General features: G+C 40.9%; 11 protein-coding genes across 22 annotated transcripts in view; 5 read left to right on the forward strand and 6 right to left on the reverse strand.

Moving 5' to 3' along the window:
* Window positions 1-11244, reverse strand: part of brsk2a (BR serine/threonine kinase 2a) — a 173400-nt gene extending 162156 nt beyond the window's left edge. Inside the window, exons 1-2 of one of the 2 annotated variants that reach the window (XM_044357351.1) lie at window positions 11009-11244; window positions 10757-10857 (exon numbers count right to left, since the gene is read on the reverse strand). In XM_044357351.1, coding sequence (XP_044213286.1) covers window positions 10757-10850 — 94 coding nt within the window. In that variant the 5' untranslated portion in view covers window positions 10851-10857; window positions 11009-11244. Of the gene's footprint in view, window positions 1-10756 lie in introns of both variants that reach the window. The other variant, XM_044357352.1, reaches the window with a different exon arrangement.
* An 18370-nt stretch (window positions 11245-29614) lies between these two features.
* ldha (lactate dehydrogenase A4) lies at window positions 29615-36717 on the forward strand. Its single transcript, XM_044355499.1, has 8 exons — window positions 29615-29722; window positions 31966-32091; window positions 32708-32825; window positions 32968-33141; window positions 33317-33490; window positions 33666-33783; window positions 35136-35259; window positions 35416-36717. The coding sequence occupies exons 2-8, from the start codon at window positions 31966-31968 to the stop codon at window positions 35578-35580; spliced, it is 999 nt and encodes a 332-aa protein (XP_044211434.1). The 5' UTR covers window positions 29615-29722; the 3' UTR covers window positions 35581-36717.
* Window positions 36214-47725, reverse strand: tsg101a (tumor susceptibility 101a). The gene is made up of 10 exons (XM_044355498.1): window positions 47312-47725; window positions 46197-46284; window positions 46010-46075; window positions 44945-45108; window positions 42441-42567; window positions 41697-41754; window positions 41341-41435; window positions 39076-39278; window positions 38707-38946; window positions 36214-38597 (listed from the first exon to the last, which is right to left on the reverse strand). Exons 1-10 carry the CDS (start codon window positions 47351-47353, stop codon window positions 38508-38510), a joined length of 1173 nt encoding a protein of 390 aa, XP_044211433.1. The 5' UTR covers window positions 47354-47725; the 3' UTR covers window positions 36214-38507.
* A 3491-nt stretch (window positions 47726-51216) lies between these two features.
* LOC122985631 (E3 ubiquitin/ISG15 ligase TRIM25-like) lies at window positions 51217-57082 on the reverse strand. Its single transcript, XM_044356455.1, has 9 exons — window positions 56197-57082; window positions 55847-55942; window positions 55502-55735; window positions 55263-55419; window positions 55085-55152; window positions 54013-54100; window positions 53829-53894; window positions 53472-53635; window positions 51217-52394 (listed from the first exon to the last, which is right to left on the reverse strand). The coding sequence occupies exons 1-9, from the start codon at window positions 56773-56775 to the stop codon at window positions 52278-52280; spliced, it is 1569 nt and encodes a 522-aa protein (XP_044212390.1). The 5' UTR covers window positions 56776-57082; the 3' UTR covers window positions 51217-52277.
* A 6539-nt stretch (window positions 57083-63621) lies between these two features.
* On the reverse strand, window positions 63622-65688 carry zgc:123278 (uncharacterized protein LOC641569 homolog). The gene is made up of 6 exons (XM_044357146.1): window positions 65561-65688; window positions 65352-65436; window positions 65197-65262; window positions 64892-65055; window positions 64699-64798; window positions 63622-64485 (listed from the first exon to the last, which is right to left on the reverse strand). The coding sequence occupies exons 1-6, from the start codon at window positions 65600-65602 to the stop codon at window positions 64376-64378; spliced, it is 567 nt and encodes a 188-aa protein (XP_044213081.1). The 5' UTR covers window positions 65603-65688; the 3' UTR covers window positions 63622-64375.
* A 1290-nt stretch (window positions 65689-66978) lies between these two features.
* On the reverse strand, window positions 66979-83773 carry hrasb (HRas proto-oncogene, GTPase b). Of its 2 annotated transcripts, none has more exons than XM_044356374.1 (6): window positions 83476-83773; window positions 74150-74293; window positions 72940-73118; window positions 71283-71442; window positions 70097-70221; window positions 66979-69868 (listed from the first exon to the last, which is right to left on the reverse strand). In XM_044356374.1, exons 2-5 carry the CDS (start codon window positions 74258-74260, stop codon window positions 70102-70104), a joined length of 570 nt encoding a protein of 189 aa, XP_044212309.1. In that variant the 5' UTR covers window positions 74261-74293; window positions 83476-83773; the 3' UTR covers window positions 66979-69868; window positions 70097-70101. The 2 variants fall into 2 exon arrangements, with proteins under 2 accessions (XP_044212309.1, XP_044212310.1); XM_044356375.1 differs by lacking the exon at window positions 83476-83773 and adding an exon at window positions 76690-76839.
* Window positions 83774-85602: 1829 nt separating this feature from the next.
* Window positions 85603-95841, forward strand: lrrc56 (leucine rich repeat containing 56). Of its 2 annotated transcripts, XM_044357878.1 has the most exons (13): window positions 85603-85795; window positions 85998-86175; window positions 86938-87025; window positions 87630-87690; window positions 89138-89234; window positions 89772-89969; window positions 91987-92164; window positions 92252-92473; window positions 92769-92836; window positions 93448-93590; window positions 93882-94096; window positions 94304-94652; window positions 95037-95841. In XM_044357878.1, exons 2-13 carry the CDS (start codon window positions 86011-86013, stop codon window positions 95200-95202), a joined length of 1950 nt encoding a protein of 649 aa, XP_044213813.1. In that variant the 5' UTR covers window positions 85603-85795; window positions 85998-86010; the 3' UTR covers window positions 95203-95841. The 2 variants fall into 2 exon arrangements, with proteins under 2 accessions (XP_044213813.1, XP_044213814.1); XM_044357879.1 differs by lacking the exons at window positions 85603-85795; window positions 85998-86175 and adding an exon at window positions 86897-86901.
* Window positions 95842-99591: 3750 nt separating this feature from the next.
* Window positions 99592-135142, forward strand: rassf7a (Ras association domain family member 7a). 3 transcript variants are annotated; one of them, XM_044356798.1, is made up of 7 exons: window positions 99592-99672; window positions 104339-104470; window positions 128717-128916; window positions 129731-130659; window positions 132848-133022; window positions 133134-133241; window positions 134848-135142. In XM_044356798.1, exons 3-7 carry the CDS (start codon window positions 128814-128816, stop codon window positions 134877-134879), a joined length of 1347 nt encoding a protein of 448 aa, XP_044212733.1. In that variant the 5' UTR covers window positions 99592-99672; window positions 104339-104470; window positions 128717-128813; the 3' UTR covers window positions 134880-135142. The 3 variants fall into 3 exon arrangements, with proteins under 3 accessions (XP_044212733.1, XP_044212736.1, XP_044212734.1); XM_044356801.1 differs by lacking the exon at window positions 104339-104470 and having other exon boundaries at window positions 99613-99672; XM_044356799.1 differs by lacking the exons at window positions 99592-99672; window positions 104339-104470 and adding an exon at window positions 112297-112651.
* A 3522-nt stretch (window positions 135143-138664) lies between these two features.
* phrf1 (PHD and ring finger domains 1) lies at window positions 138665-169438 on the forward strand. Of its 6 annotated transcripts, none has more exons than XM_044356118.1 (21): window positions 138665-138756; window positions 140450-140557; window positions 141105-141245; window positions 141394-141531; window positions 141703-141831; window positions 142183-142385; window positions 143600-143683; window positions 143810-143943; window positions 144417-144508; window positions 144835-145013; window positions 145357-145489; window positions 145658-145779; window positions 146013-146206; window positions 146592-146714; window positions 147246-147400; window positions 147947-149894; window positions 149989-151373; window positions 151614-151690; window positions 153171-153326; window positions 153439-153570; window positions 153763-154892. In XM_044356118.1, exons 4-21 carry the CDS (start codon window positions 141444-141446, stop codon window positions 153925-153927), a joined length of 5499 nt encoding a protein of 1832 aa, XP_044212053.1. In that variant the 5' UTR covers window positions 138665-138756; window positions 140450-140557; window positions 141105-141245; window positions 141394-141443; the 3' UTR covers window positions 153928-154892. The 6 variants fall into 6 exon arrangements, 5 of the variants coding, with proteins under 5 accessions (XP_044212053.1, XP_044212058.1, XP_044212055.1 ...); XR_006404120.1 differs by lacking the exon at window positions 138665-138756 and adding an exon at window positions 169427-169438 and having other exon boundaries at window positions 139419-140557; window positions 153763-154044; XM_044356123.1 differs by lacking the exon at window positions 138665-138756 and having other exon boundaries at window positions 139419-140557; window positions 149989-150087; window positions 150142-151373.
* irf7 (interferon regulatory factor 7) lies at window positions 155901-161578 on the reverse strand. Of its 2 annotated transcripts, none has more exons than XM_044356125.1 (10): window positions 161380-161578; window positions 160851-161004; window positions 159960-160131; window positions 159764-159864; window positions 159582-159633; window positions 159350-159466; window positions 158705-158904; window positions 157082-157283; window positions 156844-156959; window positions 155901-156759 (listed from the first exon to the last, which is right to left on the reverse strand). In XM_044356125.1, exons 1-10 carry the CDS (start codon window positions 161385-161387, stop codon window positions 156583-156585), a joined length of 1299 nt encoding a protein of 432 aa, XP_044212060.1. In that variant the 5' UTR covers window positions 161388-161578; the 3' UTR covers window positions 155901-156582. The 2 variants fall into 2 exon arrangements, with proteins under 2 accessions (XP_044212060.1, XP_044212059.1); XM_044356124.1 differs by having other exon boundaries at window positions 158705-158907; window positions 161380-161575.
* Window positions 167126-168744, forward strand: ascl1b (achaete-scute family bHLH transcription factor 1b). Its single transcript, XM_044356126.1, has one exon. It carries the CDS (start codon window positions 167322-167324, stop codon window positions 167931-167933), a length of 612 nt encoding a protein of 203 aa, XP_044212061.1. The 5' UTR covers window positions 167126-167321; the 3' UTR covers window positions 167934-168744.
* Window positions 169439-215485: the final 46047 nt, after the last annotated feature.

Here is a 215485-nt window from a genome sequence, read left to right on the forward strand (position 1 = left end):
GGTGAATGAAACTGAAGGTGTGTGTGTGAAAAGGAGTGTACGTGCATACAGTATGTGTCATGCCCTTGCATGTCCGCAGATTGGCAGGGTACTGCAAGGGAGTAATGTAAAGATTTAATTGAATTTCTTCTGCTATTGTGCAGGCCCACAACACTCTGGCTTATCCAGCCCTGAAATGCTGCCAGTGAGATCTAATCATCCTGCATGAAATGAGCCCTACCTGAGTAGAATAGCAGTGCGAAGTCTGGAGGCTGCAGGGGAATACCTCCATTAGGTATGAAGCGAGGGAAAGAGGGAGCAAGAGGAGGAAGGGTCAAGAAGGTAGGATGGGGGAGGAAAGATATCTAGGAAAAGAGGGTAATGGATACAGAAATAGAAGAGAGGGAGCAGGTTGTGGGGTGTCTATTAAAGTAGCCCTAATAAACTATTTCCGAGATTAGATGCATTGAAAGGAAAGAAGTTTGGCTGCTATATCAAATTATCTTGTTACATAAGGGATGTTAATATAGTATAGGTTCTTCTCGGCCTGTGCACTTTTATATTGAAATGTTAAATAAATTCTTCATTTAAAGGCAGGAAGTCTGTTTCATCAGCTGCTGTAGGAGTCAAGTGGGGTGCCATCCTCCACTCATGCACCTAAAATAATGTCATTACCATTTGCTTGAGCGATATGGTCTAAATGCTGTGATGTAAATGCTTCCATGACATAATTTTCATCATGGAAGAGCTTAGATGAAATAAAGCAAAAAGCAAACAAGATGTAGTGAGCAGATGTAGCTCAAAAATGTTTCACTACAGCCCTAAATGAATTATAAACCCAAAAGAAGCTACTATATCTCCAACAAAGCAGACAGAAAGAAAAAGGTTAACGGTCATAATAATCATAACAACACACTAAAATGAGTCATGCGGTGCAACACGCAGCTCTGCATATGTCGTCAGTTTTTTCTCAAACCCACAGAGGGTGTGTGTATGCAGACACACTGACACAGACAAATAGACATGGACACTGCTGGCTCACATTCACGCTCTCATTATACAAACCATAATACATCAAAACAACGCTGAGGACAGCAAACAAAGCTGACCAACTAAAATGAGGACTTGCTGGAACACACCTACACTCATGCCCTCAGCATGTGAAACAGCACATATAAATGTGTCCTTGTGTTGCTATGGCTACTGACTCTTCACATCAAAGCCCTGAGTCCGCCAGTCTATAAAAACACATACTAGTAGGTTAAAGTCACTCCGTCTACTGAATAAATACAGCGTTCCGCATACATACTGTATGAAACTTTGCAAAGTGCCTGAACTGACAGGTAAACTCTTGTGAGGTGAAACAGAGGACATGACTGAAGAGTAAAGAAATACGCTTCCTAAATGTCCTGAAGGCATGTGTGTTTGCGTGTGTGTTTGTGTGTGTTTGTCCTCAGGCTCCGTATTGAGAGCAGTCCTTCCTGCTGTGGCTGCATTTCCTCCAGTGATGACGTCAGAGCTCTGCTGCAGTCACAGGGAGAGCTGGGATTCCTCTAGAAACTCTTCCACACCACTGCTGCACAGCACATTTCTGTCTGTGTGTATGCGCATGCCTCTGTTTGTGCATGGTGTGTGTGTGTGAATGTGAGCAACTGTGCGTCCGTGTTGTTGTGTGTGCCAGATTTGAATGATAATGGAGGCACTGACCCTGAGAGGTGCTTTACTGCTGTGACTCTTTTTCTCACTCAGAAACTGCCTCCTTTTGTGAGCCTGCTCCTCCCTCCACTCTGTCTCTCTCATGTTCATCCGTGTCCCATGAGTTACAACTCTCAGACGCTGTTATGTATCGGCAGAGAGCCCGTGAAAAAGGAGCATGCAGTGCACACTAAAACACTAGTATACACACACACATATATGCACGCACACACACACTGGAGTGCAAAACACAGCAGCAACATCAGCAGCCACCTCAGAAATAAGCAGCTTTTAGCTATGAATTTTTTTTAAAAAAGCCAACCATCTGGGATAAAGATGAAACCTTCCTCTACTTCACTGCTTTTTTTCCCCTTAATCACTCCATCAACTGTTCCATTAGTCAGGAAAAAAGCTTACAACTTACAAGCAAGTAAGAAAAATGCAACAAGAAAACAAGGAGAGAAAGAGATCGAATATGAAATATATGCAGAAAAAGACATTCTGCGCACTCACTGGGTTGTCAAAAGCCAAAAAGTAATTTAGCTTATGGATCTGTACAAAGGCATTCAATTACAGCTTTTGACCTCATGGCTGTATGGACTTTGGTTTACTGACTCAAATTTTAGCCTATTAAAAGGGAAAAGAAAACTGTTCTTCGTTCATTACAAAATAAATATAAGTTCTGTATTGTAGGGCCTGCTTTTACAAATATTCTAGTAATAGGAAATCTGATTTCAGATGTGTGGTAAGGTCACAAGAGAGCATAGAAAGGAACTTGCAGTAGAGTGGGAATAGTTTGCATGATATATTATGAATAAAGCACCTGATCTTTAGATGTTTATACAATTACTCTGGCTCAGAGTATACTTCTGTTCCCCATTTAAAGAGGTAACATCACAATACAGGGAGATTTAGAGGAAAGTAGCACATGCTGAGCCTACAATTCAGGCCACAGTATGAAAAAAAACACAGACTCATACTGGGATTCACTGCATCAAGTACGACATCTCCCTGTGATCGGATTTCATCCTAATGCATAGTCATGACAGAGGATTTGACCTGGCAGCAGACTCAAAGCACTGACCCGCTCTCTGATGAAGTGGCAATACAGAACACAGGAAAAAAAAAAAAGAAAAAACAGTTTATCTTGGCTGGCCCACTGATGCAGTAACACCTGTGATCCAGGTGGTGTTTCTGTAAACTGGCAACAACACTCCCCAACGATGTCATCCGAATAGCAAACTGAACCTGCCCTCCTTCCTCTCTCTCTCTCTCTCTGAATAACAGGCTTCTTGATGTTCCGAGTTAAGATAAGCTAAGTCAGGCTAGCTAACATAGTGCTAATTCTCTTTACTGTGGCCAAGACAGATGCAAGTGCCACAGAGACAAGCAGCCAGCACAGGTTGTTGCTTTGTGACCAGTCATGCTCATCTAACCTAATCTCATTGAGGCCTGTCTGCTTCACTTCACATGCCAGGCCACATCTCAGGTGTTTCAGGCATGGGCAACATTGTGCTTCATAGCCTAAAGAGCTGACAACAGAGCGAGTGGCAGTGAAAACTATGAATGCATCACAATTACCCTGCTCCTGCCATCTGGGGCGCACTACACACAGTAAATGAGCTCACATTTTCATTCATGTACTTTTTCTTGGAAAACAGTCCAAGGGGAGTTGCCAGCAGGTCTGTTGAAGCAAAGGCACTGTTTCATGTAATATAAAAGTCATTAATTCACAGTATGAACACTGGCAAAGTGATAATACTTCAGTAAATAAACATTTGCAAGCATACAATATTTTCTTTATGGTAAGGCATTCCAGGTGAAAATGCTAACTTTGGCTAAATAGGGATATTAGAGGAGTTAGTTCCTGCAAGTAAGTTCTACAGTTTGATAAAATGTTCCAAACAACCATGAAAAGAAACTACAAAAAGCTTTTTTTTCCTTTTTAATTTTTCTACATAACTTATCTTTATATTATTATTTAACTTGTATTAATCTAGAACAAAAAACAACTTTAGAGGGCATTTTCTCAAAACAGCATCTCTGAATGTAAAAAAAAAACTCTAGAATATTTACGCCTATACTAATTCATTTTTCATAATTCATTCATTCATAATTCAAAACTACACCCATAAAAGATTAAACCAGAAAATCAAAAAGTCATTTTTATACGATACCTTCAGAATGATGTAAAATGTCATTATTACAGAATAAAAAATATATAAATCTCCTATTAATGATATTATAAACTTTATTGTTTACATTTATATCCTGTAAAGCAGGCCTATGAAAAAATTCTGCCGCGCCCGTGTGAATTGTATGAGTGTGTTGCAGCAGTTAGAAAAACTACCAAAGTCAAGGTCACTGGCCCACCCATCTATTTGTTAATGGATAAGGTACAGCAGGACAGACAGCACTGGGGGGATGAGCACAGAGCTCCCCCCTGATCTGAGGACAGCCTGCCAAGGCTAGCTGAGCTGACAGCAACTAAAGCCGAGGCTCCCCACATGTGCTAATCTCCCAGATTTAAATGGGAACACAGCACACAGCGCAGAGCACAGAGCAGGGCAAGCCTGTCTGATCCATGACCGTATGTCTGAGCACACGCACAAGCACATGGGCTGCACAAGCATGCGCACACATACACATGCAGTGTACATGTGAATCACACATACGTCCGGTCATACGTTCATTTACATACTCATTTCCAGGGTCACATCTAGAGACAAGGCAGATTAACAGAAATACACCCAGTCAGATAGAGACAAACTTGCATGCATGGAAAACGACATGAGGATTTCACAGCCTGACTGTTGCGATGCTAACTTCAGATTGCAGCCACTTAAAGGTTTTGAGAGCGAGCGAGGTAGAGAGAGAAGAGAAGAGAGAGAGAGAGAGAGAGAGAGAGAGAGAGAGAGAGAGAGAGAGAGAGAAAGCATTCCCTTTCTTTCTTCATGAGGGCAGACTGGGAACCAGCAAGAAGCAGGGAAACCATGACAACCAGACAACCAACCTTGGCAACCAACCCAGCGTTCTCACAGTCAGAGCCAGACAGGCGGCTCAGCAAGGGTTAATCTGAGCTGAGCGAGAGAGAGAGAGAGAGAGGGAGAGAGAGAGAGAGAGAGAAACAGGCTGATTAAGCCTACTTCTGTGCGCACAAACGTTTGATCTACTGTGTCTTAAATGCCCCATGTTGACAGAGACCAAACGACATGACATCTGACTTAGTGACATCAAAAATGCACAGAGGCTGGAGCTGGGACAAAGATGTCTCGTAGCCAAACACCACGCATATTTTATTAAAGCAACAGTATGAAGTTATATATAAATGTAACAATTTGGAGCACCAGTGAAAAGAGAAATGTGTGTATTCTTCTTGTATTCTCTCTGCTGCACTAGAAAACTAGCACCATGAAATTCTAAATAGCACAAGACAATAACACATAATACGAAAAAACAGCAGCAAAGCAGGGCTGGGCACCTCAGCAATAGAGAGAAAGAGATGGACAGAGTGAGGGAAAGAGATTGTGTATGTATGAGCACGGATGTGCGTGTGCACCATGTCTTGATATAACTGAAGGAAAATGGACCATAGCACCATGTCGCCCTAACCTGATTCTCCACGCTATATAACATGGCAGAGAAACACTAACAGTGGATGCACTGAGTTAGGGGGAGACCCAAATAGGATGCGATAGGGCCTGTCCAAAAAAAAAACAACACACACACACACATAAAATACACACACTCATTCATAATCACCCACAGAGACTACTCCAGCAATCCTTCACTTATCCACTGACCTCCCATATAAAGATTGAGCCCTTTTCTCCTCTGGAGGTCAGCAATAGAGAGATGAAAATCAGGGAGGAGGGGAGAATAATGAAGAGAATGATCAATACTTTGCCTTAATTAATAACCTCCACTGCAGTCAGAACGTTCAAGACCGCTCCATGCTCTTGCATTTCTTTTCTTCTTCTTCTACTCCTCCTCCTTGCCGTCATCCTTCTCTCTCCTCCCCTCCGGTTCTCCACCTCTTTCCTCATCATTAATCTCTGAAAATCGTTGGCTACATACATTCCTTCCAATCGATGCAATTCCACCGAGGTCTTGTCTGATTTACCACATGGCTGAATCCCTGTATGAATCTTGACTGGCCAGGGGAAGAGGGACAGAGAGGGGGAGAGATGGAGCAAGGCAGATGAGAGGAGAGGTGCACTAAATGACAGAGACAATCATCATTATATAACCTCAGCCAAAGTCACAGACAGTGACAAGACTACGGGGTAAGTCCTGGTTCGATTTACTCAAGGAATAGTTCCTGTGTGTGTGCCCTTAGTCCTGCCAAGAAAACACTCTAACACTGATGCCACACACATACATACATACATACAGGAAGGTATATATTCATACAAGCTCACAAATAGGCAACATATGTATCAGCAGAGGCAGACACACACATACATACACCAGCCTCCCACCATTTAGGATACATGTCAGGGCTGAGGGAGCAGGGCTTTGGCTTTAGCCAGACAGTCAAACAGCTGAGACCATGCAGGCTTGGCTTCCTTCTCCACAGCTCTGATCCAGCTTGCTAACACAGGGTGCTACCCAGCTGGGAGCAGCACAGCACAGCTGCTGGGTCAGGGCTTCTCTGACCTGAATCTCTGAAGAAACCCACTGAAACATGGGGTCTATCATCGCAGCTTTTCATTTATTTCCCTCACTCACCAATTTTAGGTCAAAGCCGGCAATTTTTTTCTGGGTAATCATGTGAACACAAGGGGAGATAGACACCTGTGTTTGAGCTCAACATGGGTATCAAGATTATTTTAAGAGCATACAAGCTACAGGTCACTGGGAGTTTGAGCACCTGCACCGTTCACAAGCAACGCACAAATGCACTTAGTTTTTGAAGATTTGCCAAGTGGTTTTTCATTGACAGCATCGACTGAGCATTCCCTCCTCACTTGTCATCATCAGGAATATCATGTGCTGTGAAACAGTATGGATCTCTTCCACCAGACAGGAAATCTTTGGGAGCGCCCATTGATCCGAATCAAGCATCCCCTGCTCACCAGCTATCAATCAACGTCGAATTAACGGTTTTACATTACCATGCAATGGGCCAGATTCCCAAAACAGTCTAGTTAATGTGTCCATATGTTTGCAAGTGTATATAAATAAAAAATGAGAGCTTTTTTCCCCTCGCTCTCATACCAAAAGACAACCACACAGTGCAACAGTGAAACCCACAGTAAGAGCTACAAACTAGCCAGCCTTTTGCTGACATGGAGACAGCAGAAACAGCTGGATATGGCTTAAATGCTTTGTAAGCATGGTGAACCCAGAACAAGAACTCTCTAGTAGATAGACAGAAACAGAGAGAGAAAAACAGAGAAAGAGGGAGCGAGACGCAACATCACAGGCAGCTTTTTGTCAGATGAACAGTCAATAGGAGAGCCCCTGAAGCACAGATGATTTCACTCACTAAACGTCAATCAAAGAATCAAGGAGCCTACACATCAACCTCCAACTCTTAGCCTGTCAATATCCAAGTCTTGCAAAAACAGGGACTTACACTGGATTAACAGGCAGTGTTTTTCAGACAATAGGCCTCTATTCCACTAATCAACAGCCTTCAGGAACAAAGTAAAGGCAAAGCACGACAGTTTTTTCCGACACATTAGGGAACAGAGCAGTGATTCAGCCCGTCTTAAGTCAGTGCACTGGCAAAAACACAAATCCAAAATCTTCAGCTTTGTCAAACAAAGCTTCAAGAATCAGATATAGAAGAAGGCTGTTACTGTACTCCAAAGTCTGCTGTGATGGAGACATTCAAGGGGAGTTCTAAATTTTAATAACCTCAGTATAGCATCGTGACATTGATTAGTGCTCCAACAAAATATAGGACATTATACAACCTAATACAACCCATGCATCTGACAGTGCATGGGGCTGATTCAGTGTTTTTAATAGAAAAGTGGTTGACTGGCTATTTCAAAGCACACCGATGCAAGAGGAACCTGCTAGGAGTCATACACACACAAAGACTCACCTGTTGACACACACATACACACACATATACAGACACCATATACACTATAGGACCATCTCACAGACACAATGCCCTGGCCAGGCTCTGTCACTAAAGCACAATAACTCTGTCGTTGGCTTGAAAATGGCCTCCATGCTTCTGTGGCTTCAGCCCCAATCAGTAACCAGCCATGCAGACACATCATATCTACAGACGCCATCAGGCCCCAATGCACACAAAGTCTGCAGAAACTGGAGAGAAAGCGATAAAACTGAGGGAAAACAAGTGGAGAGAGATATGGGGCATATCAAAGACAGGCAGAAGAGTCTGGTGTACACTGAGCAAATACTTTTTCAATCTGTTCTGACTAGAAAAGACAGTAAAAAGATGCATCCTACTTTATCCTACTAAACAGTGCATGCAGCCTGTGGCATGCATCTGAATTTGCACAGTTACATGGAGGAGCTACATTGCTAAGCTAGAGTGGGCCTGCCCATGCTACCTTTGGGCCACGTGAGTGCGTGAGTGAGAGGCAAGCGGACTTTGGCTGTGTAGGGGATTAGATCAGGAAGCCAAACCAGAACCACTGTGGTGGCCATGTGTGTGTGTCAGGACAGGGCCTAATCGCTTAATGAACAGAACAGCACCGCTCCTCTGAGCAGGACAGCCAGATCAACCAGAGGACTTCCGCTTTCTCCCCGCTAATAATACCAGCCAACCACAGCCTAGGAGAGCTCACTGGGGATTTAGCCCATTGGGCCTTCACAGTTGCCAGGCCAACCCTTTCCGTGGGGCCTGGGAAAGAGATCTGACAGATTAACGAATGGTTAATGGGTGAATGGGATATTATGCGCCATCATTAATCTGAATAGGTTTGGCATGGGCTAGCTACGCAGACGCCAGTAACCAAATGATTTTTCTAACACGGAACACACGCATAATGATGAGTTCTGTTATTTCAGCACATTCGAAACATGAAAATGTAATTGAAATTCCAGGCCAAAAGAATTCAATATGAATATGTGTTATTTAATCAGAACTGTCAACGTGAAACACTTCAAAATCCTCCAAATGAAATACTAAAGCAATCTGACATGTGAGTAAGGGACCAAGAACACTTGACACAAATTATGAATCAAGCTGACCTGTAGCTTATGTATGCTTCCATGCGTATAAGCCTAGCAAGCAAAAATGCATGAAAATGCGCCTCAACACTCACAATAAATACATCATGAGCCATGGATGATCTCAGCGACACCATATCATTAAATGTCTGTACCCAGCAGACCATAGTGCCAGCACTATACCACCATAAACAGCCATTAGACACTCATGAGAGCAAACTGCAAGAAAGCTGAGTCTGTCTGTGAGTGAGAGATCCTCCTATACGCACAAATGATTACATATGAGTAGCAGAAGAGAGGGAGAACAGCCAGTTTTTAATGCTGCATTTGTTATTAATCTGTTATGAAAGAACCAACTGGAACATTCATTTCCATTGTTAGATCCTACTACATTCATCACACTGCAGATATGGCAGATATCTTGCATTACAAGTGGAACTAAACTGCCTCTGGATGCAACATGCTTTGAGAAACATATGTATTTAAAAATGACTTGTACTGCCCTACAGTCAAAGAGGGACATCAGTTATGAAGGCACACATGCACTGACACCACGGGAAGACACAGAGACATGCCCCATTAATGAACGCAGAGGACCGGCCAGGTGAATGAATTGACCAGGAGAATATTTTTGAGAAAGCATACTGTCTGAGAGAACACTCAAAAACATTTACACGCACACACGGCTGCTCAGCATGACCAGCTGGACCGGGTAGGGGAAGTAACGCCTATTGTAGCCGTTTTAGACAACAGATGGGAGGAAAATCTCTCAACAGGAGAGAAGAGAGGAGAGGAAAAGTCTCTTGACTCTCTCTCAATCCCCCTCTCTCTCTCTCTCTCTCTCTCTCTTTAAGGGTGGCGAGCTCACAGTGCATGCTGCATCACTCTTGCCACCTCTGCCTACACAGGGCTGTGCCTGCCTCTCCTTTCACATGGCTCTACTGGCTGCATGTACTTGACCGCAGAAGATTCTCACTGTCCAGTTAGCAATGCTGACAACAGACCTGGAGTACTACACAATATACTCATACACAAACCAACATGCAAGCATCACCTAAAATGGCATCAAATATTATGGAATGAAGACCTGTTTAACCATCAATTGCATATGTGCTATGCAACTTTAACAAACTGCAGTGTCATTGCTGTCTATACTGAGATACAGCATGTGCTCCTGATTCAGGAACCCCAGTTACACCTCCTTGGGGTATATGAATATACAGTAGATCAGTGTAGCTCTTATTTCCCAGCTCTGCTCATGGTATATGCTGTCAAGGTGGGACCTTCTGCTCCATATCGGAGGAAACCCACGTATTGCAGAGCCAACATTCAGAGCCTATAGGAGAAACGCCTGCCTGCTTGCCTGCCTGCCTGCCTGCGGACTAAGAATAGATCAATGTATCAGGCAAATCGGGATTAACGGCGTTGTGCTCCAATCACAGGACACACACACGCACACACACACACACACACACACACACACACACACACATACAAACAGGAGAGCCGGTACACAAAAAGTTCATTTTCATAGCCCATCACATTGTCATCATTTTTGGTGTTGGACGGTTTCCACGCTGCTCTGGTGCTGGAAACACACACACACACACACACACACACCCAGTCCAACGCCAACGCACAGCCAACAAACCAATGTAAAGCAACATCACCTAAAATCCCCTCCTGTCCCATTGCGTGAACAATGATTATGTCAGCTCACCGGCAAAAAAAATAAATAAATAAATAAAAATAACAACCCCCAAAAATTCCCCCACTGGGCTGGGCAGGTGTTTGTAACTAAACGGTTAGTTATTTATCACCTGCAGACACCCAGCCGGCCAAATTTCAACTCGCTGCGGAGCGCTCCGAAAATAAATTGTGCAATTAAAGAGGATGCAGCGAGCAAGCTGTCCCAACTAACCTGTCTGTCCTTTCCCGAGCGTCTTCTCCAAACGGTAAGGTCCCACGTAATTGGCATGTTGGGCACCGCTGTTGTCTTTACCGGACGATGACATGTCGAATCTGTGTGAAAATCAGATACTTTATAATGAAGCGCAGACAATTAAACACTCCTCGCTGGAGGTCCAAGCCGCTGTTGTCTCTCTGTTTACTCCACAGCCTCTTCTCTTCCTCTCACTCTTTCTCTGGAGCTTTTCGGTCTCTTTTTCCCTACCTCACCCGCTGTTTGAGGAGGTGAGGTTCTCTCTTTTCTCTCCTCTTTTCTCCTATCGCTGCAGACGAGCCGCAAGTGCCTTGAATATCATTGTCGGTGGAAGCTGCGCTGCCGCTGTGCGTCTGTGGGAGGTGCTGCGGAGCCGTCACATATGATTGACAGCGAATCAAGCCAACCAGAGAGCCGGACGCCCTCTACGCTGCCGCCCAGTTTCTTGTTGCTGGAGCATCTTTTGCTTTTTCCTCAAGAGTTGTAGGTTGTGATCATGAGTTTAAATCCACATAAACTCAATTTGCTCTTAACAAGGATATTTTATTGCGAAAGTGCACACTTGCTTCATAAATTACATCCACAGCTTAATTTGTATGATTGGCTCACTTTTTTCACCAGTTGAAGTTCAGTCAGTCAGTTTGTTGTATGTTTTGAGACATATTCAAATTCTCTGTTTTGAATAATTATTTGTGTCAGATATGTTTTTTTCCATAAAAAAGGTTTAATGACTTCAATCAAAATTCATAAAATTCTTTAAAAAAAATAACTGCGCTTTGTGAGACTGTCACTGAATGTAACTCCTCCACCACATGTATTGACCCTGTACCTACAGCATTTTTTAAGCAGGTGTTTGACAGTGTCCTGAAGATTATGAATGCATCTTTTCAAACAGGCAAATTCCCAGATGCCTTCAAATGACCTGTTGTAGAACCATTACTGAAGAAACCCAACCTAGATGATAATGCACTGACCAGCTATAGGCCGATATCCAACCTTCCTTTCACTAATAAGATACTTGAAAAGATAGTTGCAGTACAAATAATCTCCTTTCTTAAAGAAAACAATATCCTGGAGGAATTTCAGTTAGGCTGTAGAAGAAACCACATCACTGAAACTGCTCTTAGTAAAATAATCAGTGACCTCAGACTAAACTCTGATGACAATAACGTCTCAATTCTTTTGATATGACGATGACATCCTAATCAATCATCCTGAAAAGTTGTATGGTCTTTCTGACTGTGTGAAACTGGATCAAAACATACGTCAAAGGGGGATGTTTTACATCAGTCTTGGAGATCATGTGTCTGGGGAACACGACAACTGCTGTGGGGCTGCACAAGGGAACTACCTTGGTCTATGATTATTCTCATTGTACATGCTGCCATTTGGTGACATCATCAGATAGCACAATATGTGTTTCCATAGTTACGCAGATGACACACAACTGTACATCTCCACTGAAGCAAATGATTCTGCAGTTATAAACTCCATTACTACCTGTCTTCTGGCAATAAATAAATAATCGGGCAATAATTTATTAAAGTTAAACAAGGATAAAACTGAAATCTTACTAGTTGGTCCTAAAACACAGAGAGAAAAGAAAAACTGATTCATGCCTTCATTTCAAGCCGACTTGATTACTGTATTGCACTTCTTTCTGGCCTCCAGAAAAAAAAAACACTGAGAGACTTTAGCTCATTCAAAACTCTGCAGCTCGGCTATTAACCAGAACCAAGAGGAAGGAACACATTAGTCCAGTTTTAGCTGCTCTGGCTTCCTGTAACATTTAGAATTGACTTTAAGGTCCTCCTCCTTATATACAGAGCCGTTAATGGGCTGGGATCAAGCTACATTGTTAACTCCCCTATTTACCTTCAAGAACACTGTGATCGTCTGCCGCCGGTTTATTGGAGGTTCCCAGCAACAGATGAAAGAAAACTGGGGATGCAGCCTTCGTCAATTACACCCCAAAACTATGGAACACACCACCGATAGATATCAGGGAAGCCAGCTTGCTAAATACTTAAAAAAAGAAGGCTAAAAACTTATCTCTTCACTTAAGCCTTTAACTAGATTCAACTTACTTATGATTATGAAAGGTGCTATACACCTAAAGTTTATTATTAATATTATTATTAAAAATCTCTTTGAAAAAATGAGGATATGAATATGCAAATATTGTTTGTTTCAAAAATTTAACTGCTAGACACAAGATGTCTCCTACTTCACTGAAACATCTATTCTCGTCCATTGTGGTGGTGCAAATTCCCTAACAAATTTGCACTTAATCAAATTCCAAAAACCAATTGACATGCAGTGGATCTGGGGCTTTTGGGGCCCACTTTGCCCAGTTGGTAATCCAGCCTTGGGGACAATAAAAACTAAACTGAACTGAACTGTTGAAGCTAAACCATCAATACTCCAAGTGCCATCTCTCACCAGAAAGTGTTACAGCCTTCATAAATATTTATACTGACTTTATTTACTGAGGTGCTATTATTGCAGCCAAGAAATGTACCACAGTGTGGGAGAGTTTCTAGTCTCAGCCCCCTCTCTTCTTTCTTTTTTCTCCATGTCCTTTACCCCTCTTTCTCAAACACACATACAGTATACACACACACACACAAACACAGCCACACAGTGATTGTGTGTGTGTGCAGCAGGGGGAGAGTGTGTTGGCCCTCTGATTCATTTCACACCCCACTGGTCTGAGACCTGTGACTGTGGCTCTGGCCTCTGTCTGTTCCTCACACCCTGAGAGAGTACAGGTGTCAAGGGACACATGCAGGAGAAACACACACATTCATTCACACACATTGTGACCTCTAAATATTCTTAAACAGCGTGCAAGGTTGAGGGGGCTGCTGAAATATTAAGCAGAAAGAATTGCATCAACACCACAGCATAGGCTACTTCAAAGCTGAAGACATTCCAGGAACATTCCCAAGCTTTTTCCTTTAATATTCCTCAAAATACAGACTCTACTGAATTAACCTCATTGCACATTCAATAATCTATCTGATAAGACATGAAATTGCTGTAGTGCATCATCTAATTTGCATTCATCTTCCTTCTGTAAGTAAGACAAAACACAATATTGCTTAAACATTACACAACTGTGCTGTGTTTTAAATGGGCAGTTACAAGCCAAGTGGGAAAATAAAATTTAATTCAAGTTATATATCATGTAGGTAGGAGATAATATATCAACACAAAGCGAGAGAGGAAATGCTTGACAAGAACATTTCCTGCCTCCTCCTCCACTTTTCATTAAAGTTTGCAAACAGCGCATGGCCCAGTTTAGCGCCTTTGAGGTGTGTTGTTGAGCATGTGTGCTGTTTCCCCTGATGCCCTTCATCACACTGGGAGCCAGGTTGTGTGGGGAGGTGTGACCCATAGTGTCATCCACGTGACTGCGCGGTGCCAGGTGGACCGGGCATGTGATGTCAGCGCCAGGTGCCAGGTGGGCACCATCTCAATAATGCATCATGCCCAGCACTGGCACTGGCAGGCGCACCACTTTGAAGTGTTCCAGAAACATCTGTAGCTTGAGTTTTTAATCACCTTGCCTGTACCTCCCTGCTTCCCATCAATCCTTCTCCACTCCTTCACACCCTACATCCCTCTCTCTCTCACTTCCCTGCAAAGAAATTAATGAGAAGCCGTCTTCGTTTGTGTTTGAGCTTGTGTGTCAGTGTGCGCTTGCGAACATGTGTTTATGTGCATATTTACACACGTTTATCCGCAGAGCCACCAAGCTGCAAAATTCAATCAACAGGATAAACAGAATTCAGAACAGCTCCTTTTTTCTGGATGTTTGTGGAATATTCAGCAAGGCAAGAATTATCAAAGAGTTCTGCTAGATAACACAAATTTACCATCGGCCAAATAGCAATCGGCTGCAACTGCAGGTTCTTACACTCCACAGGATGTGCATACTAATAGTCTCCTCCCAAACAACTGATCAAACTAAACAATGCTGTAAAGAAGAGCTGGACATCAATCAAGACACATTACAAGACCTTTTTTTTTTTTTTTTTTTAGGAATGTTTTTCAAGTTCATTTTTGTTCAATCTGTTTGCTAAAGGTAGAGGGATAATAAAAGATGAGAAAAAACTGGGAGATAGATAAATAGAGGGAAAGGTTTACCAAAAAGTGGAACATATTCAATGTGTGGCAAGAGTCCAATAAACTCCAGACGTGAGAGGGAGCCCACACTGCACAGTATCTCCACCATACTACCATATAATGAATAGCTTCATAACCAATTCAACAGGGGGCTGTAAACACATTACCTCACACTAAATGTGTGCACACACAAATTCACACTCTGCTAGTATTACAATGCTTCCACCCACAAACAAGCGCTCCACACACACAAACACATGCATGTGAACTCTTAGCCCTTCAGGGTTGTACAAACTGCCAATTGCCAACTAGCTGCGTGCTAGAAGCTGTTGGCTGCTACTGGATTGGCCAGCATGGTGCGCTTGATTAATTAGCGTGTCATCCACATACAGAGTAGACTATTAGTGTTCATCTGCAAACATTTAGAAAACTGGAGAGGAGAGGAGTGAATGAAAGGGCAATGAAGGGCAATGACCTCTGGCTGTTAAATATAAGCGTCACATTTCACCTGTTCACCTTCCTGGGCTTGGGAAAAAGAATGAGAGAAGAGGGGCGGTAAATATTGGGAGAGAGGAGAAAGGTATCAGGGACAAAACGTGATAGCAGAAGAAAGAAAGAATCTATTCATATTGTATCTTTGCTCAGGTGACACTGTTCCTCATGACACCCATTGTAGACATAAAGGATTTAGAGTGGGGAGGGGGTCAAGAAGGGTGTGCCTAAAGGAGACAGTAGGACAGGTTACTTTCTTAATAGTCTCTCATAGATCTCTGTCAAAGGCACCTGTTAGACAGCAAGGCGTCTGCTGTCTCTCATTTCCATTTTTCACATGCAGATGTAAGCGTGGCTGAATGCATGTACAGAGCTATTCCTACAAACACAAATGGTGAAACAGAAAAGGTAACCAAATCCATACACTCAACAAAGATGTCGCTTTTGAGGGTAACACAAGAAGGACAGCTACATGTGCAGAGTAGAAATGCGTCTTGTAGTCACGTGCACATGGGGATAAAGTCTCATAATTATCCAGATGCAGGAGGACACTTGTGCACGTCTCCGAGGCTGTGTGAGGACTTTGGAGTGTGGTTCTCTTGAGCCCTTGCCACTCTTGTATGCGAATGGATGGGATCCCACACACACGTACATATGTTCCACCAGCCAACATGTTCATGTACCATGATCAGTGGTCGGCTGGTGTTCATTTCAAATGTCACCACAGTATGCTGGTTGTACACTGACATGCCCATGAGAGAGGCTGTGAAGGGAATACTCACCAGAGGAAACTGGCTTCTCTCTCTCTCTCGCCCCCCCACCTCTCTCTCTCTCTCACACACACACACATACACACACACACACACACTTACACAGATACTTGGGCAGACAGCTGCAACTCCACTGCCCCCTGCTGGTTAGAAAAATGCTTTCACTCCATCCCCACTCCCAAAAACCCCTCAACCTTCTCCACAGGTCTGTAATGGATATGGATATGGAAACACTTTACTATTCCTCTGCAATTACGACAATACGCACTTTCATCCAAATTTTGTCAGACATAATCTCGGCAGAGAAACAGAGACTCTGACATCTCACACTGTCTCCCACATCTCACCTCTCTCTACTGACATAATGAAATCACATCCACAGTCATCTGACCCAGTTTGCTCCCTTTTCTTCTCAGTGGTGCTGCAGCCTTCAAGCCCTGAACAGCACAGTTTCTGTTAACAGTCAAATATGCTGGGGCCTGGAATAAAGATGGATTTCTCTATCCTATTGTGGGTCTAAGGACAGAAAATTGGATCCCTGTACCGCACAGCAAAGAACCACTTCAAAAAAATCCGACTTTTTTTCTTTTTTTACATTAAAGCACTTAACACGGAAAAGAGATGGACGATGCAGCTGCAACTGACATGGTTAGCTTTGGAAGAAAACAGCAAAACCATATTTGTTATTTTTCATCCGCATACACCTGTACACAGACACAAAGACACAAAGCAAGCATTTCCTCTTTAATCATAGCTTTTTGCTATTGCAAAGAACATAATTGCAGTATAAGAAGCAAACTGTTAGTAATCATGTAGAGGGTTTGGCTGTGGCTGTGGATAATTAGGTTGGCTGTGAGCGCCTCACTAATCACAGGGACATTTAATGGCAGCGTGGGGTGAAGGACTAAAACAACTACATTTAGCTGTAATAAATTCACTAATCACTCATTCAGCATGCACAATCCCTGTCTGCCTCATTATCAGCTTGAGCTTAGAGAAACACAACAAATATGGAGTACAAGAATAGAGCAGTATCCTCCTCTGTAATCACTCCACGGCGTAGGCTTCATTAAAATATATCAGCGGCATCTTTTGCTGTTTATATTTGTATTAGCTATATTGAGCACCAGATGAGCATTGTTTACCAGGTGGTCATTGTATTTGTCAAGGTTTGTCCTGCATTTACTGGAGTTGTTGCTGTTGCTATGTACTATAAACTGCAGGCTCTCCTGTTATTTGACTAGGCAGTATTTATTTCTTTAAACTTTTCCAATTTAAGCACCAGTTAATCTCCCAGCTGGCCAGTCATTCCTACTTTCTGTTTTATTCTGTTGATTCCTGATTAAACAAAAAAGAACACCATTATAAAGTCACAACTATTTGCCAAAACCCATTTAGCCGCTATTAAGAGCAGTTGCTTGTGGTTCTGGCTGCATAGGTGACCTTTACCTCATTCTCTGTCATACACCGGCTGAGTACCCTTGAAAATGACTCACACAAAGCAAGCCTTCCTCTCCAGCCAATTGGAAATCTGTTTCTGGCAATGTCATTGACTCTAGCCTCTAGGACCCCGCTATGTGTGCAGACTAAATGATCTACTGGACTTACTTGAAAGAGAAATACAGTATGTGCCGCTTGTGTCATATACGTTATAGTGAATGGAGCCTGCTTTTACCCACGCCACAAGCCAAAACACTAACCTTTTCCCATCTCTCTCATGCATTGAGAGTAAACAAATAGCGTGAGAGAACGAGGGACCAAATCTGATGGGACCCACACTGTTCTTGGAGGAAGCAGACTTTGACTGTAAGGCAACAGGAACTGTAAATGGTTTCAGAGCAATGGCTGACCTCAGCCAAAACTGAACTTTTTTTTTTTTAATCATATTTTGCTTTTGCTGCATCTCCATTCTCTTATTTTTCTCTTCCTTCCTCTTAATCAGTGGTGGGAGATAAGTATATTTTATTCAGGAATGGCAAAATAAATGAATATGTAAATGAAAAGTAAATAAATTAAATCAAATTAAGTCTCTAGTCCTCTACATTTTCATTCTTCAAGTTCAGTTTCAGTTCAGTCAGCAGAGTGCAGACCATATTATGTATGATGGAGAGAAAAGATGACCAACCCTTCCAAAGAAATAATTCCCTTTGAGAACAGTCTGAATTCTCTCATAAGTGGATGTATTAAAGATCTCTCTGTGCCAAAGGGTCATCTTTGAGTATCTTTGATCCAGTTGTACAAAATGCACTTGTGAGCAGTCAGGAGGAGCTTATCAAGAAAGCTCACTAATTTTCACCTTAAATATCCCCCCTGAGCTCTGAATGGCACTTGGAGAGATAGGAGAGATATTAATTTTAAATATACTATATGGTATAATAATATAATGAATATAACTAAATAACAGGATGATATGCAGCGGAGAATCTTATGCTGATTCTCCCTTAATCTGTTGCATTTAAAAGTAGATCTGATCACATCTATGGCCCTCTGACAATAATCTGAGATATATTCTCTGTCCCATTTGCTGGAAATACTTGGCAGCACATACATGTTGAAGGAGCAAAGCAGAGAATGACATGAATATTCTTGATTTTGATGCTGAAAAATGAGTCTCTCCACGTCACATATAGTATTCTAATTGGTAAAGAAGTTACCTGAGAATATAGGAAATACCTCGTTTGCAGATATCCAAAGAAATGTTCCACAGGGACATTAAACCTGTCTTGTAATTGCTGAAAGGAAAATACTGTAAAAGCAAATTATTTTTCTAAAGGTACAAAGGAGATGAAAGATTGTGTGTGATTGTCATTGTGTACCCCTCTGTCTCACAGTGGGAGCTCCCCGTGCTGTTTAGGAGTCATTCATATGAGCTATATGAGCCCTTCAAGGAAATTTGCCTACAGATGCTGTCTGTGAAGGCAGCTGCATTACTGGTGCTTGCTTCAAAACACAAAGCAAAGTCAGTCACTTGAGTGGAGACTGCAATGGTTGCTACAATATGACTCAAGCCATCCTTTTCTTTTAAGTCTAGAATGAATTAGTAGACCTACATGTTAAAATCAGCGTGTTGCTTTGCAGGAGTGAGAGGGCAAGCCTGTAGAATCTGTTTGAGGCTGAAGCACGTGGGAAAAAGAGCTAGAGGGTATAATCCTCACTTCTTTGCCAAGCCTCTAATCTGGTGTCAAAGATGTTTAATCAACATATACCAAAATACCAAGATCTTTACACATATCTAACATAAAATGTTTGTAAAAATAGACTGATGCTGACAGCCAAGGACAGGTTTTACTGTGACTCAGACTGGCATTTCAGCCGCAATCATTGAATCTCAGGTCAAACATTGAGTTCAGAAAAGGAAAAAAGAAAAAAAAATACTCAGGCAATATTTGAACAGCAACATACTGGTTGGTATTTGTGTAGTATTACAAACACTTTTACGCTGTACAAGCTGTGGGACTTAATCCTCATTTAGTCATTTTAGCTCCTTTTATTAATTCGTTTATTCATCATCAGTTAAAGATATAATTTGTCTTGATTTTGCACCCAGTGTAAAGAGTGGATATGTTTGAGAGGATGTCTGCGTCTGTCTTGTTGAAAGCACTCACGTATGATATCAGCGTCCTGTTGAACAACACCGTCATGGCCAAGGTCACATCACCTCTTTGTGGCAGCAGCAGTAAAAAGTGATTAGAAGAGAGAAGATTCACATGCCCCCCATTAATGTTTCTATGGTCTTCTCTGGCTTTAATAGCCTGTAGGTCAGGCTGCAGAGTTCAAGTGGCCTGCAGCACTACAGAGAGCAGTAAAAACCCATTAATCATCAGATAAACAGAGGTACCCTTTTATCAAATGACTGATGGCTTCTGGATGTCTGCAATTGTGCTTTTGAACTGAACAAAACGAGCATTGCTGCGAGGGAACAGAATGATGGTAGAAATCAGGTATTTTTTATTTTGTTTAGTTCTTCACAAACTACGAGGTATCCTGTTTTACAGTCCACAAAGGACTCAGTTAAATCAGCAGAGTATAAATGTGAACACAAATCACAACTAAATTACTTAGCTTAAATTAATTCTCCCTTCACCTTTGGCATTAAACATTAGTTAAAGTAACTGCATTACAGCCGTCACAGAGGCAGTTGTGATAATAGCTTAAATCGCCTGCATAATTCCCTGGAAATTAGGCTACTCTTTCTCTGAAAGATCCTCTAGTGCTTAACAATTCAAGAAACAACATTGCTGCTTCTTCAGGTGATGTGCTGTAAAAGCTACATTTTTGATAATAATCATTTGTACAGTGACATTTAGGGAGACTGGAGGTACAATAGTTCAGACTGGAGACTGTTCAAATGACACAAACAGCAATATAGCATGATCTTGTTTGAACAGCAGCTTCAAAGTCACACTGTAGGAACTTGCAGCGGCTTTTGTCTTTGTCTCAGAGGGAGGGATGGAGAGAGGCTGAGGGGGAGGACGGAGGTGAGGTGCAGAAGAAGAGATGGATGGAGAATAGGAAGGAGGCAACAGACGTGGGCGATGCAGGGGTGGCTCAGGCTGTCGGGAGCGAGCAACAGTGGCAGATGCATTACCAGCGACATCTCCATCCCCACTGACACCGGACTCCCTCTCTGCCACACACAAACACATACACACGCGCACAAACACATGTGTCTAAGTTGATTGAAGCCAGCAGTTTGGCCCCTCACCAGGCACAGGGGGTAGTGACTGTCACCTTCTTTCCCCATCAGCCCCCTGCCACACACACACACACACACACATACACACACGTACAGTCACACATGTACATGCAGATACATATACACACATATATATCTGCTATTCTCTCTCTCCTAGTTTCTCCTGCACTCTCCTGCTCTTTGAAATGTCAGGCTGGCAGGGGGTTGTGTGGGGTTCCTCCGGAGAGCAATAAAAGCTGATTGGAGTTAAAACAGTTGGTCAGGCCTCCCCGCCCCAGCATCTGTTGGATTACAGTCAGCCAACCTGTCATCTGTGAAATGAAGGCTAGTATGGGAGGAGAGGGGAAAGGCCACATGAGGGGACAGACAGACAGAGATGGAGAGATAGAGAGGGATGCGTGAGACAGAGAGAGAGAGGAGAGGATGGGAACAAGGACTGGTTTAGTAAAGGTTATGGTGTAAATTAATAGGACATAATGTGGAAAAAAGTCCACATTTAGCTGAAGAAATACAAGCAAAGAAAGACACAGGGATCAAAGGCAAAAACAACGATGGGTGAGGGGTCGGATGGAGGAAAGGACAGACACATCTGACCTTTAGATGAATCATTTCATCTCTCCATCCTTGTGTATCACTGCCTCTGAGCACTGGGGGTGAGGATCAATCCCTTTGACCCCCTCCGCCCCCACCCTTCTACCCCCACCCCCACCCTTTCCGTCTCATCCCTCTCTCCCAGTCTCTCTCCGTCACCCACTGCTGAACCCACCTACCGCCTCCACCTGCTATGTCCCCCTGAGGGAATCATTTTCACTCTAACAACTTCAATTAACCTTACCACACACGCGTCCATGCGCGTGAGCACACACACACACACACACCCCTGGATAGACCATGCTTGCACATCTCCCCTCCCATATCAATCACAGGTGTTAAGGTCACTGGACTGGGAGACAGAAGCCTCACAGAGCTTCTCCAGGAACATGTAAAAGAATGTGAGGCTACCTGCCAAAGTCTTGGCACGCAGTGTATACACTGTCCTTAAAAAAAATAATAATGACACTGTCATAAATCCTCAGAAATAATTAGAGCTGGGACGACCAAAGGAAATGTATTTCATTTCATGCTTGAAGAAATGGTAAATATCTGTTTCATTTTCTGCACCAGGATTAACTTTTGGAGGTCATGGGCTGAGACACCTCAAGGTTGGAGGAGACATATGCTCAGCGAAACCATGGTGAAAAGAGAATCTTGTACACACACACACACACACACACACACACACACACACACACACACACTGTATAAGTGTTTCTCTGTGCCAATTTCCAGAATTACAACACAGCCTTTTGACACTGAAATTGCAAGAATTAATCAAAATCTGCTGCGCTGTGCTTGACTCTTAAAAGAGACAAATGAAATAAGCATGAATTAGAGGTCCACTTGTATAGGAGACTTGGATCATTGTTTCTGAAGCCAGTTGTGGGGGGGGGGGGGACTAATCTGATGCATCCACACAAACAGTTTGGCAAATTCACCGGCATAAAGCTAATCTGGAATTGAAAGATTGGCTTCTCAGTTGCACGGCAGTAAACAGATTCCAAGGTCTTTGGTCTTCCATTAAAAACTCCTGTTTGTGTTTCTATGCGCATGCAAGCTCATGCACGCATATTCACGTGCAGGGTGTGTACCTGCATGCGTGTGCATGAAATTGTGTTTGTGTCTGTGCAAAAACCGAGAGAGAAGGGGGGAGGTTAAATCCGCACAGCTGTTCTTGAAATCAGACTTGGCTGGTGTGTGAATGCCTGCAGGCAGGAAACTCATATCTACCCTTCCACTCGTTTTCATCATCATTTAGCTGCTCTATAACAATGCCAGGCTGCTGTTTAGGCAATAAAGTCCAAAACTAACAAGTGCCAACACTGTAACTGAAGTGTTTTAATGAGCTGTAATGATGGGAGAAGGGATGTCTTCAATCATAATACACATACACATAATACAGTACACTCACAGAGTAATGATACACCATATTGACTCCAAACCTCTATTTATTCAGCTGGTTAGCTGCACTCGTGCCTATATTTTCAATAATAACTTTGAGACTACACAGATGAGGATGCAACCTGCCCTGATCATGGCTTCAATTAGCACTTGATAAGGACCAGGGGACTAGGACTGATTTTACATCTGATTATAATAATATGCAATATGAAGGGATTAAGACTGCAGGCAAAAACAAAGTGCACTCGATTTAATATGCTTGTATAACACACGTAAATGTATGCACAGACACACAACCTTCAATCCTTCACTAAAATACACCCAATCACTCTACAACCCAGCAGAGCTCTCCCTGGGCTTATCAGTGCATAATTGCTGTTGATTGGTGTATTATTGCTCTGGTTAATCTGCCTGTGGGTGGCTAATAAAGGAGCTCCACCAGGGATGTTATCAATTGTAGGCAGAAGGTGTGCATGGAGCGAGTCTGGAAGCTAAGAAAAGGAGCGAGAGGGAGGGCTGGGAGCAGGGAGAGAAGGGGGAGAGATATGAAGGAAAGTAAAGTGAGAAGGAGAAGTGACTGTGGGATGAAAGAGAAAGAGGAATAAGGATGTTTGATTCATGTTGAAAGACAGGGAAGGACAAATCAGCAAGAAACAACCAGACAGAGAGGATAGTGGGTTTAAATGTTCGTGGTTCAGGATGTGTCCACCTGAGGTAAAGTAAGGTAACATCAGTGGACTGGATGTTGTTCTGACAGAGTTGTGAGAGTGATCTCCGGAGAATCCTTTTATGATTGATGTAGCCTTGTTCCTTGGCCTCCGTTCTATTTCTAAACAGAGGCTGGAGGAAGAAGAGGCTGTGGCGAGGTGATTAGATTCCTCTCCATTAGGCGGCAGGCTGAGACAGGTGGGATATCACCCACAGCAGACACACCTCAGTCCCAATGCTCTGTGCAATAACAGCGTGTTGGCAACTGACCCTGCGGTGTGAGATGGGGAAGCTAACATGACAAACTAGTGTTTCTTTATTCCACTGGGGAGGCTGGCAGTGATTAAATTGGCACATGCTCTAGAGAACGGTGAGAGTGGTGGTAGAAGATGAAGACAAAGACAAGTAATTCAGTAGCAAGGACAAGAACAAGTTGCTTAGAGTCTGGGAAAGTTTGGAGTACATGGCTGCAGGCAAACTGAGGACATTAAACAAAAGGAGATGAAGTATGAGCTCACATACATCTAATGGGACTTCATCTGTCTCTAACAGTCTTTTATACTGTCATAGTCACACATGGAGGCACCTAAACACATTTGAGTGAAGTTTTCATTATTTTTCAAGTCCATGTGATAGATGTTCAAACTGAAGAGCTGGGACAGCCATTTGAGGAGAACTGTCCTATATGGAAATATTTGCTACCTTTGATTCAATACAGTAGGTTTAGCTTTTGCAATACATTGTCTATGACAGTGATGCAAAACTGTTGAACATGTTTTCTTCACCTTTCATCATCTCTAAGATAACCTGAAAAACTGCTTTTATATGTGATTAATATTCTATCACTTAAAAAATCTTCCATTTGAATTGATCATATCATTATAAATACATAAATGGATTTATTTCAATTTATTTCAGGTTTCAGCTGGACAGAAAGATTTGTCAGACAGATTTATAAACAAAGCACAAAAAGTAAGGAAATTTGTGTTTGGTAGATTATTTCTTTGTTGTAACAATGCTTCTTGGCAATAAATCTTATACCACTGGAAAGCCTGTTTATTTCCCTTTTAAATGGTGCCACATTTGTAAGGAACATGCATTTGTGGGATGAGCAGCAGAGCTGAGTATGTGGCTTGTGCCGATGAACAATTTGCCAAATCTTCTCTGCCAATGCCAAACAGCTTATTCTGCCATTGACATTGTTTGGTGTTTGGTGGATTGGATGATTGAAATTTGAAGAAACAAGACATATTGGCAATTTAACAATTTATTCATTTAACAAAGAGGAGCCTCAGTAGCGTGTGGAAGAACCATACACAGCCACAACAGCCTGGCACCTCTTCCTCATGCTGGTCACCAGCCTGGTCACACACTGCTGTGGGATGGCATCCCATTCTTCAACCAGCATTTGTCGCAAGTCAGCCAATGTGGTTGTGTTGGTCACTCTGGCACGAACAGCACACCCAAGCTGATCCCACTAGTGTTCAGTGGGGTTGAGGTCAGGACTGCTGGCAGGCCATTCCATCCTCTCCACTCCCAAAGTCTGGAGGTAGTCTCTGATGAACCCCGCTCTGTGGGGGGGTCATCTTGGAGGATAGAGTTCAGGCCCAGACTGTGGAGATATGGGATTGCCACTGGCCTCCCCACACCATCACACTGCCTCCACCAAAAGATGTTACTCTATCAGTGCGGCAATCAGCATAGCGTTCTCCACGTCTTCTCCACACTTTGACCCTATGATCCAACTGCTGTAGGGAGAATCTGGACTCACTGAACATAACGTTCCTCCACATGTTCAGGTTCCAGTGCATGTGTTGCCGACACCAGTGCAAACGGGCCTGATGGTGAAGGGCAGTCATGGCAGGCCTCCTGGCAGCCCTATGAGGTGCCTGATTGGCAGCACCTGGGGATACCAGAAGCTCAAAACAAGAGTCAATAGCAACAGCAAAATAAGCTGTTTGGCACTGGCAGAGAAGATTTGGCAAATTTTTTATCGGCGCAAGCCACATACTCAGCTCTGCTGCTCATCCCACAAATGCATGTTCCTTACAAATGTGGCACCATTTAAAAGGGAAATAAACAGGCTTTCCAATGGTATAAGATTTATTGCCAAAAAGCATTGTTACAACAAAGAAATAATCTACCAAACACAAATTTCCTTACTTATTGTTTTATGTTTATTTGTGATTTTAGTATGAGCTGTCGAATAAGTGATCCAGTTTACTGAAGGCAGACAACCTTCACTAACTGGTAATGGTTCATGATACTAAAGTAGAAACTGCCTGTGTGTTCAAATTAGAATTCAACTCCAGGCAGCAATATTATCAGTTAAGAAAAAAAGCCTGGAGGTTGTTCTGTTGCCTTTATGATAGCACCTCCTACTGGTGAGCTGCTTGTACTGAGCCAGTGGTTGATAAGGTGGACTGGACATACAGTACATAGTGGAATTCACATGGAATTCATGGAAATTTTCAGCACTGACATTTTAATCTTTTTTCTCACAAGTAGTTTGGCAGAACTGTAGTAAAACTAGTGAGAAAAATATGAAACTTAACTGTAGGAACTTTAATTCTCTTTGCTAGGCAAACTCATACTCTTTTATTTTGATTGTACAGTTCATTTTTCTATTGTCATATCCACTGGGGTGCACTGTATTTCTTCTATTTATTTAGTTTTTATTCTGCAGTACAATGGTAGGAAGGGGAATCAGTTCAGACCACCACCATTCAACCCTGTCATTGTGCTCTGATAGGAGCCCGTATAAAGGGCAAACCTCATCAGACAGGTGGTTGGGTAAACTATTTTAGATTTGCATAATGTACAACCACTGCAGATTGTCAAAACACTACACAGCTTTGTACAAAAGGACACAAAGCACAGGTGGCTAACTCAACAGGATGTGATCATATGATAATATCATTCCTTTTTTTCCCTTCAACACGTAACAGAATGTCATAAACAGACATCTTTGTCATTTTTGGTAATCAGGACGACAGGCAGCACAGTGCTTAGTGTAAGTTGCAAATGGCCAAATATTAGCTTACTTGAATATATAAAGAAAATAAAGCATCATTAAACATATTATTTCTTTTTATTTAAGTGTTTTTATCTTTATAGTAGCAGTGTAGATACAGACAGGAGATGTGGGGAGAAAGAAAAAGACACAACATGCAGCTAAAAAGTTCTTCAGCCAGAATCAAAAAGGGGATTTTGCGACCACACTGCATATGTCTCAACCACCAGGACACCAGGACACCAAGTGATCCCATAATTTACAAACAGCCAGGTATTCCTGCATTTACTTTTCCCTACAATCCCCCAGGATGTTTGCCGTCTGCTTATACATATATTTGAAGTCTTGGTTTTATAAATTTACTCAACACATCTTCCAAGATCCTTGGTGGAAGACAGTTTATTAATCTGAATACATGCTTGGAAAATTCAAGGTTTGGTCAGGTTGACCCTTAACAAGGTGTGTGTAGGTTGAGAAATCTATCAGTCACAGTATCTGGGCTCTATCAAAGGAAATCTATCATTATGTTACCTTTACAGGACATTTAGCCCTATTTTTGAATTGTATGAATCAGTTACAATAAAAATCAGTTAAATTCATCTGATTGACACACTGATAGTAATAATTATGCAGTAGGGTGGCTCACTGACTACAGAAACCATACATCAACCAGAGGACCTGGATTCAAACCTTCAGGTCAATGGCCTGCTGAAATGTCCTTTAGCAAGACACTAAAAACCGAAAAGCAGCTGATGATGTTCTGTGGCTGTAATATGACCTTCCTGTGAATGAGGACAAAACAAAAAAAGAAGAAAAAAAACATATTTATGATATATTCATTTTCAAAAACATATTTATAGGGATTACACCTATCTTAAAGCAATGACTTTAAAGCTGAGAAGAGGGAACAGAGATTTTAGTGGGAGCAAAATTTTATGTATTCATAAAGTACAAAATAAATGATTTTGGAGCAGTTTCAGAACTACATTTGAGACTGAAGGCTGTTTTCCATTCCACACCCGTGGTTCACTCCAAACTGAGCGCAGCTACTTGCATAATGGAAGTGCTAATCTGCTCAGATTTGCTCCTCAAAGGAGTTACAAACAAAACATTATAAACACAAAGCTGTTGCACTTCACCATTTGATTATTCAAGCATAAAGTCCCCTTCCGCTCAAAAATATGTTTTTCTTCTTGTTGCTTCAGTTGGATGTTTGACCTTTAGTGTGCAGAATGATGTATGTGCAGAGTTTAACACTAGAAGCCGGTTTTCACATTCATCTACTGAAAGTGGAAAGTTTCTCTCAGCTCATTGAAAACACAAGTCTGATGTGGAAACTTCAAACCTTCAGTGCACAAACACTGAAAATGGACTTTTCAGTGAAGTATGAAACATCTTGTGTCCAAAGAGTTAAACTTCAGAAATGGAATATATTTGCATATTTATAGATTCTGGGAAATTTATGAGGAAGAAGGAGTAGGTACCTTTTAAAGTATTTTAATGTGGTAATTATACATTTTTTTGTGGAAAAAACATAATTAGACACACATTATCGTTGCAAGCAGAGTATCTTTATATGTTTTTAATACATGTCTGCGGGGGGATCTTTAAATGTTCTTAAATATGAAGCAATGTTATTTTACATTCTCACCTGTTGCAAAACTGGCTTTAAAGTTTAAAATAAACACAAATATTAAACTGACCATGGAGCTGAATTTTGTACTTTTATGGATTTGCTCTGACTTTATTTGTTTATTGTGTCCAGTCTGTAATGGGTGGTCATTTGTCTGACCTAAGATTACAATTATTTGCAAAAATATTCAAAATTCTTTCAATTTTGTGTTTTTAATTATTTTGTTAAAGAAAAGGCAGCTGTTGTTGTGATGGTGGATAACTCAATATAAAATCTTAAATAATCAGATAACTTCACATACATCTGAAAAGAGAATTTTACAGAACATACATATGCTCTGAATGCAGCCTACAGAATATCTGGAACTGGATAGTCTGAGGCACATTCATTTTTGGTCCCTTGTGTAGACTAAATGGTTGACCCAGAACTGTGAAAGAAAAAAATGAAATGCTATGTTGTAACTCCTACGTCAGCTTTATCAGACAAAGGAGATTCTTCAGGTAGGTAACACAAATGCTTTTGTGTTAAGCTTTGAGTAATGGACTTCTGTTGTGATAACTAAAACCAGACAGGGGGGGGCGCCAACAGGCTGGTGAACGATGACATGCTGTAATCAGCCTGGGTCTCGTACACGTTTCATGCTCTGTCAAAGGGAAAATGATTTGAGCTCATGCTGCTTAAAACCAGGAGATGGCGTTTTAGCCAATATACATCAATAGATTGGGCACATGAATACTAAAAAATGTATATTCTTTTGTTACATTACTGCTTTTTTCTCCACTCTTTTCTTATTGTACACTATATATCGGATATTAGGCATTAGGAACATATTTAACACAACTTTGCAGCCGAACTGAGTGATTTAACACTGAAGGCCTATACATTGGGAAATAACCATTAGGCCTACATGAGGATCATTACACTACTAGCCCATATTATGTAGCTAGCTGTAGATCAAATGATAAATTCAAGAAAAAAAGTTTACTGTAAATGAATATGGTAGAATTATTGACATCATTCATCAAGATCTCTGGAACCATCCTGCCCTATAGGCGTGGGCGGTCTGTTATTAAGTTGTGTGTGTATGTGTGTGTGTGTGTGTGTTTTGTTTTTTCACCTTAATTAAGGGGTCACGTGTACATATATGGAGTAGGCTATACAGTTGTTCCGTGACACAGATGGAGATAACAGTATGATTCTAGGATATGGTAGGCTTACCGAAACCAATTTATTATTAATACAAAACTACTTCTATATGAAGAGGGTCCTGTGTAAATACATAGATTGCGCACGGACTCCGCCGCATCGTGCCTCGGACGTGACACCCAACACGCCCAGACCCACCCGATCTCATTAGTATGTGCGCAAGTAACGTCACAGAGGAGGCTGTCTTTAAATACCGGGTTACACCCCCTCCCCAGCACCACTTCTGCGGAAAAGCTGCACACAGGAGGAGCCGCCACATTCCAGCTCGTGTTTCTTGCCTTCTAACTGAAGCCCCAAGGTAAGATAACCCGTCCGGAGAAAACATTAGACATTGTACACTTCGGGCTTCTGCGAAAAATATTTTAAATTCTGAGTAGCTCCCCTGTCTACGTTGATAAACAGAGTTTCAGAGGGGACTCCAACAACCTGATGCGCATTTAAAGAGGACCCAGAGAGGGGCGTGTCGCTATGTAATCAATAGCGTTGATTGGTTGTGTCTGAAGCTGGTTATTCTTTACAAACAGTATGTGCAGCATTTGTGTAATGATGGATTGTTGTTTGTGCAACAGAGAGGCATCAGGATGCAGGCCTGTATAAGTTTCCTACTTGTTGCAACAGCTGTCATCATCATCATCATAAATGACCATCATCAATTTAATTAATGGGTTAAAAGAAAGAATACATTGATATGTTACGGACAGATGGAAATTATATTATCGAAACGTTTTATTTTTAATGGAGTCCACGTGTATAAGATATACGCAGCCTATCCCATTATGATTCTTAAATAAGAAGCCAGAACTGATGGTTTGAATCTAACATTGCATCAGAGGGTTCTAGTTGATGTAATATACGCAGTGTTATACAAGTAGGGTGGATACGCATGTCCTGTGGTGATCCAGGCAGTTGCCACAGGAAATGCAGCACATTCATATGCAGGCCCATGGGAGAGAAGATCTTGATGGAAGTACTGTGGGTGCTGCAGATATGTTGTCACAGGTGTTTCAGTGTTTTGCCAGATGTACATGGATGTCACTTTTAGTGTCATGTCAAAAGGATCTTTGAAATATTGATCTACCATAGCTCTCTTAGTAGCTTACATTTCCTGATTAATCAGACTAATGCTAGTCTTGGCACACCATTGTGGATGAATAACTACCAGTCACAGCCTGTTGGCAGTAATGGTTGATTATCTGATTACATTTATTGAATGCAAAGTGGAAAAAAGGAAGTCTAGTTTCTTGATTAAAATTAATCTAGTATGTGTCTAGTGCTGAAGCAAGATGTGTTCACGGTCACCTTCAAAACTGTAAAATGAAAGATCAGATACTGAACTTCAGCCATGATATTTGACACCTCATCAGACCTCAGTGAGCCTTTGCTGACCTGCTGGTGACATAAAGTAAATGTCATAATGTAGAAGGAAATATGATAATACAAGCATGCACATAAGCAGGTTTAGTTGTCCAGTGGTGTGTGGCAGCTGCCTACTTAAAATCTCAGAGACATCTCCCTGTAACTATATCGTATTAAGTTCTTTCAGCTACTAATAATCCTCATTGTAATCCTCATTCAGTCCTGCTACTAAGGAAGTTATTGTACATCATATTTCAACAATATAGGAGGGACTGTACATATACAATAATCCTTTACTGGTAGCTAACAAATCTCAAGCTCACCTCAGGGGTCAGGTGCTGGTATGTAGTAATCTTTCAGCTGACCTCCGAGTGAGAGATAATTGGATGACAACATATTAGGTATGACTGTCCCACTTACTATATCCTACTATTGTGTGCAAAGTCACCACAGTGCGGTCTTAAACATCCTCTCTAGGCAGGTATTACAGTATATTAATCCTGCCGGGTACACCACTACGTGTTTGTCTGCACCTCACAGTGGAGAACCAGCCTAGTCATGCTGGTAAAAGCCTGCAAGCATGAGTGGTCAGCCGTGGCTGCTCAACCAGGAAACATAAATAGTAGTTTGTGACGTCATCTGGGGACGGTCTGTGTTGCACAGAGACAGGCTGCAGTACCTTCCTAGGAAGTGGTTGCCATGGAGACCCAGAGAGGCGCAGTGAAGCAGTGGGTACTGTCAGTAAACCATTTATGGAAGTAATTATGATAAGTTGTTGGCTTACAAGTGTGAAACAGGAACTTTGTCTAAACCGTTGTAGTTGTTAGAAGTTGTGTTTTGGGGTTATGGAAAAGGCTCACACTCAGTACTGTCATGGGGATGAAGTGAGTCAATTTTCGATTTTCCTTTTATTTGTTCATAGTCAGTGTGGGATGAGACAGCAGTCACGTACACCCTTGTGTGGGCCTGTTAGTAACAACTCATTCAAACTGTCACATACATTATGCAGCACTACTTTACTGCTTCTCTCTTTCCACTCTCACCTTCTCTACTCCCCCTTTTTATATTCTCTGTACCTGCTTACCTACTTTTTCCTATCACCTCTTCATTCTCCCTCTCTCTTTTCTTATTCTTCTCCCATGACTTTCTCTCATTCTCCTCCCATGCATCTTGTTTTTTCGGCAGATGTCCACCAAGGAGAAACTGATCACCCATGTGATGAAGGGTGACCCCATTGGCACCAGGAACAAGGTGACCGTGGTGGGCGTCGGTATGGTGGGCATGGCCTCCGCCATCAGCATCCTGCTCAAGGTGAGACAAAAAAAAGAGAAATGTTGGAAGTGAAGAGAAAGAGGAGTAATATGTGGTTGTTTGTATATCAATGAAGAAGAGATGAAAGGAGCAGAGAAGAACAGAGTAATAGTCATAGTACTTGTTAGTATGTGGATGATACTAAAGAGCATTTCTAGCACCAATTAACAACATATCAAGGTGAAATCAGACATGATTGGGTGCAATTTTGGATAAACCCTTGAAAAGAGCCAAGTTAGATACATGCAGCCATGCAGCATGTAGTTCAAGTGAGAGATGTAAGATGTCTGTAATGTTTGGTAGGAATCAAACATTACTTCTCTTAATGTAGTCCACATTTTACAAGCTGAGTCAAAGCCAGCTGAGTAACAAGAGTGGCACTCTGAAACTAGGTCACAAGTCTTAAAATTAACAATGCTGCTGAATAGTTGAGGCTTGAAATGAATGGTGTCATTTCTGGCCTTTATATCCATGTCATTCACTGGAAGTAACAGAGAGGTTAGTCACTTTCAGCAAGCCTTATATTAACTTAACCTAAGTAAGATACACTGTATAACGTGTATGCAGAGTGATCAGGGGGACGTTAATGTGTGTATTTCCTGTATATGTTAACCAGGACTTGTGTGATGAGCTGGCTCTGGTTGATGTGATGGAGGATAAGTTGAAGGGTGAGGTCATGGATCTGCAGCACGGATCCCTCTTCCTCAAGACACACAAGATTGTGGGCGACAAAGGTGAGGATGTACAAAAGCATAGCACCTCTGAAAAATGTGTTTTCACTCTGGTGTAGTTCTCCAACCCTACTGTTGTAATGAGAATGGTTTAGTCTGTAGTTTAGTGTCAAAGTATCTTTTTTTTTTTTTGTCAATTTGCCAGACTACAGTGCGACAGCCAACTCCAGAGTGGTGGTGGTTACTGCTGGTGCCCGTCAGCAGGAGGGCGAGAGCCGTCTTAACCTGGTGCAGCGCAACGTCAACATCTTCAAGTTTATCATCCCCAACATCGTCAAGTACAGCCCCAACTGCATCATGATGGTGGTCTCCAACCCAGGTTAGACAGACAGGGGTGTAAATGAATGAAGATGGATGAAAATGTGAGAAGAGGAAGTGTGGTGTTGCTTGAAACAGTGTGGATGGATGCTGGAGAAATCTGTGTAATCTATATAATGATACACCTGTAGCTCAGCACAGATCAATGGCTCATTGTCCCCTCTCATTCTCCTCAGTGGACATCCTGACCTATGTGGCCTGGAAGCTGAGCGGCCTGCCCCGTCACCGTGTCATTGGCTCTGGCACCAACCTGGACTCTGCCCGTTTCCGCCACATCATGGGAGAGAAGCTCCACCTCCACCCTTCCAGCTGCCACGGCTGGATCGTCGGAGAGCACGGAGACTCCAGTGGTATGCAACTCTGACTAAAAATCAAGTCTGTGCAAGCCTTTCAGTATACCTGTTTGTCAGTCTGTGGCATATCTTTTAATATAGCTACATCATTTGTCTATCTTATGTTGCCTTTGTGTATACGATTTGTGTACATGATTAACTAATTTATTACTATTCTTTTTATTTCTCTTAGTGCCCGTGTGGAGCGGTGTGAATGTCGCAGGAGTTTCTCTTCAGCACCTGAACCCAAAAATGGGAGGTGAGGGTGACGCTGAGAAGTGGAAGGAGGTTCACAAGATGGTGGTTGATGGGTGAGTACAATTTCTTTTTCAGTAATCCACCAATGAGCTGAAAGTTTTCCCAAACCTTCCAAAAACTACATTTTCACCCTCACCTTCATCAATTTAATCTGCAAAGCAATCAGCAATGTGTGCACAGGCCATCTGTCCAGTACTGAGGTGGGAGCTATAATATGATGGTTTATTTGAACAGATCTTTAGGGTTAAATGACCCACAGTCATGCTTGCCTATTAACATAAAGACTAAAAACAGGTAGAATTGAATCAAATGGAGCTGACTATCCCTGGTGAGGAATTTGACCAGGGTTGTGAGCCAGAGAAAGCAGATGTAGGTACACAGCGCACCACTGTGTACTTCACCACAGCCTGGCAGCCAATGGCTATGCGTAACATTATACTGTATATAGTAGTGCTCATGACCTCACTTACACTCCCGGGTCTGCATTCATGAAATGCCTGACAATATTTAATCCTGGTCAAAGACAGGTTCACCTCTGAAATTAATGACTTTAATATGACTTACCTATGTTACCTAAACAGCAGAGCTAAAGGTCTGTTGTTGGATTTTATATTTGAGTTGTATGAAAGTTAAGTGATGCAACAGGTTTGCCCTTTTGTAAACTTTGATACTGTACCATTATTTCATTGTCAGCCAGTAGACCTGGCTTATCTTGTAAAGAGGTCTTTAGGCAGGTCAGCCATGTACAACACAATACAGTAGGTGCTTTATGGTTTAAGTTTGCAAAGGTTTCAAATATGAAATAAAATATTTGAAAAGAGGGACAAAGACAGTGGATAAACATACACTAGCATTTCTCAACAGTGAAGAAAGCAAAGGTGCACAGTAAGAGATAGGCCTTACTTTAAATAGACATACAGTATATGACTTTTTTTAATGTATGAAGGGGGAGACTTCCTTGGCTGTCCATGTTTCTCTTTAGAGTTAAAGACATTATTATGAAACTATACATCTCCAGTTCAGATTGAGTATCTGATTTTAAGTTTTTACTGCATTAGCTTTTTTAATTTTTATTTCAGCCAATCAACTCACATGGACCAGATTTATTTATGTGTCCATACTTCAACCTCTGCACAGCAGAGATTTTGTAGTGACAATTACAAACTTCCCCCACAAAGCAGCTTTAGATACTGAACTAACATGCTGTCTTCAATCAATTTTATGTTGCTCTCATGGGGATAAACAGCTGAAGTCTCAGCATGAAAACAGAAAAAGAAGTCGGATGAGGGATATTAGTAAAGCGAGAGGGGCAAAGACCAAAGCAGCTTGATTGTCTCTTCAGTCCAAGAGACATGTTCTCATGTTCTTACCCTTAATTTTTTCTCTGACTGTTTGTGCACTGCAGTGCCTATGATGTTATCAAGCTGAAGGGCTACACCTCCTGGGCCATTGGTATGTCTGTGGCTGACCTGGTGGAAAGCATCACGAAGAACCTGCACAAAGTGCACCCTGTGTCCACACTGGTCCAGGTAGGACCCTAGGACATACATTTCACTGTCTGGCAAATCCAGGATGAGTATATTCATCCTATTAATTATCTTACATATACTGTACATTTTGCAGATGTTATGAAATGATCTGCTAATGCTGTTCTTGCTGTCTCCTTCCCTTTTTTCACCTGATAGGGCATGCATGGAGTGAAGGATGAGGTCTTCCTGAGCGTCCCTTGTGTCCTGGGCAATAGCGGCCTGACAGATGTCATTCACATGACACTGAAGCCCGAGGAGGAGAAGCAGCTGCAGAAGAGCGCTGAGACCCTGTGGGGCGTACAGAAGGAGCTCACCCTGTAAAGAGCGCTCCTCTGAATTCCCCAATCCGGTGTGAAACCACACGAAACACTGTGTTGTCAATTCCCTCCTTCTGTATCTTCTGTGTCCCTCGCGGCAACAGGCAAATGAGACCGCTGAATATCTAAAAAGGCCAAGTGTTTGTAGCTAAACCACTGGAAACTAGGCATTACCATCAGATATTCACAAATGGGTGTCATTTTCCTTTGCTGCCTCCCACCCGCCCTCCTCCCTCCATGACAAAATTCTTGGAAACACAAGCCTGTGTTGGAGAGAGGGGATATGTATCTATGGTCCTGTCTTTCCAACAAATGTAAGGCATTTGCATATGGAACGTATATACCATGTACTGTATGTTAATGTCACTATGTACTGTTGCTGCTTCTTCTGTACACTCCCTGTGCATAGTTCGTATTTATCTGTGATTGTTGCCAGTTGGTTTTTTCCACTTGGTAATCTCTGTTTATTTTTTTATTTGGAGTATAATGGAGACATTCCATTCTCTATGAAGAGGGCTTCCTATCAACCTACAGTCGTAACAACACTGCTGTATATCACTGGGCCAAAATCCTGTGATACCAAAGTACCTTATCATTTGAGAAAAGCAATGCTACACCTAGTTTTTTGGCATTGAAGCCTTCGTAAACAAACTAACCGGTAACCACAAGTGCACTGACAGACAAAACTGCTTAAAAGGCAAGGCTTATAGAACTGGCCAGAGACAACAAAGGTTACATCTGAGAGAATTAAAGGGGTTAGTAACGAGGTGATCTGCCACAATTTCACATAGCAAAGAGATAACAGAGAGCCAGTGGAAAGAGTCAGCTTGGATCATGACATACAGTCAGGTTATGAATCATAACAGAAGTTAACAATCCTGGTGTTGTTTGTGCACCCTAAATACCCTCAAAGGGTTTTGTATTTATTTTTCTCCACCTGACTCGTGAAAAAGGACATCAACTTTGAGAAGAAAATATGGTACTATTTAAAGCTGTTAATACTGTTAAGACCTTATGTATCAATGTCACAACATAAGATATGGTCTATCAACAACTGAGGCACTGTACCTGTCATGGCAGGTGGATATTGATTTTTATTTGCTGTAACATCAAATAAACCTGCCAGGATAATGATACAAGACTGTTCTTTGTCCTTTCCTGTTTTTGCCATCCAAACTAGCAAAAGGCAGTTTGTATGTGTGTATAGAGCAGCTGACTCAGCGCATACCTATGCGTCAAAACAAAACAGATAAGAGGTTTTTATGCAGGTGAACATAATGTGGTCACTTGTTTCTATACACATCATGGCGAGGTGAATTTTCTGTTTTGAATCAGTCCTGCGGCTGTGACAGACAAAATGTTGCTCATCTGCCAAGTGTCCTGACTCAGTAAACTGTCCATCCCATTATTATAAAAACAATATGCTGTAATACTTGAACTAGGCCTGTCACTATGACTGACAATTGGCACAGCTACTAATAACAGACTTCTGAATTCATTGAGATAAATGCAAAGAAATGAGCCATTAAATCAGATTTATTTTATTTGAACTGATTTACATAAATCTACAGATAAAAAAGAACTGGTGGTCTATACTTGAAATGGAAACAAGAAAAAAAAACAGTAGATATTCTATCATACAATTCAAAGTGCATTTAGTAAAAGGCTAATTTAAATGAGACCTGTTTGCAAACTTTACATAAGTTAAGTTTTGATTAGTACAATAGTTCTTTATTTTTTGTACCCTCCAACACTCACACTTTATACACAACCTTTTCCTTAATTTTACTGAAAACCTAAACTTCTCATCAGAGCTGAGAACGATTAGACAGCACAAGGAAAACAGAAAGAAAAATACAGAATTTCCTTTGTAACATCTTAGATTTAAGTATGTCAAGACTGTCGTCCACCTTAAACAGAGTAAAACAGCTACTGTACATGATTGACTGGTTAATGCAGCCTAAAAGTCAAAGTAGAGTGTAGACCTGAGCAGCTGACATACAATGAAAGATCCTCACACACACACACACTAGTGTAAAGAGACACATACAGGACAGGGAAAAACATAGTGTTGGCAAGTGCCGTAGGAGCTCAATAACAGACCCAAACAAGACAGTGAAGAAACACAGTTCAGGTTTATCATCACTTCTACTGTATAAAAAGTGACTCGATGGCTACTGAATATGACCCAGACCTCATACAACATTAAATCATGAGGCTGACCCCTGACCTTCCTGAAAGGTTGCCCTGGGTATTTATACCAGAGCCTAACCTTTTCACCAGGAGGGGCGTGGACATATGGGGCTCTCTACAAAGCCCCTGTCTACTGGCCTCTAACAATTTGTGCTTACTAGCCAAAAGACTTTGTCTGGAAAATGGATTGCTAACAGAACCTGTGGGGTACCCTCGAGTGTGGCATATACAGGTTGACACACTGGCTTGCTCTGTACACCAACCCAGTTACACCACAAACACTGTCACACAGAGGTCTCGCACCTCAATTTACCAATCTGGCGTGTGTGTTAAGCATCTTTTTGTGTCAACCACAGTAACTGTTTCACAACATGATGACTTTTTTAATATTATATTGGGGCAAAAAAGAAATGGTATCATGTCTGGGTCATGACTGTAACTGCATAATGATCTCATGTATTTTGTCTGATCAAAATACAAATAATGTCGAACTACAACTGTGACCACACAGGTTGAAATTTCACTGTTAAACAACAGTCCTTCATAAATGTTGTATTTTCGATGATTTGTTGTTGCTATTGAGATTTCTGTCTCACAAGGACAGAGTTTTATAAAGAATTAAAAAGGGGTTGGGTGTTTGAACTACAAGAAGACATTCAAAAGGGAATAAAACAGATAGGAAAGAGAAGAGAGCAAGAAAGCATTGAGATATGAATGTTTCCAGGTAGTCAGTGTGGGTCAGTAGAGGTCACTAAGGCCAGCAGTCTTGCGAGCTTTCTGCATGAGAGCACGGAGCTGGAACTGCTTCCTGGACAGAAGGCGTACGTGCTGTAACAGAAGAGAAAAGGAGTCAACAAGGCTAAAACCACAAAAGACTGAGGTGCGTGTTTGTCTGTGTTGCTTATGCATTAGTTTGTAGTTGTGTTGAAATGGCCACCTTGAGAAAAACCTCCAGGTCTATGACACCCCTGCGGAGGGCTTCTCCCAGGTAGAAGATAGTGTCCTCAATTGCATTTTCCTCAGCATACAGGTTCAGGATCTGTTTGTACAGTGGAGCTGTGGGCACAATGACGTCATCAATGTCATTGTTCTCCGACTGGTTCTCCATCTTCTCCAAGGCATCACTTAGCTCCTCGTCCTTTCTCTTCAGCAACTCAATGTTCCTGTCAACCTCAGTCTAGTGGAAACACAATCACAGCAACACAAAATAAATGTTGTTATTAAAAAGAAATCATGCTAAAAGAGACTTGATAACAGTAGAGGACAGAAAAAAGGAAATACAGATTTAACATTTGAAAATTCTCACCACTTCCTGGTCCAGTCTTGAGACCATGTCCTCGAGTTTCTGATGTCCCTTCTTCAGGTCTTCTTCTGTTCGCTTCAGAGCATCCAGCTCTGCCTGAGCTCTGTCCATTTCCTCCTTCATCCTCCAGCGAAGTTTGTCACTTACAGCTGAAATCAGAGATGCGCGGATGGTGTCCTCACCAATGGTGCCATCTCTGCTTGGGCCTTAAGAAGAATTATGAAGTGATGTGAGACAGTGTGGACAGAGTCAACAAAACCTTAAGATTAAAACAATATCCTGTCCACAACAAGGTACAAGGTCTCTGTGTTCAAAAATAAAATTAGAAAAAATAACAATGAGGCAAGTGACTGAAAAGAACTGGCAATTTAGAGTGAACATACAGTACGTTATTGCAACAGGAAAAAAAGATTACAGTGTTTAAACTCTTAAGCCACTAGAGGTATCGGGCAATATTGAACTGGCAAATGTTAGCTAGTATTACAGATATCTGGTCCCACAGAGACACCAGCTGCATCAAGATCAGATAACTTAAATGTGAACAGAAAAAAAAACATAAGGTCTAAGGATTGGTTAGGTTACCATAAGCCGCAAGAACAGCTTGCTTGATGGGGAATGTTATCTAACTCATTGGTCCAACATCTCCCAAAGGTGTTCAGCTGTGTTAAGATCTGGTGACCAGGGTCCAAAATTAACTTTTTTGTCCACTGGCCAAATTCCTCGTGAATGTTCAAATTTTACCAGCCACTCAATAGATTACCATTGTTTTTTTGGCTGCTGAGTGAAGCAAATCTACCAGCCACTTGCATATTTTACCAGCGTTTGGCTGATGCTAATTTTGTGCCCTGCTGGTGACTGTGGAGGTCATAGCATCTGGGTCAAATCATTTTCACACTTATCAAACTATTCACTGACTCCCCTCATGTCCTGTATGGAAACATGTACATTCATTATATTTTTACACTCATTTTGTTTTGTTTTTCCTTTAATTTGTCACCCGTCTGTAATTACCTACCATTTGATGCAGTGATTATAGCTTGAATGATACACAAGATAACAGGTGTCATTGGATTGCCACTACAGATAGCTGTGAGAATGAAGGGAGGATGCTTATGACACATAGTAAATAGATTCTAGGTAACTAGAAATAAAGCACTGTATAGTAATATAATCCATAGAAAATTCCTGTAATAAACACTGTTTTTGTAAAACTTATGACATTCAATATTTCTTGAGACTGTGTGGTCATTTTAAGGTTGTTATTGGTGGTATTTATTGGAATGCAATAAATTCAAATGTTTTTCTAATACTTTGTTCCCAGTATAAGAACATGGCAATGAAAAAAATATGAAAATATCTGAAATATTAATGACACCCCATCACAGACTACACCCTAAACTGACCCAAAGCTGACAAGTGCCAGGTTATGTAAGAGTACATGTACTGATGAATGTCTTCAGAGGTCAAGACTACCTACAGTACAGTCTGGAGTCAGCACTACAAATGTCAGAGTTGATTCAGCCTTGAGATCTGAGTAGTCTACAAGCAAAGTCATTTCTTTTCCCTTACTAAATATAGCAGGCGGCTAAAGCTCCTCCAGCGAGCCAGTCACTGACCAGCATTTCACTGCTGCTAACTGATTTTGGGACAGCAGATGGATCCCCTGATCATTGGTCTGTCTTTGTGTGGGGTTACTGTTCCCATCCTAAATATAGTGCTGTGTGCTTCGGCGGTATAGGGTGTGCAGGGCTAGAGGGGGGACTGTTCCTTTTCCTTCAGATCTACTCTATCCTTTGGCCTTTAAAGCTCCCAACTCTAGTTACACTACCGACCTTTCACTGGTGGCTCAGCGCGCCACCAAAGTCACACAGCGGGTGAGAGAGTTTGAGTCAGAAGGTCAAGTGTCTTAATACAGGGTTAACTAAAGGCCATGGGACGATGTAGAGGTATTGTTTTGTCTGGGGCTTAATATTTAAACACTGTATTGCAATATCATGATACACTAGAAACTTTTTAGGATTGGATGTCATTTTATAAGTCACATTTAGCAAAATGTACATTGTATTTATTTGCTGGTTTACATGTGGATCTAAAAGAGAAACCTGCATAGAGAAGTGCAGACAGTAACAGCTTGTGAGAGAACAGATTCATCTGTATTTTTCTTTGTTTGTGTTGTTTGTAACGTTTGAAACATACTCATTTTAAACTATCAAAAGCACCTATGAGACAGAGAAATTAAGTACCCTGGATGTTATATGCAATACATACCCACAGTGGAGACTGGAGTCTGGGAGGGGTAGTGTGCAGGGCCAGCAGTGGCTGGGTAAGAGTTGCCGGCAGGGTATTGGTAACCTGGATAGCCTCTGCAAATAGTTACATGATTAACAAATTGCCAATGCTTTATATTTCCCATTCTTACACATTTCAGATATCTATCTTTAACTTTACGCAACAAATGTAACTGAACGTGTTTTACAGCGTTTCAGTTATGAATATATCCCATAAATATGCTGCTGAAGAAACAAGAGTACAAGAGTAAACATGCCAGGACAGGTTTGACAGGAAAAACTGTGCGTGCATAATCTGTGGGAAAAAGTTTATGAACTGCTTGCAAAACATCTTACCCTGGGTTTGGATTTGGACCATAAGGTGAGACCGCAGGCATGCCAGGCATGTAGGAAGCTGAGATAGAGAGACATAGTAAAGAATCAGGTCTGTGGACACACACATCAAAAAATATTTTTCCATGGTGTGCTAGAGTGGTATCTGAGCTCCACCTGGTGCTAAAGGAAATAAATGCATCATTTAAAACATGATGCAACAAAAAAGCAAATGCACCAATACACATCAGCAATAATATGAAATTTCCACTGTGAATATATATTTTTGATGGATCCTGACATTCTAATGTAAAACTAGCTAAAACCACTGTTTTAAAACGCTCTGTTCACCAACATAATAGCAAATCCACACTCAAACTGGATTATTGATTTTACACAGTAACTGGACAACCTACTTGAAACACATTTTCAAATTAAAAAATACTCCTCATCTACAATGAAAAAAAAACACCACTTCTTTTATACGTATATCCTTTTCATAACAAGGTTATAATGTTCACTTTTTTCTTAACTATTTTAGAGAGGTGGTGATTCAACTTTATGGGCATTTTAGAGGCTTCCAGTTTGTCGTCGGTAATTGGATTGTTTTTTACTGAAATGTGTTTCTAATAATTAGCCAACAACCATTGACATAAAGTGGACAAAATATCCTTCAATATACTGAGAGATTTCCAGTATGTAAAAACATCTATTAGCACCATATGGCTTTGTATAAAAAGAGTCTCTGGGTGAATTTATGTAACTCACGGTTAGGGGGTCCAGCAGCTTGGAAGGCTTGGTAAGGGGCTTGTTGGGTAGGGCGAGAAAACACAGGAGGCTCCTCTCCAAATACCACAATCATCACCTGAATTAGACCATACAGGTCTGACTGAGGCTGTAAAAAATACAGAAAAAGACAAGTTTTATGAACCAAGACAGCAAATGCAGGATTCCATTTCAAATGATCAACAGGGTGGACCACAGTTCAAATATTGCCTTATGATTGCCTTATTTTGTACTAAATAGCACTCATATCGAAAATATTCAAGATAGTTATGACTTCCTCAGATACCAGTGTTTCCCCTACCATTGCCTTGGAGGGGCGGTCCGTCCCACCAATGGGACCCCCCGTCCCTCCTGAAAGAAACAATAGGCTATGTTGTTTATGTTATTTACCTAATTTATGTGCAGTCGTTTATTTCAGCTCAGTGTACAGAAATACACTGATAGGAACAACCGCCTTACTGCACACGTCAATGACAACAATGTTTTTTTGGTTTTTTTTACAGTGCCTTAGCTGAATGAACAGAGAAAAATTATGCTGAGAGTCTCTACCGCGTTTTGGTGTAACTTATGGTCACACTAGCTTCTCTGTCTTCTGCTCTCTGTGTTGGTGTTTGACTGAGGGCGGGGCTCAGCTCCTACACACACACACACACACGGAGTGGAGCAGAGGAGAGACAGACAGCGGTGGAAAGAGTGAACCAAGCAATGTCGTTGTTACTCGAGTTGACGACAATGCTCGTTAACGTAGAGACTAAGAGTAAGTAAGAGTAATTTATAAAATCACCTGTTCAACAAGCATAAACATGTGGAAAAGCAATATTTTCATCCGCTTTGTCTGCAGTCTCCCAACCACAGCGTCCTAGTTAAGCTAACAGCTAATTGTAATGAACAAGCTAAAACCAAAGGTGTCTGTATGTAGTCTGTTTATCTTATTTTGTCATGTATATTAAAATTAGTGAAATCCTTGTAAAATTAACTACTGGCTGATATGACAGCCCCCCTGCAAACAGCCACTCCTCCCTCTAACAGCAGTACCTGCAGCAGTGAATCACAGCAGCAGAGGGAGGAAGACAGAGGACAGAGAGAAGGGCTGATACCGACTAATGTCTGTGTTCTTCATTCTTTCTTAACTTCACTCAGTATTTTGAGTCAGGAATATTATTTATTTTATTGACTATTTAAATTTCTTCCCAGTGAGATATTATTGAGTTTATATAGTGACTTTGCTGTTGTAAACATTACTGCTGCTCTAGAAACAATATTTTGTTATATTTAAAATATAAGTCTATTCTAATCCTGTTGTGATTTTTTTTTAATGATTAAAGAAACAACAACAAAACAATTCTTTAGTAAGATAAATATAAAATTCTAACCATACCCATCGCTACAGCTGGCTAGTGGCTACACCCGGACAATGCGAGGATGAGAAAATCGCTGTTCAAATCTCTTCACTATAAACCTTGTTTTACCAACGTTATTTTATTATTATTATTTTTCATGGTGCACAGTGAGATCACTCACAAAAATGTAAAGGATAACTTCAGGTCAGAACATAGCACTTCATCAGTGAGCATATTTGTTTCACTTTTCTTCTTGGTAAAGTCTGAGTGTACAGTGAAAAAGTACAACCTGTGTTGTTTTTCTAATAAATATTGTAATGATAATAGTCCAAAATTATGTGAAAATGCTGCCCCGTGACAAGAGTAGTTTCATGGGGGCCTACCACTCCCCTTAAAAGAATCCTGGGGGGAAACACTGGATACTGCATGGGGTGTGGTACTGCATACCAATCCCGTCTCCTAAAAATTAAATTCATATACAACTAAATTGTTTTCCCAATTAACTACATAATTAATTAGCAAATGTAATTGCTGCAGGGATTATGTTCACAGAAAACATTTTTTTTGGATGAATAAAGTGCTACATTTATATATCTGTAAGAACTGTATTAAACCAAGACCACAATCTTTCCCCAACCCTTAACCAAAACATGATCATGAAAAGGTTCATATTGTTGTAATTTCTACTAGCGGATACAGCACTGCAAGATCAGATAATCCTGTGGAAAATAAACAACTAGGTATGTTGTTTGAACATTTGACTCATATGTTCAGTATCAACGTTCATGCAACTTACCAATAGGTTAATAAACAACATTTTCTCATTATATTGAGAGAAAACGTAATTCAGCAGCATTACATTTGTAGCAAAATGTATTTGCTGCTGCACTTTAGTTGTATATGAAGGTAATTTCTAGGAGACAGGGTGTGGTATATTGTGTGTTACAGCCATCATAGAAAGATTTTAAAATGTCACTGCTAAAGTTAGACTAAAATCTTCTATGAAAAGGGTTTTGCAAAGTTTTTGTATTTTTCTACTTAATCCTGTTCAATCCATATTTTTACATTCCATCCTGTTTTCACACATAAACTGTTAATAATGAATATTAATAGATAATAAATAATATTTGAAGACACCACACTTACGTGCTTCCACTCATGTAGATAAGGCAGGTAGATCTTGCCATTGGCATCAATGTGTTTGCCAGTTTTGATCATCATGGCACTGGTAGGTTTGACAAAACATATGGGAGGGTTGTAGGGGTATGTGTCCAGCAACCACAGACACACTGGGATGTTGTAGACATTGCCTACAGAAAACACGCACTATGTTAAAATATGGCTGTTTTACATCCCAACATTGTCATCACCCCACTATTACACTTGACAAACTGTATGTTATATTGAGGCACTGTCTTGTATTCTGTTTACAAGACAACAGGGGGTCTCTAAATGATGTGAACAGCAATTATGACATACTGTAAATGTATGTCAGTAGTCCCAACTCTAAAGCTGAGACACTCTGACTTGGGTCTGAACTCATTATAAAATATTCTGTTAGAAGACATATTTTAGATGTAATTTACACCTTGATGTCAGAACAGTGGGGAAAGTGGCAGATGAAGGACTTGGTGTAACACGCTTGTTAATGCAAAGATTGCTCTAAAATCATATGTGTTTTAATTCAGGTAGATTCTCTTTCTAACTCCCCAAGTGACACACAAAAAGGCCGGTCAAAGCAAATGGCCACCCACTTAGAGCCGGATTGTGTTTGAGGTTTCTTCCCATTAAAGGGGAGGTTTTCCTTACCACTGTCACCAAGTGTTTGCTCATAGGAAAATTGTTCGGTCTCTGTAAATTAAAAGAGTACGGTCTAGACCTGCCCTATGTGTAAAGTGCCCTGAGGTGACTTCTGTTGTGATTTGGCACTATATAAATAAAACTGAATTGAAATATATTGAATTTACTAACCACAGTAGTTACGCCTACAGACTGGAATTCGTTTAAAAAAGTGCGAGATAAATAGAACAAGAACTAGTGAGAACACACAAGAGTGAAAGAGTAGGTGAGAAAAAAACAGAAGGAAAAAGAAACTGGCACTAAACTCGTTATGCCCAAGCATTTTAAATTCTGTAATGAATCTCTGTAATGTAATACATCATATATTTTCATAGAGAACCTTGTTATTACAAATAAAGAGAAAAATGTTACCTCTGTAGCTCACTGGGACTGTTCCTGTTAAACTCATCAGGTCTCTTGTGGAGCCATCATTGAACACTGAAATACAAGGAGATCTCATGACAACTAGCACAACAAATTGTGTTGGTTTTATATAAGCAAACAATATATAACTGAGACCAGGCAGTCAAAAACAGGAGATTAAAATCATTCTATTTACCATATGCATCCATAACCGGCTTCAAGTCTTTGTACTGGGAGATCACATTGGTTATCTCACGAACAGTCAGGTCTCTGTATTTATATTGCTAGACAATGACAACAAAAGAGAAGAGCAATAACAATGCATGTTAGTATTTTGTAAGATTGAGACACAATTGAGGACACTCATCTGACAAAAAAATAAAGGGTTGACAAATTAACTGGCGTAAGTAAGAAGCCAAATTGCTTGCTTATGAGGTAAATTCAGCATTACTGATAGCTTGCAGCAGCTCACTTGCTGTGTGTATACATTATTGTTTCCTGCCAAGTCCATAAGAGCACAATCTGGGATGCAAATATAAAAAGGGTACATTCATAGCCAAAACTCAGGGCTGGGAACTGCTGTTGGCAGATTACAAGTCTGTTATAACAACTTACACTTGACCACCAATAAACGTTGGTATTTTTGTTCTAATCCTGTACAAAGTTTTATGGTATCAATGATGTTTGTAACACAGATTTGTAAGATTTTTAGTAGTGATTTATCTGTACAACACCTCGCAAAATGCTTATATTATTTAATGAAGCCAAAACTGCAATGATGCATAGGCACACGCCTGTAATAGCGTACGGTCAAAACAGACTGAGGTTACAGAATTCTGGATACAAAAATATTTTTGAGGATGGCAACAGTCAGAAAGTAGCACAGAAGGCTTTACAACAGCTCTCGAACGAGTGGCGTCATTATTGGAAAAACAAAAAAGCTGTATACAAATCGAGAAATGGTGAACTTGTAAACATGTTAACATAACGTTAATAGTTAATTAAGATGTTTTGATGTTAGCTGGGTAAGTTAGGAACACAGTTATGCTAAGCTGTAAAACGTTTAGGACGAAGTAATGTGAACGGTCAAGTTATCTTAGGAAAAAGATATCACATTAGTGAGCCTACATAACGCTGTTGCACTTTTATTACACCAAGATGTTTAAAATAGTCAGCCTGTCAGGAAAAACAACCCATTTACAAATTACAGGAAATGTAAACTTGCTAACGCTAGCTAATAGCGTCATGTTTGGTATCGATGACATTACTGTTAGCTAAATTAGTGTGTTAACGGTTGATTAGCAAGTTTACCTTCAGCATTTTCTTCAGGGCACCTTCGTTGACAACTGCCATGGTTACTGAATGTTTGTTTTATCCGTCCTTATGAAAGGTGAGTAAACAGCTGAGTTTTTAATCCAGTTGGGGGGGCAGCTAACACAAGCTAACGCTAGCTAGCAGGACTTCAGTGAATGCTAGGCTAACGTTAGCCCAGCCTAGGGCCTGGCTACAGTGAAGAAAATGATTCGGTTTCTTTATAAGAAAACCTTCCAGTCAAACAGGATGAATGCCTCTGTGGTTGACGCAACGAGATTCAATGAAGTAATGAATGTCGGAAAATAGAGAAAACGGTAAGTTAACAGTACTTCAAAGAAGCCTAAAAACAAATCTTCGATCGTCAACAAAAGCAATTTCCGGTATTCCACCTGACTGCTTCCGGTCTTCATGTGACGTCAGGTGCTAGACGAATGGTTTCCAAGGTGTGGTCCGGGGTCCCTTAGGGGCCTAAAGTATTCCCAGGGGGTCTACAAAAAAACTAGGAATAAATTGATTTTAATCTGTTCACTTCCTTTACTTTGGCTCAAAGACAACATGTATGAAGACGAGGGATTTAGTTATGTGATTTATTTTGACCACTGTTACAGTAAAACTCTAATAAACATCATGTTAATGATCTCTTACTGATTTCCACTGAGGTACTGCTGAATTTTTTAATGATTCTTCAGATGAACTATGATGGCTTAGTCTCAAAAAACAAAGAATACATCAAAGGTGGCAACCAAGCAAATATTTGGATAAACAGTAAGCTTTTACTTTAGAATGATGTATAAGATGTTGAATGCAATGTTGTTTTTGAAATGATTTCAATGGCAGATCTATTATGTCATTATAATCTGTGTTTAATTAATGTGATGTTTACAACCAAACATTGTCTTAATACCAAGTCGCACACGTCGGTTAGTTTAGCATTTGCATTACCTTTACACACACTTGAAAATTTGTTGTTGTTGCTTTTTTGTTTTTGTTTTGTTTGTTTGATTGTTTTTATAACAAATGCTACTTCTACATTATTCCCTCACTCAAAAGTACCAAATCTGTAATTATAAACTAAAAAGGCTATTTAGGTACAATAATAAAAAATATCACCAGTCACACATTTTAGAGGTCACAACAGCAATGGTGCATGTATAATACACAATCACACTTGAAGATATTCAGTGTCTACATCTGATCTTATAGTCAGTTTTCCTTTTCTCATGCTATAACTAAAGAGCAATATCCAAACCTGGACTACAGGTTTAGGTAGCTGTGAAATAAAATGCTTTTTCTGTTGAAAGCAATTCTATTGAAAGTATTTCCCACAATGATAAACACAAACATGTTTAATTTGGCTTTTTTTTTTTTTTTTACAATACCAGCATTAGGCAAGGCAAGGCAACTTTATTTGTATAGCACATTTCATAAACTGGGGCAATTCAAAGTACTTCACAGAGTAATAAAAATACAGTAAAAAGTTCAAAAGTACAGACAAGAGATACAAAAAGATAAAATACTTAAAAAGTAAACTAGTCCAGTTCAAATCCAGTGAAACAGAAAGATAAAATAACACAACAAAGACTCCCACTTTTAGATGCACATTGTGAGTGAGCCCATATGTTTGTCTTGAATTTCCTTATTGCCTGTCCTTCATGATTCTACTCTTGATCTGACATTTACATCAAATCTCACTGCTTAACGAAGACAAGAGTCATAGATTCTCCTCTTGGTCAAAACCCTCACCATCTACAGATGGATGAAAGTCATACAGGGCAAAGCTCTGCATCCCCCCCCCCCCCCTCCACATACAGTGTTCACTCAAGCGCCAATAAGCATTACCCGGCAAAGACAAATGAAAATTCGTACATGTCTGTGTCAGGGTAGAGAAGCCAGTGTAAAATAGGAATAGAACATTTTTAGCTTGACTTAAAAGAGGTCAGAGTTGGAGCTTGTCTAATATCATCTGAGAGGTCACTCCAGGTCTGTGTTGCATGATAAGAAAATGCTGCTTCATTGTGTTTTGCTCTAACTCTTGGGACAGCCAGTGGGCCAGCCCCAGATGTCCTAAGGGTCCTAGAAGGTTCATATGGTACAAGCATGTCAGAGATGTATTTGGGCCCAGAGCCACAGAGTGATTTATAGACAAGCAGCAAGATTTTTTAAAAATCAATTCTCTAAGTGACTGGTAGCCAGTGTAAGGATTTTAAAACTGGTGTAATGTGGTTGTATTTCCTAGTTTTCATCAAGACCCTGGCAGCGGTGTTCTGAATAAACTGGAGTGGCGGGAGAGCTTTTTTGAAAGCCCTGTGAACAGACCATTGCAGTAATCCAATCTACTGGAAATAAAGGCTTAGTTAAACCTAGGTCTCGCTTAGACATTATTCTTCTGACTCTCTCGTCTGACCCTCCGACTCTTCCTCTGAAATTTAAATCTGAGTCCAGGACAATGCCAAGATTTCTGGCTAGACTCTTAGTTATGAGAGACAGGGAGCCGAGGTGAGAGCCGACATTCTGTCTTTCTTTCTGCGATCCAAAGACGATTATCTCGGTCTTATCATTATTTAATCCCAGCCAGTTTTCTAATCTTTGTAGTAGAATTGTATGGTCCACAGTGTCAAAAGCAGCACTAAGATCCAACAGTACTAAAACAGAGACTTTGCCTGAGTCATTGTTTAGGCAAATGTCATTTGAACCTTCATGAGTGCAGTCTCAGTGCTATGATGAGGCTGAAATCCCAATGGAAAGTTATCAGAGCAATTGTTAAATGTTAAAAAGCTACTAAATTGTTGGCAAACAACGTTTTCTGCATCTGAACTGCATCAGGACTGCTCTTCCTCAGGAGAGGCTTAATGACTGCAGTTTTCAAAGCCTTTGGAAAAATGCCTGATTGGAGAGAATTGTTAACTAAAAATATTAGTTCTTTCACCAGGCTGCTCAGAATTGTTTTAAGGAGGCTAGTGGGTTAAATTAAGGCTAGTGGATTAATTGAAATCGGAGACAATTTCTTCGAGTGTTTTGTCGGCAATGGGATTAAATTGTGTCATACCTACCAAGTTACTTCTGGAAGACTGCGGTGATGATGCTTTTTTGTTTGGCATTGAGGGGTTAATAGCATGTCTGATGCCTTGAATCTTGCCATTAAAAAAGGGTGCAAACTCGTTGCATTAGCTGGTAGAAACTAATTAATTAACCTGTCAACGGTTAATTAACGGCAAATAAGACGAGTTAATTGTTACTGTTCTTGTTGATGATCTCAGAAAAAAATGATTGCCTAGCACTTTTCAAGTTCAGACTGTAAATATGTAATTTTTTCTTTATAGATTTCAAAATGAATCTGGAGGTTTGATTTACGTCATTTTCACTCTGCTGTCCAGCACTCTCTTCTCTGGGCCCTTACAAAATGAGTGTTCCTCCATGTTTTTTTTGCTTACTAGCGATCAATTTAACCCTTTCATGCATAGTGGTCACTACAGTAGACATTTATTCAAAAGCTGTTTTCTTATATATGCATGGGTTTTAATGGTACATCAGCCAACACAGTGGACTCTAGTGTGTCATCCCATACACTGCCATCCATTGGCCAGCCTTTGTAAGTGCAGCACAAATTCCTCAAAACCATAGACTGTAAAAGCTCAAAACCAAGATGGCCGCCTGCTAGCCGGAAATACTCAACAGCTCAGGAATATCTTGCCAATTCTTCTATAGTAATAGACCCTTGCAGGTAACATCATCTCACATCAAGTCACATAATTTTGTAACATCAAGTAACAACTAAGGAGTAATACAATTTTTAAAATTTCCAAGTATTGATTTTATGTTGGGAGAAAATGACAATTAATCATCTTCTCCTTGAAAAATGCATGTTTAAAAAAATGAAGTTCAAATTTTTTTTCATGCCTAAAGAGGAATGAAAACACTTAGGAAAAAAATCCTGACTGAGGTTATCATAATTCATGCATGAAAAGGTTAACCTCAGCAGGAGGAATGGCATTAATTACATGATTTGAAGATGGGGCAGTTTCAGAGTTGATGTCTTCCATAAAAAGTGTTCTGGTATGGATGAACCTTTGCTTTTTTAACAGTTCAGATCTAATGTTGATTTTTAGTGGAATAGACAGATCAAAGAATGCACAATGATCTGAGCAACATCAAGCACAGTAACATTTGAAATGTTAACACCCTTAGTAATAACTAGATCTAGAGTGTGTCTCTATTAAGGGTCAGCTCTTTCAAATGTTGTGACAGATCAAACATGTCAAGTATAACAGGAAGTTCTATGGCATTTTTGTCACTGATATTATCTAGGTTTACATTAAAATTACCCGTAATTACTATACAGTCAAATTCAGTGCAGATAATTGAAAGCATCTCAGTAAAATCATCAAGGAACTGTGGAGAGTATTTTGATGGCCTGTATATAAATATATATACATGGAGAGAATTTAATTTCCATTTTAAACGACACATATTCAAATGATGAGAACTCTCCAAATGATAACTTATTACAAAGGAACCTATCCCTAAAAAGGCACAAACACCCCCTCCTTTTTTGTTCTGTCTTGCTTCTAACTCAAATATGAAATTTGGTGGGGTGTATTCAATAGGGATTTATTTATTTATTTATTTGACAGGGATGATACATGTAGGCATTGTTGCAATTGAAATAAATGCAACCGATGCATTGTGCTGTGTATTGATGGGTTAGTTTGCAACCTAACTGATGCTCACAATTGAGGTAAACAGTAGTATTTAAAATAAAAGTAAAGTAAATTAAACAGATTATTTTCTAATTTACTACACCATTTTTGTCTGCACTATGTGCGTTCTCCAAATTAGAAAATATGCTTGGGTCAAAAGTCCAAAACAATTGTGGATAAGAACACAACAATGTCTGTGGGTGCAGTTAAGATGCTCCTTTATGAGCTGCTGATAAAGTAATTCATGTTTGTTAACACACTGGCATTCAGACACCAAAGTAATTTGTTAAAGGGGCTTGTGAGGTGGGGCGAGAAAACACAGGTGGCTCCTCTCCAAATAACACAATCATCACCTGAATGAGACCATACAGGTCTGATGTAGGCTGTAACAAATATAGAGAGGGACACATTTTATCAACCAAGACAACAAATGCAGAATTTCATTTCAAATAATCAACAGGGTGGACAACAGTTCAAATATTATCAAAAGCAACAGTTATGATTGTCTCATATCAACAATATTCCAGATAGCTGGCTTTCTCAGAGACTGCTATAACATGGTACTGTATACCAATCCTGTCTCCTAGAAAGTACATTAATATACAACTAAATTGTTTTCCCAATTTCAGCAAATGTAATCACTGCCTGGATTGTATTCACAGATGACGTTTTTTCGAATGAATGAAACGCTACATTTATATATCACTCTGAAGTCAGAGAGAGTAGGTTGGGGTGGATGGGAAACAAGATACAGGACTCTGGCAAGAGAGAATCAGGTTTGCATCCCGAGTCCCTCATGTGGTTAGGTTTAGGCAACAAAAACACTTTGGTTAAGGTTAGAAGAGATAAAAAAGATTGTGGTGAGGTTTAAATGTTAATAAACATGTTGTGCTTCAAATCACTGCAGACTTTTCTGTATTAGCTAAACCAAGACCACAATCTTTCCCCAACCCTTAACCAAAACATGATCATGAAAAGGTTCATATTGTTGTAATTTCTACTAGCGGATACAGCACTGCAAGATCAGATAATCCCGTGGAAAATAAACAACTAGGTATGATGTCTGAACATTTGACTCATATGTTCAGTATCAACATTCATGCAACTTACCAATAGGTTAATAAACAACATTTTCTCATTATATTGAGAGAAAACATAATTCAGCAGCATTACATTTGTAGCAAAATGTATTTGCTGCTGCACTTTAGTTGTATATGAAGGTAATTTCTAGGAGACAGGGTGTGGTATATTGTGTGTTACAGCCATCATAGAAAGATTTTAAAATGTCACTGCTAAAGTTAGACTAAAATCTTCTATGAAAAGGGTTTTGCAAAGTTTTTGTATTTTTCTACTTAATCCTGTTCAATCCATATTTTTACATTCCATCCTGTTTTCACACATAAACTGTTAATAATGAATATTAATAGATAATAAATAATATTTGGAGACACCACACTTACGTGCTTCCACTCATGTAGATAAGGCAGGTAGATCTTGCCATCGGCAGCAATGTGTTTGCCAGTTTTGATCATCATGGCACTGGTAGGTTCGACAAAACATATGGGAGGGTTGTAGGGGTATGTGTCCAGCAACCACAGACACACTGGGATGTTGTAGACATTGCCTACAGAAAACACAGACTATGTTAAAATATGGCTGTTTTGAGTCCCATCATTGTCATCACCCCACTATTACACTTGACAAACTGTATGTTATATTGAGGCACTCTCTTGTATTCTGTTTACAAGACAACAGGGGATCTCTAAATGATGTGAACAGCAATTATGACATATTGTAAATGTATGTAAAAATGTTACCTCTGTAGCTCACTGGGACTGTTCCTGCTAAACCCATCAGGTCTCTTGTGGAGCCATCATTGAACACTGAAATACAAGATCTCATGACAACTAGCACAACAAATTGTGTTGGTTTTATATAAGCAAACAATATATAACTGAGACCAGGCAGTCAAAAACAGGAGATCAAAATCATTCTATTTACCATATGCATCCATAACCGGCTTCAAGTCTTTGTACTGGGAGATCACATTGGTTATTTCACGAAGAGTCAGGTCTCTGTATTTATATTGCTAGACAATGACAACAAAAGAGAAGAGCAATAACAATGCATGTTAGTATTTTGAAAGATTGAGACACAATTGAGGACACTCATCTGACAGAAAATAAAGGGTTGACATATTAACTGGTGTAACTAAGAAGCCAAATTGCTTGCTTATGAAGTAAATTCAGCATTACCGATAGCTTGCAGCGGCTCACTTGTTGTGTGTATACATTATTGTTTCCTGTCAAGTCCATAAGAGCACAATCTGGGATCCAAACATAATCGCCAAAACTCAAAACTCAGGGCTGGGAGCTGCTATTGGCAGATTACAAATTTGTCATAACAACTTACATTTGACCACCACTAAACGTTGGCATTTTTGTTCTAATCATGTAAAAGGTTTGATGGTATCAGTGATGTTTGTAACACAGATTTGAAAGATTTTAAGTAGTGATTGATCTGTTCAGAACCAGAATGCTTATATTTCTTCTATAAAGCCAAAATTGCAATGACATATATGAATATGGCTGCAATACTGCACAGTCAAAAAAGACTGAGGTTACAGAATTCTGGATTAAAAACATATTTTTATGATGGCAACAGTCAGAAAGTAGTACAGAAGGCCTTACAACAGCTCTCAAAATTGTGACGTCATTATTAAAAAAAACAAAACCTAGAATACAGCTGTGTACAAATCTAGAAATGGTGAAGATGTTAACATAATGTTAATAGTTAATTAACATGTTATTGATGTTAGCTGGGTAAGTTAGCAACACAGCTATGCTAAATTGCAAACCGCTGAGGGCGAGGTAATGTAAATGTTCAAGTTGTCTTAGGAAAAAGATATCACATTATTGAGTCTACATAACAGTAATGCACTTTTATTAAATCAAAATGATTAAAATACTCAGCTTTTCAAGTGAAAGAGGCCATTTAGTTAATAGTGTTATGTTTAGTATCGACGACATTAGCTAAGCTACATTAGCTAATCTAGGTCAATTAGCAGGTTTACCTTCAGCATTTTCTTCAGGGCACCTTCACGGACAACTGTTCTGGTTTTTGAACCAGGATCAGCTTGAACTGAAAACAGAATATGTGCTTTTTTATTCTGAGAACAGCACAGACATTTTGGAGGATTTGGCTAATTGCACAATCTGAAATTATTCCAGCAAATACACATGAATTATTACTTGTAACAGATATTTCTCCAACAGCCTGCACCATGCTTTCCAGTTTCTCTCTAAAATCAGAGTTGGCCTTTGTCACAAAATCAAAAGATGCGTGTAGCTGGACGTTGACATTGGAGGACATGTCAGGTTCTGGACGGTCACACATAGACTGGTAGCTCTGGAATCATTTAAAAAGAGAAACACATCATAAACTAGAGCCCTACATGCAAAATTGTCTATGTATTTGTCTGCCTGAGCACCTGCAGGAAATGAACGTGATCCTCAGTAAGTGAGAGCTGCATCAGTTCATCCTCTCTCTTCCTCAGCTCAGAGACATCCTTCTCCAGCTGATCCACAAGTGCCTCAGCTTTGCTCATTGCAGCTTTCTCCTGAACTTGAATCTGCTCCTTCACAGCACAACGTCTTTTATCCGCCATCAGGACTATCTCAGCATAGGCTTTCTCGTTTTGATCGACCGCTGCATCTGCAGAGCACTGACAGAAGATTTAGGACTCATATCATTATTTTTTACTTTATTTTAAGGAAAGGGACACTGGACACATTATGTGCATTTACATCAGCTTAAAAAAGCAGAAGACATTTACCGTCAGTGCTTTCATTTTCTGTCTTAGCTGCCGGAGCTGTTTCTCCTTTTCCTGTATTCCCTGCTGGTATCTTTGTGTTTTCTTTCCAAATTGTTTCTGAAAATAAAATCATATTGTTCACTGTTGAATCATGTGGTGCAAAACAATAGTGTTACATTTGACTGACAAGAAATCATAAGTATAAGTATAATGTATGTTCCTGATTCTCCATGTAATTAGAGCACAACACCCTCTAGAACTAGAGCAGGTAGAGATGATTGACAGTTACATTTTAATGGTTATATATGAATATAATAATTGTAACAGCACATTTACAAGATCTAACTGCGGCCCAAAATAAATATTCTTACTTGTTTCCTTTCCCTCTCTGCTGCAGCCAAAACAGTGTCATGACCTTTGTGCTCATCCATCACACAAAGTTGGCAAATGCATTGTTCATCACTTCGACAATAGACTTCCAGCAGCTTGTCATGCTTAGAGCAGATCTTCTCCTGTAGGGAGGCTGAAACTTCCACCAGCTTGTGTCTTTTGAACGCTGCTGACTCATAGTGGGGCTGCAGGTGAGTTGTACAGTAAGACGCCAGACACACCAGGCAAGACTTGACAGCTTTCAGCTTCCTCACAGTGCAGACATCACACTCCACATCCCCTGGACTGACTTCATCCCTCGCAGGACAGGTGGGTTCTGCCCCACCAAGTTTCTCCACCAAATCAGCTAGCACTGTGTTCTTGTTCAGCACAGGTCTGCTGAGGAAAGTGTGTCTACACTGAGGACAGCGGTAAACACTTCCCTGATCCTCCAGATCCCAGCAGCCATTTATACAATCTATACAGTAGCTGTGGCCACAATGAAGAGTCACAGGGTTCTTCAGGACATCCAAACATATCGAGCAGGATAAAGGATCTGGTTCTGTGTAGCTCTCTGCCATCTTGGTGACAGCACTCTCTCTCACTTTCGTTTAGGTTAAAACGGAAACTGTCCGTTAGTTCTGTCCGAGTGATTTAATATCCTGTTGTTGTGCTTTCTCTCCTCTTTAAACTAGAAAAATACCTCTCCCCTTATTAAAAGTTAAGGTTACTCCACAAAGAAATCCAGCAAACAGAACTAGGAGCGGAAATAAGTGATGTTACTCTCGAAGCAGACTACTCGACACTGTATCGTCCTTTTAAAGCAAAAGTATAGCGGCAGGATGTTTCGAAGCCTCCCTTCACCGCACCTAACCCTGGCTCTACGAGAGATGGAGAGAGAGAGAGAGAGAGAGAGTCTGTGCATACATCTTTCCTGGCCTGTGCTTATCCACATAGTAAAGGAGTAAACGCGGCCACAGAGCACATTAACGATATCTTTCATCATGTGGCACAACAATCTAACTAATCCTTCCTAAAACTAAACCCAAAAAAGAGAAAGCAAGAAAAATGGTTTGACTCAGAATGCAAAAACATGAGGAAAAAACTAAGACAATTCAATTATCCAACCAGAAGCACAGAGCTCCAGAAAATTAGGACCTAGCCTATGTATTCACTATGGTGACACTATAAACATAAACAGACACTGAGAACTAAGAGAGAGCAACGGTCAACTTAATAGAGGAATCAATAAACTCAAACAGTTTCTGGGACCACTGGAAGACCTTAGACAAAAATAATAATAATAATAATAATAATAATAATAATAATAATAATAATAATAATAATAATAATAATAATCTAGCCATTCAAGATGGAGACATATAAATAAAGCACTTCAAAGACTTATGGCAAGAAACATGCAACACACCCGAACGAGACCAAATAAAAGGAAAATTTAACCAATTAGAAACAATCATTAAGGACTGCCAAAACCCATTAGATTACCAAATTACCGAAAACGAATTAGACCAAAAACTGAAAACCCTAAAATGTACAAAAGCCTGTGGACCTGACGGCATCCTTGGTGAGATGCTGAAACACACAGACACTAAATTCAGATCAGCCATTCTGAAACTTTTCAAATTAGTACTCAGAGTTGGCTATTTTCCTGAGATATGGAGTGAAGGACTAATAAGCCCCATATTTAAAAGTGGGGACAAGACAGACCCCCAACATTACCGTGGGATCTGCATAAATTCATGTCTGGGAAAAGTTTTATGTAGTATACTAAATTTACGAATCATAGACTTCATTACAGAGCATCATTTATTAAACAAAAGCCAAATTGGATTCCTACCTAAAGTTAGAACCACAGACCATATTTTTAAATTGAACAGTCTAACTGATAATTTTGTGCACAAAAATGATAAAACAATATATGCTTTCTTTGTGGATTTTCAAAAAGCTCTTGATTCAATCTGGTACAATGGCCTTTTCTTTAAATTGATCGAAAGTCGTATCGGAGGAAAAGTATACGATCTGATCAAATCAATGTATACTAACGCAAAATGCTAAATTAACATTGGAACAAAGAAAACAGAATCTTTCTTTCAGAGACGTGGAGTAAGGTAAGGGTGTAACCTCAGCCCCACGCTATTTAATATATATATATATCAATGAACTGGCAAAACAAATAGCATTCCCCTGCACCTGGACTGAAATTACAAGACACAGAATAAAGTGTCTCCTATATGCTGATGACCTGGTCCTGCTGTCCCCCCAAAGAAGGGTTACAGCAACACTTATTAGAACTGGAAAAATACTGCTAAACCTGGGCCCTGACAGTCAACCAGCCCAAAACCAAAGTGCTCATTTTTCAGAAAAGGTCCAGACTACAGAGAAATACTAGCTTCACAATTGGAAACAACCCTGTCGAACAAACAAATCATTGCACATATTTAGGACTAAAAATTTCAAACACTGGAAATTTTTGCTTGGCTGTGAATGACCTAAAAGACAGAGCAAAAATTACTTCCTATGCTATCAAGAGATCAGTAAACACTGAACTACCAATTAGAACTTGGCTCAAAATATTCAAATCAATCATTGAACCCATTGCATTATATGGCAGCGAGATGTGGGGTACACAAATTCAACAAAATGGGACAAACATCCAATTGAAATCCTACATACAGAGTTCTGCAAAAGTATCCTCCAGGTGCAGAGAAAAACTCCCAACTCCAGAATTAGGCCAATATCCTCTACTGTTAAACATTCAAAAACGAGCTCTAAATTTCTGAAATCATATTAAAAGTGACCCACTCTCCTTTTCTTACAAAGCCCTACACTGCCAGGAGTTGTCCCCTCTGCCTACTTTTCCTGAGGCTGAACGAACCATCAACCACTCAGGTCTTTACACCAGGACCACCTCAGCTTCAGGACACATGCACTCAGAAAATTAGACCAAACCAAATTATGATGAAAAAGACAGACAGAGAGTACACTGTGGCAACCTACCTGACCACAGTGTCTGATACAAAACTGAGAAGAACATTGACTAAGTACAGACTGAGTGAAGTGCCATGAGCTCCACAGCTCTGTTAGACCCCTGACCCACATGACTAATAATTTATGTTTATTAATTAATAATTCATTTGTTGTGTTTATATCTTTTGTTACTCTTACCTACCTTCCATAGCCCCTGTTGTTCTCCATGCTTTCTTGTATTGTTATTGTTTATTGTTTTTTTTTTTTAAATTTTATTTATTGTTTATTTATTTGCTATGATTGTATAGTTTGTGTAAATATGCTTTAGCAATGTTATATTGAATGCAGCCATGCCAATAAAGCCAACTGAATTGAATTTAATTGAGAGAGAGCAGCAGTGGTTGAGCGAGCTAAAGAGTGAATGAAGAGAGCGAGCGGCAACTAGTGATCAAAGCCATGAATCGTTAATTTTGGATGTTTCACGGCAGTTACATTCTAAAGCACAAATAAACAGGCCCACATCTCCTCACAACCCTGCAGGAATTTGCCTTATTGTTGTATTTTGTGTGAATGCAGAGCTTTATCCTGTCTACTGTTGCCTCTCTGCTCTACGTGTGTGTAACTCAGCCCCACCCTTGGTCACACAGACACACAGGCCTGCAGCTCTTTACACATCCATGACAGAAACAGAGAGCAGGGTGGAGCAGAGGAGAGAGACAGCGTGGTCGCTATGCTTGTCCCGACCTCATCTGTAAACCTGACACATCTCTAAAACTGTTGACAGGACACGTCCAACTGCAAACGAGTCAATTATGACTCTTTCTATTATGAGTTTTTGATCAGGTTTTATATATGTAAAACTTTCCTCGAGTCGAGAGAAGCGATTTAAAAATCTGTGACATCATCACAATGTATAGTCAATGGGCTGAGCAGGAACTCCATGAAGCCTCAAATTTGGTGATTTGACCATCACCATTTTGGATTTGACCGTCACCATTGTTGATTTTTGGAGCCAGAAGTGACCATATTTGGATGAGAGTGTGGAGCTAACCCTAGTGCTAGCTGATAGCTTGCTCAGCACTGGTTAACACAGTCCATTTACAGTGAAATATAAAGCAAAAAAACAAGCTTAAAACTATTAAAACAAAATGTACTTAGCGGAAAAACTGAATAGCCAACTCCTTAGAGGGTCTTTTAGTACAACTAAACGCTTAACAAACCTTTTTTTAGGCAACCAAAATATTACAATTAACTTTCATGAACTGAAAACACAGTGTGAGATAGTGGCGTCTATGTCTATACTCTGTGAATCTGGGGCTACGTCACGGTTACGTCATGTAATCAACGTTGTCGCTCTGGTAGCGACTTGTCAATCACAAGATAGCCACGCCCTGAAGCATACCCTGTTTTACTGTCTATTTTACTCTAAATGGGACCATCATTTACAAAACGAACACCATTCTAAATTGAAGAACATTTGAAATTCACGATTGAGACCATTAACTCATTAGGAAAATGTTTACTAGGGTAATTGAAGAAGTGGGGTCATTTTCTCATAGACTTCCATACAATTGGACTTCTTTTTGCAATCAATGGAGTAACCCCCTGCTGGCCATTAGAGAGAAGGCAGGCTTAAGGCACTTCCGCATTGACTTCACTTTTCAGACTGGGAGCTACCTGCTTGAAAATAATAAGAAAATCCAGGCAGAGGACAGGGTGTCTGCGAATACACACACCGCCACACACTCTTAGCAGGTAATAAGTGATGATTGAGAGGGGATATTTTTGTATGACTCTATACATTGTCTTTTAGGAAAATTCTGCATAGTATAACTTTAACAGAATAGGCCTATATATTAAAAGTCACAATTGTACTTATAAACATGTAAGACATTATTTCTATAGCAAAAGGAAAATTACTCCATTTGGGAAATTTGTGTAGAACTCCCATTTTTCTAACATTCAATGGGAAACAACATGGCTTCTCCCATACAAATTTGTTATCCCCAACAAATTGAAAGAAATACATTACAAAATTGTGCATAATATATATCCCACCAACAAATTTGTCTCAATATTTGTGGATATAGATAACAAATGGCTTTTGTAAAAATGAAGAAGAAACAACAATTTATTTTATGAATGTCAGTATACATCAGGATTCTAGAAAAAAAAATTGAATATTAATACTATACAAAGAAATAAGACCAGAAAGTTCAATGGAAGGTCAGTTTATTCATTTTATTGGGATAATTTCACATCCATTAATCCAAGTTCTCAAGGTCTCGCCCATCGTTTGAGTTTTTCGAGTCAATCCAACTTAAAAACAATACGAAATGTGCACATACAGTTAATATGCTCCAAGATTATTTCTTTTTTAAAGAAATCTGATTTTATTGCCTACCATTTCTGTTGAGTTGTTTTTATTCATTTATTTATTATTATTACTTTTACCATATGCCCTGTTACCATGTTGAATGTATCGACCAATTGAAAGTGAAGTCGTACCTGTTACCTTTATTTCATTATGATGCCTAAGTGTTTTCTGTTGTTTTAATGTCACACATGTGGTAAATGACGGTTTCTATAAATAAAGAGATGAGGGGAAAAGATGCGGTGTGTTCTCAGTTTGCCACAATATCTAAACAGAGCTGTAGACTCTTTTCAAAAATGATCCGTTTTAATAATAGACTGTACTGAATAAAATAACAATAATAAAAGCTGTAAGACCACTGTTTCATCTCGGTCTCCGATTTAATTCAGCCATAAAAATGTAATACCAATAGTTGCCCAGCAGATGTCGCCATCTTGACTGTATCAAATGCTACAAAACAGTGAACCATTGTTTCCTATTGATTCAGTGCTCAGAAAGCCTCGCTCCGCCCAACACTAGTGGAAATATTTAAATGTTAGTAATAGTTTTCCCGACTGTGAGCGTATTCAAATTTAATCATTTAGCATGGCAGTGTGAGGAAAACATGAAAACAGTTTGTCTGTGTGTCGCTGTGCATCATATTTGAAGATTTTAAAAGACTAAACGGGGAGACGATCTAATGGATCTAATTCGGAGGAAGTAACAGAGAAAACGTGAAGACACGTCCATGCGAGATTTGGACGGAACGCGAGATTTCTTTGGTCGCCAAGGAAACGACGGCAGCGTTCAAAGTCTCTGCAGTGTGTGTTTTTGTTCCTGGTGATGTTTGTGCTAAACAAAGAGGATTTCACACGATGGACTTGCTGGAGCCGATCCTAAAACGTTTAGAGGACTTCTCACGGAATGTTTTATTTGAACAGAGTCGGACTTCGCCTCTCTCAAAAGAGCATGAGACGTTTTTGCCGCACGGTGATCTCAGAATGTAGCCTAATGGCCTAATGGAAGCATTAGCATTAGCATTGTAATAGCTAGCAATAGGGAGGTTCGATTTGGGCCAATATAAATTGTAAACATTACAAAACATCCATAAAAACCTCCACCAGCAGACACAGAACAGCTTCTTTCCAGAAGCTGTTGGTCTACTAAACAGCTGAACTGTTCTATTATCAAACTGTACTTTACATCTCACATCCCTCTTTTAATCCCTGCGCTGGTCACTTTCATATATTTCATCAAACTGGGCTTAACATTATATATTGCATTCAACCCCCACTGTTACTAATGTAATTATTTATTGTACACGTCACATTTAATTTTTGCACCATTTCTTGCTATGTATTTCCTTTGGACAGTCAATATTTCAAGTTTTATATCCCATTTCAAAACTATTATTATTCCATTCAGTAAATAGATTTTAACCAATTTTAGCACTACTTTGTTTATTTTATTATTTCATTATTACTATTATTATTACGCTTGTTATATTTTTATTCTTCTATGTTGCATTTGTGGGAGCAAACACCAGGACAAATTCTTTTTATGTTCGTATACTTGGCTAATAAACAGATTCCAATTCTGATTATCATAATGTGATAATGATTACAAGAAAAGTGTACAGTGACAGTTTTGGCCCCCAACATGACCATGGTGACCATAGTTAATTGTATGTCTAGAATAAATGGAGATGGAATTTTTTTTTTTTTTTTTTTTTTTTTTTTACAAATCCCTCTAGTACATTATTCCCTCACCCAAAAGTACTAAATCTGTCATTCTAAACTAAAAAGGCCATTTAGATATATAATATCATAATAAAAAATCTTACTAGTCATAGATTTTAGAGCAACAGCAATGATGACTGTAAAACAAAAAACAGATGACTAAGATATTCAATGTCAACACCCAATCATATACAGGTCACAACGGTCAGTTTTCCTCATCTCATATTATAACTACAGAGCAATATCCAAACCTAGACTATGTGTTTAGGTAGTAGTGAAATAAAATGCTTTTTCTGTTGAAAGCAATTCTATTGAAAGTGTTTCCCACAATGATGAGCACAAACATGTTAAATGTGGCTCTTTATTTACAATACAAGCATTAATTATTGTCACAGATCCTGTATATTGTCTATGTGAAAAACTGTGTGTAATGTAGGCTTTAGCTTGTGAATCTACTTTGGAAATCTACTTTTTCCAAAAAAGTCACCAACAATTTTCAACAGTAACTTGTGAAATATTACATTAACAAGCAAAGCAAATTGGTGCACACAAATAACCAACATTTAAACCTAACCGATGCTCACAATTGAGGTAAGCAGTAGTATTTAAAAGTCAATTAAATTAAACAGAATTTTCTCCGGTTTACTACACCATTTTGGTCTGCATTGTGTATGTTCTCCAAATCAGAAAATATTCTCTGGTCAAAAGTCCAAAACAATTGTAGATAAGAACACAACAATGTCTGTGGGTGCAAGTAAGATGTCGCTTTATGAGCTGCTTGTAAAGTAATTCATGTCTGTTAACACACTAGCACACTAACACCAGAATAGTTTGTTACATTCAAATGAATAACATTTTTTCACCACGGATACAATACAGTCACATCATAGACAGAAGATTATGTTTTCTTCAGTTGCTGTTTGACATTAACAGTCCAAATTATTTGAAAATAAACATACATCATATGTCTGATGTTATTAATTAATTAACTAAAAAATATTCAATGGATACCATCTGACACTGCACACAGGATAAAACACTTCACAGGCAACACACAAACAAATAGCCTTTGCACAAATTATTGTTGAAATCCACAAAATATTAACAATTGGTTTCATTTCCTTGCCGACCATCCTCTTTGGCTAAAGACAGATAAAAACTTCCATCTGTCTTTGAAAGCACCTCTGCTTCCCTGGAGAACTGAAGCCAACCTAAAAAACAAAAACAATTTAATTTAGATAAGGTAAAGAGTATTTTCAGGGCAAAATCTATGAGTAATAAACCTAGTTTCACACTTGATCACGTGTGGCCTAGATATGAATCTTGAATCTGTCTTATCAACATCAGCTTCTATCTAGGACACAGCTGCCAATGTTGTTGTTTTGGAACCGTGGAGACTTTCTGCCAGCCTGAGTGTTACTTACAAGAGGCTTGTTGATGCTCTGGTTGCTGCATACACATCGGAGGGAATTCTCCAAATGTTGCAGCCATCACCTGCAGTAGGCTCACTAGGTCACACTCACCCTGAGAAAGGAGTGGAAAAGTCACACCACTGTCACATGGTTGTAAAGCAAGAAATGACACTGTGCTGCTGTAATAAAGTTGAGATTCTCTCACATGCTTCCACTCCTGCAGGTATGGCAGCAGGACTTCGCCATCGCTGGAGATATATTTTCCTCTTAGTATCATCATGTCACGTGTGGGTTTGACGTAGCAGATGGGTGCAGTCTGGGGGTAGTTATCCTCAACCCACAGGCATATGGGGATGTTGTAGGTCTTGTCTTGTATAAGAAAAGGGGGAAATATTTAATATGTCTGAGCGATTCTGAGTGTTACTTGTTTTTAATTAGACTTGATCAGAATCTATATCCAAGCAAACTTCCATTGAAAACACACAATATAAAGTGCAAAGTCATTGTTACCTGCATACATGACAGGAATAGTTCCGGTTAGACTCATCAAGACCTTTGTGGTTCCATCATTGTAAACTGTACAGAAAAGCAACAATGACATTTAGAGTATTTGTTGAATTTTTCCGCATGATGAATGAGTGCAGTAATAGGTTTGGAATTCTTACCGTAGGTATCCATCATGGGTTCAAGATATTTGAAGTGAGTCAGTGCCACATATATTTCATGGGCCACATGTTTACGAAGATATGTCTTCATAAAAGATAAGAAACAATACAAAACAGAACAAATGAAAAAATATAACTACCAATGTCTATGTTGAGTGCTGTTTATGTTTAATTCAGAAAGAATATACATTTTTGATGATTATTCTTACCTTAGGGAGCATTCTCTTAATCGTTTCTTCATTGTATGGCATGATTATGGTTAATCTGTAGAACAGTATTGCTATAGCTTTGTATCTTTTCGATCACCAACACACACAAACCTTTGGCTTTCCTGCTGTTCTGGGTTTTATGGATAACCTCCTATCCTTTATGACCCCTGACAGCCAATAACAGAAGAGCCTCACAATTATGCAAATAATGTGTCCCAAAAGCCATAACAAGGTTACAGTTCTTGATTTGAACAAACATGACAGTAGTAAACAGTGACTCAATAACCCAATACACTATGGTTTCTATTAATGATTATTTATGACTGGTAGAGGAGCTGTGCTTTGTTTTTAATTGGAGTCATGTGACTATCTAATCTCTTCAAATATTAAATCTGCTACTATTATATCGGTACGTGTTTTCTTGTCCTACTTCCTGTTACATGTAATCAGCTTTGTATTAATATTCTCAGAGGGCTATCAACAATGATTATTAGTAATTGACTTGTATCCTCTGTCAAAGTAGTAAATCCATTAGTAGTGGGTTACCGCACAATGGTACATTTATTGATACCAGTGCTAATAAAATAAAAATGAAAGACCCTTCTTTCATACGTATCCTTACTGTGCCGCATCATTGTTTTCAATCAGTAGAAAATGGCTGTTCTCTAAGACCTTTCCGTTAAACTGTCTGAGTTTAACAGATTTTATATTGTATTTAACATTTATTAGTGTATCATTTGAGAATATGTAAAATTACAAATGAGTACTATTCGTATGCCATGCCTTTAAGCTGCTTTCTTTCGCTATACTATACAGCATTTCCTGCCTACTTACTTCTTCCTTTACAGTTGAGGTGACAAAAACAAACACACTTGACCTATTTTCTGTTTTTCTTAAAATAATCAAGCATGTACCAAATATCTTACCGGGAAGAGAAAACCATATGAACATTCATATAGAAATCATTATTGTGAATCATTTTAAAAGTTTCTTTGGACAATGAAATGAATGAATGAGGTTTACGAAAACAGGATGGGTTTGCCCCGTTCAGCTGTGTAATCTAAAACGTCCCATAAATGACACTGCTGATGGTAAAACTCTTGTGTAAACATGGGATTTATGACTGTCCTTTGAACCGTCATCACAGATGTAGTCACCCACATCATATAAACCAGGGTTATACCGCCCATAACAGGTAAAACATTTGTCAAGAACATTTCTGTGCTGTTCTAGACTGGTTGATCATTTATTTACAGTTAACCATCTGGTATAATTTTCAATATCTCCATCACCATGTAGTCTTGGTTATTTCCTATCATATGCTCAAACATGGCACACAAAACAGCCTGTAGGTGGCAGCAAATCTCAAATTTGAGAGGAACATGTGAAAGTTTGACAGTAAAGGAACCAAGACACAGTTTCATCTTGACATCTTTATTCCTGTCCTGCAATACATTTGCCTTTTTTTTAAAGAGTAAATACAACTTAAATAGCTAAACAGTTGACATTTTCACAAATTCTTTCCACACCTCCATTCCACAGTTTTCAAGGGAGAAACAAGCCCTTGAGCCCACTGTATCCTTGTGCAAAACTCCCAATGGTCCGTACAGTCTTTGTCATGCTTGCCAGGTTTTCTGACATGTATACTTGTGGTTTTGCTGGCTGAGTATCCTTGCGGCAACATGACACTGATATTCTAATGCAATGGGAATTTAATGCATAGATTTGTGGAATTGTGGTATTATTACGGATGTTCTGTATAAAGATCGACAGGGAGAGGACAAGAATACTATCAGGACTGTACGTACATGTTACAAACTCCACACTTTTTTTTTCCATTAAGTGGTTTGAGTACAATGGGTGAAAAATAAAATGTTAGGAGCAATACAGCCAAAAGTGGGACCGAGGATCAACTCCAAAAGTATGGAAATCCTGCATTATTTCAAGATTGTAAGTTTTAAACACAAGGCTTCTTAAAAACAATATCTAAAGACACATTCACAGTTCGTATCCTTCCTCCGAGCAGAGGAATGAACGGTTAACTGATAAAAACACCTTGACCACTATCATCCACACAGTAACTAGACTGATCGTATTTCTTTAAGCCATGTTATGAGTGAAAAAAAAAGAGTCACTTTAACTGTACAAAATCAACTGGGTCAGAAATAAAAACTTGTTTTTGACATTTTTCACTCAAGAGGTCCGAGATGTCTTTGAGGTTTGCATCTGAAGCATGTAGCCAAAACCTGCCTGTAGTGTCTGGAACATCCATGATCATACATGACAAATTCTGCACAGTATAATCTGGGGGACTAAAAAGATACAAATTCTAGTGATTAACAACACTTGTTCCAATGTAATGTAATTGTTTTTTTTTTAAAGGATATTCACCATCAGACCATCTAAATTGAACATTGAAGTAAGGCAAATTGGCTTACACAGGGCTTTTTCTCACAAACTGTCTTTAACTTTTTTTTGTTTTTCCAGTCGTGTTAAACAGAATCACATTCAGACACACGTCATTATAGATAAACCCTTTTTTTTAAAAATCAAGAGTAGTGTTTTGGGGAGTTTGTCTTGCCTTTCAAATTCTGTACAGCGCATATCTAAACTCAACACGCCTCCGTATTTCTTTAGTTGCACACAAACAAACAAAACAATGCAGCAAACAACAAAAACTGTCAGGTAGAGCTCGCTGCATACATGAGGTACAAACTAGCTAACAGATAAGGCAAAGTAAACACAGAGCAGTCTTTTTCATTTAGGCAGCAAATTAATGCGGTTGTGGAGAGCGCAAGCTATTCAGTATCGAGAAAGAAAGCAATGCACCCCCATAACCCAATATCCATCACCTGTTACACATAATATTCCCACATTTACAGTAAATATGACATGATTAGCACCTGACCTGTTATTGTTCCTTTGAAGAGCAGAAGAGGCAGAGAAAGAGGAGCTGTTTGAGGATAGTATGGTGTGTGGGAAAACTGAAGTTTGACTATTCTGAGGCAGGACTTGTGCGTTACACTCTTACTGGTGACATCCCTAACCTTGGTTTCCAGGACTATTACATGCGAACTTCCTGGATCCTGATTCCTGAGCCTTAGTAACTATGAGGAACGATTCTTGCAACTTAAAAATAGCTGTAATCACCATGTAGTAAATAACAGTTGTACACCATACAGTTGCTGAAATGAAAAATCAACTGGTGTCTAAAACCATGACCTGTCGCTGTGTATCTGTACAAGTATCCTACAGGCAACCACTCCAGCTTTAGCAACTGTGAAGATGACAACAGCTACATTTTCATGCACTGTACCCCTTCTTCCTAAACCAAAGTAAAATAAAGTAGTCATGAGGTGTTTTTTTCCCAATACTTTGTGTAAAGTGGACAGTAAAGAATCCTATTGCACCAGCACCTATGTACACTAGCCATTACTATTATTATTCCACAAAGACAACTCTTAGCAAAGAAACGTCTGCAAGGAGAAAAGGCAGCTGCATTCTGGAAAAAAACAAGTTCATCTATCTTTATATTCTCCTTTCCACATATCAATGGGAATTCCACTACACTACATCAGGCAGGTCGTGAAAAATGTCAAACCAGGTGCCATCTGAAATGAACACCCTTGCTCACATAGTGCTCAGTGACTTTCAGATCCTCCAATCACAAAATATCTTTCATATCAGAAAACAAAATCAAAGAGTTTTTTTTTTTTTTTACGGCTAGGCTAACTGTTAAACAACAACAACAAATTATAGTCATTCCCATGTCAGCCTCCAACCCCAGATGCAGGTAGAGTGGGATGAGGGGGTTATTTATGTGAGAGGTGTTGGGGCAACTAAATCTCCATTCCAGTCCATTCCATTTAAGTCAGTCAGTCCTTCCAGTGGGAAGCCAGGGGAGAGTGGAATTAGGCTTTCAAGGTGGGAGGAGGTCAGAGACGCCCCCTTTAAGACCAGTGTTGAGACTGAAAACAATAAGTTAGCAGGAAACTTGTGGAGCTACCCAGCGAGACCGCACTGGAGTTGACAAGAGTCATTAGTGGTGTTGCTCACAGGTCAACGTGGACCAAAAAAAGGGGCCGGACCAGGCTAGTTCAGCTAGCCACTTAGGCAACAGTCCAAATCCTCTTTTCCATAAAGTCTATGGTTCAGTCAGCTCTGGTGGTTTCCTTGAGAGCTTTTGCTTACATCATCCTCTTTTTGAAAAAAGTTTATATTTCATCATTGAGTTGTTTTATCTTTCTATCTTGAAGTCCATGCTGTCACTACACGCTGTAGCATTTCTCCTCAACGTGCAACGATGAGCTGTGGGGCGAAAAGTCACAAAGGGGGGGGGGGCAGATGTTAGTGCGGGTTTGTTGTATCTTGAAAACTGAAAAATGAGAACTGTGGCAGAGATGGTTTCGCAGTTTTACTTACAATAAGAGTCATGTACTGCCCATAAAAATATGTTCAAGTTTCAGCATTACCGAAAAATTTGCAGACTTTCTTTATTACTGTGCAGCTGGCAAAGAAGAACAAGAAATATCTCACCTGCATCACGATACCACGCAGCGACAGCTCATACAGTCTTGACCACTCTCATCGGGCGGGTTCAGCTTCCTCAGCTTATGCTGTCTGATTTCCCTGACCAGTGTGTAGAAGGCGTCCTCTACTCCCTGTAAACACACACACACAGGAAGGTTAAAGAATAATCTGGGCCTCCACAATGGTTAATTATAAGTGGAGTACACTAGATGCTCATCTTATAACTGGCAGCAAAGCCCACAGGTGTACTCACCACTGAGGCTTGGCAACATTACCATGGCAACCCTGATCATTTCACTGTTAATCACACTGTTAATCAAGAAATCATAATGACTGCAGTGTTTCCTCTATAATTGTACAGGCCTGGTGGGCTGCCAGGCCAACAAGAACCCCCGCCAGGCCAAAAAACCTTTTTTTTTTTAAAATGCCAACCCCCCGCCAAATATCCATTCATTGGGAAATCAATAGAGTTTTGGAGCCTCTATGCAGCACTGTTCCAGAAACGTGAGTCAACCTGTCGATGTCTGGGAAACTCTTCGTAGTGTATTTCCTTTAAGGAATACAGCAGTGCGTAATGTGTGTGCGTAGCGAGTGTGTGGTTAAGTGAGTGAGAGAGAGAGCAGCAAAAAAGTGACGGTGAATGCGAGCGGAGCAGAGGAAAAGGTTAGCAGTAAGTTGTCAGTCTGGCAGTAAATGTACAGTACAGGCTACAGTGTGTCAGTTAATAAATGCTGCAGCTTCTCAAGACAAGAAAAGTCTTGTCTGTTGTTTCGCCAACTGCTGGAGAAGTGGAGGGGGTCGGCCCCGACGATGGTGACAATGGGTTAGCCTAACCTGACCAGGTTCACATAAGGTGGACTGACCTTCTCTCCCGAGTTTTGCTCAGCACCACAACACCGCCCCCCTCACCCTCCCCACCCCCCCACTCCCAGCTATGAGTCATTGCCTGCGGCATAATAAAATGTTCCCAGCAGTACAAATCACATCATACCGCAGACCGTTCACTGTTCCTGATGTGATGTCCATGAATACACGTGCAAAATGTAAAATTACAGAGCTGGTACAGGGGGTTTTGTGGTTTGAGAAATTAGTCAGTCAGGTGATTAAATGTAGTTTAAATTATGACAGAGAGAGGGAAAGAAAGGGCCGTTTCTATTAAAGTGCATGTATAAGCTTCTTGTCCGCTACATACCTGTCGTGTCTTGGCAGAGGTCTCGATGTAAGGGATGCCGTAGGAGCGGGCGAGTTCATGGGCTTGCCTTGTGTCCACCGTGCGTGCCGGCAGGTCACATTTGTTTCCCACAAGCACCATGGGAACGTCATCTGAGTCCTTCACACGTTTAATCTGTTCTCTGTAAGTTGCAAAAAAAAAACCCACAAAAAAGAAAATGGTCAATATTTATTTACTTTGCTAATCTGTTTCCTTAATCCACCCCAACCCTGCATTTATGACGGTGACATATCCCTTGTCTGGGATCTGCTTCATAAACAACAGCAGCTCTGCCACTGGAGAGCCAACCACCCAGGGAGCTCTAGGACCCTGAGGAAGAGCCAGGGCCCGCCGGTGCTGGGCTGTGCTGCACTGCTGAAGGAGGGAGGGGGAGGGATGGACAACAGGCAGGCGGCAAACAGCATTACCTCATCACTACAGCAGCCAGCGCCAAACGCCAGGCAGCCAGGGGGAAACTGAGCGAGACGAGTGGGTCAGATCAATCTATCAGCTCAGCCCTTCTTCTCCCTCAGCCACAGTACAGCAGGATGCATCCACCACAGTGAGCCAAGCCCATCTGCAGTCAACACTGCTAATGGTGTTTGTGCCCACACTTGCTCGACTCTTGATGACGTTACGCGGTTTAGATTATGGACTAGTTATGTGGTGGTGAGGCAGGTATTTCAAGTCTAATAGGCCTATTAAAAGTGCCAATGAACAACAAGTGCAGATATAATCTTATCAGCCTGGTGCAATCTTGTGTATGGTACAGTATAATGATGCTGGCTAGTTCAAATGAAAAATAAAAAAAAAAAAAAAAAAAAATCAAGATGACCTGTAGTTCCAGTAAAAAAAAAAAGCCTCAACAGATCTTTAAATAAATGAACAGCTCTAATCAAGCCACCAGCATCCAGCAGAGGATCATACATGCTTTCCGAAGTAGCATGAGGGTTTTACAGTTATGCTGGCAGTTGTATTAAACAAGCCCCCCCCCAAAAGGCTGGGTTGCAATGGCAACAAGCCAAATAAATGTGAAAGTAATAAACTCAAAAACCCTGTGAAACTGTAGAGGAGGTGGCAAACTTAATATGCAGCCTCTTTTACTTGCCACGTGCAAGACTGGCAAGTGGGTGTCTAATGTGATGAGAAAGACAAAATATGGCAAAGAGTGAGAACACTGTCATCTCCAGCTGAAACTATCCCCCCCCCTCCCGCCCCACTCCCTTTCTCTCTTTCTCCTTCCCTGTCCTTGGGAGTGCTACCTCTCCCCCGCTCCCCTAATTGAGTCAGGATCGATTTCATTGGCATCGTGCTGCAATCCTCCAGTTGGGGGCTAAGCTTTCTTTAGCCGTGTTAAACGCTACAGCATGACATCACCCAACTACTGCAGAGAGCTGGCACACACATATACCCACGCCTCTCCCTCCAGACCCCATGGGAGTCCCTGTAACACACACCGCCGCATATACAAATACGGACACACCTCAGGAGAACATAAATGATTTTGTGTCTGAACTCCACCCTTGACTGGCCATTTGACCTGACCAGAAAATACACATGTACACATCTGCAGCAATAGATCCTAAAATGCTTAATATCATGATGTGTGATGCCCCTGCTCTCTTTATATGTCTCACACCTGTACTGGTGGATGTCCTCAAAGGACTTGGTGTTGTTGATGGCGAAGACACAGAGGAAGCCCTCTCCTGTCCTCATGTACTGATCCCTCATGGCGCTGTACTCCTCCTGACCTGCAGTGTCCAGGATGTCTAGCAGGCAGGTCTCCCCGTCAATCACCACCTGTTTCCTGTAGGAGTCCTGCAGAAAAAGGAGGGGGGGAAAGACACCAGGCAAATATAAGAGAGAGAGAAATCTGTAACAAAAAACAGACGGAAAACTGAATGTTCAGGTGGGATTTGAGCGTCGGCCAGCAGAGGCAACTGTGAGTCCATCACTGGGGATGTCACATCCTTGGCCTCGGTCACTCAATGCGACGCAGCAAGCAAGCTTGCGTGCGCACACACACACACACACACACACACACACACACACACACACACACACACACACACACACACACACACACACACACACACACACACAAAGACACACAGATGTAATATTGATTGATAAGCTGATATCCGTCATTAATTCCCTATCCACTTCCAGGTCAGACTAACACTGGGAGATCAGAGGAGCAGGGTATCGGAGCCAATGTTTAGCCTTCCAACACGCAGCCACAAAAACATGGGAGTGCCTTCCCTTTGTTTGTTAGAGCATAGGGGCCAGGAATGCAAATACACAAAAAGGACATTGTCTGGCCAGAGGCAGGCGTGGTGAGAAAGAGAGAGAGAGTGGAGACAGAGAGGGAGAAAAAGAGAGAAGAGAGGAGAAAACACTCTCACTGGCTTCCTCTCCTCTTTGCAAAGTCTGCAGTGTCTCTCAGTGTCTTGTTTTCATGAAAAAAAAAAAAAAAAAGAATTACAAAGAAGGGCGGAGTGAATATTTCCTTTTAAAACAAAATTAGGAACTTCTTCGAAGCCTGACCATTTGGGATAATTACCACAGCATTTGATTAAACTAAATCAACTTGATTTAGACAGAGCTGTTATAGTAGGGCCCAGACAGTATTTTTCAGCAGTGACTGTGGACATTTGTATTAAACATGTACATCAATGCATGCATGCACTTCTACTGTGTAGGTGTAAAAGCACTGTACCGATTCGAGGGGGGTGCAGCGAAGAACTTATTTTTTAACTGTATGCTTAGTCCTTCTCTACCTTCCTACCCCAACACCCAAGATGCCTCCTTGCAGAATAATCTGTAAAACATGCAGAAGAGAGTCATACCTCTATGGTGGGGTCATATTCATCCACAAAGTGATTCTGGATGAGCTGGATGGTGAGTGCACTTTTGCCCACGCCTCCAGCTCCTACCACCACCAGCTTATATTCCGTCATCTTTGCCGCTGCTGCTCACCACACACACCAATGCTGGAAAGAAGAAATGGCAGAGAGAGAAAAGGTTAGCTCACTGTCCAAACCTGGTAATGTCTGTGCATGTTTTTTGTCAAACATGGGAGCTTTGACAAGCTTCACTCTGCCACTGGACTGCCATAATGCGGTTTATAACCAGTGTTGTACACAAAACATACAGCTGTTACCATTATTGTCCAGTGGTGAGAAACATCAGTGGTTTGTGTGTGTGTGTGTATGTGCAGTGGGTGCTGAGGTTGAGACCCTCAAAGGGGAATGTTAAAAATGTGCTGAAGGTACTCAATGTTCCAATCCTGTCCCGCTCAGTGTGAGCAGCAGAGTGTGTGTGTGTGCGTGTGTATGAGAGGGAGAGTGAGGGAGAAAAAGGAGGGGCATGACACCGGTAGACTGATCCTCATCACTCAGGCTTCACGTTACTGATGGCTACCTTTGAATCCACGGTGGTAGACACCAGAGCAACCAGAGCACATGGCAAAAATCAGAAAATCACCAAACCCACCCCCCCAAAACAGAAGCATAAATAGAGCAATGCCAATAACTGTTTAACAAAAAGATTTTGAGGAGGTCAAAAGTTAAATATCTTTGAAATAAACCTGCATGTGCACATCAGCCTTTTTTTCCTTTTCCACAACGAGCTAGGCTATATCATTTCACTACTGCAACAAAGCTAGGCTATTTCTACGAACTGTTTCTTGATGCTTTGCCACGGTTCTTCCATAGGGATCGATCCATAGCAACAGTACGAGAGGCCTAAAAGAGGATTTTATGACTCCAGGTGTACCTTCAGTTGTCCCCAATGGACCCACTGAACCCACTTAATAGGTCTAGTCGATGCAACAGAGCTACCCTGATCATAAATCAAAGCATGTTATTAAAGAAACATGTTGGTGACAAGAATACCCACTCTGGATCTAGTGGGTATTTAAGAACAGAACATGAAAAGCAAAGTATTTTCTGTACATTTCTGACTTGGAAGGACCTGCACAATTCTGCTATATTATCAAAAATATACTAGGAGATTTGGATACCTTACAAGACAATGTTGCCTGTGGACATGTATTTGAAATTCACAACTAAATGTATGAAAAACAACCTTTCAAATCCCTTTAGCTTTGATGAATATTTTTTCTATAACTCAGGTAGATGGTTAGAAATTTACATCCAAACTAACAAGCAACAGATGGCAGCAGAATGGATGAACAGAGCGTTGAGACACAGAGGTTAGTGGTAAAGGGCAAATGTAGGAGATATGGTGAAAAGCTTGTGTCATTTGTGCCATTACAGAGGTAACCCTTGAGTCAGCTGGAACCACACATGTAGATCCATGCATCGACACAAGCCAATACAAAGGCGCACACACACACACACACACACACACACACACACACACACACACACACACACACACACACAGATCCCCTGACATCACCACCACCACCACAACATTGCTGGCCAGTGAAATTCCAGGCTTGTTGAATCAACGGGTAGAGAAAGCAGTCATATGGGTGTTGCCGCTGCATACAGTGGTAACGTGTGACTCAGCGTTACTGCAAATTTACCACAAAGTTACCAAATCTGTGACCTGAGAATGACCTGATACCAGCCCAGTAGTAGACACAATGGCACACATGAGTCAAGAATTAGAAAGACAAGAAGCTATCAGAGATTTTGCAAGATTAAATAAAAATACAAGCTAGGGCTAGTGTGACCAAACCTATAGGCCGCCCACATGTAAAGACAGCTGGAGGCCCGTGGCAACCTTAGGAACCTCTCGTGGTTACAGCCTCAGTTTGACATCATTTGGACAACAATGAGTGGCAAGGTGATGTCATCACAGCAATGTATTCTCTTTCATCAGAGCTCAGAGGAAAATCACTGGGAATTTCTGTGTCTGTCCAGAACAGAGTGACCAGGGGTGGCACTTTACTTTCACTTTCTGTTTGACAGTAGTGGCAAAAAACACTCAACTCTAGACATTCTTGCGCAATTCACCGTCGACGACGATCAACTTGAAAATAAAACCACTTGGATTTAGCTGCTGGCTCGATATCCAGAATTGACATGAACAGTGTCGTTTCCACTTTCAACACAGACTTATAATAATAATGACATCAGAATTGTATTATGCTCTTTTAGGCACTGTTATCAACTTATGTCCCATTTAGGGCGGCCTCAAATTTCTCTTCCTCAAAACTAGTTTCTCTTAAGTCTTGTACTACGGACCATGCATTTCAGACTGAAACAAGGTCACACAGGGTTAAATATTTCCGCCTGCTCATCGACAGAGTCTCACTTTGCTGAGGAAGAAAATCACTAACTTGCACCACTTGCTACCGTGTGTAATCAATCTGTCAGGATTTCATGAGCACTACGGGTCACATATGCCGTTTTACCTTCTCAGGGGCACCGACTGTCATCCCTTATATAAAAATCCACAACATGTTGCTCTGTTAGTCAAACTCCTCTCGCACGGATCAGCGGTGAACACCAGCGCTTCGGCTGAGCAGAACACATGCACACCCTCTCTCTAGTGTTTTATCTCCCACGGGAGCATGCGCGCACGCACACACGCACGCACATACGCACATACATACACAAACACACACACACACAGCTGGAGTGAATATTCACAGTAACAGGATTTTGCAGAAAGAGAGGAGTAACAGGTGACATGAAAACAGCTTCTGGACAGTTTAATTAAATGACAGCACAGCGTTCAACTAAAAGTACCTTTATAAAGCAAATTCAGTGGGGGAAGGGGAGTCAAAAGTAAGTATGCTCCTATATTTGTCTCTGGGTGTGGTGTTGTATTAATAGAATCTGCATTACCTCTGTGTTATTTGTGTCTGAGTTGTGTGTGACTGTGCTGATGTGGGGCCAGACTAAGATTAGCCAAGAGTGAGACTGGCTCACTGATGTCAATGATTGACAGAAAAGCAGACTTGCTAACTGAGGACACAGTCATTTAGCTGCTCTCATTCAATCACACACACACACACACACACACACACACACACACACACACACACACACACACACACACACACACACACACACACACACACACACACACACACACACACACACGATCCAACCACACATCCATGATCCAATAAGCCATTGCTTGGTCTTAATGGAACAGGTAACTCTGACCGCCATCCCCAATATCAACAATGGCCTCCTTGTAAAAACACCCTTACTGCTATAACTCTCAAGCACAACAGGAAGGGAATTATCCTGACCCCTCAATCTTGTGGCCAAACATTTAGCTTCCTTTTCCCTCACTGTAAATAAATCAACCTGGTACACAGTGCAGCTCACCCTGGCTGGAGTACAGAGAGCGTGGTGGAGCCGCAGAGCAAGCCTTGCTCCTGAGAGCCTCCTCTAACCAAATAAACAGCAGCTGTGAGAAGGAGAGACTTGTGCAGGGCATAGAGACGCTGGAACACCTCTGGTCACTGTAGGCTATGAGCTCAAGACAGGGCAAAGGCTCACCAGGAACTAATCTAGTTAATGTAATGGAACAGTTGGTAGAAAACAGCATGGACACAAAATAAAATGTTAAAAAATATGGACACGTCTTTGACATGAGATAAAGTGCTATAACAGGGAATGACATGTGTGCCATCATGGATTAGGGTTGCAACTAGCCAGTGTCTTAAACAAGATATTACAGGTACTGTGTATTGGTGTATATTGCAGCCGCTAAGTAACAAGAAACCGCATCACAGAAATCTCAAAGATACTGCATGTTTGAGGTCATTTAGCAATGCCACCATTTTGAGAGAGGACATTTTTCAACTGTAAAATTTCTCGCTAACAGACATATTTTGCTAACAAGTTTTACCTTGATTATTTGTAATACTAAAGTGAAAAAACGTATATTTTGTCCACTCAATCATCTTGGTGTTATTCACAGTCCAGGCAGATAGGTAACAGGGACAAGGACATGTGTTGACCAAACGGTCTAAGACTAGTCAGCGATTTTACATGACAGATGTTTGTACTCCTCCTCCCATCTGACATGTCATCTACACTGATTCACTCTACTATATGTCAGACCTACATCACAACCCGGTTCTTAATCTCATCTTTTCTCAGCTACGAGTAACAGATCTGTCATATTATTAGTAATGTTCACTGGTAAATCAGATGTCCCCAGTCTCGCCAGCATACACACATCCAACCCAAACATTACTCATAAATAAGTAGGGGCTGCAACCAACAATTATTTGTCTTATTGATTATGCTGCCAATTTTCTAGATTAATTGTTTGGTCGATAAAACTCTGGAAAACTGTGTATAATGCTCATCACAAGTTTCTAGAGCACAAGCTGCAAAATGACTTGTTTTATCCATTTGCTTGAAAAATGAATCAAACAATTAATCCATTATCAAAAGTAGAGCTGCAATGATTAATCATTTAGTCGATTGATACAAAATTAATCACCAACTATTTTAATATTCAATTTTAATATTCAAATATTCAAAATACTAAATAGGTTTGCAAACTAATGATTATTTTCTTTATCGATTAATCTACTAGTCATTTTGTCTTTAAAATGCCAGAAAATAATAAAATATGCCTGTTATAATTTCAAACAGCCTAAATTGCTCAAATTGCTTTATGTTTTATTCAACCAACAGTCAAAAATAAATAAATAAATATCAATTTTACTGTCATATATGACAAAGAAAAGCATAAAATCCTCACATTTAAGAAGCTGGACACAGTGAATATTTGGTATTTTCTTTGGTAAATAACTACAATGATTAATCAATTAATTAGCAACGATTAATAATTGATTAATCATGGTTTAATACTAAAATTCTCTTGTCCCAGCTTCTTAAATGTGAATATTTTCTGATTTCTTTGGGTTATGGACTGTTGATTGGAAATTTGAGGTTGCATGTTGGGAATTGGGAAACACTGATCAAAATTTCATAGACCCAATGACCAATCAATTAATCAAGAATATAAATCGACAGATTAATCAATAATGAAATAATAATCGTTAGTTGCAGCCCTAATCAAAATAGTTGTACATTGAAGATTAATATTGTTTATGAATTTGCATGCTAATAATGCACACTGAAAGAGACTGATGAGTAGAAAAGATGGGAAATGTAGGACACAAATAAAAATGACAGATGTGCACTCTCACAAACACTCACAGCTCTCTAGATTTTTTTTGACACGGTTGGTTACCACGTTTGTCTACATAACCAGATCTCAAGTGTACACCTGCCAAACCATTGAAATTTACAGCCTAAAATGCAAATTCAGCACACCCGCGCCTGCTACCAGGAGACTGGAGGAAGGAAAACAGACTGCCGTGCCATCTCCTCTCAAACTAGGCCATGTCAGCAGCTGATTAATAATCCACATATACATATGGAGATGAATAGCAAACTTAATCATTGACAGAGATTCTGTCACTTTCTCAGAGCCACTTGTCAGCGCCGGCTTGTACTGAGCTGATCTTTGTGCAGATAGAGAGGTAAGACAAAAACACATCCACTGGAGATGACAATCATTGCTGTTCATCAGTCTTTTTACATATTTCATCCACAGCTACAGACGAGGCATGAGGACTTTATGTCCAAGTTTTTCTGTTCTGTACACACAGATGGTTATCCTGCCCATATAGCAGTGCCACAGCCCCATATCCTCCTCTGCAGTCCTGATTTTCATATTGTACAGTAATTACTCAGTGCATGGTTAACCTGTGCTACAGTCCTTATGTGCCCCAGACATGTGGCCACATTTGCACATGTACACAAACCCACACATGCTCCATTTTTTTCATTTATACATTGCACATATCTGACAAAAGTAATGATCGTGCAGCAAAGTGACTCCAGTGTTTCCCCTCGGTTGACTGCTTTGGTGCTTTGGGGTGGTGAGACGGGCCGCCGGGGGAGATATTATAGAACATTTGGATGTGATCAAACAAACAGTTAAAGGAGTCATATTTTACAAGTCTTCCCATGTTTATTTTATTTCCCAGTGATCCACTCGGAACAATTTTTTTTTTTACAAACAAAGTCATGCTAGCTTCTAGCATCCTCGCCACTCTCTCAGATATTTTGGCCTGAATTTCAGATGTTTGGTGTGTCAAGAGTTTCCCAGGCAATAACACAGCAACACTGAGGTAGACTCACAATTCGGAACAGCACAGAGGCTCCTAAACGCCAATGATTATTGATTTCCGTATGAATGGATATCTGGTGTTATTTTTGGCATTTTAAAAGAAAAAAAAAAGATTTTTTTTGGCTTGGTGGGAGTTCTTGTTGGCTGCCAGGCCTGTACAATTATAGGGGAAACACTGGACTCCTGTACTGGCATAACAAATTAGCTCAAAGAATAGAGTAGGATTTCCTCCACCACTGTTCACATAAATGATGCTGAGCCAGGCTATAGCTGTAGTGCTGCAGCGACCTATTCTAATCCAAAGTGCCCAAATCTTTGCATGGCTGCTGCCTTTTTGATGAAGGAGCACTATACAGCATTTCTGTGTTTAGGGTTATTTATAGCTCGCCACCTCCAGCCTGGGAAATTAACAGTTCGTTTTGAAACTCTAGAGCCCCGCCTGGACCAGGAGGATAATCTTACATGACAGCTTACGGAGGGTGCGAGCACAGAGCACAGAGAGGGGTGATGGGAGGAGAGTGGCTGAGGGAGAGGGAGGGAAAGGGCCACTCTTACTATATGCCAAGGGCATAGCAAACCACAGGAGGGTGGGGTCGACCTGGAAACTGAAAAATAAATAAAGAAATCAATAATAAAAAATGTCAACAACCTCCAAGCCTGGCCTTTTCCCAGCCCATTCAGCTGTATGGCTCTGAACATTACACTCAATAAACATCTCTTTACCTTTTTGGTCCAGACCTGGAAAACTATTTCATGACTTCAACACATGAACACATGAATGGCCATCTTCCTCAACATGCATTCTGTCCTCCATTAAAGTGCTTAATTGGTTAAAGAATCCATACTGGCAGAGCCACAAGCCCACTGCAGAGATAATAGATTTTTAATGGAGCGATGATGGTAAGGAGACCCTCTCTAGGGAGGTATCACGGTCGAATACGGAGACTCCACGACCCATCCCAGAGCCTCGATAGCCCACCGCACCCTCCCACTGTTCTCCAATGACATCATCCTTCTAAACAGCATCCAAACATAAGTGTTGACTGGCAGATGAGGACTCACTATTATGCTCTCTGAGGCCAATGAAACACAAGTAAGTGCAGACTTGAGGCAATTCTTCGATTGAGAGGAAATCTAATTGTCAGACTATACATTTAAAACATGACTATTCATTCAATTGCTATCCAAGGCATTCCTCCTTAAGGGGGTGCAAGCCAGAGAAAATACCAAAACATGAATGAAAACCATAATTTTGCTCCAAGAGAAAATCCTTTAGTAAACAATTCCTCCTCCCAACATTTTCTCCCTCACAAACATTTACGTAGAGAGTTTCTGCATGCATCCGTGTGTTTGTGCGCACACTTAAACAAACTGCTCTTAAAGGCACTGGAGTCCAGGTGACCTTTTCCCTACTGGGTCATCCTTTTAGATTGTGGAGCGGGGTGAAAACTGTGGAGGCAGCAGCAGAGATGAAAAAGGCCAGCTGACCTCCACACAAAGGACCACCAGTTAGAAGAGCCATGAGGCTTACCATCAGACACCAAACACCCCCCAAAACTCATCAGTGGTCTTTCTTGGAATCAGAGGAAACGGGTGAATTGTGTCCAGTCGGTTTTAAGGTGTGCATGTGAATGCAGCACCATCAACCTGCAGAGAATCCCACTGAATGTTCAATCCGTTTTCAGATTTTTTTTTAAAGAATTATTGACTTAAATTAGGAACAAATACAGTAGAGTCAAGAATATGACAACGCTTGATAATATCAGAAAAGCCATGACCTTATCCAGAGACATCTGAAATCCTCACACCTACACATTTAACAAGTTAAATCCCTAAAGATGAACACAGTCTGAAGAGTCACTCTTATATTTGGCATGCTGCTGGGCTACAGCTGTTCACAGAAAGAGACAACACATATACATCGCACCTCTATCACAGGCCGGACTAGCTCCAGCTGTTTTCCAGCTGCCTAAATTCTTGCCTTGACTCTGTCAAATTCACACAACCGAAACTGGACCCCCTTATTGGAATCTAATGTACTCCAGCCCATATAAACATGGAAAAAATTATGAGGTTGTTGCATGTTAATCATAAATAATGCTTTGGTCAGCAGTGACGATGTAAATAGAAAGTTTATGCCAATCATATGCTAAAAAAATACATCAATAGACACAAAAAAGAGCCACTTTCTGTTTAAGTGCAGGAGGCTGTAACTTTGTTTGATGCCACTTTGTAATAATGAATGAATTCTCATGTAGATTTATGTCATCTTGGGATGGGTAAATTGTTTCTCCTCCTGCCTTTCAGCCCCTTTGGCCAGAATTTGAGAGGCATTAGTACTATCTTTGTCATATTTCCCCCCTTTCCAGCTCCTTAAACAGTTTTGACAGCTTCCAGAGCAGAAAATATCCCAAGTCAGATATCTAAAAGCCTTGCAAAGGAATCCAACTTCCGCAGTGACACATTCAGTTTTTACTCAGTGTGACGGGGCGTCACCCTGCTTGTCTGTGTGGCCACTATCGGCAGCAGCAACCTCATACTCTAGATTGTCTTTACAATGGAAAAAAAAAATACAGGCCACAGAAGATCAATTCCTCACGAAAGCGATGTCTATTTAAAAGCCTTCGCTTTCTCTTTCAAGGTGAGATTAGGGGGAAACCCACTATTCTTCCCTTACCAAGTTTTAACACCCAAACTCAAGGGAGACTGTTATTCAAAATAGGTAATTGTTTAGAAAAAAACACTCAACCAATCTCGACACAACCTATATAAACCGTATAACCGTGCAAACACGTAGGAAACAAGTAAAATGCAGTTACTGAGCTCGATAGATAAAAGCTCGCCGGGCGTGAATGAAAATGTAATGATAGCTACAGCTAACGTGTTTTAACTGTGGACCGCAATCTCCAGCGGTGTCCGAAAAGACTGAAAGCATTTTAAAGCGGACCTACCATTAGACAAAAAACCCAAAAAAACAGTCACTGCCGACATATTTCGGACACAGGAATGTGCATTGCATACTTACAACAAGCAGAGCTCTAATTAGCGACAAGAGCGACGTTTCGTCTACCGGAGGAGAAGAAGAAGAAAACCTTTCAACTCTGTTGCCTCTTAATGAGAAGAAAACAAAATGTTCTTGGTCTGCTTCCCGCCGTCTTCGGATATCTGCACCTTATTCTCCCCCAGAAACTGTTGAGCTTTTCAGTGGCTAAAATGCAGCAAGCGGCACCGAGGCGTTCATTGGTTCTGGGTGAAACGAGCCCGCGTTGAACAATGTGCTTCCACAGACAGAAGAGAGGGGATGAGGAGTGTAGAGCCCACGCCCAGCTCTATCAAACATAGATCCGCCCCGGTTACCATCCATGTTACTTATTGCTGCCTTCACGTACTGTCGGAAAACAAATATACAACATCTCACATTTTGTGCATTACGCTTTTATACTCATTGTTCTCTGTATCACAATGTTGGATGGACTTCCTCGCAGACAAGGAGAAATAACCATCTCATGATATTCATCTAAAAAGCTCTTGCTACCTCACATCTCTCCTCTCATTTAAATCTGGTAACTACAGCACACTATCCAGTAACAAGAGTATCAATGGACATGCGCCTGTCCACCTACAGAAACTGATCATACCACACCAACCTCCACCAGCACCCTCAGATCTGCCAGCAGCTTGCTCCTCCGGGCCCTCAGTACTAAGCTCCGCACTATGGGGGATCGAGCCTTCTGTTCTGCTGCACCAATCTTGTGGAACAGCCTTCCTAACCGTCTGAGGGCAGCACAGACCCTGGTCTCTTTTTTTAAAAAAAAAAAAAAAAAGAAAAAAAAAAGACCTAAATACCTTTCTGTTCAGGAAAGCTTTTTCACCTTAACTCTTATCACTGTTTTCTTTACACTGTGTGTTCTATGTTATTAATATTGTAGCACTTTTAGTTTCAATATGAATGAAAAGCGCAGTGCAAATTAAATGTGTTACTATTATTATTATTATTATTATTATTATTATTATTATTATTATTATTACTTAATTTAAGATATCCCTCATGTTTGCACTAATGTTGGTAGAACTGGTTCCAGGTACAATGCACTGTTCAAATGACATGAACTGCAAACTGTCCTCAAATCAGAGTCTTTCAATCCTCTCGGAGATTTTAAAGCTTTATTATCTTATGTGTTTTATGACTCTTGTAATTGTTTTTATTGATTCTTTATTGATTGTGTAGTTGTGTTGTTTCTGTTTGCTGATTGTGTTCTTGTCTTATAAATTTGTTCTTGTTCTCGGGTCTCTCTTGAAAAAGAGATAAATACAGTCAAGTTTCAAGGTATTTAATTGAAAATATATGTATGAATCAACCTTAAAAACCCCAACATGTATAATATTTGTGTAATTGTAGAATTTAAACCCCTCATTACATTAAACCCCCATATTACCAGAAATATTACATAGGATATTGCCTCAGTGTCCTCCAGGCCCTGAGGACCAGATAGCCTACTATTATTATTACTTAGAGTGAGTTGTAGATAATTAACCAACATCTGCAGTATGTTTCCATTTTAAATCTTTATTTGACATAAAGCTGTTTTCTTTTTAGTAGGCTACATTGAAAGAAAACATACATGTCTACATGGCTACTGCTTATTTGCGCTTCTTCATTACACCATTGCATCAAATAACTCTGTGCAACTTGGTGTGTCTTTTAAAAGAAAATCTTTAAAACATATGATATTACAGGACAGTATACAAAGGCTCCAGTTTCTACCACATGGATTTAATAGCTCACATCATTAAGGAACATGGGTAGCAAAGAAGAAGGAACATAGGTTTTAACGAGCATTTGAAGGCAGCACTAGACCACTGTAGGTGGGTGACGGTTTTAGTTGTAGGGACAGACATTTCCAAATTCATCTTTCATAACATTGATGAGATAATTAGAGTGAGTGTTATATAATAATATAATATTAATTATCATATTAGTGTTAACCTCAACTGTGTAGTTCCTGAGTGTGCCGCCGGTCAATCAAACATGCCACGAACACTACAGGGATCTCCATTAAGTTACAAAACATTTTAATTTCAAAATCAAGATACCGTTTTAAAATGTATTTATTACGACGTGTAAGGCGTTAGTCTTTGTGTTGTGTTTATTATAGCCTGAAAGCGTTCCCGTCAGTGCTAACTGCTCTAGTGCAAGAACACTACATATCCCAGGGAGCCACGGGTCTCTGAGTGCCGTATCCAGGAAGTCGCCTGTGGTTGTCAAGCAAACTTTTGCTTGTCAAATTGCTCTCAGTCTGAAAAATGTTTGCACTATCTTTTTAGACTGCAGTTTCCTACAACAGGTAAAATATATTTGAAATAAAACAAGTACTTAATGTTTTGTTTGAGGCACATATCGTTAGAATCAACAATTTGTTTAACATTGCAGTAAACGCTAGTTTGTTACCGTGGTATTTGGTTAGCTAGCGTTAAGTTAAATCTTATCTTCGCTTTTCTAGCAAAAGACTGTCGACCTTGTTAAGATATTTGTATCTTTTATTTCAGGTAGTTGTGAAGGATGAGTTGCTATCATGGGTCTGTGCCCCAGGAGGTCCGACCTGGTACAGCACGAGTCCTGGTGACTGAGCTGAGTGGATCAGGCCACATCAACCCAACTCCTGCCATGAAACCCTGTGAGGACTCTGAAACAGAAGTGGAGCTTCACCTTTCTCCAGAGAAGCTGGTCAGTTTGTAGAAGTGCCTAAGGATAAAGTTAGTTTTCATCCCACTGATACAGCCTGTTCTCCCTTGTCTTTGTATTAATCATGTGGCTAGTCTATATGCATAATTAGCAGGTAATTTAACTATATTATCTGAGATTACTTGTCTTTATTTTGGTATACTTTACAGCACTGGTTGGAGCATTTATGTAGCTTCCTTCCAAGTTATGTGTGAACGGGGGTTGAAGAACAACATTACTCATGTCAACATTATGGCCTGACTGACACTGGATTTGGTTATTTGGGAGTTTAAAAATCAAATCCATTAATGATATATCAGCCAATAGTAATGATTTTAAACATAAGCACCTAACATAAACAACAATCATGATACAAGGTGCATGTGCGCTGCTGTCATTACAGAGAGCCAAAAGGCATGCAGCACAAAATATTTCCCATCCATGGTCATCTGCGGTGTTATTTTTGGCAGGCTGTAGCTTTCATAGACACTAAAGAACTTGTCAGCTGAATTAGCTAGTTGGTGTTGCTTGAACACATGTTTCAAGGTGAGGTAGGCACACAGATTCATTACACACCACAGGTCACACCACAGGCTTCACATAATTTGTTACATGAGATTAACAGTTATATGTTTGTTATAAATATTACTGTAAATGACTTAACTATTTTGTTGGATTTGTTGGATAATTGATGAGATCTTGTTCAGTATTAACAGTACAGATAAGCTGGTGTAATCTACTTTAGTTCATTTCTGTCCCTTACAGAAATCAATGTGTGGAACTCCGGACCTCTCTCAGGTGACCTCACTGGAGGTCTGCGTAGACACACAAGAAATCACACTGGGTAACTTTGGTAAGATAAACAGTACATCAAAGCATCAATTTTTAAATCATGGCTTACTATCTCAAAACATATTGCACAGGTGCAAAGTATATTTTCCTATTTGTATTTTTTATATCTAGTGTTCCTTATATGGACACACACGCAGAAACTCCTATTCCATATAAATTCAGATTTAAAAGCTGAAAGTCTTACATAAAAACTTTTACACTCTGTGTAGTGATGATGTTTAATAAGTAGGTATAATGACAACATAGACAACCATGAACCAGAACAAGATAAGAGCCAAATAAAAACACTTGCTATGACGCACAAAGTGTATCAGAACAAGATTCCCTGTCAGGTGTGCCAACCTCAGTGCAAGATGACTGAGCCGATAATGATAGATGAACATCTTCATTACGCTTACCTTTGTCCTCAGAAAATCCTAGATTTCACAACAAGTGCAGGCATGACAAAGCATTGTCTATACATGAGGAAGTACTCTTCTTTTTGGCCATTTGAAGTGATGAGGTGCATTTGGAATTAAACCAGGTGGCCAGGTTAAAACCCAATAAAGTAACCACCCTACTGTGACATGAAATAGAGAGAAATGGCTTATCTGATCATTTTGTAGGTGCCTACTTGCCCAAGCTGGTGCAGCTCAGAATGAACAACAGCATGATCATGTCAGTAAGGTAAGTGCAAAGTTACATAACATAAATGTCATCTTGTTTTTTTTCTCCCTGGTTTGTCATCTTGAAAAACAACCTGTTCATAGAAGCGCATGTTCGCGTTTGCACACACACACACACACACACACATGTTTACTTGAGTCACTTTTGGGGTATTACCATAGACTTATATTCATTTCCTGGAGACTTACCCTAACCCCAACCATAACCAGTACTTGCCTAACCCTAACCATTACCCTAACCTTAACCTAGCCCCCCAAATAGGGGACGCAGCTTTTGTCCACAATTGCGCAAGCCATCCCCAATCAACTGGTCTTAAGTCTGGTTTGTGTTCCTGAAAGTGACTTAAGTCATACCCATACACACACAAACACACACACCCAAGACACACTCATATTATGTCAATATTACCTCATGAAATATTACAAATCCTGAAACCAAAAGTAATATCCACCCCATTTCATATTTTGTTCATGTTTAGAGACAAAGCTAGTTCAGGTCTTTCCATAAGTAATGGTGGACCCATAGGGATTACACATGCTTTGCACTGGTCACATGTGTGCAAGAAGGCACTCATTAGTTAGAGGCCTTTGAAGCTGTAAAAAGACAGCGTTTAGAAGCAGAATAATGGGTCAGAAGTCACTACAAGAAGTTTACCTGATGCAAAAGTGTGATGTGTTTGCAGTGCAGGTGTTGAGCTCTGCTCTGCCTCTGCCAAGGTTTTCCAACTGGGACTTGTAGTAGAATGTTTCGGTACAGAAGGTGCATGTTGCTGCTTGTAAACCAGACACCAACAGATCTGTGGTTCAGTTCAGTCTTGAGGAAGATACATGTAGAGAACAGGTTCACCCACCTGTGTCACAATAGGACACAGAGGGGTTTATGCCGTCTCAGCTTTCAAATTTGTCCATTTGGATAGTCCCAGAAGAAGACAGGAAATGTGCACAGTCTCTCTTGTCCTTTGATTGCAGCTGTGTCATCAAAATTGGATAGAAGAAAAGCAATAAACCTCCAGGATGGGACACACACACCAAACACACACACATGGTAAATTGTCCTTATACTAGGACAGGTGGAGAATTGTTACCCGAGAGACAGCTGAGGGATAAGAGAGTACAAACAGAATGAACTGTCTGCTCCACCCTGAGAGCAGCAGAGCAGAGTCAGCCGGACGTGCACTGCCTCTGATAGCATTTCCTGCTCTGGGCTGTGGGAGCAGAGGGTGTTACAGGGTTGGAGATACACTCATTGAGACTCTGCTGGTGGGGTCAGTGGAGGGGTGTGCTGTAGAGACAAGTGGGAGGCAGAGGAGAGGCCTGCATATTGAGGAAGAAGAAGGAGAATCTAGCGTCAGTGGCTAAGGGGCTGGATAGCCTTTCCCATGATTCATGGTACTGTGTAAGGCCCTTCCCCACCTCAAAATCAAGTTTGTGCTTTTTTGTCTCCTTAGAGACCTGGGAACCACCCTCTCCCACCTGCAGGTGCTGTGGATGTCTCGGTGCTGCCTACAAGACCTAGATGGGATTTCTACTCTCTCCTCTCTCAAGGTAGAGTTTATAGGTTACAGATGGCTCTGTTTGGGGTTGAAAAAATTAAATTAGAAATATTATATGTATATTGATCAAAAGAAAGAAATTCGAGGTGTTCTCATATATACATTTCTCAAATCAATCCTCAAATGTGTAAATGTGTAATTTTCTGCATGTTCCACTGGAGAAAATGTCTACAAAGGTTTATACAATTCTAACAGTAACCCGAGTTATATCCTCTCATAGCACATGCTTTCCCACATCTGATATATAGCTATATGACAGTAATGACATAATAGATGTTCATTAGAGATCAGAGTTCTTATGAGCTTGTTAAGATCCCAGTTGCTATTAGATGGGAGGATACAATATCTGTCTCTCTGATTCACTTTCAGGTAACTGTGTGTGTCTAACATGTTCCCATTCTGTATCCACAGTATTGGTCTATGTTAGACTACATATCTGTTTGTTTAATGAATTTTCAGTAAACCAGATTTTCTTCTCCTCCATCTCTTCATGTTTGTCTTCCAATCTGTACTACGCTGTATGTTTCAGGAGTTGTACTTGGCCTATAACGGTGTGTCAGACCTGAGCCAGGTTGGCATGCTGGAGAACCTGCAGCTGTTAGATCTGGAGGGAAATGATGTTGACGACCTGGTCCAGGTTCAGTATCTGGGGTTGTGTAACAAACTCCAGACCCTCACCTTGGGTGGAAACCCTGTGTGTATGCGCCCAAACCCCACTGCAACCCAGGTAGGTGAATGTTGTGCTTATGTTATTGTTAGCATAAAACTGAATAAAATACATTTATCACCACCTGCGAAAAGCGATGACGCTTGAATGAGGCATCACAGATCAGGTTTCACTCAAAATTTTTTCAGCAGACCTATCTGTCTGTCCTTGTTTGTCCTCTGTGATTCAGCAGGCACAGATATTTGATAAATAAGCATTGTTCCAAAGAGAGTGTAGAGGAATTGGAGACATCAGGGAGAGCCAGAATTAGCTGCAGAAGTCATGTATCTGCCTGCGCTGTACTCGAGACAAACAATTATCTCAATCAGCAATTGTGTCATCATGCTGGGATGATAATACAAGGTGAACATCTGATGGAGATATGGGTGTGTTTATCTGTTCTCTGTGTGTTCCTTATGCATTTCCCAGATGCTCGTATCCAGATGAACATACTGTGAGCACAACAGCAGAATACACTTCCAATCCTAGATCCACACCACTTAAAGCAACCAATACCAAGTGTTGCAAGAGTCAGAGCCACAGCAACCTGGCAATAGAAATAACAAAACAGAGAACGGTTGGAGCTGAATAAAGCTTGAGCAAGAATCTTGGCAGAGTTGCTGAAAAGGAAGTGTTGTATTCAGTTGATGTTGTAAAAACTAACTTGCAAATGAAACTGGTGGGTCTGATACACGTATCATTTAACAGTGAGTTTTCTGTCCTCTGCTAGCACCCTGTCAGCCCTCATGGCTTTGCCAGATAATGACTAAAATGTAATTAGTGTGTCCTGAGCGTGTCCTGAGTATCTGTGTGATCTCACCGCTCGGTATCTAGCTTCTCAACACATCAGATAGCACAGTGGGAGAACAGGAGACATCAAAATAATCAAACATGCCAGCCAGATAACTGGCACGCTCTTCTGTGGAGACATCATGAGACAGACACAAAGTTTTATTATTACATTAAAGTGCCAATTTTGATTTTAAAACTGGCTAATACATAATTCATTGATTAAATGATGTTAATATCCAGTGCATGCGGCAACTCTTCAATGACTGCATTTACTTGGTAGAAGCTGCATTTCCACCTTCCGCTGATTTGAGACACAGTGTGCTGTGAGTTTTTGGGCCACTGTGAATGTGTTTATTTACACCCACCAGCAGAGCATTAATTAGGAAACTAGGGCAATGAGGGGAGATGCTGAGCTGAATATGCATTAGGCCTGCGCTTTGTAGTGACTGAGGGGTTCTTGGGTTTGCTCTCTTGCCAATTCTCTTGCCAAACTATCACTCCTCTTGCTCTCCCTCCATCACATACACACACACACGAATGCACACATCCGCTCACTTCCTCTCACCCAGCCCTCATTCTCCTCATCTTTTCTCTTTCATTTCCTCTTTGCCAGCTCTTCACTTTCTTTTCTCATTCACTGCATCTGTGTGGTTTGGTGAAGGGCAGGATTGCCCAGCTCTAATTTGATCGCTCAGTAGCTCAGTGATTTGCTGGACTCACTCTGCTCTTCCTCTCTGTGCGTATAAAAGACCAAACCTCAGTGCAAAGTGCCTATTATGGACTTTAGTAGCACTAGTTATTAACCTGCTTAGCTTTATGTCTTCTGCCCGCTTGTTCATATTTTAAGTTTCAAAGATTAAGGTGTCATTAAGGCGTCATCACCGTCAAGACTAAGTGCAAAAGGAGAGCATGAAGGTTAACTAAAATGTATTATCCTAATGTGATGCTGTTGATTGCCTTGCTAATAAGCTCTTTACACATTAAGTAGTGTTCCACCTTTGCATTAATCAGTAAAGCTATAGTACAGTATAGCTATAATGGAATATAATTTAGATTAGAAGTGCATTTATTCCATCTTTTGGAGACAACTGGAGTACCAAGCACATCATTGATTGGATTAGTTGATGTGAAGCGCAGATCTGAGTCTTTTATATCATTATTGTTTGGATATTAACTGATACCACATGTCAAACGTGTCCTCTCCATTTCTCTTTTGCTCTCTCTTTCATTTCCGTCTTCTACCCAGATGACTGACTATAGTTATCGGGCTGCAGTGAGGGAGTTGGTCCCTCAGCTGCGTTACCTAGACGATGTAAGGGTGGAGGATGATGGGCTGGTCTGCAGCACCAACATGGGAGAAGACTGGGCCATTCTGCGAAACTCCATCCGAGACTGCAACTCCTCTCAGGCTGCTACTGAAGAAGGTGTGTGTATGTTGTTTTGAGTGTGTCAATGTGGACCAGTTAATTACAGCTGTGTATTTCATGGGCCACTAATTTTTGTCTTGGTAGGGGAGACAGCAGACAGTGCATGTCCTTATAGCAGACCCAGTTCTGCCAGGCGCCCTGCTTCTAGCATCTGGCCCCTCTCATCATCAGGCTCCAGACCCCTCACTGGATCAAGACCTATGTCAGCGACCAGGCCTGGAGTTCTCTCCCCCTCTGGATCCAGACCTGGCTCTGCAGAGTCAGACTTAGCAGCAGTGGAAGCAGACACCAGCATCCTGACGCATGGTTAGGCACTCCAGTGGCTGTTCTTCACACTGATGTTTCCACAGTGAGATCTTCTACATCCAGCCCCAACGTCTTAGCTTCTTCAGTGTTATGAACTTGTCACTGTTGCTGCTTTCGTTCTTAGTTTCGTAGTTAGTTGTAATGCCAGTTCCTTTTTTTCTGATTAGTGTCACCCTCCTGTGCAGAAAAACATTCTGAACTGCAATATTTACTCAACAGTGCCACCAAGTGGACTTTCATGTGTCATGTAACTTAGACTCACTGAAATCCTTCTCTCTAATGTTGATTTTTGTAGGAGCTGGCAAGATCCTGTTCTGTGGAAATCCTGTCAAGGGTATTCGAGCAAGGCGTGAAAAGTTGAGGGTAGGTGGTGTTTGTTTGAAGAAACAAAATTTCTTCAATTAAGTGAAAGAACATTTTGTTCTAAAACAAAACGGCAAAACAGGTCTCTGCTTATCAGTTATCAAATTAATCCACGTCAATCTATAATTTCTTGCATGCGGTTTCCCTTACAGAACAGCATTTAGTGTCGCCTGAAAGGAACAACAAGCTTTATGGGATTTGACAGGCCATTATGGCTGTCTGGCACTACCAGCTCATCTCTTTAATGCCATGTCAGTATAAACAGAGGGAGCTAATTATTAGCGGGAGGACAGAAACCTGAGAGGACAGGCATGTTGGTGGGAGAACACAGGGGATGGAGATGTGTGAAGGGTGCAGCAGTGTCAGTGGGACTTGACAGATGGGACTCTCACTTCCAATGCCATGTGATCTGTCATACTAGCATATACACGCCTCTGCTGTCTTCCTCTTACCTCTTCTGTACAGTCTGCCCCTCTTGTGTTTGCGCTCCCTCTCTGTCTGACCACTACCCACCTATCCATCCATAATTGATAGGGCTCTATTCTTCCGTTATGTTTCCTAGCTTCCTCTCCTGTGCCTCTTACTCATTCTCCCTCATTTCTGTCTCACAGACGGCACCCACAAGGTCTACTTTCACCCCCTGTGACCTGCCCATCCATGTGCCAGAACACACATATGACCTTGAGGAGCCTAATGTGAAAGAGCGCAGTGATTTGTTTGCTGAGCTTAGAGCTTGGAGGGAGCAGCACAGCAGGTACTAACTATGTACACACCTCTCTCTCCTTTTCTTAAGCTGGATGCTAAATTGGTATTTTAACTTCTGTCTGCGTACAATCTGCTACAAGGATTATAACTGAACTACTATTAACTAGTAATGGGGCTGGGGTAGAAAAGTACTGTATGCCTATCAAGGATTGGACCTTTAAATGTGCGAAACAGCATCTCTTAACAACCAATTATAACTTAGAAGTCTTCTTGTGTGTGTCCGGCTTTAACTGTCAACCTGGCTTCCTCTGCACAAATGTTTACCTACATTGTTTTCCAGGCGCCTCCAGGAAATAAAGAGAGAAAGATTACCACAAGTACTGGCTATTCAGCATAGTGATGAGGAAGAGGAAGAGAATGAGGAAGATGATTATGAAGAGGAAGGTTTTGGTGGTATGAGGAATGACAGTAGTGATGAAGAAAACAGTGAGGAGAAGCACAATGACAAGCTAGATACTGCCTCACCAGATTCATCCTTCCGGTCTTTTTCACCAGGTGAATACTTACTGAATTAACATTTTGCTTATAAAATGAATAAAAAACATTAGCAAATTAATAAATCTAATGATAATGTGTCAATCTAAGTTAAAAATAAAGACATAAAGTGTAATGCCTAATGGGAAATACAGATTTGCTGAAATTAGGAACTTATTTTAAATATAACTAATGTCTTCAGATTGATGATTTTGTTTTTGTTTTCAGACCTGCTTAACAGAGAAGCCTCATCCCCTGATGTGTCTCGACTGTCCCTGTCTCCAGACACCACGCTGTCCCCTTCTCCCCCTCTCAGTGCCACAGCAGCTTCTAGTCATCGGAAGCTACCTGGAATCCGTGCACGTAGACTTCGACTCAGCCAGGCCTGTTCAGAACGCTTGCCTCACTCTAGCAGTGTAGGGCGCCCCCCTGGGACCTATACGAGTACAGCAGACACAGACCTGAACTTCAAGAGCATCCAGCAGGTGACCAGGACCAAAGTGCCTCTGCTACCATCACCTGCACACATACCTCACCCACCTACAACCATGGAGGGTGGAAGGCACATGGATTCATGGTATGGCATTAATAAATGTTACTTTTATATACCATTGTATATGTATTTTTACTGTTAAAACATATTAGATTTAATTCTGTTTTTGCTATTTAAGGCTCCCTTATAACATATGTTGTTAGAATTGAGGATCTTAATTTGAAAATGCAATGCTTTTCAGAACATTACCAAATTATTTGATATGAACTTGGAACTGAACTAGAGAAATCAATACTATTTTATAAAGTCAGTGTTTACAAAATGTGACAAATAGAGGAAATAATCATTTATAATTTAATTTTTCAGTTATTTGTGCCTGAATAGCTGGTAATTAGCCATGTGTAACAGTTTGAGGTGACCTCAATATTTATGCAAAGTCATTCTAAAGAAAGGCTCCCTGTCTTTCAGTGTGGAGATGGACGTACTCAGTGTAAAGAACGGCAACAAGCATCAGATGTCCAAACTCCTGGACAGACCAGTGATTACTCGCCCTCACACGGCCAGGGCAGTTCTACAGAAACATCACCAGCACCCCATATTTCAACCCTGCAGAGAGAGTTCACACCTAGACTGACACCAAAACGGGCTCGTGTTGGGCTGGCTGACCAGTGATCAGTAGTGTGACTATATTATACCCTTAGAAAAAGAGTGGTAGCATGGAAGCCATTGAGGGGATCATTCCCACACCACGCTGAGGTCTGTTGAGATTACTTTTGGTTTACCAAACTGTTCTCTTTCTTAAAAAGAAGATCCAGATGATACTGAAGGCTTTCTCAGTATTGTTGAGGCTTGGATTCATACGCAGAACTGCCAAAACATACTATGACATCCAGTGGACTCATTGTGTCTTAACATGAGTAACAGTGTAACTGATGCAAAATCACTATACTGACATACACCTTTTAATATTAATAAGTTGCTTGTTTTCTGTTGGATGTTTTAGCTGGATGGAAATTAAAGGGAGGTGTAATTAATACCTCATATTTGTATTCCTCAGGTTGAAATATTGAATTATTATAACTCAAATGCTACCTTGTGTTTACACAATTAAAAAAGCAGATTTTTTTATGAAAGCTGGGCTGGATAGTAAATAGTATGAAACAGTAAGGTTTACCCAAGGTTTCCTGCTGGTGACTGTCCTGATATTCATTGTGTAATAATCTGACTTTGCCATTAGAGGGCACTATCTGTAAACATTGACTCAAAAACTGAATCCATCACTTCAAACAATCTTTTAAACCCACCACCTTGAAAGTCAAGACTCATTCCTTTTCTTGCCTGTTTGGACACATCCAAGGCAGCATTTACATCAAAGTGAGTGTGATTTACAATATAAATATATAAAGCATACAAGCTTTGGCCTTGCACACTGCTACAGGAGAAAGAGTTTCATACTGCCACACAGCATGGGTAATGGACTGAAACAAATCAAATCCATCTAGCGTTTATATGTTCTAACTGTGACATATCCTATTGTTTTCTGAGAGCATTGGGGAATTACTCATCCATTGCAGTTTAAAGGACAACATCAGATTGATTTTTCTGTCCTAAGACACTTGCAGTGTCTGGGTGGCTGAGGACCAGAGAGAGCCACATCTAATACCTAAGTACTTCTTAAGGGTATATAGTCTTGAGACTAGTGGTCTGTTTTGAACACTGATTTTAACATGGATTTTAACCTAACATTTCCAAACTTGCCCAGTCTTTTTGCATGAATACCTGAGCACACACGCACAGACACACATGAGAAAGCACTTCCCATTTTCCTGTCATTCATGCTTCAGTTCTGTCAACAGAACCATGATGTAAATAATGGCTGTGATTAAACCTTGAGAGAACTGAATGATACTCTTCACCACAGTTTTGTATTAAGACATGTACACATGGGAGACACAGGAATGTTTGGTGTGCGTGAACATGTGCGTAGCCGCTCAATCATGAGACAGCTCTTATGTAACATGTTAATGCATTTCTTATCTTCAGTTTCCACTGAGTCCTTCCATCATGTAACTGCACCTACTTTGATCATCTTCTCACACAGCTGGTTCATTTGTGGGATTGCTTGACTCTCTCGCTCCCTGTCAGGTGTTTTCAGACACACTCCCATCTCACTGGTACTATTACATCTGAAGACACAGATGGAGGAGAATGGAATGAAAGTAGGGGTCTTTTATGGTGGGAAAATGGGATAGTGTCCACATAGTCTCTCTGAATAGTCTTGTAATTTCTGTGAAAGGGATCATTCTCACAGCTGGTCAGGACTGGGGACCTAATCTGGCCTGTGAGAAGCTTTCCTCCTCTCTCCAGTCATTACCAGATGCCGTGACAAACCAAGAGGGCCTGCTTTCTATCTATGCCTTTCAGACAGTAAATATTGTGAGAACAGCTGAAATTCTAAAAAAAACAAACTCCAATAAGTCTGATATGTAGTGAAACAACATTTTCAGTACAGTAATGATTTTTCAGTAATGATTTTGAGTTAGGAAATACATTATTTTAGGAAGCTTGCCTCTACAGTCTTTCATCCAATAAAACATCGCTGTGGAAAAGCCAGGGCCCGTAGAGATGGTCTTTTTTAAACCAAAAATCAAATTAAAAAGACAATTATAGCCCTGCAGTGCTTCTGCTTCATAAATTTGCTTTGTAAAACCTGTTCCCTAGAGTTGATTATAAAAAAAGATGCTATAAAGGCGAATATAACAGATAACAGAGTATAAAAAAACTACATGAATCCCTTTCACACACATACAAGGGTTAAGAAAATGCATACATCTCTGACTCGCTGAAGTAGAGAAAACTTTGTCAACACATGCTGTAAACCTAAGTAGAAATAGCAGGCGTGCTTGATATGATCAGATATGATCAAAGAATTGTCCAAAAGATTTCATATAATTATCTTCCTGCAGGCAATAGTACTATGCGCTCAGACTGTAGCTGCATCCAACAACATGAATGTAAATAAATTACAGGGAGACACTTAATGACAAGCCACACACCAACATTTTCTGTTATGGAAAGAGAATGCATATTTTTGTTTTATCGCCGTAGGAAACCTCCGTGTTTTGACTTGAGACGGGTCACTTTTCCTATCACGCGGAAGCTGGAAATACCTACAATATGAGTTCAGGCAAGCCCAGGAGGAGCTGTTTGTATAGTACTGTATGCAAGACCACAAGATCCTGCTGGAAGAACATTCCATTCACTGCAAGATATTTAGACTGCATAACTCATTTTCCTTTGACACTTTGACAACCAAATGCAGACATGTTGTCCATAATGGTATACAGAGGGTATAAAATTACTCACAAACAGTCCATTTTTAGACATAGGAGCCAATAGAGTTCTTAACTAAAACCACTATACAACTGAATGAACTTTTGTGTTTTTGTGATTTTTAAAAAATACAAAACAACCACTGCACATTGTATGGAGAGATTATATCAGCAAGATAAATAGTAGGGAGTAATTATATCAGCAATGATATGTTAAGATAGCCCTCTGACTCATAGTTATGCTAAGCTGAATGGATACACCAGAGCTAATACTTCATTTTCCACTCATCCTGTTTCAAGGTCATGTGTTCAGTAACTATGTGAAGCAAGAGGCACTAGGGATTACCTGTTGTCAGAGAGGAAGAGAAGAAATGTTGTGGGACTGGGATAGAAACCTGTTTTCTGGCCTACTAATATTGCATGCATCAATTTTACAGTATCTTGGCAAGCTTATGAGGGCTTAACAGTGTGCTTAATAATCTATTCCAAAAGAACAAAGCAAATAGCAGCTGTTGTAGTTTTCTGCTCAGTGATTCTTTTTCAGATGTGTCTTCTCCAGAATGTCTCATGGTAGAGCAGTAAATGTAATTTATGTGATGAACACAAACTTTAGTTTTTGCACACGTTGGTAAAGCTACGTGCCACTACATAAACATGACTCAATAGTTTAGGGAATGTTTGGCCCAGAAAGATAAAAGTGAAACATTTGAGGCAGTATTAATTAAGAATAATTTACTTAAATGTATCTGGGCAAAGCATCTCAATAGTGCTATAGCGCAATAGGCTACACTTTATTATTGAAATGTTTTGGCCAACAAATCTCATCAGTTAACACATGGATGTTTTCTCTTGCTTTTGAGTAGCCAACAGTTTAAACCTTTATCAAAGACAGTTTCATGTGATGAAAAGATTATTACAGAAACAGAAACAACCTTCCACCTCCAACACTTGAACCTCATCACTGAGCTGAAACACATGCTCTGACATGTTATACATTCTGAAGAGAACATTTCATGCATCAGTGCAACATTTTGCCAGAAATAAATACCTCTGGTATCTGAGAATGATGTCTCAGTGTTAGATAATATCTGTTTAAGTCTGGAGAGTGTAAGAGGGGTACGTTTCAAAGAGGAGTAACCCATTTAAAATTGTGATTTGTTACATGCTCACTAGATAATTCAACAGTGTAGCCAACTGTCTGCTGCACCCGCAGGTTAACTGTAATATGAAAGCTTTACTGCTCTCATAGTTTGGAATCACATTACTGCCTCCAACATGCTGTGTGTGGGGGACTTCCGAAAGGCATGTGTTGACACAGGTTAAAGAGCATTTAATTATTATAGATAAGGACCTAATTCCCAAGTCACCATTCCTCCAAAATGTTAGTGTATGCAGCTGTTGCCATGGAATTAGCTATTATCCCAGCAGTTCCTCAGAACTGGCAGTCAGGAAGATCATATGTAGCTACAGTAGTTCTTTTCTGTGGCATTTTGTATACACACACATATGGGTACATATGAGTTTGACATTCTTATTCAGTATTTATTCAATATTATTTCAGTACTGAACATTTCTCTTTAGGTATACTGTAGGTTTATTGTTCATTTTCCACTTTAAGTCTTTTTAATCTCCAGTAAGTCTTTAATTGGAAACTGTTGACCGGAAGTTTTACTATTTCTACTTCCTGGATGGCTGACATCAGCGGACTCTTGACGACGGGGATCAGAAGCACTTGACTGTCCGTCGTATCAAGCCCGACCACTACACCACTTGTAAGTTGTTTTCACCGTGTGTTTCATTATCTACAAGACTATCGTGAAATTAAAATGTTTTTGAGCATTTGGTGAAGGATGCGACAGCTCGGTGCTGCACCTGCAGGGTGATGCTGACAGGCTGACGATAAACTGCGACACGAAACTTTTTTAATGAGCTTCTTCTGTGTAACTTGAATAATTTATGACTAAGTCAGATAGAGGAACTTGCTGTTAGTAAGTTATATTGTTTTGGGTACATATAACGCTAGTGATAATGCCAATATTGTCAAATAGTAACCGACAATTGACTGAATTAGCTTAGTCACATCAAAGTCTGTTTAAAGTTGAATTAAAGTCGTGCCAGTTTTTAACTGAAACCTCAGTAGGTTGACGGTTAGCTTTTAAAAACACTAATATGAAGCTAAAATTAAGCTAGTTTTAAATGAGAATGGCAATATCGCTTGATCACAATATAATGTCAACAACAACAAACATCGCAAATAATTCTCATTAGCATAATCACGTCAAAGGACAATTAAACGGACACAAATTAGACCCCCATCCGATAAAATTGCTTTTAAATGTTTTATTACAGGAAGTGTATGAAACCCATGACCAAAATAGTCATACATGGAATTATAGGGAAAACAAATTATTCCCGTTTTTGCTGGGGATCCCCTGGAACCCCATCAAGGACCCGTGGGGGTCCACGCACCCCACTTTGAAAACCACTGGTCTAGGCTACTTGTTAAAGTAAGTAATCTTTGCATTTTGCATTGAGTCAGTGCAGAGTTTGGTATTTTTGTACAGCTGAGTATTGTTTCAACAGCATATTCTCTCAGGATTTTATTTTATTTATTTATTAGGATCCCCATTAGCCGCTACCAAGGTAGCAGCTGCTCTTCCTGTAAACATTACATCATAATGCAAAACAATAGCGTAATAAAATCCAAGGCAAAACAAACAAACAAACAAAAAACAAAATAACTAATATTTTTGAGGCTGACCAGTTGAGATATTTAATTTTAGTGATGTTTCAATACATCCACATTGGGTTTTTTTCACGTTACAACTATTGATAAACCATTGACAGTTATTTTCAAGTATGTTTTTTTGTTTGTCCCTGTGGGTCTATTATTTGTCTATTGTTTGTACTTCTCCCACTTCTGTTGTTTTTTGTACCTCTTCACTCTTACTTCCTTGTTTTTTTTATAATGTTTTCTTCCGTTTTCTTTACCTTTCCCGCTTCACTGATTAACCACAAGTGAATAGTTCAGCTATGTAAATGGTTGTTGCGGCCGCCTCATGTCTTAGCAATAAGTATTTCATACATATTTTATTTAGGTTTTGAAAATTGGCAGCCTTAATGTTTTTGCAGTCAGTGCGTGGTCTTCCCTGACAGATGAGCTGGTTGAGTAATCCTTGACGGCTTATATCAGATAATGTTTGTATTAGGAACTGATTGAGATTAAGGCTGAGATAATATGCTATTCTGCAGTATTTTTTGTTATGATCAAACTCACCACCATTTCCCTCAGTCCATTTAAACTCATTATTAATGCAATTTATCTTGATGATAAATTATATTTATATAATCAAATTATTTTTGATTTGTCATGTATATCTGATTCCAATTTAGGCTTAGTGCTACAGTCGAAATGTAAATTTGTATGCTTATTAAGTATTTTCCTAGGATATCATAGTCATAGTGCTGGAAACGAAATGAGAAAGGGGACAAAAAGTTGACAGTAAAGTAAGTTGCTTGACCTTTCTCCCCTCGACACTATGAAATCCCTCCGTGGTGACTCATCTGGCCAGCTGCTCAACACGAGAGAACACAAAGCCTTGTCTACCAGCTGAGAATCACACACACCCACACTCACACACACACACACACACACACACACACACACACAAAAACACACAATCTTCATCTCACAGACACTAAATCATTGCCACACCACCCTCTTCTTACCCCTTATGCTAATATATCGACTCACAGGAACACTGGGGTAGTCTAGATCCACTATAGATCAAGCTGAGAGAGTAGGATACTTAGATTGTGCCTTAATACAGTTGTCAGTTTTGCTCTTTGAATTCATTATGCTCACAATTTATGTCAGCAGTGTTTCATCTTCATCTGATCTAACCAGCAGTAGAGGAACAACACATCTAGTACATTATTGTCTTGTGACACTGTTACCAAGTATTGAATCACATATTTAATTCATATTCATAAATTGTAAATATAACTCCACAGGCTCTGTTTGGATTTTTCATATCAGTTAGATATTAAAGTGAAATGGATAGGCAGGTAAGTGCAGTTTAGTTAATGAAGTGGAACACTTTTGTTTACTGTAAGTCATTGTTCTGGAAAGGAAAAACTTGTAAAGCAGGCTGCTTTTAGTGTCATTTTATGAGTAGGCCCAACCTGCTGGTGGCATGTTCCATCTGCAAGAATATCCAGAGAATCTGCGGCAAGCCCCGGAGCCAGAATGTGACTTTGTCTATTGACAAGCAGATACAGGATTGTTAATCCTCAGGTAGCCCTCTCCATTACCTTTTTTTAAAAAGAAATCAATGACGGAGGCTCAGTCTTGTCATTGCTGTCCATGTGTTGGATACTGCTGGCTTTGTCACCTTCTCTTGCTGTAGCTCATCAGCTATCCTGTCACATTCACACTGTAGAGAGGTAATTGGGCCCTTTTCACTTGGTAAATGCTTTTCTGAGAATGAGACCTGCCTGCCACGGCTGAAGTAGGGTAATTTACTGGCGCTGAGACGATGCATTACAAGGCAGATGATTGTGTTCAAGTGTACAGTATATTGCTGAGAAAGTGATAGATGTTTGATTTCAGTATAATAACCTGCCGCCTAACACTGGTAGACTGTATTGTCTCGCTGTTCTGTTGGGAATTTACGCTGGAAAGCCTTGCTGTAATTTAGTTTACTACCCTGGGTAGATGCCAGAGTGCATAGTGCATAGTGATAACATTATACACTACAGCATTCATAGGGATTTTGATTAGTATAGCACACTAAAGCTAAGACAGAAATAAGTGCTAACATCACTGTTGTAAACTGTAATAAAAGTAACTTTGAGACTTTGATGTAAATAGTTCTCTACTCACAAAAATAGCTAAAATAAATTGTTGAAGGCTTGCTCAGGATGAAGGGTAAAACAGCTGAATGAATTTAGAATACGGAGCTGTTGGCTATTTTTTGCAGATTGTTTTGTGAGATAATACTAACCTGCGGAGTAGTGGATCTCAAACTGAATAGGACCAGCCCGAGGGTCATAGGATGATTTTAGGGGTGGCAAGATTAATATGGGATAGGAGGAAATAACTTCCACTGTGCAAGTATATTGTCAAGTCCCTATTCAGCCCTCTGCTGATATTGAATCAAATGAATCAGCTTGAAAAAGGGACGTCTGCATCGCTGCTTTTTGCAGATGATTAGCTTCAGGCTTCTTGACCTCCAGTGCACAGCAGGGTTTGTGTTTGTAGGCAGGTGTAAAACAGCTGGGATGAAGATCAGCGCCTCTAAATCTAAAGCCACAGTACTCTTGTGTCCCCTGTGGGTTTTCCCAAATGAAGGGAATGTCTGAGTCTTGTCATGAGTCACGGCAAGACGGAGTGTTTAATTGACACTTAATTGTTGTACCATCCATAATCAACAGACACTGAAAATACAGACTCCTTTTATTTCTTTGCCTCGCCCATTTTTACAAACATTTTTTTTCTGATCGTTGAATTTAAAGACTACTCATCAGAGTATTTGTAATGAACACCATCTGCTGATTGGTTGACAATCCACCCACTATAATTACTCACAGGCTGACAACCACCCCTGTAAAATGCGTTAGACCACATGAACCAGCTTTATGAGTGCTAATGTTGCATCAATCATCAGATAATCGTCAAAAAACAAAAGAGCATGGCTAATTCTTAGGATTTTTATATGCAATGAACGTATTTTAGAAAATATAGATTATATCTTTACTGTAGTTGTGTTGTCAGCCTATAACTTTGTCCCCACTATTAAAAAAACATGCATGTGAATAGCCTAATGTGGAAGTTGATAGGTAATTTTGAGTACGCCAGCTGGAGAAAGAGCGGTACCATTAGTGTCACACTGTGCTGCTCAGCATTGTTCCTCTTAGAAAACAGAAATAGGCTGCAGCCAACCTGTTGGTAGAAAGTTGCTATGAAGATGGGACTGTGAGTAAAATAAGGTGGAAACAGTTTGTCCGTGTGTGTGTGTGTGCCCACAGTCACGGGATGGAGTCGGGCCTGTTGACCTGTTCCCTGCCTGTCCCTTCTGATTTCACTTAAATTCCCAACAACTATCTACTTTTTTCTCCTCCTTGTTTTTCTTTTTATTCTTGTCTTTATTTTTCTCCTCTTGATGACCCTCCACCCCCTAAAACCACACTTCTTTTTTTTTTTTCTCTCTCTCTTCCCTTCTCACTGGGTGCATAGGGAGTGGTGTTTGGGCAGTCATGTGACTTTTTGTCTGAACACAATTGCCGGTGTTTGCCATTGGACGATTTCTTTGAAAGAGCGTTGGTTTCCAGGGTGACGGGGAATGGCGGCACCACTTCACTTTTCTCTGCAGCTGCCCCCCTCCCCTCTGCATTGCTCTGAGCCTGTCTTTCTGTGTGTCTCTGTCTCTTCCACAGGCTGTGGTGGATCAGGTAGCTGGTGAGCACGACACACACAGAGACAGTGACAGGGTTGTCTCGCTCTTCCTCTTCTCCCTCTTCTCCTTTTTCATCAAGCAGGCAGTCACAGAGACGATTAGACTGCAGCAGGTGAGTGAAAAAAATGTTTTAGTTGTTTTGTTTTGTTTTTTTGATCACCAAGTTTACACTTTTTTGTTTCTTTTCTAGTTGAACACATGGCTAAACGCGTTTTCAATCGTGCAAAAATTATATAAAGTAAACAGAAAAGCCAAGACAGTTTAGAGTGTTAATTAAACAAAGACAATTTGCATTAAAGTTAAATACAAGTTAGTCTGGGTTTCTTTTTTGACAGATGCTCTTATCAGTTTTATTGGTCACCATGGTAACATCGTTTGTCATGTTTAGAAAAACTCTTGATTACCACTGTGACAATGTGTTATTAGACTAAGTGATATTAAACTGATGATGAATCATTCACTAATTGAATGCAGGTATGATCACATACTATTGTCACTACCTACTTTTTTGTGTGTTTGGGACAAGCACACAAAAATACGTGCCATACCAGACATTTGTTATTGTATGGCAGTGAACTCAAAATAACCATGGTCGGCTTGGCATGACTTTTTAAACGTACAACAGGATAAACTGTATTGAAAACCATGAGGAGATAACAAAGTCAAGTTTCTCTGCTGTAATAAGAGCTGTAGGCCTAGTTCTTTTTTTATGTTCCATGAAAGATTCAACAGCTGCGTGCGCTCTCTGCTCTGCTTGGCTCATGGCAGCACAGACACAGTATGGGTTGTGTGTTGGGAACCGGGCCATTTTGGGTGGATTTTTTGGCATGGTAACCGTCCTGAAGTGGTGCCCTCTCCGCTTCCCTTCTCGGGTTCCTCCAACCAGGTGGTCACTTCTGTGTTTGGTTGCTGTGGCGACACTAAAAACAGGCTCCTCGCCCCTCCCTCAGGTGCACTCTATCTGATGACCTGAAGGATCCTCACTCACTCACACACCCACACACACACACTAGCATCTGTTTGCTGACAGTTGACCTCTCACATAGACGAGGGACACATGAAAGAGGAGTGTGTGAGTGGCAGGAGTGACTGATTTTTAGTGAGAATGGTGTAGTCACACATGTCGGGCTAGTTAAGTTAGCAGATTTTTTTTGCTTATATAACCACTGAATGTAAATAATGAAAAAGCAGAATGCACTAAGTGGTCCCTGTGTATACTTTTCTTCACCAAGTTTGCTTCCCCTCAGGCTATACTCTTGTCTCTTTGTAAACAATCAAGCCATTTATGTCAGGCTGTTGACCTTAGACCACCTTAAGCAGGTGAACAGTCTGGAGTCTCAATGAAGCCCATGTGTTATGTCAGGTCACTCAGCAGGACTTGTTATAACAATAGAGCCAAGTTATATTTGAGGCCGCAAAGTGGGCCATTAAACATTTCAAGTCTACTGCTACCTGCAGGCAAATAGATTAGATACAAGGCTGCACAGTCAGGTGATATGAAAATGATTAAACCTTTGTTATGGATACGGTTGTGAGGCATATCAATTGCTTGTCTGAATTGAGTGTTTGGAGAGTCATAAAGTGAGCAGGAAGCAGGGGTGGAGTGGGTGTCATCGATCCAAAGCCTGTTACCGTGTGGCTGATGCAACCAGGAGGAAACCGGTGCTGAGGCCTCGCTGTTGCTTCCGACGGGCTGCCATGATGTCACCGTTGCTGACCAGACAATCCTAACATTCCTGCTGATACGGTTACGCAGACGTGGAGGGGAATATGTGGGAGATATGTGGGAGAGATGCACAGACTTGCACACATATGGCCTTTGTCTAAGAGCTGATTAGTAATCTGGCACATCCACTGACACACACACACACACGTCATTAATTCAGTCTCACACATATGCCCACTCCAGCACACACTCAAACCCACTACCATCTGATAAAGACGGGGATGGCAGTCTCACTGGCCTCGTTAAAATTCAATAGGTCTTTAAGTGTCTGTGCTTGAAGTTTTGGTGAATCAGTTTTGCATATTTCCTCTGCTTCAAACTAAAATATCTCTTGGTATGATTAGAGAGAGATCCAATTCCATTATGCACTTGTGTCATCATGTCTTTGTGCGTATGCGTATGCGTGCATACATTGTTCTGTTTGTGTGTGGGCTCACTAGGGGTATAACAGTTTGTGTGTTATGTCCCCAACCATTTGGTACAGGATGTTTGGTTCTGTACACCACTTTCCTCGGTTTGGTATGCTCCCTGACCCAAACAATTACAGTAAATTACAGTTTAATAATCCACTTACAATAACAACAATAATCCAGAGCATGAGTTAAACAATATCGCATTGCCTCATCTTCCTTCTCTCTCTGTGACGGTCGCCTTTGAGTGAAGCTGTTTGGAACAACCATAAACATAGTTGTTTTCTGATGTGGATGGAAAGCACATCTTAAGGACCATTTCTGAGTGACCGTAAGTCAGCATAAAACAGCTTTCAGCAGGTGTCGTGACTCTTTGCAAGAAACAGAAGGGTCTGTGTCCTTTTCCACTGCAGCACAACTGCTTCAGTAATAGTTTCAGCCAATGAGCTGTTATTGGATGTTTACATTTTTCCAAAAAAAGGACCAAAATATTATTTTCTACCTTTCTTTGTTTCCCGCTTACCGAAATTGTACTGAACTGTGACCCCAAAACCGAGGCACATATCGAACCCTGAATTTTGTGTACCATTACACCCCTAGTGCTTACAGTGTATGACTCAAGCTACAAAAGACTTTCTAACTATAACACAGCTACAGCTTCGCTTTGATCCTATAAAGCCACAGAAGGAAAGAGATGACAGGCCTGGTGCAGTGAAAGCTTTTAAATGCTGTTGTTCCTGCAGGTGTTTGAATAGCCCTTTCCCTTAGAAACTCAGAGGAATAGACCAGTATTGTAAACAATGTTTGGAATAAATGGACAGAAGAGCGAGTATGACATCTTGGTCTATATGGAAGACGAAAGGAAAAACATTTACTGTAGACTTGACAAGCAGATCTAAGAAAACATTGTTAGACAAACACACTACAGCCTGAGGCGTGTAGAGAAAGGTGCAGACAGACAGACTGGGCGTCAGTGAGTGCGTCCGGGGGCCTCTCCCTCGCTCTGTGTGGGGGCTTACAAAGCTTTTGTTCACCTCCGACCCCTGACCTGCAACCACCTGATAGCACCCCTGTCGCTAACCCACATTTCCTGTCCATCCAGCGCCCCCCTCTACTGGCTTTTGTTATTACTGAGATCATCATCAAATCAGCAGTTCCACCCCCAACGCAGGTTTATATATCTTGTCTTGCCCTGCTCTCTCTCTCTATCTTTGTTTGCTTGTTCTCTCAGCTCACATGGCGGGCTTTGACCAGGGTTGTAGTCTGTGGTTTGGCTCCTTTTCTGTCCCGAGGAATCCTCAGCTCAGCCAGGACCCGAGGCTTGTGCTGAGGGGGTTCACTGACAGACTGACTGACTTTCCTTTGTTCCCTGGCTCAGTGAGAGCCTCTTTGCATGGGAGAGTGACATAGAAATTAAAAAGATAGCGGCTGGGAATGGAGCTGAGTCTGATTTGCAAAAGAGAAGGGCAGTGAACAGACCATTGGGCCCATCATCGTTGTTGCATCCACCTTTGTGCATGAGTGAAAAGTTGAGGGCCTCATAGTCCCACTACAGTCTCATCTTTCCTCCCATACCAATCAGGCTGGCTGTAGCCTATTTCCATTTTCTGATAGGAGCAGCACCGAGCAGCACAGTGTGACGCTAATGGTACAGCTTTATCTCAAGAGACACAGAGAGACTATATATCTAGAAGTAGGATGAAAATGAACTGGCTTAGCTAGAGGGGACGAAGGAAGGAGATGAGCGATTTTAAGGGAACTACTTCTAACAGGACCACTTGAAAGCAGTGAAGGACAATGCTGCAGCTTATGATTCAGGTCCAAATTTATTTCAACTCCAAAAATAGCTTTTCATACAGCACCTGAAAAACGCAACACAAGGCTATGTGAAAGGTAGTACTGTTTTTTGAATGGTGGTAACTTAGTCCTGAGCCAGTCTGGACTGGTTCTGAGTAAAAAGCAAGAAAAAGGGACGATGAAGAAAAGGTGCCGATGTGCGGCCAAAGTCCTGACAACTTGGAAGCTGCTAAAAGCCAACAGAGATTCTCTTATATGCTTCGTTAGTGTGGTCTAATAGGCGTCCAAAGAGGAAAAACAAGGCTATCCTCTTTTCTAGGAATGCAAAGTTTGTTTACCAGTAGCGAACATGTTGATCAAATTGACCCTCTCCTCCTGTCATTTTCATTTTGGACTCCTCTTTCATCTTTTTGTCCTCCGGTTCACCTTGGCCATGTATTTTCGATACAGCTGTGGTTATTTGTAACAAGATATATGGCGACATGCATTTACTTCCAAAACACGAATCATCTTCCGAGCCAGGTTTCTGGGAAGAAAACAAAAGTCTTTGTCTGTTCTCGGTGTGGGATGTTCTATATTTACGTCTCAACAGTGCAATTACCTTCACTGGTGAAAGCCATCTTGCCTGTCATAATGATACACAAGGCATAGCTACAGTAGTGAAGCAATACTGTTGGCCTGACCATAATGAGACAGCAATGCTATACTTAGGCATGTTTGGCACAAACAGAGCATTACTACCTTGCTTTGCTTGCCATGAGTATGGAAACCGATGTCAACAGAAGTTCAGGATTTTGTAAGTTGTTTTGGCCTCTGAAAATAGAGCTATCGTAGTCTGTTCTCATTTACTTCACTGTCCAGGCTTAAGTCTTGACCGACCTGTTGTCCACCTGTTGAGGGCTGCTTTTAGTGAAAGGCTGAATAAATAGAGAGAGGAGAAGGGATGGGGGTCTCAACAGGGAAGATGGGAAGGGGGTGAGCCGTAGCCGCAACTTAATGCTATTCATTCCTTGTGCATAATGGCCAACAAAGACACCATCAGCATGTATTCCCCTTTCTCTGCTACCCTCCACAGAACCTATTGAACTGCTGCCAGGCCCAACCAGTCTATTTCTCAGTCCCAGAGCCATCTTCTTAGTCTCCTCTTAGCTGAGTTATGGCTGGCTCGCCACTCTTTGGACAGATTTATACCTATCACTTGTTGAGGTATTAACGTAGTAGAAGGTTGTGATCGAAAGCAGTCATAGAGCCAGCTATGCAGACTATAGAGTTGAGAGAATTTTCAGCCTTTGTGCATTGGGGATAAATGGTGAAGAAGTACAAAATAGGAAAGGATTTCTTCTGAAAGCGCAGGTTTTAAAGCCTTTTGGGCGTCCTCTTTGTTTTCTTTCGCGTCTTTGCTGAATGCAGAGGGAGGGTTGAAGGAGGAGGACGAAAGGGGGTTGCAAGAATGTTTGAGTCACGCAGAAAAAGAGGGATGATATGTGGGCTTTGACAGGGGAGGGTGGGATGAGGGGAGGCACAGCAGTGGGAAGTGCCCTGAGGAATGCCTGGAAGGTGTCAGCAAAGTCTGGGAGGCTTTGGACTGATAATCCTCCACGTCACATCACAATACCCTCACCCACTGCTCTGATTTCAGCCCCGTTGTGTTTCTGTCTTCAGTCTCACAAACCATTAAACAGGACTCACTGCCTGTTAACCTTTGCTTAGTCATGTCTTACCAAAAAAAAAAAAAAAAAAAAAAAACCCCAAATGAACTTGGTGTGGATCTGAGGATGGACACCCACATGATCCACTGAAGGGTAATAGCCTGTGAGAATCTATAAAGTGTACTTACTTCTCTGCTGCTTTTAAAATGTCACTCCTCCTTGGCACCTCAGCCTTTTCTCACTGCGGCCTTTAGTACCTAAGCAATGCCTCAGGAGGCTCTCCCCCCGCTTTCCCCTTTTATTCTAGAGTGTGGTTTAAGTGATTTGTCAGACAACACAGCTTTTAGATGTGCCAAAAGCTTTGCTTTATAGACAGAACAGCGAAACAGTTCACATAGAAGTGAACTGGCTCTCCACGGGCCTGTGTGACTCAGTCTGGCTAAAAGCTACGGCATTCTTCACTGTGGTCTTTTGTTTGCATGATTTAATTCATCAAATTAATGCAATTAATCCAAGACATCTATTTTTAGAACGTCTGCTTTATACAATGTGCACAGTGGTTATTAGCCGCTGTGACTGCATGTCCTCATTTGTCTGTTCAGAATACAATCCGACGTCAGATAAAGACAAAGTAAAAACAGGGATGAAATAGGTATTTTCGATGGCCTTCTATAGTTACAATGGTTTTATGCTGGTTTTATGACTATTGTCTGGTTAGATTTTAAACTTTTTAAATTCCCTTTCTGGACATTTTTGCCACAGACTTCTAAGACATTTTGTGACCAGGATTTGCTTCAGTATTTATTATTCAATGTCCTTGGTTCACACCAGGAAAATGAGCAAACAAATGAAGGTAACAGGAGATGATCAAAAATTCAGACAAATTAAGTAGCCATGGTTGCAGAATAAATTGACCAGAAAGAGGTTTAAAATGTGAGTTGAAATAAGAACCTGACTAATAATAGTTTATCACAGATATATTGGTGTTGTTTTGTATTTTGGCCGAGGAGTAGAAAGAAATACCAGTACAGGAGTGCTAATATATGCTTAAAGTAGTTTAGAAATAGTGACATCAGAATTTATCCACCAGAGTACACCGACAAGTTTATTTTTTATCTGTAAAATGTCCCACTTAGTACACATCTTGGTCATAACTGTAATTTATAAATTCAAGGCATCATTAAAAATATTTGTCAGTGTTAATGTAAAAAATCTACATTTACATTTTAAAAAAACATCGGTTGATATACCGTTATTAGATTTTAAAGCTCAAACATAGATTTCGGTATTGGCCTTAAAAATCCAGTGTTAGAACTTGGTTGGGCTCTAGTTAAAATGCTATAGGCTATATACAAAAAGGACTGACAAAAGTTAGTAAACCTGATTCCTCTATGTTTAGAACAACAATAAAAGTTCCAGTATCAGTGGTCAGTCTTGAGTTTCAGGTTTGGGGGGATGGGGTTGGTAAAGAAGAAAAGAAAAAGAGGCTAATAATGGTTCAAATTTAAAACTGAGGGAGATGTGTAGCTAGAGAGAGTCAGAGGTGTTAGTAGAAAATAGATTTAGGGACTTGTGCACATTCAGCCTGACATATTTGTCAAGCATGTCCCAGCTCTCTGTTTGTGTGTGTGTGGGATGGGGCTATGGAGATAAGAGTTCAGGGATTGCAGCATTGTTTCATGCATGAATATTGAGTAGTTTGTGTCTTATTTCGGTAATGGTTTAGGCTTTTGTTTTGTACATGTGTTCTCTGGACCGGAGTGGTCAGATTTAGCCTGCTTTGTGCCCTCATTTTCCCACAGGGCGTTGCCCAACTCAAACACAGACACATGCACACAAACTCTGCCATTGCACCTTGTCTGCCGGACTATGACCTCATTCCAGGAAAAGGAAGAGAAAATCACCTGACGGACTCATTTGTGTAATCAGCTGTTCATGTGACCGCAGGCCAGAGGGCGGATGACTACTGCCTCAGGTTATAGATCATACAAACAGTGTGTGACACATGCAGTATGTAAATACACATGCGTGCAAAAAGATCCAGGTTTATTCTGATCCCATCTCTAAGTTTTCTTGACAACAATCCCTTGTGTTATCGGTGGATATAGAATGCAGAGAGAATAACTGAGAAAACTGATACAGAGAGAGAAGGACAAAGCTGAAAACTACCTGAAAAGGGGGAGGTACCTGATCTGTCAGCACAGCAAGAAAGGGTTGGTAGAAAGAGAGAGAGAGAGAGAGAGAGAGAGAGAGAGAGGACTGACTGGGAGGGTGTGTTTCTGTGTGGGTGAGAGACACAGAGAGAAGGAGGAGGGGTGGAGACAGACAGAGAGAAAGAGAGAACTCTTCGCAGTCTCTCAGATCTTAGCTGTGGTGAGGACACCCAGGAGTGAATTCCTGAGGCAGCCAGTGAGAAGAAGGCGGCAAGGCTGAGCGAAAGAGGGAGAAGTCGCAACATCCTTTTAAATTTCCCCGTGACCACGTCAGACTGCCTCTGACCCTCACTGGACTCGCACGCTCCTCTCTCTCTCTCACACACACACACACACACGCGCGCGCTCACCCGCTGCATCGCACACCACCCGCAGAACTGGCTCTGCTGCTCTGTGAGAAGTAAAGGATTTCCCTGAGTGAGGCAGAGAGACGGAGAGAATTTAAGCAGAGAGAGGAAATTAAAGGCAATCTACAGAAGGAAAGGATCCTCTCACTTGGTGAGTGTAAAAGCTTCTTTGAGAGATTGTTTGAATGTGTCCTTGCCTGTTTGAATGTCAGCGTTGGGAAGTTTCTCTGAAGTCAGGCGTTCTGACCGTGGCTCTGCTGTAGCCTGTGTTTCAGCACGCTTGTTTGGGAAGCTATTATTATTAATGTGTGTGTATTTTTTCCTGTATGACAGAGAAACAAAGAGAACCTTGTGTTATGTCTTTGAGGAGCTGAGCTGTGTCTTTACATGTACCTGTTGACACTAGACCCGCCACCCAAGTATTCCTGTATGCAACAAAAGGACTCAAACCTGTTTGGGTGAAACTTCACTCTTTGCGCACTCGTGTTTTTTTTTTTTTGTTTTTTTTTTTTACTTCTTTGTATGTTTTTTTTGTGTTTGGAGTACTCCCCGTGTGAGTCAGAGCCAGCCTCAATGCCCATGTTTTTATGAGCAAACATTTACTGTTAGAACTACGAGACAAGTGCAGGCTACTTCCAACACAGGTCTCCTGTCACACAGGCTGCGCCTTTTACCGCTGTAGAATTAAAGATTAATTTATGGAGGGCACGGGTAGAGTTCAGCTTACTCTCAACTTGTTCCTACCGCGTTTAACTGTTAACGTGCTACACATCTCAAATGCCAAAATCGTGCAACCCTAATGCATCGAACCACTCTAAGCCTATTTAAACATTGACTCATCATTATGCATGGTGAGCATCTCATTTAACATTTCTCAGCATGGTATGTGTCAGATAGAGGAACTCAGAGCTCATTAGCAGGCTGTATTTGTTATCCAATCAGGGCCATCGATTAGAAACCCCCCCCTCCCCCCCACATCACCCCCTCGGGAAGTGATTATTTTTTTTCTGACTGACTGTGGGAGTTACACAGTTATACCTTATGTGTTATCTCTGTTTGAATGTTTCACAGAGTGAACTTGGTTCCAGAGAGATAACGTCAGCATAATAAATGGTTGTGGGGGGAAAGAACCAAGTGGACAACTTTGACTAAAGCCTGTAACTAGGCTTTATTTTACCTCTAGTTATCCAGTTTAATTGTTACCACTTTTTTCTTTATCAATTGTATGTACCTGAACTTAGTAACATGTTCACATGCATTAGTCCTTGTTGACCTTTGCTCATGTAACTGTATCAGGTAATAACACTGACCCTGTATACCACAAGCGCAGTATGTTTCTGGATGTCGACCGTATTTGCTTCAGTTCCTTGACAGACAGAGCACAGAGGTGAATATAATGTGCTGCTAATTGTCCCCTCTCTTTGAAGTGGCATAGATATTATACCTCAAGCGACTATCAGATAGCAGGATAATGATGTGGCTGCCAGCAGTCTGAACTCATTGTGAAACTTTCAACTTTTTTTCCCAGCCATGTTTAGTTGGCACTTCTTTTCTCCCTCCCTCCCTTTGTGTCTCCCTCACTGCTGAAATATTTTTTTATTTTCTATCACATGAATGAGCCTGTTTAGCATGGAGAGAGCCGAGTGTCCTCTGAGAGTCGCCGTGCCTTGTTCTCTGCAATGTTATTTTTACTGCTCTTTCACCGCTCGAATACACAGATGGACTCTCCTCCTCATCTAGAACGGCATAGTCTGTCTGTCTGTCTGTCTGTCTGTGTATGTTTCTGTCAGTGTCTGTCATTCAGCTCGCATAGCAAGGAAAGCAAGTCCGTCCATGCACAGCGAGATATCTCTTGGCATTCCTGATGGGAGTCATTCTTCATGCTGTGAAGTGACTTAATTTCTTGCATCCTTATCAGGAGTGTTTCCCAACTCCCGCAGATGCACTCAGGGCCAGAGGTAATTGGAAACGCTATGACAGCATGTTGGTGAAATAATACGTTTGCATGTTTTTGGGTTGTTATTATTTTGGGGAAGGTGGTTTGAACCACTTTCCCCCTCCACCTCTCTCTCTCTCTCTGTAACTATCTTTCTTTCTTATGTGTTACTCTGTCTACTTCTCTTGCTCCTTCTTCTTCTTCTTTCCGTGCGTCCTTCCCCAGCCTGTGCAATGTGACGGAAGGTAGTGCTGCGCTGTGCTGTGCTGTGCTCATGTCGGATCCATTAGGGATGAAAGCACACTGCAGTGATAAAAGATTGATCCAGTCCTCCTTGCATCACATTCACATCCCTCACACCCTGCTCCCTCATCTTACCTCACACCCTGATTGCCAATCCAAAGTCAACCCAGTTTTCAATTTATCAAATCATCTGTACTCCTCTGAATAAATCATCCTCACTGAGTTTACTATGGCAAACTTTTTCCCGTAGGATTTGATAAAGCGGAACATTCTATTTTTCTTGTACTCAGCGCTGTTGTACAAGGTTGCCAGCTCTCAGTGATGCAAAGAAAAAATCTTCCATTTTATTAATTTTTCTGGGCAGTACATTAGTTTCTCACTCACTTCGCAGGTGTTTTGTGTTGTACCAGGAAAGGGTAATATGTGCTTGGCTAGCAGAGGAGACTGGCATCCAGCCCAGCACACACACACACACACACACACACACACACACAGGCCTCACTTCACCTGTTGTATCCGAGAAGGCAAAGACAAACACAACAGACCTGTAGTTTGTCAGCTGGAAGGCTATAATTACTGAGAGGAAGGAGGGGATTTGGTGAAGGAATTTCACTGCAGTACTGCTTTTAGATCTTGAGACATAAAACTTTTAAGAGCACCTGAAAACACATTTTTGTGTTGTAAAACTTCTGGACCCATCAGAAACAAGTGTATAAGTCTTTTGATCCCAGCTGGCGGTTTGAGAAACATATCCCTTAAGGGAAAGGTTTGTTGCCAACCGCTCAGCATTGTACTTGTTTTGTCCTCAGACAACCTTTTTTGAGGGAACGTCGCGAAAAGGTTTGGGTTTGGTCATCGAGCAGCCCTTAGCCTAAATCCTTCTTCATTCATCCAACATGTGCAGGTCAGAGGTTAGATTAAACTACCTATTTTCACAATGACCTTACAGAGTCCAGCTGACTGTAAAGTTCACCTGAGTGAATGCTGTCATGTCCTGTCAGGTTGAACTTTCCATTGTCTTCATTGGTGTTTGCCATGTCACGTCGCCAAACCCATAGCTTCACATTCCCTGTACTGTTGTAACTGCTCAGAAGAACTGGCAGGTTATAGTTGCCGGGGTTATGGATGTCTGTGTCTGTTTGTCTCTCTGTCCATGGCTCTCAATTCTACCGTGCATAGTGATTGTAGCATGGTAAACATCTCTGCCAACCCCCTGGGATGGTCATGTGACTGTGTGTGTTTGTGCACGACTGTGTAAGCGTTATGTGTGTGTGTGTGTGTGTGTGAGAGAGAGTGAGTAGCAGGTTGCTCCCTTGCTCAACCAGCCATACTGTGTTGACTCGCTGCACACAGAGCTCTTCGGGCAGTAAATAACATGGTGCCTCAGCCTAGGGCCCCGGACAGAGCCAGCAGGGGGGTCAAGACGGCGGCAAGAAAGAGAAAATGTCTGCCTCGGGGCTCGAAGATACTTAGTCAACAAACAGGAGAGAGGCAGGTGGGATTTGACAGACTCGTCCCTCACGCTTAGAGGCTTGATGTTAGACCTGTCATCAAATATAGATGTGTTTAATCGAACGCATTAGAGGCAAAACAATCAAATGTTGTTCATGGGTAGATGGCAGCTGCTGGTTCACAAATGTGCGTTGAAGAGCAGAAGCTTGTGTATGTGCTAGGGTTGAGCAAAAATCCCAATTGCAGTAATGTTACATATTTACATTATTTGACTGGAGTATGAAGTATATTGATGGCATATAACTTTTTATTCCCCACAATTTAGATGCTATCATCGGGTCTGTCTTACAACTACAAGTCTACAGATGGGGGTTGTAGTTATTAGGACAAGTCTCAAAAGCACACAGGAAAAGATCTTTCCAAACAACCGGAGATGAGCAAATCGGGATCAAATACACTCAAAGCAGAATCTCTCACAGTCTTTCACAGTTTCACTGAAAGTACATCTGAGTGTATAGTCTAGACTTTCAAGCTTCCCACAACCCAGTGTCAAAGAGACCAAAGCGGATACATTTTTTCATCCATAGAGATGAACAGATAAGCCATATTCTCAGTTTCATGTTACCCTCTTCTCTACGGTTTAAGGTGCCATGTTTGACTCAGACCTGGGCTCTGTTCCAAGTTTTACTGAGCTGCCTGGATACCTTGGCTGAGTAAAACCTGAAACCCCCTCAAATATGGAACATTGACTGATGTAAAAGACCCGTTCCACATTTTACACAGCTAAAATATTCAGATAAACCTGCTTCATGAAACAGGTCACACTTTCATCATAAACCCAGGTGTATAGAGTGCTAATGCCTGACATCCCGCTCTTATGAGAGCCCTCAGTTACATCCATAGCAATTATGTGGTCAGTTTCCTTACGACATATCTCAGAGTTGGTGTTTGCCTGCTGTTGAATATTTCCCTTTAACCAACACTCGTCTTTGTGCCGCCTTGTCCAGCCTCCTCTTCATCTCCCCTTCCCCCTCCTCCCTCTTTGTCGTTCCCAGGGGGGTAGCCGACTTATCTCTCATATGTAAACTTAACAACAGCAGCCTTGTCAGTATTAAGCTGTTTGTATGCATGTGTACCCATGCTAAATATCACCCTGGTGATCTGAGTCAGAGGCTCCTCAGACAGATATTCATGGCCCCAAAGGTGCTCCTAAGATACTGGGAATAAGCCATAAATCTGCACCCTACCTTTTCCCAGCTCGTCTTGACTGTCCACACATCCTCCCCCCACACTGCATTGACAGGCGTGATCTTTACTCCTCCTCAGAATAATGACAGGGAGAGAGAGTTGTGTGTGACACCTCCCCATCAAACTATAAATCAGGCCTATTGAGAGGCCCACCCTAATCCACATGCAACACAAACAGATTCCGCCCTTTGCGTTCTGCGTAGTTTAAATGAGTAGCAAACCTCAATACCTTTTGGTACTAAATAAGAACTCTGATTCAAAAACCGCCGATTTCCAAAAGCTTTCATTGAATAGTCAGATTCGTTATCTTGTTTATGCACTCTTTATTCAGATACTTTGTGATTTAAAATCAAAGTTTGCCAATGTTTAACATTTAAGAAGTTTGGCTTCTTTTGTCAAATTATTTTTTTTTTGTAGAAGAACATGCTTGTTCTTACTACCATCCTTTACCCGACTTTTCTGACTTCCCAACATTTTAAACTCCCCTCACTCAAACCCCACAATATACCTGCCAACACTCCTGTTTTTCCTGAGTTTCTCACGTATTTTCACCCCCTCTCCCGCTGTGCACCCGTTTTGTCGTTTCTCCTGGGAAACTTCCATAATTTGCATGGCCCTCAACCTTTATTATGACTAATTGTACACACGGATCCATACGTTTTGTATGTTTGTCTGATGTTACCCGAGTTGCCAGATTGTCTATGAAATACAATCAACACACACAATCCACACATGACATAGACTTTCAACTCATCTGTCACCACAACCCGATTCAAGGGGCTTGTGCAAAGCTGCTCTCTGTGCAGGCAGTCTTTTGTCCTGTCCTCTGTCCATTTCCCTCTGCCGCTGATGTGATTCACTACCTGCAGGTACCACTCGTAGAGAGGAGGGGCTGGTTTGTCTCAGCCAGCAGCTAAGTTTACAAGAATTAGCCAAATTTTTAAGTTACATGGCAAACTGAGATTAACAGTTAGGCTACATACAGACAGCTGTCATGTTATCAGCTTAACCAGCAGGCTGTGGTTGTGTAAAACATACCGGTGGTGGATTGGATACTGCAGGCAAAGCAGTTGAAAATATTGCTTTTCTACATGTTTCTGCTTGTTGAAGAGGTGGTTTGATAAAGTACTTACTGGCTTTTAAGTCATGACAGTTTTGTTGCACTTACAAACGTTATCTTTCATTTGATCTACCCCCCCCCGGAAAAAGCCTCCTGTATTTTGAAACCTAAATGTTACCAAGTATGCCACAAGCTTCTTCTCTTGGCTGTGATGTGGTAATTACTCTATGTTCTATATATATATATCTGCCTTGCCAACCTTTTATGAAGTAAAATACTCTAAAATATCTCATTTATTACTGTGGGGAAAAGATGAACTCCTGACCACCTTTGGTACTAGTGTATTGCATTAACCAGTCATGTTAACTCTGCTCCAGTCTCTGTTCTAATTATATGTTTGACGTTTAAGAAGTTGATTATTTAGAGTATGACTATGAGGCCTTACTTATAAGTAAGCAGTGGGATTTGAAATGGTGAAAAATATGTTCACAATACAAAAGCTTTATTGTCACCTTAAATTAAAACATTGTTCATTGTTGTATGACGTATTGTACATTCCACAGTGCTTGTCTGTTTAACACCCCCCCCCCCCCCCCAGTATAGACCTTATCTCAGCACACTCAACAACAATTTTGGAATGAATCTACTTTATGGTAACGAAAAGACAACATCGTATCTGTCTGTAGCAGGAATTCACACTGCCTTGTGATAGGTTACCTGCCTGCGATAGGTCTACACACGCATGCTGACTCTTGGTCTCTCTCACTCCATAGTTGTGTTTACCTGTATCCCTCTCTCCAAGGGCCAGGTATGTTGGAACCCCTTAGGTAAATATTGTGTGGGTGTGAGGGAGGATGTTCTGCATAACAGGTTGACCTTTGCAATGGTGTAACATTTTAATCTTTGCAGCCTGTGGCTTTCTCTCAAACTTCCTGCCAGTTGTTCAAAGAACGTCACAGTCAGGAACTCGGGCTTTCAGTTTCAAAGTTCAACCCAATCAAAACCAGCAGTGAATGGATTGCATTAGTAGTAGTTTCTGAACTGCCCGTGTAATGTTTGTGACCTCAGACTGACGTCTCGGGAGGAAACTGGGTGGAATTCTTTACTTTCATCTGTGAAAACATTCATTCAGCAGACGGATCCATGTTTTCTTTTTGTTGGAGTCATATATTTTTGTTGTAATATTACCATTCCAACCCTGCTAAAGAATGTGCACCTGCTCTGTCTTGGATTGATAACTGCCCTAAGATTGGACTTCAAGTCTCTTGTATATCAGGATGTGATAGACTGATCTGTGTATAGGTGTGAGCCTTAGAGCTCTCTTGTATGCCATTTTCCTTTGCAGCGATGATGTTTTTTTCCTTGAGCATGCTAATGGCAATATTCCCTTCAGCTCAGATAAGGACTGGCAGGTGTAGGTGTATTGCATCATGGATTGCATGGAATTAAAATATGATGAAAGAGCAACACCAGTCAGTCATTAAATAATAGGCTTCCTTCAACACCTCTACTATACAAGAGTTTCAGCTATTTGAATTAAATAAATTAAATTATTGACCACTGTATTTAAAGATTCCCTCCAGTCTTATTTTAAGAAGAAATTCTTCTTTGATTAATAATTATCCTGTTTTTTTTCCACAAAAAAAGTTCAATTACTTTGTTAAACATTCTTATAAAAATTAAATCTTTTCCTGATACTCATCAAAAGTTTAACTGCTAGTCACAAGATTTCTCGTACTTTACTGAAATGTCTACTCTGAGTTTATTTGCACTGGAGGCTTTAAGTTTCCACTTGTTTAGGTTTCATACTGATCCACAACTCGCCTCTAAACTAGTTCTGATGTCACAAAATCATGCTTGTACATACATGTGTTTAAACTCGGATATAATGTGAGCACAGAGAAGGTTTCCTCCTTCAACAGAGGAATTTGAAAACACCCATCAAACTCTGCACACACATCATTCCGCACAGTGAAGGTCAAACATCCAAGAGAAGCAACAAAAACACCTTTTTGAGTGAAACTTATTATGTTTCATGTCTTGTCTTTGCTGTTGACTATGCAGTTTCCAAATCTTGGTAACTGCACAGACAAAAACAACTTGCCTGTGACTTGGATAACATCCAAGCTTATAGAGTCTTTATCTAGTATGGTTTTAGCCCTAATCAAGGTTTTCTTAAGCATGATTTGTGTCCTTATCTTGGATTGTGCTTCAAGAATGTAAGATAGCAAAAAAAAAAGTAAACAAAAAACCCAGGAGTGAATAATTGATATGAGCAGACATGTAAGCGACCTTTAAATTACTAATGAGTTCAGCTTCAGACTTGTGACACTGGAGGCCACGGCATTCCTTACTCTTCAACGACACACGCCTGCACACATACAGGAAGTGAGAGTAAAGCACCCACCCATGCACCTGCAAAAAAACTCAACTATAAATACATTGACTTAGTAAATTTAAAGCTACTAATTTCTACTTGTGCACTATGTAAATTGCATCCTTTAAAGTAGTGGGTTTACTTTTACAGTTGCTTTAGTTCCAAATTAAGCATTAAGCATTTAGTGTGAGCCAGTCTGTCTGCGTCTATGCTTCAGCCATGCAACATATTATTTTGGTTGTGTGATAACTGCATCTGTCTCTATGTCTATGTATGTATGTATGCATGTATGTATGAGTGCGTGTACTCACTGCCCAAATCGTGCAGTATGCATTATCTAGTGTGTATGAGTTTGGCTGGGAACAGAGCAGTGTCCTCCTTCCCTGACAAGCATTGCTGAGTCAGGTCGGGAGTATATAATTACACATGGGTGCCCATCAGCAGTCTGAGAGCCTTCTTCCCTGGCTCACCCAACAATACAAACTCCTGTGCTCGCAGGGCTCAGCCTGCAGGCAGCCAAACCACTCATCCTGAGCCGAGCTCTCTGTGGAGGCCAGCTTTGCCCGGCCTTCCACAGACTATGTGCAATCCTGCATTATCATTCTCACCATTAGCTGCTGGCTCTGTGGGCGGATCCATGAGTCAGCGCAAACAAATTCCTCGTCTCTAATGTACTCGCCTCTGCTCGGTTTCCGGGGGGTTGAAGCGAACAAATGAATGACTACTGCCAAACCAGGTATGAGTAAGTCTTTGTCTCGGTTACATGGATAATGTAGTAGTGTTTGATTGTGGCTAGGGCTGTGTAAACTATCATAGCCACATGCTCTTGGGAGTGCACCTTATTCCAAAAGTGTGTCAGGGTTGCTTTATATTTTCAAGGTAGAGCAATAAAAACAGTACATTCTAAAAGTTTTGGAGAATTAAAATGAAATAAACATCCTCTCTCAAACACCTTCTTCCCTTTTCCTCTCTTGTGGTGCAGGCTAGGTTGTCTGTGAGTGCTGCTGGTGATTCATGATGACTAGGATTTCACACTAAAGTGCTGTTTTACACAGTGTGACTGTAGTGGTACTGACAGCCACAGGTGATGGCCAGACTCTCAACGGCCATGTCGAGGCCTCCTTCAGATCAAACGGAGCAATCGACCCCAACCTTCAAACCCTACTCAATCATCAATTACATGCATTGTGATTACATAGCTTTATTTATTTCTACAGTACCTTTAGTGACTTTACATTCGATCTAGCAGTTAAGAGTTGAATAAGCACCTTTGTCCAGCTGATCTGGGATTTGAGCTTGTTACAAAAACGAGTGTCCTTTTGTAAATACTACATACTGCTCGCAATATTTGCCCTTGATTCGGAGGCAAAGGTGTCCCCTATTTTAATGAACCACTGATCCACTCTCATTGAGATTTCACACTTGGACAAGCCAATCATTATAATGGAGAAGGCTGCAGCGACAGATCGCTATGCGCAAGTATGACGACCAAAGCTTATTAGTGCTGTTTCTGATTCTTTCGCACTGAGTCATTAGCATGTCAATAGAGGAGAGACACAGGCAGACAGGGGACATTTTCAAAGAGTTAGTAGGTCACAAACATTTGGATTTCGTTCTGAGAAATATTTTCCGAATTAATGTGCTGTAAAAAAAAAAAAATGCATTATTCATCAGGTGTGTTGGAGCTTCAGTCAAGCTCCGTTAGCAAGGAACCAGGCAACTGTTCATTCTAATTAATGAGCAGTGTCTGGAGAGCCAGGCCCTCCACTGTGAGGAAGAAGAAACATTGTTCTCATGCAAGCAAACACACAGTCGGTGTCATAATAGAATACACAATTTTACACATGTATACACTAATGCCTGCGTACAAATGAAATGTTATCTTAAGAGGCACAAACAAAAACACATATGACCCAGTTTTCTTTTCAAAAGCACAGCTATAGAAATCGTGCATGTACCACAGTGAACATCCCGCAGTTTGATGTTTTGGTAACACCTCCCAGACACATCAATCCATCCAGCTGCGACTCTATTATTTTTCCACCATTTTACTGCCTTGTCACATACTATAAAAGCAAATTATCTCCTGTGTGAGAGGTGTGTCAGCGTTGGAAAGTTATTAAGCTGTAATATTGGCTCATAGAAGCCCTCAGATGTTGGATCTAGTTTCCTCACGTGCCCAGCGAACCACTCCCTGCTCTCTGACCGCAGGCACTGAAGCCCTGCTGATAATAACTTTGGTGGTTTAAAAAAAGTAAAGTAAAAAAAAAGTGTTGCTCTTTTCATGACGGGTCTGGAACAAGATCTTACTGTCAGAGATACAATAGTTGATACAGTTGAGTTGATTGTGACATAAGGCTAGGCTAAACCTGTCAGTGTTATTATATAAAGCTTCTCCCCAAATATCTTCTGAATGTGCCAGAGGATTAAATTGGTCCTAGCTTGCACAGATGTTTTGTGCAGGGATTACAGTTCAATCCTGGAAGCAACTTTTACTTTTGAAAAGATGCTTTAAAATGAGATGTTAGCAAATCAAGCAGTACTTTGTAAAAATACTAGAGAATTTATTTTAAAAAACACAAGGTAGATAAATACTAAGATACTGGAAAAACAGTACGGATGAAGAAAAAGAGAATGAGAGATATAAAAGTAAAAAAAATGACAATTCTAAAAAGCCATGTTCATTAAAGTGCCGTGTAGGGATGATTTCCAAAGCCCTGGGCTGTGACCAAAAAAAGCTTCCTCATGGTTACTAATAATAATGCTGATGGTTTATTGACCCAGTTGGTTGCTTCCAGCACCACATGGATACTTCTGTCCAAATTTAACATAGGCAAGGCTAGAGCCCAAAACAGATAATGTGTTTGTATGTGCTTTGAAATTATGAAAGCCTGAAACTCCTGCAGATTGTCTTGAAAGAGGTACAGTGTGTTTGCAGTTTGTGTGTGTGTGTGTGTGTGTGTATGTGTGTTATAACCGAAATGTTTCTCGCTGTGTGAAGAAGTGACTGAGAATAACCGTGTGATTCATCTCAACATTTCCACAGAGAACCGGTTCTAATTGCAGAAGCAAAAGGGTCATGTTCTACCATTATGAATAATTATCGTGCCGTTCTCAACTACAGGCGTGTTGTGGACTTTCGCTGTGTGTTTTTGGTCCCATCGGTCTTTGAGCTAATAAATTGTGTTCACTTGGTAGACTGAAACACTGGATGACAAAGAAGCAGTGGGGAGGAATAAAGAATGCAAAACAGTAGATGAGGGGAGGACAAAAGCAAGTATGTGTTTTTCTTTTTATGAGTTTTATCAGTGGTAACATGTGGACACGGCAGAATGGCAGTAAAAGCTGGCGTGGCGCTGCAGACGACCCATCGATGCCAGAGGCCACAAAAGAGGCAACACTGTCTGCTGAGTGTGGAACCATAACAACAATAGTGTCTCTGCAGTACAGATGAGACCAGGCTGCTCGGTGCCAGCGTGTTACTGGCTCTTTGAGTGTATGTCTGTCTCTGCCAACCTGGAGCAGAGTGGCACAGAGGGTAGAGCTTCCCCGGGCACTGTTCATTGTCCTCTAACAGCAATGTCTAACTTATTACGTACACTTTAACCAGCCTGGGCCAGGGTCTTCTTTTCACTACTGATACTGATAGGGATTTTGACAAATAGTCTAATTGTCTACACTTGTTGTATTTGTTGGGTTTTTTTTTTGTGTGTACGTGTATCCATCTGTAGTTCAGATCTTGCGTGTGTGTGTGTGTGTGACATTGTGCCCTTTACTCCTGCCATTGTTTCTTGGGATTCTGTTGCTGCAGAGATAACACAGTAATCACTCTGGAGCTGAAGCAACCTCTTATGAAGATAGGCCTAAATAGCATGTCTGCTGGCAAACACACACACACACACACATGCAAGCTCGTACATGAACACATGCATACCGCACCCTTGACCATTGCACTAGCACAGCACAGTGCTCTGTATGTCTTGCACACACACACACACACACACCCAGTAAGCATACTCTTCATGTAGCCTCAGGGCTCAGGTGTTGGAAAGCTACAGTACATTAATAACCTTGCTTGACATTTTTCTGATGAGCCTTCTTCTTTTCCATGTTTCTCAATACCGCTCATGACTAACAGAAATTTTTCAAACTTTTTCTAAGGAAATTGAGCGTTAAGGGTGTGTCTGTACAGATCGTGTGCATTTGTGTGTGTGTGTGTATGTGTTGTTTTTTTCGTTCATAAGTGTCTGTTCATGTGCTGTGTGCATTTTTTGGATTCTCCTGTAAGAAAAAAACAAAAATGAGTGGAGAGTGGGTGTGTCCCACATCTCACACCAGATTCTTCACCGGGTCAGCCAGATGTAAGGTGTTTATTTTTTTAATTTTAAAGAAATTAAATCATATCACAAAGTAGACACCCAATAAGAAAACCCGGTCCAAACGTTTCATTCTCAATCACCATGTGCTGTCATTTATTTCAAGTTATCAGCCATAGTTTTGGCATATTAGAAGATTCTCTTTGCCCAGCTTGTCTGAAAAGGCTCATCAATTCACAGCCTGACACTGTTGCTCACACAGAGTGGCACACAGACGAGACGAATCATGCCCAGTGTGTCTGCAGGGCTGTGATGCTAACCACTTCTGCCTTGAGTTGAATTCGCAGAGGAGCCAGGAGGCTGTTATTGAAGAGAGACAGACAGAGGCACAGACAGGGTGATGAAAGACGCAAAGCGGGTTAGCTGGATGGGTGAGAGATGATGAGAGAGGAGAGAAGGAACGGCACATGGCTCCAATCACTGCTCTTTTCTCTACCACTCTTTTCTCTCGCTTTATCTGTCTATCTGTCAGCATTTTTTTTTTCATATTTATTCTCCCCCTTTCTTATTTGCTCACAGTATGTCTTCCTCGCTGTCTCTCTTTCTTTCCCTTTCATCATACAGTATGACTAGTCTGTTTTTTTTTTCTTTATTCTATTCAACAGACAAGCTCCTCAAGTAGTTTTTTTCTTTTGTGGATGTGCGGGTGTCTGAGCTCGGAGTGGCAGACGGATTTCGGATTGCTTGATTGATTGTACATTTTCTTGATTTCCTCCTCTGAGAAAACATGTGACAGACCAGAGCTCTGTCAGTTTTAACTCAAACTGTGTCCTGTGTTTGGGTAGGTGGGGCTGGAGTGAAAGTAGAAGTGGGAGTTGGGATGGGGTTTTGTTTTTCCTCTTTTTTGAAGGGGGGGGGGGGGGGGGGGGGGTTGACCTGAGGTTAAGGAGTGGAGTTCAGAAGTGTGAAGTGTTGTCATGGGGATTATGAGTTTTGGTTACTTGGGTTAGAATGTGTGTGAATGTGTGTGTGTGTGTGTAGTGAGGGGCGCTGAATCTGAACATGTGCAAAGCAATCTGCAGCCAGTGTTTGTTCGCAGCATTTGCATGTTGACTCTGAAACCAAACATTCTGCCGTCAGCTTATTGTTCCCTATGTTGTGGACAGTAAACGGGTCAATCGACAAACTGTTGAGCTTCTGCGGTATTTTGAACATTATTTCAGTACCTGTCTGTGTTGTTAATGATTCTGAGACTACATTTCACAAACAGTGTAAACGTGCCTCTCCTCCATCTGTATCTCGGTGAGAACTGACACAGGACTCCAGAGCTGTGCTGTTAAAAGGAGCTGGGTCAGGCGGATGTCTGGTTCTCAGTGCTGTCGTGCCTGTGACAGAGAGAACAGACAGCAACCTGAGACTCACAGGCCTGTTTGTTTCCTGTTAGTGCAGATTATCACATTTCAGCAGCCAGGAGGGACAAAAACTAAGCATCATGGGAGAGTGAGATTCTTAGCTGGGAGATGTGTGTGTGTGTATGTGTGTGTGTGTTTGTGTTCTCATTTAATGTGATTGTTACGGTACATAGAAATCTTGGACGGATATAAAAACCTTTAGGTTAGGTACTCTCTGCAAGACTGTTTGCATTTAAATTGTGGCAAATCCAGTTAGGTAAGACCTAATTTCCCTATACATGCAGGCATTTATTTGACATACATGTCAAAAGTTCAAACTCTTATTTAAGCTTTGTAAACAGTTTTTTTTTTTTTTAAAGCTCATTCCAAGACATGAAGATGCTTTTACATAGAGAAAAGTGTGGCTCAGGCTAGGTGCTTTTCTCTGACATGGCCTGTATGGTAGCATTCCACCGCATAATACTTGGAAGATTTCTTCCTGTTCACCTCTGCATGTTTTAAAAAAAAAAAGCCTCACAGCTAAAGTAAATGATTGTCTACTCGCTCTGTGACTCAACCAGTCAGGCTTAATTATGTATTGCAACACAGCACTCTGTGCCCTCTCAAAGAAAAATATTGACATCTCCACTGTGTTGAAATATCTGGTGTTTGATTATGATAAGCACTCCCTTTTCATATCAAGTTTCTTTCCAGATGAAATCACCTGGCTCGGATCTCTCCAAAGAATTTCTAGCATATGTGGTCATCCATCTCTATCTCCCGCTTGTTTCCTATGATCTCATTCTGTTCAATCATTCAGCTGTGCCGTCATTCCCTCTGTATGTGGTGTCATGTTGTGAGCTGGTCTTGTGTGATGTTGTTGCCACATCAGATAGGCTTTTGCTCCCCAGCAGAGTTTGTGTTTGGCGTCTAAACACCGGAGAAGTAATGGTGGCGCAGGGCAGCTAGGTCAGCAGCAAAGGAGAAGGCGGGTGGGCGGGGTGAGGGCTTTGTTAATAAAGGCAGGAATTCTTCCGGCTGGCAGATGAAGTCAGTGCATTCCTCCAAAGCAGCTCCCTATAGGCAGCCAGTGGAGCACAGCCAGGCACTGAATGAGAGGCAAGATAATGGTGGGGCTCAGTATTAAAACACCTCCCATTGAGAACCAGAGAGACAGACAGAAAGAGAACACCATCTGTCTGACTGTGGGTGAAGAGTTGTCTTTACCCACCTAGGCTACAAAGATTCATTTACTGTGCCAAGTTCTATAGATAATCCCACCGCTGCCTGAGGCGTTTTCACTTTTTATGAGCACTGCAGTATTTTATTACCTTGTTTTGAAGCTTAGCTGTAAAAGTACAGGCACACCGAGGGAGGACTCACTGTAATGATATTCATTTAGGTTAAACCTGCTGCTCAGACGTGTGTTCGGCTACCTGCTGAACTGCTCTCTGAAGTCTGATGAGACCCAGTTCTGGTCCTGCTGAGTGAGATCAAACTGAGGGACACAGCGTACACTTATTCCATCTCCCCTGCCATGTTTCTATGTATTTCTACCTGCACAAACACCCTCTCCCAAACATAGACACACTTGAGTTGCTCCCCTTTCCCTGTCCGTTCCCCTCGGCAGTAAGCTATCATAACGGCTTTGAAGGAGGGCAGCAGAGCGTTTAATTGGGTTACAGATTGGCATTTATGCTCCCAGGTCCACAAGATACTGCCAGAACTCTTAACTAACACTAGGAACTTAACAAAGTGTTACACTGCTCTACTCCTCCACTGCTGGTCTGCTGGAAATTTACAATTCAGTGATGGCAATGATGCTTTCGCTAAGCATAGCACAGTTTTGACGTCAATACTGTTTGGTGTAGAAACTGGTATTTCAACAAAATGACTAACAAGTGAGGGTGCCGTCTATATGACAGCTTTCAGTGTGTTCTGTTTAGGTTAACAACAGCTTGTTGTCATATGTTGGGGTAGGATTACATCATCATCTACTACTCAATGAAGACAGAAAATTTGGCATTGTGTTTTGCATGCTGATTGTTTTCACACTGTATGTTACCCCCTTAGCCTTTATTTCTTTATCAACAAAAGTCTATTCCTATAACTAGGACATTGAATTTGTAGATTTATCATCTATCATGTCAACACACCTCTAACTTGTCTCTGTCTGCTGTTCATCTCTTACAGAGTCAGTGCCATGCAGCGTTGAGCTGAGTAAAGCCAAGCTGAAGTGAATCTGTTTTGAGGACCATCTTACCCTTCACTCTGCCCTGCCTGGTCCCAGATGGAGCTCAAAGTGTGGGTGGACGGAGTGGTGCGGGTGGTATGCGGCTTATCAGAGGAGACATCATGCCAGGATGTTGTCATTGCTCTGGCCCAGGCAATTGGTGAGTACATCAAGCTCTGAAATCATTGTGTCATCATTTTGTGATTCCGGCTTTTCAAGCTGTTATTTTGCACATTGTTTGTCTCAGCTTGATAGTTTATCTTAAGACCTTTAGTGATTAGATAATAGCTCTTCAATTAGAATTTGATGCAGACAAAACAAGAGTGCTTGTTCACACCAGGGTTGCAGCAATCCAGTTCTGCACTCACCTTTCATTCACCAATGACCTAAATGAAGTGCTCTGCCAGATTGTCAGGGGGTCATTTTGGAATTGAGCCGGCTCTCTGTGCCTGTATCCTTCAGCTTTATTCAAGCCATACGCTGCAGCAGCATTGAACAACATAACTCCAGATTTAGCACTCTCCTCCTTCCATGAGTGAGCTGCCTGCCAAGTCATTAGGGAGGGTTTGTCCTAATTTCAAGGTCCTTGTGGAAACTTCATTTTATTTCAACATTTCTTACATGTTGTGTGAGTCTTACACAGCAGACTTTTATTCCTATACTCAGAGGCAGAGATTTAGAGGTATCAGCATCATCATCATGTGTCTGATGTCATTTGTTCACTTAGCATTACTTGCATAGAACCAGTGGGAGGGGTCAAATCCACTGCTTTAATGACACTGAAGGAGAAAAAAGGTCTTTTGCAAGTAACTCAATAATTCTCAACTAATTTATGTAATTCATTTTTTGAGAAAGACCAGTCTAGCACCTTCTTAGTCTTAATATTGTGGTATTTTATTCGAGGTAGTTTGTGGTTTTTTTTGGTGTATAGTTCCATTTCTTTATACTCATTCTGTCTCTCTCTCTGTCTCCAGGTCAGACAGGCCGTTATGTTCTGATCCAGCGTCTTAGGGATACTGAAAGGCAGCTGCTGGCCACAGAGAAGCCTCTGGAGTCTCTGGCTAAGTTAGGCCAACATGGTAGTGAAGTTCAGTTCTTTCTGCGCCGCACTGGCCCTAGTAGCAGTGATGGACCTGGCTCAAAACAAGACAGACCAACCCCTCCCCCACTGCCCAAGCATCCTGAGCCAGAGGCTTCGAAACGCAGCCAACCTAAGAAATCTCTCACCTTTAACCTGGGGCCATCCACCTCTCCCAGAACCAAAGCCAAACAGTTTAAGAGGTCTCCTCGGGACTCCCCAGAGCACAGAGCCTCCCCTTCCCCTTCTCCCAGCCCTGTATCCCCTCATGTGCCATCTCCCTCTCCCTCACCCCCTATAGGCCCATCCAAAGAGGAGGTCTTTAGGAAGGTTCTTCAGCAGCAAGAGAGAATGAGGGCTATTGAGGCCCAGCTAGAAACCCTAGAGAGGGAGTCTCATGCCTGGGATCGTCCCTACCCATCTCCTTGTCCTTCACCAGTCTCTGAAGCTCGCTTGCAAGAGGAGATGGACGCTTTGGAACAAGCAGTGCGGAGGAACCAAGCCGAGCTTGCCCACGAGCAGTACTGGGAGGAGGAGCTTCAAGCAGAGGTGGAGAGGGAGCGAGGAATGAGGAGGAAGCTGGGGGAGCTCCATGCCAAGTTAGACGATTGTGGAAGGCGGCTCCACGAGTTCTCGGTTCGTTCCGCTCAGCTGGAGCAAGAGATCCAGCGGGAGAGCCAGGCGGAAGGGAAAGCTAACGGGCCTGAGGAGTCCCTCGATGCTGTGAAGGCAGAGCTCCAGAGCCAGGAGAGGCACGGGACAGAGACGGAGGAGCAACTGTCTGAGACTGACAAAGCTCTGGGGAAGGCAGAGTCTCTGCTGCAGGTAAGGAGAGAGGTCACAGTTCTGGAGAAAGGGCTGTAAATCCACATCAGCCTATGTGTTGTCATTTGAGGGTGTAGCACAGACCCTCTTCTACCTAAACTGTATACTATATCCCTCTCCTACCTGTGCACTGCAGCAGACACATCAGTGCAGAGACACTTATGAAAAGAAAAGGAGAAAACCAATAAAAAAAACAAAACATGATTTGTTGTGGCATTTTGACATAATTATAATAATTGGCATAATAATTCAAGAAACTATGATGACATTGATACTGTATACTTGGATCCTACCCTCTATGAAAATATATTGTCTGAAGAACTATTCACAGTTTAGCTGAACTGGTTTGGCAGGTGTTATTATGTATGAATGTTCTGAGCACGTGGTTACTAATGGTGTTTATATCACATGACACTATCTACATATTCTTGTACCCTGTGTATGGAAAAAGAGATTAAAGAGGATTGTTTTGTAGCACAAAAGACATTTTTTCTTGGATCATCTCAGCCTCAGCGTATCACGGTTTTTGGTGGCGTTTGTTTACTTTTGGTGGTTGTCATAGATACGGCTGTATCAATAAAAGCCTAACCCAGTTTGAAGTGAAACTCGAGTTTCCTCATTACGCACACGAAACCAGTGACTTTGGTATTTACTTCATGGAGCTGATGCAGACTAGTTACAGAAAATTAAGTTCCTCTCTTAGTAGTAGTATGGTAGATGGTGTTGTTTTGAATGTTTTGTCACAAGTAAATAAGGCACACTGAAATCATTTATAGTCCAGTGTTTTGATGTCTTCATTTGTGAAGGCCATCAGGACTCAAAGACCATTGTATCTCATTACCAAGTAATGGCACACTGGTTGCAAAACCTATTAAAGCATAATGATAAGCTCATTTGCTGTTCAGTCAGTCATACTCATGGGGGACTCTGATGTCTGAATCTGAGGGTGAACTCAGCAGATTTAGTGCCTGGTTGATGGGACAGAGTGACTGTGTGTCATGGACAATCACTGCAATCTGCCAATTATATAGAAAGTACAGAATGGGGGTATTAGTGTTTTGTTTTTTTATACATACCAGTATTATATGTACCACCTTGCCATAACATGTACCCAACAGTATTGTGGGTATTTATAATCCTAAAGTAAGTACAGAGACAGTTTGCCACCCAGGCAGTTATTGCCTGACAGAAACATGATGTTTTATTTCCTTTAAATGGCACGATAATAGTAGCAACATGACACAGCATAATAGAGCTCAATGTTGTACTGGGAAGGGGTGTATGCTTGGCTGTGTCAGTCATCGGTCAGCTGATTGGTTGAGGCTGCCAGTGGAGTAAGTGTTGGTGGTGATGAGAACAGCGTTCCTGTCATTAGGCTAATGGAGGCAGACCTGCAGGTGTGAACTGCCTCAGCAGGCTGCCTCAGTCCAACATCAATTACACACACACACACACACAGACACACAGGCGCTGGGGTTGGGGGCTATATCATAACAGTTGCTACTTCCTGTGTCTGTGTGCAGACACATTGATTAAGCACAAATGGATAGTCGATTAAGACTGATTGACTGGCCTGTTTGTGTGCATCAAAAGTTTAATCAGTGGGCGCAAAGGTGATGCCACTGTCTCGATGGAGGACCTCTAAACTTTACGGTTTCAATAATTGGAGCTGATAAGTATCTATTCCTCTGGCATCTCCTCAATTAAAAAAAATCTTTGAAATGTAGCAAGCAAATGAGTGTAGTTATGTATCCATCTATAAGTATGCCTGCCAGAAACTGATGAAATCAGAAAACTGGAGATGGTAGCTGTGGGACTGCAGTGATGATTCACAGTAGCTGAATAGTCTGAGGATGAATGATGAATGATAGCGTCCACCAGTGCTGTGAGACATGACTTGTAGACTAGACTAGCACTCTGCTGCCCCCTTATGGCGAAAAGATAGTTTTTGGCATTTACATTAGTAATGTGACTACAAGGCAAGATACAGTAGTCATGTCCTATAAAAACATGAAGACATTCTCCTTTTGGTGTCTTAATATGGCAGTTGACATTAAAATCTTGCTGTGCAGAATTATATCTACTGTTTACAGGCAAACAAGGTACTGTTCAGTGAGTGAGCAGTGACTGATGAGAGTTCTCAAACGTCCTTTGTTTTCCTCACTGATCAATGTTCTTTCCGTCTCAGGCCAAACAGGAGGAGCTGGAGGAGTTGAATAAGGAGCTGAGGCAGTGTAACCTGCAGCAGTTTATTCAACAGACAGGTGTCCTGCCAGCACACACTCACTCACGCACAGAGCTTCAGGAGCAACTGGAGCAGTTAGAGCTGGCACATCTTCTGCAGGATGAATACAGGAATGGAAGTAAGGACACGAACAAAAGTAGATATCGAAGCTCATGCTCAACATTGTTTACCAGGCTGTTAATGAGTGATGACTTGCCCTCTAAACATCTTTTTTTCCTCTGCCAATAAGGCCGCAGTGTAACTCCAGTGGAATCACCGCCTCGCCCCACTGCCAAACAGTTCCTGGGACATCCACGCAACCTGCAAAACCCTCTAGTGTCCAGTCTCAACCCTGAGGGTGTGTATGTGTGAGACCCTGCTGCTTCCCAAGTCCATCCTGCTCTGCTCCTCTCCTGCCCTGCCCTGCCCGTCCCCTGGTCCCAGAGCCGCTTGCTCCCATACTTTTTTCTACCCCAGCTTGATCGGGTTTAAGGCTCCAGCTGCTGTTTTTGGTGCTGGGTAGTGGAAGCATCTGTATGGTGGAGGTCCCTGCTACTTCTCAACTGCTTCCCTGAGCTCTACCTCTAACAGCTAGAAAGACTTCTCTCCTGCGCCTAACCCTTGGTCTTTTTCTGATTCCCCGTCCTAACTTGTTTGTTTTTACAGTTGATTAAATCTACTGTTTCATATTCCTTCTTCCGTTTTCTGACATATCCTGTACGCTTTAATTCTCCGGGTCTGTCTATCCTTTCATGTTCTCTCTACTCCCCGCCCTCCTCCTCCCTCACTGTTTGCTTCTGGACTAACAGTAGCTGTGTTGGTTTTACTTTCATGCATCTGGGAACTTGCTCTTAATCCCTTCCTCTGTAATACAGAGGGGCCTTCCCACCCTCAAGTCAACAATCGTCTACCGACAGCTGCTTTTTCACTGTATTACCGTGTAACACATCGATCGCACTGGGAATGACTGTAGCAGACATTCTGATTGTAGTGCTGTTTTTATACTGTGATATGGAACGATATGAGACCAACGTCCTTTCAGTTTGCCTTTTATGTATGGATACTATTCTTATGTAAGCGGGTGTATCTATACAATGCCTTGTACTTTGGTGATGCTTGACTTCCAAAGAGCAAGAGCCTTTCACGGACGGCTCTGCAAAATGTTTTGCACTGTCCCATTCTCTTCTTGTTTAAAGCCCTGGCACTCGTTTGCCTACAGAGAAATGTATCTTTCTGTTGTCTTTTTGCTCTGCTTGAAGTCAGTGCAATTTATTTGAGGAGGTTGTAGCTTTCTCCAGCCTACTTTGTAAAGCTCCATACTAAAAAGAGAAAATACATTTCAAAAGTACTGCCACAGGGCTGTGGTTTATTAAGATATCCTTATTTTTCTTTTCTTCCATTGGGATGGATGCACCTGGTTCTTTCGCTGTCATCACACCTAACATTTGACCTGTCATAACTTGCACTGTACCTCAGTGTACTGTAGATTTAGGATGAATTTACTTAACTAAGACCTAACAACAAACATCAAGTGAACAAGGAAAGCTGTTGTCTTATCCACAATTGACCACCTAAACCACCTAAACCAATATTTACTGTATCATAGCACTTAACATTTCATTATGTGTCTCTATATTATGCTGACAGGTCAAAGTGAAGTGTGTTTGAGTGTGCACTCTCCTTACTGTCTGCAGTGTGGTGTTTTCTTTGTGGGATTACACAACCACTCCTTGCTGTGGAGTGTATAGACATCTCAGTGCTTGTTATAAAAACATGCTTGAATCAAATTCTGTCCCAAAATGCACAACCTCTATGGCTAAAGGAATGAATCTAATAACAGCTAGTGTTTCTTATAGGCATGTGTGTGTGTTGATTGACCCAGGTCTCTCCTGCAGTGTCTTAGCTGAAAAGTGTTTTCCAAACAAAGGGATCATCATCCCCACTTATTTTTGTGTGTCTTGCAGTCCTGACATCCCGAGAGTCGTCATGGAGATAAAACAATGGACCGCAGGGCCACAGGACACTTGTTCACTGTTCTGTCACCGTCACCTCTTATTTAACCCCTTTCTTTGTAACTCTTGTTATTATTACCATGATATACATACTGTATATACATAAGACAAATATATTTACAGTTTTGCTACTGTAAACACTTCAAAGTATCTGTATGAAATGTAAAATAATTTAGGAACCTTTTACCTAGAGCAATTATTACTATGTATTTAAATATAATAAAAATGTGCATTGTGTTTTAGAAAATCTTTTGTGCAGTCATTGTATTTTTAATACATGTGTTATGGAATTGCATTTAACTATAATCCTCCTGTTTTAAATGATACAGTAACTACAAGTGAAGGTGCCCTGCAGTAAATAATTAACATGCCAGTGTACACTTTCTAAAAATTACAGTTCCATGAAGCTCCTATGTGAAATGCATTATGAATATATTATAGGTACTGAAATATGCATGCTCTCCACATTGCTTGTGGTACAATGGGTCCTATGATGCCACACGATCATTTCTCGACATTTTAAAGACGGTATTCACAGGTGGCTGATTGAAAGTTCACAAAGTGCATCTTTGGGTGCACGGGGAAACGTGGCAAACATTCTGGCATCACAGCTGCTGCTGTTATGGATGATGTAACACATTATATCTACAAGACATGTGACCATAAAGGCAAAAGAGCACTGCAGACCTGTATTTGCAGAGGCTGACTAGAAATATGTTTAGTTGTTGAAAGTTCCTTGTATGTTCATTCTATCAGTATAATGAATAACATCCTTTTTATTACCACCACATCTGCATCTGTTTGCAGAAAATCATGGACTACTCTCGGTCAGTGTGTGTTCGTCCTATCAACAAAACAGTTTATATTCTGTCATCTGTGATTAAAAGAACCCCCTCTGGCATGATAGGATAAACACACAATTGCACAACTATGGGCTTCTGCACAACACTTTTGTCCTCCACCCCTTTCCTGTTTGTTTACCCTGGAGAGTAAACATGCTGGCTGTCACACACTGAGTGACGTGAGCTTCCCTAGTGCTCTGGCTAACCCTGGACTGAAACCCTGTGGATTTCTATAAATACTCTCATCTGCTGACACTTGCCAGGTAAAATCCTGAGCGAAGCACATATTTTCTGTCCACTTCCTTATGTGTGTTAATGAACATCAAGAAATGACGCACCCCCTAAAAAGCATGGGATTTTTCAAATCATTTATACTTCATGACAATGTTAACCTCTGACCATGTGTTTAGAATTAAGTGCATGAGACGGACAGTTTAGATATTATAATTACTTATGTAGAATTGGATTATAGTGAGTAGATTTAGAGCTGTCTGTCTTGGCAGAGGTTAGTTAAGCTCCTCGAATCCTTGTGTAGTTTGCACTGTCTGGACAAGCCAACAACCCTGTGCAACAATGACGCCTACCTGCGGACCTGAGAGGTAATACACAAACACTTAAAAGTCAGAACTCAATGTCCCTTTGAAATTCCCACCAGCTGCTACATTCACATTGAACCTCATGGAATATTCAATGCCATGTAATGCCCAGTGATGTGGGGGAAAAAAATGAAGAAAACCCTTCAGATTAGAGGTTTTATTTACAGATTACTAGGTAGTTTTAAACCATGTTTTTTTTAAGATATCCCACATGCATAGTGAAATGTATCTAATCTCACCCACTACATACCTAAACCTAACACTCCAATCTCATAAACAGCACATTAACAGATTATGCTGATGTTCCAGGACACCATGCTGAGGGAATTATTTTTGCTCATACAATGGCACTTCATGAACCCAATCCAAATCTACTTTGGAAAATTCAGATGAATGTAAAATTGCCTGAACACTTTCTGATACTGACATACAACAGCAGGCAGTCGGGTGTCTGGGAACGAACCTCCTTCATGTGGATGAGAGTGAGCATCTGCACGTCCACAATGTGATGATGAATGGGCCACAAGTTAATGAGTCTGACATACTGCACTTATCTATTCCTCTGTGTCACAATGAATCATCATGCACCAAAGGGAATAAAACATCCTCCCAGCGCATTACATGAAACAGAAAGTAAGATACGTGATGCCGCAATTCATTAGAGTAAAAACTTTACTTCTCATTTAAGGGATACTTTTTTTTTACAAACATACATTGTATATACATACTGTATAGAGATACATATTATAACGGACTGATTTGGATTTCGTGTAAAGATTGATTTAGTGTAAAGGGGTGGAAATACAACTATATTATTCTCTACATCCATTTTGTTCTAAAAACCAACTTCAGTGTCATTATAGCAATGCTCATTTTGCAAGAAGGGCCCCCTGGAACCTCTTCAAGAACCCTCGGAGGGCCCCTGACCTCAAATTGGAAACTAGTGTTCATGAGGATGATTATCTTGTCTGAACCACTCAGATGAAACAGAAACTGAAAGAAAACACTCACCAAAAGTCTTGACAGTAGGTGGCATTAGAGAGGTCGGCTCTATAGGAGTCAATGCAAAAAGCTACTGGCCCTAAATAAAGTACAGTATGTGAACATAGGAGGAAGTAGGCTACAGTACACATGGAGACCACTGGGAGGGTAGTCATGTTGAGCAGGCCTGTCCCAGCAATGTGCACAGGATATGTTCTTGTAGATAGGTGTCTGTCTGGTCCGGCTGTGGCTGGTCTTGATTTTTTTTTTTTTTTTTTTTTTTTTTGGACGAGGCAAAAGATGAGAGGTATTCCCAAAACCAGGTTAGCCGCTGTCACACGCACAGTGGAACTGGCAACGGGCACAATGTGCGTTAGTCAGTGGCTTACCTGCTTTTAGATATCAACCCTTCCAACGGCAAAAAAATAAGCATACACAATCTGTGGAGGAACAGGCAAAGGCTGTGTAATGAAACAGTAATAAATCAAGACATAATCAACATAATGGGTGTAGATTATTATTGCTATGTTCTATTCACATCACTTGGGAAATAGCGTCTATACGGCTAAAATTATATAACATAAAATAATTTAATTAAAGTGACTTCTATTGTCCAAACATTGTCACAAACTGTCCTACTGAATTAAAAATTAGGCCTACAGCTGGTTTAGTCCACGATGTATGGATTTGATAACCGAAATATATGAAAACGCTTTAATTGACTTTAATTGACTCCAAATAATTACTAATTACATTTGTAAAACTGTTAAGCATTTTGTAGAGAAATTACATCGGGTGACACAAGGAATGTGGCCTATTGATCAACACCATATAGACAGAGAGAATAAAGAATAGTGGCAGATAAAGGGAGCTACTTACCAGTCCCAAGTTTTCTTTTGGAATCATTTTTAATAAAGAAAAAAACTTTCATTTTCGCGGATGGGAGCCTGTCTATCATCTATCCAAACGCACAAATTCTTTTTTTCCCTCAAAAAACAAATCACAGCGCATGATTCAAGTTAGGTGTATTTTAAGAATATAGTGTTGCCTTACACCGACGCTGAAGTTCAGTTCACTTGCACTATCTCCACCCAGCCCACTCCCCTGCATCTGCAACCCGACCTGGTTATGCAAATGCAAAGAAAACTGGCATCATGCACAGCCAATAGCTTTCCCTGTTCGGGTTCAATGACCCGCCTATCACGGCTTATCATCAAATAAACCCCTCGGGGAGGCGGGCTTTATGCAACCAGCAGTTAGGTTCATTTTTGGAGTTATAGTTGGGGTGCGGCGCGTTCAGTTTTGCACGTCGTACATTAGGAATGAACCATTCTCCTGTTAACAGTTTCCTGTCCTGAGATTATTTATTGCAAACATCAATACGCCGTAGGTGACTTTACCCTTCAAATAGACGCCGCGTGATGCGGCAGCTGCCATTGTAGGTGAGATACGTGCACTTGAACGGTTTAACAAAGGACGACCCTACCCCTACAGTGAGAAGTGGTTGAACTCGGCTTACTTGTGTACAGTGTTGCCATGAGAGGAGTGTGGCTGTGCACGTACCATGGATGCAGCATGACAGTCTGATCTGATGATGACGAGGAGGAGGAAGAGGAGGAGGAGGAGGACGATGATGAATTATTTACGGAATGAGAGTTTAGGATTCCCTGACATCATTAACAAATTGTATAACAGCATATGTGCATATATATATATATATATATATATATATATATATATATATATATATATATATATATATATATATATATATATATATATGCATATATATATATATATATATATATATATACACATTTTTTTAAACATTTTTTTAAAACTCTAAAACCACTTAAATTTCACACCTTTCATAAAAGCTTTGATGAATGGAACTTCAATATCATGAATATGTCCAATACACTCCATTACACATTTACAGCCTAAATAAAGGAACACCATACATATTGCAGATTGTATATCATCATAATAGATTTTATGTATAGCCTACACTAACATCACTACATTTAATTGTGTCAACACCCCCCCCCCCCCCCCCCCCCCCCCCCCCCCCACCACCACCACCACCACCCACACACACACACCATTTCAACTTGCCAACTGGAACATAGTGTTCCCACTTTGTTTCCAGGATGACTAGAAACATTTATTTATTTATTTATTTCCAGGTAAGCCTACACTGCAGCATTCCCTCCTGGACAGTTTCTGACCGTGAAAGCCCCGTAGGATTATTAACAGCTAGGATACACATGACCCCATGACACAAAGTAGCAAATCAGGATTACATTGTATTATGTAATAGTTGATTTTGTATAGTTAATTGCCACCAGGGGGCGACAGCGGCACTTGTTTACTTTACTGACCGTGGCTTAGTCCTGGCACTTCTGGGAACAATAGGTGGAGTTACTGGTAATTGACCTTTATGATAAGATTTATCACACTTTTTAAGAAATATATATTTCAGTCAACACAAAGTACTGAATGTAAAAGGAAACCTAATATGAGGCAAACAAGTCAACACTATAAATATTTAACATTTTCAGGCCTACATGCATTTCAAAAGTTACTTACAGCTTACTTAACCTCATACCTGCACAGTGCACACATGGAAAGTTGCGTGATGTGAACTTTGAACTATACACTAAACTTCAGTGAAATATATGATGCTAAATTTAAGTGATATCTGTGTGACGGTCCACTACATCCCTTCCTTTGGTTATGTGTTTCTATTTTCTCTTTTAATTGATTTCCCCCCACCATATTATCTGTGTTATAACTTTCAGGTGACAGGAATTTTTCTAAATATTTTAGAAAAATAGACCTTTTTGTGTGTGTTTGATAATTGAAAATACAGGCTTATAGCTGTAGAAAAAAATAGCATCACAAACATTACATTCTTCTTTTTTATCTGGTGTTAGTTCGTCAAATTGGGAGTGACAGCAGGTTCTAAACTTGTGTTTTAACTTCCGGTGTTGGGACTTCTTAAGTGTGCATTTAATGTGGGTAGACTGCCACACTGGTGGACACACAGTAGCCTAATCTTTCTATTCACGTTTATAAAGCCTGTGTCTGTCTATACTGTATGACTGATAACAAATGGTGTACTGTCTCTTTAAGAGTCACAGAGTGCACTCGGCCATTTCCGTCTCCAACCAGCCGGTGGTGTCACTCAACAACCGTGGAGACTTCAAACCACTCTAAACACACCTCACACTGCTGAATAGGGTAGGTTTGAAATTACTACTAAATGCTCGACTAGGACATTGTTGTTATATGTGTGTTGAATGGAGAATTTATGCTAATGATCCCAAACACTGAGTGTTTTTTGTACAAAGTCGGAACGTGCTTGTAGTTGACGTTCGCTAAATTTAGCTATTCTGAAGCTAGCTAGCTAACACGCTAATGTCAGTTGTTCAGTAGCGTCATTTGTTGAGTAAGAACAGCGTTACAGGTCAGTGCAATGTTCTTGTAAGTGCATATATATATAGTGCATATGTATATATTCACCCTGCATGCATATTTCGTATGAGCCACAAATGAAGTGTTGTTCAGTGCTGAGTTTTCTTCTTTGTTTACAACTGCAGCGCTCGCTTGGATAGCAAGCGGCTGCTGCCTAGTTAGTTAACCTTTTACTGTTTTTCTGCAAACAAAGTTATAGTTTTCTGTGTTTTTAATTGCTGCTTTTTAGTCTCATAACGTCCCACAAGCCCTCTAATGTCACTTGTGGTTAATGTGAAAATCTTACTTGACTTAATTTGTCTGTTTACTGTAGTTGTAACATCCCACAAACCGAGAATACTCGCCTGGAGATTATTTTCCCTCTCAGTTCAAGGATTCAGGCACAAGAGAACATCATCTTGTCATTTCATAAAGTTGGTTGAAAATCTTCCCATCATCACCTGTCCTTAAAACAGTGAGTAGACGGGCACACATGTCACCAATACACTTAGTTCCTAGTAAGGTTCAGTTAGACCTAATTATGTCATAGTCCTTGCAATTAATGCACAAGAAAAATCTGAGGTTACTGAACACACTTTGCAAATGTCTTCTATCCTATAAAGATTACTTTAGAGAACAGCTGTCAGAGAAATTGCTCTTTTGATGGTCAGCCATGGATGAAGACGACAGCCAAGATGAGCTGATAAATCGCAATGCGTCCCACAGCAAAGGAAAAAGGGCTGCACTGTGGGCCATTTCAGGTAGTTTGTTCAATATGTTTGTCCTGTATAAAGAAACATGTATCACGAATAAGACAAGTTCATGAATGATTAAGTAAATGTTGTCATCAGACATGTTCATTGCCATATGAGTACAGTAAAAGCTCTACAGTCTTATGCATTTTGTCCGAATGTAACATTTTGTCCTCCTAGATGACTCCGACAACGTTGATGAGGAGTCTGAGGAGGGAGAATCCGATAGTGGTGAGGAAGAAGATGAGGATCACTTAGATGGAGAAGATGAGGAGGAGGAGGGAGAAGAAGAGAATGAAGAGGATGATGGTAAGAATATCTGAATATGTTATTTACATTGCTGTGAGTGAAAGTTGTGATTGTATACTTTTTGCTTTTATATTTACGAGATTATCTTTTATTCCTTTGAAAAGGTATATTTAAGTTGATATCACAATGTAGTAATATCTACTTAGTCTTGCTTACTTAAAAATTGGGAGTTTTGTAATCTATCTAACCTTTTCATGAGTTGATTGAGGAAGAATTGTATGATGCAATACCCAATATTCTGTTGGCGTGGCATAACAAAATCATTATTCAAGTGTGTGTTATGCTGCAATATCATCCATCAATCATGTTTGTATAGTACATACAAAACAGATTTCTACCCACTTTTATCAGATGAGGAGGAGGAGGAGGAAGAAGATGCTAAAGCGGAGGAGGCAGCTTTTGGGGGAACCTCTGCTGACCTTGCAGGCATGAGCTCAGATGAGGACTCGGAGAAATGTCCCATCTGCCTTAACTCATTCAACAGCCAGCCTGTGGCAACACCAGAGAGCTGTGAGCATTACTTCTGTCTCGACTGCATCCTTGAATGGGCCAAGGTAGGTGTGACTTTAAGCTGGATTTGTAGTTGACACGAGGGGTTGACGGGAATCAACGGTGTAGGTTTTAATTAATAGTTGAGTCAGGTTTCACCACAGCAATGCCAGACTTGTGTAGTGTGCATGATCAGCCCGTGTCGTGCTTTAATGATATTCACCACAGTAACTGTTTACATTCTTTCATTTACTTTGTGATACAGAGCAATGGTGGGATACACACACACACACACACACACACACACACACACAGGTTTACATAGGTCACTTTTGGGGTATAATTTACATAGACTTAAATTAATTTCCTGGAGACTAGATGGCCATCCACACCAAGAACAATAATTATAACTATAATGATAACGATGTGTGCATCCACACTTATAAACAATACTGTTCTGTAAACAGTGGCGCCAAGCACGCACAGCATGCTTCAGCTGTGATGGCACCTTAATAGATACTGACGACTTGTTACTGCTGTATGTTGCACAGAGAAAGAAAAAGAAAACAAGAAGGGTTCACAGGCGGGTGGTGATTCAGTGTGTTGCTCAGAAGTATTTCGGGACACTAGTTGCTGTGATGTTCCAGTATTTACTGACCAAACTGTACTGACTGATGGTCGGTTTCAGTTTCCAGAATTAAGATGATATATGTTAAGTTTTACTGGAAATGTCAGGCTAGATGGAGACTTTATCGTGCCATATGGTTTAGGGGATGGATTTTGATTGGCTGTCAGTGTTTCTATCATTCATCAAATTGCTCTGAAAGTGATCCCAGTGATACTGTTTGCCACTGCCATTGTTGTTATGGTTGTGGTGTAGACTCCGCCATCCACTTGAGTTAGAACGATTTTTAAAACCATATATTTATAGTTATTGTTCTTGGTGTGGACAGCCCTTTACCCTAACCTTAACCATAACCACCACTTGCCTAAACCTAACCCTTACCCTAAAATCAGCATTTTACCAATTTGACACACGGCTTTTGTCCCCCATTGCACAACTGGTATTAACTCACTGTAGCCCCGACATATAGTTACGTTTTTTAGGAAGTGAACTTCAGCTAACACCTTAACACAAAAGTATGAATCCAGATTTAGGTTGTATGAATCCAAGGAGATATGCTTTGATAATTAATATATGCTCTGTATTTAAAAAGCATCAGCATTACACAGGAAGCTGAGTTGCTCAATTCCAGTGTTTCTGTCTTCCACTATTTAGAATGCAAACTCGTGTCCTGTGGACCGTATTGCTTTCAACAACATATATTTAAGGAAATGTTATGGAGGCAAAGTGCGGAAAATGGTGAGTATATTCAATCCTCAGTGACATTACTTCTGGAACATTTATTACCATAGTTTACTCTCCATACATCTATTTTGTGTAGACTATTTGGTTAAGTGTGATTTTTCTGATGGCTTCTTCATTCAGATTACAGTACAAAAACCTGTGAAGGAAGGTCAAGAGGAGACAGTAGATTTGGACTTGGAGCAGACCAGCTGTGAGGTGTGTGGGGGCAGTGACCGGGAGGACCGCCTCTTGCTCTGCGATGGCTGTGATGCTGGGTGAGATAGATATTATTCTACTAACTGCCGATTTTGTGTGAAAAATAGTTGTTTAAAGCCTTTTGTGGCTCCAGAGGGAACTGTGTGAAATTGCCTCAAGTAGTGTTGCTTGAAGCAACGCTGGTTGTGTCTGAAGACTTCAACTTTGAAAATGGAAATAAATCTAATTACAGGGAGTTAGAAAGATGTGAGGTCACTAGACTACATGTGCTGTTAACAGCATATCCAACTGAATTGTTGCCAGTCAAGTTGCATTGTGGGTAATGTAGGTGCCCAGTTTTGAGAAGGAAGAATAATGCACGGAATAAAAAAGCACTAAATATCTGGTTTTGTTGCGTCGATTTTAATATATCCATCCTAAGTTCAACAATGTTATAGAAGCATAATTGAAAATCGGTTCAGTACTCTTAACAAGAGTAACTTGTTGTTACGTTTTCCTTTGTCAGATAAATTGTGCCTTCTTTGTTCCATAGGTATCACACGGACTGTCTCACGCCACCTCTTGATGCCGTTCCTGTTGAGGAATGGTTCTGCCCCGAGTGTCAAGCCAACAACCGTCACTCAAGTAAGTGTATAAGTTATTTGCCTCCTATGATTCATACTTGCTCAAACAATAATTTGGTCTTGGGCAGCAAGTAGTCCTTTACTGACTAGAAAAAACTAAACCTAAATATTCTATCTCTTTAATACACAGCATTTGACATTTTTCAGTGAATTAATGCTGTTTCAAAATGTAGCCATAATACCTTTTTTATGTTATTACCTCTATTTCAAAAAATATATCAAAAAACATAAATTCATATAAAAACATATTTACATATACCCTCATCTCATTGTTTGCACTCATAAGCATCCTTTCACAAGTCAGATGTTTAACTCTTCCTGCTCCAGGGGGTTCAGCTGAAGAACTTAGTGATACAGAGAGCCTTCCTTCTACTGCTCGTCCTGCCACCAGTCGCTCCCACTCCCGTGCTGCAGGTCCAACCCGAGCTATCGCCCGTACCCAGCAGAGTGAGAGGGTTCGAGCTAGTGTCAACCGTCATCGCATCACACAGGCACGCACATCGCAGGTTTGGAATGAGGCGTGATGCTTCTCTTGACTAATTTCCTAACTTACGTACATACGCAGCTGGCTCTTGCAGATGCATGTCTTGATGCACAAAGTTTGTAGTTGTTCAGATTTGATTTACTAATTTATATTTTTTATATACAATTATAAATAATCAATTTAACATTTACTACTTATTAAGTTGTGTATTTGGGCAATGTACTTAAGTGCTACTGACAGCAGAAATGATGCCTTGACTGGTGATTGAAATGCTCGTGGTAAGGAGCAGTGCATGTGTTTGGGTCTTGTACAAGGATGGTCTGTGAAAGCGAACCAGTGACGTTATACAAACTTTTTCTTATTAGCTGGCTCCCACATATCTGATGCAGTCCACTTGGCTGGATGAGACTATCAATGCTGTGGTGGCCGGACTTAACAGAGCTGTATATGTAAGGGACTTAACACCTCGTGTCCCATCTACCCGCAGGCGCAAGACCGGTAAGTAAGCACACACACACAAATACACAACAATTTTCAAACTAGGGTTAGCATAATCACAAGCGCCCATGTGAACAAATATAGTGGAAGGAATAGCAAGAGATAGCTATGTGGCCTAAATAGAGATGTGTTTGTGATGAGGGATGACTTTTATGATTGATTGAACAGGAAAGCGCAGAAAGGTCAAAAACAAGAAGACATCCACTGCTAAGGGTAAAAAAGGTAAATCATCAAGCACAGGAGTCAGGAGGAGGAGACGTAAAGTGAGGAGGACTAAATCTGGAAAAAAGGTGAGTGAGCCCAATATCAGTCCATGGAATATTTTAAATGTTTCATTGGATGTATCTAACACAGAATGATTTATTTATTTATTGAATGGGACAGTGTGCAGTTTGAAACATTAAAGATGCACTGCACCAGAGTTAGCTTGAAGCTTATTTGCATCTGTAGTCCCCGACAAAAAACATACAACAGTACAACCACAAACAACAATGTGAACTCTATGCCCATGTTTTCCCACTAGGTATTGAAAAAGGCAGCCACTCCCCGAAGCCGCATTGCTAATAGTCTTGGAATTGCAAAGGACAAGAGGAGCTCTTCGCTACCTACAGTGTACCGGCCCTCAGAGCACACACTAAGCAGCATGCGAGCTGACATAGGAGCTGCATCCCTCTCCATCTATGGAGATCCTTTTGACCTGGATCCATTTTCGGATCAGTATGTTTTTCTAATCATCTAAAAGTGTAAAATGCTCCCACACTGTTGATTTCTTTAAACTCATTTAGCTTTGCCCTGTTTTTATGGTGCATCATATGGATGTGTGAAGCAATTTTTGTTTTTTTGTGAAAAAAAGAAGAAAAAACTCTTTATTGCTGACTTATAATTAGAAATCCAGTTTACAAAACAATATTTGAATAGTTCAGGTCAGCCCTTACAATTGTTATATTGTTTATTATTATATTGTTAATTGTGGATGTGATTATCACATCCACCTACTATAGTATATAACGTGTGTATAGTATTAATGTATATCTCAGTGTGTTTGTAGCTATACTGTACAATTTATTAAGCAAATTGTGACTAATGGTATTGATTTGATCAGTGAGGAAGAAGAGCAGCAGGAACACGTTACAACACTGTTGGAGGCCAAGAGAAGAGGGATCTCTCGCTCTGCTCTTCGCTCTCACCAGCCTGTAGCTCGACCAGTCACTGCAAGCATTTCCAGGTAAAAGCCCACTTTTGCCCTGATGTGTAGGGTTGGGAACAGTTTCATATTTAAAGCTATCTGGGCAACATGCTTTTTGATTCTTCTCATCAAACTGTGTCCTACTGTGTCTGCTGCTACAACACTGCTTATAGAAGACTCAAAAATGTAAGTGCAAAAGTGCAATACAGTGGACCAGTGCTATCACTACAAAATGTGGCTAAGCTTTATAAAAAAAAAAACAACTTAGTGATACAGCAAAAATGTCAAGGTTTTTTTTGTTTCTTAATCAAATAAAATGTAAAAATCTGAAATTGGTTTCGCTAAGAACCAAAATTGATGAGAAGATTCAAAGTTAGAAACTATGAAATCTTAACAATTTCAAACCCTACTTACATGCATCATCTTACACATCATAACTGCTTCTATATTTATCTATCTATTAATTGTAAGGTGTCTTGGCTTTGTCATTCTTTTTGATAAAGATGTCTAACTTGATGAATACTTCAGAAATTTAGCTCATCTAAGTGAAGGTTTTCTCTGCTATACCAGGAGGGGTATGGATGTCCCCCAGTCAGGGGGCGTTGTGGAGGCAGCTCCTGTGCCTGACCTGCTCGGCAGTATCCTATCAGGACAAAGCATGCTCTTGATGGACAGCTCTGATGTTGTCATTAATCGAGATGGTTCTCTTAAAGCTACAAAGCCAAGTAAGTGTGGGTGGCTTATTTTTAAAAACAAAGCCTGAGATTTAAATGTGTTGTAGCAGTGTGAGTACGGATTCTAGATACTTGATGGATGGGAGAGGTAAACAGAGCCACAAATCTGACTTGCTTTTACCTCTCATGAAAAATTGATGCCATCAAAATGTTAACATTAAGACCAGCTGTTTAATATTAAACTTTACATTTTCTTAAATCTGGTGTCACAAGAAACAATCAGTGCTGCTCAGGTTCTCCCCCTTGGGCAGTGAGTTGTTCTCAGCTGATTAACTGATTGAGACGTTTCCTGTTTCCTTTTCTGTTTTTTCCCAACGCTGTGACTGTTCCTATGAGTAATTTCCATGAGCAGTGTACAGAGTGCAACATTTTCTGACTATCTCTATCAAATAAAGAGAAAAATACATACATTAATGAGTAATTAGCATTAAAAAAACATTATTCCGTCAAATACTATCATACAAAACACACAAAACAAAAAAGCTTCAATATTCCACTTCATATGTGCTAATCATTGGTATGTTTCTTGTATTACAGTGAGTCTGCCATCTGCGTTAAAGCCAGATAGCAGCAAAAGCAGTAGCTCAGGAGACTCCAGCACTCAGATCAACCCAGGGATATCACCCAACCCAGGAGACACTTCTCTGTCTGTCCACTACAACGGAGACCTACCAGGATCCTCCCGTAGCACCCTGAACGGACCTTTCTCCCAGAGCTCTTCTCGCTTACCCCCTTTCACACCGTCCTCCACAAGGCACACCCAACCACCTCTCCATACTGATTTACCACCCAGAGGTCATCCGAGTTTGCAGCCACCTCGTCCAACCAGACCCATCCCAACTCCTGGTCACCGGGGAACTAATGGAGTTGGAACCCCCAGGGAAACAACTTCCTCATCCATCCACCCCGCCTCAGACTCTAGCTCAAAGAGCAAGACAATGGTTCCCTCACAATCCCAACCTAAAAAAGCGTCTACAAAGCCCATGTGGGTAGACGTGTCAGTGCTTCCTAGGATACCGAAAATAAGAAGGGAGAGCAGCAATGTCACAAATGACGGCACTAATCAAAGTGGTAGTAGTGGCAGTAATATAAGTAGTAGTAGTAGTAGAAGTAGTAGTAGGGGAAGCAGTAATAGTTACGGTATGCCTGAAACAGGCATGAACAACCTTGCTGGGGACAAGAATAGGCAGCAAAGTGTAGACCAGCAACAGGGCAGGGCTGAAGGTCAGGCCCATAGGCACAGGCGTGACGGAGCAAGCTCATCATCAGCCTTCTCAAACTCATTCTCCTCCTCATCCTCCTCCACTGGCTCTCCTGCCAGCCAGCCATGTTATCCCTCATTATCTTCCTCATCTTCATCATCAGTGAGCTTCCGCATTAACTCCAGTGGGAACTCATGGCATTCAAGGCGGCTAAGCACCCCGTCATCCTCTGCTAGTGGAGGCAGCATGCAGGAACACTGGAGAGAAAAGGAAGATGAAGCAAAAAAGAGACAGTTGCACAGGGATAAACAGATGCTGCTGGCATCACGTACGCCCAACAATAAGGAACAAGACCGTAATAATATCTATGATCCCTTTAATCCCACTCTGTCAGACTCAAGCAGTTCAGACGGTGAAGCTGAGAGCACGAGCCTGGATAGCAGCTCCCAACGTGCTAGGTTAGCTCCCAGTTTAGGAAACAAGGAGTGTGTAGTGCAAAGCAAGCAGAAGCTGGTTACTGTGAAAACTGAAACACAGGAGAGTGAGATTTCGCAGGAAGAACCAAGGGGAGCTATTGTACAGGAGACTGTATCACAGGTGGTCAGATGCTCAGAGGAAAAAGTCAAGGTTGAAAAAGAATCAAGATTAGTAGACATTAAGATTGAGGAACAAACATCATTACTTGGCACCGAAGTTAAGAAGGAGCCAGGGTTAAATGATACAGAGGAAACTGAAAAGTGTGGTAACAGCGTAAAAAGTTATTTGAGTACAGGGACAGCAGACACCACACCACCTGTTCACCACAGCCTGGACCTCTTAAAGACTGAGAAAGAGACTCTAGAGGGGGAGAGTGGACAGAGTGTTGGAACTCCCAGCAGTGCTCCCCTTAACTATAAGAATGATTCATCAACATCCAGTTCAGCTCCCGCCAAGAAGAAACAAAAGACAGAAGTCAAATCTGAGTCCAAACCCTGTTCCAGGTCCCCATCAAGAGATTTGAGCCAAAAGAAGAAAACCTCCAAAAGAGGTGTTTCATCTAAGGAGCGACACTCTAGCTCGAGCAGTTCAGAGACAGACAGAGACAGGAGAGGAGACCATAATGCCTCTGGACAGGGAGGCTGGCAGAAAGAAAGGAACAAGGACAGAGAAAGGAGCGCCAGACGGTCAAGGTCCAGAGAGAAGAGGAGGGCACGTTCAACATCAGAGAGCTCTAGGTCCAATTCCCCTGATAGGACCCACAGAAAGAGACGACGGTCACGATCCAAAGACGGGAGGCGATCCAGGTAAATATGTAATCATTTGCCCAATATTCCCAGCATCAACTATTTGTTTTTTTTTCTTTGGTTAAACGTTTCATTTGTCATTATTGATTTGTAGGTCTGGTTCCAACTCTAGCAGCAGAGAGTGTTCAAGAAGGAATAAACATAAACAAAAGAGGAATGATGGAAGGGAGAGAGACCACAACAGAAGACAGGTGTCAAAGGACAAGAGACGTGGTCGTTCTCTGTCAAAATCACGGTCCAGATCTAGATCAAAGGACAAGAGACGTGGTCGTTCTCGGTCAAAATCACGGTCCAGATCTAGATCAAAGGACAAGAGACGTGGTCGTTCTCGGTCAAAATCACGGTCCAGATCTAGATCAAAGGACAAGCGATGTGGTCGTTCTCGGTCAAAATCACGGTCCAGATCTAGATCAAAGGACAGGAAGCATGGTCGTTCTTCACAGTCAAAGTCACAGTCCAGGTCCAGATCCAGAGAAAGGAGGAAAGATCACACACGACCGCAACAATCGTCTCTCTCCACCAGAGACAAGGTCGAGTCACAACCAAAAGACAAAAGGAGACAGAGGTCTAGATCAAGCTCAAGAGAGAGAAGGAAAGAAGAACGATCATCCAAAAGTTCACAGAAAACTTCAGGGTCTGGTATTTCATCCTCTAAAGACAGGAAGGACAAGAAAAAAGAGAAAGATATGACTCAAAGCTCCATTAAAGATGAAAAAGTTGCTATAGTGAACAAACAAGAGATGCCCTCCTGTGCCTCTGCCTCTGCCTCTAACATTAAAAAGGAAGGTGAAGACCTCAGGGCAGACAGCCAGGCCTCAACAGCAGAAATGATGAAAGAGATCAAGGTTGTAAAAGAAATTAAGAAAGAAAAACAACCATCTCTTGATATGTTTGAAGATTCTCCAATTACCAAACAGATAAAGAAAGAAGGTATTGACACTCTTTCTTTGATCGTAGCCAAAAACATAAAACAAGAAGAAATCGAAGAACACCCCATCAAGATTGAACCTTGTGAAATAATCAAGGCTGAAACTTGTGAAATCACTGCAATTAAATCGGAGCCGAGTTCCCCAGAAGTGTGCCACTTACCCCCTGTCACCTCATTTTCTACATTGACCACACCTGTTGCAGCAGACGGTCTGCTGGAAACAGTTTCCCTGTCTCACTCAGATTTAAAGGCCTCAGAACAACCAAACACTGTTGGTTTGAGTGTCCCCATAAAGCAGGAAGTTCAGCAACCTTCAGACTCTGATGATGACTTCAATGTTGATGTGATGCTCGACAACCTGGATTATGTGAAGTCTGAGCGTGCAGAGGGAAGTGCTGCAGCTGTCAAACAAAAAAAGGGCGGACAGGAGGGGAAGAATGAAGGTGAGCAGGTGCCGGCCATAGTGGGAGCCAAATCCAAGACTCAAGTGAAGAGGGTTACCTGGAATATACAGGAGCCTGAGGGACCTCAACCAGAGAAATCCGCAAGCAGTAAGTGTTACCACTAGATTACTCAGCTTTAGGTGGCTGCTCACATTACATCAGTAGATTCTCCTAACAATGGTGGCTAATCCAAAAAGTGATGTAAAGAAGTGAAAAAAGAGATTCAAGATGTAAAAACTGTGTAAAGATCATGATTGATATTGATATTTTGCAAAGCAGGAAGAGATCAGAAGTGTGTTTTGCATCTGTTCCTCACTTTAATATTTTCTGGCCCATTTTCTTACTCAGAGCTGGCTCTATACAAATTGAAGCTGAAGCAGGAAGGAGCTCGCAGACCCTCTTCCACAGTTCAGACATCCAGTCAGGTAGGACTGAGGCACTGCAGTTACCCTAATATTTCTTGCATCATATACTTTTAGATGTAGTGCTTTTCATGTTATTAAGTGACCAGAAGGTGGCAGTGTTTATCTAGAGACAGCTAATGTATCGTTTATGGAGAGTCATGTGACAGAAACTAAAACTGATACTGAAGTCATTTCAGACTAAATGAAAGTAAAAGCCAGTTTGTGGGAAAGAAAGCAGTTGGCTTAGCATTTAATTTAATTAATTTCATCAGTAATTTCCAAAGTAAGTCTCATTACATCACCTATAGACAATAATGATAAGGACTTAACATGTATGCATATATGTATTATTTAAATTCAACATATACAACATATCATGTATATGTAGACGGATGACAAATTAAAGGAAAAACCAGTGAAGGCCTCAATGCTTGACCCCTACTGTGAGGGGATCTGGTGGCTCTGTTATGGTTTTGGGGGGCATTTTGCTGGCATGGTTTTGGTCCACTTGTCTCCTTAGACAGAAGGGTCACTGCAAATCAGTACAAAGTTGTTCTGAGTGATCATCTTTATCCTATGATGAAACATTTCCATCCTGATGAGAGTGGTCTCCTCTAGGATGCCCTGATTCATAGGGCATGAGAGGTCACTGAATGGTATTTGTATCTATATTTGTTAAGGTAGGAAAATTATTTGTATTTGAATAAAAATGTAATTAGGCTTAAAAATCCTGTTTTTGTTTTTATTACGTGTTTAATTTATAAAATGAAAGTGTTACAATAAGTGTTGATGAATAAACTATCTTAACTCAAACTGGAGTCTCCCAGGTTGTAGACGACTGCACTGACTACTAAGCTAAAACTCAGCTTATCGCCTCGGTGCAGACAGACCTCAACCTATTTATACACCCATAACACAGAGACAGTGCACTGTGTAACATGTTGGGAAGAACTTCAAAGGCGATTATTGCTCTGCACTTTTAATTTATTGCCTATTTGTTACAACCCAACTTTGTGGAAAGGAGAAGTGTAACAACAGGTTATGGAGAGTCCCTTGAGAGCACTTTATATGTGTCAGTAGCTCAGCTTTATCTCTGGGGAACACTGATGTCCATATTAGGAAATGTACGTCATGTAGCAGGTGGATGTGACTCCCCTCGTTGAGACCTGCTGATAGATGTAACAATGGAGCGTATTCAGACTTGGGCACACCTGATAAATAAATGACTAAGTAATTACACCTACTTGTTTTTCTCTCTCTCTCTCTCTCTCTCTCTCTCTCTCTCTCTCTCTCTCTCTCTCTCTCTCTCTCTCTCTCTCTCTCTCTCTCTCTCTCTCTCTCTCTCTCTCTCTCTCTCTCTCTCTCTCTCTCTCTCTCTCTCTCTCTCTCTCTCTCTCTCTCTCTCTCTCTCTCTCTCTCGCTGTGATTTTGAGTATCTTTCTATAATCTTTTAATTTAGTGATTTCCTTATCATCCATATCAACTCTCTTGACTCTCACAGGACATCACTGGACCTGGCTCTGTCAGTGACCCTTCCAAGAAGGGTGGTGTTGGTCCGCACAGCACCAACTCTAGATCTGATAGTGTGCACCCTGAGGGGTTATCAACCACCGGGCAAGGAGAGGCAGAAGAAGGGGATGTGTCGAGAAATGACAAGGTGAATCCGCCTTCTGAATGTTTAAGCTTTGAACTGAATATCTCAAGTAGTTTCATGTCGCCTTTTGTATTAGATAAATATTATAGCTCCTTCCTACTTTTACTCCTGGCAGCAGTATTTGAAGAAGCTTCACATGCAGGAGAGAGCAATAGAGGAGGTGAAGCTAGCTATCAAGCCTTTCTACCAGAGGAGAGACATCAACAAGGATGAATATAAAGAGATTCTACGAAAAGCCGTCCAGAAGGTAGGTAACACTATATGTTTTGCCCAAGATATTAAAAGGTTTGTAACTGAACAACTTTGAATTGAACAACTTTAAGCCCCTCATATACATTTGAATAATAAGTTAAGGTATTTCTGTGTGCCTAAGGTTATCAGTTTAATGTGTTTTTCCTGAGAATTTAGTATGAAATGATCCTGTGTTCCTGGTCATCAGGTGTGCCACAGCAAGAGCGGGGAGATTAACCCAGTGAAGGTGGGAAATCTGGTGAAGGCATACGTGGACAAATACAAACATGCTCGGAAACACAAGAAAGGAGAGGATTTAGGGAAGGGACTGGAGGGACAGACTGAGGCCATGAAAACCTCTGATAGCCCATGAGGAGGTGTGAACCACTATAGGCAAGGACAGCTGCACCCATCACAAACACTCATTCATATTCATCTGTGTTTTACTTTGTGTCCTACCGTCGGGTGTGACCTCAAGTTCTCTGACACGGTTACATTAGAGTCATTTACTGCTTCAAGATGGAACATTTTCTATAATGTTGAGCTTTCTATCTTAATCGAATTTTGAGGAAAAACTTTGTTGATCACATGAACAGCACCCGCTGGTGTCTTGTGCTTGGACAGTCACTGCCAAGAACTGGTCTTTTTGTTTAGTACAGTTGAGAAACTTATGGGAGACTTTGAGGTTGTGCCTTAAAGAGGCAAATCTTTAAGACACTCCCATTGAGTGATAAATCAGGTAGCTTTCTCCACAGGCATATCACTGGGAGGAGGCATTGTGGGCTTTGAGTTTTCTGTGGTGTTTTTGTTTAGTGGGAACAAAGGGTTATTTATCAGTGGCAAAACTAATTTTGTTGGTTACAAAGTGGTATTAAAATATGCAGAGTATGCATATTTAAGAAGTTTGTCACATTAAGGAAAGACACTGTTATGCAATATTTGTAGAAACTTTATCAGTAGAGTAATTGAACAATTTTAGATTTTGTTGTAAATAATATAGATTTGATATATCCACTTATATGTTCCTTTCATCTGTGTTACCTCTTGTGAATGACTGGCATAAATGGTTTTAGTTTATAAGTTTATGTTTTGTATTTGGGAAATTTGACTCAGTAGTTTGAAATGAATAACGGAGTCACTTTTCTCAAATAACAGCCTCTTCCCTTTACACCTACTTGTTTTTTTTTTTTTTTTTTTTTTTAAACTTTTGCACCATTATCATCTTTTGAACCCATGAAATGTAAAAAACTGGGTTTTAGAGAACGAGGGGATATTTTGTTTTTATGCCAAACAAGTAAAAAATGAGTAAAAAAAAAAAAGTATCTTTTCCCAAAAAAACAAAAAAAACCACAAAAAAAAAACGGAGATTTAATTAGTTTTTTGGGCATTTTGTTCTCAAACAGCATCCTGTAAGCTATAGTATTTTCCAATGTAGGTATGATAAAAGTAAATACATGCCTTTAGTTGGGAATATTAAAAGTATCTTTTCATTGTTAACCATAAAGTGTCTGCAGTGTTAAATTAATGACTGCTTTGTCATTGTGTCTTTAGCCTAAACCTTACTCTTGATGACATCCCTCACTGCTCTGCATTGCCCTCTTTAACACAACTTTAAATGTTCATGGGAAACTAACTTTTGTTTGTTCACCATTTCTTTGTTGATACTACTTTGTTTGCCTACAGTAAAGACTAGTGTGTGGCTGGACTTGCCTTGTACTTTGTCATTACATTTTATTGGGCTTTATAAAGCGGAGGCGTATGAGTGTTGGAATCTAAAAGAAACAGGTGCTCATGTTTTTGTGAATGTGTTTTACTTTTATTCTGCATTTACTTGATCAAATAAGCCAGGTGTTTCTAAGAGGGAACACAAATATTAATAAATCACTGATGATAAATAGGGGTTGTCTGTATTTAATTCAAATACTTGCTCATATTCTATCCTGTTGTCATATATTAAGGATTTGGGACTTGTGTGGCAACATCTGAAGATATACTGTGAGAATCGTAGTAATGGCTCTTTCTACTTTTTGTCACCTGCCTGTAACCACCTGATATGTCTTTGCGTTACATTTCAAACTGAGCCACTGCAGACTGACAACAGCCTCTGCTTAGTCATTTGTATTTTCTTTTCCGGGTTTTAATAAAAAAACAAGATGTTTGTCTTCACTTCTCTTTGGGTTATAATGGAAAAATCTAATGCTGCAGTGTAAGGGCTCAGCATTGGGAGATAAGTTCATTTTGCTTTAAAAAAAAAAAGACTTGGTTTGGCTCTAAAAGCCACAGATTATACCCTAAAGTCAGTAATTATTAGCCATAGATGGCAGCAGATTAATAAACTGACACTCATTCAAGTGTTAAACTGTTTATTTGAAGTCTTAATAAAAACAGTTAGCTTTAGTGCAAAATGACTAGCAGAGTATAAAAATGCTTTGATATAACCAAAATCAAATCCTCAAGTGCAAAACACAATTAATAGCTTCATGACACATAAAAAAACTACACTATACATTACCTAACTATGCAATAATTTTGGATTTTACACGATTATAAATGTGACCAAAAAGCAAACACTTACATTTTAAAATAGATTTACTGACTATTGGTCATTATGGTTACTACTATATACATATATCAATTTAATGTACATTTTATTAAAAGAATTTGACATTTACAGTCACATTATTACACAATCATAAAAAGGGTTGATTATTAGATGCGACCATTGACCTTTCAGTTGAGTAATGTAACGGTCCAATGGTCGAGGGGTCAATATCTACAGTACTTATGTAGTGCTGAAAATGTCAGTTTTTACCAATGCTGATACATAACATAAACAGGAAATGCAGTTGAAAATGCATCAAAATAATTTTTTTTACAATTTAATGCTGTTCTCTTCTGCTAACCAGTTCATGTCACAGGATTACACATGTAATCCTACGTATTAGCGTAACTTGGGGTGAGAGCAGGATGTGATAGCTGAAATAGTTTCCATTGAAGGCCAGTGAAATATAAAACTTCACATCTGATTTTAGAAAGGCCCAGCAGCTCGCATCGACTCTTCAACTGTTGGCAGACCAAAGACTGAGTAAATGAGATCATAGAGGCTGTTGTGTGAGATCTGTAAGCTGACGTTGGAGCTGTGAAGAGACGACGCTCCATCCACCTGGGCCATCTCATGTAAGTATCGGCAGATCAGAGGGACCACCTACGAGGGCAGAGGGAAACACTTAAAAACTGTGCTGTATGTCTCTTCGAGGTAAAGCTCTGGAAAAATGGGGAAGCGCGTTACCTGGACTATGATAAGCTTCTTCTCCAAAGGTTTTCCATCAGGAAACTTCTCTCCAAAGCACATGTTGATTTTGTAGTTCGGAGAGCCACCGTTGTTCTCTTTAAACTGTCTCAGTTCTGAAACAGATGCAGGTTGAACCATTAATTTCACAGCACAAACCTAATGTCTTTAAATAAAAGGTAACACTACTAAAAAAAATAGTCTTATTCAGATAAATGAGCATGGGATCCACACCTACCATTCACAAACTTCTCAAAGCTGAGGAGCTCCACCACAGTATTTTGGGGCAGTTTTGTTGGGTTGGGGTGAGCTACACTGGGGTCACTGTTGCTGGCAAACACATGGCACCTGTCCTGCCTGTAGGCATAGATACCAGTGTCCCGCACCTCCAGGAGTAGACCTTTCTGAATACTGTTAAGGATGCGGTTGGTGTACTCAATCTGGTGTAAAGAAGGTTGGGATTAGGAAAAAAAATTTTCACCAATTAGGGCATACATATATAGACAATATGGACATACTAACAAATACAAAGGCAACGAGAGATGATATTGTTTTACAAAACAAAAAAGAACATGGATAGGTAATGGGACAGTAAAGAAAACCAAAATTAAAAAAATAAGCAGTTGGTGTGATCTGTTTGGGTTTGGATGCATTTCAGGCAAGTTTTGCAGGATGGGTTTGGTTTAGTATTATTAATTCTTTCTGTTCATTTTTTTGTGAATAGGAAAAATTTTTGTCTCCCTCCTGTGATGGATCAAAGTTCTTTGTGAAAGTGCAAACTCCAAATTTTTTAAAGCCCTCTATCAAAGTCAAAAAGGAAAATGTTATATTTTTAGAACCCATGTGCACCATTTTTTTTTAAACTTGCTCCTCTAAATGCTCAAATTCATCCATCACATAGTGAAGATATGAGCACTTCTTAAAGAAAAAATTAGACTGGGACATGTCACATACACTTGGTACTCTGGACTTTTTGACCACTTGTAGCACTTTAGAGCAATGTTTTTATTAGTGGGTCATTGTGTTTGCTCATGCATGTGTGCACAAGCACAAGAGTGACGAGATACACATTCCTGCCAATGGTTTCACACTAATGGAATACTCTTGACAAACATAGATGTAAACAATGCATGATTTTAAATTCTTTAAAAATGACCTTTGAACATGTTTTATGAGAAAGAAAATGCATTCAGCATCCTGAAAGATACAAACGATGTGTTTTGGTAACTAACACTCAGTGTGAACAGAAACTTTGTTTACAATAAAATTCCACACCTATAACTTCTATTCAACATTGATGGGGTATTGTGTGAAGGTTTTGGCTGCTTGTATAACAAGTATGCGAAGTTCATTTAGTCTGAAGTTGAACTTTCTATTTTTGGCTGTTAGAATCCACATTTACATGTAGGCTACTTACAGCCATAAAATAACCTTTGATGCTCAGATTATAGCCTAATGGCCAAGAAATGTATCCACACAGATGGGACATCACTGTCTTCCTGATGTTTCCAAAGGTGGATTGCCAAAATGATCTCAGTTGTACAGATACCAAAAAAAAGAGGTCCAGGAGGCCCATTGGTAACACAAATAGCTGAACCCAAGAGTGAAACTAGTAACTGAACCTTGCTAAAAGATGGTCATTAATTTTAAGCCTGTTGAGTTGCACTTCCTTATAGCACAGCAGCAGTTCTTTCTTTCTTCTGTGTTTACTTCTGTATTATTGTTTCTTATGTTTTTTGCATTTGTCAATTAAAACAAAAATAACAAAAATAAATCTGACATTTAACTGCAGGAAATTACTTCACAAAATTGGCCTAGTAATTTAGGTCACACAAAATGTCTATTTGACGTTATGGAGTACCTGTTTGTGGTCCAGCAGGCCATCAGTGGAGGGGAAGCAGAGATGAAAGGCATTGAGTTCAGGGGCCTCGTGCTGGTAGTGGAGCTGGAGACGGGCAGTGCTCAACACTGTCTTTAGCATTTCTTTTTTCCTGTAGTGGATGGAGATCTCCAGGTCCCAGATAGTTGGCTGCACAGGCAAACTTAAAACTGGTTGTGGATCTACTGTAAAGTAAAAACCAAAACATTAAGAATCACACGTTTCCGTAATCATTTTTAGGCTGCTCAAAATGTGATAGATGAGGTTTAAATCAGGAGTGGAACCATGAGTCATCTACACAAGACTGAGTCTGTCTCTGTAGCATGACTGTTGAGACATAGAGAGTTATATGCAAAAGTTTGGTTTTATTTAGTTTACATGGAAGAAATGTCCCGTTATGATGGATACAATGTTCTCTGTCTTAGCTGCCAAGCATCTCTTATAAATCTTGCTAAAACAAAAATCTCCATATTTAATTTTTAAAAAATCAATTTAAAAAAATCACCAAAATATGTTATTTCTCAAGGGGTGCCAAAACTTTTGCATACAGCTGTAGCATCCACTGCAGATTTCAGACTGAAGTTGATAAATAAAGATTCAAAAAAAAAAAAGTGTGGCTGAACATACCCTCGATGAAGGGCAGCTGATCTGGTAAAGGTTGCGTGAGGTTCTCAGCTGCTGCAACAGCAGGAAAGGTTCCAGGGACATCTGGATTGTCCTGGATATAGGTCTCTATCCACCCCTCTGTTATTGATAATTAAAAAACAGATTGAACTCCATTTAACCTTCACTATAAAGCACTTAAAATCATAAACAGGTGATGAGAATATTTGATGACTTATGTAGTAAGACACTGTACCAGGTGGAATGTTGCCAAGACCCAAGGCTGTGAAATTTTTAAGCAGATTGTACTGTTTGGAGAAAAAAAAGCCATTGTAAATAACAAAAAACACAATACAGATCAAACATCTACACTAATATGACCAAAATGACCAAACCAATTAACAAGGATGTGAAACTGCACTCTAGGCAGTACTGCACCTCATTTCCTGAGGGGATGTCCTCTATGGGAGAGCAATAGATATCCGGAGTCATGTCAGAATCTTCCTGGGAGTTTCGTGTTGGCAGTTGTTCATAGTTATCTGCAGATAAAGAAAACAAAACCACATTAATATCATCTCAAACTAAAGAAATGGTCAAACACTAGAAGGCCTGGATTAAGTAATCATCATCTTACACTCAGTGTTGATAATCTCATAGATTTTATGAGGGTCCTCAGAATTCTTGGAATTGTCCTCTATCATCTTGAAGCGCACGGAGAGGTTGTTCAGAGCGCAGCGGAAGTTGGTTTTCCACCTGGCCTTGTCATTAGGGAACTCATTGATTTTACCACTTGCTACTGCCCATGCCTGTGAAGCATACAGAGAGAAGTTAATGCCCAGAGGTAGAAAATAAATACATTTACTTGAGTACTGTACTTAAGTTTTATGGTACTTTCCATTTTGCAAGACTTTCTACTAAGGAGTTCCCTGCCGTCAAAACTGCCATTGCTCTTAAATTTAACAGAAATTTGTTTAATACAGGCTTATATTTTGAATTATGATAACTTGACAAACACATATTATGATCATAAATTAATTATATATGTGACTGCACCTCCCATTTCCAGGTTTATACTTTTGATCCATTAATACACAATTTACAAAGTTACTTCCAAACTTTTCTTAAGGAAATGTTTGAATGCCAAAATTTTACTTGTAAATTATTATCTTTCAAACATTTGCACAGTGTTATTGTTACTTTGACTCAAGGAAAGTGGAAGTGCCACCACTGGTTTGGCATGCTCTATAATTGCCCATCATAAATCAACACTCTGAAAGTAATAAAATGAAGGAATGCCTAATGAACTGTCATTATCATGATCTGCAGAACCATGAGTATTGGAGGAACAAGGTCATACTTGAAAGTTTCATTCATTCTCAACCTTAAGGTAGTAATAGAGCATTATTACGCTCGTTTCACATTATGTTGACAAAGCCATAAATACTTCATCTGATCATGTGTGCCAGATAACACAAGCATCGCTAGTATCAGGGTCATAAATTCAACAGAGGCAACCCAGACCTACCCGGAAGATTTTACTGTCCTCATCGTTGCAGTCCTTTCTGGAGTTGTGCTTCCAGGGGACCCTGAACTTATTTTGGCCCACATAGCACAGGCCCGTGTACTGGCCTGTCTCCACTTGCTCTATGAGCCAGCTGGCAAACTGTGGTTTGGGAGGGCTGAGAGGAAACATGACAGATCAATGTTGCGCTTTAAATGTCTCACAAGAAGAGAGAGGAAATACAATACCTCCCTCTCCCACACACACACACACACAGTGCTGTTAAAGCTACAGTGTTGTTTGTTTTGCACACATTACAAGGAGGTAAAATCTTATGCATAAACAACATGTAATCCTGACCAACATGGTCTTGCCAAACAATATTCAGCAACATGCACACTTTACCAGACTTGATAATAAATGGATTACACTTGTACTTAAGTACATAAACCTACATACACAATAAGCTCACCTCGTAACACACAAACACAAAGACACACAGGCTACTAGATGTGGAAGGGGAAGAAAGAGATGAAGATGTGTTTGTCCCTACCTTTGCATCTCTCAGCAGATGTGTTATTTCTTTAACAAAGTGTCGGGCGGATCTTTTGCATTTATAGACAAGACCCGGTGACATCATGTGAGATATCTGTGTCTCCTCCCTCCCTACGTGGGAGGACACGTTTTGGCATTTCCGACGTACGAATGGGTGAATTTCATTCGTGGATAGGCGCGACGTGTTTGCCTCACGCAGTATACAGCCTTGTTTTTGAGTTTGCCAGAACCGTGGAATTTCTCTACTGATCGAAAGTGAAAGTTGTGTTTCCGGCTGCGTTTAATCTCTGTATATTGCATCATCACGTCACCTGCATTTCATCATCCAGTTTTCTCAGCCCACGTTATGCTGGAGCCAAGCCTATTGCTCTGCAAGTATAGGCTCGTATTTGACTTTCATGATTAATCATCATCATCTTCATCATCATCATAATTCAGCGAAACTATAGGCTATAGTTTACAATTTTATGATATCTTACTATTTCCTGTGTTGTCATTAATTTACCAAATGAGACTCAGTTCGGGTTATTGCAGTTGGATCTCTGTAAATTTAACCTTTTTTATTGGGAGTGATGTCAAGCCTGTTGTACTGTGTAAAGTGTGTTTGCATTTGTAAAAATCCCAGTGAAATCATGCCAGAGCCACCTGTGGGTATAATCAGACTATAGTGCGTGGGGGGGGAGCCCCCTGGTTCATTGTGTGCAGCATTCTTATGAAATATCACATATCCTCACTTATGCAATGTGGTATTGTATTACACACAAATGAATATAGGAAGATAAACCATATTGGTATCACCTTCAAACTAGATTTCACACAATTGGACCTGTTGAAAAACAAAATCATACTGTAGCTAATCAAGTTGCCATACACCATTTGCTACACACTGAGCCTAGAGATCTTGGGCCCAGAGCATGTTTCTAATTCTGTTGCTACTGTCAGATCCCACTGTTTCTAAATTAAATGTGTTATGCTGAATTATGGCATAACATAAACAACAAAGGCTATAAAAAAGATGCACCGTACATCTAAAATATTCTGGTGCAAATAAAATATGGCCAAAAAATGACATCTGGGGTTTTAATATTTTACATAATATATTGTATGTCACACATAAAAACATTGAAAAGAAAGATACACTCTATACACTAATATGTGTTATTGTCAAACAACTTGTGATGTGATCTATGAAGTTAAAACAAATGACTTTGTGACACTCAGTTTTCCTTGTGATTATAGACAGATGACATTTCAGATACATTTCTAGAGAAATGTAAAAAGGGTAAAAAGGAATGTTTGATTGTTTTTTTTGTCTATATTTTAAATGTCTGTCTGTGTAAAATGTTTCCACCATTAAAGTTCTTGGCTGCCACAACATGCCACTGCATTTTTATTCAGCAGTGGCCTTCATTTATGTTCACATGACAACTGATGACTTTGTCAGTTGAGAGTATGAAAGCAAGTCCACCTGCTCTGACCTGATGTTCTTTTGGAGATATATTGCTCACAAAAATAGCATCCCATGAAACCACCCACTTGCAGTTAATTTAGACATATGATTCCACCAGTGAACATATATTTGTAATAATACTTTCAGAGTCAGAATCTTGCAGGTGTGGAGTTGTGTCATGTGAATAAGACAGAATATTTTATATTCAGACTGTGAGTGAGAGTGCAGTAGGGTTACATTTGTCTCATGACTTAAATTTTAGTCTATATCACTAAAAACCAATACCCAACTTGCTCCAAACAAAGCTTCACTTCCTCTTTCTGACCTCAGCGTTTCATAACTTCACTACGCAGGAAATTAAAATTTTTTATTTTCATCTACTCCTACTGCTCTTACCCATCCTTTTACCCAGAGTCACACTACAAAAAGTCAGGCACTAGCTGTTGCATTACAGTGCATGCTGAAGGTCACAAAGCTTTCTTCTCTTATCTTGCTTCTAAGACAGAAATGCTTTCTATTGTCAGACCACTGAACAGCTCAGTAAATACAGCTCACACACAAACATAGAGCGCAGCATATGTGTCAGGAATAGAGAAGCGATACATGCACTAATGAAGCACTTCTCTTTTCCTGAGCATCGGAAGCACAGCTCAGTTGTCGTAGATGGCCCTCTGGCCCTTCGCCTGATCATTGAGAGAATATGGAGAGGGTTTATATCCTGTTTTACATTTTTATTCACAACGCAAAGGCAATATCAGCAGGATGGATATGTGGATGGATGTGGAATATTTTGTGGCATTGTAAATTCTATTTTTGGTTTGACTGTTCATTACTTTCCAACTTTAAGCACTTGAGCACAGGCTCTGATCCTGTAGTGTGCCACTGTGTATTGCAAAAGATGCAAGAACATGAGGGTGAGATAGCAGGCCAGGGCCACCTTTATCTTGCCTGCGCAGACTCATAAAAATTGGGCCTTGAGAAGACACACTTGTATGAAGCAGGTGCACTTAAAGTAAACAATAATCTTTAAAGGGGATTTTTATCAGTTATTCTAGCTAAATCCTAAACTTTCCTTCCTCATTTATGATTTCCTCGTTATCTCTCTCTCTCTCTCTTAATCATCATCATCTCACCCTCATATGACACATATAAACATTGTTTACTTGAGGCATTGGCCCAGGAGTTTCAATATGTTTAGTGAACCTACTATGATTCTCATAAACAGCCACACCCTTACCTGTGAATAAGACTTTGGCGGGCTTCCACTCGAAATGTGTGTGTGTGTGTGTGTGTGTGTGTGTGTGTGTGTTTGTGTGTGGAGACGAGACTGAAACCAGCAATATTTGGTTAATCAGAGATGTTTGATAAAAATTTTGATCACCTTTTTTGAGATAGTTGAGACTGTCGTTTGATTTTCCACTATTATTGGACACACATGCACATACATTGACTCATCTTATTCTGCACATCTCAGCACGTATTTTCAAGACTGTCCATGACTCATTGTTGGCAAATGAAGAGCTTCAAGAGTTTCCTGTAAATGCTGAATGCTTCTGGTTATGTGTGTTTTGGGTTGTTGTCTTGCTTAAGGTTCCATGATCTTTAACTGATACATTTTGCTGACTCGAGTTTGACGACAAAATTCTTTGGTCATCTGCGGGGGATTTCAATATACCAGATAGCCCTAAAGGAAGTGAGGAAGTTAATCTTTCTATTTGTCAAAGAGACAGTGTACAGCAGGCTTTGATAAATAGCCTCCTGTAATAAAAATGACAACATTATTGTTGATACTGTCAAGAACATTCCAAAGTGGCCAAGATAAATCATTTCACCATCAGTCATGTGGTTCAGCATTTTTCAAGAGAATTATTACACAAAAGCACAACTATGCAACACATGGTGTGTGTTGTAAGACTTCCTCGTCAGCGCAGGTTATCATAGTACATTTATAACAGTCTTATCAGATGTTGTGCTGTAGCATCAGGGCACATGCCATTTCAGAGACACTATAATAAGACCTGTGATAACTGAACAGATTTGTAACAGAGGGCTTTCATGTCTAATGTTACTCGGCGCCCTCTGGTGTTGACAGTGGAAGGCCAGGCAGAGGAAGGAGAGAAAGGGGAAATCTGAGATTTTAAGTAAAGATTGCCACATAAAGCACTGTCAATCTGAGAAGCATGCGGAAGCACACAGGCCAATGCAATTCTATATTACTGCTTAGTATTTATATTATATTATTATACTTATATTACCAAGAGAACACACACAGGATAAAAAAACTGTTACAGCAGGCAGTATCAAAATATGCAAGCATCTCACCTCGGCCTTCAAGAAAGAAAAAGACGATGATAATGAATGTAGACATTTTCTAAGAGGAGAGTGATTTTTCTTGGACATAAATTGACCAAATATGACATGGTGACACTGTAATTGCACCGTGGCTCTACTCAGTGTTTGAGGAGGCTGGTATGCTGTGTATCTACAGGCATGACTTGTGTTGAAATGTTAACTCTATTAAAAGTAAGCAAATTGTCTGAAAACACCAACATATTAAACTTAAACAAATGCACATCAAACAAAGGTTTAACCTTGAATCATGTGTTACATGTCGCTTATTTAGAGGCCAAAGTTGCACAGTTGAGAGCTAGCTAGCTTGGTAGACAGATAAACAATATAAAGGAAAGCAGATTGTGTGAGCTGTGTGATTTTGGAGAGGTCCTATTTTTCTTTTGTGCTGTACATACGATGATGATTTAAGAATTAATTTTCCATAAAATGGCTTGATAAAAACCCAGAAATATTCTGGTGTGCAGATTGTCTAATTTCGATGTGTTTAAGGCTTGTTCATTTTGTCTTAAAAGTCTGGAAGAGAAGACAAAATGGATTATTTGATGGTTTTTGGTATTTACTCTGATTTCTCCAGTATATACAGTAAATGTTTCCTTCAGTGATTTATGAATTTTGTTAGACAATGAAGGAGATCTAACTGTGAAAGTTGTTGGTTTTCTTTTATTTCCTTTATTTTGACTGTTTTGTAGCATTTTTTTTAAAATGACGCAATAATAAAAACGTTATATATAAATAGTGGATGTTAATATTAAGGGCAGTCTCAGGCCAGAGGAAGAGATGTCTAACCACTGGCTGTCAGGGAAATTCCCCTCACACTGACAGTGACTGGACTAAGTGTCAAGTCGAGTTACAAGAGGTAATTACTAATTTATCCCACCAGAGGCCGCACGTGTCCCATTTTTATTACATGACGGTCTTCACATTTCCATATAGACTGTCTCAGTGTCAGAGTTTGCTGGCAACGAGACTTTTTTTTTCCACGAGCTGAATCGTATTTCAAAATTTTTTCTGACAATACTGAATAAAAACTAATGCTAAGTAAAACGACTTATGTCAAACAGTGAAACTAGAGGTTGACTGCTGCTGTGTTCAACTATCCAGTCAGATGTGGTGCTGAAATACTGCATCCGTGCATCCGCAGTTAAAGTTAGGGTGAGGGTGCTCTGTGTGGTCTTCTTATAAGAGTCGCCTGTAAATCAATATATAACACTGAAGAAATGATTTTGCATTCAGATGGAAGCGAAAGAGTTGTTGAGAATTTGGCGAGCTTGGATTTCCAGCGATAACCTGCCAACAAACTGGACCTGCAGAGCTGAGAAGTTGAGAAGTGATGCGCTCTTTCAGAAGCCTACATGTCATAAACATGATGTTTACTTCTAAATGAATCGCGTCCCTACGCTAGCTTTGTAATTGCCAATTATTGCGCTGAGAGACACGCTTGCAATTTATTTTGCTCTGTAAAGCTGTAGCCTGGATACAGGAGAGAGCGTCCTTGGTATTTGTGATTGTAAAGAGCTAGAGGAGAAAGATGGCCGAGGGGGGAAGACTGATAATTTGAAGACTTGCCAGGGGTACATTGTCAAATTCAAAAGGCATTTCAAAGAACCAAACCATTCACTTTTTCATTCTCTCTTCTTTTTTTTCTTCTCTCTCTGTCTTTTTTCTCCTTTCTTTCTTTTCGCACGGTTGCAGGCCGTTTGAATCGACCAATGGGCCTTCAAGTTAGAGACATTGGAATGTAAATGAGCCCAGCGCGTGCTCCCGGCGCAGTGAAAGCTCGGGATTGTTTACTGAGCTCCCGGAGCCACGCGCCTGGCCCGGGGGGAGCCGGCGAGCAGAAGAATCACACAGCGGGGGCGGGGCCTCGCGACGAAGCGTGCGTCTCCAAAAAGGGGTGGGTGGGGTGTGTGTTGGGGCGCGTGTTGAAAAAGAGGAGTGCTGCCAAAGTTTGGGTCAGATCGGCTCGTGGAGTAAGCAGTCAAGAGAGACTTGGACTAGAGTTAGCCACACGGTCCCCACGCGAAGGACACGAGAGCTGTACACTGCCACCCCTTTCCGCTCTTCCTCCTCTCCTTGTCCCACTGTTTGAGGCTGCACTCGCACTCCGCATCTGTCACTTCAGAAGAACTGTCAGCGAGATGGAAACTACGACCATCACTACCACGCAGACTGCATTCACCTTTGGACTTACTGAAAGACGCGCCAGCATCAGTCTGCACGCCCCGGCGCAGGACTGCGCAGTCCCCGCCGTGCACCCCAACAGCAGCGCTGCTGGCTACCAAAGCAAAACCAAGGTGCTGAAGAGACAGCGCTCCAGCTCGCCGGAACTCCTCCGCTGCAAGCGGCGCCTGAGCTTCAACGGCCTCGGCTACTCCATCCCTCAGCAGCAGCCTGTGGCCGTTGCCCGGCGGAACGAAAGAGAGAGGAACCGGGTCAAACAAGTCAACATGGGTTTCCAGACGCTGCGTCAACATGTGCCTAACGGCGCAGCCAACAAGAAGATGAGCAAAGTGGAGACCCTGAGGTCTGCGGTGGAGTACATCAGGGCTTTACAGCAACTTCTGGACGAACACGACGCTGTGTCCGCTGCTTTCCAGTGCGGGCTGCCATCCCCGACGCTCTCCAACAGCTACTCCGCCGACCCGGAGTCGCCTCACTCCACCTACTCATCGGATGAAGGTGGCTACGAGCCTCTGAGCTCAGAGGAACAGGAGCTGTTGGACTTTACAACCTGGTTCGACAGGTACTGAGGCTGACAGCATCAGAACAACACAGCAGCGTCTGTGCGTAAAAGCGGCTGTCTTCTTTCAGAAATGCTGACAAAGACTTGATAAAGGCATCAGATCAGTCTTGCCCTCCGTGCTTGGAAGTGATCTGTTGCCTCCCTCCCTCACCCGGGCAGCTTCTGCAGGAGTAAAGCAATAGTGAGAAAGAGAGGGAGAGAGAGAGCGAGAGGGAGGGAGGGGGAGCCTCTTGTTGCATAAATAGTCGCCCTGATGTCCCTACAAGAAGGAGGGAGTTGGACAGTGTAACGTTGACGCGTGGAAGTAAAGAACTGTTGATGTTATGTTTGAATAAGTGCAATTAATACGTGACACAGCAGGCTCTGCAGAGACGGTGCTGTAGATCAAGAGGACTTGTTTGATGAGTGTTTCATCAGAGCAGGACTGCCTTCCTCAGCTGCCACGTCTGTTGGAAGACAAAACAAAGATGATGCGTCTACAGACTTTTTTTTTTCTCCGTGATGTACATTTCTTCCCTTTCCTAACGAAATTGTATTAGCCTATACAACGAGTTGTTTAACATGAAGACATATTTTTGTACACTGAGTCAAGCAAACAATGTTCTTGAACAACAGTCACTGCCACTTTTCCTGACAGCGTTTAGAGAACCGTGCTGTCATTGAGGAAGTGAGTTGGCATGTATGAGTTGTGTGACTGGACAGCAATATCAAGGCTACTACCTGTGACAGATTGTAGTTGTTTTGTTTTTCTAAAATAGGTGGTAAGGAGACCTTTATTAATGTATGCACTTGTTCTCCATTTCCAGTAGCCTAAAATGTAAATATTTGATTTTAACAGATATATTTTGTGTAAAACAAGTTTTATAAATAAAGATGAATCTATTTATATTATATGCTTTTGCAGTGGTTTGGTTCTTCTGCTGATATTGCATACGTTTATACTCGTGTGTGTGTTTGTGTTTGTGTGTGCGTGCGTGTGTGTGTGTGTGTGTGTGTGTGTGTGTGTGTGTGTGTGTGTGTGTGTGTGTGTGTGTGTGTGTGTGTGTGTGTGTCTGTGAGAGAGAGAGAGAGAGAGAGAGAGAGACAGAGAGAGAGAGAGAGAGGGGGAGAGAGAGAGGGGTGTGTGTCGGTGGCGGTAATTGAGCAAACTAGGGAGCTTCTCTTCTATTCAAAGCCCCTCCATGACCTTTTCCCGAGTTGGTTGGGCACACGGGGGAAAATTGCGCAGCTGGGTGAGCACTCAATAACCATTATAGACGTGCACCTTCTACAGCGCTTTGTCTGCATTCAGGACGGGGAGATTAATATTACGTTTCATGCATTGCATTGTTTCTTTTGCATACTCTGCCTTTACCCAATAGCCCAGAGGGCCTGGAGCAGAGGGAGGGGGGGAGGAGGGGTGCAATTCACTCCTCTCAAAGGGTATAGACACTTTGAAATACGGCCTGGGGAAAGTCAGCAAGACAATGAGAGGGTCAAAATTCTTATTGCCCGATTGAGATCAATCTAAATAAAACCTGGGGTTGTAGACTAGTTGTATCCCCAACTGTGTTTTTCATGGCGCACACAGCCCAATCAAAAAGCCCATCTCCGGCGAAATGGGGAGCACAACGCCCCATTGTGAAGACTATTGTGTGCGCCTTTGCGCCTCATTATGCGAATTATGGAAGATTTTCTATTGTAAATAAACACTGATGCCAAATTCAGCGAGGCAGAACGAGAAATAACGAGTTTAATTTCACCTGGTGCTCTCTGTGGGAGTGGAAAATCAGCAACAAGAGAAGCTGATTGAAGCTGGTTTTATAGTCCGAGTATTTTCTAATAAATTCAAATAAACTAGAGACAGCCAGCACTGAGCCAAAAATAAAGCAGCGAATATTAGCGATAGTTGTAGGTCAGAACAACACAGGTTTCACTTCTGGACTTTGGAAATCTTTCTAAAAAAGTAACAGAGAGAAAGTTGTGTGGGATATTCTTTTTCTTGCACCTGAAAGTGTGCCACGCGCATATGCATGCATGTGCTCCCTCTCTCTGTCTTACACACACACACCAACACACACACACACAGTGCACAAGTGCAGCCTGCAGGTGTAAGCCACGTGCCTGTACTTGGTGACAAAGGCTCAGACGCTCCGCTCCCATTGGTTAATGGCTCGCGTATGTGAGCCCTGTCGGTAAAGGCAGTGACAAAATCAAACAAGTGATAAATGACATTAATTACGCTCTGCTGTATAACCTCCTACGTCACCGGGACTCAAATAGACAAATCAATGTTGGGCGCAAAATACCCCGCTGGTCCATTATTATACGGTCCAAATGGAGTTTCTGATGTCCTTCAGTGTCAGGCAGAGGCCAGGGCACAAAGTGAAAATAAGCGCTTGTCTCTTGTCTTCTTAAGATGGATATGCAATTTTCTCCTGAGCCATATAAGGAGGAGCAGCGGCGAAAATAGATTTATTCATGTCATTTTGTCGGTGGGCCATTTTCATGTTGACAATATAAGGGCGATGTTAATTTTGGCGTAATCCGTTGCTGAATAATCAATCACACGCAGCTCATTTATGCATGCGATTTCTTGCGAAAGACATGATATATGCGTAAACCATGGAAACGCTAAAATGGGCAGTGACTATAATATAAAGCTAAATTAGGCGAAGGGTGGGGTGGTGAGGGGTCATCCGCTGCCCTGAACGCACACATCTCAGTGTCCCAGTCCCAGTGTGTGTGCGTAAATTACGCATTGCTGAACTAGTTTTGGTTTCCAACCTTAGTTGTGTTTATGTTTTGACCCCCTCGGCAAAATACGTTGATCACTGTATCTCCCACAACATGAATCATTTTGGAGGTAGAAAATATTTACATGATAACACTGTCACTATTTACAAAACTGTTTTATTACCTCACCACCTTTGACCTAACTGGAATTATGAGCATTTCAGTGTGATGTTGGAGCAGCTGAGTTAACTGATTTGAACTTGGGAAATTCATTAAAAATTTCCCTTCAATTACATTAACTCAAGAGAAGGAGTTTCAGGTGTAGTTTATCTTGCACCACATGTCCCAATACATCAACTTGGCAACTGTGATGACTTGCACCAATAACTGTGAGGGTAAGGGTGGAAGTGGATACTAGAGGATACTCATTTTTGTCCAAGAAAATTGACTTATCTGACATACTTTCAAGACACACAGCAGAGGTCCATCATCGGGGATTTCTGAACTGAACAATGTTTCTTTATAAACTTTGATGAGTTTAATAAATGCTCAGGAAATTCGTTCAACTCATTTCAAGTCACAAGACCTGAACTCTTGATTCTGATTGTGATAACTATAAATTTTAAGTTGACTTGACCTGAAACAGAAAAAAAAAAAACATACACACTAAGAAATAAATACAATCAGTAGCAATCTAAGACATAGTCCACACATGGCATACATCCTTAGTAAAAAGTACACATCACCGTCCAGCAGTGCTCATGATTTACAAAGATAATTCAGCTGAGAATGATTATTTTAGTGTTGAAATGAAAACATTTGATCAGACTGTCTCCAGGAAGGATGAGGTGCAGCTGTACCACATCTACCTGCAGAGCAACAAGTGCGTCAGGGACTGCAGGCAAGAAATTGGCAAGTAATGAGTCAGCTACTGAGCTTATAACATGGGGAAATGAGACTTTGTCTTAGCATGCATTTTTTCAGACTGCAAGTGCAACACCTGTCTATTTCTCTTTCATAATGACTAGAATATTTTGTCTTAGTTAGATTAACAGGGTCAAAATAAAACAGTTTAAAACAACTGGATACAAATGCAACAAACAACACACACAAACCTCTGTGACACACCAGTCAGAGTCACGACTGTAAAGATGCAGAAATGATAAATGACAGTTATGGCACCAGACAAAGCAGACATGAGCACAGATCAGATAGAGCTGAGATTTAGATGATTGAAGAGATGGTGCACAACCTTGAGCAATGCTTACAGAGGTGTTAATGTTTAAGCAGAGGCGCAGACCCGTTTATATTTAACATAGACAGAAGACATGCTGAACTGATCTGCAGTATACTCACACACTCACACACACACACACACACACACACACACACACACACACAGCTGTGCAGCTGGTTCAGAGACAAATTTGTTGACCCCTTGGCTATTTATTGAGTAAGGTTCTGGGTAGTATAAGTGCTTCTATATGGAAGCACCAGTATTCGTACCAATCACTGCTGCTACTATTGCTTTGAAAAAACTTACGGTCAATCACTGCAGGTCACAGTGATCTCCACAATCTCCAAATCTAAAGGACTAATAGATTTAAAGCTTCTTGTCCTTTCCCTCCTTACTAAATTTAGAGTCTTTTGTGCTGTTGATGCTGCCATAGAGTTTTTTCTCACTTGACTGTCTTCTTCACAGAACAAGTAGTCTTACTTGTTAATTTTCTCTGTTTTGTCTTCTGAAATTATTATCTATTATTTCTTATATGCTTAGAGGATAGCAGGAACTGTCATTTGAACCAGTGCAGATGCACATTCTTGTTAATATTTTCTGTAATGAAGTAGGCACTGTTCCTTAATCTGAACATTCTTGATAGTTTAGCTTCTGGTATTCAAACTCAGACATTATTATCAAGCTTTTCAATTCCTGGAGTGGAAGACATACTGTGGAGAGTAATCCATTGCATTGACTTTCTACTTAAGCTTTTCTGCATCTGGAGTCAGCATACTACAGTACTTAATCCACTGAGTTCAACCAATTACTTTATTTGTCCCCAAGGGGCAATTGGTTGTGCAGCAGTGTAACACAGGATAAAAACACAAATAGCACATGAACACAACATATAAATGTAAAAACATCGAATAAATACAAAAGAAAACAGAACACAAATGAAAACAATTTAAATCAAATGGTTTCAAAGTTGTATTGTGTTATTCATGATTTTGTTGAATGAGTGGATCTGTGGATCAATATAAGACCCTAGTCTGTGCTAAAGTGGGTGCAACTCATTTCATGTAATTTTTTTCTCTCAGTGCAAGCAAATCTCATATTTAGCCACTCCAGTATGCTGGAAATCCTCCTCCTCACACCAGAAGTCTTAAATAGACGTCTTCTGCTCACAGCCGCCAAGTCACCCCTACTTTCTGACAAAAAAGTCACTCATTCGACTCATGTTTTTCTTCTATCTTTCTGGAAAAAAAAAATCTTTCTCTTTTCAAATGAGTAGAACGGAAAAAAAAGGAGTTTGAATGCGTGCAGCTCAGCACTTTTAACTGACACCTCTGTATGTGTGTGAATAGGCCCTAAACTTCAGACGACCCAGCAGAGGAGGAACCAAGCTCAGGCCTGAAGGGTGGAGGGATGGAAGAGGTGGGGATGTGTGGTAGGGTGGAGGTGGCGGGGGCTGTGATTTGCATGGGCCATTGTGCTGCACAAGTTTGGGTGCTTTTTTTTTGGCCTGGGCCCTTTTGGCCATTTACTTCCACTCTGGCTGGCTGTGGCGGGCTGTGAATAGTCTCTGCTCGGAGGAGACACAAAGGCGCTTTTGTGCTGCGGCCGCACCATATTCATCATGTAATGCCTGTAAGACAAATCTGATTGGACGTCTCTGTCACTTTGATGTGGGTCCAGAGTGCGAGTGGCCCTGAGATTGCTAACTTCACTCTGTATTGCCTATTCTGCAGCATTGATATGGGGGTGGAGGTGAGGGGGAGTGAGGAGAGGTGGCTTGGGGGGAGAAAGAGTAGGGAAAAGGGAGAGCAGGCAGGGGGTAGTCCTCATTATTTGCAGGAGCAAATTCATAATAAATTTCCCCATTCTACAAAACCGGGTCGAGATGATTGACACTACTTTACGCCAGGCTGAACAAAAGCCCTGATTTGAGCAGAATACCAAATGAATGGGGCGAGCGTGGACTCAATTCAAACAATTTTAATCTCTCCCTGTCCTCCCTTCTTTCTCCTCTCCTCCTCTCTCCCCCTTTCCCTCACACTTACCCTCTTTTTTTCAACTCCAACTCTCCTGCCTCTTTTGTCCAGAGCATTCTCATTTTACAGGGTAATTCTACTCCAACGGATGTGCTAATTGTGCTGGGTTAAACTGGATGCGGGTGGACTCCTGTGATACAGAGCTTATTCTTGCCTAATGACTGTAATGATGGTTCAGAGAGACTGCAGCCAGCAGCCTGGAGTGGACCGCTTGTACAGAGCCGGAGAGGGAGATGTATTTTTCTTTTTTTTTGGTTTGTTTGGGTTGATTGAGAAGGAAGGGCAGAGCTGGAGCTGGCGTCTAAGGTTAACTGAGGGAAGGAGTGTGATGGATGAAATGATGAGGCTGTAAACGTGGAGCTGCTGGTGAAGCTCTGGCATAGAATGATGCTTTAAAGTGCGGGATAAACTTATACAGGCAGATGGAGAAGATGCGGTCTGGAGTCATGGGCTGAGACCAAAGTTGGTGATGGAGATAACAGGTAGTGAAAGGTATCAGCTGGAAGAAAAGAAAGTTCACCTGTGATGATGTAGAAGACCAGGGCTTCCAATGAGAACTGGGCCCGGTTCACGGACGTGCAATGTCAATGACATCTTTCTCCAAATGTATCAATCTTCTAGATTATACTGATGTCTTTCTCCACTATGATCAAGTTTGATACAGGAATCCAAATCATAAAAACCCTGACAACAAACAAAAAACAAACAATAAAAGTAACCTCAATGATGGAGGATTCTCAGGGGACATTCTCAAGCCAGTGGTTCATTTTCATTTTCAGTTATGGGAGCCATGAAATCCAAATTTGGACAATGTGGTGGAATAAGCAAAAAGCAGCAGTCAACATTGATATGTGATAGGCTGCAACACCTGTCACATGTCACCTGTCTCACACCCTCAAAACATGCATCTTTAAGGCTTGATGGCCCTTTGATGGAACAATAATAGTCAAAAACAGCACCAGGACACACATTAGAAGACATTAGATATTGACACCAAACCTTGTTGGGTTAAAAAAAGAGAAGAGAGAAGTTGGAGTTTTGTTCAATCACCTTGATATAGTTCAAGTTTTCTTTGAGCCAGCATCTGGTAGTCATTAGAGGAGCTTCATCTTCAGACACTTAGGCATTGGATTCAGCCCTCAGATGTGATTATTACTGCCTGATTCAAACTCAGCCAAAACTAATTTCATCTTGACCATGACCAAAACTGAACTGCCTCTATTATATAAGACCGTATTTACTATTTGTTTAAATGTATTCCTTCATACTGTCAAGTAAGCACTTTGCGCTCTTCTTTCAGTATCACAATCATTACGATCTAGTCTGCCCTCACTGTGTGTGTGTGTGTGTGTGTGTGTGTGTGTGTGTGTGCGTAATGACATGAGATGTTAAGTTATCAAAGGAAAAACGGTAACTCCCAAAACTTTCCAAAAACATATTATGTGTGGGCTTGCTCTGTGTGTGTTTGTGTGTGTCTCTGTTTTTCTTCATGTGTTTAAATAGCTTTCTCCTATTCTCCTGCTGAGATCAGGTGCATTCCTTCACTCAACAATACGTTGTAATGTCTTCAAGTTTGTGTATGCGTGGGTTGGTGTGCAAATTTTATGACTGTCTAAATGTCAGAGGTCATACCTCTAACCCTGAAAACCTCTTCTCTACTCTCTTTTTTACTCAAACAAACTCAGTCATTACCCATACACACTCACACACACACACACACACATGGAGTTATGTCCTGGGGTCCTCAGCAGGTTGGAGCCTGCCCCTGGAGAACCTGTTCACAGTGACACACCATGGCTTCATCAGCCTCTGACACGCATTGCCTTCAGCTTCAGATCACATGCTTCGTTCCTCTATTGTTCGATTGAGACAGACAGTAGGACACTTAGATATTTTCTTTTATATGTCTTGTGAATATCTCTGCATGACACAATAGAAGTGCCTTCTTTATAGTATCAAAGCTTAGTGTACACTTGCTCCTGGTCATAAAAGGTTTGTGTGTAAGGACTCTGAATGGAAACATGAAAGCACATGCAGGATTAAGGAATCAAGTGAAGGTGGTTCAGTAAACCACAGAGAAGTTTGGTCGGATTTGTCCTGTTTCATATCCTTAATGTTGGGCTCATTTTACGCCTACACCCATGTGTAGATAATATCTATCCACATAATATTTCTCTCACCCTCTTTGATCTCTTTTTGTACATTATCCCTTACATGCACTTTAGACTTTAGACTTTAGTCTTCTGTAGTCCAGTAAGCTGCTTAATGCATCAGAAATAACAATCCAACAGCATAATATACAATATAATATAACAATGATAAGGGCCATTCTGCCTGCATGTTTATATTCTGATAGTACTTAAAAACTTTTGCTTTAGTAAATTTTTAAAAGCAGGATTTTTCTTCTAATTGAGTATTATCACAACTTGATCTTCATTTCTTATTGAACTCTTCTTCTTCTCTTTTAGTGATTTTAAAGAGACAGATGTCAATATCTTGAAACAAGGAGATCACTCCACTGCACTCCACTCTTAAATAAAACATGATTACGCAAAGCTAATTTGCATTAGAGCAACTGAAAACATCCCACCTTCCTGATGATTGCCTTAGAAAAAAAAAACATTTTTAGGACCGTTAGGAATGTTAAGATGGATGTTATTTGCAGTACTCTCTCTCTCTCTCACACACACACACATACGTACACACACACACACACACACACACACACACACACACACACAAATCCATAGTCCCAGGTCCCCCTGCACCCCACAACCTATTATCAGCAGAGATGCCCTGGCTTATAGAGTTCTGCCCCCTCCCTAAAACAAGGTAAAGGACGGATTAGTGAGCACCATTTAGGGGCTCCTTTCAGCCCCCCATTTCATTTCATTAGCTTGTGACCTCTCCAGTTAATTATTTTGATCTGGCCAAAGGCTCGGCCTGCTTTTAATGATCCTGACTGACTCACCGCCCCCATCAGAACGCACAATGCTTAACACACCCATTGAGGGCAAGGAATAGGAGGAGTGAAAAGGAAAGAGGAGAGAAAAGAGAAAGATTGAAAGTGGCATTTACCAGTCACCGGTAGAGGTTGTATGGAAGGGAACCCAGTGATGGCAGGGTGGTGTAACGCCCTCAGACTTTTTTTTTGTCAGAATATACTATTGTCCCTCATTGATGGAGTGGCTCTCCTTTTAAAAGGGCGAAATCGTTGCAGAGCTTTAAGCTGATTTCAGTGGAGGAAAAAAAAAGAGAGCATAAAAGAGAGAGAATCCATCGCACCTCCTTAAAAATAACAGTGATGGGAAAAAAAAGTTGGTCTTCTAAGAGAAAAATCAATTCATCTAAAGTGTCTGAACTGAGGGATTGTTCAGTTGCTACAGGGCAATTCAGAGGTTAGAGATACAGTTTTGTGATAACAGTTACATCCAAGTGTTTCATGTAACAGAGACAGCATACACACATAGATAACACAGGAAACATACACTGATAAATGCATCTATCTGATGTATGAGGTGAATCTTTGTAACTAATTTCACATCTTTTCAGATGGTAAAGTTTTATGATATTGTCTCCTCTCCTCTCCTCTCCTCTCCTCTCCTCTCCTCTCCTCTCCTCTCCTCTCCTCTCCTCTCCTCTCCTCTCCTCTCCTCTCCTTTCTGTCCACCTGTCTCTCTCTGTTGCTGTGCTGCACTAATTGCCTGTATTTGTTCATCCTGCGGCTGTTTGCGAAGGGATAGCTTCCGTTTACCCGTGGCCACACAGCTCCATATTGAACGCAAACACAATAAAATCTAAGCAGCTTGTGCGATTTAACGCCTTATAAGCATGCCATGCAATACATTTCTTGTTTTAGCCACACACATGGCTGAAAAGTGTTAAGAGGTGGCGCTAGCTGATGGTCGGGTTAGTCTGATATTCCTGTTTTTCCTTCTTTTCCGTTCTCTCTAAGTCTGTTTTTGTGCCTCGTATTTGCTGGCAGTGCTGCTGGCCAGTTTACTCTGTCTGGCTATGCATGTAAAGAGTGTCCCCTCTTTGTTCCAGACTTGGGCCCACAGCCAAGCTCCCCCTTCAAAACTTAAGCCACACAAACACACACACACAAACACACACACACATGCACACAGTACCCCACTCACCCCTTTCTACTCTGTCCTCTCTCAAACAACTCTCTCCCTCTCCCCTGTGCTGCCCTCAAATTGCAAATAACAAAAAAGGAGGATAGAACTGCAGAGACAAGCATCACTTTAAAAAGCAGGTGTCCAGAACTTTTCAGCGCTCGTCGATTTCAAATGGAGACCCTTTAACCTCTGTGCTTTTCTAGCTGGTGGCTGAGGTAGCCAGTCAGAAGCCTAATCAGTCTCGTCTGACAATACTGGGAGGTTGAGGGCTGTCAGTCCCTCTTTCAGACAGGGGCTTCAATGAAGCCGTGGCAGGGGAACCCCTGATTGATTAGTGCCTCTTTATTGAAGTGCATGTGTGTGTATGTGTGAGCGTGTGTGTGTGTGTGTGTGTGTGTGTCCATAGGGGCCCAGCCAGGAAGCTTTATTTAAATCCAGCCAGAGAGAGTACTATAATTATGACTTTTTCTTTCTGCTGGCCGGTTAAAGCTGACAGAGAGGGTTCTTATGGCTCACTTCACCCTCTCAGCCTCCTAAAGAGAGATTATTACTGGCCCTAAGAGCCCAGGCCAGTCAGGCTCATCAGTGGGGCTTTATAGACCTGAGAGACGGGCTGGGTCCAGAGCAGGACTCAAAAAAGAAAAAAAAAAAGGGTGGAGGACTGAGATGAAGACAAGTCACTGTGTAATCCCATTTTAGCCTTATTCACAGATGCCAGGGGACTGAGCAATTTGTGTGCCCGGTGTTTCAAATAAATTAAACTAGACAAAGTTCTGACAGAGTGCAGAGCGCCTGTTCACTATCACTGGCATTGTTGATGTGTTCCCCCTCCACTCCCACCACGCCAACAAACACACAAACTCAGAAGCTTGAGCCGACTGGGGGTCAGATAAATTAGTAAATTGTGGCTGATCCTGTGTGGCCTTGTCAGTAGGAGGTCTTCTTTCTCTCTCTCTATCTCTCTCTGCTGTTCTTTTTTTTTTTTTTTTATCAAGTCAGCCACTATCAGTATGTGTCTGCGTCCCCTCTGTGAAACCTTGCAGTTGCTGCTGTGGTGGCTGAGACTCAGACCTGCTTCTATTGTTCAGTGACAGCTCCTATCTGACCGCTTTGAAATGTGATGTGTGTGTGTGTGTGTGTGTGTGCTCACCTGCTCTGTAGGTGGGCTGCCTCATAATTTGTACATTTTCCTTCACTTTCCTTTGTGGATTCCTGTTTATTACATTGCTTGCAGATAAGCAAGCAAACATATTCTGGTACAGTCAATAAGGCACAGGGGTCACATGTGGGTAATGAGAATAATTACCTCAATTAAATAATGCTGTAACGCCACTGAAGAGACATTTCATTCAAACATTGTAAAACTGTAATTTGTGCCAGACTAAAGAAAGGGATTTATTTTAGGCAGGACCATAATAAAATTAATGATTGAGGGGGTTAATTCTCATCATCAGCAAGTACAGATAAGGAACAGCAAGCAGAGTCATATGCAGTACCTGACTACTACAGACACATACTAAAAGTAACAATAACCACAACATCAAGTTACTCCATTATAAGTGTGAAAGTCCTGCATTTAGAATCTTACTCAAGCAAAAAGATAGTATATTTTTTTTAGCAGCACTTTAAGTAGAACTTTTGCAGAAAGATTGACCCAATGTTATTTCATTATGTATTATATTATTGAATTATTATTACTTATTAATAGTAACTAATAACCACAGATGTCAAATAAATGTAGTGGAGTAAAACATACAATATTTGCCTCTGAAATGTAGTAAGATTAAGTATAAAGTATTTTAAAATGGAATAAATGGAGTAAAACACTAAAGTAAAGTACCTTAAATTGCACAGTATTTGAGTAAATGTACTTTGTTACATTCCAGCAATGGACTAGGACTTTGCAGTTTACCTTCTCAGACAGCGTAGGTCACTACGTATGTTTTTTGTGTTTTATTGTGTGTGTTAAGTCTGTTCACATTGTATTTGGACCATTATAACATGCACCTCTGGGTGTGGCGAGACTTTAGTTGTACTGACAGTGTCGCTGTTTACACACGCACACCTATGACACAGACAAATCACACACACACACACACACACACACACACACACACACACACACTAGACCTCCAGGTTATTCTGGAGTCCTTGAACCACATTGTGTTCCTCTGGCACTGACACAACATCACAATTACTGTCACTCCTCAAAACTGACCAATTTATTGTCTGTACTTGCACATAGAGGAGTACCTTTATGAGGTTTTTCTGCCTGATGTTTGGTTTTATGACACAGTATTCATGAGCGAGTGAAAAATGAGGTTCAGTTTTAACAGCCTGCACTGATTCAACAGATCTGTGCTTTTGTAATGGCTTCCCTGAAGTGCAGCACTTTCATATTGAATCACCTTGTTCTTGTGTGAATAGCAGTCAAGCAAAAGTGGATGCAGTGACAAACCTCAGAGTCAATATTTAGACTCAGGTAGAGAGAGAGAGAGCTTTCTCCCCTCTGTGTTTTTGTTGCCGGAGGTAACAGTTTTGGCCCATGCCATCACTGTGAGCGAACAGGACAGGTAGCTCTTGTCATTTGACTCCCGGGATTAACAGAAGCAAAGAGTGTAATCCTAACACTTTGAAGTGTATAAGGTCTCAGTATCTCACATCAGACAAGAGCACCAAAAAGACCTGTCATTGTTACAGATCTAAAGAAACCGTCAGCGTGCTTTCAGCTTTAATATCACTTGATTTTCTTTTCTGCTTTTTTAGCCATTGAAAGGAATGTCAGAAGCATTTCATGGAGAGTTACAAAGAATGAAAGACAGACAGAAAAACAAAGAAGTGACTCACCATATTCATTCAGTTTCATTATCCACCTCATAATAAGCATACACATAACATATCTCTCTTTGAATTTTTGTGCATGTGTGTTAGGTTTTCAGGTAATTTCGATGGCGTGTGGCAGCAGGTCTGCTCTGTTCATCATTAATCACAGTTCGTTAGATAACAATCCTTTTCTCTCTCTTTCCTCTTTTTTTATGTCCTGTCCAGGTTCATGGCCTCCGCAGGTATAGAGGATCAACACACAGGCATCAACACACACACACCTAAACCTGCTTAAGCATTAACCATTTAGCATTAGTTTGCCATAAGTGAATAAATGCACAGGTTCTCACATATCCTCTCTATCTGTCAAACAAACACACACTCACTCACACCTGTGTTTAGCGTGTCTTTTAGTTAGAGGGGGAAAATTCCGACATGAGCCCATTTATCAGGGGGAGAAGGCGAGCGATTAGATATTGGTGATAAAGATTTTAAGTCAACATCCAAGCAGGTGTCAAGCGCTTTTTACTGCACATGAGTGACTCCACTCCCGGGTCTTTATGGGCAATAAAGGATGACACCCTTCTTTGCTTCTTTGCTCCATCCACCCCCTCAGTTATTCTTTTCTGGGCAGAGTCCAGGCAGGAGTTTTACCAGGCTGCAGATAGACAGGGAATAAGTCACCCTCTGATCATTACACTAAATGACCTGTTCAAATTATAACTGTCCTGGATTCTGTGTGATGTCTAACATCTTCTAAAAAAGAGCTATTTCAAAGGCATTTTGGAGTGTCCTCTTCATCCTCTGCATGGAGAGAGCTTCTCCCCTCTGGGTGGAGATTCAGGGTATAAAAGCCAGGTGTAATAGGCTGGATGTACTCCAGGTTTTATGTTATGCTGTTACTAACGTACATTGTTTCATGAGAGCTCATTGGGTGTTTTAGCATATATCTTTAGCATGTATGTTATGTATTTATTATATTTTATGTTCAAGTCTGTCTACAGATGTCTATAAGAGGCTTGCTCGTACCCATTAAGGTAACCCTTTTTTAAAGAAATTTTCAAAGTAAATATTGGGTATGCAGACTGTATTGTATACATTACCTATTACTGTATAGTTACTACAATAAATACTACAAATAAAGCAAAAACAAAAGGTCAGATTTCAAAGTGTAAACCATTTGTTCACTTGAATGAATGAATGAACGAATTTGAAGCTGCCTTTGCATGCCTGTAAAATATCATATAACTATTTGATTCAAATATTTTTAGTCAGTGTACCTCCAGTCTGTTTTCAGGCTGGTTAGCTCATAAAACTTGTGGAGGCATTGAGTGTAGAGAGTTTTATGACTTAGGGTAGCCCAGAAGCATATACTGTTTTTCTTGCTGTAACAGGTTCCAACTCAGATATCACTCCAGCACACTATAGATCACTCAGTCACATGACATATACAGTACAATGATTTAAACTACTAAATGGTGAGATAGCGCATTGCCTTTCATTTTAAGTTACGAGTAAACACAGCATGACAGGTTTTGTTCTGTCCGAACCTTTTTGGACCAATGTATGGAAATCAATGGATCATGTCAGCTGATGCAAGATGTGTACCAGGAGATGATGCAAACGTGTGTCTGTGTCACTGTGTGTTTGACCCAGAGGCGTCCAGTGTCACTGCAGTGATAAGTAATCTCCTTGTAGACGCAGGAATGTGTGACGTGCTTTCACCTCTACTGGGGGGTCTACATTCACTCATCTCGGAGACAGCAGCGGAGACCTACAGCAGCAACAGTAGCATGTATGAACCCCCCCGGTCATTATGAGAGCCACCAACTGAAACTAGTCACTCCGTCAGGCTTTGACAGGGATGAAGCCACAGGCCACAGAAATTAACTGAGTTAGCCATTCAGATGCTAGCCTTTGCAAAGAAAGGCAGGCAGAGAGAATCTGTTCCATTTGTTCCCTGATCAATCAAACTCCATTCCTGGCCGCCTTTTTGGTTTGGGATCAGAGAATTAGGTTGGATTGTCTTCCCAGTGATCCATTCCTGTGATAGATTCATCACAATAGACAACAGAAGAATGCCAGTTGGTTTTCCTGCAGGGATTCTTTACTGTGTTGGACAAATACAGATGGATGGACAGCATGGACTGGGAGCTATTGTTACACGGTGGGGTGTTTGTCCTGCATCTGCTGCCCACTGGGACCAGTTACTCCACTAATAGTAAAAAAAAAAAAAAAATTATATTGTGGCACAGGGTTGATGTGGGTACATGTTTCCCGTTTGAAATAAAGAGGCAGTTTATCATCATGGGTGAGATTTCTGCCCTCCAAATAAGATCTATTTCAATTCATTACATTTTTCATATTTTAACTTATTAAGCTATTTGAATACAACATTGATATGTTGTTTTTTTTTTAAATTAAAATGTCATCAGTGTCATTCCTTCCTTTTCATCACTTTATTTATATGGAGTAATTGTCACCGATAAAAGACAATTCTCCTTATAATTAGCCCTGATTTTCTCTTTTGCTTCCATTCCCCCTGACCTCATTTAAGTAAAAGTACCTTAACAGTCATGGACACACACACACACACACACACACACACTCTGTCTTAGTTCCTTTGTAAATAAGAGAGATGCACCTTTAATAGCTCGCTTCAAGATAGCAGAAGTAAAGGAGAGTAAATAGAAATATGAAAGAGCAAAGAGGAACCAAAGACTGGTGCTCTGGTGTGCTGCCACAGTTTGCTCAATGTTAAACCAATAAGATAATGCAGGGACTATGCAGTTCAGACTCACTCCATCCACAGATAGAGTTTGGTTTGGGCTTTGTGTGGCGTGTGGTCTCAGTTGCTGTATCAGTGGCTCTGATTTTCAGTTAGATAGCGGGGCCAAGACGTGTGTGTGTGTGTGTGTGTGTGTGTGTGTGTGTGTGTGCTAAGTTAAAGAAAGTGTTTACTGCACCCACTCATTGGCAGGTGTAACTTTAAAGCAGAGTGTGCCGTTCTCTGAACTTTGCTCAACACACTCCCCCCCCCCCTTCTTGAGACAGGTTTGGCACCAAGAAACAAAGAGACTAGTCCAAAGAGGTAAGAGAAGAAGAGAAATCCACATTGAAGAATTTAGACCTACTGTACATCCATCATTACAGTGCCAACCATCTCTCTAGAGGTGACCTCGCCACCCACCACCCACCCTGCAGCTCAGCCCCCCCCGGCTCATGCTCCATTTCCCCTCCACATTTGTGTGCTAGAGGGATGCTCCTGTGCGGCTGAGCGAGCGGGGACTTGTCAATTTGTGACCTGTGTGGAAGGGAAGGGATAACTGTCGGGGTTTGGAGGGGAAATTTGGTTCAAGGCTGGAGGGAGTGAAGAATTGTTCGAGCAGTGGGCCTTCACAAATGTGACACACACCCACAGGCTCAGGACTTTGGGGGCCGAACGAAGAGGAAGGATAAGAAGACTTGTGGGCAAAAATTAGGTGACATTTTCATTCTCAGCCGATGTATGTGAATCTGATTTTACATCAATATTTAATGTTTTTAAATACAGGACTTCCCTAGGGCTTTGTGTTATCTCTGATTCTCTTTTCCATCCACATGAACTGCATCTCATGCAGCAGTGAGGGAATGACTCTTTTTACAGACGACATGGCTCTGGTTGCACACCTGACTGACACTAACTTGCTGTCAGAATACCATCAGTCGGTGAACAACCTGGTCCAGGGTTTAGAAGGAAGAACCTCAGTAAGACACAAGAGCTGTGTTGTAGGACCAGGGTGAAAGTGGGCACACTGCAATCACTCTTTGAACCCATCAGGGTGGACGATCAGTTGGTGGAGCAGGTGGACACTTTCAAATACCTTGGGATGGAACTGGACACCTTCCTCTCCTTCTCTCATGCTGACTCAGTGTACAAAAGAGCCCAACAGCACCTCCAAAAGTTTCCACCTGGAAACTTTTAATGTTAACAAAGTCATTCTAACCATGGTTTAAAAGTCACTCATTGAATCAACATCAATACTCATCTTAGTACAATAACCTTACACAAACACAAAATCAAACTCTCCTGCATCACCAATCAGGCCAGTAAAATGACTGGATCAACTCAAACACCATTATCTGAGCTTTACACCTACTCAATAACAAGGAAAGCAGGACTCCTCTCACCCCCTTCCACCGCTTCTTCCAGCTACTGCCATCAGGCCGTCGCTATAAGGTTCCACTTGCAAAGAGGAACACCTTTAAAATGTTCTTCACCCCCTCAGCCATTTCTGCCCTAAATAAACCACACTAGGCACATACAGATATATTCACCCCTGAAATGTCTTTTTACAGTATTGATGTTGATGACTTATTTTACGGTGATGTTTTACTTTGATGTTTTTCCTTTTTTTCCTTTTTCTATTTTGTCATTGTTACGTTTGTCTTTGACTGAACCGTGTCAAAGAGGAATTTCTGTTACTATGTGACACACAATAAAGTTTCTTGAATCTTGAATGTGATTCTTGGCATATCTCATGTTTGGTTTCGTAAATTTGTTTGCATGCATAATAAAGAAAAGCACAAACTTTGCACTTTGTCTGTTTGTGATTGTCATGCACTGAACACCAGTTAAAGTACACAATGATAGGAAGAGTGTGTAACCTGCTGTCTCCCTAAGGCATCAGTGTACACACACACACAAATACACACACACACACCTTGTTGATTTCCTCAAACATCTTGGGATTTTGTGTCGCTGTGCTGGCAAATCTAGATTCCCAAGTACCAAAACAATTTTCCATTTGGAAGATGCAACACAGGTCTTTGTTTATTCCCTGCTTCATTCAATTACCCCCTCTTTGGTTTGTTTAACATTTCATACTCATGATCTAATTTTTTGTTTGGTTGCTCTTCAGATCTGTAAATTAATGCCTCAGCTGAGTGCAGAAGCTGCATGTGGTGTAGAATTCATTAAGCCTGCTTGTCCCCTGCATGTGTGTGTATGTGTGTGTGTGTGTGTGTGTGTGTGCACATCACTGAACGACAGCATCCCTAGAAAGAAAGTGTGTGTGTGTGTGTGTGTGAGTGTGTGTGTACATGCGATGCTACGGTGAAAGGCACCATCTGTTCCATGTGACAGTAATGAAGTGAGGGGCATTGTGGTACAAAGCCTCAGACCCATTCATCACAGCTGTAGGCGGGCCAAGCATATTCCCCGTCTTATAGGGATACCTCCACACACTTACACACACACACACACGCACACACATACACACCCAACTGTATGGTTTCAGTTTGCTATTGCCTAAATGGTGTGTGTATGCAAACACTTGTTGGACAGTTATGCTGAGGGACATTAATGTGACTTACAAGAGAAATATTCCTCTAAAGCATGCATCAGTGAAATTGTGACCGTGGTTTCATTTGCATGTTATCTGTCATATCTGATGTACCATTCTGCCTCATTTACCTGACATACCGTAACAGGAACTGTTACTGCCAGTTAGTGTGGGGTCGTTTTGAATTCGCAGTTACAACCTTGGGCTCCCGCTGTACTATAGACTCATAAATCATTTGACTCAAAACAAACAGTTGAAACATGAGATGTAAAATCCCCCTTGAAAAACAAGGCGGCTCTCTTTTTTTCAAAGGAGGGTTTAGTGTTAATGTTGTTATGCCTCTTATGTTTGATTTTACTTATTTTCTACCAGAGCCTTTGACTCATGTCTTTAATTGACAGCTGCTGTGTGCTGGATAGCAAAAAATACAATTCCTTAACAAGGATAATTTATACATATGCATAAATTATGATCATCATTCTGTTGTGTCCTGATTCAGTAGGTGACTACACTTTGCTTATACATGTAAAATCACATACATAGAACAGATTTTCTTGGATCTTTTCAAACTGGTTCATACTGTAACTTTCACTGAAACTTTGTAAGAATGTGGAGGTATTAAAGCACAAATCTATGCATATATTTAGATTTTTTGACTAGCCAGAAAGTGCTGCATCTAGCAGTTTTTTTACAATCTCCGATTGTATCCATGACTTCTTTATTTATAGATATTTTCATTAGTTTTATCTGTAGATGAAAACAAGAGTAAAAGTTTTCTGTGGTTAGATTCCTGTTTCAACATTGTATTGCTGTGCAAACATCAATGCTGCACCTTCACAGGTTTTTTCACTTATTTAGCCTGATTAGATTACTTCTCAAGCCAATGTGGGTGTGTTAAGACTGTGCTTCATAGGCCTTTTTCACTGAAGACACTGTGACATGTTACAGCAGGAAAAGCACAGGTGTAAACAATAACATCCATGATGGCTGAATTCCATTTAGCTCCTTCAGTTTCAAGGTCCTGGTATTGTGCATGCTGGCTCACTGTCACACTGTCATGGCTAACTGGGACATTTGAATAGAACAGAGCTATTGTTACAGCTGTTTGGGTAGTACAAGTTAGTAAAGTTGTAAAGTTTGGTGGTCTTATGTAATCCCCAGAAGAGCCTGAGCACCTTGAGCAGAGTTCTAATCAGCCAGAAGAAGTCAAAACACCTGTGTTGGTGTACAGAGCCTTTATGTTGAACCAATGACCTGATGTTTGTCCACACTGTCTGTCTGGTTATATCCAAATAAAATCTATACTCAAGACTCAGATTTGTATGAATTTTGGGTTTAGTGAGAAACTCATATGCAACAATATCTGTAATTTGCGAATTGTTATGTTTAATTGTTATGTTTATGTTAAATTAACCACCAGGAAATAAACTCATTTACATCTTCCTAATGTGCAGTCAGTAAATTATGGCTGTATCTAGTGGCAGCCATTAGCAGCCACAGGGAATTACAAAAACATTTGTATTTTGACTTAACACCTCTAATTAGTAACTGCCTTTTACATAATGAGACCTGTGATGGCATATCATAAATATATTTAATATAACTATTACATTTCACACTGGTAAACTTACTCAGGTGAGCTGCGACTGTAACTGTGCTTTCAAACAGTGATAAGTGGTACTGCCGTCCAGTGATGTTAGTGTTCTAGATATGGGCTTGGACTCTGCGGGGGGGCGGATCTGTTGCCGCGGCTACTGGCTACATCGGAGTCTACCCATAGTTTTTCAAACATTACAGGTGCTGACCACCTATCTTTATCTCATTACATAATCTTATTAATTGGGTTGTAGCTTAACGATGTGACACAATTAAAGGCCTGGCACATCCGCACAGGTGTTTTCAGTTATGGCTGATTAGACTTCTGCTCAGGATGCAAATTGGTGGAGCGAAACTGAGCTCACCAAACTCATTCTACAAATAAGAATGATAAAGTTGTGATTTTGAACCAGTAAGTGAAGGAGATATCAAACAATAAGTGAAAACACCTGTGTGTATGGCCAATGTGTGTGTAGGAGCTTTAATATTTTAGAGGTTTAGCCAATTATCAGAACTATTCCTCTATTTTCCTTCTGTCATGCTTTGGATTGTTTTTAACAGTATGTCATGGAATTTGGTAATGTGGTTGGATCTCAATGATGTCTATTAAACCTGTATTCCTCATTAGAGAAATGAAAACAAAAAACAGAGGGGTAAAACGATGTTCTCTAACACATCTTTTAGCAATGTGCATCTGAATCAGGTGATTCTCAGATCAGGGACAGCAAACTTCAGAGTGAAAAGACTGGAGCACTCTGCAAACAGCCTAAAGTTGCAACACTGGTTACTCTTTTGTTTTAGACAAGGCAAGTTTATTTGTATAGTACATTTCAGCAAGGCAATTCAAAGTGCTTTACATAAAACATAAAGGGCAGAAAGACAAAATGTAAAAGAAACACAGTTTTAAAAAGACACATTTAAATACAATTTAAAAGAGTTAAATTGAAAATAAAAAATAAGCTAAAAGAAGAATAAAAGTTATTGTGCAGCTACAGTGCAGTGCCAGATATGAATCAAAAGCCTCAAATCTGATTTAATCAAAGGCAGCAACAAACAGAAAAGTCTTAAGCCTTGATTTAAAAGAAGAGTTCAAGTTTAGAGTTTGTTCCAGGTGTGTGGTGTATAAAAACTGAATACTGCTTCTACATGTTTACTTCTGACTCTGGGGACAGAAAGTCTGTCCCAGATGATATGAGAGGTCTGGACGGTTCATAACATAGCAGTAGATCAGAAATTATATTTTGGCCCTAAACCATTCAGTGTTTTATAAACCAAAAGCAGTATCTTAAAATCAATTCAAATCGATTTGGGATTGATTAGGATTATATTTCAGAGATTCTCTCCTCTCATCAACCTGTGCACAGCCTGAGGTCCTCAGACAAGAACCTGCTGGCTGTTCCTAAAACTAGATCTAAGACTAGAGGGGGCCATGCCTTCAAGGCTCTGGAATGACCTGTCTGGGTAACTCAGGCTCACCAATTCACTATCTTCTTTTAAAGGATTTGGCAGGCGAACCAACAATGTAAGTAGATCAATTCAGTGCGTGTGTATCCAAACCCTGATATATCTTATTTTTCTGTGCTGTAGAGCTTCATTGTTGTCCAAAAAATATTAAAACATGTCAATGAACCACATTGCTGCACTAGGTGACATGTTCTGTGGTGTCCATGAAAACAGTGGTTACCCTAACTTTTTTAGAAACAAGTAAATGAGTAACCAGTGAAAATAGTGATAATAGATGAGATAGTAACCCACCACTGCGCATTCTGTTTACAGAGCTTTGCTAACTTGTTGTGCTACACATCACAACCTCTTGACTTTTTTACTGAAGTTCTTTGAGAAATTATAAAATATAATGTAGTACAAACTCAAGAGATTGTGTTATGTAGCACAACAAGCTAGCAAAGCTCTGTAAACAGAACCACATTTTGTGCATGTGAGGGGTTACTATCTTACCTCTGTTTTTACTCTTTGGAGACATTTCTAAACAAGTTAAGCCCCGAATATTCTCTCAAGTGGACGTGTACATGGACAGCTGTGGACACCACAGATATGTAGTAGTTCTGTTTATAGTACTTTCTGGAGTCCACTTGGAGGATGCATTCCAACACCGGCTTTTACCCATGGACGACGGAACATGTCACCCAGTGCAGCAGTGTGGGTCATCAATGTGTTTAATAGTTTTTGGACAACAACGGAGGTCTACAGCACAGAGGAATATGATATATCAGGCTTTGAATACACACACAATACTTGTAAATAGGATGAGTTCTTGGTTGGTTTGGCTCTACACATGAGATTTGTTGATAATAAGAAAAATATAGAAAATCGACAGCAAAATCCTTTAAATTGCTTCTTAAAACACTGTCAACAATTTTCCGTCTTTTTTATGCTTGACATCTTGACATCGTGTTTCATCCCTGTATCCCTGTATAAACTGACAAAAAAAAGCCAAGGCATAATGCACCACTGGATGTTCCTAATATGTGATGAGATACTTTGGCAAGCTGATGTTTGCTATGTTGCATCAAGACCAAATGTGTAGTATTCTGACTGCACTGTATTCAAAGATCTCTCCATTTTTATCAGTGTTCATCCAAGTTTTGGAAGACTAAACAAAGAGCATAGTGTGCTGTGACTATAACAAACACAAACCTGGAAAGTTTAAAAAGCATGAAATCTTAGGTCAAAACAGGACTTTCTAGTTATTTTCTGCAAAAAGCCACTCAAATATTACTCACTGCAACTTTAAGCAGAATTTCAGTCCTTCAGTGCGGGATATTTTACACTTGTACCCCCACTGGTGCATTCAGGAAACTATTCTGCCTCCAATATGCAGGTCTTTCTATCAGCCCCACACCAGCGTCTGATCTATTAGATAAACCAAAGCAGACCTTATGTCTGTGCAAATGATTAGAATCAGTGTTCAAACATTGACATCAGCTGGAAACGCTTTTATTCCCTGCTCTGTTTAACCAGACAGGGCTTTCCTAACGCTACCAACACTAATATTGACTCATGCGGCCTAATCCCTCAACGTCTTGCCTTGACTGAAAACCGTGAATGCTCGCACCAAACAGGCCATTTATCATATTTTCAGAGAATCGCTGGAGGTGTCTTCTCTCCTCTCCTGCCCTCCCTCCTTCCTCTGCCTACTGATTGTTTTGCCAGTGCACAGTTCAATGCCAGTATGCACTTTCAGTTTTGTTGTTTAGATTTAGGCACCCCCTTCCCACCAACACCAACACCACCATCAACCCACCATGCTCAGCATCTCCCTAACAGACATACAATGAGGTTCATTCTCTCCACTTGTTGCCCTCTCCCTGCATGAGTTGCTTGTCTGTCCTCCATCTTTACACTATATCAACACACGCTTTGTACATAACTGCCCCCTGTGACCCCAGACTGAGCCAATTCCCTTCATTTGCCACCCACACACACATATACACACACACACACACTGTGTGTTTGTTTGTGTGCGTGTGTGTGTTTGGAATAGTGATGTCTGACTGTGGGTTTCCTATTTGGACTCTTTCTCTCCAAACTCGGTGTGAAGTGTTGGTCAACTTGTTCTGCACAGGTTAACTCCTCCCATCCTTTTGAACCCCTTCTGTGCTGCTCAGGCTTCCTTCCTTCCCTCCTTCCTTCCTTCCTTCCTTCCTTCCTATCCTTCCTTTCTTCACTGTGCATAAAAAGTAAACTCTTGATGATTCACTGACCATCTGGAACTACATTTGTAATGTCTTGTATTGCAAGATTTTCTACTTGATTAGAACAAATCAACAGCTGTCTTTAAAGATTTTGCCCAAATTAGATGAAGACAGACCACCATTCACCTGTTAACTCATCATTACAGATCGGAGCATTTGCAGCTATAAAAGAATGAATGTTATATACAAAAAGAAGAAATAAACTCTTTTCTTCATGCTTGCAAGGCATTGTTGTCACTTGCAGTTTTACAAATTGCTCCTTACATCTTTTAATGGCTCTCCTCTTCTTGGTGTGTTGTGAGCGAGTTTAATTCTCCTCTCTCTCCATCACCCTCCTTCACTCCCCGACCCGCCCGCTCTCCTCCGCGCCTCCTCCTCCTCCTTATTTACTGGGTCGCTGGTATGCCTCATGCTCTGTATAGGGCCCCACTTTGCATTTCCCTGACTATCAGAGAGTTTGTGTGTGTGTGTGTATGTGTGTGTGTATGTATAGGAACCCCCCTTCTCCCACTAGCTGAAAGCATAGAGACAGCGTCCCTCTCCTTCAGCCCTGAGGATAAGTCTACTATCATGCTAATGTCCATGTCCTGAGACTAATAGGTCCTTTTACACTGGAGGTTTTCATTCCCCTTGCCTCACTAAAGGGTTTAGTGCCAAGGCCCTTTCTCTCCTTCCTAAACTTTTAAACAGGATAAATATTTCTGTGATTCCTCCGCCTGGACGATGGGTTTGGAGACCACTCTTTGTATAATTGGCTCGAATGGCCTTGTTACGCTTTCTCTAAATACACCAGGCGAGATGCAGAAACGCACAATTAAAAGGGCTGATCAAAAAAAAAAAAAAAAAAGATCCAGTATTGTGCTGTGCATTTGTGTGGGGGTATGTACCCATACATTTGTGTGTGTGCATACGTTCATGTTGGAATGATTTAGATGAGGCCCCTGGCTTCTGCGCTCCTTGTTGAGCCACACAGAATTGGATGTGGAGGTAATTCAAAAAGCTGTTAATCTATGACCTCAAAGAACTGTACCCACTGTTGTTAACTAAAATCATGATTTTATTAAATATACTGTTGCAAAGGCCTTGTTTTCTCTTTATCTTCATGAAATTTACATTGGTTTGAATTCACATTTGGCTAAAATTAAGAACTGTATGCTATAACTCTAACAATAATTTTACTTTCTGTTACTGTACATCCTTGTCCACACCGTTCACCTGAGCACCTTTGCAAAATATGTGGCTTGCTGGGTGACATAGACTACTCTTTGGGCTAGTTAGTGAACTACTGTATGTGGTGAGCTATCCACTAACATACTAGCAAATTGGGAACATGCTAGTGCTTGTTAGGTACAACAGAAAACTGAAGTGAATTTGCTGCTGTTCCTGAAGTAGAAAATTTAATCTAAAATCCCTTTTCCACCTTTGAACATCAACAGTAGGCTAATTGTGTTCTTCACGCCATATGTTTCCAGATGTTTTTTGTTTTTTTAAGTTCTAATATTGTTGTTTATTCAGTATTTCTATTTCTTTAGCAGCATTTAACAAACCATTTCCTATACACTACCATACACCTTGGACCATCGCTGGTTAAACGCCACGTCTTGACCAAAGAGGTGAACCCATTACCAAGACAAGGTTCTGCTGTTAGCTCAGACCTGCCTGTAATAACAGGCTCTCCTTTCCTTTAATGGTTTGCACTGTCAAGACAGTTTGCTATTGGTCAACAGCGCAAATTTGCTTGTCAAATTTCACAAAAGTTGAACTTGACTTGAAAGACTCACATGGATTCATTGGTGATCACAACAGTTCCACTGAAATGAATTGATTTGACCATGAATTGACCAATTTCACCGTTTTACTCGATGGTGTGACAGAGCCTTTATCATGTTCAGTCCCCACAGACTCTCAGATGGATCTTTTGGCAAAACACCAAGTGTTGTTCAAACTCTGTGAACTTTATGCATAGTTACATAGTTTCTAATGATCTCAAATATGTCACAGAAATATGTTGTGCATGAAATAGTGCACACCACATCTAGACATTCCCATTTGATATTCATCACTCATTCAGTCAAAATCTACCCAAGGGGCTTTAATGACATCACCTTGAATATTGCAGTTGGATCAAACAACTGTGTGCCGTTTAAATGAATGTCTCTCCTCCCTCCTCCCTGTGACAGAACTGATTGCCTTTGGAGAAGCTGAGTGACATTCCAGAGAAAAGGATGAGCGTTGGAGCATGCTGAGGGTTTACTGTGTTTTGGGTTTTGCTTATCTCATTGTACAGTAAACAAACAGACAAGGCACTGGCAGCAGACTATCAAAGTGTAGGCCAACTGCTCCATCCCTCCGCGTGTGAAGCTTCCAAACACACACACACACACACATAAAACTGGAGCTGTAAAGAGCACCCCTGCCAGTGTTTGTATTTACATCAAGCATGAAGAAGGAGTCAGATACCAGTGTGATGTTGTGACACGCCAATGATGAGCCAGCCTGGTCACTGAACGAGATTTCAGCAACGACTTCCAGTTTACTGTTCCGTAACATCCTGACTCAAGAGTCGGGTAGATTTCTATCAGTTTTCTTCAACTTGATATTTTTATCCTTTAACCAGTGGTGCTTTCATGAGATCAGTGCATATTCACCAAATTCTGCAGTTGGTGTTTAATCAAATGTACTGTAGTATTCACTGTCATCAGCATGAGTTATGACTTTTATACTGTATCTCGCAGGTATGGGAAAGGATTGAACCTTAAGGAATGTATCATGATAGTTATGAGGCATGATTTATGAGTGTGATCCATTTGTGGTAGGTACATTTGAAGTTATATAATGTATTAGTGGCTGAGTCATAAAATGCTGTTTGCATACACATAAAAAACACGTTACCTGACTTTATTGTACCTCTGCTTACACATACTGCACATACAGTACTATACAGAATATTCACATACACAAACACATATTAGAAGTCAGTTGGCGGTTAAGGGAGTTCTTTTGCTATAATTTGGCGTGGGATGTGAAAGGCAGGCCTGCTCACGTCTCAGTACATGGCAGAGAATGAAAGTAGCCTGGAGCAAGGATGGATTTGACGCTCTATGTGTGTGTGTGTGTGTGTGTGTGTGTGTGTGTGTGTCATTGGGTGAGTGTCAGCAGAAAGTTGAAGGCAAACATGAAAAATATTTTTTATCGTCGTTCTTCAGAATAACCTCTAGGACTTGTTCAACTTAAGTTACATTTGCTCTTCTGTACACCAGGTTCTGTCCTGGTGTGTGATTGGTGCATTAACGTGACTAGCACGACGGTATGGCTCACAGGGCCTCAGACCGTGTCCCACTCAACTGAATTGCAGTGTCAGATCCTGTATGTTTACAAGTCTACAGTACTGTCCTTTGTGTGGCTCTGTCTGTCCGTATGGATAAAGACACCTCCCAGGTCTCATCCTTCCATTATCTGATGGAAGAATGCATGCCCTGCGCTCTTGACAGAGAGGGGACGAGCCGATGCATTCTGACAGCTCCGTCAAGCACAAGAAATGGCTGCTGGCTGTCGCTGATGCTGCTGGGTACCCCCACCCTGTTCAGACACTCAGAAGCATGTAGATGTACAGTACATGTATGCATTCATGCACATATGTAAGTAAGCACATACCATGTAAGTGTCAACACAGCATACATAATATGAAAATTTTTATACGTTTGTTGAATGATAAAAAATGTATATCTCAAGTCTTGATACTGTATCACCCTTTTTTCTGTCTCTCTCTCTCTTTCAGTGGGCAGGTTGAGACAGAGAAACAGTTTCATACCAAGTCATGAGAAAAAGACAGAAAAAAGCATGCTTTACCCCATATTCATTCTGGCAGTATACATGTGCATATACTGTATACATGCTATATATACTGTATATTGTATGTATAGAGTATATGTGCAGTATACACTGTATGCAAAGTACTTTGTGTGTGTTTTCTTTTGTGTGTGCCTTCTAATTGCAGCTTCATAAGACGATGCAAAGTCTAATAAGAGGTAAGGAGGTGCTCTCTCTCCTTCTCCCTGTCAGCCAAAGATAAGGTGACACACACACACACACACACACACACACACACACACACACACACACACACACACACACACACACACACACTTCATTAAAGCATTAAGAAACTTAGCCTGCAGGATCCTGTACTGTTGTGTGTGTGAGAGGGAAAGAGAGTGGGATATAGAGCACCTGTACAGAGTAAAACTAGATAAAAGATGAGACAGATAGATAAAGTAAGATATATAAATTAGATAAAGATAACATCTTAAATGTTTTAGCGTTCATATTCACCGGTCTTGCTTGCAACCATATCTTGTAATTAAAGAGTTAAATATTATTATCGTCTTGGCATATGAAGGTGGTGACAGTAACATTAAAGTTAGAATTAAACAAACATTTTGTTCTTTCTCTCTTACTCACTATTTACTTTAGGAAACCTAATATGTCAAATGGTTTCATAGCAAAACTGATTTGCATTGGCTCACACAGATAAACTATCATAAAATATTATAATATTCAAATATCACTCCAACCAGTCCACCCAGTTACAACTGGGATACCACAATGCAATTAGAATAAAAACCAGAAGTTGTCCTCCGCCAAATGTACATGCATGGCTGCTGTCAGGTGCTCTGACCTCTGAGACAGCACTGTGCCCTGCTAAAGTTTTCCTAAATTACGAGCATTTGGGAGTTTGCTGATGCTGAAGGCAGCCTGATCCAAGAAGTGGACTGAGAGAGGTAAGTGATAGGGGTGAAGAAAAATGAGACGGCAGTTACGGGGAAATTAAGTGACCCTCCGGGCAGTTGTTCCTCTATTTTCCCACCAAAACCTTTCTCAAGGTGAGGTATTCATCAGTGTGGAAATATGACAGATAACAGTGTCATCTTCTTTACATATCTGACCTTTTAACTTTCTCTTGCTGGTTAGCTTCGGGCCACGTATGAACTCTAACTGAAAATGCAAAATCGATGGTGGAAGCAACCGCAGTCTCATTGACAGTGGGCAATAGACTTAACAATGTCAGCTAACTTATTTCCTGAGTGATGTAATTCTAATATCTCTTTCATTTGTTGTGCTATAAATTTGCCTGTATACAGTACTGAGAATTGTATTAATAACATACTTGCTCAATCATGTGACCATGACAATATATGACTTAATTATCTTAAAAGAAAACTTAAAAATACAAGTGCAGAGTGAAAATTTGCATTAAAGAAAAGCCTGACATAGACTTCTGTGTGCTACATGTGTGTCTATAGTGACTGAAATTATTAGTACTGTGTGAGCACTAATCCCTAGTTTACTCAACAGTGTTGAGGGCAGCCTCTGTGAGCCGTGACATGCTGTGATTGACAGCTAACCTGCAGGGAAGAGAGCCAGGTATGCACATGGCTCTTCCCTCCATCTCCACATGTGTGAACACCTGATAGCTTGTGACAGGCAACCGCACAGCCCTAACTTTGTTCTCTTAGTGTGTTTGTTTGTGTGTACATGTGAGGTGAAGGTCACTCAAATAAGCAACAAAACAACAACAGTGTCTCTACATTTTGTCGTCTCCACCTGCATGAGGCAACTAAGTAAACTGTTGGAGCCTCTGTTGATCGTCTCCTTTGTGGTTTAATGATTTCTCATTATGGCGAGAATAGCTGTGGGCCTGGTAATCCTGACACCCAGTTACAAGCCATTACCTCTCACATGCCAGTCTCCAAGACAGCATGAAAAGGCACACACACACACACACACGTGTGCACACACACACACTGTCTAACTGAGAGCGCATGAACTAAAATTATGTGTGAGTAATTTACTGTTTGCCTCCCTGTGTCGACAGGGTATTTGTGTTGACAGATAGAGGTCTCTGAGTCTGTTTATATTAAACACATGTAGATGTGCACACACACCCACACACACTGACACACACGCACTTACACACTGCTGCGACCGTTAACTGCTTTAAGTGTGCGGTTACAGGTCCTAAAGGAATGGGAGACAGACATAAAGAGGAAAGACAGGAAAGGCGGAAGGATGATGACATGCATAAAGAAAGTTCATAGTCTGCCTCTTTATGTGAATGGGTGTGTAGGCCTGCGTGTGTGTGTGTGTATGAATGAGATAGACATGATGAGATCTAATGCAAATGTATAAGAGAACAGATTATCCCTCTTAACTCTGCATGACCTCAGTCTCAGGTTAAAACATCAGGAAAAACATCAGACCTGCCTCGGTGAAAACTCAGAATACATATGACTGGTTTCAACCTCACAAACTCAACATGACTGACTGACAAAACCTTAAAAGTCATGTTTCTTTTCCGCTCCTGATCGTAAGAGGTCACCCATTCTCCTCTGTGTTTTGTCTCTGTCAGTATTCTGTCCCACAGATATACCCATTCACCTTTCTTGTATTGTCATGGTTTTGTGCTATCACATAATAAATTATCAGTGCAGACATTAGATGCATATGTCTGTACCTCTTTGAGCAGACACAGACAAATGAGCAAGTATCCAAGAAGACAGACAGGCAGGCAGGCAGACAGACAGACAAAAGGAGGTGTGACTGTTTTTGATTATTGTGTTTTCCTGCTCAGAAATGACATTTATCCAATGAACCAATTATCTGGAAACTGGGTTAAAATATCTCAGGTGTAATAACTTGTGGGTGCATGTGTGTCATTATGTTCTGGGAGCTTAATACAAGAACACAATTATGCTATAAAGATGACAGCAGTGTATAATTATGAGAAGAGATCACAGAGTTGAGACAATGAGCGCTGGCTAAGTACAGTTTGGGAAGAATGGCCTTTCTGAGTTCCTCCCTGAGGGGCGAATCTGCTGCACAGCTCTCTATTTTAGTGTTTTAAACCCCAGAGATGGGGGGCTTTAATAGTTTTTTGCCTGCCTTGCACTCTATAAGGTTGGTTTCTCCAGAAACTACAAAAGTGCCAGTTTTGAAAACATTTACTCTTTGAAATATTGCTCAGTGTATTCTAACAACAAACAGCAGACTGCTTGCTCTCCATCCCAATCCATATACTATCCTTTAATAAGCATAAGACAGTGAAAAAAGAAATGTAAAACCATGTCAAAACCTAATCTGGTTGTGAAAGAACCAAAAAATCCTGCACACTGTTGATCACTAGTACTCATTTTATTAACATCATTTCTGCCTCATGAATTTTACCTGAAGCCTGAAACATAGTTAATAAAATGATCCAATGCAAGAACTTTGTAGTGTTTAAAACCCCATCTGGGAAACGCTTTAGATTTAAATGTCATTGTTTATAAGAAGTCTCCCAATGAAGAGGTGCCAGTTTTGTATTAATTTAGGACTTAAAAATTCATCATATTTTCAATTTGCAGCTAATTTATAAAATAATTATGGATGTAGCAATTTAGCTACACGGAAACAAAAGACATCAGGGAATAATGAGGTGACAATTTTGTAATTATGAGGAGGTAATTAATTATGCAGTACAGCAATGAAACAAAAGTGGAGAAAATGAACACTGAATGGGAAAAGTAGTGTTAAGAGCCTGCTGGCTAATTTCCAAAGTGGTCCATCACGTTATGTTCACTGAATAAGTCACAGCAACCCTCTTGTATACAATATTGATTAATATTGGGTATAGACCCCTGTCGGTATGGGTATTAAAGGTATTCACTTTATAAAGCTGTTTGTTTCCCTCTTGTTCCCAACAGTTATGGAGCAGTTAGTAAAGGTAAATTAAAACAGTATTATCTTAATCTTTCTGCAAGGGATGCCCAGATTCAATCCAAGTATAAATTCTGAGGAAATACCTACTTTAAAAGCTGTTTGAATATCTACATCAGTGAATGTGGGCTGTAATCTAAAACATTATTCTTGTCTAACCTGATCTACCAGCCTTATCTCAAAAACAATGCAAAAAGTACTCAAAAGTTAGAGGACTGAAGGTTAAAATGAAAGCATAACATGCTTTTTTTCTGTGTGCAAGCATTGCACAGCCCTTCAAATATCATGAAGGACATTGTCACATGTTGGACATTATAGTTCATCACGTTTTCAGTGAATTTCCTGTTGTTCTTTTGATTGGTTGTCTCATCCCTCATATGTGCTCTTACCTACTGTACCCACCCTGCTCTTTTCTCACAGGGTGTTTTCAGCTTGAGACTTCAATATGTTTGTAATCCCTGTGAAAATATGATCCCCAATATGTATAATGTGTGTCAAATGGATTCAGGTATTTCTATAAGAGGCTACTGAGGGTGCAAATAAATGCGTACATACAAAGCACTTTCCCCAGAGTGGTAAATCATTCATATCTATATACAGTATACTGCCTCAGCTATCTTTGCAACACATAGGGAGATTCTATCAAGCCATAAAGATAGTGATATTTCATCACTGAATTTTACAGTTCTTAGGTGGACTTTAATTGCTATTGTAGAGTTGGCATTAAGCCAGCAACTAGACATTGACTGATCATGAGTGATGATACACTTTGAATTCAAGGAGATTATGACAAGATAAGAGATGACAGAGATTATATATGAAATGTACGAACATGTTTGTAGTTCCTCATCTGTAACATAAAATAGTATAGAAGTATCATGTATTTCTGTTACAGATATTTTACTATGTATAAACCTTCCCTCCTTCTTCTTTGCTTCTTTGCTCCTTCTTTGGTTTCTATTGTGTAGGCAAGGCCTTAGTCATTTGACCTCAGGCATTATTGAGTCACACACCACAGTGGCTAACCTCTGGCCGCACAGTTGTTTACTTTTCACATTTTGCAGACCATTGTGATCCAACGTGGTTTTCCCCGAGTGCAAATTTTGATACTGGGCCAACTTCAGTTGGTTTGAATAACAAGATAACAACAGCTTCTCCTAACAAACACAGGCTCCATTTCTAAATGGTAGGCAAATGAGATTGGCGGGAAGAAGAACACACACCTTTTCATTACTGTAGATGCTTCTCGGCTGTTTTAGCGCTTGAATGAATTGAGCCACTTTGATCCGGTCATTAAGGAGGATGTGTAAGAAGAAGACTGTGACAGATAATTACACACATTAAGGGATGTGTTTAATGCTCTTGAACCCAGACGTACCCTGAGAATATAATTACTGTAGTGCGGGTTATATAACAGTGATTCATCTTATCCAGAGGTTCTGTCATACAAACGGATCACTTGTGTACACCCCTCATGCAGTGGTATGCCATTAAGATGACATATAAGGGCATGGTGTCAACATGTGGCACATTAGCGGGTCCTTTTCCTCTCTCTCCATGTCCCTCACTAGCTCTCTGTGGTTGATGGAGGTGATGTGAAAGTAGACAGATGGGGTTGGCAGCCAGACAACAGGCTGTCGTCCTCTGCGTCTGTTATGGGGCTCTTTCCCATCGCTCCCATGTACCCCATGTGCCCCCTCTCCTCCACCTCTTTATATCACCCTATCTCTGTACTTCCTTTTGCACCCTTTTCTTACCCACATCACTCATTCTATCTACCTTTTTTTTTTTTTTTTTTTTTACATTTTATCCCAATCTTTATTATCAACATGTTTCCTCAAATTCCTCTTGTTCCCCCTTTCTCACCCCCTTCCCCCCTCTCTCCATTCTTTTACTCAGTGCCATTATGGCCCCACGCTAACGGAGGCCTTCATTAAATGTCAATTATACACCAGAGACCACACAGTGGAAGGAGAGGACACAATGATTTCTGACCCCAAAAGGTCAACATGCTTATGGGCATTCAGCACATGTTGGAGAACAGGCTGTCTACTCTGAGGTCTTAGCAGATATTCAAGGAACACTGAATGAGAACTGAATAAAAACACAACCATAGCAGTTGTGCTTTCTTAAAAAAATACTTCACTATATTAATATGAAGTATTATACACAATTAACACATGCTGATTAAAATAGGAGAAGGAAAAGGGCTGACTAAAAAAAAAATCAGTATCTCCATATGTGCATGAGTATGGGAATATTTTGATCACACATCTGTGCACTCCCTTGTGTGTAGCTGTGCGTGGGTCTCATACTGCAGAGAGGACCAGGCCAGATGGTGAGTGTTAGTGGGGGGGTGGAGGGGGGTGCCACATGTTGTGAGTCTCCATTCAGACAAGCTGTGCAGTGTGGAAAAGTCCCCAGCTCTAAATAAACCTGTGGCAGCACCCAGGGTGGAGCCTATAGCACCAAGAGCGGCAGATAGGAGGGCAAGATGGAGGGTAAAGTGAGTGAAGAGATTTCACCAGTGACAAACACACAACAAGGGCCTGTTTGTTGTTTTGGTTGCATACTGTGCGCTGTCACATATTTTGTCCTGAGCTCCATATCGGTCTTTGTATAGTTTTTGCCTCGTTGCACAGAACGGTGCAGCTCTGCATTACTAGACTTCTACAGTTACCCTGTGTGAACCTTGCTTACAATTTTCCCTTGTTATGCATCCTGACAACTATATTTACACTTAATGTGTGTGAGAGATGTGGAAAAAATGGTGTGCATTAGCAGAGATAGACTGTGAGACAATAAATATGCAGGAGCAATAGGAAGATAGAAAGCCATCTGGCAATATTTAGTTGGCTGCCATGAAAAAAAGGGGGCAAAGAAGGATTTGGTGCACAGCTCCAAAATGAGTGCAGGGGTATAGACCACAGTGAGACTGAAATTCACTTAATTTCTGCCAGAGCAGGCTGTAAATAGATAAGAGTACCTCTATCACCGGAAAGATGTACCATTGGGAGGTTTTTTGGAGAAACTTCCTGGGGCACATGCAAACCCACCGGCACAGCAGTTTTATCCTTTTCCCTTCTTTCCAGGGATGTACTCCCAGATTACTAATGCATCTCCCTGTCAGCAAGAGCTGAAAATAGGTGAGCGCTGACCCATTTAATCAGACTTGTACTGACCCCTAACTAAGGTGAGAGCAAACGTTTGGTCAGGAGCCGCGGGAACGGCTCAGATCATGCGTGCCCCATGGTCTTTGATCTGAAGTGAAAATTACAGGTAATGTATGAATGGGGCTGGATGACTTTGGGATAATCTAATGTTTCAACACAGAGGTCATGGTATTTCATTTGCAACTCTTTCCCACCCTCCTTGCTCCTTTAAAGGTAGGATTGCTGTCTCCGCATCACGGATTGTTTGTCGAGCTAACTGGTTTAGCGCTTTCTGAAAGGTGGAAAAAAAGTGACAGAGAGATTCTCGTGGGAGACTGATGGTTAAGTTCAGCTGGCTCGTTGACCCACGTCCACCCTCTCTATCTTTCTCTCTGTCCTTCTAGGTGCCCCTCTGTGGCCCCTGGTCACCACCTCTGGCCCTCTGGCCCCTGACGTCCACCCCCAATGTGCTCCTGTCCACCCACTGTGTCCCCTCAAAGAGCCCTGGGGTCAAAGCAGCAGCAGTGAAGGTGAAAATGCATCTCTTCCCTGGCCTGTTTGCTCAAGGCTGCCATTATACTGGGTGTGATCAAGCAACCAAGTTCAGCTCCAAGATAATCTAACCCCCCCCCCTCCCTCTCCTTTCTCTGTATCCCCAGGGAGATGCACCCCCAGGCAGTGTCTTCTCTTTTTCATTGCACCCAATCTCTGGCAGAGGACCTGCTCCCTGTTTATTCTCTTTTCAATACCCTCTCTTTTGTATCCTCCTTCTTTTTGCTCAACTCTTTCTCATAACCCTTACCCATTTTTAAATCTTCATCCTCCACACTCCCTCCACTTTTTTCGCCACTTTTTTTTCGGCATACCGCTTTATTTCCATCTCATCTCTTCCCCTCTCTTTTATCTTTAATCTTCTGTCTCTCTATCTCCTCTCTGATCTTCTTTCCTCCTTCCATCTCTCTTTCAGTGTGGCCTAGACACCCTGTAGTCTGGAAACCGGCCCATCCCGGCCCTGCCCTTGAGGCCCTCCGCACGGCCCCGTGGGTAATGGGCATTGTGTATTCCCACTGATCCCTGACGGAGCCATATTGTGCCTCGGCGGGATGTCAGGAGCACAAAGCCAACCGGCCTGCCACATTGTCTCACACTCCAAATGAAGAAGTTCCTCCTCTGGCTCCCAACACAGCCTTGAAATGTCAGAGTAGAGGGAGGAGGTGAAGGGTGGTGTTGGTGTGTGTGTTGAATGGATGTGTGTGTGTGTGTGTCAGTGGAGGGGGGGGGGGGGTTATTGTTGTTGATGAGGGTTGTGTGTTACTCATTAATGCACCAACACTCCACTCATTTGGATCCAAATCCCACAGGCAAGTCCTAGAGACACACACACACACACACACACACACTTGGGTGCTTACTCTCGCTCTTAAAAGGCTTACATACATGGAGATAAGTGCACGGACACACATGCATGTTGGGGTTCAATTCTGGCTGGGAAGTGTGGATTTATGAATGGGATCTGCTTTGCAATGTAAATTTTCTTGTTCACACCAGCTATCAAAACAACAGTGACTGAAAACAGGCTAAAACAGTGCAGCATTATCTTTTCACACCAGTATAGGTCTTCCTTCTTTTACACTTGAACACAAGTTCACCGGCAATCTATCTGCTCAGTCATGTCGACCCTCAGTGTAGTCGGACACTTTGCACACCGTGACTATCAAAGGTATGATTCAGACGGTGCTGATGTGCAGCTAGATAAACAGAGATAAGGAACTCCACTGGCTGGTCTTTACCTTCACAGCTATCACAAAGCAGGAGTGATTGGGAAGAGACGTGCTGTTCAGTCCTCTCTGTCTGCCGGTGTCTCTTTAACACAAGTCAATAACTGTCTGAAGATAAACTGTTGCTTCAACACGGCTCCAGCTTCTAATTTCCTGTAGTTTTTATTTGTGTGTACTGGTTTGAACTTGCTTGATTGATTTCAGTTGGCTTCTTGCTTTACTTCTATTGCTCAGTGTGGCAGAAAAATAACTTCACATCCATACACAGACTTAATGGTGAGCAGTAGTCTTTTTGTACTTCAGAGGGCTGGTCATTAAATCTAACCATCATTGCTCAGGTTGGAGGGATGAGTCTATTGTGTCTATTCCAGCAATAAGTGTCCCTAATTTTTATGTTATTAAGTAGTTTTAGTGCCTTAATCATAGTGGTAGCACATCATAAAATGTCCATATAAGTTGTTTTTTGGAATGCACTGAAGAATTGAACTATCGTTGTTGGGTTACTCATAATAACAGGGTTACTTAGTTGCAGGGTATGGCAAAGTGTGTCATTTGAATGTCAGGTCTCCCAAACTTATGATAGAAATCTGATGTTTTTTCTATCTTCTAACTTGTATCATTTAACAGATATTTTTTCAACATTATATTAAGCACCACCTATGCATTAAAGCGCCTATCATCACTATTTTTATTATACAGTATTATCACCACACTCTGTTGTTCCCCTCAGGTCTATGCTGTTTTTCAGCATCTTTCAGGTCATTGTTTTGGTTTTACAGCCCACAGTTTAACTCTCACTGCTCTCACAGTGTTTCCAGCCACATCAGGTAGTAACCCAATGTACACTACCTGTTCACCACCAAACGGCAAACAAAGTTAGCAACTATTGCTGATGAACATAGTTCACAAGCTCATTTACAAATAATTTATGTTGTATATGTAGGGTGTGATATAAATAATTTTATATTGGACTGGAGTGGCTTTGGATTGGATTTTACATATAGTGAACAGGATTCTGACCATAGCAGACATATATAAATGTTTGTGCAGATGTTTTTTTTTTGTTTGTGTTTTATTTCCAGAATCATATGTTTGAATTTTTTATTCTTATTCCTATTTTGCAGCAGTAATAGAAGGACAATTACAATATGATTTTGAGAGAGGATGATTATTTAGAGGCAAAACATGTTATGGCTGGTGTAGGTTAAAGAACAACATGACTTCCCTACTTACAGTCATCTCAGTATTCAATCTTATATCGTCCGAGTTGTATAGATGATGCTAAACACAAACCTCTGAGTTGCCATCATAAATCCCTATAGCTTGTTCAATATAGTGGCCTCTGCTGTTTAAATTCCACCCATTATTGGAGGGGGAGAATTAACCTGTGAATGGAGCTGTATTTGGTTTACTTGTCTAAGTGCAAAAACAGCAAAGCAGCCACTTAATCAAATTATCCCTGCCTGTTGACATTGCACTTTGCTCTGCACAGGAATGTTGATCTCACTCAAACATACTTTCACACACTGCCCATCACATTCTAATTACTTAATTAGTCAGTTAACAACATGGTGTTTGTGTAACACTTCCATGTATCAGTGTGTACATATGTTCCCTGTTTATGTTTACTATACAAAACTCCCTGTGCTAGTTGAATGGACTAGAAGTACATGTATATTTGTGTTGCACTTCCTCAGCTTACTGCTCCCACCACAGTGTTTCAAGAAGCTTAATGAAGTGGTGTTTGTGGGAGAAAGTGTAAATGTGTGTATTTGCCCGCCAGCTGGTGCAGCCAGGTCAACAGGACATCTGAGGGTATAGCCTGCAGGTTGAGCAAACTGCCCCCTGTGAATCTAGTGTGTGAGCTGTTGACACTGAGCACAGTTAGATTGGCTGTGGCTATAATATGGACATGGCCAGGGCTCAAGGGGCTTGGCTTGGGGTCGAACTCTGCTCTGCCTAGCCGCTCAGATGTCCTAGAGAGAGCCTGTTTGCATGTCTGAGCTGAAGAGCGCTAATCCTTGTAGCACCAGCCACGCCAGGGCCTACTCTCCATAATGCCCATGTCATAGTAACGGCAAAAATGTTCTGTTCTGTTTTCCTTATTTGTGTCTCAGCTCATTTAATGTTTGTTGTCTTTAAAGTCAAACTGAAATTTGAATTTCCTCACATTTTGCGTGAGGAAATATACACTATAATAATACTACAGCTATGTTGTTTATATTTTTCCATTTTTAAAAGGAGAATAAAATCGTTTTTTGATATATGGTTGGCTCTTCTGTCAACTTCAGGTGCACCACTGACCAGAGCCCCCTGTAGCTTATGAATGTTGATACAGATTATTTTTTTCACTTTTTCAACAAGCTTGTTGTACCGTTTTTATACTGTTAGTGATTTAAACTGTTTGTCTCTCTCGAAAAAAAATTAAAGAAATAGGGTGTCATCGCTAACTGCTAAGCTAAAGTATAGCTTATAGCTCTTATAGATCCAAAGAGTGTAAACAATTGAGATTAGCGAGAAAAAGTTGCTAAAAGAAGGAGAGAGCTATGAGTGCTTAAGCAGAACTAGTGTAAAATTAAATGTACAATGGGTAATTAGCCGCTGTAATGAAGAATATAGCTAAATTAACAGGGTTAAGAGCAGCAAAAAACGCTGCTCTCAACTGCATAACACAGAAATGCCAGCAGCCAGAAATGAGACGATACGCTTACTGCAGCATGTCAGGTCACAACTTGATCTGGGCAGAGGTTAATGCAGCACTTTGAATTTGGATTTTTATGACAATAATCATGATTTAAAATAACTTCAAGAAACAGGCAGACGAAGACATTTTAATATGTTTCAACAAACCAGGGAAGAGCCAGCTTGCTGCAGCCAGTGCTAGCAAGCTAGATGTTACAGGCTAACATTAAATTGTGATTTCCTTGGCTTTTCAGTATGTTCTATGTACTAACCTTTCAACGCAGCATCAACATTCACTACTTTGACTTTTAACATTATAATTGTTGACATCATTAACTAACCTCTGATGAAGTGTTTGCCACAGATATATCCCACAGTTTACCATTTTCATAATCTCTGCAGATGGCCTGAACCTGCAGATCTCTTGTTTTACTGTCCTTCGCTCTTTGGGGAAGTAAAGGAAATTATAAACTGGGTTTTTGTTTTGTTATTTTAGTTGTCTGACGTGCAAAATGCGATGCAGCAGCTTTTAGACATGTTGCCACTAGTTTTTCCACTTTGGCGTTTTTCCAATGTGTGGAAGTGACGTACGCCTGCTCTCATGTATCCTAACTTGCTAACATAAGCACATATTACCATAGATGTTACCTTTCATTCATTATTTCAACACCTGCTGAGTCACTGGTAGCTCCTGGAAGCTCACAGTGCTGTGTTCGTCCTGAGTTATAGAGAAGAGGAGGTCTAACTAGTGTTAACCATAACACAAATTTGCCCTAATTTTCACAATAACTTCAACAAAAATCATTTTACCTACCCTCAAAATGTAAAAAGTGACTCAAAACAAGATCAAATGGGTGTCACATTGATTGACAATCAACTGCTGCCACTTTTGTGATATGTGCATATATGAGACTTGTATGTGATATGAAAGACATACTATGAGAATTTACTTCTTCCCTGCTGGCATGAAAGAGGTGTGAGAATCTCAGACTGCGGTTCTCCACATTTCTCTTTCTCTTTCTTGCAGTCTCTCCATGTACACCTCTTTAGTCAAATTTACATCTCTGTGTTTCACATTTAAACACATTTAAATTTTGTGCCTGTACTCCTTCTACTCGTCTCTCTTGCCTTCTGTCTCGCTCCCTATCTCCCCCTTCTCTTCTCTTGGACTTATCTTCCCATTCTGCAGTAATGAGCATGCTGTAGCTGCAGGCCTGTCCGTGCTCTGTGTTAATCCTTCCTTTCAGCTGGAGGGCCATTTAGAGCAAAAGCACCCAGAGTCTGTTCCAAGATTTAATTAAACATTCTTGGTGTCGCTGTGTTACCTTGCACTCTTTCAGACATGCACACGCACGCATACGCATACACACACCTACACTTTTTTTTTGGGAATCCAGACAATCCCCACTTGACAACCTTTATGTATTCGTAGAGGCATCAGGTCTCTCCTATGTCTGTGTGTACTCTTTACTCTTTACACCTAGCATCCAGCTAATGGAATTGATGCTAATTGTGTTTACCTTGTTACCAGGCAGTGGTTGTGACTCATACCTGTCTGCATGGTTGAAAAGTTCATTCATTTATCACTCCCACTTCAACTATTTCAGTTTTGGTAACACAGAAATTATCAATACAAAATCAAATAAATACTGCAGCAGTCAATGATGCAGATTAGGTCATCAGAATATGTATCAGTCATTTTCTCATTTGCGCAAATGTTTATTTTACTGTTCTCTGAGTGACACCTTATAGACGCATTTGGGATTTGAGATTCTCTCATGACTCAGTTCAGACAAGATGAAGTATTGCAAAATAGCCATGTTATTCCTCTACTTAGTGATTAGAGGAGGGCATGTTACAATTTATTTGACTGCCAGGAATTTGCTCGGGGCATCTCTGAAACCTCAAATGGCTGATAAAGTCTGACCTCCATAAATCAAAACAGCGTGTTTCACCACACCCTAACCCGATAGCTCATTCATTGTGCACAACGAAACACCGAGACATGCACGCACTTTTGTATTCATATACGTCTGGGACAACCACACACAATTTTCTCCGTTAATGGAAATTGCTCTCCGAAGAGTGGGATTTTGGTTATTGCCATTCAACTTCTGTGTATGTGTTGTTTGTGTAGAGGATTGGCTCGGACTCCTCTGTCTTTCTGCAAGTCTGGCAGGTTGTCATGGCTTAATGACCAAACTCTCTGAGCCCTAAACCTAATCAGGAGGTAGCAGAAGGCTTTTCATCTGTCATACATGTATAAGAGGGCACATGTAGACAGGCCCTGTGCACGTGTGCACGCACACACACCATGAAGGCAAACGGTTTGACAGGTGTAAAACATGTCCCGGTCAGTTACCCTCCTCATCAAATCAGGACAGCGAGTCGGTCAAGATAAATCATTTCTCGCCAATCAGATGTTGAGGAGGGCCAGAATACACAGCGCTAGTTCCCCCTCACTGTGAGTGAGTGTGTGTTATCTTCCCTGGACTAACAGAGGCCCTCATTCATACTCAGGTCTTTATAACTGGCCAAAGAAAGACTAATTTGGGTGGAGGTTTTTTTTTGGCGGAGGGGGCAGTATGGGGGAGCTGCATTGTTTGCTTAATCCGCAGTGACTGGGAAGTTGTACGCTGTGCAAATAGCGCATATTTGAGCAGCTCTGCTCCAAAGTAAAGCCCCTTCTGCCCCAAACGTTGAGATAAGCACTGGGCTTGGTTTTATCCGGAGAGCGATGTCTTAACGGTCATTTTTTTTGGCTCGCTCTCATGCCGTTTTGTTCTCTATCAGAGCTGCACAACACATCAAATCACACTGGATATGTTGGCATTGGGAATGATTTGAATGCTGTTGCAGAGACAATTGTGAAATTCTTATCTTACAGCAGTTTACCTTATCAGTGCCTGTATCTGAAGAGAGACAGGGCAGGAAGAGTTATGACATTTTTCTTCTGTTGGATAGCAGACAGTAGAAAGTGACGGAGGAGATACTGGAATGATGGAAAACAGGTGGCTGCAGGACTCTGACAGAGCCAGAGTTTGCAAAAAAAGATCTCTGTTGAGTTTTTGTTATGTGATTTTGATTTCTCCACTGCTTTCTCTTCCCTCTCCTGCTCTTTTACTTGCCCAGCTTCATGTTTGAGAGAGACTTTCAGATGAAACTTTAAAAAGTGTCCTGTATGGTCAGATGTGGTTTGCTTTGATTTATATCCAAATTTACAAATATGAAGTCCATCTGTGAGCAGAGTAGTCAGTCAGCAAGTCATCCATTCATCCATCTATCTTGCAAAGAACCAACTAGGAAATAGGCGCTTATTTGGTTATCCAGACAGTCAGTTAAACAACCTGCTGATCAGTAATGCAATATACATTAACCAGTCAGTTGGTCTTTCAGTCAGTTGGTCAGTCAGTCAGTCTGAGGCCCAGATCCATCAGTCTCACCCTGGGCAGAGAAATGCCTTTTTTCCTTTCTATTCTGCTGGTTCATGAAGACGTGCCAGAAAAGGCAGCGGTTTATTCTCTGACAGTAAAAGTAAAGCATGGGTGAGACTGGGCTCCGAACTATGCATGTGTATGTGTGTGTGTGTTTGTGTGTGTGACAGTTAGTTGGCACAGTCAGGCTTCAGTGAAATGTTTCACCATGTTTGACGTGGAGCAGCCAAGATTGTACCATGGCCTTGGGCTGCATGCGGAGTGTTTTGACGATGCGTCAGTGTAAATCTAAATGTTCTGATGCACCGCCTTCTCCACAATTTGAAGTTTCCTTTCACCTGGCCCAAGGCTGACTTTACTATCTTGCTCATTATTTGACTTTCAGATCAGTCAATCTATAATATTACCCTAGCAATGGTTTTCAAACACAGCAGACGTTCAGTTTGGACCACATAAGTCAAACAGAGTGCACAGCAAGGTCTGATAAGGAGTATGGGACCAACAGCTAAATCCGCTGTTTATTCTGTAGCGTTTTAAGGCTCAATAAATTCAGACAGCTGCAGCAGTTAGTGCCATTGTGTTACCTTTTGAATTATTGTGATAGATCTCTGTATCAGAACTTTAAAGGCCTTGTGTAGTCCAGGCCTTTCCTAATCTCCCCGTCATCTGCATAGAACTGCATAAAACTACCGCTCACAATGGCAGCACAGATCAACACCAACAAGGCTAACTTGTCCAACAAAGTGCTGCTTTATTTCAGCTACCCTTTAAAACACACAAGCTATAATCTATGGGGGGAGTGTTTGGATTTAAGGTCTGAATCTCTCAAAAGCAGTGCTCCCCTTTCTTCCCTTTTTGCTGTATTGAGGAATTCCCTTATCTTGCCCCACCAGTGGCGCAGCACAGAAAAGAGCAGGCCGCTCCATTGTCAACCCCTTAGAGTTCCAGTCTTGTTTGATAGTGTTTTCTGCGGGTCACTTGACACCCCCCCTCCTTCTTTTTTCCAGCACCCCCACATGCCCCCTCATTGTTTGCCTCTTCTATTATTCCCCTAACCAGATTCAGGGTGTTTTGGGGTGTCTTGAGGGGGGATGGAGGGGATATTGAGAGGTGGATGAAGGGAGGATAGGGAAGTTTGTCATTGGTTTGTGAAACAGTGAAAGGCCTCAGTCTGCTAGCAGCCAGCCAGGGTGAACCGAAAAGCCATAGAACCATATGGAGCCTCCAGACAATCAAATTACTTTTTTTCTCCTCTCTTTTTCACCCCCCCTGTGTCTTTCTTCCTTTCATTTCCTTAAAGAAATTATCGCAGACCTTTTCCTTTTGCCACCACAAGGCAGGGAAGGCATAAGTGGAAGATGTGACCGAATTCCACCGCTCCTAATGAGTTAATGAAATAATGAGATCATTCCTTGTCCATCATGCCATAAAGAATTCTGGGGGAAATGCCTTGCTCTAAAGGTGAGGACCCTTAAGGGGTCAAATAATCCAGACCTCTATAGAAAAACCTGCCCCTTGTGTGCAGCACAAAATAATAAGCAGCGTTACATAACATATATTTAAAATAACAGATATACTGTATATAAGAATTAAGTCTTATTTGCAACATGTGCTTCCCACTAATCACTCTGTTATTTGAATTAACTGACTGACACATTTAGCTTAGTTTTACACTGTATGAATATCTGCATTAAAGGCTGCAGACAGAAATATAGCTGATGTAATGGATGACTGTTTTTGCACCTGTGGCAAAGTGCTTTGACCATCTCCTGTCGGAGTTGCTTCCATTTGCCATGGTAACAGGCGTGCCCCCAGTCATTGAAATGGCAAGGTGAGTGGAGAATAGCCAGGGGGTGTTTCATGAGAGCGGGGCACATGCACATGTTTTGGGGTAGAACTCACGCCAGAGTCAATGCCTGGGTGGCCAATTAGCAAAAAGGAAAGAAAAGACCCTGTGCCGTCAACCAATGGTGGCTGGGGGAGCAGTGAAGAAGGAAGGTTTTTTTTTTGTCTGTTTTCCTCCCCTTTCCTCCCTCCCTCTGTTCCTCTTTTACTCTCTAACTCTGTCTGTCAACTTGGTGTCCACAGCAAAACTCAGTCGGAATACCCAATGAGGATTACTAGACTGGAAGCAGTGGGATTTCTAGAGTTGTGTGTGTCTGTGTGCGTTTATGTATGTATGTGTGGCTGTGTTTGTGTGTGTGTGTGTGTTTGGTGTGTGTGCGTGTGTGTGTTTCACTTGTTTGTGGAACAAAAATGTCCTAGTGTGTCCCTAGACAGACATTTGGCTGTGTCACATTGGCCATAGAGGATTACAAACCCTCTCTTTGCTTCCTCACACTGGCCCACAGTGCTCCAGTCCGCCTGGCTAATGACCCAGTGAGACACATTCATTCCTTCAAATAGACCTCGGATCTGGGCTCATCCCTAATATATCCTCCAGATAAAACATTTGCACACCACTAGATGATTACCAGGAAATCCAAAAATCACATCTGTGGATTCTTGAGCACTTCCTTCCACATTGTTCATTACACTTTCACGCACTTTGACAAGTTTCAGTTGCAGAAAGCAGCTGCTGAAAAGGCTTGTTGGCTTAGCTAAGCAACCACTAATACCCATTTATTCTGAGCTATCCTAGGTAGGATCTTTTAAAGCACTACAGAGAGGAGGCTTTTTTTGTTATCTCAAAAGCTAATGGCTTGCAGGCTAATATCGATGCTAAAGTTGTTGTGGGAGACTTCTGAGCTTACAGCATGCAACTGGCTGCTGTAATGCTTCTAGAGATCAACAAGGTGGTGGTTTAAGTACTGTTAGCTGTGTTTCTTCCAGGTCTGCTCATTAATGATTTGGGAGTAGATGGAGTGTAAATCCTTCTTTATACTCACGCGAGACACCGTGGCGCGGGCCTCCGCAGATGGCACGCGAGCTACAAGCATTTACGAGTATTTATGCTCATTGCGTTGTTTGTTGCAGTATTCTCCAAAACGCCAGCGTCTGTACAAACAAAACATTCTGTGTATAAGCAAGAAGTCAATGAGTGTTACCGAAAGAACGTAGTTTGGCGGCCGTCTGCCTTGACCGGTTGGGTTGAGAGAGAATGTGGGAGGGGGAGAGGGGAGAGAGAGACAGAGAAGCACAGCCACAATAATAATAATAATACAATAATAGAAATATGACTGATAATAATAGCTACGGTCCATGGAAGCCCGCAACCATGATCCATAAAAACTTTCAAGATGAGAAAGCACAAAAACTCTGGGGAAGAAGCCAAGTTAATAACATGCATTAATGGTACCTGAATGCGTACAGATGGAGAGGGGATCATGGTAGTGCATCATGGGAAGTTCCCCAGCAGTCTAGGCCTATAGCAGCATAACTAGGGGCTGGTGCAAGGCAAGCCTGGGCCGGCCCTAACTATAAACATTATAAAAAAGGAAATTTTTAAGCCTGCTCTTAAATGTAGAGTGTCTGCCCCCCGGACCCAAACTGGAGGATGGTTCCACAGGAGAGGAGCTTCTAAACATGATTTAAAGCTCATGATCAAAGCTCATATGGTAGTAGTCCTATGGGAATGACACTGGAGTGAATTTTCATTCATAAGCCATTTGAATTTGCTACTGTACAAATATGCTGATAAAATAATGTGTAATAATTTTCCATTTTGCTGGACACAGTCATTGAAGAGGCTGTTTGAACTAGTGATGTGTTTTTTTTTGTTTGTGAACTAAGCCACACACACACAATCATTGTAAATACAAAAACTTTTATTTGAAAACACACACACGTTTTTGTATTGTTTGCACACATGTAAATAAAAAATGAAAAACAAAATTGTGTACAAAAAAGCAGCTGTCTCTGTTTTATTCCTTTAGGAAGCTCCTCTCATCAGCGTGTGCAGTGTGTGCCTAGTTACAAAAATTCAGAGGTGCACGACCAAGCGCTGCAACAATTTGCGGGGCCTTTATGCTAAATGCGGAAGACACAATGATGTCATTTTTATTGCGCACAACATCGTGCTGGGGACGCTGCGTCGAGCATAAACCTAGCTTAAGAGAGACCTGTGGGAGCCTGTCTTCCACTCTCCTTTGCTTCAGCATTCATTTTCTCGCTCTACCCCTCCAGATATTAAACATGAGCTGATCTTACCTGACGCCACGCCAAGCCCTGAGCATTTTACTCTCCCTTCCAGCAATAAAGCCTATTTATACATATGAGGGTTACAGAGAGTGGAACGCTGCCAATGATGTCAGAAGCTAAGTACTGCAAAAATGAGTTTTGATCAAAGAGAGTTTATTTTCATGTGGGATGTAAATGTTCACTCGGGGGGTTGGATTTTTTATACTTTGAATACAGTTATTTGTTAATAAAGGAACCATTAGAGACTCAATGCACATATATGGCTCATACATTACTGTAGATGCTGTTGAGAATGATCTTTTATGAAGTCCTTTTTCTCTTGCGTTGTTTGTTTTCATTCTGCTGCAAGGGAGTGTTGCTTCTGTGGAACCAGCTAACATTAGCTGGCTGCTTGCCCCACCGACATAAGTGCTATTACATTAAAAATGTTCTGCTGCTTGTGTTTTCTTATGTGCATGTGCGTATGAGAATGTCTTTTGCACAAGCAGTCCATTTTAATGACTCCAGACTGCTGAAATTGAGAATAAGTAATGAGCGTGCTGGTGGGTGTGCGTACGTTTGTGTGCAAGCATGCATTTTTTTGTGTGTGTCTGTGTGTACGGGTGCGTGTTGAGGAGCGCAGGCCTGGAGTGGGGTGCTGCTACTGCATTTGGGTCTTTGTGGCTCTCTGTGAAGCGGGGTCGACCTTGTGGGGCTCTCCTCTGGGGCCCACACAAAGCCAGTGCAGGATTATCCACCCCGGGACAAAGTGTGTGATTACCATGAGAAAGCAGCCAGCTCCAGCCCCACAGCCAAGGACTGCCAGGCCTGCTGGAGAGGTGGGCCGCCACTCATTAGCTGCAGGGAGATGCTGAATGCAGGCGCACACTCACCCACCTTACACCCACACACATGAGAACACAATGACACACGCGCACGGAGTGACACGCATGCTCATACTGATACACATGTGCACACACTCATTTGTGGCTTATGCAACAACAGTCAGGTTTACAAAAACTACATTACTACTCATTAACCTTTTATAATTTATGCAAAATCCCTCCAATATTG

Source organism: Thunnus albacares, chromosome 7 (assembly GCF_914725855.1).
Source record: "Thunnus albacares chromosome 7, fThuAlb1.1, whole genome shotgun sequence".
Lineage (NCBI taxonomy): Eukaryota > Metazoa > Chordata > Actinopteri > Scombriformes > Scombridae > Thunnus > Thunnus albacares.

Bases quoted from the DNA above. Each gene is read 5' to 3' on its own strand.
- ldha (XM_044355499.1), top strand. From the start codon at position 31,966: ATGTCCACCAAGGAGAAACTGATCACCCATGTGATGAAGGGTGACCCC. The intron at 32,092-32,707 runs GTGAGACAAAAA...TATGTTAACCAG, and splicing joins CCATCAGCATCCTGCTCAAG to GACTTGTGTGATGAGCTGGC. The intron at 33,784-35,135 runs GTGAGTACAATT...TGTGCACTGCAG, and splicing joins CACAAGATGGTGGTTGATGG to TGCCTATGATGTTATCAAGC.
- tsg101a (XM_044355498.1), bottom strand. From the start codon at position 47,353: ATGGCAGTTGTCAACGAAGGTGCCCTGAAGAAAATGCTGAAG. The intron at 41,755-42,440 runs GTGAGTTACATA...TCTCTATCTCAG, and splicing joins AGCTGCTGGACCCCCTAACC to CTTCCTACATGCCTGGCATG. The intron at 38,598-38,706 runs GTGGCCATTTCA...CTTCTGTTACAG, and splicing joins ACCTGGAGGTTTTTCTCAAG to CACGTACGCCTTCTGTCCAG.
- LOC122985631 (XM_044356455.1), bottom strand. From the start codon at position 56,775: ATGGCAGAGAGCTACACAGAACCAGATCCTTTATCCTGCTCGATATGT. The intron at 54,101-55,084 runs GTAAACCTGCTA...GTCATTGTCTAG, and splicing joins CCCTGAAGAAAATGCTGAAG to CAATATAAATACAGAGACCT. The intron at 52,395-53,471 runs GTAAGTGTGGTG...TATTTGTTACAG, and splicing joins ATCTACATGAGTGGAAGCAC to CCTACATCAGACCTGTATGG.
- zgc:123278 (XM_044357146.1), bottom strand. From the start codon at position 65,602: ATGCCATACAATGAAGAAACGATTAAGAGAATGCTCCCTAAG. The intron at 65,056-65,196 runs GTAACAATGACT...TTCTTATACAAG, and splicing joins TATTCCTGTCATGTATGCAG to ACAAGACCTACAACATCCCC. The intron at 64,799-64,891 runs GTGAGAGAATCT...CTCCTTTCTCAG, and splicing joins ACCTGCAGGAGTGGAAGCAT to GGTGAGTGTGACCTAGTGAG.
- hrasb (XM_044356374.1), bottom strand. From the start codon at position 74,260: ATGACGGAATATAAGCTGGTGGTGGTAGGAGCTGGAGGCGTGGGCAAA. The intron at 73,119-74,149 runs GTATGACTCTCT...CTTTTTCTGCAG, and splicing joins AATATGACCCCACCATAGAG to GACTCCTACAGGAAACAGGT. The intron at 71,443-72,939 runs GTGTGAGACATA...TGCAACTTACAG, and splicing joins GAGGACATCCACCAGTACAG to AGAACAGATTAAACGTGTGA.
- lrrc56 (XM_044357878.1), top strand. From the start codon at position 86,011: ATGAGTTGCTATCATGGGTCTGTGCCCCAGGAGGTCCGACCTGGTACA. The intron at 92,165-92,251 runs GTGTGTGTATGT...TTGTCTTGGTAG, and splicing joins TCAGGCTGCTACTGAAGAAG to GGGAGACAGCAGACAGTGCA. The intron at 94,097-94,303 runs GTGAATACTTAC...TTTTGTTTTCAG, and splicing joins CTTCCGGTCTTTTTCACCAG to ACCTGCTTAACAGAGAAGCC.
- rassf7a (XM_044356798.1), top strand. From the start codon at position 128,814: ATGGAGCTCAAAGTGTGGGTGGACGGAGTGGTGCGGGTGGTATGCGGC. The intron at 128,917-129,730 runs GTGAGTACATCA...CTCTGTCTCCAG, and splicing joins TGCTCTGGCCCAGGCAATTG to GTCAGACAGGCCGTTATGTT. The intron at 133,242-134,847 runs GTGTGTATGTGT...TGTGTCTTGCAG, and splicing joins GTCCAGTCTCAACCCTGAGG to TCCTGACATCCCGAGAGTCG.
- phrf1 (XM_044356118.1), top strand. From the start codon at position 141,444: ATGGATGAAGACGACAGCCAAGATGAGCTGATAAATCGCAATGCGTCC. The intron at 146,207-146,591 runs GTATGTTTTTCT...TGATTTGATCAG, and splicing joins CTGGATCCATTTTCGGATCA to TGAGGAAGAAGAGCAGCAGG. The intron at 151,374-151,613 runs GTAAGTGTTACC...TTTCTTACTCAG, and splicing joins ACCAGAGAAATCCGCAAGCA to AGCTGGCTCTATACAAATTG.
- irf7 (XM_044356124.1), bottom strand. The intron at 159,865-159,959 runs GTAAGATGATGA...CTTTATCTGCAG, and splicing joins TGAGATTATCAACACTGAGT to ATAACTATGAACAACTGCCA. The intron at 157,284-158,704 runs GTACTCCATAAC...TCTTTACACCAG, and splicing joins GCCTGCTGGACCACAAACAG to ATTGAGTACACCAACCGCAT.
- ascl1b (XM_044356126.1), top strand. From the start codon at position 167,322: ATGGAAACTACGACCATCACTACCACGCAGACTGCATTCACCTTTGGA.